The sequence below is a fragment of the Malus sylvestris genome, chromosome 12 (genome assembly GCF_916048215.2).
Source record: "Malus sylvestris chromosome 12, drMalSylv7.2, whole genome shotgun sequence".
Lineage (NCBI taxonomy): Eukaryota > Viridiplantae > Streptophyta > Magnoliopsida > Rosales > Rosaceae > Malus > Malus sylvestris.
This window is the reverse complement of record NC_062271.1, coordinates 31,106,918-31,391,339: the sequence shown is the minus strand read 5'-3', so window position 1 is coordinate 31,391,339 and position 284,422 is coordinate 31,106,918. Positions and strand designations below refer to the sequence as shown.

At 39.8% G+C, this 284,422-nt stretch overlaps 18 protein-coding genes, 5 long non-coding RNA genes and 10 pseudogenes across 77 annotated transcripts in view; 18 read left to right on the top strand and 15 right to left on the bottom strand.

The window, feature by feature from the left end:
- Window positions 1-611, bottom strand: part of LOC126592638 (peroxygenase-like) — a 1,901-nt gene extending 1,290 nt beyond the window's left edge. Inside the window, exons 1-2 of the mRNA XM_050258392.1 lie at window positions 408-611; window positions 1-145 (exon numbers count right to left, since the gene is read on the bottom strand). The exon at window positions 1-145 is cut by the window's left edge and continues 5 nt beyond it. Of these exons, the coding sequence (XP_050114349.1) occupies window positions 1-145; window positions 408-531 (269 nt within the window). The 5' untranslated portion in view covers window positions 532-611. The remainder of the gene's footprint in view (window positions 146-407) is intronic.
- A 1,313-nt stretch (window positions 612-1,924) lies between these two features.
- On the top strand, window positions 1,925-7,195 carry LOC126592636 (protein PHR1-LIKE 1-like; annotated as a pseudogene).
- A 3,762-nt stretch (window positions 7,196-10,957) lies between these two features.
- Window positions 10,958-12,733, bottom strand: LOC126592637 (uncharacterized). Its single transcript, XM_050258391.1, has 4 exons — window positions 12,553-12,733; window positions 12,354-12,457; window positions 11,225-12,230; window positions 10,958-11,110 (listed from the first exon to the last, which is right to left on the bottom strand). The coding sequence occupies exons 1-4, from the start codon at window positions 12,634-12,636 to the stop codon at window positions 11,045-11,047; spliced, it is 1,260 nt and encodes a 419-aa protein (XP_050114348.1). The 5' UTR covers window positions 12,637-12,733; the 3' UTR covers window positions 10,958-11,044.
- A 4,752-nt stretch (window positions 12,734-17,485) lies between these two features.
- On the top strand, window positions 17,486-18,343 carry LOC126593916 (uncharacterized). The gene is made up of 3 exons (XR_007613058.1): window positions 17,486-17,582; window positions 17,666-17,763; window positions 17,939-18,343. It is a non-coding gene; the product is annotated as an uncharacterized LOC126593916 (long non-coding RNA).
- An 8,653-nt stretch (window positions 18,344-26,996) lies between these two features.
- On the top strand, window positions 26,997-31,047 carry LOC126593018 (uncharacterized). Of its 3 annotated transcripts, none has more exons than XM_050258865.1 (9): window positions 26,997-27,238; window positions 27,540-27,881; window positions 28,532-28,914; window positions 29,096-29,345; window positions 29,480-29,645; window positions 29,758-29,860; window positions 29,969-30,097; window positions 30,256-30,471; window positions 30,559-31,047. In XM_050258865.1, the coding sequence occupies exons 2-9, from the start codon at window positions 27,647-27,649 to the stop codon at window positions 30,835-30,837; spliced, it is 1,761 nt and encodes a 586-aa protein (XP_050114822.1). In that variant the 5' UTR covers window positions 26,997-27,238; window positions 27,540-27,646; the 3' UTR covers window positions 30,838-31,047. The 3 variants fall into 3 exon arrangements, with proteins under 3 accessions (XP_050114822.1, XP_050114820.1, XP_050114821.1); XM_050258863.1 differs by having other exon boundaries at window positions 26,998-27,238; window positions 28,520-28,914; XM_050258864.1 differs by having other exon boundaries at window positions 26,998-27,881; window positions 28,520-28,914.
- Window positions 31,048-31,149: 102 nt separating this feature from the next.
- On the bottom strand, window positions 31,150-35,145 carry LOC126593016 (uncharacterized). 3 transcript variants are annotated; one of them, XM_050258862.1, is made up of 4 exons: window positions 34,709-35,145; window positions 34,065-34,172; window positions 32,220-33,964; window positions 31,150-31,837 (listed from the first exon to the last, which is right to left on the bottom strand). In XM_050258862.1, exons 3-4 carry the CDS (start codon window positions 33,867-33,869, stop codon window positions 31,454-31,456), a joined length of 2,034 nt encoding a protein of 677 aa, XP_050114819.1. In that variant the 5' UTR covers window positions 33,870-33,964; window positions 34,065-34,172; window positions 34,709-35,145; the 3' UTR covers window positions 31,150-31,453. The 3 variants fall into 3 exon arrangements, with proteins under 3 accessions (XP_050114819.1, XP_050114818.1, XP_050114817.1); XM_050258861.1 differs by having other exon boundaries at window positions 32,220-33,941; XM_050258860.1 differs by having other exon boundaries at window positions 32,220-34,172.
- A 4,257-nt stretch (window positions 35,146-39,402) lies between these two features.
- On the bottom strand, window positions 39,403-46,136 carry LOC126592372 (uncharacterized). Its single transcript, XM_050258060.1, has 7 exons — window positions 45,560-46,136; window positions 45,326-45,481; window positions 44,764-45,239; window positions 44,189-44,683; window positions 40,160-40,164; window positions 39,919-40,044; window positions 39,403-39,466 (listed from the first exon to the last, which is right to left on the bottom strand). Exons 1-7 carry the CDS (start codon window positions 45,948-45,950, stop codon window positions 39,403-39,405), a joined length of 1,713 nt encoding a protein of 570 aa, XP_050114017.1. The 5' UTR covers window positions 45,951-46,136.
- Window positions 46,137-47,111: 975 nt separating this feature from the next.
- LOC126592060 (uncharacterized) lies at window positions 47,112-47,700 on the bottom strand. Its single transcript, XR_007612593.1, has 2 exons — window positions 47,632-47,700; window positions 47,112-47,456 (listed from the first exon to the last, which is right to left on the bottom strand). It is a non-coding gene; the product is annotated as an uncharacterized LOC126592060 (long non-coding RNA).
- Window positions 47,701-54,964: 7,264 nt separating this feature from the next.
- On the bottom strand, window positions 54,965-77,146 carry LOC126592571 (serine/threonine protein phosphatase 2A regulatory subunit B''beta). Of its 4 annotated transcripts, XM_050258311.1 has the most exons (13): window positions 60,565-60,986; window positions 59,739-59,981; window positions 59,471-59,576; window positions 59,297-59,396; window positions 58,662-58,767; window positions 58,404-58,494; window positions 58,061-58,202; window positions 57,712-57,859; window positions 57,441-57,550; window positions 56,612-56,768; window positions 56,197-56,322; window positions 55,939-56,089; window positions 54,965-55,474 (listed from the first exon to the last, which is right to left on the bottom strand). In XM_050258311.1, exons 1-12 carry the CDS (start codon window positions 60,712-60,714, stop codon window positions 55,949-55,951), a joined length of 1,620 nt encoding a protein of 539 aa, XP_050114268.1. In that variant the 5' UTR covers window positions 60,715-60,986; the 3' UTR covers window positions 54,965-55,474; window positions 55,939-55,948. The 4 variants fall into 4 exon arrangements, with proteins under 4 accessions (XP_050114268.1, XP_050114271.1, XP_050114270.1 ...); XM_050258314.1 differs by lacking the exons at window positions 59,471-59,576; window positions 59,739-59,981; window positions 60,565-60,986 and adding exons at window positions 76,728-76,833; window positions 76,997-77,146; XM_050258313.1 differs by lacking the exons at window positions 59,739-59,981; window positions 60,565-60,986 and adding an exon at window positions 76,997-77,068.
- Window positions 64,446-159,006, top strand: LOC126592565 (disease resistance protein RPV1-like). 12 transcript variants are annotated; one of them, XM_050258296.1, is made up of 8 exons: window positions 64,448-65,365; window positions 65,738-66,824; window positions 66,939-67,220; window positions 67,326-68,162; window positions 90,718-90,730; window positions 130,650-131,024; window positions 137,495-137,774; window positions 158,901-159,006. In XM_050258296.1, exons 1-8 carry the CDS (start codon window positions 64,500-64,502, stop codon window positions 158,935-158,937), a joined length of 3,777 nt encoding a protein of 1,258 aa, XP_050114253.1. In that variant the 5' UTR covers window positions 64,448-64,499; the 3' UTR covers window positions 158,938-159,006. The 12 variants fall into 12 exon arrangements, with proteins under 12 accessions (XP_050114258.1, XP_050114253.1, XP_050114254.1 ...); XM_050258297.1 differs by lacking the exon at window positions 158,901-159,006 and adding an exon at window positions 137,944-138,087; XM_050258295.1 differs by lacking the exon at window positions 158,901-159,006 and adding an exon at window positions 138,092-138,227 and having other exon boundaries at window positions 64,451-65,365; window positions 66,942-67,220.
- LOC126592577 (protein RTF1 homolog) lies at window positions 69,092-74,641 on the bottom strand (annotated as a pseudogene).
- On the top strand, window positions 69,624-72,321 carry LOC126592589 (uncharacterized). Its single transcript, XR_007612715.1, has 2 exons — window positions 69,624-69,686; window positions 71,849-72,321. It is a non-coding gene; the product is annotated as an uncharacterized LOC126592589 (long non-coding RNA).
- On the bottom strand, window positions 71,091-106,493 carry LOC126592578 (protein RTF1 homolog; annotated as a pseudogene).
- LOC126592585 (protein RTF1 homolog) lies at window positions 71,467-71,858 on the bottom strand. The gene has a single exon (XM_050258337.1). It carries the CDS (start codon window positions 71,801-71,803, stop codon window positions 71,474-71,476), a length of 330 nt encoding a protein of 109 aa, XP_050114294.1. The 5' UTR covers window positions 71,804-71,858; the 3' UTR covers window positions 71,467-71,473.
- LOC126594643 (U2 spliceosomal RNA) lies at window positions 73,739-73,921 on the top strand (annotated as a pseudogene).
- LOC126592586 (uncharacterized) lies at window positions 77,251-79,111 on the top strand (annotated as a pseudogene).
- On the top strand, window positions 114,835-125,545 carry LOC126592580 (uncharacterized). Its single transcript, XM_050258334.1, has 11 exons — window positions 114,835-116,151; window positions 116,437-116,547; window positions 116,718-116,808; window positions 117,256-117,324; window positions 117,625-117,702; window positions 117,803-117,892; window positions 118,025-118,075; window positions 118,158-118,393; window positions 118,509-118,619; window positions 124,376-124,464; window positions 124,565-125,545. Exons 1-8 carry the CDS (start codon window positions 115,979-115,981, stop codon window positions 118,197-118,199), a joined length of 705 nt encoding a protein of 234 aa, XP_050114291.1. The 5' UTR covers window positions 114,835-115,978; the 3' UTR covers window positions 118,200-118,393; window positions 118,509-118,619; window positions 124,376-124,464; window positions 124,565-125,545.
- On the top strand, window positions 146,099-163,479 carry LOC126592575 (uncharacterized). Of its 13 annotated transcripts, none has more exons than XM_050258323.1 (7): window positions 146,099-146,400; window positions 146,941-147,118; window positions 147,161-147,309; window positions 147,596-147,650; window positions 147,938-148,340; window positions 148,421-148,451; window positions 148,704-149,003. In XM_050258323.1, exons 1-5 carry the CDS (start codon window positions 146,312-146,314, stop codon window positions 148,190-148,192), a joined length of 726 nt encoding a protein of 241 aa, XP_050114280.1. In that variant the 5' UTR covers window positions 146,099-146,311; the 3' UTR covers window positions 148,193-148,340; window positions 148,421-148,451; window positions 148,704-149,003. The 13 variants fall into 13 exon arrangements, with proteins under 13 accessions (XP_050114280.1, XP_050114282.1, XP_050114285.1 ...); XM_050258325.1 differs by having other exon boundaries at window positions 146,137-146,400; window positions 146,941-147,309; window positions 147,938-148,066; window positions 148,149-148,340; XM_050258328.1 differs by having other exon boundaries at window positions 146,138-146,400; window positions 146,941-147,309; window positions 147,938-148,066; window positions 148,273-148,340.
- Window positions 149,385-158,893, top strand: LOC126592567 (disease resistance protein RPV1-like). 2 transcript variants are annotated; one of them, XM_050258308.1, is made up of 7 exons: window positions 149,385-150,283; window positions 150,656-151,742; window positions 151,860-152,138; window positions 152,244-153,080; window positions 153,180-153,526; window positions 153,903-153,904; window positions 158,483-158,893. In XM_050258308.1, exons 1-7 carry the CDS (start codon window positions 149,436-149,438, stop codon window positions 158,764-158,766), a joined length of 3,684 nt encoding a protein of 1,227 aa, XP_050114265.1. In that variant the 5' UTR covers window positions 149,385-149,435; the 3' UTR covers window positions 158,767-158,893. The 2 variants fall into 2 exon arrangements, with proteins under 2 accessions (XP_050114265.1, XP_050114264.1); XM_050258307.1 differs by lacking the exons at window positions 153,903-153,904; window positions 158,483-158,893 and having other exon boundaries at window positions 149,385-149,734; window positions 149,774-150,283; window positions 153,180-153,581.
- Window positions 158,856-160,523, bottom strand: LOC126592584 (probable serine/threonine protein phosphatase 2A regulatory subunit B''delta). Of its 2 annotated transcripts, XR_007612712.1 has the most exons (3): window positions 160,167-160,523; window positions 159,409-159,707; window positions 158,856-159,316 (listed from the first exon to the last, which is right to left on the bottom strand). XR_007612712.1 is itself a non-coding variant. In XM_050258336.1 (2 exons), the coding sequence occupies exons 1-2, from the start codon at window positions 160,326-160,328 to the stop codon at window positions 159,510-159,512; spliced, it is 360 nt and encodes a 119-aa protein (XP_050114293.1). In that variant the 5' UTR covers window positions 160,329-160,521; the 3' UTR covers window positions 158,856-159,509. The 2 variants fall into 2 exon arrangements, 1 of the variants encoding a protein (XP_050114293.1); XM_050258336.1 differs by having other exon boundaries at window positions 158,856-159,707; window positions 160,167-160,521.
- Window positions 158,856-210,894, bottom strand: LOC126592574 (protein RTF1 homolog; annotated as a pseudogene).
- Window positions 160,797-200,555, top strand: LOC126592572 (uncharacterized; annotated as a pseudogene).
- On the top strand, window positions 164,064-166,463 carry LOC126592568 (disease resistance protein RPV1-like). Its single transcript, XM_050258310.1, has 2 exons — window positions 164,064-164,914; window positions 165,287-166,463. Exons 1-2 carry the CDS (start codon window positions 164,067-164,069, stop codon window positions 166,434-166,436), a joined length of 1,998 nt encoding a protein of 665 aa, XP_050114267.1. The 5' UTR covers window positions 164,064-164,066; the 3' UTR covers window positions 166,437-166,463.
- LOC126592562 (disease resistance protein RPV1-like) lies at window positions 205,253-239,237 on the top strand. Of its 7 annotated transcripts, none has more exons than XM_050258292.1 (6): window positions 205,253-206,024; window positions 206,383-207,469; window positions 207,584-207,865; window positions 207,971-208,747; window positions 208,848-209,235; window positions 238,842-239,237. In XM_050258292.1, the coding sequence occupies exons 1-6, from the start codon at window positions 205,333-205,335 to the stop codon at window positions 239,105-239,107; spliced, it is 3,492 nt and encodes a 1,163-aa protein (XP_050114249.1). In that variant the 5' UTR covers window positions 205,253-205,332; the 3' UTR covers window positions 239,108-239,237. The 7 variants fall into 7 exon arrangements, with proteins under 7 accessions (XP_050114249.1, XP_050114250.1, XP_050114247.1 ...); XM_050258289.1 differs by lacking the exons at window positions 205,253-206,024; window positions 206,383-207,469; window positions 207,584-207,865; window positions 207,971-208,747; window positions 208,848-209,235 and adding exons at window positions 234,422-235,009; window positions 235,058-235,567; window positions 235,930-237,016; window positions 237,129-237,410; window positions 237,516-238,352 and having other exon boundaries at window positions 238,454-239,237; XM_050258288.1 differs by lacking the exons at window positions 205,253-206,024; window positions 206,383-207,469; window positions 207,584-207,865; window positions 207,971-208,747; window positions 208,848-209,235 and adding exons at window positions 234,422-235,567; window positions 235,930-237,016; window positions 237,129-237,410; window positions 237,516-238,352; window positions 238,454-238,620 and having other exon boundaries at window positions 238,651-239,237.
- LOC126592588 (uncharacterized) lies at window positions 220,028-220,541 on the top strand. Its single transcript, XR_007612714.1, has 2 exons — window positions 220,028-220,258; window positions 220,359-220,541. It is a non-coding gene; the product is annotated as an uncharacterized LOC126592588 (long non-coding RNA).
- LOC126592570 (pentatricopeptide repeat-containing protein At3g04760, chloroplastic-like) lies at window positions 221,446-223,741 on the top strand (annotated as a pseudogene).
- Window positions 224,043-255,671, bottom strand: LOC126592579 (uncharacterized). Of its 13 annotated transcripts, none has more exons than XR_007612702.1 (9): window positions 229,170-229,585; window positions 228,347-228,589; window positions 228,078-228,183; window positions 227,904-228,003; window positions 225,825-225,922; window positions 225,685-225,730; window positions 225,366-225,510; window positions 224,685-224,781; window positions 224,473-224,557 (listed from the first exon to the last, which is right to left on the bottom strand). XR_007612702.1 is itself a non-coding variant. In XM_050258333.1 (6 exons), exons 1-6 carry the CDS (start codon window positions 255,530-255,532, stop codon window positions 224,320-224,322), a joined length of 735 nt encoding a protein of 244 aa, XP_050114290.1. In that variant the 5' UTR covers window positions 255,533-255,671; the 3' UTR covers window positions 224,043-224,319. The 13 variants fall into 13 exon arrangements, 3 of the variants coding, with proteins under 3 accessions (XP_050114290.1, XP_050114289.1, XP_050114286.1); XR_007612704.1 differs by having other exon boundaries at window positions 225,366-225,476; XR_007612705.1 differs by lacking the exon at window positions 225,366-225,510.
- Window positions 229,815-231,682, top strand: LOC126592583 (uncharacterized; annotated as a pseudogene).
- On the bottom strand, window positions 241,330-242,506 carry LOC126592587 (uncharacterized). Its single transcript, XR_007612713.1, has 3 exons — window positions 242,094-242,506; window positions 241,919-241,987; window positions 241,330-241,394 (listed from the first exon to the last, which is right to left on the bottom strand). It is a non-coding gene; the product is annotated as an uncharacterized LOC126592587 (long non-coding RNA).
- LOC126592581 (uncharacterized) lies at window positions 244,585-247,048 on the bottom strand. The gene is made up of 2 exons (XM_050258335.1): window positions 246,284-247,048; window positions 244,585-246,067 (listed from the first exon to the last, which is right to left on the bottom strand). The coding sequence occupies exon 2, from the start codon at window positions 245,337-245,339 to the stop codon at window positions 244,665-244,667; it is 675 nt and encodes a 224-aa protein (XP_050114292.1). The 5' UTR covers window positions 245,340-246,067; window positions 246,284-247,048; the 3' UTR covers window positions 244,585-244,664.
- LOC126592569 (pentatricopeptide repeat-containing protein At3g04760, chloroplastic-like) lies at window positions 249,889-252,231 on the top strand (annotated as a pseudogene).
- A 2,506-nt stretch (window positions 255,672-258,177) lies between the features above and the next one.
- Window positions 258,178-266,176, top strand: LOC126592561 (putative lysine-specific demethylase JMJ16). 5 transcript variants are annotated; one of them, XM_050258285.1, is made up of 13 exons: window positions 258,178-258,196; window positions 258,883-258,943; window positions 259,626-260,115; window positions 260,231-260,305; window positions 260,485-260,562; window positions 260,726-261,244; window positions 261,328-261,552; window positions 262,053-262,214; window positions 262,820-263,188; window positions 263,410-264,754; window positions 264,863-264,966; window positions 265,130-265,327; window positions 265,422-266,176. In XM_050258285.1, the coding sequence occupies exons 3-13, from the start codon at window positions 259,810-259,812 to the stop codon at window positions 265,752-265,754; spliced, it is 3,714 nt and encodes a 1,237-aa protein (XP_050114242.1). In that variant the 5' UTR covers window positions 258,178-258,196; window positions 258,883-258,943; window positions 259,626-259,809; the 3' UTR covers window positions 265,755-266,176. The 5 variants fall into 5 exon arrangements, with proteins under 5 accessions (XP_050114242.1, XP_050114243.1, XP_050114239.1 ...); XM_050258286.1 differs by lacking the exon at window positions 258,178-258,196 and adding an exon at window positions 258,256-258,419 and having other exon boundaries at window positions 260,234-260,305; XM_050258282.1 differs by lacking the exon at window positions 258,178-258,196 and adding an exon at window positions 258,256-258,419.
- A 15,941-nt stretch (window positions 266,177-282,117) lies between these two features.
- On the bottom strand, window positions 282,118-283,799 carry LOC126592560 (protein LIGHT-DEPENDENT SHORT HYPOCOTYLS 1-like). Its single transcript, XM_050258281.1, has one exon. It carries the CDS (start codon window positions 283,050-283,052, stop codon window positions 282,456-282,458), a length of 597 nt encoding a protein of 198 aa, XP_050114238.1. The 5' UTR covers window positions 283,053-283,799; the 3' UTR covers window positions 282,118-282,455.
- Between the last annotated feature and the right edge of the window lie 623 nt (window positions 283,800-284,422).

Genomic DNA, 284,422 nt, shown 5'->3' with positions numbered 1-284,422 from the left:
AATGTTTCGGAAGGGTAGATTATACCATCGTTGTCTTGGTCGAAGAATGCTGCATGCTGTTGAAGCACAGACATGTTGGAATGCTTATGGCCCCACGTGCCATTGATGTTCTCCATATCAGGCGCAATCATAGCCCTAGGCATGTCTGAAATTGACAAGATTGAATTAAAATAAATAAAAATTAAGCACTTGATTCATGCATTATTATGCATGTGCATGGTTGATCACGTGAAACAATTGCTATTTCTTCTAGAACATAAAAGCAAACTTAAACCCCTAGTTCGGGCTATAGAACATACGCCCGTTATCTATATCGAACAACAGATTTTAAATATATCATGATAGTATGTTGATATCATTATAATTTATAACCAGCAAAATGTACGACTATATATATATGTACTTACATGGTTTGGGGAGCTTGGTCTCCAAATCATTGCGGATCTTCCTCTCCACGGTGATCGGAGCCTTCTCAGCCACCGTCGCCATGGACTCACTGGATGCCTGCTGCTGGCCCTGATCAGCTGCCATCTCTCTCTCTCTCTCCACTTCAGCTATTAATTCTTTGTGATCGTAATTAATTACTCTAAATGTTAATTAATATTAATAGAGAGAACAAAGCATTTTAAAAGAGAGAATTAAGAAGCTGAAAATTAAGCACAACAAACTCCAAGTGACTCGCAGTGGTTGTCGCTGGACAAGTTTTCCACCCGTATGGGTTGGTTTAGGCGTTTGAAGGGAATTTAGGTACTTGCTTTCTACTTTATGTTGTATTGTCTAATAGTATCATATCATAGGTGAACTTTTGACATTAATTTATGTGTTATAATATATTATTAATAGAAAAATAAAAAATCATCATGTACTCTTCTAATAAAAAAAAGTAGCCGGAGTGAATGAAGATAAATTGTTTGTCTGCATAGCCAAACATTAAAAATATTACAAGAATCATACGTTGAAAAATTAACAGATTAAGTTACAATGTATAATAAACGGTTGCAACCATAATGCCATTCAAATATTTTGTGATAAAACCTCATATATATTGTGCTAGTAGGCCGTAGGATGCAAGTTAGAAACAATATTAATGTGATTAGTATTGAACCACGGATCCATCTCTTTAAATCTCGACAAAACTTCATATCAATGTTTGACTAGTTGTCTAGAAGATCATGTTTAAGTGACTAAATCTTAATTGTTATCACTTATTCAACACTATTATTAAAAAAACTTTCTTTGTCAACCAAAGATGATAAAATTTGTAATATACTCTTGTTGAAATGAAGATTTTTAATAATTGCTCTCAAAACTGAGAAACTTTTCAATGCATTCAGAACACAAAGTGGTGTACCATCTCGTATTTCGGATACACTAAGAAATATCTCCTCAAAACTAAAGACAATAAGAAATAAGATACTTCCAATTTATACACAAGCACATACTCCCTTGGGTTTTCTCTTTTCTATACATACAAAACAAGGAATGAGTAAAAAGAGAAATTAGTTTCAAAGAGCAATAAGTAATTCACCAAATCTCTATAAATTTTATTCCTTTTTTGCTATAAAGTAGAAATTTATTACAAAAATATACAAAATATATATTTTTTTCTTTCTGCCCACCACCGTTGTTTATAACAACAACTAATTTCCAAATAAAAATGAAAATTTGCAAATAGACCCAAGAATAAATGGGAACTAACGTCAAAAGACAAAGAGGTACCACACGGAAATGGGTCCTAACTTCCTTGTGGGCATCGCAGCCATGCAGATGGCCACCAATATATTCTTCTCCAAATCACAACTGTTGGTTAGTCATCAAATTAATAAAAATTAACCAAAATCCGACGGCCAGAATCTAAGATCAATATCCACTGGTAGCAGCTTATCATTTTTTCCGAGTCAGCACATAGAGGAAGAGGAGAGACAAAACGAGACGATTCTTCTCCTCTCTTTCTTGTGAGGAGAGAGAGAAAGTTGTTCGTGTTGTGAGAGATTAAGTCAAGGAGAGAGAACACAGCCATCTCTGTGTCCACCAGATTCTCTCACAGAAGTGCTTTTTCCTTGTTCCTGCTTTTTTCTGCAGCAAAAGCCTGAAAGCTTTGAGCTTTTGATTCAAAGTTCCAGCCTTTGGGGTTCAGTTCTCAGTTTTTCTCATTCTCGGGTAAGATTGGTCAATCCCCACTTTGAAGTTCCTTTCTTTTTTGAAGAAACGCGATTAAATTTATACTTCGTATTTTCTGTGTAGTTTGATATCTCCATTTCAGTGTTCATATTCTTTGAAATAATCTGAAATTAGTGTGCTTGTAATCTTCTTGTATTCTCTGCTGGGTTGTCATTAATTTTGATCACATAATTTAATAATTTAATTTGTGATTATTGTATGTGTTTATGATGCTAAGTGGGATTTTAGTGATTGGAATTTGGATTGGATGGTTGGAAATATCAAAAGATTTCTGGAAAAGGTGATTTCAGCTTGCTTTTCAAACTCTCATAGTGAATCTTAGCTTTGCTTTTAATGGTTTGATATGTAATTAAATAGGAAATATGGGTCTTAAGTTGTTACAGATTCTCAAGCTCTGCGGCTTTGACTTTTGTTATACCATTGTTGGCAAGCATCTATCCCCCATCAGTTTGCTACAAGAAATGACTCACTTATGGCGCCTGCATAAGGACGGTATATTGGCCGGGATGCGAATTAGCTTTGTCCTGCCTATAATTTTCATTACACTTGTAATGTAAAACTTTTGCACCGGTGTCCACATTGTCGAGTTCATTTAGTTGCCCGGAATATTCACCGTCATGTACATAGAAATGAGTGTTGTTAATGTGCGTTCTTGTGCTGGAATTTGTGTTGTTAACGTGTCGACACTCCATCAACAACAAAGCCTTATCCCACGGGGAGTCGGCTTATCCCATCTGGTTACAAAGATAGGAAGCCATAAGTGAGGCATTTCTTGTGGGGTTGGTTTTTCCACTAAGTGGGGTCGGCGTTTTCAAAAAGCTGAAATTAACTTTTCCAGAAAGCCTTATCCCACATCAACAACCAGATGGGATGCCTTATCCCATCTGGTTAACAAGATGTACTAATATTCCTAGTATCCTAACACTAGTACTTCAATTAAGGCCCTTCTCCTTTCAAGAACTTAAGGTTTTTTGCTCGAGAAATTTTCTTTATAACAAGCAGCTTTTGTGATGACTACAAAGTTCCTGAAGTTGTCCAAATCTGTAGTTTGGTGGATGTTGTTTAGGTGAAAACAAATGTTAGGCTTATCTGATTAATTGAAGACGAAAAAAAGAGTGGTTCATACTTAACAGATAAGAAAAGAGAACCAACATAGGAGCTTTCAGAATGGTTAATGACAATCTATATGTATTCTGGATGCCCCATGATTGTGCACTTAATTCCTTGTTGCAAGTTCCTACTTTTTCCTTTCTTCGGATTTTGCTTGTACTTTCAGTTGGGAATGCTGCTTCACTTTGCTTTGGATTAAACCTTGAAATTCTGAGATGTGTGTCATTTTTTCTTCCACTGTTTAATGGTTTTGTCTTCTGTATGAAAATTCCTTGAATGATAAGCTGGCCATTTTAGCTTTATAAATGGAAGCATGGATAAAAACTAGATATTTTTACGTTATTGCCAGTGGTTAATAGTTAATACTTAAGTTATACGTCTATGCGGTTTACTTTTGAGCCTGAAGTTTACTGTTTACTCAAGCTAGGTTTTCAGATATGCTGTGGACTTTAACCGGAATCTTTCTTTTTGTCATTTATTTGTACAGATACCAGCAGTAAGGTTCATCGAGTGATATTGAATGTGAACATTAAGCTGAATGGACCCAAAGTTCTCCTTATGTGCACATGATGTTCCTAAATGTTGGCAATGAAGAATAAAGTTGAGGGAGTGCCTAAGAAGACACTAGTTGGCACACTTAATATAACGAACATACACCCTGCTCTATTTACTTAATGATCAGATGTGAACCAGATGAGTGAATTTGGGGCTTCCAAAGCTACGTCTTCATCATTTCCGCGTCTCCATACCCATCTTGGCGACAAGTATTCCAATTTGCCGGATTCTTTTCAGGTTTCATCACAAAGGGAGAAGACTATATACTCTATGTTACCGCAGGCTTCTTCCCCTGGGAACTTATTTTCATCATCTTCTAGGCCCAATGACATTCATATTTCTTCAGTTCCCCCTTGTGAACGGCATCCCCAAAACTCTCCATTCATTTTTAAATCACGAGTTGATGAAAACACTGAAAAGTCATTGTCACTGCCCCGTTCTTCTCATTCTCCCCTTTCAGAAATGCAACCTACAACTTTGATTAATTACCCTGAAGAACACAGAGATATTTCTTGGTGCCCAGATTCACTTCAGGAATTTCTTCACTTCTCTGAAAATGTCCCTGACCCGAATGGCCTGGTGGATAGTAGTGCCGGTGTCATAACATCAGAGGAAAATGCTGGAAAGACCCATTGGTCTGATTGGGATCCCTTAATTTCATTTGATGACACTCTGGACCCAAATTGGGAGCTTCCCAGTGATGTTGATGCAATTGATCCTAAACCAAAGGTGTGTTTTTTTATACTTTTGAAGTTGCTGTTGGATCATTACAGTTACTTTTCCAATATAGAGCCAATTTGGATAATTTCCTGGCTCTTCAATTCTTTAGTGAAGAATATGTGGTATTATGTTCTGTTTCTCGATATTGCTTTGAGAGCTTTTGTTGTCCAGTTAACATTTTTTGTGACCTTAATATGACATGTATTTGTTATTTTCGTTTGGCTCATCTTTATGGGATTTCAACAAATTTAACCTTCTGGTTGAACTTTACTTCAAGTCTTTTACTCTAAGAGTACTTTTGACTTTTTATGACGCATGAGTTGTCGAAACCATATTCTGATATCCTAGTGCAGCAGTCCCAGATTCAACAACATCAGCTCCAGATTCAACAACATCAACCCCAGATTCAACAGCATCAGCCAGTACAATCTGTAGAATTTCATCCTAGTCCTGAGCCGTTGTCCAGTGCACCTCCAACCAAAGCCAGAATGCGTTGGACGCAAGAACTTCATGAGGCCTTTGTGGAAGCTGTCAACCATCTTGGTGGTAGTGAACGTGGGTAACACATGCTTTCGTATTTTACTCTGGTCATAATGCTATAGCTCTTTCTTTTGACATTTGACTAATAAATTTGACAAACAGGAGCGACCCCTAAGGGTATCTTAAACCTCATGAAAGTTGAGGGATTGACAATCTATCATGTAAAAAGCCATTTACAGGTACATGAATATATTTCTATCCTCGATTAGTTCCTTATAACTAGCTGTGGTTGGTTTTATTCGTTTCGATGGACCTTTTTTCTTTTTTTCTAATTTCAGAAATATAGAACAGCAAGATACAAACCGGAGTCATCTGAAGGTAAAGTTTACCTCCTTTGTTCTTCTTCTCTGATGGTTTGCTTGAAAACATCTGAGACCATTGGTTTGCCAAATTTCATAGATAAAAATGTTTTCGTTGCTGCTACATGTTTTAACGTTTATCAAACTCTTAGCAGTGTTAAACTGCTTTCAAACATGCATTCTCTTTCCCCTCACATCCTATGTCTTTGTGTTATGGTATGAAATATACATCTTATTTCTTTATAATTCTCTCTTGTCGGAAAAAACAAAATACACTATGTGTGTGTTATGTATGTAGACATCCATTAGTAAAACAATCTAGCATTTGAATTATGAGTGAATGATTCTATTTTATTTTACTTTTGTGCCAGGACCATACGAGAAAGTTTCAACTCCAGTTGAAGAAACAAATCCTCTAGACATGAAAGGGTACATACTTTTCCTTCACCCAAAATATCAAAGAATATGCATCTCACTCTTTTATTTTCCTTTTCTTTTATCTTCTGTAGTTTGATATGCTACGCTATAAGGTTTCATGTATTTTCTTCATCCGTAGATAAGTTTTATTTATTAAGCAATTGAACTTTGAATGTTAAATGGATATGAGGCGATCTGCTTACTTGTAGGACCAAATTATATTATATTTGAAAACTAGTAGTTTCCAACTTTTCATTTAGTTACTTGTTAGTTGTTACAGTTTGCCATTTTTCGTTAAATGGTCCTAGAGGAACTTTCCAACTTTATTTTTTTCGAGAATTGCATTTTTAATCTCATTGTTGGAACTAAAATGGTTCATCACCTATCTATCTATGATCTACTCATGAGCTGTTAAGTTGAAATCAGGCTGAAAGTTTTTACGTGTACCTCTTGCAGGAGCATGGGTATTACTGAAGCATTGCGGTTGCAGGTGGAACTCCAGAAGCGGCTTCATGAACAACTTGAGGTATGCAGTTGGAACACTTAGATTGTCTTTTGTAGTTTCTGTTTGGAATGTGCAACAACTATTTGCTTGTCGGTAACTGGGTAGGGTACTCAAGTGACTACCACTTTCGAGATGTGGATGCAGAAAGATAGACACATAGGGCGCGGGGGAAGAAGTGAGAGTTGATATTGGTTTTTCACATGTTCTCATGTTATGCATGTTTGCAGAACCAAAGAAAGCTGCAGTTGCAAATTGAAGAACAAGGGAAGTGCCTTGAGAAGATGTTTGAGCAACAGAGAAAATTCGAGGACAACAGGGTCAAGTCCGGATCATCCACCGTGGATGACCACTCTACTCCACTATCAAACATTGCATGTCCTTCCCCTGGAGACGATAAACCAGAAACCTCCAAACATCACCCTGATAAAACAGTGATCAGCACACCCTTAGAAGATGGTTCACAAAAGGTTCACAAAATGCAAGTAGCAAGGCACAAGAACTTGAATGTCCCGAGGATCTAGATGGTGTCGAGTCTGGTGTCCTGCGCACAAAACGAGCCAGGAATGGATCGAAGAAACAGAATTCTCAGGAGTTGTCTCGACTGACCGAGTAAGCTTGGATAAGGAGCATGTGTTAGTATATAATTGTAGGACGAACCAAGCTGATCGGAATCAGAGTCTGAAGGTCTCTTTATGCTGTTTTGTAAACCTTGACAAACTTGTTTTGCTGCGTCCAAAAGTGAAGGCTCTAGTTTTGCTGCGTCCAAAAAGAATCATGAGTTTACTTTTTATGCTTACAAGTTATGACTCAGATTCAATATTGTTCAAACTTAATCATGTTTTTCTTTTCTTAACTATGATTATCGGCATTGTGTGTGCGTAGTAACTAGGGTCCCGATCTCCTAGACCCTTGAGTCTTGACGAAATTGTGTTCACTCACTAGTCAATCTTAATTTTACCATTCGATCTTAATGCAAATAGTTTAGCCCAGTCTCTTTACTTATACATCTTAGTAACATGAAATGTCACATACCAGACAAACAAAGTAGTTGAAAAGAATAACCACATCAGAAGAATTAACGAAACTTTTTTTTTTTTTTTAACTGGACAAGTTAATGAATCTCTTAACTTGGATGAAAAATAAAATGAAGTAAAATACATATAAAGAAGGCATTTGATAAAATGAGACAAGAAAGACTTAAGTTCTAACATGCACGCATAATAATTACCACTCACCACCATTAAATAAGTTAGAGAAATCATGTCTCCCAATCAACTTCACCCAATTTTATGAGACATTTTTTCGTGTGCCGGGAATATAGTCCAGTACACTAAGTGTAATAATACAATTAGTTGATTTTTCCCCTTTCAAGTTTTTAATCAATTGTATTATTACACTTCATATATTGGTTCGTATTCTTGGCACACTGAAAAATCTCTCCAATTTTAGGTAACCTTCATTCACTTATTGTTGGTCCAAGCTCCACCACTTTCAAGATTCCGAAAATATTAGTCACCCTCGCCCTAATCTTCATGCCAAAAGTATGTGATTATAAAATTTAATAATAAATTCAGTTATATAAACTCGCATGCAAAAATTATATTTTGCTAGGGATGATGATCCTCTCATATCTTCTTTGTGAGAATTCTCTTTGGGTTTTCATTGTGAGGATCTTAGGGATCAATTCATCTCAACCATTCATTGCACATCGTGCGGTTAGTTTTCGTTAGGTACTGGTTGTGTTCAATTTTAAATAAAAATTCAAAATGATTTCTGAGCGCATGATGATTGATGAACGGATATGATGAGCTGATCCTTAGGATCCTCATAAAGAAGATCCGGATAGAATCATGTTCCTCTTGTTAGAACACAATTAGTATGACACATCACGAGACCTCAATTGAATTTATTATCAATTTGCATGAATTTAGAATTTAAATGTGTCTCATTTTTTCTTACTTCTATGATGATTTATTAAAACTAAAACCTCTCAAGTCATTTTTTTTCTTTGTTTTTCTTGAATCAAGATGAAAAAGCTGTAGTTCTATCATAAAACTAAATTATATGAAAAGTAATTCAACTACTTATTATAAGTCCATGTAAGATCTCTTCTACCATCTATGTATGATTCATTCTCAACACGGGTGCTCAAGTATATTTTCAAGTCAAACATGTCAACAACACAAACGGAGTGACATGGAGCACACGTAGCCATTGGGCTTCACATGTGGGACAACCTGCTCTGAAATCATAGAAAAAGTTGAGGTTCCACTATAATGTGAAAATGATTGAAAAACATTAAGATATTGGAGGAAACTATATAATTGATACCAAACAGGGGAATCCTGGGTCGACGTTATAGTAGAAAGCAAGGTGCGTATGTTGGAAAGTAGAGGTTGTCTGTGAATATATCATTTTCACCATAATTCTAAATGTTGTTTTTGATGTCACAAACAATCTCGTCGGGGCCACTTCCAAACTAAAGGTGTATTCAAGTTCTTGGATACGAAATCTCCTGTAAACTCTTTGAAGAAAGTTGGGGTTTCACCATAAAACCAATTGACAATATAAGGAGTAACTCAACCTGTTATACAAACACACCATCCAAAAGAGAGAAAATCTCTAAAGACCCCTCTCTTGCTTCTCCACCCCTTTCTCTCTCCTCCCTCCCTCCGCCCCCTCTCTCTCCTATGCGATCCCAATCAGCCCAAATATTTAGAAACCCTAATTTTTGAACTTGCACATTGTTCGAAACACTTTTCGCTCAGAAATTTTGATCACTCTATTTTATTATTCCGATTTTGCCCTTGTTATCTCGTTGTTGATAAAAAACTCACCAATTTATTTTAAGGAAAACTAATGAAAAGGGCTTGAAAACTTTGAGTTTTAATGATAAGGACAAAATAAAGGGAAAAGTGAATAGTACCATGATTGACTTTTTAGTGTAAAAATGTGGTTTTTCGTTAAAGTGAACAGTACCGGGTGCTTTTCGTTAAAGTTCCCTTTATTTTATTGTGGAATCTCAACTTCCTTCACTCTTAAACTACAAAGTAAGTAAAGAGATAAGAAAGGATAAATAAGAAAGGCACGGAAAATTATTACTTTTGCCAGATGTTATATATAAAAAATGTTTTTTAACCGTTTTTCAAACTCTTTGGCAATGTTAAACTGCTTTCAAACCTACATTTCTCTTGTCGGAAAAAAGAAATTCACTATGTGTGTTATGTTGTTAGACATCCATTCGTAAAAGAATCTAGCATTTGAATAATGAATGAATGATTCTATTTTATTTTATTTTTGATCTTTTTTCCAAACCTCTGTACCTAAATTGTCAACCCACTCATAATATCTCAACTTTTTTCTTCCTCTAAAAGTTCTGAGAGTTGAACTCTATAAAGCTTGTAGGGCATAAAGTTTCTCGTCATAATTATTCATCGAAAACTTTATAAATTGTAACACGTAAGGTCCAGTATCGCCCTTGATAGTGGCTAACCAAAATCTCCTATTCATCACTTTATCGAAGCGCATCCTGCATTGAAGGAACGACATTAAAAGAATACCATTCACATAATTGATTAACAATAAATACTCACGGCGAATCTTTATATATAACATGTTCGCGGTTGAAGCCTTCCAAATAGTTGGATGCATGACAAACAGATTGTATCCCTTCTCGCTCTGCTCTTTGATCCCACCGTGTCCTTGGTACAGAGGGATGAAATTCAGTTGATTATCATCAACTTGTCCGTTGATTATCGTATCAACTCTGAAGGGTGGACCAGTGCTACCACCACCTTGTATACCAGCTTCAAAAAAGGCTTGAAACATATCTTCTTATGTGTGTGGTCCGATGATAAAGCTGCCGAGGATATGACCAGAACCCAATTTCGTTCCCCTTATATGATATTTGTTCTAAAAAAAATGCATTGCAGTCCGACCCCCAAAACCCATACTAAACAGTCCATCCTGAAACATGCCATTTCAGATGTCCATGGACAACGACAAACACGGTTTCGGTAGTCCTTAAGATGTTGGATTTCAAGATAGAATATCATATAACGTCCATAAATATTATAAGAAACTATCATTATTGAAAGTGAGTTATGCATTAAACAAGAAAATTAAAACTTACTTTTCCAGCAGCACAGATGAAAATCTCAAAATATCTCCATGATTTTTTTTCGACGGTAAATCTACGGGCACGGTTAACGAACCTTTCTATTGTGAAATGATCCGGAAGTTGAGCTTCCCGTTCGAGCTCATCAATGACTTCAACCGCATGCTCAAGGTCACCAGCAAGAGCCACTAGAACAGATGGTTCTTTGAGTATTGGCTGGGATGCTAGGGTAGCGTTGACTGGCAAAAACAAATAATGGTTCTTTGAGTATTGGCTGGGATGCTAGGGTAGCGTTGACTGGCAAAACAAATAAATATTGTATCGTGGGGAAACCGTAGGTAGTCTGGGAAATGAAAGGAGGAATGTTGTATCTTGATTATTTGTTGTTTTACTGTATCCTACACCCTTTACCAAGAAAGAAGAAATCCTCTTTTTCCGTTTTTTGCCATCAACGAGTTAATTTCTGTCCGTTTATCAGTTGAAATTTGCAGTATGTAAGTTAAACACTAAAGGTAAGATAATGCAAGAAAAATTTATGTGAAGAAAAATAGTAGAATTACATAAAATCTGGCAGATAACCTTCAAAATTACATGAATATATCACATTTCCAAAGCTCTCTCCAATTTTGCCTTAAATGGAGTGGACTTCCATTCCACTTTCTGATCCTGCACAATCAAACCGCATTTCATCAAGGTTCGAATCCCCTTCCCGTAATTTAGAGTAGTTTAGTAAATTATCGAATGGATGAACGGAAATATCAGTTCGAGCAAATCTCTTACCTGTCTATGTTGCCCTGTTGATTTTGGCCTTCCTCTGCAAGAAGAGCCTGAGTCCGAATCCATGGCCTGTCCGGTACGACTCCAGTAGCTCCCAACAGTACCAATGATCGGCATTTCCTTGGGATTCGGGCTTCGTAACCCTTTTTTTGGAGTAGAAGAAGCCGACAACTGCTTAAGCTCTTCAGTTGTCCAAGCTCCCAGAATTGGCCTATCTTCACGGCTTCCGGGTGACTTAAACTCGTTCCCCACAGAATTATTAGTACTTGCATTTGACTGTGGTGTGGTCTCAGACTCAACCAGCCAGCTCGAAAGGCTCGTGTCTACGCAAGAAGACGGCTTTGTCCTCGGCCTTGCGCAGAGTTTTGGCAGCTTCGAAGCAGGCTCCGGACTAAAGTGTAATTTCAAATCCTGCTCCTCCACCTCCATGTTTATGTTCTCCTTCTCTTGGTGCTGCTGTTTTGAAGCTTCTGTTGGAGTTGACTTTCCGGTGACCTCCTCCTTCCATTGAGCAAGATTTTCAATGGGGTTCGATACCGCCTGAAGGTGGAAACTCTGTCTCCTGTAATCTATTCTGCCATTTTGATGATTTGGCATTCGACTATTCACCTCCTTCTCATCTGTTCCAGCATCATCACAAACTTCTTGTTTTCGAGAATCAATTGATAGCGAAAACAAGGACTCGGAAGACTCTTCTTCAACAAAGATTTGCTTACTACTGTCAAACTCATCAGCATTAGCACAATCATCATCTTCATCCTCACTGTTTTCGCAATTTTTGTATCGATGATTCAACGGATGAGTTGATGGTGATACCATACTTGATACAATCAAATCCGGTTCGAACCCTTTTCGCGCTTCCTCTTCATTCTCCTTCTCATCATAAATTTCCACCAGTACATTGGAGACTTCTTCCTTGGTGGGTGTTTCTTCATCATTTGCCTCGACATTCAAATCAAATGTGACTTTCTTTTTGTCACCATTCTTTGATTGTTCTTCAATCTCCTCTCTAAATACACATTAATGAACAAATATAAATTATAAACAACATAAAACCCGTAAATCCAACGGAGAAGATTCTCTGGAAAGCCAAACAAAATCAAGATCCAAGCTTTGACAATGGATTTCTTACACTGATTCTTTGCTGGGTTTAATGGCTTCTATAAATTCTTCTAGCTTTGTGGGTTCAGCTTCAGCAGGTTGGATTTGAACAGCTTCTTCAGCAACTTCAATGCTCTGTGGAAAATTAATCTCAGATGGGTAAAGATCTAAAGTAACAAAATGGAAATGGCAGTAAAAATCACAGGAAAGAAGAAACTTTGTGGGCTTACTTGGTGTTTAAAGGGGTTTACAGTGACTGATTTTTTGAGCTTTCGGCGCTTACAAGTAGAGAAGCACTTTGGAAAGCACCCCATGAATGATTGTCGACTTTTACAGCTGACTTCTTTCGGATGCCTTTTGCTTCGGAAAGAGAGAGAGAGAGAGAGAGAGAGGACTGAGGACGCAACGGTCAAGAGCGTTTGAAGACGAAGAATCCGAAAGCTTGAAAATATGACCGTTGAGATTTTGTCTTTGGGCTTCTTTCTTAAGGAAAGTTGGTTTGGGTGGGCTGGGAAGGAGAGAGAGAATTTACTAAAATGATTGTGACCCGGCCCAAGACATTGGTAAATGGAAAAGTATTGTAGCTATCTAGAGTTAAGTATCCTTAGGATGAGTAATTAGGTTATGCTATATAATGGACATCCATAATAATTCGATATAAAATCCGTCGTTTACGAAAATTGAATTGATTTTTTTTGTTTACAAATAAAGATGAATACAGTCAAATCGTAATAATAACTAGACTTTGACCATTTAAAAAAAAAGTATATTTGAAAATTGTTTTGGATGGTCACAATAAGTTAACTATTTATTGTAGGTGGCTCTCTAACACATTGGTGGAGAGGAATGTTGCCCTTATACCATGTCATGGGTTCAAACTTCGTCAGTTTCCTAATCTAACAAATCTATCTTTTGACAGAAGAAAAAAAAACCTATTTATTAATTTTTAACATAAAAACCTAAGATTGAGGTGCAATCACTATTAAATCCTCTCCAAAAATAGAAACATGTTGATGCACAAAATCAGCGAAGACTTTGGTACAACAGAAAGTGTCAGGTTTTGTGACCTTCGCTTGGTTGCTTGGTTGCTTCAGTCACTAGTGAGGATAAGTACGTAAATGAATAGAGACAGAGAAGCAAACACAGGATGTACGTGGTTCACCCAGATTGGCTACGTCCACGGAGTAGAGGAGTTCTTATTAGTAGTGAAGGGCTTACACAAGTACAAAGGATCAAGCTCTCAATTTAGTGAGTTCTTGTGAATGATTTAACACAAATGGCATTAGGCAATATTGTGGGGGAATGACCCCTATTTATATAAAAACTTGTAGCTTTGTCACATTGACATGTGTCATGTTATGATTGGTTCTTGATGTTGACACGTGCTGCGCTCTGATTGGCTTCTAATCTTGACACGTGTCGAGTAGTGATTGGCCTCCTGGTCGGAGGGGAACTCTTCTGGGTCCTTGACAGTATAGCGTTGGTCGGTGCTCGGTAGTTTCGGGATTGGTCAAGTATGGTACAAACAGTGCTCCCCTAAGTTCCCGAGTGAGGGAAACTCCTCGGTTGGGGACTTGCAAGATCCAATCCCTTGAGTAATCACGAAACTTCTAAGTACCGAAGTGTGGTCTGATCTTCATCTGCCCTTCTCTGGAAGTACCTTTCCTCCATCCGGGAATGGTGTATTTAGCTGATGTTGACGCACAAGGTAATGTATCAATTTCACTTGAAGCTTAGTTGTAGTTTCGGGCTTAGTCAAGTGTGATACAAACCCTATAGTAGGAGTCCCCCAAGTCGCCGAGCTAGGAGATCTGCCGAAAGAGGTGACAGACAAGGTAAGCAGTCAAACTTCCAAGTAAGCAACCCAGGATCAGAGGTTTGACTTCGGCTTCCGGTTGATTGTTCTCATTCTCCTTGTCTCTCATTCAACTGCCAGGATAAGGAGAAGCAAATGGATAAGAGATGATATGAGATACTTTTGCTTTTGAAGAAGTAACTTTCCACAGGCTTATTCTTGAACTGTGCTGGAGGGTTTTCTGGTGCCCTTCAGAGTATAAGGCCGACTCAAAAATTTGAGGGTCAAAACAAGTCCATCAAATCTAGAGTATGTTCGACCTTGATGATATGGGATACTTTTGCTGTTGACGGAATAATGAATGTGGTATGGAAAGGTGTCGTGCTGTAGTGATCTGTTTCAGCTCACCGTTGAACCTTCTGCTTCAATCTTTTGCATGGCAGAAGTGGTGTGCAACCTTTGCATTTAAATGGTCCTTCAGAACATTCCTTCATAGTGACTCATCCACGCTTGGCAGCTTCAGTGTAAAGAGCCAATATCTGATCAACTGTCATGAGGTATTTGCCGGTGGAATTCGTGACCTTGACAGCAGTTGAGGATGAGTACTCGAGAGCAATGCTAAGTAAGCAACCAGGCAAAGGCTCCAGGCAGTCAGTTCCAAATTGGAGGTTTGATTTCAGGTTCCGACTGACTGCTCTCTTTCTCCTTGTCCTGCAGGTGTGGACAAGGACAAAGACAAAGACAGGGAGAAAGCATGATATGGGATACTCTTGCTTTCGACCCTGATGATATGAGATACTCTTGTTCTTGGTGTGGCTTATTTGCTGAGGCATTATCGGGGGGAAATAAAGCTGAGTATTTCGAGAGGTTATGTTGAGGGTGCCTTTTCGAATGCGAGAAAGGGTTGAGCATTTTTGCAGGTTTTTCTGTCCGTTGAGGAGGGAGGTCAATGTATATAGGGATTTCCCAATAACAAGTAGTAATGCTATTCCTTTACCCTTCTTGGTCACAGCAATGTAGTGGGAGCTGCCAGCTTCATGTGTTTTAATTTTGTCAGAGCACTTTGAAAAAGTGGTATGTGGTATCTGGAAAGCTGATGTTACGTGTGAAGATTACAGACAAGCTTTATCTAAGGAAATCTGGCTCTCGAAGTTCTGAGAGTTGTGCCTCTTCGGTTTTCGAACAAGCAATCCTGTCGAGGATCTGACTCTCGAGATTCGGAAAGCGGTGCTACTCCGGTTTTTTAGAAAGTAATTATGTTGGGAGTCTTTTCTCGAATGTGAGTAAAGGTTGGACGTTCTTGCCAACCTGTCTTGCCGCAAAACACGGAGGTCGACACACATAGGGACTTTCCAGTTGTCAAGCAGTGGTGCTGTTCCTTTACCCTTATGGGTAATAGTAGGGTAGCTGGAACTTCGAAATTCTCGTGCCTAAACTTTGTCAGAGATCTTTGACAAAGTTATATGTGGTACCCGAGGAGTTGATGGTGCATATGGAGAGCGGTGATTGAACAGTAAGATTCACGTGCTTTCTACTTCACCAGAAATCTTCGACAGATTGCCCGTAATTTCCGCAAAGCTGATTGTGCATGTGACAGGTGCTGACGAGGCTGAAAAAGCAGGTGCTTCTTCGATTTCTGAGATCGGCCCTTGTGGTCTCTGAGCAGCCCAGCTTTTGAGAAAGCAAACGCCTCTTCGATTTCTGAGATCGGCCCTCGTGGTCTCTGAGCAGCCCAGCTTTTGAGAAAGCAAACGCCTCTTCGATTTCTGAAGCTCCGTCGAGTGCAGATTTTTATAGAGGCTGACATTAAGTTCCACAGCACACTTGAATCTCTACCAGTAGAAGCTCATTTCTTGCACTTCTAAGATCTTGATTTGTCTGACCTCTTCCCTCTTCAACACATTTGAAAATGTCTGGACCCTCCGACCGTCGTTTTGACTTGAACCTTGGAGAAGAGACAGCCACGCCTTCTCCAGACAACATATGGCGCCCATCCTTCATATCCCCTACCGGTCCTCTTACCGTTGGGGATTCTGTGATGAAGAATGATATGACCGCTGCAGTGGTGGCCAGGAACCTTCTCACTCCCAAAGATAACAGACTACTTTCCAAACGGTCTGATGAGTTGGCTGTTAAGGACTCTTTGGCTCTTAGTGTTCAGTGTGCAGGTTCTGTGTCTAATATGGCCCAACGCCTATTTGCTAGAACCCGCCAAGTTGAATCATTGGCTGCTGAAGTGATGAGTCTCAAACAGGAGATTAGAGGGCTCAAGCATGAGAATAAGCAGTTGCACCGGCTCGCCCATGACTATGCTACAAACATGAAGAGGAAGCTTGACCAGATGAAGGAATCTGATGGTAAGGTTTTACTTGATCATCAGCGGTTTGTGGGTTTGTTTCAAAGGCATTTATTGCCTTCGTCCTCTAGGGTTGTACCTGGTAATGAAGCTTCAAATGATGAACCTCCAATGCCTCCTCCTTCTGGGGTTTTGTCAAGTACTGAGGCTCCGGATAACCACCCTCCGGTGCTTTCTCTTTCTGGGGCTCTACCGACTGCTGAGACTTCCCCTAAGCAACCTTTGTGAAGACTCCCTTTTGTTTGTTTATTTTGACTCATGTATATGTACATATTTGTGGCTTATCGAAAATATTAATAAATAAGCTTTGCTTCATTTCAACATATTGTGTTAAATACACCAAAGCCTTCTTCATAAAGTTCTTTGAATTTTTGCTTTTGTTGAAACCTGTATTGTTGAAGCTTTGTGAGTGAAGCATGTAGTTTGAGATAGTGTTCCCTTAATTTCCCGAGTGAGGAAAACTTCTCGGTTGGAGACTTGAAAAATCCAAGTCACTGAGTGGTTGTGAGACTGCCGAGTATCAAGGTGCAGTAGCATATGGTGGGAGTCCCCCAAGTCTTCAGGCGAAGAGAGTTGCCGAATGAGGTGTCTCGCGTGTTACTAATTTGTCAAAGTAACGAATCCTTGTTTCGATGTCACACATTCGTATATGCTTTATCTAAAAATATTTCCAACTTTTGTGTGTTTGATGCTGCATGCTATTGACTAGACAAGATCAAGTGCAATTAGTAGCTTTTCTCTCTTTTTCATCTTTTCTTTGGTGGAATTGCTTTTCGTTTCCACTAATCAGCCTGAGTGGATGCAAGATAACACCTTTCTCTATAGCTCAGATTGCAAAGTCGTCTTCATGAAAGTTTTTCCTTATCTTGTGAACTACAACATATCCAAATTTGAGATCCATCGGAGTAGTACAACTTCAGAAATTCAAGTATGATGAGTAACTGTTCATCAATGTTCTGTTAATCCGTCAGACTTGTTGTGAGCTTCGAAACTCCATTTTCTCTTGTCCAGATCAACATACTTTCTTCATCGAAGTTGTTCCTCAGCTTGTGAACTACAACATATCCAAATTTGAGATCCCTCGGAGCAGTATAACTCCAGAAATCCAGGTATGATGAATGACTGGTTATTATTTTTCTGTCAACCCGTCAGATTTGTTGTGAGCTTCGAAACTCCATTTTATCTTGTTCAGATCGGTATGCTTTCTTCATTGAAGTTGTTCCTCAGCTCGTGAACTACAACATATACAAATTTGAGATCCCTCGGAGCAGTATAACTCCAGAAATCCAGGTATGATGAATGACTGGTTATTATTTTTCTGTCAACCCGTCAGATTTGTTGTGAGCTTTGAAACTCCATTTTCTATTGTTCAGATCGGCATGCTTTCTTCATTGAAGTTGTTCCTCATCGTCTCTTTCATAACATATCAAAAATTCAGAATGAACTAATGGTTAAATATTTCCAGATCTTCGAAACATCACAGCAGCTTCGAAATCCGCAAGAATCCGACTGTCATGTTTGGAGCTTCAACACTTTAATTTCCGTCGCTCAAACAGAAATGGTTCCTTCTTGAAAGTTGTTCATATGCTCAAGAACTATAGGGTGTCCAAAATTCAGCTCCATTGGAGAAGAGCAGAGGTTGCAGAAATTTGATAGATGAAAGGAGGCGGAAGAGGGAGAGAGAGAAAAAGTCTCTTGGGTTGGATTTCTATTTTGGGGCAGATTCCAATTTTTGTAGCACCTTCATTATTGATGAATTGCTTGTACTTTTGTCCATTATGAAACTTGGGACTTTGGCTTGTTGTTGGATCTATTATAATATGTTTGGGAACATATATAAGTGAATAAATAAGAAGGAAAATTTTGGGCCCTTGTGGGTGTAAAACAAAAAATGTTTATGTTTACCCAAGTGTTTTTGTACAAGTTCAAGGGCATCTTGGGTTTTGTGAACAAAATTTGTTTATTTGGAGCAAGGTTTTGTGTTGAAGCTTTGTAGGTGAAGCTTTGGTGTTGAAGCTTTGTAGATGAAGCTTTCGAGGTGAAGCTTTGATGGTGAAGCTTTGTAGATGAAGCTTTCTGGGTGAAGCTTTGATGGTGAAGCTTTGTAGATGAAAGTATGTAGAGGGAGCTTTCTAGGTGAAGATTTTTTAGGTGAAGCTTTGTAGGTGAAGCTTTTTTAAGTGAAGCTTTTCGGGTGAAGTTTTTTTTTGGGTGAAGCTTTGTGGGTGAAGCTTTTTAGGTGAAGCTTTGTGGGTGAAGCTTTGGAGGTGAAGCTTTTCGTGTGAAGCTTTTTGGGTGAAGCTTTTTAGGTGAAGCTTTGTGGGTGAAGCTTTGGAGGTGAAGCTTTTCGTGTGAAGCTTTTTGGGTGAAGCTTTTTAGGTGAAGCTTTGTGGGTGAAGCTTTGGAGGTGAAGCTTTTCGGGTGAAGCTTTTTGGATGAAGCTGTTTTTTTTTTTTTTTTTTTTGGCGCTTGACACGTTCTTCATTTGCTTGTTTTGTAATGACTGTGGAAGACGGATTGCTTTCTGATTGAGAAGGGTTCCGGCATCGCTTGCTATGAATGTAAAAGAGTGAGGGCTGAGTTGGCTAAATTACCTCTTTATTGAATTCATTGCCAAATGGCCTTCATTACATAGGATGCCGAACGGCTATAGCTCAACACTTGTACATCGTAAGTCTATTTGTAGTAGTACTTCAAGTGATCAGCGTTCCATGGATGGCCAAGGGTCTTGCCATCAGAGCTTCTAAGTGTGTAAGAGCCAGGGCGACTGATGCCAATGACTTCATACGGTCCATCCCAGTTTGGACTAAGTGTGCCTTCACTTGGGACTCTGTCGCAGAGTAATCTTTTCTTTAAGACCCAGTCTCCTATTTTGAAAGAACGAGGCTTGACCCTAGAGTCATAATAGTTGGAGATGCGCTGCTTGTAGGCGACATTCCTCAAGTGAGCTTGGTTTCTGTGTTCCTCGACTAAATCCAAGTTGAGGGTGAGTTGTTTGTCATTTTCACTTTGAATGTAGTTCTGGACTCGGAATGTTGCTTGCTCGAGCTCAACAGGGACAACCGCCTCTGTGCCAAAGGCAAGTGAGAATGGAGTTTCTCCTGTTGAAGTCCGATATGAAGTGCGATATGACCAAAGAACTTGGGGTACAAATTCTGGCCAACAGCCTTTAGCTTTGTCCAAGCTGGTTTTCAAAGTGCGCTTGATTATTTTGTTGATGGCCTCAACTTGTCCATTAGACTGGGGATGAGCTGGAGAGGCAAAGCATAAGTTGATGTTGAACTTAGAGCAGAACAACCTGAACTTCTTGTTGTCAAACTGTCGCCCATTGTCAGTGACTATCGCATTGGGAATGCCGAATCTACAAAGGATGTTCTTCCACACGAAGTCTTCTATCTTTGCCTCAGTAATGGTTGCCAAGGGTTCTACTTCGGCCCACTTTGTGAAGTAGTCCACTGCAACGACTGCGTAACAGACTTTGCCCTTCCCTGCCGGCATTGGGCCGATCAAATCAAGTCCCCACTGGGCGAAGGGCCAAGGGCTGATCATAGGAGTAAGAGGCTCTGGAGGGGAATGAGGAATAGTTGCATATCGTTGACATTTGTCACATGAGCGGGATACTTTGATGGCATCCTGGTGGAGTGTTGGCCAGTAATATCCTTGGCGAAAAGTCTTGTGTGCTAGGGACCGAGATCCAGCATGATCTCCACAGACTCCCTCATGTATTTCCCGAAGGACGATTTCCGCCTCGGCAGGCGTAAGACACCTTAAGTATGGCAGGCTAAAACCTCGCTTATAGAGTTGATCATTGATGATCAGGTAGCGGGTAGACTTGTATCGAATTTGCTTAGCCTGGACTTTATCATTTGGGAGGGTGCCATGAGCAAGGAAATTATAGATCGGGGTGATCCAACTATCCCCCTGTTGTAAGTTGCATACTTCTGCGGCCATGGTGCTTGGTGTTGCCAACAGTTCGACATGAATTTTTCTTCCAATCTTGTCTTCCACAGCCGAGGCGAGGCGAGCCAGGGCGTCTGCATGACTGTTTGCCGCTCGAGGAACTTGGGTGATCTGGTAGTGGAAGTGCTTGAGCAAAAGTTGTGTTTGCGCAAGATATGCTGCCATGGAGCTGTCCTTAGCATCAAAGTTGTTGGTAACCTGGTTGACCACCAATTGGGAGTCACTGAAAATATCAATTTGTTTAACCCCGAGGTGTTTGGCCAAACGTAATCCTGCTAGAAGGGCTTCATACTCGGCCTCATTATTTGATGCCTTGAATTTGAAACGAAGAGCATACTCCATTGCTACTTTGTCGGGTGTAGTCAAGACTAGTCCCGCTCCACAGCCCTGTTGGTTGGATGAGCCATCAACATACAGACTCCATGCTGGGGTTGTTGGTTCTATCTTCTGAGCTTCCGGGGGTAATGAAGCCACTGCTTCAGGTGTAGAAGCAATGTCAACCGGATATGTGAAGTCGGCAATGAAGTCTGCCACTGCTTGGCCCTTCTCAGCTGGCTTTGGTTGGTAGGAGATGTCAAACTCACCCAACGCTATTGCCCATTTGATCATTCGCCCTGAAGTGTCAGGACTTTGGAGTATCTGTCGAAGAGGATAATTGGTAAGCACGATGATGGAGTGCGCTTGGAAGTAAGGGCGGAGTTTTCGAGCAGACATGACCAATGCCAGAGCCAATTTCTCAATGTTAGAGTACCGTGTCTCCGCATCTTGTAAGGCTTTGCTAGCGTAGTAGACAGGTCGCTCAATATTCCCATCATTTCGAATGAGAACGGAACTTACGGCTGAAGCTGATACCGATAGGTAGATAATGAGAATGTCTCATACCTCGGGCTTGGAGAGTAGATGGGCTTTACTCATGTACTCCTTGAGGTTTTTGAATGCCTCGGCACATTCATCAGTCCATGTAATGTACTTCCTACTTCCCTTAAGTGCTTTAAAAAAGGGAACACATTTGTCTGTGGCCTTAGAAATGAACCTGGTTAAGGCTGCCACCTTGCCAGTAAGGCTCTGGATGTCCTTTGAAGTTACCGGTTCCTTCATGTCGAGGATTGCTTTGATCTTCTCGGGATTAGCTTCAATGCCTCGTTGGCTAATCATGAAACCTAAGAATTTGCCAGAGCCTACGCCTAAGGCACATTTGTTGGGGTTTAACCTCATTCGATACCTCTTCAAAATAGTGAAAGTTTCAGATAGGTTGGTGATGTGTTGGTCAGCATGTTTGCTCTTGACTAACATATCATCAACGTAAACTTCCATGCTCTTCCCAATCTGCTCGGCGAACATTGAGTTGACTAGTCTCTGATAAGTCGCTCCTGCATTCTTTAGGCCGAAAGGCATGACTTTATAGCAGTATAGTCCTCTGTCGGTAGTGAAGGCTGTGTGTTCTTGATCCGAAGGGTTCATGAGGATTTGGTTGTATCCTGAGTAAGCATCCATGAAGCTCAGGAGTTCACACCCGGCCGTAGAGTCTATAAGTCTGTCAATAAGAGGAAGAGGGAAGCTATCTTTCGGACACCCTTTGTTTAGGTCGGTGTAGTCAACACACATTCTCCACAAGACCTTTTGAAGCAAAAGACTTTCTTTGGTCGGATTTTTCTTAACAAGGACCACATTTGCTACCCATGTCGGGTAATTGACTTCGCGGACAAAGCCTATGCCTTTGAGTTTTTCAACTTCTGCTTTCATTGCCTCGTATCGTTCAGCGTCATAAGATCTTCGCTTCTGTCTCACCGGCTTGATCTTGGGGTCAATACTCAAACGATGACAGATGACATCGGGAGAGATGCCTGGCATGTCCTCGTATGACCAGGCGAAGACTTCAGTGTTCTCTTTCAAAAAAGATATCAATGCTAACCGAATGGGTGGTGACAATGTGGTGCCAATCTTCACCATGCGATCTGGATAATCTCTTGAGATAGGTACCTTCTCCAACTCTTCAGCAGGTTGGGCTTGCTGGGTGAAAGAGTCATCTCGAGGATCATCGGGTTGATTGTTGCTATCAGGAAGATCCAAGTTCGCTTCATCTAGGCTGGTCTTTGTGACTTGGTCATGTACAGACAGGGTTTCCTTGGGTCCGGGCAAGTGTTGTTGCTTAACTGAAGTGTTGTAACATGATCGTGCACTAAGCTGATCTCCTCTGATGTAGCCGTTGCCATGGGGGTTGGAAATTTCATCAACAGCATATGCGTGGATACCATAGCCTTGAGATCATTGATGCCTGTGCGCCCAAAGATGACATTGTATGCCGTTGGGCAGTCAACCACTAGGAAGTTAGTGGTAATGGTAGCCGTGTAAGGGCCTGTACCAATAGTAAAAGGTAAATGTATGCTCCCTAAGGGTTGCACGATATCACCGGAGAAGCTTATCAGAGGAGAAATCGAGCGATCGAGCAAGTGTTCAGCTACACTGAGTGCCCTGAAAGCTTCGGCAAACATGATATTGACCGAAGCCCCTGTGTCTACGAGGATTCGTCGAACATCAAAGTTGGCTATGTGAGCCTCCACGATCAATGGGTCGTTATGAGGGTAGATGATGCCTCTTTCTTCCTCAGGGTAGAAACATATCGGATCCCAGTTAGGCTTTTGATACTTCCCTCCCCTGATGTCTTCCACGTGAAACACTTGGTGACCAGGCCTCAGAATTCGTTCACTGTTTTTCATGGCCCTATTGGAAGATTCAGATATGGGTGTGCCGCCGCTTATGGAATATATGACATTCACCTGGCGTTGGTTACGGTTATCCCTTTGAGGGTGAATGAGGAATTGATCAATTTTTCCTTCTCGTGCCAAAGCTTCAATACGATCACGGAGGATGATACATTTCTCGCTATCATGGCCGTTATGCTCATGGTAGCAACAAAACATGCCCGCGTTATTCGGGGGCGTGTAATCTGGGTGCCTCGGCTTTGGCTTTGGTATCAGGTGAGCTATGCTGGGGTAAATGGCCGCGCATGTGGCATTCAAGGGCGTGTATGTCTCATACCTTGGGGTAGGGGGTATCTTGACGCGGGTTTGACCCACTGCATTGACTGCCTGGGGGCGAGCGTTATTGTGGCGATACCCTTGGTTATCGGGATAGTGTCCCTTACTCTTTTTACTGAAAGGAGAGTGGTGAGGATGGAAATTCTTCCTCTTGCCTTGAAATTGATATGTCTGTTGATTCGGTGAAGCATTATGCAAGGCATGGGGAGGTGCCACTGCTGTTTGGAAAGTCGAGGTCTTCTCATTTAGGTAAGTCTGGCTTCCACCTCCCACTTGTTGATAAAGGATGGTTGTAGAGGGTTTCTCCTGATATGTCTTTGCCTCGGCGGAGGCATGGTTATAAGCCTGCGCCATCACCTCAGAGTAAGTCTTCCAAGTATTGGCATTGATCATGTATTTAAAGAAACAATCACGTAGGCCTGCCGTGAAGGCTTTGAGGGCAGTCTTGTCGTCTGCCTCGGCACACCGGGAGTATTCATGGCTGAAGCGGCCAGCATACATACGTAATGACTCGTCTGGCTTCTGGCGGATAGTGTACAAGTCATCTGCAGAGTGCAAGCGATCGGTTTGGAAAATGTGTTGGGAAACAAATAGTTTCCTCAATTCCTCAAATGAGTCTACCGTCTCAGGTGTAAGACGACAATACCAATTTAGAGCTCCACTAGAGAGGGTGGAGGGGAAGAGAAGACATCGCTCTTCGTCGGTGTGCATCCGGTATGCCATGGTGGACTCAAAGAGGTTAAGGTGCTCAATCGGGTCCTCTTTTCCAGTATAAAGTTGCAAGCCAAGCTTTTGCTTTGTCTTTGCTTGAAGGGGGGTGTTGAGGATCCTCCTTGTAAGAGGGCCAGGCCTGGGTTGGTTCCAGTCAGGTATTTCAGCCTGACGTTCAGCCTTCAACTTGTTTACTTCCTCAAGAAGTTGTAGGACAAGGGGGTCCTGAGCGGAGTTATGTGTCACTGGAGCTTTCTTTCGTAAATCTCCATCTCCTATTGGAATTAGGAAGGTTTGATCAAGGGCATGTGATTTTTCCCTGGACTCGCTGTACTGGCTTCCAGGGTATGTCTGTCGGAACACCTCTGAGTCCCCTGTACCCTCATGTCTCTCTAGGACTTGTTGCCCCTTCCCCAAATTGGTGGCCGGCTTGGGCCGTGGCAGGGGACTGAGTCTCTCAGAAATCCTTGGGTCATTGATCTTTGAGCTTATATGGATGGAATTCTCTCGACGTTGCTTCAGGAAATCCCGACAATCGCGAAAGACGGCTTTCGATCCTTCTGCCCCTTCAGCAAAGAGGTGTCTCCCTCCACTTCTCATGGTTCGGGTCGAAGCAACTGGGTTAAGAGAAGCCTCATGTTGATTATCAAGTCGAGGGGTAATCTGTTCCCTATCAGGGATATCTATGTCGAATGCATGTGACCCTCCATGTTGGAGGGCACCCAGTTGATGGTTGACTTCCACGGGGGCAACAAGCTCGCGTGTCTGAGCTTGCCTAGCTTCGTGGAGTGTCTCGAAGAGCTTCTCATATTGCTCCTGGAGGACCTCATTCCTCATTGCTATCTTGTTGTTCTGAGCTTCCAACTCATCGACTTTAGCTTGAAGAAGAACTCGTTTTCCTTCCTTCTTTCGTTGCTTCGCACTATGTGCAAGGGGGGTGTCATTCTGTGTGATGTGGCTTCCTTCGCTTCCCATGTTGGAGAGGGATGCCTGGTCAAAAGAAAGTGTACGAATGATAGAAACCAGCTTGACACAGCTGAAGAGAGTAGGAATAAGTGTCGTTCCCACAGACGGCGCCAAATGTTGATGCACAAAATCAGCGAAGACTTTGGTACAACAGAAAGTGTCAGGTTTTGTGACCTTCGCTTGGTTGCTTGGTTGCTTCAGTCACTAGTGAGGATAAGTACGTAAATGAATAGAGACAGAGAAGCAAACACAGGATGTACGTGGTTCACCCAGATTGGCTACGTCCACGGAGTAGAGGAGTTCTTATTAGTAGTGAAGGGCTTACACAAGTACAAAGGATCAAGCTCTCAATTTAGTGAGTTCTTGTGAATGATTTAACACAAATGGCATTAGGCAATATTGTGGGGGAATGACCCCTATTTATATAAAAACTTGTAGCTTTGTCACATTGACATGTGTCATGTTATGATTGGTTCTTGATGTTGACACGTGCTGCGCTCTGATTGGCTTCTAATCTTGACACGTGTCGAGTAGTGATTGGCCTCCTGGTCGGAGGGGAACTCTTCTGGGTCCTTGACAGTATAGCGTTGGCCGGTGCTCGGTAGTTTCGGGATTGGTCAAGTATGGTACAAACAAAACAAAACATGGATAATTTCCTGGTTAAAAATTTTGAGAGAACGTGTGACACCATATTGTAAGCAGAAGTGGGCTGAAATGCCTTGAGCTTTTTTAGATCCCATTAAGGATTATCCCTACCTTCGAATATGAAAAGTCTAACTTTTTTTTTAGTACATCAATATTTTTACACTAAGGGTAGGGGAAGTTAGGCTAAGTTGCACAATAGGTAGCCTAATTTGGTATCGAGTTCTCTATCCACAAGATTCGAACCTAAAACATTTCACTTCCAAGTGAAGATAGATGAATATTAACAAACCGTAGTACTGAATGACAAGTCTAACTTTCTTTTTAATCGAACAATTATCTTAGTGGACCCAAATAAGACATCAAAATTGAACCTTACAAAGCATTACCAAACAAAATCACAAAATAAAGTTAAAAAACGTGTATCACTGTGACAAGTGACAAGGAAAGTAGAGTAGAAATATCCCTAATATAACACTCGTGACCAATAAAATCTTAGTTTCCGAAAACGGATATTCACAAAATGTTGTTGTCTTCAATCTTTCTCTCCAATAATTTCATGAAATGATCCCTTCACAATAAACGCACTCAACTCTATGATTAATTAGTTGAATAAATTGAAACCCGTCTAGCATTTCTTAATCTATTTCTTTAATCTACATTTAGCACACAACGACATGTATTGTCTTTCACAAATGAAATTAAATTCTAACAAATAAATAATAAAATACAAAAGAAAAGGACGTAAAAGATGAATTTTCAGCTATATATTATCATATATAAGTTAAAAGCTCTGTCACTAGTTACATACGGTTAATTTAGTGATATTTTTTATATTTAACATATCTATTGAAAAGAAATAAGATTTAACTCTATATTTAATTGGCCACATCACCAATCAAATACAATTTTGACATATTATATTTGCTTTAAGTGTGTGGTCTCAAGCTTAGCTTTCATAAATATCATTCCGATATTAGTTATGATTAACTATTGCGTAGCTGCCTGAATTTCTGTTTTCTGAATATTGTTGAGGTCAATAGTTCGACTCTCCATCCATTATTATGTCATAAGGACATCACTCGTCTAATAATGTTTACGGTGTGTTCAAGGGATAAACCACTTGTCTAATTAAAATCTTCCACGTAGTAAATTAATAACAAGAAAGTATCTTTCTTTATTTTTGAGCCAAAGTATCTTTCAACGGATTTGATAACTGAACTAGAAGTTTAGTCAAGAACTAGAAAGAAAGAAAAAAAAGCAGCATAAAAAGTGAAGGGGTTTGGTATTTGATCAACTGGGTTCCTGCCATGTGTCAACTCTTCCGAGCATACCCTCTCTACACCATCATCAACTGCACAAAAATCTTAACAAGATCGAGTGGATGGATGTCTGCGGTTGTTCGGAGAGGATGATGTGTCTGTTTCCTTCTCGAGTAACCCCACCTGGTCAGCTCCCCCACCATTGCCACACAGTCCTCCCTCCCTCTCTCTCTCTCTCTCTCTCTCTCTCTCTCTCTCTTTCTCTCTGAAAGTTTCTGTCTTCTCTTGGCTTTGCTGAGATACCCTTTGGATTTCTGGTGGTAATATTTATCTAGCAAAACCCACCAAACCTTTAAGTTGATAGAAATAGATGGTTGAGATTTGACAATTTTTGTGATTTATGAAAATCTCATACACAAAACTAGAACGTTCTTATTTGTTTTAAAGAAAAGATAATTAAAAGTTAAATTGCTTCATGTGATTGCAGTAATGAGAGTTAGTTGGCACCACAAGAATTTCTGGTGAAAAAAAGGGCTTCAGATTTTCTATTAGTTTCTTTGATCCTTGGAGGTGAAGAAAAAATAAATAACAAAAATGGAGCCATTAAATCAGAAGTCAGTGGAGAGAGCTGTTTCACAGAAGGCTTTGCAAATGGGGAGTTCATTTCCATGTCAAGTTTGTGTGGTGGGTTTTCTGTGTGGAGTTTGCCTCACTTCTCTGTTTCTTGCTGCTCTCACTTCCTTTGGTACTTTTGAGTTTGGAGGCTTTTCGTTTTCGGCGATTTCTGAAGGTGCTTCAGCGGGGAATTCAAGCTCAGAGTTGTTCATCAGTGAGTCAAGTTTCCTCATAAACTCTTCAATTTCTTGGTCATTTCTGCTTTTTAATTTACCTTTGAGATGTATAATTTGCCAACATTAATGAGTTTTGGTGTTTTTAATTCAAGCGATATTCTAATTTAATCTAAATTGTGATGAATATATTTTAACTTGGGTGCACAAGTCATTCGAGCAATCTTTTAATTTAATCTAAACTACGAGGAGGATATTTGAACTTGAGTGTAGACAGAGAGCACGTTGCTCAATCCAACTTGGCTTCATCTAGGTCCGTGTGAGTTTGGGAAGTTCATATAGTTGTTAATGAGGTCTAATTAATTAAAATAGGGTGGAAAATCAGGGTGAGAAGGCAGGGAAGTGAATAATTGAAAGGTGTATTCAAGCTACTTTAGAATAATTTCTTCTCCATGAACACATTTCTTATGTGACCCTGGAGGTTAGTTCCAAACACAATGTCAGATTTCAGTCACTTAACAAGTAATGGCAGCTTCGTAACTTAGAGGCTGAATCGAGGTGGGTGCGCGCTCGTCTAGATATAAAGAACAATGCTTTCGATCAATGGCATCCGTTAAGTAGTTTAACGACGAATTAGAACGATTTGCAAGAGACTAATTTTATGGTTTTGAATTTAAAGATGTGGTTACAGGCACAAACTGCAGCTCAAGAAGGCAAATCAGAACCGCGAAAAAAGTTAATTCGCTGAGAAGTGAAGAAATGATCAATGACGAGAGGGTCTCATTACTCTATTCAGCTTGGAGTGCTTTACTAAGTGAATCAGATTCCGAAGAAAGTGACAACTTGCAGAGACTTGGAGTAAGCAGATCCGGCGTGCCAAATGCTCCTCATTTGGAAAACTGCAAGTTGAAAACACAAGTAAACGAGCGCCTTGATAAGCATGCGGAGAACGAGAAATATCCTCCTTGGACGAGTTGGAAGGGATTGTTGGACATGTACCCTGCAGCTGCAACTAATGAGCAGTCGAGATACTTTAGGCATCAAGATATATCCGAAGGTGGTTATGCTCCCTGGGTACGTGTCTAGGTCTTGAAATCCCATAACTATTTATCACTGTAGAACAAGAATTTGGAAAGATTAGTATATAAGTCAATGCAATGTTGCATATATACATATGCATTTAATCGTTTGTTAGTTCGTGAGGTAAGAAGATATTGTGTTTTGCAATTGTTCACTAATAAGCAAGCTTCGGCAGATTACAGGGTCCGATGAAGAAAACTATCCCTTGACGCGGAAAGTGCAACGAGACATATGGATGCATCAGCATCCTTTGAACTGCAGCGATCCTAGAGTAAAATTTCTTGTTGCTGACTGGGAAAGATTACCAGGATTTGGCATGGGAGCGCAGATCACGGGAATGTGTGGGCTCTTAGCCGTTGCAATCAACGAAAGCAGGGTCCTCGTAACCAACTACTACAATCGAGCTGACCATGATGATTGTAAAGGTGAATATCACATCTCATCTCAATGTTGTTGACCATTTTCATACTTATATAACTTTGTATACAGGAGTTCGAAACATCAAAATAGACTTTCGTTCTTAGAACCAAGTGTGGATGATAAGTTCCATGTGTTACAGGTTCGTCCCGGTCCAGTTGGTCTTGCTACTTCTTTCCAGAAACATCCCTACAATGTCGAAATCGTGCTTTTGAGCTTATGGGAAGTGAAGAAGCCTGGAAAAAAGGCACCGTTACAACGAAAGAAAGTTATAATACAAAGCAAATATGGTCTGGACCTACACCCAAGTAATTATTTGCATCTCTAACCATTCGTTCAGTTCTTCTGCTAGTAACTAGCAGCATATGTTTTTTCTGTTTTTCTGTTCTTCTCATGTCGCTTGTCAAACATTTAATGCAGAACATGGGGGGATCCGTGGAGTCATATGCAACCAACGACAGAAATAAATGGGAGTTTGGTTGCTTATCATCGGAAAATGAATCTGAGATGGTGGAGAGCACAGGTAGTCTATATGGATCTTCTGTAAATGTATTAATATCTTTTGCTTCCAAGTACGCTATATTCATGAAAGAAAAGAAGGTTTGATCGTAAATTGTTAACGTTATGCCAGGCAGTACGATACTTGATGAGATTTCAAACCGAGTACACATGCGGCTTATTGAATGTTGCTCGCCATACTGCATTCGGAAAGGAAGCTGCCCGTATGGTCGTCAGAAGTTTCGACGGAAAATGGCCTGAGGTTTGTTACTTTTATCCCTTCTGCAACACAACGGCTTCTGAGTGTAATGAGGTCTCGATTTGTAGATTTTGGAACACACCGAATTAGTAGTACTTTACACAGATTATGCAAATCGAATCTTCTCAAACGATAATGCTTTATAACGTGTTTTGTTGCAGGATGTTACAATCCACGAAAGGTCTGATATCGAAGAATTTGTTTGGTCGAGTCACAAGCCGTGGATGCCTAGGCCGCTACTCAGCATGCATGTAAGAATGGGAGACAAAGCGTGCGAAATGACGGTAGTGGAATTCGAAGAATACATGGTTCTTGCTGGCCGCATTAGAAAGCGCTTCCCGCAGCTTAAGAGCGTTTGGCTCTCCACTGAAATGCAGGTTTAGTTTTCTGGCATTAACATCATATCTCCGAATAGATTCAGAAGCGAAGGATCGTGTTTAAACCTAACGTTAGCAATCTTCCAGGAAGTCATCGACAAATCGCAAAGTTACAGTCACTGGGAGTTCTACTACACGAACGTGACACGCCAAGTTGGGAACTCGTCAATGGCCGCTTACGAAACGAGTCTTGGAAGGGAGACGAGCACGAACTATCCAATTGTTAACTTCTTGATGGCAAGTGAAGCTGACTTTTTCATTGGAGCATTGGGTTCAAGTTGGTGCTACCTTATAGACGGAATGAGAAACACCGGAGGGAAAGTTATGGCCGGATATTTGAGCGTCAACAAGGACCGATTCTGGTAGAAAATTCGTGTAAACTACCAGCAATGCAGATAGATGTGTAAATCATTAGCTCAACAACTGTGTTGTCTGTATATCATAAGGCCGGCAGCCACCAATGGCCGGCAGCCCCTCCTACGACTACACCCCCCTCTCCCGTCTTATCAATTGGTGTATATTCCAAAGAGATGTATGTACTTTCTATTGAATCTTTAGAAAGTAAGCATTTTCATACATTATTTAGCACAAACCATACAGAACTGAAACAGATGATGGTCTTGGCCACAATGACAAGCACAAGAAAATACCAACCACAGAAAAAAAAAAACTTGAAAATCGATAAGAAAACAACTTGGATACAAAGATTGATGTGAACTCGAAATTAGAACAAGAGATACTATCAGAAAAAGGAGAGTCGGTTCCTCTCCGATTTCACAGCACATAGCAATACAATATTGAAGAAGATGCATATATTCTTCTTCTAAATCAACAATTAAGAGCCCAAAACGTATCAGGTAAGACTTTCGGGATAGAATCCAAAGTGAAGAATAAAAGTCAGGAGCACACAAGAAAGGGCTGTACCTCATTTTTATCCCACGAAATCCCTCTTAGAGGTAGAGTAGCAGTAATTGATGCAAAACTATTCTTCGACATTCTCGCTTGCCTGATGTCCTGCATCACCGGGCTTGGCTGTTGCATGTCTCCTGTGTTTCTTGCTCTTGGCTTTCTTGGCTTTCATGCGGCGTTTTTTCTCATTGGCATCAACCCAGGTATAGTCCGATGGTATGAGGAAAGGGTCAATCTCATCCTTATACCGGTGGCTATCACTGTCACTTGATTGCCCACCACGACTTCCTCTCACCCACGACATCCATGACGAGGATCCTTCTGAGTCCTTTGACTTTGAATCCTGAAAATGTGCAGGACTGGAGAGAGGGGTTGAGAACTCCTCCGCTGGCTGAAGCTCCTCAAATTTGGTAAATGTTACAAGAACTCGTATTGTTGGGACAATCGGAATAGCAACCTGTGGTAGGGAATGCAACATTACAAAGGGTAAATCTAAAAAGTACAGGATGTCAATCTTTTAGATAAAACTGAACGATGAGAACCAAAAACACACACATGCAAATTTTGAAAAAACAAGATTCTAAAAAGAACCCTCCCCAATCACACTGAGATTTCACCCAGAATATATTTAATTACCAAATATCAAGAATATTCTTTGGCAGAAATTCAAGGATTTGAGGCAAATAAGTTGAATTTTGTTTATGAAATATATATTTCAATCAGGTGACATAATATAGTAACTGGATAACCTGACCAAATCAATATCAAAATTGCATAAACAATCAAACAGTGGAAAACATATTGAAAAATAGTCGATCAAGGTAGAATTTTCGTATTACCTTGACAGGAAAAGTGCCAGGGGGCAATTTAGTAGTCAAAAGCTCCCTGAGTCTCCTTATAGCCTTGACCTTGTTTGCTAAGATGTCTAGTAAAGGAAGAAGCTCATCTGTTTTTAACGGGAAATCTGGCGTCAACCACAAGACAGGTCTCAAACCCTTTTTGTACTCACTCTCATGCTTAGAATCAGTCGACCCTTTCTTCTTTTTCTTCTTACTGCTTTTATCTTTTCCCTTTTTCGCATCTGCAATATCGTCTTTAGGAAATTCAGATGACGGTTTTTGATGATCAAGTGACTTCTGGTTCCCACCTTCTGGGGCCAACTTCGAGAACTTCTTCAAAAGCTTTGGATCTTCGGAATCATCGTTTCCCTTTGAATTTTTCTTGTTCCAACCAAACCAACCCTTCTTGTCCTTAACAACACCGTTGGATTCAAAGTTCTCATACGAGCCTACTGAACCCTTTTCATGACAGTCAGAGTCTCCATTGTCCTCGTCCTCACAAGCGCCATCTGAGTTCCCCACAAGAAATGCAGAATCCAACTGCCTTTTTTCTTCAGCAGTCAATACATCGTCATATTCATCATTATCACCACCATTTGCCACCTTTTCTTCGTCGCCCACTGCAAAGAGTTCCTCGTCAGTCATAGCACCTGGAACCCTCCTTGACTTCACACTCACCATCACATGAAGCATATCATAAACTTTGGCTTTCCAATTTCCAACCATCTCAGTCCTCTCCTGTCGCCTCCAATTCAAATGGGGGATAAGCTCAGCCTGAGTAACATCAATGCCTGGCCTAAACATATTCGTCTGTGACATTAAGGCCACTTCATGGGCAACTTCAGCTTCGGTTGGTTGGGCACCAGCTCCTTCCAAAGCATTTGTGATTTCTTTCTCCTTATGTGCAAGAACAATCAAAGAACCGGGTGCCAAATTCACATTACCATCCTCTGAAGAGTAGCCCTCTCCAAGAAACAGAAATGTTTGATCAGACCTTTGAATGCGAAACCCATCAAAACCAGCAAGGGTCATGTCAGCTCGGAGATTAGAACCGCGCTTCCAAATTCGGTAAGTATCTGATGGAGCAATTCGACCAATAAAAGGGATGACTGAGCTCTCAAAATGAAAAGTTATCTCCATATAAAAATCACGAATCCGGGATGTAGAGGCAACAATACGGGGAAGCCTACGACACCATTTGGCCCAAGCAAGGGGCTGGTAGTGCCGTGCAATAATCATAGCAATTGCTTCCTCTCTAGTGCAGACAGCTTCTTGGAGAGCACTCCAACCATTCTCATTTTGAAGACTCCAATCAGCACCAGCCGCCATCAAAATCTCTGCGGAGCTTGGGTCCCGGAGACGCACAGCTAGATGAAGAGGAGTCTCACGACCAGGAACATCTCGGCGATCAATGACAGCAGATACAGCATCAGCTCGGAGCTCAGCCTCAAGAGATTCATCTTCAGTGCTTACTTCACTGGCCTTGGCAAGCCGAGGGAGGGTAGAAATAATACGCTTGAGAGTGGCGTAGTCACGGCATGCAACCGCCAAATGAGCTGGACTGTGGGAATATTTGGAAATATCTTCCACTGATTCCACAGATTTAACTGTTCTCTCATTTCCTAAGCTATTGCTGCTTTCACTCTTCATTTTCGGAACTCAAATTCAAAATAATTGTGCTCAAATCTTCAAGTTCACCATTCCAAGAACAACAAACCAGGCCTAGGGTTTCACGCCAACAAAATCTACCAAATTAGGATTTTTGTTTTACCGGTGTTTTAACTCCATGAATTCCCAATCCCGAAACTTCAATAAAAATCAAATCAGACTATGTTTTTCACTCACCATTGCTAAAGCTTTAAGCATTTTCGCAGCTCAATCTACGAATCCAAGCTATACCAGTTGATCTTGAGCTCCATCATAGCACATAAAAGCTACCAGAAAGCCTCAAATCTGTATAACAAACAAAAGATTAAACTTTTTAGCTCAAACCATCACAGAATAACAAGCCAGCCTTTGTACAAATGAAGGAAAAATTTATCATCTATGCCCCAATAACCGAAATTCAAAATCACAACTTTCGGATAGCGAACTTAATTGTATCTACGTTCTCACAAATACCAACCTAAAAAAGACCCAAAATTTCAATTCCATTTGTTTCATTTTCTTTCACTCCCTCAACTTTCCGAGCAACCAAACAGAAAGTAACTTTCTTTCTCCTTTCCCTCTCTAAAAGATAGAGCAAGCAGCCTCAAATCTGTAAACCCAAATTCAAAATCACAACTTTCAGATACCTAACATAATTATCCACATTTTCCAGCATACCCACCTAAAAAAAGACCCAGAATTTCAATTCCATCTCTCCCATTTTCTTTCACTCCTCTCAACTTTCCCACCAACCAAACAGAAAACAACTCTCTCTCTCTCTCTCTCTCTCTCTCTCTCTCTCTCTCTCTCTCAGAAACAGAAACAAGAACCGAAGAAAATACCTGAGAGAAAACACAAGAAATCGATTGGGTTTCCAAGCCAAGCAAAGCTCTTTCTCCTTACCCTCTGCTAAGCTCTTTCTCCTTTCCAAGTCAAGCTAAGCTCTTTCTTCACCCTTTGTGGGCTCCAAAATTGAGCTGCAGAAGGGGAGAGAGAGAGATGAAGGAGAGAGAGAAAAGAGATGGAGGGTTAATCGGACGGCTGGTGTGGGATTTCAGATGTGGGATCTAACAGTCAGGATCATATTATTATCCCTTCTTCTTGTTCTCGGTTCAGGTGTATTATTAGCTTTGAAAGTTCAACTCGGTGCAGAGAGGATGTGACCCGACTCGGTCCCTGACTCAGTCCCCCACCTCAGAATTCAGATCTCTCTCTCTCTCTCTCTCTGTATTTCCAGGTTGAGTCTCTTCACTTTTGCTTTTTCTCTCTGTCACAGTTTTAGAGCGCCATTAAATAATTGCCTCCCTTTTTGCAGTAAATCACTTTCCTTGCCATTCTTGGTGAATTTCTTCTTTATATTTTAATTATTACGATTTTACCATGTTATTATATGTGGTTAGGTAAGTTTAAGGTAACACTTTTAAGTCGGGGTGTGCTATCCAACATCCCTTGTTAATTTAAGTATTTTAAACTTCTTTAATTTAGTCGATCTCACTGCAGTAAATTAAAATAGTGTTAAAAGTAAAAAGAGATGTGCTATCACTGCGAGCTTGTTTGGAAGTGTTTTTTAAATGATAAAAACGTTTATTTTTTTAACAAACGATATTATCTATAATAAGAGGATGAAGAAGTAGGGTAAGCCTCACAATATGCAAGAAATAACGTGGTTCATATTTGTTTTTAATGAGAATTGAACCTAAGATCTCTTACTTACATGTGAAGATGAATATTACTAGAATATAGTACTAAGTGGCGACTAAAAACATTTTTGGTGAAAATATTTTGAAATCAATCTTTAATTAAAATGTAAGTAAATTTTGAATCACTTAAAAACTTTGTGCAAGAAGCAAATAGCTGATGCTTCCGGTAAGAAGCACTTCTATTCCTAATATATATATATATATATATATATATATATATATATATATATATATATATATATATATATATATATATATTATTCTTGTATTGTAATATGAGATAAGGTACAACGTTTTTATGTGGTTTGTTTTGGTACTACAAAATGATGGATGGTTTGATTATAACCCAAGGATAATGAAAAAACAATTTAGACCTCTCAATCATAACCAATTATCTTACATTTTATATCAAATCATGTAATCAACACATTAAGGATACATAAGGTATCCTCACATATTCATAGTAGACTAATTCTCGTTACAATGTAGCTCCAATAACACATGTGCACAACCTCAGATTCTACGATACGCCAAAGTATAGTTGGTGGTCTCAGAGGTTGAGTCCGTAGGAGTTCAAACTCAGGCTGGAGTTTTCAAACCTTTGCTCACTTTTCTTGGGTTTGCAATCAACACATTGAATAATTGTGATTATTTGTTTTCTAAGGAAATTAATGAGTCATATTTTATTTATTACAAGCGATATTTCTATCACAAAAATAAATAAATATTTTATTTTATTTTATTTATAAGTAGTATTTTTACTGTAAGCTAGACTAAGAAGTATTTTTACTGCAAGTAGCCCTTTAACATAGTAGTGGGAAAATGTTGAGCCCTTATATGACGGTGTGGATTCAAACCCCGTCGCTGACTAATCTAACAAAATCCATTGTTTGACAAAAAAAAAAAATCGAAATGCAACGAGATGAAGAAGAAAATACTATCCACTAGAACAATCTACTACTTACTTAATGAGTGGTTTTGGCTGCAAAAATTAATAAAACAAGAATTAATAGGCCAAGAAATAAGGGACTTGTTTTATTATCTTCCACACGTATGTACACTAGAACGTATAAAAGATATTTTAAAATTTTGGAAGATTTTATATAGTTCTATACTCATTTAAGTTTTTGGGTCTTAAAAGGACCACCGACGGTTTGCTATGTTATAGTTGCCATCTTAGTTATTTTCATGAGATTGCATCGCCAACTTATTTTAATTAGGAATTTAGGAGGACGAGCTAATCCATTCCTCACGTGAAATTTGATTGGCTGGCTACTTTAAAAATGGTATCCCAATTCTTTTCATTGGCAGCCAATAAGTAATTTTGAGTTAGTTTGGTTATAAAATAATTTTAATTTATTACTCGTTGGAAGAATTAATGCTTAATTAGAGAAAACAATCACATATTACATGCGTGTGTATACATATGTATCTTTATTATGTACTATTATAAACAAAATAACTAATTAATCATGTGACCGTAATGTCAGAAATTTAACATAAATAAATAAATAAATATAATATATGGCATTTGTATATGTGAGAATTTTCGAACACAGGAAACTTTAAATTTAATTCTATGCCATGACATTTACCTTCAAAATGACAGTTTCATTTGTAAGAATATTTGCTAAACAAATAAAGAGAATTTCTTTTGCCTTAGCTTCTTGTGTGTATAGACTTGATATTCTATTCATCTTTTATGCACTTTTTTTAACACAAAAAGCTGTTCCTATTTTAGTTTTGATTTTTGTACTTTATTATTAAGGTTTTAGCCCTTTGGGACCATAATATATATGGAACCTTTAAGGGAAGATATATCTATATTTTTATAAAAATGAGGATTAGTTGTGGGGTCTACATTACATCAAATTTTAACGATCCAAACCGTCTATTTTTTAAATTGCACTTTGTTAGTACCATATTATATTGGGCCTCGTTAATTGGACTTCCAGACATTGAGCCCATTATTTATGTAAAAAGGGAGGAGCCCTTAGTCTATAAAAGGGCATCCTCACCCTCACAATTGGAAGGTCTCATCCTCACATATAGAAGCCACAAGGCTCACAAACAGAGAAACTCTCCCAAACTCTCTCTTTCTCTAGGGGACTCCCCTTCACACTTGTAATCCATACATTTATACAAAGAAATACAATCAATATTAGTGTGGATGTAGCCCAAACATTGGGGTAAACCACGATACATCTTGTGTTCTTTACTTTTTTTGCAGATTCACGGTCGGATTTACGTTGTTCCAAGACCCATCCGGTTTTGTGCATCAACACACTTCATAGATCATCCTTGTAAAATATTAGCTAAATCGGAAATGTTGAAGGCATCTAATTAAATTCAAAGAAATTAACCAATACTTTGTTATATAAGAAACAATGAAATTTTATCTTGATCATTAAATAGGAAAATAGTTTCATATTGAATTAAATTTTTGTAAAGATGATCTATGAATCGATACTTAAAAAATATATGGTTCGGATCGTTGAAGTTCGATATGGAGTGTGTCCCACGTCTAATCCTCATTTTTTGAAAAAATTGAGGATTCTTTTGTATAAAGGGCATGCGTGTGTATATATGTATGTATCTATGTATCTATGTATGTGAGGCCAGGCCGCATGATTTCATTGCTAGTGGATACATGCATGTCCCTTCATGCTCCTCAACTACTTCTCTACAAACTCTCTGAGTCTATGGGGTGCCATAGCTACTGCTGCTATCCCTTTTTTTTTTCTGTGCTCGTACATGCATTGCCCTCTCTAAACCAGCCATGCATGCATGCCGCACGGTGGTGATATAATACGTACATTATATGATCCCCGTCAGTGGTAACTAACTAAATCTAGACATCCTTTCCTTTTTGATCTTTCAGAGTGAAAGCCCCCACACTTGACCATGGAAACAAATTAAACTAAAGAAATTGGCACTTACCGATCTGATCTGAATAATCTGATGATCGAGGTCCCCTCCACCTGCAACTGCAAAATTTATATACTTCAATTCATATTCTTAGTTTGGGAAGATAGTAACACTACATGTATATATATGTACAACTGGTGACAAACAAAATTTTATCTGACTCTAATGGTCATATATATTGTTTGTATCATACTTGATCAATCCCGAAACTACCGAGCACCGGCCAACGCTATACTGTCAAGGACCCAGAAGAGTTCCCCTCCGACCAGGAGGCCAATCACTACTCGACACGTGTCAAGATTAGAAGCCAATCAGAGCGCAGCACGTGTCAACATCAAGAACCAATCATAACATGACACATGTCAATGTGACAAAGCTACAAGTTTTTCTATAAATAGGGGTCATTCCCCCACAATATTGCCTAATGCCATTTTGTGTTAAATCATTCACAAGAACTCACTAAATTGAGAGCTTGATCCTTTGTACTTGTGTAAGCCCTTCACTACTAATAAGAACTCCTCTACTCCGTGGACGTAGCCAATCTGGGTGAACCACGTACATCCTGTGTTTGCTTCTCTGTCTCTATTCATTTACGTACTTATCCTCACTAGTGACCGAAGCAACCAAGCGAAGGTCATAAAACCTGACACTTTCTGTTGTACCAAAGTCTTCGCTGATTTTGTGCATCAACATTTGGCGCCGTCTGTGGGAATCGATACAAAAAGTTATGTCGGTTCTCTTTCATTTTTTCACCTCCACCGTGAATCTGCAAAATCTGCAAAAACCCAAACAACCCAAAGCTTTCCCAATGCAAAATTATAGAAATCTTACTTTCTATCTAGTACGACAGAAAAATACAAGAAGCATTGCTGATCGAGCTATACGGGTTGGATGAAGGGCTCCTAGATCTACAACTGCTTCTGCTTCTGTGCCTGCCTTTGTTCTTTTAGCTGCTGCCAGCCAATTTCCAGACTGTAAAGAACGATACCAGAAGCTCAATCATATATTGGGGGTAGGAGATGGAAGACGAACAATTCTCAGACACAACGCCACCCGCCTCCCTCATCCCGTCATTCCCAAGAAATTCCGCAGCTCTCTCGAAGTCTTCAACCCCCACCACCTAAAACTTCGCTGCCAGTGTTGCCGCCGCCGTACGCCAAGACACCGCGCTCTGGTCTCCGGCCCCTCTCTCCGAGATAGAGCCGTCCATTGCATCACAAGATTAATAGAGTCGTTCTCCCACGTCAGCGTCGATATGTCCGACGCCCCCGACCTCGCTTCGTCCCACACGTGACCTCTCTTCATCCCACACGCGACTTCGCTTCGGGAACGGGACTATGAGACAGATCGGAGAAGATGAAGCGGCAGAGAACCGGAGTAGGCCGATCTTGCAATCCTCTCCCTCTCTCTAGCCTTACAGTTACCCGTCTCCATCTTCCTCAGCCGCCTCTCGTCCGACCCCTCTTTCACTCTCGGAGACGGCATGAAGGTCATTTCCCGAAATAGCGACGCCAGGTCCAAGCAGCAGCAGCATCAACCCGTGTCGGCTCCTGATATGCCACAACATCAACCAGCCCCAGTTCATGTTCTCGCCACTTTCTGGTGCCATCCGTGGGTCACAACCAGCTCCAGTCATTTTTTTTTTTTTTTTTTCTCGGAGCACACCTGATCTGCCACAACATCAACCAGCTCCAGTCATTTTTATTCCGGAGCACCGCATAAATTTGAATACTAAATAGGTTCGTGTTACTCAGAAAAGCTTGGGGTAGATGAAGCGAACTTGGATCTTCCTGATAGCAACAATCAACCCGATGATCCTCGAGATGACTCTTTCACCCAGCAAGCCCAACCTGTTGAAGAGTTGGAGAAGGTACCTATCTCAAGAGATTATCCAGATCGCATGGTGAAGATTGGCACCACATTGTCACCACCCCTTCGGTTAGCATTGATATCTTTTTTGAAAGAGAACACTGAAGTCTTCGCGTGGTCATACGAGGACATGCCAGGCATCTCTCCCGATGTCATCTGTCATCGTTTGAGTATTGACCCCAAGATCAAGCCGGTGAGACAGAAGCGAAGATCTTATGACGCTGAACGATACGAGGCAATGAAAGCAGAAGTTGAAAAACTCAAAGGCATAGGCTTTGTCTGCGAAGTCAATTACCCGACATGGGTAGCAAATGTGGTCCTTGTTAAGAAAAATCCGACCAAAGAAAGTCTTTTGCTTCAAAAGGTCTTGTGGAGAATGTGTGTTGACTACACCGACCTAAACAAAGGGTGTCCGAAAGATAGCTTCCCTCTTCCTCTTATTGACAGACTTATAGACTCTACGGCCGGGTGTGAACTCCTGAGCTTCATGGATGCTTACTCAGGATACAACCAAATCCTCATGAACCCTTCGGATCAAGAACACACAGCCTTCACTACCGACAGAGGACTATACTGCTATAAAGTCATGCCTTTCGGCCTAAAGAATGCAGGAGCGACTTATCAGAGACTAGTCAACTCAATGTTCGCCGAGCAGATTGGGAAGAGCATGGAAGTTTACGTTGATGATATGTTAGTCAAGAGCAAACATGCTGACCAACACATCACCAACCTATCTGAAACTTTCACTATTTTGAAGAGGTATCGAATGAGGTTAAACCCCAACAAATGTGCCTTCGGCGTAGGCTCTGGCAAATTCTTAGGTTTCATGATTAGCCAACGAGGCATTGAAGCTAATCCCGAGAAGATCAAAGCAATCCTCGACATGAAGGAACCGGTAACTTCAAAGGACATCCAGAGCCTTACTGGCAAGGTGGCAGCCTTAACCAGGTTCATTTCTAAGGCCACAGACAAATGTGCTCCCTTTTTTAAAGCACTTAAGGGAAGTAGGAAGTACATTACATGGACTGATGAATGTGCCGAGGCATTCAAAAACCTCAAGGAGTACATGAGTAAAGCCCCTCTACTCTCCAAGCCCGAGGTAGGAGACATTCTCATTATCTACCTATCGGTATCAGCTTCAGCCGTAAGTTCCGTTCTCATTCGAAAGGATGGGAATATTGAGCGACCTGTCTACTACGCTAGCAAAGCCTTACAAGATGCGGAGACACGGTACTCTAACATTGAGAAATTGGCTCTGGCATTGGTCATGTCTGCTCGAAAACTCCGCCCTTACTTCCAAGCGCACTCCATCATCGTGCTTACCAATTATCCTCTTCGACAGATACTCCAAAGTCCTAACACTTCAGGGCGAATGATCAAATGGGCAATAGCGTTGGGTGAGTTTGACATCTCCTACCAACCAAAGCCAGCTGAGAAGGGCCAAGCAGTGGCAGACTTCATTGCCGACTTCACATATCCGGTTGACATTGCTTCTACACCTGAAGCAGTGGCTTCATTACCCCCGGAAGCTCAGAAGATAGAACCAACAACCCCAGCATGGAGTCTGTATGTTGATGGCTCATCCAACCAACAGGGCTGTGGAGCGGGACTAGTCTTGACTACACCCGACAAAGTAGCAATGGAGTATGCTCTTCGTTTCAAATTCAAGGCATCAAATAATGAGGCCGAGTATGAAGCCCTTCTAGCAGGATTACGTTTGGCCAAACACCTCGGGGTTAAACAAATTGATATTTTCAGTGACTCCCAATTGGTGGTCAACCAGGTTACCAACAACTTTGATGCTAAGGACAGCTCCATGGCAGCATATCTTGCGCAAACACAACTTTTGCTCAAGCACTTCCACTACCAGATCACCCAAGTTCCTCGAGCGGCAAACAGTCATGCAGACGCCCTGGCTCGCCTCGCCTCGGCTGTGGAAGACAAGATTGGAAGAAAAATTCATGTCGAACTGTTGGCAACACCAAGCACCATGGCCGCAGAAGTATGCAACTTACAACAGGGGGATAGTTGGATCACCCCGATCTATAATTTCCTTGCTCATGGCACCCTCCCAAATGATAAAGTCCAGGCTAAGCAAATTCGATACAAGTCTACCCGCTACCTGATCATCAATGATCAACTCTATAAGCGAGGTTTTAGCCTGCCATACTTAAGGTGTCTTACGCCTGCCGAGGCGGAAATCGTCATTCGGGAAATACATGAGGGAGTCTGTGGAGATCATGCTGGATCTCGGTCCCTAGCACACAAGACTTTTCGCCAAGGATATTACTGGCCAACACTCCACCAGGATGCCATCAAAGTATCCCGCTCATGTGACAAATGTCAACGATATGCAACTATTCCTCATTCCCCTCCAGAGCCTCTTACTCCTATGATCAGCCCTTGGCCCTTCGCCCAGTGGGGACTTGATTTGATCGGCCCAATGTCGGCAGGGAAGGGCAAAGTCTGTTACGCAGTCGTTGCAGTGGACTACTTCACAAAGTGGGCCGAAGTAGAACCCTTGGCAACCATTACTGAGGCAAAGATAGAAGACTTCGTGTGGAAGAACATCCTTTGTAGATTCGGCATTCCCAATGCGATAATCACTGACAATGGGCGACAGTTTGACAACAAGAAGTTCAGGTTGTTCTGCTCTAAGTTCAACATCAACTTATGTTTTGCCTCTCCAGCTCATCCCCAGTCTAATGGACAAGTTGAGGCCATCAACAAAATAATCAAGCGCACTTTGAAAACCAGCTTGGACAAAGCTAAAGGCTGTTGGCCAGAATTTGTACCCCAAGTTCTTTGGTCATATCGCACTTCATATCGGACTTCAACAGGAGAAACTCCATTCTCACTTGCCTTTGGCACAGAGGCGGTTGTCCCTGTTGAGCTCGAGCAAGCAACATTCCGAGTCCAGAACTACATTCAAAGTGAAAATGACAAACAACTCACCCTCAACTTGGATTTAGTCGAGGAACACAGAAACCAAGCTCACTTGAGGAATGTCGCCTACAAGCAGCGCATCTCCAACTATTATGACTCTAGGGTCAAGCCTCGTTCTTTCAAAATAGGAGACTGGGTCTTAAAGAAAAGATTACTCTGCGACAGAGTCCCGAGTGAAGGCACACTTAGTCCAAACTGGGATGGACCGTATGAAGTCATTGGCATCAGTTGCCCTGGCTCTTACACACTTAGAAGCTCCGATGGCAAGACCCTTGGCCATCCATGGAACGCTGATCACTTGAAGTACTACTACAAATAGACTCACGATGTACAAGTGTTGAGCTATAGCCGTTCGGCATCCTATGTAATGAAGGCCATTTGGCAATGAATTCAATAAAGAGGTAATTTAGCCAACTCAGCCCTCACTCTTTTACATTCCTAGCAATGGAACACTCAAGTGTTGAAACCTCAAAGCAGATATATCCAACACGAAACAAAATCTAATTATGTGTCGACAAGACTATACAAAGAAAGAAACAACCAAACAAGGGCTTATATCCAAACAATAGATCTATTCATACATAGCCAAACATGCATTAATAATAGTGCAAACACTCATAAACACCTAAAATCCAAAACTCTCAAGCTTATAACATGGGCACATGTTATACACACATCAGACTACTACATCCAGAATACATGCAGATAGTAAAGACACTGCTATTCATTCTCATCTGAAGCCGAACCCCTGGCAGTATCACTCCGCGTCCTACCATCATCCTCTGCATCCCCAAGACCCTCTTCACCATGCTGAGTCTGTGCATCAGCACTACCTTCATTATCAGACTCATCTTCGCTGCTAGGATCAACAGAAAGGACAAATGTCTCGCCCTTTCGATGATGCTCATCTATATCTTCGTGGTATTTTCGAAGAATGCTCCCATCATCATAACGATCAAGGACGGCCATCCATTTCCTTTTTTCAAAGCGAGCTTCTTGAGCACAGTGGGGTTTAATAGCAAGATGAAAGGTCGAAGAACTTAAGTATTCTTGCACAGCAGCCTCCCTTTCAGTTGGAATGCTCTTCTCCAGTTCAGAAATCTCAACTAAGGCACCATCCAATTCTCCCCTAACCTTGGATACCTCCAAGGTAGCCACCTCCAACTGTTTTTTAGTTGCCTCAAACAATTTCTTAAGCCTTAGGTTCTCACCATTTCGCCTTTTCAAGCTCTCCATGGTTTCGTCCTTCAGTTGGAGAGCCTGAGTCAAAAGTCCCTTATTCCTTCGGGCCTCGTCCACAAGCTGCTTATTCTCCTTCAGTTTTGCCTTGTACCGCTCAACCTCTTGCAGTCTGTCGTGATACTCGGCCATGACCTGCATGGCAAGACGATCATCACTACCTAAATAATGATAATAAAGAGGAAAAAGTAAGGAAATGACAAAGTAACACTCACATATGAAGACAGCTTCAACATCCGGTCGCAATCCGATTCATCCTTAGCTAAGGGCTCTCCGAGCTCATCGAAGGCGAATCGACGCCCTGCCAAGCAATTGTTGATATCCCCAAAATCCTTTGGCCGCGTGGCAATCCTCAAGTCCTTCCACGGGACACTGCCAGCTCTTTCCTTGCCTTTCCCCTCATGGCGGGAACCGGGATCATTTTCCTGGACAGTGTGCTCCATAGTAAGAGGAGGAGGCAACAGTCGGCTCCCTTCTCCTACAACTACGGCAGCAGCATTTTCAACGGCCTCGACTCCAGTCTTCCTAAAGGCAGGCCCCTTAAGGACCCCATCTTGGGACTTAGGTCTAACGGATGGTTCCCCTCGGAACTTATGAATTTTCTTATGCGGTAGGATGTCTTCCGAAGGAACTAACACTGGTGCTCTCCTTTTATGGGTGCTAGTCCCTGTTTTCTTGCTTACCTTCTCCACTGCATAAGGAAAATCAAAATAAGAAATACAACTTTCCAAATAAAGTAAGGAATTGAGCTAAGTTTACATGAAGGATACAACTTACTCGATCGTCCCTGGCTCTCGGAAACTAAGGGTTGGAAACCGTACCGACGAAATAAGGGTCGTAGCTTGCTTAAGTGTCTATCCTCTTTGGGCACCCTCAACACCTTCTCTATGTCAGATAGCTCCTGCCCAAACAGTTGGATGGTGCCCCGCGTCACTACATGAAACAAAGTGTTAGAAGCAAGAAAAGACCACAACAAATAGCAAATAGTACGAACGGTTGATACGTTACAACCTACAGTCTGGAAGTGAGTAAGCACACGTCGCTCAGGCGTGACACCCTTATCATACTCCCAATCATTATACAGAAAGCACCAACGGTTTTTCCATGTGTAGTATGCCTTTTTCTTACCATACACAATACGCTCTCTCTCACTCCGACATGCACACTCGGCATAACCAGTGCATGATTTTGTTGGGCGCATCTTGTAACAGTAACGCCACTGATGGAAGGAAGGCTCACACAACCCACACTCCATCCAAATGATATAAAATCCAATCAAAGTATCCCAGAAACCAGGATTGAGTTGCCCAGGTGCATATCCGATCAAAGATAACATCTTTTGCAACCACGGATGTAAAGGTAGTCTCACCCCTAAAGTCAGTAATATCTGGGTGTAGAACATAACATGACCCTGGGGAGGCTCAGAAGGCCATTCTTCATCATGTACCAAGCGTATCCCTACACTACGAGGGATATTACATGACTGCCTTAGCGCCTCAACCTGCTTCTCATTATTTAACAAGTTATTCTTTAGATGGTCTGCTGTGAACTCAGAGCGAACTATGGGTATGGCATCAAAAACAACCCCCTCACCCAACGCCATGGAGGAAGAACTAGCAATAGCTAAAGTTCGACGGTTGGGAAGATCATCCAATGTTTCTCTAGTACAGGACTCTAACAAAGACCCTGAAGACTCCGACATTGCAGACTCAGACTTAGAGCTAAAGCTAGAAGAGCCCTCATCACTAGAACTTCCAGGCTCTGACATCTACAATAAGAAGAAACAAATTCTATCACTACATGCATGATCAAAACATAAGGAAGTTCCTATATTACCCACATGAAGATGGTGCAATGCGATGCCGGAACCCTTCTCAATCAGAAAGCAATCCGTCTTCCACAGTCACTACAAAACAAGCAAATGAAGACCGTGTCAAGCGCCCAAAAAAAAAAAAAAAAAAAAAAAAAAAAAAAAAAACAGCTTCATCTACAAAGCTTCACCATCAAAGCTTCACCTACAAAAGCTTCACCCATAAAGCTTCACCTAAAAAGCTTCACCCACAAAGCTTCACCCAAAAAACTTCACCCGAAAAGCTTCACTTAAAAAAGCTTCACCTACACAGCTTCACCTAAAAAAGCTTCACCTAGAAAGCTCCCTCTACATACTTTCACCATCAAAGCTTCACCTAGAAAGCTTCATCTACAAAGCTTCACCATCAAAGCTTCACCTACAAAAGCTTCACCCACAAAGCTTCACCTAAAAAGCTTCACCCACAAAGCTTCACCCAAAAAACTTCACCCGAAAAGCTTCACTTAAAAAAGCTTCACCTAAAAAAGCTTCACCTAGAAAGCTCCCTCTACATACTTTCACCATCAAAGCTTCACCATCAAAGCTTCACCTAGAAAGCTTCAACACAAAACCTTGCTCCAAATAAACAAATTTTGTTCACAAAACCCAAGATGCCCTTGAACTTGTACAAAAACACTTGGGTAAACATAAACATTTTTTTGTTTTACACCCACAAGGGCCCAAAATTTTCCTTCTTATTTGTTCACTTATATATGTTCCCAAACATATTATGATAGATCAAATAATAATTCAAAGTCCAAAATTTAGTTATGGACAAAAATACAAGCAATTCACCAGTACTGAAGTTGCTACAAAAACTGGAATCTTCCCCAGCCTAGAAATCCAACAAAGCTTCGCCTCCTTTTCTCTATCAAATTTTTGCAGCTGCTGCTTTTCTCCAATGGAGCTGAATTTTGGACACCCTCTAGTTCTTGAGCAGATGAACAACTTTCAAGAAGGAACCATTTCTGTTTGAGCCACGGAAATTAAAGTGTTGAAGCTCCAAGCATGACAGTCGGATTCTTGCAGATTTCGAAGCTGCTGTGATGTTTCGAAGATCTGGAAATATTTAACCATTAGTTCATTCTGAATTTTTGATATGTTATGAAAGAGACGATGAGGAACAACTTCAATGAAGAAAGCATGCTGATCTGAACAATCGAAAATGGAGTTTCGAAGCTCACAACAAATCTGACGGGTTGACAGAAAAAGAATAACCAGTCATTCATCATACCTGAATTTCTTGAGTTATACAGCTCCGAGGGATCTCAATTTTGGATATGTTGTAGTTCACAAGTTAAGGAACAACGTCGATGAAGAAAGTATGTTGATCTAAGCAAGAGAAAATGGAGTTTTTGAAGCTCACAACAGGTCTGACGTGTTGACAGACAAATGATGAACAATCACTCGTCGTACCTGAATTTCTAGAGTTGTACTGATCTGATGGCTCTCAAATTTGGATATGTTGTAGTTAAGGAATTAAAGAACAACTTTCATGAAGACAACTTTGTGATTCGAGCTACAGATGATGGTCTTATATTGAAAACCAATTCAGGGTGTTAGGGGAAATGAAAAACCATTCCACCAAAGAAACATCATTATGATGTTTCATCATTATGGTGTTTTCATCATTATGATGCTTTCATCATTGTGATGCTTCCATCATTGTGATGCTTCCATTATGATTGTAATGCACCAACGGTTACACCCTCTATCATAGCAGTATGTGTGTGTATCTCCCTATAGTCATCATGTGCAAGACTATCGTAGTCAGATGGCTTTCCATAAAACAGCTACCAACCGTTACACCTTCTGCAATTCCACTTATTCGGGCCTAGCAACCTTCATAAACAAAATATATGAAGAAAAAGTCCGGGGCTACCACTTAGAAAACAAAAGAATGAAGTTTTGGTACTTACGACATGGACTATTAGCAAGACACCTCATTCGTCCACTCCCTCGACTAGAGACTTGGGGGACTCCCACCATATGCTACTACGCCTTGGTACTCAAAAGTTCGTGACTACTCAGTGACTTGGATTTTTCAAGTCTCCAACCGAGAAGTTTTCCTCACTCGGGAAATTAAGGGAACACTACCTCAAACTACATGCTTCACTCACAAAGCTTCAACAATACAGGTTTCAACAAAAGCAAAAATTCAAAGAACTTTATGAAGAAGGCTTTGGTGTATTTAACACAATATGTTGAAATGAAGCAAAGCTTATTTATTAATATTTTCGATAAGCCACAAATATGTACATATACATGAGTCAAAATAAACAAACAAAAGGGAGCCTTCACAAAGGTTGCTTAGGGGAAGTCTCAGCAGTCGGTAGAGCCCCAGAAAGAGAAAGCACCGGAGGGTGGTTATCCGGAGCCTCAGTACTTGACAAAACCCCAGAAGGAGGAGGCATTGGAGGTTCATCATTTGAAGCTTCATTACCAGGTACAACCCTAGAGGACGAAGGCAATAAATGCCTTTGGAACAAACCCACAAACCGCTGATGATCAAGTAAAACCTTACCATCAGATTCCTTCATCTGGTCAAGCTTCCTCTTCATGTTTGTAGCATAGTCATGGGCGAGCCGATGCAACTGCTTATTCTCATGCTTGAGCCCTCTAATCTCCTGTTTGAGACTCATCACTTCAGCAGCCAATGATTCAACTTGGCGGGTTCTAGCAAATAGGCGTTGGGCCATATTAGACACAGAACCTGCACACTGAACACTAAGAGCCAGAGAGTCCTTAACAGCCAACTCATCAGACCGTTTGGAAAGTAGTCTGTTATCTTTGGGAGTGAGAAGGTTCCTGGCCACCACTGCAGCGGTCATATCATTCTTCATCACAGAATCCCCAACGGTAAGAGGACCGGTAGGGGATATGAAGGATGGGCGCCATATGTTGTCTGGAGAAGGCGTGGCTGTCTCTTCTCCAAGGTTCAAGTCAAAACGACGGTCGGAGGGTCCAGACATTTTCAAATGTGTTGAAGAGGGAAGAGGTCAGACAAATCAAGATCTTAAAAGTGCAAGAAATGAGCTTCTACTGGTAGAGATTCAAGTGTGCTGTGGAACTTAATGCCAGCCTCTATAAAAATCTGCACTCGACGGAGCTTCAGAAATCGAAGAGGCGTTTGCTTTCTCAAAAGCTGGGCTGCTCAGAGACCACGAGGGCCGATCTCAGAAATCGAAGAGGCGTTTGCTTTCTCAAAAGTTGGGCTGCTCAGAGACCACGAGGGCCGATCTCAGAAATCGAAGAAGCACCTGCTTTTTCAGCCTCGTCAGCACCTGTCACATGCACACTCAGCTTTGCGGAAATTACGGGCAATCTGTCGAAGATTTCTGGTGAAGTAGAAAGCACGTGAATCTTACTGTTCAATCACCGCTCTCCATATGCACCATCAACTCCTCGGGTACCACATATAACTTTGTCAAAGATCTCTGACAAAGTTTAGGCACGAGAATTTCGAAGTTCCAGCTACCCTACTATTACCCATAAGGGTAAAGGAACAGCACCACTGCTTGACAACTGGAAAGTCCCTATGTGTGTCGACCTCCGTGTTTTGCGGCAAGACAGGTTGGCAAGAACGTCCAACCTTTACTCATATTCGAGAAAAGACTCCCAACATAATTACTTTCTCAAAAACCGGAGTAGCACCGCTTTCCGAATCTCGAGAGTCAGATCCTCGATGGGATTGCTTGTTCGAAAACCGAAGAGGCACAACTCTCAGAACTTCGAAAGCCAGATTTCCTTAGATAAAGCTTGTCTGTAATCTTCACACGTAATATCAGCTTTCCAGATACCACATACCACTTTTTCAAAGTGCTCTGACAAAATTAAAACACGTGAAGCTAGCAGCTCCCACTACATTGCTGTGACCAAGAAGGGTAAAGGAATAGCATTACTACTTGTTATTGGGAAATCCCTATATACATTGACCTCCCTCCTCAACGGATAGGCAAACCTGCAAAAATGCTCAACCCTTTCTCGCATTCGAAAAGGCACCCTCAACATAACCTCTCGAAATACTCAGCTTTATTTCCCCCCGATGATACCTCAGCAAATAAGCCACACCAAGAACAAGAGTATCTCATATCATCAGGGTCGAAAGCAAGAGTATCCCATATCATGCTTTCTCCCTGTCTTTGTCTTTGTCCTTGTCCACACCTGCAGGACAAGGAGAAAGAGAGCAGTCAGTCGGAACCTGAAATCAAACCTCCAATTTGGAACTGACTGCCTTGAGCCTTTGCCTGGTTGCTTACTTAGCATTGCTCTCGAGTACTCATCCTCAACTGCTGTCAAGGTCACGAATTCCACCGGCAAATACCTCATGACAGTTGATCAGATATTGGCTCTTTACACTGAAGCTGCCAAGCGTGGATGAGTCACTATGAAGGAATGTTCTGAAGGACCATTTAAATGCAAAGGTTGCACACCACTTCTGTCATGCAAAAGATTGAAGCAGAAGGTTCAACGGTGAGCTGAAACAGATCACTACAGCACGACACCTTTCCATACCACATTCATTATTCCGTCAACAGCAAAAGTATCCCATATCATCAAGGTCGAACGTACTCTAGATTTGATGGACTTGTTTTGACCCTCAAATTTTTGAGTCGGCCTTATACTCTGAAGGGCACCAGAAAACCCTCCAGCACAGTTCAAGAATAAGCCTGTGGAAAGTTACTTCTTCAAAAGCAAAAGTATCTCATATCATCTCTTATCCATTTGCTTCTCCTTATCCTGGCAGTTGAATGAGAGACAAGGAGAATGAGAACAATCAACCGGAAGCCGACGTCAAACCTCTGATCCTGGGTTGCTTACTTGGAAGTTTGACTGCTTACCTTGTCTGTCACCTCTTTCGGCAGATCTCCTAGCTCGGCGACTTGGGGGACTCCTACTATAGGGTTTGTATCACACTTGACTAAGCCCGAAACTACAACTAAGCTTCAAGTGAAATTGATACATTACCTTGTGCGTCAACATCAGCTAAATACACCATTCCCGGATGGAGGAAAGGTACTTCCAGAGAAGGGCAGATGAAGATCAGACCACACTTCGGTACTTAGAAGTTTCGTGATTACTCAAGGGATTGGATCTTGCAAGTCCCCAACCGAGGAGTTTCCCTCACTCGGGAACTTAGGGGAGCACTGTTTGTACCATACTTGACCAATCCCGAAACTACCGAGCACCGGCCAACGCTATACTGTCAAGGACCCAGAAGAGTTCCCCTCCGACCAGGAGGCCAATCACTACTCGACACGTGTCAAGATTAGAAGCCAATCAGAGCGCAGCACGTGTCAACATCAAGAACCAATCATAACATGACACATGTCAATGTGACAAAGCTACAAGTTTTTCTATAAATAGGGGTCATTCCCCCACAATATTGCCTAATGCCATTTTGTGTTAAATCATTCACAAGAACTCACTAAATTGAGAGCTTGATCCTTTGTACTTGTGTAAGCCCTTCACTACTAATAAGAACTCCTCTACTCCGTGGACGTAGCCAATCTGGGTGAACCACGTACATCCTGTGTTTGCTTCTCTGTCTCTATTCATTTACGTACTTATCCTCACTAGTGACCGAAGCAACCAAGCGAAGGTCATAAAACCTGACACTTTCTGTTGTACCAAAGTCTTCGCTGATTTTGTGCATCAACATATATATATTTATGAAGTTATACAAGCAACTGTCATTTGGATGCACCATATGCTTTGAGATTAAAATAATAAATATAAATTTATATATAGGAACATGGTATGAATAGTGGACTGATGATATGATGACTACCATCCTACCTATGTTCCTTTGTACGTAAGGTAAAAAGCCATAATTTCTGTTTGTTATTGTACTGATAAACCTTGTAATACAAGTTAAAAATGATAAAACAATAAATCTTTATTTCCAAATTAATTAGGTTAAAGCTTAGGATGTGTCCTCAATGCTATTTAGTTCTGAGTGCTTTAGTCGTTAAACTTGGTTTCACAATGACTATATCTTTTATTTTCAATTTTAGTTCCTTTTTTTTTTGTACCACTCAGTGCTACATATCATCAAAGAAAAAAATCGTAAAAATTGATGTATTTTTGTTGGTGTATGGTGGATTGCAAACTTACAATCGTACTCTGATGATTACATGTATAACTAACGAATAATGATTTCGGAGCTACATAGATTGCATTGGTTGAGTATCAAGGCAATCATATGATCAGCAAGTTCAACTGCATTCTCAACTTCGGCATCAGCATCGCATGCAGCATCACATCTTTGTGGATGGTCTCCTTGCACTTCAAATAGAAAACTCTTCTTCTCCTGACAGTTCTGATTGGTCTGGTCGCTGCTCCCCAAAGGACAGGACTCTGCCTTATTTTCCAAATGAAAAGCCAAGGGATGAAGCACCCCAACCAGAGCTATGGAGTCTGAAGAGTGCAGTATAATTTGAAACTCATCCAGCACGATTCGAGCATTCTGGAAATTAAAAGAATCATGTAGAACGAAACAATTACAACGTGAATTATATAAACTTACAACAAAGAGAGGGCAGTCCAGTGTCAATGTTTCATATTCCCCTACTTCGCCGCACACGTTAATCCCATACAACCTGCCAATGAATGGAAGATTAAACAACAGATTTTTGGATTATGCTCAATATACAATCAATGATGGTAATATCGATGTACTGGAGAAATTTTGGTTTAAGGGGGTTGGTCAGAGAAAACAAACATACTCTTTCAACTTATTCAGATAGGGTTGCAAGAATGCTATTCCTTTGCTCAAGTGCTTTTAAGGATCCAACCCCATGGCAGCAACCTACGATATTCAAACAATATTAGACTTCCATCCATAAAGCCCGGAGCCTTAAATTTTTTTGGCAATTACTACAACATAGTAGGCAATTATATATGAAGGGTTCTTACCGGTAAGAAAATGCGTAAATTTTCAGCTCTACTAATGAACGTGTTGTTAGTGGTAAGAACATGTGTAAATTTTCAGCTCTACTAAAAAAAATCAGATTCTGACGTCTCCATACCGAAGAAGAATGGTGACAAATGTGCCGTTGAGGGTAACCAAGAATCAAAATCTGAAAATGGTAGGATAGCTGGTAATATACATTTCAAGTATTGTGATCTTTCAGCTGATGGAATTTTTTCTTGCAAACCTTCTTAACCTCGGGTTTCTTGCAGTTGAGGCGAAAGAAGTGGCAGATGCTATTATTAGTACTGTGGACACTTTACAGGGTTCCAGCAGGATTCAGCCCGATCGATTCATCTGTACCTCCTGTTAAAAGACCTTCAGATAGCTGTCGATCAGGTAATCATGGGAACCACAAAAGGTGCTTAGTCATCACTGAACTTGTTTTCTGAGAATGAAAGAGTTGATGGCACTAACATCTCTGTAGCTGGGAGAAAAGGAAGCAAGACCAAGACCAACTTTCAGGCATTAAGATACGTTTCAGGCATTAAGATACGTTTTGGTCATTCATTCCCGCCGTTGTAAACATGTTATCTTGTTCTATTATAAATACCATTTCCTCGATCGGTAATCTCTGCGTGAACTATATCTGCATATATTTTTCGTTCAGATGCATTTAGGGGTCTGATCTAGAGAAAATATTGGACGGGATCTCTTTTGATTTGATCGCACTCACTCTTTTGCTAATGAGCCAGTGCAGTCGTCCGCTGTGTGCATGTTCCAGTTCTTCCTACACTTTTGCACTCACGTAAACTGCTTTTCCAACTATATGTAGGGGAGCAGAATCTGCTTTGAATGCCACTAATACTGGTTTGGTACTGAGGTGCTTTTATGAAAAGTGGGTATAAAAAAAAGTTGAGCTCAAAAAGCTGTTTGGTAAACACTTAAAAACAGCTTATTTTCACAGCACAATAGAAGCAGTTTTTTTCAAAGCACATCAATACCAAACCAGCCCCGGATCCAATATTTCATAGGGTCAGGGATGTTGCCCCAAACAAGGTATTACAATTTGGAACTATTTATAGCTCCACAGATGCACAAATATGCTTTCATGATACTTACCTTCTTCTCATCTTTGATTCATCTCACAGGCAATGTTTTGCTTACGCTTTAGGCTGCCAGAAGATTGCCTTCTTTTAGATGTCACTCCGCGTATTCTGCGCTCGGAAGGAAGAAGCACTTCTTGGCCTCCTTTCTTTTTTTGGGTCGGATTTATCCTCCATTTTGTTAAGGGTTTTTATCACAAATGTAAGCCATTGATTTGTTGGTTTACGCTTACAACGCTTATGGTAAATTTAGAGAAAAGTTGAGGCAAAATTCTCCAATTCTTCCGTAGCACACAAGCGTTTTAACATCGAGTCTTGCTTGGGTTTTCGCTCGGTTTTGAGAGAATGGTTTGTAATGGGATGAAAAGGAGTTGAAGAAAACCGAGCGAAAAAACCCGCTTTTCTTGAGAGAGATAACATTATCAGCCCATCAGGTGGCACTCTGAAGCAACAAAGGTAATTATACTAAAGAAATCGATTGCATCCACTCAGAATATCAGGTCGATATCTTACTAGTTCGTGCAATATGACGAACAAACACGAAGATATTATAAACCATGAATATCAATTGATAGTAACCAAAATCCGAACCAAAATTGCTTGACAAAGAAAGTTTGACACAACCTAATGAATTTTACAAATGAAAGTAGGCCAACAACCAATCATTATGACAAAATAAATTAAGAAAACCTTAAATAAGTGATATCTTACAACTTGAGGTAACAAATTGAACTAAAAGGAGAGAGCTTGAGTGTTACGGATGTTATCATCTTTCAACTGGCCGTGGTTAATCATGAGCAGACAGCTATTCCGAATGCTACGGTTTGATGTAACGGGCTTCCATTCTGACCCATCATTTGTTCAATTCATGCACGCGTGGACCAGAATTCATTTCGCTGTTGGAAAAAGGTACCCTGACACCACCAAGTTCAGAATTTACCCTTAACAAAAGTGCAGGTGTCTGCACTACAACAGCTCGTTCGATATACTAATTCTATGAGTCGTCAGTTCTGTTGATTGCCAGTTTAAAGAAGAAACTGAAAATACCTATCCTATTCCTGCAAAGACAGACAAATGCAAAGGTGGAATTTCCATAGGCAACGGAGACGAGAAAAATAAATTGTGCAAAAACAATAAACAACTTGTAGCCATGCAAAGTTCATGCGATGAGTGTGTGGACTTAGTATTGGTGTCTCAGATAGTATCTCAAGAACCAAATATAACATAAGTAAACATCCATTACCGCATGAAGTCAAACAACAGAGCTTCGTCATACATGCCTACAAGTTGTTTATGCAAAATAGATTAAAAGTATTGACAAGATTTTAGCATCTGCATCTATTGTAATTTTCATTTCTTTCCACTACATGATATGCAGAGTGTAAGAAACTGAGGTTAATAACATGTTTTAAATCATTTACTCATCAGCCCATCGTAGGAATGTAATAAAATAAAATGGAAAGGTTAATAAGTTCAAATAAAGCTACGCCATATTTATTGACTTCAAACCTAGGTAGGTTACCTGAGTTGAATCAAAAGGGAGCCTCTAGTGATTCGTCCCAAACTTCGGCACTTCCATTGGAGGCATCTTCAACATCTTCTTCCATTGAAAGTCTGATGTATTCTCTATGTGCAAATCGATCCCACTCTGTCAAGGTTGGATTCTCACGTTCCTGTAAACATCAGCAAGGCTGTTACCAACAACAGAAATGCAACCCACTACATGTTTATCTGGAATCTTCAAACTTCAAATGATGAGAGGAAAAACTGTTTTATGTACCTGACGAATGAGAAATGGATCACGAGTTTCGAAGGCCATGAACTTGTTAAGGTTGAAAAGGATATTGAAAACACTTCCTGAAAGCTTACAGCCTTTCAGATCATGGAGTGTGATGTAGCTATCATTCTGCAATAACAAATCTTCATGTCAACCACAGTAAAACTATATCTAACAGACTGCAGAGCATTCCATTCTTTTAAACAATTTTCTTGGGGCAATAAACCTCGGAGGATGCTTATTTCCAGGATGTTACATGCCAGCAACATAATCATCAATTAAGGAAGAGGGGTTACATTTTATCCCGATAAGGACTACTTGACCTTGACCTTGTACTTTTAGGTTTTGTTTAAAAAAATTCAGCTTATTCCAAAAAAGAAAAGATAACAGTAAAAGGGACCAGTCAACAAAGGCAAACCTCTGGTCCAATCATGTCAATTATCTGGCACAAAATATCCTCAAACAGAACAGGTTCTTGGGCCATGCATTCCATTCTATGCAATTGCTCCTCATAAAAGAACTGCAGTTCATTCCGCGTCAAAATTCCATTTCCATCCAAATCTATGCACTTGAACCTAACATGAACAATGTAGTGTCACAGCTACTACACAATTGATAGAATAACTAACTGTGTAAGGGTAAATCAAGTAGATCCCTCCATCCATCACTTAGAAAACTGAGGTTGCACATTCAATTACACTTAATTGAAGCCTTAAATATCGATCTCTGTCCCATCCCAAAGTCAAATCTGATCAAAACCTAACAAGAACAATGAATCTTCCGAACTGCCTATGAAAGCAGGACATAGTAACGGTTTTATTTAAAAAGTTTTCAGGGAAAAAGTTATCAGTACTCTACATGAAGTATAGATAACAAAGTTTCCACCTAATAATTCTTGTATACAATTATTATGCAACTGATTTCACACATCCCATCATTAATTTAATCTTTATTTTTTTCAGAAATAAATCACGATTTGTTCCTGACTAGCCTAATTCTTGTTAATGCATGGCTGACTTTAAATGAATGTTGAATCAACGAGGCTGATTCAAAAATTAATACAACAATGTGGGGAAGCCCATTTTTGCATATTCTGTAATCTTTCCATTTTTTCTGTCGAACTACCCAGCACATATGTTCCACTTGGACGTCTATCTTATATTGCTGCATTACCCATAATTACACTTGACTGCTATGTCTTGAGAAGCAAGTCACTGACTGAAAAAAGATAAGAGGTAAAGATATACCAGAACTCAAGGCTAGGCGGAGAAGATTTATCCTCCTCTGAGAGAATGAAGTTGACAAAATCTTGATATCCCATCTTTCCTTCAACCTTGCTAGTAAACTTTCTTGCGACCTGAGAAGCCAAAATAAACTCATTAAATACATAATCGAGAATGCATGCCTGTGTCAGGGAGGGGGAGAGAGAGAGAGAGAGGGAGGAAAGAGATCAAGGATTAAGCTTTTATTGAAAGAATCTTTTTGTTAAAATTGGTAAACAAAAGCTTCATGACAAACCTGGGAAAATATTCTGTCAACAATCCGGTAGGTAAGTGCATGGTTACCATATCTGATCAGGTTCTCTTTATCGATCAGAAAATCATGATCTGTATCCAGCTCCCAAAACTTGCAGTATATCACATAAAAGTGCTCATAAGAGAAGTACCTGTAACAGATTATATAAGAAAAGAAAAGTTAGAACAAAAGTCACCGATCACATATCATACATAAACATGCAGTGAGGAACAAACTCTCGCAAACTATTCCAGATTGTGTGAAAGAAAATAGGCATAATGATCCCTAATTTTAATGGCCAGACCCTATAGTCTATAGTAACACAGACTAAGTCTGTATCCAGAATCTTTACCTCAAAACCTTGTTGATGTCCTCTTCTTCATCTGCATGTTGCATTGCATCGATCAAGTTTCCACGCTTTAACTCCCTGAGTGTGAGATGACCGTTCCCAGATCTATTTATGTAGTAAAATATTCTGTATATTACAGTTTCAGCTGGACCATTTGCAATAATATCTCAAGTTAACGTGTGCATCATGTGAAAGGAATTGCTTCAATCATAACCAGAGTAAAAATGCAACACCAAAACAGCATAAGTGGGAGGAAGGGAGAGAAGAAAGGAGGGGGAGAGAGGGGATTGGAAACTCTACAAACATATGGTATTAAGAAAAGGCTGATTGTAGGTGGAGAACAAACCATATCTTTCCTGAAACTCATGCGTGCTCTGTAAGAACTCCAACCCTGGATGAGTTGCCAAAAGTTCTCGAAGGACAGGTTTAAAGTCATCCTGTTATCAAACAGGAACAGGATTTAGATACTTGTGAATGCACCAAATGTACTAATTATAATAATCAACATTGCATTTAATGGTATGATGATTTTGTAGAGATATCAGGTTGTACACAAATTTGTAATAAACATAAAAGAGGGAAAGAAATAAAGCGAAACAAAAACCTGAGTGAGGTATTTGAGATCTGGTTGCTTTAAGATCGAATAGATCTGAGTAGCTACATCCATCGTCAACATGTTTCCACCAACCCAATAATCAATAAATGTTTCCCTACAAACAAATTAGTAGAAAAAAGTAAGAGCATGGTTTGCAAAGGAAACAGCCGAGCTTCAATAAGAGCCAAGCTTCAATAACAAGAGAATTAAAAAAGTCCAGAGGAAAGTAAAACTAAGGAACTTTCTTTGGTAAAGAAAGAACCAAAGAAACAAAACATCACTAGAGCAGGGGCCACCCAGAATTTATAGTCAGGTGAGGGTAACAATATTATTTAAACCAAGAGTTGGCTACAAATCAGCTCAGACAAAAAAAAAAAAAAAAAGCCTCCAGGAAAGCTACTTGACCCCTTCTCCGCAATCAACCCTTATAAAGGGCATTGGTTATCCACTTCAGACAGAAAGATTCATGCACCTTAAAGTGGGGTAATAGGGTTGGTGAACAAGAATCGAGACATTTTAAAAGTAGAGGAAAATAGTTGTGGTTACATAAGATAAACCACAGCAAGGAAAGATATTGAAAGGGGTGGGGATAACAACTTCGAAACTACACCCTTTCACAAGCAATAACAAAAAGTGAATATTACCTTGTTACAAATCCAGTGCTGTTAGCATCAATCTTTCTGAAAAGAGATGTGGAGAAGAATGAGGGCAGCTTGCAGATATCCTTAGCAACTGATTTAAATTCTGATACACCAAGGAGACAGTTAAAAGCTAATTCTAGTTGTACAACACAAACTCATATCCTAAGTATATCTCACCATGAATCTGCAGTCCGTCTGAGTTGCCAGAGAAAAACTGATTGATTCTAAATAAGCATTGATCTTTTAGTTCATTTGGAGGCGGGCGACCATTTAGAAAGTAAAACTGCAAGTGGTACAAAATCCAAGTTAGAAATAATAACCTACCTTTCCCTCTAATTAAAGAAAACCATTACAGCTAGATAGTTCTAATGACAAATACAACGCATAACAAAAGAATAAAAAATAGTGCCACCTTATTGCCGAAAAGGATTAGGATTTGTCAAACCTGAGGTATCACTTCTTTAACTGGTTCGCTAACTAATTTCAGGGGAGAACCTAAATGAGAAGGACCAATCCTCTGTTTCATAACGCGAGGGGATCCAGATGAACTTCTTGGTGACAGTGGTGGTGCACTGCCTGCTGGAAACATAGAAGGCAAAGTACTGCCTGCAATGGCATGTGGACTAGAAGAATTTCCCTGAACATTCAGGGGCCTACCTGCCTTTGCTTCAGTTAGCAGTTGTGTCACCTGCAACCATAAAGTCGGGAAAATGAAAAAACTGTCATCCATCAGAAAAGATGAAACAATATGTAGCATGTAAATCATAGGTATCCTAATTAAAAAAATATATATAAACTTTAGCATTTCCAACAACTAATTACAAATTTGTAACTACTTTAAGGCATTAGGTAATTTCGAACATTGCTAATAATTTACAATTTTCATCCCTTTTTCCATACTGAAATATGCCCTTTAATGCTTCATTAATCGCAATGTCATCGTTTCCGAACAAATTCAATACCATGGGCAGGAAAATCAATATATACTAAAATCAACTCAGCATCATTATTTCTTAGCTCTCATGCTGTTTTCACAGGCTAGAACAAACACACATACACATCCATGTAAATTATGTGTATCTCAAAACATACACACATGAAAAAACACAGAAATTTTTAATTCAACAGCAAAAAACCAAGCTCACCAAAATTCAAAAACCAAAAAATGCACCCATAAATCCTTCGAAACCCAACAAGATGCACAACCAAAACAATGCGAAAACACCAAAAATTTCAAATTTTGAAGACAAAATATTTGGGTTTTCAAGTACCAGGCGATTAGTATCGGGAAGCGAAAGCCACTGCTCGAATAGCGACTCGACGTAGCTCGGATTCGATTTGAGGGCCAAAGGGGACACCTCATTGAGCTGCAACAGCTCGGCGTCAAACGACGCCGCATCCACCACGATTTCCATAGTCATCGAGACGCATATACAGATCACAGAACCCTAGATTCGGAAATTCGAATCCCCCCAAAGCGCTTTCCTTTCTATTATAATATTCGTTTCAAATCAATGCCTTTTTGCCCGATTGGAAAAAAAAAGGTGAGATTTGAAGTGGAAGAAATCTCAGATCCTTGAGGAATTGGAGTGTTTGGCGAGAGAGAAAACGGGAGAGAAAGTGAGGGAAAATGAGAGAAAATCCTTCGGCGATTGATGCTCAGAGGAGGGGGAGAGAGAGAGAGAGAGAGAGAGAGAATAGCCATAGCAGCTCCAAAATCTTATACAAGAGAAGAAAAGTCGAAGAAGGTGGATACGTGTCAGTGTGACATTGGCCCGAAACTGGATCATCTACGGCCAGCATCATTACTTTTTCCTGCAAACTTATTTCAACAACGAATAAAAAACTTCCACGTAGTTCTTTTTTTAATTAATTTACCATTTCGTTTCAACATCATATAAATGTGTCATTTTCCCTCGGGTTTTCTTTTTCCCTCGGATTTTCTCGGGAAACAAACAGAAAATATGGAAGGAGAGGAGCTGCGTCGTTCCGAAGCAGACACGGTCGATCTTCTGAATCAATTCGAATCCCCAACTGTAAGTAATTCGTACTTGTATGTTAGTAGATAATCAGTGATTGCTGGTTTAGCTTCTCTGTTTTCAGTAAAGACGCAGACTTTGTGTTCGATGAAATGCCCCATAGAGTTTTGTATATATAGGTTTTATTCGTGCTTGGTTGGTGTACCTTCACAGAGTGTAATTTCCATGTCGAAAAGTACAGATATTTGATCCCGCATGAGTTGATCCATGCATATGTAAAAGTAACAGCTTGATTTTACTTGGATTTCATATTTTTTGGAAAATGTCCATTCAGTGTTAGTTCAAATTCAAAACGTTGATTCAGTGTTAGTTTATTACTGTTACTGAGTCTGGGATTTCGATAACGGTCCAAGTATGCCTTATTCTTATGCTGAAAGTTTTTGAATTGTGTGTGTAATTGTGGGTGCATTATGATTTTGTGTAGAGGTGCTCTTTTTTTTTTTTTTTTTTAATTTTGGAAGGGTTCTCAGTTGTGTTTTTGGAATATGTAGTAATGCCATTGTCTTAAACATTGTTCTTTCCTCTTGATTGAACCCAGAGATGAAGTGGGATTTCTTCACCCGTCCCAGTTTCCAAGCTGAATAAAGAGGCAGGCCATTCCTCACCCTCATCTGATGACAGTACTGTGCTGCGCTCAGTTGATGGCAACTCAGTTTTCTGAAATAGGGATCATAAGTTGGGGATTTCAACACAAGTTCTTTTTCCGTTATATGAGGCTGCTAAGCATGTGTTTATGGCAGCAAGTAGACAATATAAGGCACTTAACAGCAAATCAGATGTATCTGGGGATGAGAAGTCTTTGTATGTGTCATTATCTTTGGATAATAGTTTTGAAAGTGACGTCATGAAGCATAGCAGGGCACTTTTGTTGCTAAGTAGTGATTTCGGCACTGCATGGCATTCCAGGTTTTCCCCCTTTTCATTTTCGGTTCAGTAGTACTTTTTCCTCTCTCTTATACTTGTTATAACATAATTGTTTTAAAATAGTAGCAGATATGCATGTGAAGCAACGGTCCTTAGTAGTGTCATGTTCTTTGGTTTCTTGATATGGAGATTCATCTATCTTCCTCTAGAGTTTTTCATGTGCAATTATTTACTATAATTATATATCAATAATTTTGGATCTTCTTGATCTTGTCTGCTTTTCAATTTATGTCATGACGCCTACTTGATCTAGTGTGTGTGACGCAGGAAGCTTGTTGTGTCACAGAAGCATAAGCTCTCAGCATTTTTGGATAAACAACATGTGTGGTTAATTGTTTTGCCATCTTTGTTGTCATTTTTATTCTTTCTATGCATGTTTTTGGTTGCAATTTAAAAACTGATGGTAAAAACTTTTGTCTTTGTATGATGATGTATGATGATGTTTCTTAATAGTGGTGGTGCCGTGCATATTCTTGGTTAAATTAATCGAGTACATCCGTAATTTGGAATAGTTCTTTTCTAAATTGGCAAGATTTTTTTCAGTCGAGGAAATTGTTGGATACTTCTGCTAATTGGATCAACGGAAGCGATAGCCAGTGATTGGTGGTATCTTTTGGCAGGATTACAAGGACTTTGTTGTGGATGGGATTCAAACAGAACCTTTCAACTTGATTAACGAGCAGAGGGAAGAAGGTTATTTTAATGCAGATGGAAAGTATATTACATATGCCATTAAAAATGAAGTCAAGGTAAACATGTTTATCATTTTTGGCAATAAGCATGATTATAATTCTTGGGTAGTTAGTGCTAGAGTGTTTATCGTACAATTAGGTTCTTGGAGGTTACTGATGATTTGCTATGCGTGTAGAGCATAAAATATTTTTTTATACTGAAGCTTTCATCTCTCTGATTAAATTCAGTTGAATTAAGTAATTCAGTCGATTACTTAATTCAGTAAAAGAGACAACCAAAGAACAACGTGGAGGTGGAGTCAAATACAAAATCATAGAATAAAAAACTAAGGTAATCTTTATGCATTTCGTTTGATTTGTTTGAATAGGATGATTTATAACTGTTTCAGTATTATGTTTCTTTGTATGCAGATTACCATATGTATTTGAGAGCACAGCCGATGTAAGTGCTCTCTTTATGCCTCTATCTCTCTGTGCATCGATCTGTTTTCTGTCAATTTTATTCTTCTGTTTGCATTATGTTTATCCTGAACCAAAGTTCCTAATCTTTTATTTATGAGTGTGTTGCTCGGTCTGACTCCTTGCTGGATTATACTTCTTGGTTGCCTGATGAAGTTCGCACTAAGTTAAATAGATTGACAAATTTAGTTTTTTATATGGAATTCTTACTGATTCCAATTCGTAATATATAGCAAGAGAAAAATCCTGGGCAAAGCTATAAAGAATAGGCACCAATTCAACAGCATGGTGGCCAAGAAAAAGGATGGCCATTCCCAAACAAACAAGACCAGAGATTGAACAGGAAAAATCATAAACACAGCAGATGTGCGGTGCCAACCTTCTAGTATGGACATATGTATATTTTCGTATTTGAACAATGAGCAGTTGAAGACTGCCAATCTCTTGATACTATGATTATTTTGAGTACATGATACTATGAACTTATGTACATGAATTAAGCGTTTATATCATCTCTATCTTTTGAACAGTGAGCAATTGGACACTGCCAACTTTTGATAATTATGAACACTGTCAACCTCTATCTTAGGTATAGAAATCTAGCTTTAATAAATTATGTTTTTTGTGTGTACATATTATCAAAACATTTTAGACACCGACAGCAACGCGCGGGCACCGTTGCTAGTTTTCTTCTAAATCAAAATTTGGTCCAAACCAAATCAAATTTTGCAGTAGGATATTTTCAAACTAGCCCTCTTGAAGTTGTTTTATAAGTGGTGTAGTGTACTGGACTGTGTTCCTATAAACTGAAAAATCTCTCATCATTGTGTGAACCATAAGGCACCACGTAGAATTTGGCGTTAAAGTGGAAAAAAAAAAAGCGCCTCGTAGAGTTTAGGGTGTAGAACCACAAGTCAACTTACCAATACTGGAGAGGAGACTATTCTTGTGCTGGTGAGCGGCCTTGGGTTGGCTGGGGTGGGGTTTGGGATTAGCCAATTAGGAGTTAGGAATGGAATTGGACGTGGGCAATTATCTCTGCCCCAAAAAAGCAAGTATAATTATCTCTGCCGACAAGTGTACGTAAGAAACATGGAGATTTGCAAACTGATTAAAGAAAAAAAGAAAATCAATATCGCCAAACAACCTTCAATTTGCCTAAATAAATTGAAGGCAATGGATAACTGGTCGAGCTTAGGGAAGCTGTTAATTATGGTGCTGGTGTTACTGTCCTACCACTATGCTCATCGCAATTCCGGTCTTGTCTTTGATGTCCTCATCTTCCTCCTCTGCTCCCTCGGCCTCGTCTTTCGCCAAATGAATATCTCTGTCCCCGATAAAACCTCGTCCTCGTCCTCCTCCTCGCCCTCATCCTCATCGTCCTCCTCCGCCTCATCCTCATCCTCCTCGTCCTCCTCGTCCTCCTCCACCTCCTCCACCTCCTCCACCTCCTCACCCTCAATCTCATCTTCATCGTCCACCTCTGCCTCCCCGTCCCTGTCCTCCTTCTCAAAAGGCTTGCTCTACGAAGTGTTCATAAGCTTCAGAGGCGAAGACACACGTAAAAACTTCACGGGCCACCTCCACGAAGCATTGACAAAGGCCGGAATCAACGCCTTTATTGACGACGAACTAAGAAGAGGAGAAGATATAACTACCGAACTTGTGCAGGCAATCCAGGGTTCTAGGATCTCTATCATCGTCTTCTCAAGACGGTACTCAGACTCCAGCTGGTGTCTCGAGGAGCTGGTTAAGGTCATGGAGTGTAGAAGAACGCTAGGGCAATTAGTTTTGCCGATATTCTATGACGTTGATCCCTCGCATGTCAGGAAACAGACCGGTAGATTTGCACAATCGTTTCTGAAACATACAGATGAAAAAAAGGTAGAGAGGTGGAGAGCTGCTCTTACTGAAGCTTCGAATTTGTCTGGCTGGGATCTCAGAAACACTTTGGACGGGTACTTACTAATTTCTTTTCTTATGAATTAAGGCTTTAACGTACCTTTGCTTATTAATTTGGAATCATGCGATTTCTTAGACCTCTGTAATAAAATCATACAATAAAGCTTAAACTGTTAAGGTTACATTAATCACAGTTAGGAAGCCGCCGGCGACTGGCTGCGGAGGGAAGGGATGCTGGTTTTTTTGTTTGTGTTTCTTATTTAAATTTTAATTTTAATCTTAATTGATGTTTGCTAAGTTTAAACACACCACCTCAAAAAATTGTCTTAATTAAAATCTCTAGTCATGATAAATAATTTTGTGTATTGATTAGTTCAATTTCGTTGTATAACAATCTTCGTTTTGCTTCTCAACTTGACTAATGCCAGGCATGAAGCAAAGTTTATCAGGATGATTACCAATGACGTCACTACGAAGTTGAACAACAAATACTTCGACGTAGCGCCCTATCAAGTCAGAATAGATACTCGAGTGCTAGATATCAGTAATTATTTAGGCATCGGAGATTCAGATGATGTTCGTGTGATTGGAATTTCGGGCATGGGTGGAATAGGTAAAACAACGATTGCTCAAGCCATTTATAACAGATTTTATGAAAGGTTTGAAGGTAAAAGTTTCCTTGAAAAAGTGAGGGAAAAGAAACTAGAAAAATTGCAAAAACAACTTCTTTTCGATATCTTGCAAACCAAGACAAAGGTAAGCAATGTTGCTGCAGGGACCGCCTTGGTAAGGGAAAGATTTCGACGCTTAAAGGTACTTGTCATAGTTGATGATGTAGACGATGTGAAGCAGTTACGCGAATTAGTTGGAAATTGCCACTTTTTTGGCCCGGGGAGCAGAATCATCATCACAACTAGAAACGAACGTGTGCTAAAAGAATTTGCAGTTGATAAGATATATCGGGCGAAAGTAATGGACCGAGAAGAAGCTCTTGAGCTCCTAAGTTGGCATGCTTTCAGAAGTAGTAGTTGTCCTAGTCAATATCTTGCGCTTGAAAGAGAAGTTGTCAATTACTGTGGAGGATTGCCGCTGGCTCTTGAAGTTTTAGGATCTACTCTTTTCAAACGAAGCGTAGATGAATGGAGAAGTATATTGGATGAATTGAAAATGATTCCTCGTGGAGAAATTCAGGCACAACTGAAAATAAGCTACGACGGGCTAAATGATAATTACAAGAGGCGGATATTCCTCGATATAGCTTTTTTTTTTATCGGAATGGACAAGAACGATGTCGTGCAAATCTTGGATGGTTGTGGCTTTTATTCAACAACAGGAATCGAGGTCCTCCTTAACCGGTGCCTTGTGACTATTAATAGAGAAAACAAGATTATGATGCATGATTTGCTTCGAGATATGGGCAGAGATATTGTGCATGCAGAAAATCCCGATTTCCCTGGAGAACGGAGTAGATTGTGGCATCCTGAAGATGTAAATGATGTATTGATAGACAAATCTGTAAGTACTTTCCCAATCAAACTTTATGTTAAACGTGTAAGCATATGTAAGTTAGTAATCTAACTTTTTTTCATGCAAAGCCTTCTCTTATTTGGAGTCTGTTTTTTCGGATAGCAGGGAACTGAAAAAATTGAAGGTCTAGCTTTGAATTTGCCGAGTCTTGAAGAGACTAGTTTCAGTACTGAGGTGTTTAGAAATATGAAGAGACTGAGATTGCTCCAACTAAACTACGTTCGGCTCTCTGGGGGATACCAATGTCTTTCCAAAAAATTAAAATGGTTGTGCTGGCATGGATTCCCATTGGAGTTCATACCAATAGAACTGTGTCAACCAAACATAGTTGTTATCGACATGCAGTACAGCAGCCTCAGACAAGTTTTTTGTGAGTATTCTGGGGTAAGTACAATGCGTAACCTGAACCAAATTAGGAATTATTTTTATGCTCTTTGTATCTTCCTTTTGGATTTAAATTTTTTATTTAAATTTGATTTTTCTTAACAGTTGCTTGATAAGTTGAAGATTCTAAATCTCAGCCACTCCCACGATCTAACACAATCGCCAGACTTTTCGAAATTCCCAAATCTTGAGAAATTGATACTCAAAGACTGTAAGAGGTTGGCTAAAGTTCACAAGTCCATCGGAGATCTCAAGAGTCTTGTGTTGGTGAATTTGAAAGACTGTGAAACGCTTAAGGCTCTTCCGAGGAGTTTCTACAAGTTGAAATCTGTTAAAACTCTTGTTCTCGATGGTTGTTCAAGATTCCAAAGTTTGGCTGAGCACTTGGGAGAAATGGCATCATTGGTCACTCTTTATGCAGATGGAACGGCCATAAAAAAACTACCACCTTCCATCGTACGACTAGAGAAGCTCGAGCGCTTATCTTTGAGTAAATTGAAGTGTTCTTTGCAGCTACCTTCCTTACTAGGTTTACGCTCTTTGACAAGTGTAATTTTGGAGGACAGCAATATAGAGGAAGTGCCTAATGATATTGGGAGTAGTCTACCTTGTTTAGTGGAGTTAAGTCTAGATGACAATAATTTTGGGAGCCTTCCAAGCCTCAGTGGCCTCTCCAAGCTTCTTATACTATCCTTGAATGGTTGCAGAAACCTTGTCGAGATTACAGATTTACCAAAAAGTTTGGGTTTCCTGCAAATGGATGACTGCTCTGCATTAGAAAGAATGCCAGATTTTTCAGGCATGTCAACAATGGTGAGTCTCTTTTCCCCGAAACTCATTGAGTTTCCAGGCTTGGATAGCGCGTTAAACTCGGGACTCACACTTTGTATGATAACACACAACAATGTCATGGATTTCCTTCTTAAGGATAGCACGATACAGGTACTCTCTCTCTTCCACACCACTCCTCTCTCCTCCCCCATCGCAAATATGTGTGTTATGTATGTAGTACTCACACAAATCTTGTTCCACATGGTATAGGGATGGACAGGAGGTGGAACCATGAGTTTTGTAGGAAGACAAATTCCCACTTGGTTCAATCATGTCAACGAGGGTACCCAAGTCTCTTTTGAAGTGCCTAAGGAAATTGGTTCTAATGCAAAAGCATTGGCTGTGTGCCTGGCCTTTGTTCCTTGTGATTACGTCAGCTCGGGTTATATTTATGTTATTAATCACACCAAGGGTACTAGTTTTTGTGTCGAACTAGGAGATGTTTTTCCCATTGAAGAGATCATTTGGCTGGCAAATTTATCGTTGTCGGAAACTGAGTTCAATTTGGAAGAAAGCGATTTGGTCCATGTTATTGCACATTGTCCGGTGAAGAAAATAGGGGTACGTCTAGTATGCGACAAATTTATGACTTTCAAAGGTTCGTTATTAGATTACCATTATATCCCTTACGAACGGGCCTTAGAAGAAATTTCTCCCGAAGTTGATGATTTTGATGAGGATTATGAAGATGATGATTTTGATGAGGATGATGACAACATGATGAGGATTTTGATGGGGACGATGAGGAGGAATTTGATGAGGATGATGAGGACGGGGCGGAATAAGACGATGATCAGGACCAAAACGTTGCGGCTGATAATGAGGAGGGGGATGATGAGGAGGAGGACCAAGATCTGGCTTAATCAGCTAGTTTGCAGATAAGAGTCTGTATTTTTTTGCATGCCTTGATCTGTTTTTAATATGTTCTCTCTTTTTGAACTTTCTTGTTTCTGTGGTGGTTTAATTTAACTTATTAATGCATTTAAGGTTTTTATCAGAGAAGCCCTCTTCTTCTCCCTGCACCGGTCCCAGATTTTGACCTCCCAATTCCAATCCTAACAACGCAAACCACAATTAACTTTTCCAAGAATGGTAATCTCCTTTATATCATCAAAAGTTAGTCCCTCTGACCTTTCATCATCACTGTCAATCATTGCATCATCCCCTGATGATCCATCATCTTCACTACGAGAAGCATATCTCAACTTGCGGTGAGCCTCAGGGTCATGCAGCTTCAAACGTTTTGCTCGTAACTCATTCAATGCATCATCCTTGAAAGCTGCCCTGTCAGCAGATCTGGCTGATGAATGCACCCGAGAGGATGGAAGAGGTGGAGTCTCTTTCCGGGACTGTGGGGCCTTCCCTTTGTCCCACTTTGGTTGGAACTTCTCCTTTAAACTCTTGTCATCTTTCTTCTGTGCTCTTTCAGACAGAAATAGCTCTCTTTGAAGTTCAGACATCTCTGCAAGCTTCTGCCTATCGTCTTCATCCTTGTAAAGATCACTGCCAACATTAGATTCATTGTTGTCCCCCCCCCTCGATCCAAACCACTATCGTTATAACCATCTTCTTCCTGGCTACCTTGTTCATCGTCTATTTCTGTTGGGTCCAACCTCTTCTTCAAAAGAACTTGAGGTCCAGAGGGCTTCCTGCTTGCATAGCCACGACCATTGTCAGAATCATCACCTCTGGAGTCACTTCCTCCATCAGAATATGAGCCCCGACGTCTCCTCCTAGATGATGAATGTGAGTGTCGGTTTTTCCCCGATGAACTTGTTCTTCCCGCAGCCTCCAAGAGCAAATTTTCTAATTCTGCCATTATCCGCTATCCCTTCCGGTATGTTTTGGTGTTTTACTCGCGTTGTCGAATAACTCATAAAGTCAGCATTCACACAGAAGAAACACAAGATATATCGAGATGCTCGGCTTCATCCTCTGTGAACCCATCTAAGTCATTCCTCAAAAACAACATCTCCTTTCAACCCTAACATTGTATATGGAACACCCATTGCTTAAACTCCCTAAATTCCCAGCTCAAAACCAACTAACAGAATGGCAACAAATCAAAAAATTTCCCCAATAAAAAAAACCTCCTTTCAACTCTAAGACTGTACATGGAACACCCACTTCCTTAATTCTCAAAATTTCCAGCTCAAAACCAAACCCAAGACACTGGCAACGAGTCCAAAAACTTCTCAAAACCAATATCCCCTTTCAAACCCTAGGACTGTATTGAACACCCATTGCTCAAATTTCCAAAATTTCCAGCTCAAACAACCAAATCCCAGAATAACAACTTCTGAATTTCAGACAATATTAATCCTTAATCTCTGCATATTACAGCAGATCTCACTCAAAACCCAAAAGAGTATTTAGTATTTACCGATTTTAATTCTTAAAACCAACCTTAAAAAACAAAATATCTTAGCAAACAATACAAAGAAAGTTGTCAAATTTCTGGTATTTGAACAAACAAAGGGCAACAACAACAAGAAGAATAAATCGATCACCTGAAAAAATCTGAGTGCTTTGGCGGTCAAATATATCCGAACAATCCAACTGCGGAAGACAAAAGCATGAAAGCCGCTAAATTTAAAGAGCTTGCAAAATTTGAAACAGTTCTGCCTATTTTAGGAAAGTTAATCAACTCGCTGAGTCGACTCGCTGATAGTTTTTTGTTTTTGAGAAACTGCATGGAAACCAAATGGCGTTTGGAATTAATATTATCGATGATTAGCATCCGTTTGGACGATTGGACAATAAACGATTACAAAGCATTAAAGTAATTGATAATAATAGAGCTCAAACTCAGATGTATAAAAGTATTTGAAAATCTATTTTATCGCAATTAATTTATTATTTGAAATCATATTAATGCATTTAAGGTTTTTAATATGTTCAGAGAATCCCTCTTCTTCTCATGTAGTCGCCAACTGTAAGCATCAGCGCATGCCTCCTCCCATCATTCTCTATGACTTGGCACTCAACTATTGCTTCTATTCGCTGCTTTCTTGCCAAGAACCCTGCGTCTTTCCAAAGTTCTGAAGAGCAGCCAATGATATTGGCAGCTCAAACTTATGCTTTAGATTTGACTCTCTTCCAAAATCAACAGGGGCACTCGTATCAATCAACTTCCCCGCACCAGCTGCAGCTTCCAAAGCTGCTGCAGTTGCTGCTATGCCTGCCCGTACTGCTCCCACCATTGATAGTCCCAGATTTTGACCTCCCAATTCCAACCCTTACAACGCAAACCACAATTAACTCTTCCAAGAAGGGCTCCATAAACCACTTTGCAAGTTTCGACCTTCGAATGGTAATCTCCTTTATATCACCAAAAGTTAGTCCCTCTGACCTTTCATCATCACTGTCAATCATTGCATCATCCCCTGATGATCCATCATCTTCACTACGAAAAGCATATCTCAACTTGCGGTGAGCCTCAGGGTATGCAGCTTCAAACGTTTTGCTCGTAACTCATTCAATGCATCATCCTTGAAAGCTACCCTGTCAGCAGATCTGGCTGATGAATGCACCCGAGAGGATGGAAGAGGTGGAGTCTCTTTCCAGGAATGTGGGGCCTTCCCTTTGTCCCACTTTGGTCGGAACTTCTCTTTTAAACTCTTGTCATCTTTCTTCTGTGCTCTTTCAGACAGAATTAGCTCTCTTTGAAGTTCAGACATCATTGCTGTCCCCCCACCCCCGATCCGAACCACTATCGTGATAACCACCTTCTTCTTGGCTACCTTGTTCATCGTCTATTTCAGTTGGGTCCAGCCTCTTCTTCAAATGAACTTAAGGTCCAGAGGGCTTCCTGCTTGCATAGCCACGACCATCGTCAGAATCATCACCTCTGGAGTCACTTCCTCCATTAGAATATGAGCCCCGATGTCTCCTCCTAGATGATGAATGTGAGTGTCAATTTTTCCCCGATGAACTTGTTCTTCCCGCAGCCTCCAAGAGCAAATTTTCTAATTCTGCCATTATCCGCTGTCCCTTCCGGTATGTTTTGGTGTTTTACTCGCGTTGTCGAATAACTCATAAAGTCAGCATTCGAAAAGAAGACAAAACCATCAACATATTATTTCCATCTGTTGGTTAAAACCAAGGAAGAAAATATCGGTAATATCGGAAATATCGGTAGTCCGAAAACAAGGAAATATCGATGGAAATATCGGTAAAATATCGATATCGATAAAAATTACATGGAAACCACGGAAATTGTAAGAAAAACTTGGAAATTTTTATTGAAACTTTGTAGGATGTTTATTTAGTCAATTATCTATTAGTTTATCACAAAAAATTGGAAAGAAATGCATTGCATGATGAATTTAACATTATCAAGTTGATTATATAGCGAGCTGACAAACATTGTGAGTGTAGAAAATATGTAGTAATTAACGAAAGAAGTCTAAACACACCATAATCATTTATATATAATGAATTAGTACAATATTTTACAGATTAATACCAATCATGCAATCGAACGAGAAGGAGTTCCTTACCTTTCCTACTTGCATTGAACAGATTAAAACAGGAATCCAACAATATATGTATATACATATGCCAAGGTCAGAAAATTCTGATCATATTGAAAACATCAAGCAATTACTAAACTAACTCAAAAATTGCAACTAACAAAGCACCAATAGCAAAAGCTTTCCACAACATCGGTCCAATCCCTAACTACGACTGATTAAACCAGCAAAGCGAACCCAAGTTTTTAAGGTTACCCAACAATGTAAACAATTTCTGCTACGCTACTAAACGCATAAAAAACCCGACATTTCAATTTTCATCTCGAAGTTTCAACATCTCTATTCCATTCCACAAACTTGCATTGAACAGAGGCAATCAAGAAACAACGATATATGTATATACATAAGCCAAAGTCAGAACCATCTGATCAGATGAAAAACATAAAGCAGTAACTAAACAAGCTCATAAGTGCAACTAACAACACATCAACCTGAAAAGTTATCCACAATGTCGCCCGAAATCCCTAATTCAGGTCCATTAAAACTAGCATTGTAATCCAAATTTCTAACTTACCCAACATTGCAAGAAATTTTGCTAAAGCCATAGAAAATCGACATTTGAATTCTCACCGCAACAATGTCGAATTCCAATCCATCTACGCACCCCTAAGATTCAATTGCCTAGCAATCTCATAAGAAATAAAAGCATCAACAGCAGCATACCGAATCTGATCATAAGAAAGCCACTGACTGTCCCACCTGCTCATCATCACCCTCTTCGGCTTTTGCAGCTCCTTCCCCAGCACTGCGCTCGCCAACCGATTCAACCCGGCGTTCCTCAGCTCCCCAACCCCCAACCTCTCCGCCGCGAAACCTCGAAGATCAACCCAATTGGCGACCCGCAGCCCATAGTCCAAAAGTAGCTTCTCACAATCGCTCTCGATCCCGACGCCGTCGAACGTGAAGGCGGGATTGGCGACTGAAAGATGATGCAGCCAGAAAGAGGACGGGTTGATCTCATGGATCAATCCCATGGCATGTTAAATTCCTGGTTGTTGGTGATAAGATGTAGTTTTGTGGTCTGAAAGCTATAAGATGTCGTTACCTCAACTCTGCAAGAAAGCACGGTTCTAGTCCCACATCGGCCAGCTGAAGAATGTAGGAGAGTTAAGACGACGTGTATAAAACCGAAAGCCCAACACTGCAACATGCATGCCTTTCTCGGCCTTTTGGCTAAGATCAAGTGTATCTGTTCGTATTAGTTTAATATTTGATACGTGGGCCAATGGTCCACAAGATATTATCGAATTTATCGCGATATTATCGATAATATCGATAATATAGCGATATATTAACGATAATTAGATGGGTAGTAAAAAAAATATCGGATCCCCAAAACAGCGATAATATTGGCGAAATATCGCCGATATTATCGATTTTTTCTTCCTTAAAACTACTTCAACTTGATAGTAAACACATTAGTTTGTAACAAAAAATTTGAAACCTAAAAATTCTAATCTGCTACTAACAATTTTGTTGACGGCTAATACTTCACAATTTCACACAAAGAAACACAAGATATATCGAGATGCTCAACTTCATCTTCTGTGAACCCATCTAAGTCATTCCTCGAAAACAACATCTCCTTTCAACCCTAACACTGTATATGGAACACCCATTGCTTAAACTCCCTAAATTCCCAGCTCAAAACCGACTAGCAGAATGGCAACAAATCGAAAAATTTCCCCATAAAAAAACATCCTTTCAACCCTAAGACTGGACATGGAACACCCACTTCCTTAATTCTCAAAATTTCCAGCTCAAAACCAAACCCAAGACACTGGCAACGAGTCCACAAACTTCTCAAAACCAACATCCCCTTTCAAACCCTAGGACTGTATTGAACACCCATTGCTCAAATTTCCAAAATTTCCAGCTCAAACAACCAAATCCCAGAATTACAACTTCTGAATTTCAGACAATATTAATCCTTAATCTCTGCATATTACAGCAGATCTCACTCAAAACCCAAAAGGGTATTTCGCATTTACCGATTTTAATTCTTAAAACCAACCTAAAAAAACAAAATATCTCAGCAAACAATACAAAGAAAGTTGTCAAATTTCTGGTATTCGAACAAACAAAGGGCAACAACAAGAAGAATAAATCGATCACCTGAAAAAATCTGAGTGCTTTGGTGGTCAAATATATCCGAATAATCCAACTACGGCAGACAAAAGCATGAAATCCGCTAAATTTAAAGAGCTTGCAAAATTTGAAACAGTTCTGCCTATTTTAGGAAAGTTAATCAACTTGCTGAGTCGACTCGCCGATAGTTTTTGGTTTTTGAGAAACTGCATGGAAACAACATGGTGTTTGGAATTAATATTGTCGGTGAGTGGAGTCCGTTTGGACGATTGGACAACAAGTGATTACAGAGCATTAAAGTAATTGATAATAATAGAGCTCAAGCTCAGATGTATAAAAGTATTTGAAAATTTATTTTATCGCAATTAATTTATTATTTGAAATCATATTAAGCACGGTTTGTGTTACATGATTTAGTAAGGCGGGCAAGGATAGGTTGAAAGTTGAAACCACAAAGAAAGAAAGGAATATGCTACCTTTAGCTAGTTCTTATAAGTCAACACCTCATTTTTTGTCATGTAACATGATTGATGTAAGGATAATGTATAAAGGCATCTTCTGATTATTAAGACGTCTTAAACTTAATCTTGTATACTTACGGGATAATTTTTATTGAGTTTTTATCAATAATAATCAAAATTTAACACTCAATTTCATAAATATCATTTTTTATAAAATCTTTCAAAAATAACAGAAAATCCACTTAAATAGACTTAAATACCCTCAGAATTAAAGCCAAATAAACATAAAGTAAAAAATCCTGGGTTAGCCAAGATCCAAGGACCATAAGCAATAAGATCTACAAAGCCCTCAGCCACATCATTGTTCCCAACTTCCTTGTTGTAACCACCAGCAGCAAAAATTGCTGCCAACAATGATGGTACCATTACAAGCCTTTCTCATGGGTACAAGACTTTTTTTTTTGGGGGGGGGGGATCACTCTTTTTCTCCTACTATCTTCATCGTTGGCTCAACCATATGGCAGTACAAGATCCCATATTTGATCAATGAATTGGCCAGATAAAGGCCCAACGAAAGGCGTCCTGAGCAACCGAACTTCAACACCAGCAACAACAATGGAGATCGATCTCGTGGCAAGAGGTAAAAGCAAGAAGACGAAGCGCCCCAAGTCCGATGATATCTATCGCAAGCTTCTCGTCAAGCTGTACCATTTTCTTGTCCGGATGACTAGGGCAGGGGCCACCCAGAATTTATAGTCAGATGAGGTAACAATATTAGTTAAACCAAGAGTTGACTACAAGTCAGCTTAGAAAAAAAAAAAAAAGCGCCTCCAGGAAAGCTGCTTGACTTGACCCCTTCTCCGCAATCAACCATTATAAAGGGCATTGTTTATCCACTTCAGAGAGAAAGATTCATGCACCTTAAAGTGGGGTAACAGGGTTGTTGAACAAGAATCGAGATTTTAAAAGTAAAGGAAAATAGTTGTGGTTACATAAGATAAACCACAGCTAGGAAAGATATTGAAAGGGGGTGAGGATAACAACTTTGAAACTACGCCCTTTCAAAGCAATGACAAAAAGTGAATATTACCAACAGACCGTTGAGATCAAACGGACTGTAGGAAGCCACGTGTCTTCCCAACGGTAACATTGGCAAATTGCGACGTGGGTCCGGCTTCTGAAAAGGTGTCGGCTGACGCGCCACATGTAGGTGAAGGGCACGCGCCTGACAAAAAAAAATAAAAAATTGGGCTGACGCTAGGATGATGTCAGCCCTGACGTCACATCCACTCAAGCTCGTGGGCTGGCAATTCCTCACGGGCTTGTTGCTCGGGCCTGGCCTGTCCCTCGGGTTCCCACACGCTGGAGCACTTCAGTCGGGCTATCTGGCCCTGTTCACCAGCCTTTCCCCCGAGCACCAGCCAACGCTGGAACTGCTCTTAGCATCAATCTTTCTGAAAAGAGATGTGGAGAAGAATGAGGGCAGCTTGCAGATATCCTTAGCAACTGATTTAAATTCTGATACACCAAGGAGACAGTTAAAAGCTAATTCTAGTTGTACAACACAAACTCATATCTTAAGTGTATCTCACCATGAATCTGCAGTCCGTCTGAGTTGCCAGAGAAAAACTGATTGATTCTAAATAAGCATTGATCTTTTAGTTCATTTGGAGGCGGGCGACCATTTAGAAAGTAAAACTGCAAGTGGTACAAAATCCAAGTTAGAAATAATAACCTACCTTTCCCTCTAATTAAAGAAAACCATTACAGCTAGATAGTTCAAATGACAAATACAACGCATAACAAAAGAAATAAAAAATAGTGCCACCTTATTGCCGAAAAGGATTAGGATTTGTCAAACCTGAGGTATCACTTCTTTAACTGGTTCGCTAACTACTTTCAGGGAAGAACCTAAATGAGAAAGACCAATCCTCTGTTTTTGCCCGATTGGAAGAGAAAAAAAAAAGTTGAGATTAGAAGTGGAAGAAACCTCAGATCCTTGAGGAATTGGAGTGTTTGGCGAGAGAGAAAACGGGAGAGAAAGTGAGGGAAAATGAGAGAAAATCCTTCGGCGATTGATGCTCAGAGGAGAGAGAGAGAGAGAGAGAGAGAGAGAGAGAGAGAGAGAGATTTGTAGAGAGAGAACAGCCATAGCAGCCCCAAAATTTTATACAAGAGAAGAAAAGTCGAAGAAGGTGGATACGTGTCAGTGACATTCGCCCGAAACTGGATCATCTACGGCCAGCATCATTACTTCTTCCTGCAACTTATTGCAATAAAGAATAAAAAAACTTCCACGTAGTTCTTTTTTTAATTAATTTACCATTTTGTTCCAACATAGTATAAAGCTGTCATTTTCCCTCCGATTTTCTTTTTCCCTTGGATTTTCTCGGGAAACAAACAGAAAATATGGAAGGAGAGGAGCTGCGTCGTTCCGAAGCAGACACGGTCGATCTTCTGAATCAATTCGAATCCCCAACTGTAAGTAATTCGTACTTGTATGTTAGTAGATAATCAGTGATTGCAAGTTTAGCATCTCTGTTTTCGGTAAAGACGCAGACTTTGTGTTTGGTGAAATGCCCCATAGAGTTTTGTATATATAGGTTTTATTCGTGCTTGGTTGGTGTACCTTCACAAAGTGTAATTTTCGTGTCGAAAAGTACAGATAGTTGATCCCAAATGAGTTGACCCATGCGTATGTAAAACTAACAGCTTGGTTATACTTGAATTTCATATTTTTTTGGAAAATGTCCATTCAGTGTTAGTTCAAATTCAAAATGTTGATTCAGTGTAAGTTCATTACTGTTACTGAGTCTGGGATTTCAATAACGGTCCAAGTATGCCTTATGATTGTGTGTGTGTGTGTGTGTGTGTGTAATTGTGGGTGCATTATGATTTTGTGTAGAGGTGTTCTCTTTTTTTTTAATTTTGGAAGGGTTCTCAGTTGTGTTTTTGGAGTATGTTGTAATGCCATTGTCTTATACATTGTTCTTTCCTCTTGATTGAAACCAGAGATGAAGTGGGATTTCTTCACCCGTCCCAGTTTTCCAAGCTGAATAAAGAGGCAGGCCATTCCTCACCCTCATCTGATGGCAACTCAGTTTTTTGGAATAGGGATCATAAGTTGGGGATTTCAACACAAGTTCTTTTTCCGTTAAATGAGGCTGTTAAGCATGCGTTTATGGCAGCAAGTAGACAATATAAAGCACTTAACAGCAAATCAGATGTATCTGGGGATGAGAAGTCTTTGTATGTGTCATTATCTTTGGATAATAGTTTTGAAAGTGACGTCATGAAGCATAGCAGGGGCCTTTGTTGCTAAGTAGTGATTTCGGCACTGCATGGCATTCCAGGTTTTCCCCCTTTTCATTTTCGGTTCAGTAGTACTTTTTCCTCTCTCTTATACTTGTTCTAACATAATTGTTTTAAAATAGTAGCAGCTATGCATGTGAAGCAACGGTCCTTAGTAGCGTCATGTTCTTTGGTTTCCTGATATGGAGATTCATCTATCTTCCTCTAGAGTTTTTTTATGTGCAATTATTTACTATAATTATATATCAATAATTTTGGATCTTCTTGATCTTGTCTGCTTTTCAATTTATGTCATGACACCTACTTGATCTTGTATATGTGACGCAGGAAGCTCGTTGTGTCGCAGAAGCATAAGCTCTTAGCATTTTTGGATAAACAACATGTGTGGTTAATTGTTTTGCCATCTTTGTTGTCATTTTTATTCTTTCTATGCATGTTTTTGGTTGCAATTTAACAACTGATTGTAGAAACTTTTGTCTTTGTATGTTGATGCTTCTTAATAGTGGTGGTGCCGTGCATATTCTTGGTTAAATTAATCGAGTACATCCGTAATTTGGAATAGTTCTTTTCTAAATTGGCAAGAATTTTTTCAGTCGAGGAGATTGTTGGATACTTCTGCTAATTGGATCAACAGAAGCAATAGCCAGTGATTGGTGGTATCTTTTGGCAGGATTACAAGGACTTTGTTGCGGATGGGATTCAAACAGAACCTTTCAACTTGATTAACGAGGAGAGGGAAGAAGGTTATTTTAATGCAGATGGAAAGTATATTGCATATGCCTTTAAAAATGAAGTCAAGGTAAACATGTTTATCATTTTTGGCAATAAGCATGTTTATAATTCTTGGGTAGTTAATGCTAGAGTGTTTATCGTACAATTAGGTTCCTGGATGTTACAGATGATTTGCTATGCGTGTAGAGCATAAAATATTTTTTATACTGAAGCTTTCATCTCTCTGATTAAATTTAGTTGAATTAAGTAATCCAGTCGATTACTTAATTCAGTAAAAGAGACAACCAAAGAACAACGTGGAGGTGGAGTCAAATACAAAATCATAGAATCAGAAACTAAGGTAATCTTTATGCATTTTGTTTGATTTGTTTGAATAGGATGATTTATAACTGTTTCAGTATTATGTTTCTTCGTATGCAGATTACCATATGTATTTGAGAGCACAGCTGATGTAAGTTCTCTCTTTATGCCTCTATCTCTCTGTGCATCGATATGTTTTCTGGCAATTTTATTCTTCTGTATGCATTATGTTTATCCTGAACCAAAGGTTCCTAATCTTTTATTTATGAGTGTGTGTTGCTCGGTCTCCAATGATTATTTATATTTTCCGGGGGTATAATGGGAGGAAAAATCCATTCAACCTCCACCAAATTGTAGGGAATCCAATTAAGCTTTGAAAATTGCAGATTTATAAACTATGAGTAGAGTTTCCGGGCAATATAGTCATTTCTTAATGGGCAATGAATAATTAAGGTTTGAAATCGAAAAGTAGATTGCAAATGTCGTTCATGATGAAAAACCTACAGGAACATTAGTTCTTAGCATATGTGAAACATGTGTGAATTTTAATCACAAAATGCAGTTGTACTCGAAACTGAGAGAGTGGCGTTTAATTGTTCTCCTAAGGGATGTGGTTGATCTTACCCTTTATATGTTTAATATTATATATACTTAGTTGAGTTATTTTTTCCTTTTGGGATTCAGGGCCATACACTATTGATCCCTCAAATTTTTCGCCATGAAGCAAAATGTGGTGACTCACGCAGACAGCTAACTCCTTTTCAATAGAAAGGAATAGCCAAACTAACCCAGCCACTACAAGAAAACAGGGCTTCAGTGATGATGGCAATGCGTCATTGAATACTACAAATTCGTCATATAATAGTATATGTGACGAATTTCTGTCGTCACAAAGGCTGTCACCTATGTGGCGTCACTGATTGTATATGTGACGAATTTGTGATTTGTCACCTGTTCTTAGTATACGTGGCACCCGATTCCTCACATATTTTCAAACCCAAATGCCAATCTTGATTTGTGATGTTATAAGCATCACAAATCCTAAAATTATGTGATGAATAGGTATATCGTCACCTGCTCCTTTAAATTGTTTATATTATATTTTAATCCATTTATTCTTTTACATTTTATCATTTTAGTAATTAAACTAGCATTTCAGCTTAATGTAATTCTGTAAATGGCAAGTACATACTATGAAACTCAATGAAAAAAAATTTCTTATAATTCAAATATGGGTAGTTTTTACATTAACATGTCCACATTAACCTACAATACATCCCAATTGTAAACCATTCCAGTAGACATATCAAGAACTGTTTCACTCAAACAAAACGGTTAGGTAACCCAAATATTGTTCAAACACATAACTTACAGAAAACATTATAGGAAGAAAAAAAGTGTTGATACACTTCTACAGTACACTTGACCAAAAGGTATGCATATTAACACCTATTTAAGTTATTAAACCACTTTACCTGTATATATTCGTAACAGCACCTGGAATTATAGGTGGTGATATAACGAATACCATGATTGACCTGCAAAAGACATAAATGGATTCACACAAGTTATTTGCTGGCCAAGCTAGTTGGACCTTTTTTTCCATATTAGTGGATCTAGCCGAACGCAAAGAGACCATTCCTGAAAAACAGTGAGACACAAATATTCAATCCCAAATGACGACTAATTTATATATAAAGCAAAGCAAGTAGACTTGGTGAGTAACAAGAATCCCAACTAAAATCTCAAACAAAAATCCATCACAACAAAAGAGAATACAACACGTACACAATTACTCATATGAGCTAACAAAAGGGTTAGAAGTCAAGCAACCAAGTACCAACCTGTAATTGAAAATTAATATAAAAAAAATGAGTTAACCAAACATCCGAAATGATCCAAATGTAGATTCCCAAAAAACACAAGAAAGAAAAATATTGAAGTACTAATCTACACTAGTGAAGGGATAAGGGTTTGAACTTGAGACGCAGTTAGTTGACTAAGAATGTCAGGGCAATCCATCACTCATTATTAACTCTTTGTTTCTTTTTTTCTTTCTTTTACATGAAGAAAGTTGAAGTTGCACTCCAAAACTAATTAAAAATAGACCAAACATTTCTCATAATACAAGATTTAACTTTCCAACAGCACCACACAACATTTTTCCCCTTCTAATTGACGACCTCAAAAAAACTTACCTCACATGTATTCTATCATGTCCTTTTTTAGAAAGAAAAAATTACTATTATTAAGGAGTGAGGGGAGAGTTCCAAACTATTACATTAATCGAGGAAAATGGAGAGTTTCGAACCGAGACACATAAGTAGAAACTCAACATCCAATCCAATAGGAATTAGTAATTTAGATTTGAGGTTAGGTATCAAATAGCAAGTTGAATTAAGTTAGGACAAGTCAGACTCAACCTACTAAAATTGAACCATATACAACTAGTATTGTAGGATAAGTGTTCATTTATATGGTCCTCTTTTCCGATGGACCCTTTGCCTATGAATTTTTCTCAAATGTCACATATCACCTTATGTATTGTTATCTTTCTTTTTCACAGCAACTACCAATTCAGCCCCATTATATTTATGTGGTCCCTCCAAATATAATATCCTCTCACATCAAAGCTGTGACTTTGTCATGCGTGTTTTACAAGAAAACTTGTCGGTAATAGAGAGATTTTTCAATATGATCGGAATACGGGATGATACTGTGAACACGAAAAATTCCTGAAACGAAAGAGACAAGAACGAACGTGCACAAACAAATATTTGTGTTTGATGATTTTGGGTTACAATCTCTCTCTATTTTGATCCTCTGATTCGATCTCCGTAAGGTGTGTATTTGTGGATGTGCGATTGATCCAAAGGGCCGTTGGGCTTGATCTAAGGATGAACGTTCTTCAAGGGCCGTGGACTTGATCTTGAAGGTGGATTTGAGCAGATCTTCAAAGGGGCTTTTGGGCTTGATCTTGAAGAACAGTGATGAACGGATCTCTAAGGGCTTTTGGGCTTGATCTTGAAGAACAGTGATGAACGGATCTTCAAGGGCTTTTGGGCTTGATCTTGAAGAACAGTGATGAACGGATCTTCAAGGAGTTTTGGGCTTGATCTTGAAGAACGGTTGGATGTGTGGATTTGTTGATGTTTGTTGATCTAAGGGCCGTCGGGGCTTGATCTTGGATGAATGGGTGATGAACGATGGTGCTTTCTTCAAGGGTCGTCGGGGCTTGATCTTGGAAAAACGATGAACGAAGAACGAAGAACACTTTCTTCAAGGGTCGTCGGGGCTTGATCTTGAATTGGTGGATGATTGTTGATCCAAAGGGCCGTTGGGGCTTGATCTTGGAAGAACGATGAACGAAGAACGAAGAAGGCTTTCTTGATTCTTCGGGAACCTGGATGCTTGAGAGCTTCGGAGTTTCAGAGCTTCAGAGCTTCAAGGTGTAATATGAATCGGTCCCCCCCCCCCAAATGAATGAAATGGGCTTGTATTTATAGAAATTTCCAAGGCCTAATTTTGAATATAATATTCCAGATGAAATAAGTCGTTTCTGCCAGGTATTGACACGTGTCCTATTTGATGACTTTTCCAACTCATTTCAATCTTCGTTGAGTCACACGCTACGTGTAAAATTTATGTAATACATGAGCGTTGACACTTTGATTTATCGGTCAACATTTATTTACGAAATTTCGATGTCTACATATACAATACGTGTAACTATACAAATAGTGAGATATGTGTGTTATTAAAATTTTCTATCACTTATATAAAAACACGTGATGTAACACTCGTATTCCAGTCACACTAAAAAATTTCTCTTGGTAATAGACGGTGACGGAGCTAACAACGTTTTTTTTCAGACCAATAGATGAAGCTTGAGTACCACTTTGGCAAGTCAGACTAAACCTACTAAAATTGAACCATTTACAACTAGTATTGTAGGATAAGTGTTCATTTATATGGTCCTCTTTTCCGATGGACCCTTTGCCTATGAATTTTTCTCAAATGTCACATATCACCTTATGTATTGTTATCTTTCTTTTTCACAGCAACTACCAATTCAGCCCCATTATATTTATGTGGTCCCACCAAATATAATATCCTCTCACGCCAAATATAATATCCTCCAAATATAATTTGTCTCCATTGGCACTAGCTGTTTTAGATTCCAATAGAGCCTCACATTATAAAATCACTTCTCCAGAAAACATAAATGATAGCTCTAGCAATTGACTGCAGAGTATAAAGTGGTAACTTAAAACAATTATGTATGTTTTCATCTTGCATCAAAAACAGAAGCATTCTAGAAAATAATTTCATCCTGCAAGAAAAATAGAAGCATTCCAGAAAAATAATTTCATCCTACAATTCACAGTAAAAAGAAAAATATGGAAAAGTAAAAAGCAAATAGAAAATTGATTAAAAATCCTCCATATATAATAATAAATCTAGTTTAAAATCCTCAATCATAGAATTAAACAGCCAGGCACAAATACATATAGATCTAGAAAAATCAAAACCAAAATTTACCCAAATTAGAGGCTGCAGAGTGCGGATGTGCAGGATTTTGGTTTCCAGTGAAAATTATTATGTGACGTGTTGATGCACAAAAATGGAGTGGTCTTGGAACAACATGAATCCGACCGTGAATCTGCAAGAAAGTAAAGAACACAAAATGTATCGTGGTTCACCCCAATGTTTGGGCTACGTCCACACTGATGTTGATATTGTTTCACTTTGAATGGTGAATATACAAGAAGGCTAGAGGCAGTGTGCTCTCTAGCCTATTTTCTCTCTTCCCATGGCCTAAACCTTGACCTCCCTTAATGAGGAGAGTGAGGAGTCATTTTATAGAATAAGGGTTATTACATATTTGCCCTTCATTTATTACATAATTACATTTGAGTCCCTCGAGTATTTATACGATGTCTAAATACGAAGGCCCTAAATATGGTGCAAACATGACGGTTTCTAAAAAAGCGTCACTTATTTTACCCAAATGGAATAAATTTTTGCACGCCACAAAAAATTCCGTCACCTAATCCATATTTTCTTGTAGTGAGCTGGGAAATAACGTTCACCAATCATTGTCTTGACACTTTTACTTAAGTGAATACATTGTTGTTCATTATGGCCGTCTTTCCAAGATCAAGCCCCTTGCTCAGTTGGATAAAGTTTGCATCCTCAGTTGTGCCGTATCGACATGTTTGGATTTTTGGGTGCCCCTCTCATGTAGTAAAACGAATAATTATCTTCAGTTGCTGTTTATTGGCCTCGCTGTAAGTTTGGACAAACTTTGTTGATCCCATATTCTTTATTCTAATAAATTGCATTTATTTTCTCTTTTGTATTCATACTGATACATGCATGATCTTGGCTACTGGAGGTGCAAGATTTCTGGGGCGCCACTGAGTATTGGGGTGGAGTCGGTAGACTTGAATCTCAAGAGGTTTGACAAAGGTATTTATAATTTTTTTCCCATTTTGATTTACCATGGTTTAACAGGTAGTTTAGTGGGAAAACCTAGAAATAGATTTTTGCTTATAACATTCTTTCCCTGGTGATAACTAAGAAATTCGGAGTAAATGGATTTGTGAATTCGAATGACAATGACAAACTAGTGCACGAGATGAAAAATGATTTACTATTCTTATGATGTGTGGGACATGAATCAACATAGATAGTTAAGTAGTAACTTTGACTTTGTATTTTTATTTTTTTTCTACTTTTCATCTACCCAAGTCTACAATGCACATGCGACTAAGGAAAAGACCGAGACATCAACCGGTGCAGAAGCTCCTGATAGGACTAATTGCAGACAGCTTTGAAACTACCTCTTCTATTCAAACGTGGAGGAGAGAAACTCCACCACGTTTGATGCAAAGCAATTCGTCTCAAATTGTAGCTTCCTCGATTTCTCAAATCTCAACGATCAATCTGCAGTGTCCCTCAAGTGGTTTCTCTCAAACTCTTACGATTTGCATTTTGTTTCTCTCCCTACACTCTCATCAGCACTATCACTGCTCTCTCAGATGAGCACTACAAATTTAAGCCTGATGCTGGTACGTGATTTCCACTCCATCTCATCTCTTTTTTTTCAAATTTTACGGTAATTTTTAAACCTTTTGTACAATCAGGTAAATCTCCATATAATTGAATAATAGAGATTTTTTTTTTGTCTCTCTTTTTTAGCTCCTTCATCAGTTCATTGGCTTTGACGTTTGACTTAAGTAAATGGGAAATCATTAATTGGTATGGATCAAGATATATTTCTTTTGTGTTTTGGATAATTTAAGGGGATGTACAAATAGATGGGAACAGTAGAATTCATTTTGATAAAAAAAAAAGAAAAAAAAAAGAGAAAATAAATTTGCTGGATTATACTTCTTGGTTGTTTGATGAAGTTCGCACTATTAAATGGATTGACAAATTTAGTTTTTTTATATGGAATTCTTACTGATTCCAATTCATAATATATAGCAAGAGAAAAATCATGGGCAAAGCAAAAAAGAATAGGCACCAATTCAACAACATGGTGGCCAAGAAAAAGGATGCCCATTCCCAAACAAGCAAGACCAGAGATTGAATAGGAAAAATCATAAACACAGCAGATGTGCGGTGCCAACCTTTTGATATGGACATGTATATTTTCATATTTGAACGATGAGCAGTTGAAGACTGCCAATCTTTTGATACTATGATTATTTTGAGTACATGATACTATGAACTTATGTACATGAATTAAGCGTTTATATCATCTCTATCTTTTGAACATTGAGCAATTGGACACTGCCAACTTTTGATAGTTATGAACATTGTCAACCTCTATCTTAGGTATAGAAATCTAGCCTTAATAAATTATGTTTTCTGTATGTACATATTATCAAAACATTTTAAACACCCGCAGCAACGCGCGGGCACTATAGCTAGTTTTCGTCTAAATCAAAATTTGGTCCAAACCAAGTCAAATTTTGCAGTAGGATATTTTCAAACTAGCCCTCTTGAAGTTGTTTTATCAGTGGTGTAGTGTACTGGACTGTGTTCCTATAAACTGAAAAATCTCTTATCATTGTGTGAACCATAAGGCACCGCGTATAATTTGCCGTTAAAGTGGAAAAAAATAGCGCCTCGTAGAATTTAGGGTGTAAAACCACAAGTCAACTTACCGTGTAGAATTTGGCGTTGTAGTGGAAAAAAAAGAGCACCTCAAAGAATTTAGGGTGTAGAACCACAAGTCAACTTACCGTGTAGAATTTGGCGTTGTAGTGGAAAAAAAAAAGAGCACCTGATAGAATTTAGGGTGTAGAACCATAAGTCAACTTACCAATACTCAAGTCTTCAGTCAACTGCGCCGTGTAGGCGGGTTTATTAATTATAAGAAGAAGAAAGTACTTCTGGAATAAAAAAAGAAAATCAATATCGCCAAACAACCTTCAATTTGCCTAAAGAAATTGAAGGCAATGGATAACTGGTCCAGCTTAGGGAAGCTGTTAATTATGGTGATGGTGTTACTATCCTACCACTATGCTCATCGCAATTCCGGTCTTGTCTTTGATGTCCTTATCTTCCTCCTCTGCTCCCTCGGCCTCATCTTTCGCCAAATGAATATCTCCGTCCCCGATAAAACCTCATCCTCGTCCTCGTCCTCGTCCTCGCCCTCATCCTCATCGTCCTCCTCCGCCTCCCCATCCTTGTCTTCCTTCTCAAAAGGCTTGCTCTACGAAGTGTTCATAAGCTTCAAAGGCGAAGACACACGTAAAAACTTCATGGGCCACCTCCACGAAGCATTGACAAAGGCCGGAATCAACACCTTCATTGACGACGAACTAAGAAGAGGAGAAGATATAACTACCGAACTTGTGCAAGCAATCCAGGGTTCTAGGATCTCTATCATCATCTTCTCAAGACGGTACTCAGACTCCAGCTGGTGTCTTGAGGAGCTGGTTAAGATCATGGAGTGTAGAAGAACGCTAGGGCAATTAGTTTTGCCAATATTCTATGACGTTGACCCTTCGCATGTCAGGAAACAGACTGGTAGTTTTGCACAATCGTTTCTGAAACATACAGATGAAAAAAAGGTAGAGAGGTGGAGAGCTGCTCTTACTGAAGCTTCGAATTTGTCTGGCTGGGATCTCAGAAACACTTTGGACGGGTACTTACTAATTTCTTTTCTTATGAATTAAGGCTTTAACGTACCTTTGCTTGTTAATTTGAAATCATGCGATTTCTTAGACCTCTGTAATAAAATCATACAATAAAGCTTAAACTGTTAAGGCTACATTAATCACAGTTGGGAAGCCGCCGGCGACTGGCTGCGGAGGGAAGGGATGCTGGTTTTTTTGTTTGTTTTTCTTATTTAAATTTTAATTGATGTTTGCTAAGTTTAAACACACCACCTCAAAAAAAAAAAATTGTCTTAATTAAAATCTCTAGTCATGATAAATAATTTTGTGTATTAATTAGTTCAATTTCGTTGTATAACAATCTTCGTTTTGCTTCTCAACTTGACTAATTAATGCCAGGCATGAAGCAAAGTTTATCAGGATGATTACCAATGAAGTCACTACGAAGTTGAACAACAAATACTTCGACGTAGCGCCCTATCAAGTCGGAATAGATACTCGAGTGCAAGATATCAGTAATTATTTAGGGATCGGAGATTCATATGATGTTCGTGTGATTGGAATTTCGGGCATGGGTGGAATAGGTAAAACAACGATTGCTAAAGCCATTTATAACAGATTTTATGAAAGGTTTGAAGGTAAAAGATTCCTTGAAAAAGTGAGGGAAAAGAAGCTAGAAAATTGCCAAAACAACTTCTTTTCGATATCTTGCAAACCAAGACAAAGGTAAGCAGTGTTGTTGCAGGGACCGCCTTGGTAAGGGAAAGATTTCGACGCTTAAAGGTACTTGTCATAGTTGATGATGTAGATGATGTGAAGCAGCTACGCGAATTAGCTGGAAATTGCCATTCTTTTGGCCTGGGGAGCAGAATCATCATCACAACTAGAAACAAACGTGTGCTAAAAGAATTTGCAGTTGATAAGATATATCGGGCGAAAGTAATGGACCAAGAAGAAGCTCTTGAGCTCCTAAGTTGGCATGCTTTCAGAAGTAGTAGTTGTCCTAGTCAATATCTTGTGCTTGAAAAAGAAGTTGTCAATTACTGTGGAGGATTGCCGCTGGCTCTTGAAGTTTTAGGATCTATTCTTTTCAAACGAAGTGTAGATGAATGGAGAAGTATATTGGATGAATTGAAAATGATTCTTGTGGAGAAATTCAGGCACAACTGAAAATAAGCTACGACGGGCTAAATGATAATTACAAGAGGCGGATATTCCTCGATATAGCTTGTTTTTTTATCGAAATGGACAAGAATGATGTCGTGCAAATCTTGGATGGTTGTGGCTTTTATGCAACAACAGGAATCGAGGTCCTCCTTAACCGGTGCCTTGTGACTATTAATAGAGAAAATAAGATTATGATGCATGATTTGCTTCGGGATATGGGTAGAGATATCGTGCATGCAGAAAATCCCGATTTCCCTGGAGAACAGAGTAGATTGTGGCATCCTGAAGATGTAAATGATGTATTGATAGACAAATTTGTAAGTACTTTCCTAATCAAACTTTATGTTAAACGTGTAAGCATATGTAAGTTAGTAATCTAACTTTTTTTCATGCAAAGCCTTCTCTTATTTGGAGTCTGTTTTTTTGGATAACAGGGAACTGAAAAAATTGAAGGTCTGGCTTTGAATTTGCCAAGTCTTGAAGATACTAGTTTCAGTACTGAGGCGTTTCGAAATATGAAGAGACTAAGATTGCTCCAACTAAACTATGTTCGGCTCGCTGGGGGATACCAATGTCTTTCCAAAAAATTAAGATGGTTGTGCTGGCATGGATTCCCATTGGAGTTCATACCAATAGAACTGTGTCAACCAAACATAGTCGCTATCGACATGCAGTACAGCAGCCTCAGACAAGTTCTTTGTGAGTATTCTGGGGTGAGTAAAATGCGTAACCTGAACCAAATTAGGAATTATTTTTATGCTCTTTCCATCTTCTTTTTGGATTAAAATTTTTTATTTAAATTTGATTTTTCTTAACAGTTGCTTGATAAGTTGAAGATTCTGAATCTCAGCCACTCCCACGATCTAACACAATCGCTAGACTTTTTGAAATTCCCAAATCTTGAGAAATTGATACTCAAAGACTGTAAGAGGTTGGCTAAAGTTCACAAGTCCATCGGAGATCTCAAGAGTCTTGTGTTGGTGAATTTGAAAGACTGTGAAACGCTTAAGGCTCTTCCGAGGAGTTTCTACAAGTTGAAATCTGTCAAAACTCTTGTAGTCGATGGTTGTTCAAGATACCAAAGCTTATCCGAGCACTTGGGAGAAATGGCATCATTGGTCACTCTTTATGCAGATGGAACGGCCATAAAAAAAGTACCACCTTCCATCGTACGACTAGAGAAGCTCGAGCGCTTATCTTTGAGTAAATTGAAGTGTTCTTTACAGCTACCTTCCTTACAAGGTTTACGCTCTTTGACAAATTTTGGCGGATAGCAATATAGAGGAAGTGCATAATGATATTGGGAGTAGTCTACCTTGTTTAGTGGAGTTACGTCTAGATGACAATAATTTTGGGAGCCTTCCAAGCCTCAGTGGCCTCTCCAAGCTTATTATACTATCCTTGAATGGTTGCAGAAACCTTGTCGAGATTACAGATTTACCAAAAAGTTTGGGTTTCCTGCACATGGACGACTGCTTTGCATTAGAAAGAATGCCAGATTTTTCAGGCATGTCGACATTCATGTTTCTCGGTTCCCCCAAACTCATTGAGTTTCCAGGCTTGGATAGCGCGTTAAACTCGGGACTCTCACTTTATATGATAACACACAACAATGTCATAGATTTCCTTCTTAAGGATAGCATGCTACAGGTACTCTCTCTCTTCCACACCACCACCCTCTCCTCCCTCCCTCGCAAATATGTGTGTTATGTATGTATTGTAAACGTGAGTCTTCAAAAATAAGTATGTAAATATATTGTATATATTAGGAATCCTTTTTTAGGAAGGATTATTTTTGTTGTGTCCTTTTTAATTTTAGTTTCCTTATAGAACAAGGATTGTATTTGTATATATTTCAAGGAAGTAATACAAGGAAATTACCCCGTAAAAAATTCTATTTGTATTACTCACACAAATCTTGTTCAACATGGTATAGGGATGGACAGGAGGTGGAACCATGAATTTGGTAGGAAGACAAATTCCCGCTTGGTTCAATCATGTCAATGAGGGTACCCAAGTCTCTTTTGAAGTGCCCAAGGAAATTGGTTGTAATGCAAAAGCGTTGGCTGTGTGCCTGGCTTCTGTTCCTCATGATTGCATCAGCTCGTGTTATATTAATGTTATTAATCACACGAAGGGTACTAGTTTTTGTGTCGATATAGTAGATGTTTTTCCCCTTGAAGAGATCCTTTGGCTGGGAAATTTATCGTTGTCGGAAACTCAGTTCAATTTGGAAGAAAGCGATTTGGTCCATGTTATTGCACATTGTCCGGTGAAGAAAATAGGGGTACGTTTAGTATGCGACAAACTTATGACTTTCAAAGGTTCGTTATTTGATTACCATTATATCCCTTATGAACGGGCCTTAGAAGAAATTTCTACCAAAGTTGATGATTTTGATGAGGATTATGAAGATGATGATTTTGATGAGGATGATGACAACACGATGAGGAGGTTTTTTATGAGTACTTGGATGAGGATGGTGAGGAGGAAGAGGAACAAGACGATGGTGAGGAGAAAGAGGACCAAGATGATGATGAGGACCAACAAGGTGCTGATGCATACGATGAAGAGGATGATGAGGAAGACCAAGACGACGACGACTATGTAAGCTAGGAAACTTTCTGGTTTAATCAACTAGTTTGCAGATAGAGTCTGTATTTTTTTGCATGCCTTGATCTGTTTTTAATATGTTCTCTCTTTTTGAACTTTCTTGTTTCTGTGGTGGTTTAATTTAACTTATTAATGCATTTAAGTTTTTAATATGTTCAGAGAATCCCTCTTTTTTTTCTCATGTAGTCGCCAACTATAAGCATTAACGCATGCCTCCTCCCATCATTCTCTGGGACTTGGCACCCAACTATTTCTTCTATTCGCTGCTTTCTTGCCAGGAACCGTTTTTTAGCACCCTGTGGCTTTCCAAACTTCTGAAGAGCAGCCAATGATATTGGCAGCTCAAAATTATGCTTTAGATTTGACTCTCTTCCAAAATCTACAGGGGCACTCATATCAATCAACTTCCCCGCACCAGCGCCGCAGTTTCCAAAGCTGCTGCAGTTGTCGTCATGCCTGCCCGTACTGCTCCTACCACTGATAGTCCCAGATTTTGACCTCCTAATTCCAAACCTCACAACGCAAACCACAATGAACTCTTCCAAGAAGGGCTCCATAAGCCACTTTGCAAGTTTCGACCTTCGAATGGTAATCTTCTTTATATCATCAAAAGTTAATCCATCTAACCTTTCATCATTACTATCAATCATTGTATCATCCCCTGATGATCCATCATCTTCACTACGAGAAGCATCTCTCAACTTACGGTGAGCCTTAGGGTCCTGCTGCTTCAAACGTTTTGCTCGTAACTCATTCAATGCATCATCCTTGAAAGCTGCCCTATCAGCAGATCTGGCTGATGAATGCACCCGAGAGGATGGAAGAGGTGGAGTCTCTTTCCAGGACCGTGGGGCCTTCCCTTTGTCCCACTTTGGTTGGAACTTCTCCTTTAAACTCTTGTCATCTTTCTTCTGTGCTCTTTCGTACAGAATTAGCTCTCTTTGAAGTTCAGACATCTTTGCGAGTTTCTGCCTATCGTCTTCATCCTTGTAAAGATCACTGCCAACATCAAATTCATTGTTGTCCCCCCTCCCTCTTCGAACCACTATCGTTATAACCATATTCTTCCTGGCTACCCCGTTCATCGTCTATTTACGTTGGGTCCAACCTCTTTTTCAAAGGAACTTGAGGTCCAGAGGGCTTCCTGCTTGCATAGCCACGACCATCGTCAGAATCATCACCTCTGGAGTCACTTCCTTCGTCAGAATATGAGCCCTGACGTCTCCTCCTAGATGATGAATGTGAGTGACACGCCCCGACCCTGATATTCCTTGAATACTAGGATAGAAACGTGCTGGCCGACACCCGAGGGTGACGAAAGCCATTAATTGATACAAAAGTTAAGAATAAGAGGTAAATAAGGGTTATGAATTTAAAATACAATATATTAATAATTTAGGAACGTGTTCAAAGCATACAATTAACTAGAGTTATAAAAGAATTAATGTAAAATTGAATAATTAAAAGAATGTGGGTCCTACACCGAGAGGACTCGAATATGCCAATGCGAAAGCATTGATGTCGGGATTGTATGCCTCGAATCCTAAATCCTGAAAGGGGGCGCAAAACAAGGGTGAGTGGACTAAGTTCACATATATATATACACAATACGAAAACTGTTATGAACATCCTAACCCCCAGAGTTTATATATAATGAAAACTACTAACATAACAAGTGACAGGTTTTCTGAAACTCTAGCATGCCATAAAATATCTCAACAGGTATAACGTGGAAAAGCATCATATAAATCATCGCGTATATCGTCTCGTAGATCATCTCATAAACGAGGTGTTCTGTTAGTAGGATCACTGAATAATAATAATACTCCCGGCCCAATGCCTGCACCTAAGTCTCTGTGCCCGTAGCCAGAGATAACTCCCTCCCGGCCCAATGCCTGTCCGTGTCCCTCAGCCTTTCGCTAGGGATTATTTCTCCCGGCCTATGTGCCAACACCAGATCCTCGCCCCAGACGACATAGTGTCCACTAGGTACGCACAAATAATTACGCCTCTCATAAATAACCACTTCATAGTATAAAGTCATCCATTGTCTATACTATAAAGAGGGGTTTCTAAAACATGTTCTAGCATCCTATCGTCATCCATCAGATAGTCTACCAGTTCATGGTTTTTATAGAAAATATGATATATTAAAATATAACTCAATATAGGCCAACAATTAATTCCTCACCAAAAACACGAGACGAAAATCAACATATTTAATAAACATGCTTAACATAAAATCAAATCATAAACTCATAAGACCATAAAATCATATAAATTTTAGAAGGGGTCCACTCACAGATACTCCTTAGTAGTAGAGTTGTGCAGATAAGGATTAAGAATTTCCCCACTAGCAACTTTACCTAAGCACCAAAAAGGTAGTAAATAAATAAAAGGGTCTCTAATGGATGAGGGCTTGAAATAAATAAAATAAAGGGTTTGGGTTGGATGGGTTAGAGCTTAATGGGTTTTTAGGGCTCTAAGGGTTTTGGGGTTAAAAAGGATTAGGGTGCAAAGGTGGTTTGGGCCACACACACTACACAAACACACCCACAAGGCACGGCCCGCATGCCTAGTTACCAAAAACCGGCTTTAAGCCCCAAATAAAAGGAAAAATGCCCTAAGGCCCAGTGGGTCAACAAAATAAATAAAGGAAATAAAATTTATAATTGGGCTGGGTTTTGGTGTTTCTGGGCTGGTCCAAACACGGGCCTAAGGTCTGGGGTGCTTTGGGTGGCCTGAAGGGCCTGCGTGGTGATCGGAGGAGAAAGTCGGAGCTGCTACAGCTTCGGCTAGCGGTTTTCAAGCAAACTAAGGTCCAAACTAAACACCAAAGTCAAGAGAGAAGAGAGTAGAGAATTTTCGTACCCTTGTTTCATTGTGAAACGGTCGTGAGTGCTCGGAAAAAAACCCTCGAAGGTCACGCGTTCGCCGGAAAATATGGGTTTAGCACACTCAAATTGATTTTGTTCCAAAACCTTGTTAAAAAGAAGATGAAACCCATCAAACTACATGCATGCATCATCAACAACGGTTAAAAGGAGATCTAAAACTTACCCAACTAGAAAATTTAGGAAAAACTCGCCGGAGGTCCTTTTTCCTGGGTTTGCCGAACTCGTTGCGATGGGAAAGAGAGACAAGGATGAGGTTTGACGATGATGATGATGTCCTCGAGAAGTGATGCGAAAATTAACTTAACACACAAATTAAACCCTCTTGTATCAATTGTAGTATAAATGAAAGTAGGGATCGTTCTGGACCAGGGATTAGGAGGGCTTGCTAATAACCTCTAAACTGACTTAAAAACATATAAACAAAGTTAAAAACACTAAACTAAGAATGACTTTGGACGAAAATTGGTTTTAAACTTAACTCAAAACACTTAAAAACACAATCTAAAACAAGTACTAACTAATTAGACACTCTAAAGTAAAAGGGGATTTGGTTTTGGATGAATTTAAGTAAAAACAAGTAACTAAATACTTAAAATAGATTTTGGACGAATTTGGTGATTTGAATGGATGATGGGCTAGCTAGAAGGTCTTTCTCCACACATGACACACTTGCATATAAAACGATTTCCAGTTGCTTTTCAATAAACCATGAACCTCAACACCCCAGATTAATTAGGTACGCTTAAATTAATCCTCATATTTTCCTAATTTCATTGAATTGGATGATTGCATACAACAACCCAAAGCATTCCCCACAAGTTCCCTACATGAATTGCATAATAGAGATACAAGCAAGAATCATTAAGTTCTATGAAAATCATAAGCATTGACGAAACACTTGTAACTATGAATTGCATGAAACTTATGCCAAGAATTTACTTAACACGGTTGTGACGAACAATCTTTACTACTTGTGAATATAAGTTCATAACGATTAGGTGAAACTCCCTTACATCCTAGCATCATATTTATGCATGGAAATTAAGCGTCCACTCTCAACCAACATACACAAATCAGTTTTAATTCAAATGGATAAGTAAATTGAATTCACAACTTATGAATTACAACTGAAAGTAATCAAATCATATTGCAAGCATGAACATGGTTTCGAATTCCCCCCTAGTTAAGGGAGGTTTAGTTCCTCATACTTACAAAGCAAAGATAAACAAATTTAGACATTCAAAATAAAAGAAAGAAAACACCTAAAAATGCTCCAACAATCCAACTTGAATGGCAAACACGTCTAAGGGTCTTCCTTCTTCTCTTTGTTGCAGCACAATGTGTGGTTTGATGGATGAGTGGTAAATTATGGTGGTGGATGGATATAGGTGAGTTATGGTGAAGGGTGGATGGGTGGATTGTGTTCTCTTTGGTTTTATTCTCCCTTGTTATGGTGAATGGTGGATGTTTTTATAGGCTAGGGAGATGAGTGTATGGAGTGGTAATTAGTGGATGTAATGGGTGTAGTGGGTGAGTGTTGTTGGGTGGTTGAAATGAGTGGATGTAGTGGTAGGTGAATGTGTTAGGTGGTTGTAATGAGTGAATGTAATGGGTGTAGTGGGTGGATGTTTGGTAATGAGTGGATGTAATGGGTGTAGTGGATGGGTGTTTGGTAATGAGTGGATGTAATGGGTGTAGTGGATGAGTGTTTGGTAATGAGTGGATGTAATGAGTGTAGTGGGTGGATGTTTGGTAATGAGTGTAGTGGGTGGATGTTTGGTAATGAGTGGATGTAATGGGTGTAGTGGATGAGTGTTTGGTAATGAGTGGATGTAATGGGTGTAGTGGATGGATGTTTGGAGTTGTAGGTCAACATACTTGCACACACACATGTTGATTTCTAGCCTTCAAATCTTCAAAAACGTCCATCCTCATGTCTCCATGCTTGCACTATCCAATATTGGCTAAAAAATGCTCTAAAATGCTCCAAAATGCACTTTCTTGCCAACTTTGTTATTATGACCTACAAACACACGAAACTGGCTTAAAATACATAATTAACTAAGAAATAACAACACAAATGCACAAGAACAAGCTAACTAAGTCGTATAAATATGCTCCTATCAAATTCCCCCACACTTAGCTTTTGCTAGTCCTCAAGCAAAACAAAAGAAACAAAACGAAACAAAACAAACAAAACATAACCTAACCTTCCAACATTTGCCTCAGGGATTTTCAATGAAACATGACATGCCAAAGATCACCACTTACATAGAATTAAGCATTCCTTACCCTCGAGCATATTTAATCATAGTCACCATTCACTAGCTCACATTTAATCAATTAAAACAACATTATGAATATAGTAACATGCCTTAGAGAATTTCCTCAATTCCTTACTAGATACACTCTTATTGTCACACAAGAATTTCTGACTACACTCCCTATACTAGGTATATGTGAGAAGATTAATGTAAACATGAAAACTAGTACTCACATATGTTTTTCAACAAAGAAGCAATTTCTGGAATTATTAATTCATTATATATATGATCTCATGAATGGAATGCTACTACTTAGATGCGAGAACCAGTGACACCATATGCTCATATCAATTTCAAACTCCACAAATTGAAACACACAACACTCAAGATTGAAGTTAAGGGTTGTAACATGGCTTGGGGGTAATGGCTAACAAAGAAAGGATAGGAATAACAAACGTTCTTAAAGCGATTGCAAGCAAAGTAATGGAATCGACACTTGGAATTTACTTTAGAATGCAAAAATCAACATTTAAACACAAAGGGAAGATTCATGCAACACTTAGGGTCGAATTCAATGCTTTGGACCATTTCTTCAACAAACAACACTTTAGAGCTCTTTCTCATAAATTTTTCAACTCTTTTCACAACTTTTCTTCTTTTCATTCTATTTTCCACGAATTTTTCTTTTTCTTTTCCTTTTCTACCCGTGCCTTATGAAGGACTTTGGCACACACACACACAAGAATCACTTCCCCCACACTTGTTTTTCTGCAAGAGTTCAACAAAAGGAATTCCTTCTAAATTATGCTTTACTATGCTTCAAGAACAAGGGTATGGATGGTCCTAATCTAGGCTAGGTGAGGATAGTGTGGGTAACAAAGAACATAGGCAACACAAGGCTCAATGGGGTTAAACTTAAACACATAATGAACGGGATAGACTTTTTGGCTCTTGGCTCACTAAACAACTTCATCTTGAATATGTGTTATGCAAATCAATAGCATGCTTTATTTGAAATAGGCATGAGTTCTAACATTTGGAACTAAATGATGAAACACCTTCTAAGTAGCAACCAAGCAAAGAATAATGAGATCATGCAACGACTTTAGAAAACAAAAAAAATTGCACAGATTAATAACTCTTCAAATAAATGTTTAGGCCCAAGTCTTTCCAGGATGTAACGTTAGTTTGAGTTCCTTCTTTCAAGTATGTTACAAAAAAAAACTGATTTTTCCTTTTATGATTGCATGTGAATTCATAAATTATAACCACAACCAAGCATACACCAAAGAGCAAATCAAATTTTCATCCATGTTTATAACTCTCTTTAACAGTCATGTAATTAAAAACCAAATCCTCATCATTGTGTTGAAAGGTACCCTAAGACACAAATAAACATACAAAAACAACTCTTTTTGGGTTTTTCAAAACAATTTTTCAAATTTTTATGAGATTTTCGGATTTTTATGTCAAAACACACTGAAACACTCCAAAAAAGCTTGAAAACACTTAAAACAGCAAGGAACAACACTAGAAGTAATGGGTGATAAACTCCTACGAATTTCATGCAAAACAATGGTTACCCCCCCCCACACTTAAATCAAACATTGTCCTCAATGTTTCAAGCATAAACTCACACAAAAAACAAGCAAACAAACAAACAACGAATAAACATGACAAGTATGGCAAAGCAAAAACCAGACATAGTAGAGTTTAAGAACGCAAATCTGGTTTTGGAGATAGATGATCTTGTTGTCTTTCCACAGCTTTGATCTCGAACTGGTTTGGAATTCTGAGCGAGGAATATGAGAGTTCCTTGGTTTCAAATTAGACTCATTCTGCTGGGTTGATTTGATTGTGCAATCTGTATTATTCTCTGCTTGTTTCTTCTGCACGGCAGGCAGGCACGAGGTAGAGGTGTTGGTCTGTTTCTTTCTTCAATCTTTCCAAGTGCCCACCTCTTGCTTTCTTTCTCCTTGTCCCTAGCTGAGGATGAATTGGCAAATTGTCTCCACATGCTTCGAGGTATCATTTTCACTTCCCTTATCTGTTCCCCAGGCAGATGTGGTAGACGAAGAGGAAACATAAAATGATGAAGATGAGTACTCGAGAGCAAGGCTAGGTAAGCAATCAGGAAGGGGTTCCAGGCAGTCGGTTCCAGATCGGAAGATTGATACCAAGTGCTGGCTAATTGCTCTCTTTCTCTTTATCCCAAAACAACGACAAGGAGAAAGACAGGGAGAAAGCATGATATGAGATACTCTTGCTTTCAACCTTCATGATATGAAATACTTTTTCTTTGGATGAGTTGTTTGCAAAGGTACCCCAAGGAATAAGGAACACTGAGTGACTCGAGAGGGTTTGTTGGAAAGGCATTCTCGGAGAAGAAGAAGGGTTATGTATGTCTGCCTTGCAATGGAGGGTGAAGGGTGACATTTATAGGAATTAATAACCGGTATTATTCTTTCACTCTTGTCAGCAACCGTTGGATGATTTAATAGTAAACTTCACATGCTTTCTACTTCACAAGAGATCTTCGACAGATTGCCCGTAATTTCTGCAAGGCTGAGTGTGCATGTGGTTGGCGTTGACACGTCTGGAAAAGCAAGTGCCTCTTCAATATCTGGAATCGACGTTTTGACAAACTGCCCGTGATTTCCGCAAAGCTGACTCTGCATGTGACAGATGCTGACACGTCTAGAAAAGCGCTTCGACAAACTGCCCGTGATTTCCGCAAAGCTGACTCTGCATGTGACAAGTACGGACAAATCTGGAAAAGAAGATTGGTTGTGGTTTCTGAGCAAGCCCAGCTTTTGAGAAAGCTAGCGCCTCTTTGATTTTTGAGTTGGCCTCTTCGATCTCTGAAATCCCGTCGAGTGCAGAGGTTGCATGTGACAAGTGTGGATAAATCTGGAAAATAAGATTGGCCGTGGTTTCTAAGCAAGCCCAGCTTTTGAGAAAGCTAGCGCCTCTTTGATTTTTGAGTTGGCCTCTTCGATTTCTGAGCTCGCCTCTTCGATCTCTGAAATCCCATCGAGTGCTGATTTTTATAGAGGTACGCAGGATGTTCAAAGCACACTTGAATTTCTGCCTGTAGAAACTCCCTTCTTGCACTTCTACGATCTTGACTTGTCCGACCTCTTCTTTCTTTAACACCTCTGAAAATGTCTGGCCCCTCCGACCGTCGTTTTGACTTGAACCTTGGTGAAGAGGCAGTCCCGCCTTCTTCAGACAACATATGGCGCCCATCCTTCATATCCCCTACTGGTCCCCTTACTGTTGGGGATTCGGTGATGAAGAATGATATGACAGCTGCGGTGATGGCCAGGAACCTTGTCACTCCCAAAGATAACAGACTACTTGCCAAACGGTCTGATGAGTTGGCTGTTAAGAAGTCTATGGCTCTTAGTGTGCAGTGTGCGGGTTCTGTGTCCAACATGGCCCAACGCCTATTTGCTTGAACACGTCAAGTTGAATTGTTGGCGACTGAATTGATGAGTCTCAAATAGGAGATTAGAGGGCTCAAGCATGAGAATAAACAGTTGCACAAGCTCGCACACAACTATGCCACAAACATGAAGAGGAAAATTGACCAAATGCAGGAATCTGATGGTCAGATTTTACTTGATCATCGGAGGTTTGTGGGTTTGTTCCAACAACATTTGCCTTCGTCTTCTGGGGCTGTATCGCGTAGTGAAGCTCCAAATGATCAACCTCTAATACCTCATCCTTCTGTGGCCCTGCCGACTACTGAGACTTCTCCTAAGCAGCCTTTGTGAAGGCTCCCTCTTGTATTTATCTGCTTAATGTTCCTTTCTTTTTTATGAATGTAAAAATACCTTGCATAACTGTCAGTGTTTTCAAAAATAAACCCACACCAAAAACAATTAAACAAGCAACAAATAAAAATGACAATCATGGCAAAATAAGACTACAGAAAAGGGAAGATTTATAGAAACACAAAATTGATTGTGGAGCAATTCAAAAATCTTCTTTATTTGAATACATGGGTTGCCTCCCAATAAGCGCTTGCTTTAACATCTTGTAGCTGGACGATACCTCCAGTTAAGCTTGAATAGGACCCACGGTATGAAGTTGATCCTTGAATGGAAGGTGATACTTGACGTGATCCGGCAATGGTTTAAATTCTAGTGTAGGTGCCTGAATCATCAAAATCAGCAAGTTAGTATAAAATAAAATTGAAGTTGGAGAAAATGGCTTACTTGTTTGCTCCAACACAAACTCAATTACGAACACCACATCTTTGAAGGTTGCAGGGATATGGGACTTGGCCAGATTTGGTGTTTTGAGAGTTATGACTTTTCCCGTGTCATAAAATCCAACTTCTTTGGGAGTTTTCGTCTCAAGTGTATCTTCTTTGATGAATTGCAGACATTCCCCATCCAATTCTTGCTCTTGATTCTTTGGAAAGGTTCTGAAGATGCCTTTCTCACCCTCTTCTTCCTTGGATTGCATGATCCTGCAAGGAATAAGGACATTTGGTGAAACGGGGTTAGGACGAATTGAATTTAGACTTACCTTGGTTGTAGTGGACGGCATATAGGGCATATGAGGCTGCGGCAATGGTGGTTCTTTCCTTGCCGTGGCCTTGTTATTCTCCTCTTCTTCGAGCAGGAGTTGTTCATCCATGTTTTGGCTTGGTTTGGACGTCTTGGGTTCACCTCCAACTTCCATAGCACTTCCCAAAGTGATAGCATCATGGATTTCAAAATCTTCCTTCAAATTTTCAACAGTTGAGTTGGAGAGTTCACTTTGCTCTTGAATTTGTGCCGTGAACTCCATAATTTGCCCAAATTGCTTTTCCAATTCGTCGTTTTCTTGGCTTGATTTTGCACCTCTTTGTTTCGGTTTTCTACATCCTGGTTCAAAGAGGTGAGTAACTTATTAAACATATCATTATCCAAAGATGTACCTGAATTGAATTGGGCAGATTGTTGTGGTGGCTGTGATGGTTCATATGGCCAATGATAGAACTCATCTTCTTGCTGCCAATATCCATCTTGTTGGAATTGTTGCGGTTCTCCACACATGTAATCTGAATAATCTCTCCAATCCGAATTGTAAGCGTTGGAAAACATGTTGTACCCTGATTGGCTATGGCCTTGATAACCCCAAGCATCTTCATTCGTAGCGAATTGAGAACATTGATGAGTTGGATATCCTTACCCATAGGACACACCATCTGTAGGGACACTTTGCATTGTGGTCCCTTCGGCATATTATGACAATTGAGAAGTAAGTTTTGCCAATTGAGCTTGAATGGTAGCAAAATCCATGTCTTACTTCTCTAGTACTTGAAATCAAGGAAACAAAACTAAATCAAATATCATAAGTAAAAATAAAAGACACAAATAGAAACAAAGTCAGTAACTAAAACAAAAAAAAACATGAAAAAGAAACAACGGGGGATTAGCAAAGTTGCTAATCCCCGGCAACGGCGCCAAAATTTGATGCAAAAATTAACTTAACACACAAATTAAACCCTCTTGTATCAATTGTAGTATAAATGAAAGTAGTGATCGTTCTGGACCGGGGATTAGGAGGGCTTGCTAATAACCTCTAAACTGACTTAAAAACATATAAACAAAGTTAAAAACACTAAACTAAGAATGACTTTGGACGAAAATTGGTTTTAACTTAACTCAAAACACTTAAAAACACAATCTAAAACAAGTACTAACTAATTAGACACTCTAAAGTAAAGGGGGATTTGGTTTTGGATGAATTTAAGTAAAAACAAGTAACTAAAGACTTAAAACAGATTTTGGACGAATTTGGTGATTTGAATGGATGATGGGCTAGCTAGAAGGTCTTTCTCCACACATGACACACTTGCATATAAAACGATTTCCAGTTGCTTTTCAATAAACCATGAACCTCAACACCCCTGATTAATTAGGTACGCTTAAATTAATCCTCATATTTTCCTAATTTCATTGAATTGGATGATTGCATACAACAACCCAAAGCATTCCCCACAAGTTCCCTACATGAATTGCATAATAGAGATACAAGCAAGAATAATTAAGTTCTATGAAAATCATAAGCATTGACAAAACACTTGTAACTATGAATTGCATGAAACTTATGCCAAGAATTTACTTAACACGGTTGTGACGAACAATCTTTACTACTTGTGAATATAAGTTCATAACGATTAGGTGAAACTCCCTTATATCCTAGCATCATATTTATGCATGGAAATTAAGCGTCCACTCTCAACCAACATACACAAATCAGTTTTAATTCAAATGGATAAGTAAATTGAATTCACAACTTATGAATCACAACTGAAAGTAGTCAAATCATATTGCAAGCATGAACATGGTTTCGAATTCCCCCCTAGCTAAAGGAGGTTTAGTTTCTCATACTTACAAAGCAAAGATAAACAAATTTAGACATTCAAAACAAAAGAAAGAAAACACCTAAAAATGCTCCAACAATCCAACTTGAATGGCAAGCACGTCCAAGGGTCTTCCTTCTTCTCTTTGTTGTGGCACAATGTGTGGTTTGATGGATGAGTGGTAAATTATGGTGGTGGATGGATATAGGTGAGTTATGGTGAAGGGTGGATGGGTGGATTGTGTTCTCTTTGGTTTTATTCTCCCTTGTTATGGTGAATGGTGGATGTTTTTATTAGGGCTGGGCAAACGGGTCCTGGACCCGCGGGTAGGGGCGGGTAATGCGGGTACGGGGCGGGTACGGGGCGGGTACAGATATTGTAAATTCAAAAGGGGGCGGGGCGGGGCGGGTACATGTAAATAACGGGGCGGGGCGGGTACAGAAATGGGAAAATACGGGCCCCCGGCCCGGACCGTTGATTCCTACCTTGATTTCCTACGTTGATTTCCTACCATTGATTTCACCTTCTCTCTCTTTCTCTCTCTCTCTCTCTTATTCTTGTCCGAGACTCCCAAGACTTTCATTCTCAGACTCACTTCCTCAACTTTCCATTCTCTCGATCTCTCATCCTTCGATCTCTCCTCCTTGAATCTCCTTCAACCTTCCAACATGCAAAATCTCCTTGAATCTGCTTTATCGCCGCCACCATCATCATCAGACCTCGATCTAGGGTTTACACTGAGGCTTCGCCGTCGATGAGCTAGGGTACCGCGAGGTGGGACTGAGAACTAGGGTTTACACTGAGGCGGTGTCGGCGATGCTTGAATCCGACGACAATTGATCCATTTCTCTCTCAATTTGTCTGATTCGTTCTGTCAGAGTCCTCTCGAGTCCTCCACTCAATTTGTCAGGACGACGCTTATCTCTCCAGATCGACGATGGACCTGAGGGATAGTAGAGATAGAAGATGGACGATGATGGCGCGACGACGATAGCGAGCTCGTCGATGATGGTGGGCTCCAGATCGACGAAGATGACGGGACAACCACCACCCACCACCACTATCGCCGGCGCGACAACCACCACCCACCACCACTATCGAGGACAGTATCATCCTTGCGAGTTCTGGGTTCTGTTATGTTTTTTTTTTCCTGTTTATATGTTGATTGTTGTTTCTTTTCAATTTTGATGTTTTGATCATTGTTTGGTGGTTGGTTTTGTCTGTGTGCATGATTAAAGGGGTTTGATTTGTTGTTTTTGCATCTGGGCTTTCATTTATTGCTTGCTGTGCAGCTGTGCTGCTTATTCTCGTATGTGGTGGGGAAGACGACCTCAACGAGGTCGTCCCTTCTATGGCTAAAAGAAAAAATGGGTACCCGTGGACCCGCCCGAACCGGCCCGTTTTAACCGGGCCAGGTAATGTCCGGTTCCTATACAAGAAAATCCAATCCCCGCCCCGTCCCGGCCCGTTTCGTTTAAGCTCCGGTTCCTACAAACTTAGGTTCGGCCCGGCTCGCCCCGGCCCGTGCCCAGCCCTAGTTTTTATAGGCTAGGGAGAGAAGTGTATGGAGTGGTAATTAGTGGATGTAATGGGTGTAGTGGGTGAGTGTTGTTGGGTGGTTAAAATGAGTGGATGTAGTGGTAGGTGAATGTGTTAGGTGGTTGTAATGAGTGGATGTAATGGGTGTAGTGGGTGGATGTTTGGTAATGAGTAGTGTTTGGTAATAAGTGAATGTAATGGGTGTAGTGGATGGATGTTTGATAATGAGTGGATGTAATGGGTGTAGTGGGTGAGTGTTGTGGTAATGAGTGGATGTAATGGGTGTAGTGGATGAGTGTTTGGTAATGAGTGGATGTAATGAGTGTAGTGGGTGGATGTTTGGTAATGAGTGGATGTAGTGGGTGTAGTGGATGAGTGTTTGGTAATGAATGGATGTAATGGGTGTAGTGGATGGATGTTTGGAGTTATAGGTCAACATACTTGCACACACACATGTTGATTTCTAGCCTTCATATCTTCAAAAACGTCCATCCTCATGTCTCCATGCTTGCACTATCCAATATTGGCTAAAAAATGCTCTAAAATGCTCCAAAATGCACTTTCTTGCCAACTTTGTTATTATGACCTACAAACACACGAAAATAGCTTAAAATACATAATTAACTAAGAAATAACAACACAAATGCACAAGAACAAGCTAACTAAGTCGCATAAATATGCTCCTATCAAGAAGCTATGGGTGTGTGTAATCACGGTGCAAGAGAAAAAGAGAGGGATGAGAGGGTTTTCAAGTGACCGAGGGATAGAGAGTACAAAGATAGAAAGAGAAGTCCCGAGGCTTACCGATCGTCGAAGCAACGAGGAACTCGCCGGAGTGTTTTCGGGGTTCCACTGTCCTAGCTACGCCGAGAGAATGAGAGAGATAGAGTGTGAGTGCAGAGAATGGAAGAAAGAAAGAGAGAGAATGAAGTCACGGGGGTAGGGATCAGAAACAGAAAAGAAAGGGAGAGTTGAGGTACTACCACGTGGCAGCTCCATTGGGTAAAGGAATATGGACTAAATTGATAATTTCATAAACCTTTTGGGGAATAACAAAATTATACACATAATTGGGGGTTGGGGTGTTACAGTGAGTGTCGGTTTTTCCCCGATGAACTTGTTCTTCCCGCAGCCTCTAAGAGCAAATTTTCTAATTCTGCCATTATCCGATGTCCCTTCCAATATGTTTTGGTGTTTTACTCGCGTTCCTGAATAACTCATAAAGTCAGCATACGAAAAGAAGACAAAATCATCAACATATTATTTCCATCTGTTGGTTCAAAACTACTTCAACTTGATAATAAACACATTAGTTTGTAACAAAAAATTTGAAACCTAAAAATTCTAATCTGCTACTAACAATTTTGCTGACGGCTAATAATTCACAATTTCACACAAAAGAAACACAAGATATATCGAGATGCTCGGCTTCATCCTCTGTGAACCCATCTAAGTCATTTCTTGAAAACAAATTCCACAAAAACATCTCCTTTCAACCCTAATACTGTATATGGAACACCCATTGCTTAAACTCCCTAAATTCCCAGCTCAAAACCAACTCGCAGAATGGCAACAAATCAAAAAATTTCCCCAAAAAAAAAACCTCCTTTCAACCCTAAGACCGTACATGGAAAATCCACTTCCTTAATTCTCAAAATTTCCAGCTCAAAACCAAACCCAAGACACTGGCAACGAGTCGAAAAACTTCTCAAAAACAATATCCCCTTTCAAACCATAGGACTATATTGAACACCCATTGCTTAAATTCCCAAAATTTCCAACTCAAACAACCAAATCCCAGAATTACAACTTCTGAATTTCAGACAATAATAATCCTTAATCTCTGCATATTACAGCAGATCTCGCTCAAAACCCAAAAGGGTATTTAGTATTTACTGATTTTAATTCTTAAAACCAACCTAAAAAAACAAAATATCTCAGCAAACAATACAAAGAAAGTTGTCAAATTTCTGGTATTCGAACAAACAAAGGGCAACAACAACAAGAATAAATCAATCACCTGAAAAAATCTGAGTGCTTCAGCGGTCAGATCTATCCGTATAATCCAACTGCGGCAGAAAAAAGCATGAAAGGCGCTGAATTTAAAGAGCTTGCAAAATTTGAAACAGTTCTGCCTGTTTTAGGAAAGTTAATCAACTCGCTGAGTCGACTCTTCGATATTTTTTTGGTTTTTAAGAAACTGCATGGAAACGACATGGCGTTTAGAATTAATATTGTCGATGAGTGGCGTCCGTTTGGACGATTGGACAATAAGCGATTACAGAGCATTAAAGTAATAGATAATAATAGAGCTCAAACTCAGATTTTTAAAAGTATTTGAAATTCTATTTTATCGCAATTAATTTATTATTTGAAATTTTGAAATCATATTAAGCACGGTTTGTGGTACATGATTTAGTAAGGCGGGTTGGATACGTTGGAACCACAAAGAAAGAAAGGAATATGCTACCTTTAGCTAGTTCTTATAAGTCAACACCTCATTTTTTGTCATGTAACATGATTGATGAAAGGATAAAGTATAAAGGCATCTTCTGATTATTAAGACGTCTTAAACTTAATCTTGTATACTTACAGGATAATTTTTATTCTTGTTCTCTAAATCAAATAAAACCGATGTAAACGTAGTTACATTAGTTAGATATTTAGAATGGATATGCACATTTTATACACCTGAATTCAAATTTTATCCACAGATTATATTAGTTTAATCTTGTAACTAATTGATTATATTAAAAAAAATTCAAACGTATTCTATTTTTATGGATTCATTATCATAATGATTTTGACGTGAAAACAGAATGTCGGATTTTGATTATATGACGCCCTCCTCTTCTTTTTAAGTGGACTTGGAACGGGCAATCGACCTCACTTAATGAAATAAGATTTTGTTATTTGTATTCTATTTTTATTGTCGAGTTTGTAGTAAGTTTGTCATACATTTTCTGTGACACGCCCCAACCCTGATATTCCATGAATACCAGGATAGACACATGTTGGCCGACACCCGAGGGTGACGAAAGCCATTAATTGATACAAAAGCTAAGAATAAGAAATAAATAAGGGTTATGAATTTAAAATACAATGAGTTAATAATTTAGGAACGTGTTCAGAGCATACAACTAAACTTATTCACTAAAAAGAATTAAGATAAAATTGAATGAATAAAGAAGTGGGTCCTACATCAAGAGGATTCAAAGATGCTGCAGCGGAAGTGTCTTGATGCCAGGATTAGGTGCCTTGATCCTAAGTCCTGAATGAGGGCGCAAAACAAAGGTGAGTGGACCAAGTTCATATATATATAAAATAATAATAAAACAGTTATCAATGTACTAACCCCCACAGTTTATATATAATGAAAACTACTAGCATAATAAGTGATGGATTTAATAAAAATCCTAGCATGCCAAAATATCTCAAAAGACATATCGCGGAAATCAAACAATAAACGTCTCAAAGATCGTCTCGTAAACGCAGTGTGCTGCTAGAAAGATCACTGAATAAATATAACTCTCAGCCCAATGCATGCTCCGTGGTTTCTGCGCCCGTAGCCAGAGATTACCAACTCCCGGCCTAAATGCCAACACCAGATCCTTGCCCCAGGTGGCATAGTATCCTCTAGGTACGCCTCTCATAAATAACCACTTCATAGTATAAAGTCATCCATCGTCTATACTATAAAGAGGGGTTTCTAAAACATATTCTAGCATCCTATCGTCATCCATCAGATAGTCTACCAGTTCATGGTTTTTATAGAAAATACAATATATTAAAATATAGCTCAATATAGGCTAACAATTAATTCCTCACCAAAAACACGAGACGAAAATCAATAAATTCAGTAAACAGGCTTAACATAAATCAAATCATAAATTTGTAGGCATGCTAATCATTTATGCAATTAAAATATAAAATCATGTAATTTTAGAAGGGGTCCACTCACAGTTCTTAGTCGCCAAAAGCTGCGCCACTAGCGAAGACGAAAACGTCACAATAATTGCCCCTAAGCACATAAAGAGTTCAATAAATAAAACAATATAATAGAATTTGAATTTGGGAAAACGGACATTGGAAACGGATTCAGAACGTTGAATTACCCTAAGAAGGGTCCCGGACGAAAACCCGAAAAGTCAACCCTAAAGTCAACGTTGACCGAGGGTCAACGATCAAACTAGATCAAACGGGTTTTAGGCTTGAATCCGGATTAGGGTTTAGGTTAAATAGGATTAGGATCTATTAAGTTTTGGGTTTTGGGTCCTAAGGTTTGTGGTTAAAAAGGGTTAGGGTGAAAAGGGGTGGTTTGGGCTTAGGCCCAAACCCATACATAACACACACACACTCACACTCACACACACACACATCACACACACATACTACACAAACACACACATCACACACACACACACACACACATATACTACACAAACACACCCACACACACACTCATGGCCCAAAGGCCTCACAACCAAAAGGGTTGGGCTCGGCAGGGAAGGCCCAAAGGCCTTGGGTTTGGTGGGTCGCCGGATCCAATGGGAGAGAAAGCCGGAAATCCACACCCACTTTAAATGGCCATAACTTTGACATTACTCAACGAAATCAAGTGAAATAAGAACAAAAGTTGTAACCCTCGAAGAGACGAAGAGAATGGTACCTCACATGATGTCTAACTCGCCGTGGTTTGGCCGGAAAATACCTCGAAATTCTCGGAGGTCGCCGGAAACTGGGTAAGATTTAAATGAGTATAACTTCTTCAATACTCAACAAAATTGAGTGAAACAAAAAGGAAAGTTGTAGTTCTCAGCGAGACGAAGAGATTGATACCTTGTACGCCGGCCAAATCGTTGTATTTTTCCTCAAAAGTGGCGGTCAGCGGCGGAGGTTCCTTTTCTCTGCTTTCACCAATCTCGCTGCGACGGAAGAGAGACCAGAGCAATGCTTGATGATGATGATGTTCTCGAGTAGAGTAGTTGCAGGTGTGGGTGCTCTCGGATGTGGGTCGAAAGGTGAGAGATCGGGGAGTAAGGAAGAGAAGATTTCGAGAGAGAGAGAGAAGGGGGAGAACACAGGAAAGGGCAGAGAGTAGAAAGACCGAGGGAAAAATAAAAAGGGGTGGGCCCCTTGTGTAACAACCACCCCCAACATATGTATTATTCGCAATTTCACCCTAAGCTGACACGTGTCAACCATCTCAACTCTCTCCCTTTTTCCCTTTTTCTGTCCCCCACCCCCGTGACCTCTCTCTTCTTCATCTCTTTCCCGTATCTCTCTCCATTTTTCTCTGCAACTCTCTCCCTCTCACCCGTGTTCTCCCTCCCTACACCCTCATCTCCCTCATCATCAACACCATCAGTTTTCCCTCTCTCTCCCGCCGCTGCAAGTCACGGCATAAACCCGAGGAAAAGCTCCGGCGAGTCTCCGTCACACTCGACATGGGTAGGTCTCGAAAAACACTCCAAATACTTCTCTTTTCATCCCTATAGTTCTTTTCTGACCCCGTGGTTGTGTTTTTGGACGTCAAACCATGAAGAAACACGTCGGGGAGACTTCCCTGGATTTCTGACGAGAAATGGACGCCTTTTCGGGGCCATTTCCGGCCAAAAAACGGCGAGTTGGCCGGCATGCAAGGTATAAATCTCTTCTTCTTGTCGAGTAGTACAACTTTTCTTTTTGTTTCACTCCATTTCGTTGAGTATTGAAGAAGTTATACTCATTTGAATCTTACCCAGTTTCCGGCGAGTCCGATGGCTTTCGAGGTGTTTTCCGGCCAAACCACGGTGAAGTAGACGTCGTGTGAGATACCATTCTCTTCGCCTCTTCAAGGGCTACAACTTTCATTCTTGTTTCACTTGATTTCGTTATGTATTGACAAAGTTATGGCCGTTTAAAATGAATGTGGATTTCCGGCCGAAATTCCGATTTTCTCTCCCATTGGGTCCGGACCAAACCCAAAGGCCTCGGGCCTTATTTTGAAGGGCCTTGGGCCGGTATCCTTTAAAGGGCTTAAAGCCCTGTCCTTTAATGAGGCATTAGGGCCTTTGTGAAGTGTTGTGAGGGCTGCCCTAGTGCAGCCCGTGTGTGTTCTAAAAATCCCCGCCTAGCGCCGCCTAGGCCCCACCTAGGCGCTAGGCCCCATCCCACCGCCCCGATTAATGCCTAGGCCCCAGCCCACCGCCTAGACCACCTAGGCACCCGCCTAGCCCGCCTAGGCACCCGCCTAGACCCGCCTAGGTTGCAACTCACTTAGACAAAAAATACATAACTTTCATTTTGCATTTTGTTTTTTTCCAATAAATTGTAAGAAACTTGTTGCATACTTGAATGAACAAACATTATATCCTTATTTCACATGTTTTCATTATGTTCCAATACTTCATGATATATATGCATTTTATTTTGTAGTTTATGATGAAATTATATATATTTCAAGTAGAAGCAGACACTTATTTACCTAAAATATGATAGATTTACTTAAATCCGCCTAGTCCGCCTAGGCGCCTAGGCGCTAGGCCCCAGCACGCCGCCCGACTAGCGCCTAGTGACTTTTAGAACCTTGGTTTTAGGGTGTGTGTATGTTTAGGCGTGTGTATGTGTGTGTTTAAGTGTGTGTGTGCGTGTGTGTATATGCATGCCATGCATGCATGTGCATGTCGTGCATGTGTGTGTGGGTTTGTGGTGTGTGTGTGTTTGGGCTTAAGCCCAAACCACCATATGTTCACCCTAAAGCCTTTTAACCCAAAACCTTAGAATCCTAAAACCTATTAGGGCCTAACCCATCCAAACCAATTCCCTATTTTATTTATTTCAAACCCAAATCTTTTAGAAACTCCTTTTATTTATTTATTACATTTTTGTGCTTAGATAAAGTTGCTAGTGGGGAAATTCTTAATCCTTACCTGCGCGACTCTTCTGCTAAGGAATATTTGTGAGTGGACCCTTTCTAAAATTACATGATTTTATGAATTAATTGCATAAATGATTAGCATGCCTACGAATTTATGAATTGATTTATGTTAAGCCTGTTTATGGAATTTATTGATTTCGTCTCGTGTTTTTAGTGAGGAATTAAACGTTAGCCTATTTTGAGCTATATTTTAATATATCGTATTTTCTATAAAAACCACGATCTGGTAGACTATCTGATGGATGACGATAGGATGCTAGAACGTGTTTTAGAAACCCCTCTTTATAGTATAGACGATTGATGACATTATACTATGAAGTGGTTATTTATGAGAGACGTAACTATTTGTGCGTACCTAGAGGACACTATGCCGCCTGGGGCGAGGATCTGGTGTTGGCATTTAGGCCGGGAGAAATAATCCCTAGCTACGGGCTGAGGGACATGGAACAGGTATTGGGGCGGGAGTTGTTAATCTCTGGCTACGGGCGCAAAGACCACGAAGCAGGCATTGGGCCGGGAGTTATATTTATTCGGTGATCCTTCTAGCAACACACCGCATTTACGAGACGATCTATTATACGTTTACTATTTTGATTTCCGCGATGTGGTTCCGCGATATGACTTTTGAGATATTTTTGGCATGCTAGGATTTTGATTAAATCCATCACTTATTATGCTAGTAGTTTTCATTATATAAATTGTGGGGTTAGTACATTGATAACTGTTTTATTATTATTATATATATGAACTTAGTCCACTCACCTTTGTTTTGCGCCCCCATTCAGGACTTAGGATCAAGGCACCTAATCCCGGCGTCAAAACACTTCCGCAGCAGCATGTTTAAATCCTCTTGATGTATGACCCACTTCTTTATTCATTCAATTTTATCTTAATTCTTTTTAGTGATTAGGTTTAGTTGTATGCTCTAAGCACGTTCCTAAAATTTTTAATTCATTGTATTTTAAATTTCTAACTCTTATTTATTTCTTATTCTTAGCTTTTGTATCAATTAATGGCTTTCGTCACCTTCGGGTGTCGGCCAGCACGTGTCTATCCCGGTATTCAGGGAATATCAGGGTCGGGGCGTGTCACCTTGGCTCACCAATTTAGGTCCAAACAATTATTTTAAAATAAATGGGGTTGGGGTGTTTCATTCTGAACTAGAACTTAACTCTCTCTTGTTTGTTGAGGGAAGATTGAAATGGAACAAATACAGCACAAGTACATCACCGTACAAGGCCTAAAGCTCCACGTTGCCGACATCGGAACCCATTAGTTGAGGGAGAGTTAGCCCTCGGAAGTATGAGTTTAGGACACATTATAAGTTGCAAACTTGTAACTTCTTCCTCTTTTCGTTATAATCATTCAAATTATAATATATCTATGTCTTGCATCATGATTAATACACACCATATTATTGAAGGATTTTTTCTTATCTGTATTTTTAGAGTATCAAAGAAGCCTTGCAAAAACATTGTGTTAACATGCACCTTGCTAAAATTTCTTCGGAGTTGGGTCTGGCTAGTGGATCACGTCACTCGTCTGGCCATGCACATAAAGAGTAACACACACAGATCCCACACAACCTTATGCTCGACCCACCCTAATGCAAGAGGTAGTGCTACGTTGTGCGACATGTGAGGAAAAACTTTAATAGGGTAACTGCCCCCATGTTGGCTTGGCCCTACCTTGCCCATAAATCCCCCTTGTATGTGGAGTTCTTCAGTCCGAATGCCCATGTTAAGTGGTTGTCCGGCCAAAGACCCAACGGGCGCACGATGAGGCCATAATACAAGAGAGGTGGGCCCGGGTGAGATGTTTTTGTCTTGGACAGGGCGTCTTATTGGATGGTAGCACAAGTCCGATCTCATGGTAGGTGACCTACATGCCGGACCCAAAAATTTCTCATTTGGTTGGGCCATGAGTTAATACCTTTGGTTCCGTAGCCCAACCCAAGTTTCGAGTCACATTTATGTCCCGGCCCAACACCGAAAACCTCAGCAAGTTACAACGTGCGACAAGATTCCTTATCCTATCCAAAACACATGTCCGAAATCTAACCGGAATCCTTCGTCCATGATATCGACATCTTTCCAATTTGGTCACTTTCTCCATGCAAATCTCCAAACTTTCTGCAAAAACAATTCCTCCATGAGAGCTGAAACATCACCTCATCAAATCCTCCACCAATGACAACAGTTGCCGCCAAGCTGTTGCCTCAGAGCCTCCACGTCACCACCCACCCGAATCCCTCCTCCCACCAAACCAGCGCCGGGAGCTGCAGGGTTTGCATTTCATCACATGGCGGAAACCGCCGCAGAAACCCGCCAAAGGCGGCTGCTTCCGCCGAAGCGAAACCGACCCATTTGCAGAACCATGACATCAAAGAAACCCATTTGTTGAAACCCTCTTCCTGCCAAACGAGTGCCTTGAGTTGCAGGGTTTGCATTTCGTCCAACGGAAACCGCCGCAGAAAACCACCAAAGGCGGCGGCTTCCGCCGAAGCAAGAGCGACCCGGTTGCAGAACAATGATGTCAAAGAAACCCATTTGATGAAAGTTCTCAACAGGTCCTGCAAAGCAGGCCAGTACAATGAAGCACTCTACTTTCTTAAGCTAATGGTTAACAAGGGGTACATGCTTGATGTGATTCTCTGCACAAAGCTCATCAAAGGGTTCTTCAATTCGAGGAACGTCGAAAAGGCCGTTCGGGTTATGCAGATTTTGGAGAAGTATGGTGAGCCTAATTTGTTTTCGTACAATGCGTTGATCAGCGGGTTCTGTAAGGCGAATCGGATTGATTCAGCAAACAAGGTACTTGATTCAGCAAACAAGGTACTTGATAGGATGAGGAGTCCGGGATTTTCACCTGATGTTGTTACTTACAATATCATGATTGGGAGTCTTTGTGACAGGGGGAAGCTAGGATTAGTTTTGAAGGTTTTGGATCAGTTGGTGAAGGATAATTGCAGGCCGACTGTGATTACTTACATGATTTTGATCGAAGCAATGATTCTTGAAGGCGGAATTGATGAAGCCGTGAAGCTTTTGGATGACATGTTGTCTAGAGGGCTTAAACCTGACATGAATACTTACAATGCAGTTGTTAGGGGAATGTGTAGAGAAGGGATGCTGGATAGGGCGTTCGACTTAGGTAGGAACTTAGATTCGAAGGGTTGTTCGCCTAATGTAGTCTCGTACAACATTTTGTTACGAGCTCTTTTGAATAGGGGTAAATGGGAAGAAGGGGAGAAGCTAGTGAGCAATATGTGTTCGAGAGGTTGTGAACCGAATGTGGTGACTTACAGCATTTTGATTAGCACACTATGTCGTGATGGGAAAGTTGAGGATGCTGTGAATGTGTTGAAGATCATGAAGGACAATGGATTGACGCCGGATACGTATAGTTATGATCCGCTGGTTTTTGCATTCTGCAAAGAGGGGAGATTGGATTTGGTGATAGAGTTTTTGGATTACATGATATCGGATGGCTGCTTGCCGGATATTGTGAACTACAATACAATCTTGGCTGCTTTTTGTAAGAGTGGAAAAGCTGATCAGGCTTTGGAAATCTTTGGGAACCTCAGTGAAGTGGGATGTCCTCCGAATGTGAGCTCATACAACACGATGTTCAGTGCACTGTGGAATTGCGGAAATAGAGTGAGAGCGCTTCAAATGGTGTTGGAGATGGTAAGCAAAGGAAATGACCCCGATGAGATTACTTACAATTCACTTATATCGTGTTTGTACAGAGATGGGATGGTGAATGAGGCTATAGGGTTGTTGGTAGACATGGAAAGTGGTGGCTTTCAGCCAACAGTTATCAGTTACAACATTGTTCTTCTCGGGCTGTGCAAAACGCGTAGGATTGTCGATGCCATTGAAGTGCTAGCGGCAATGGTTTAAAAGGGATGCCGGCCTAATGAAACTACCCACACTTTGTTGATTGAAGGAATTGGATTCGCAGGATTGCGAGCTGAAGCGATGGAGCTTGCCAACTCTGTTTTTAGTTTAAGGGCGATTTCGGAAGATTCATTCAGGCGTTTGAATAGAACCTTTCCCATGCTTGATGTTTACAAATAGCTTACTCTATCTGAGATTAAGAACTAGCTTTTGCTTTGTAGCTACAAAGATTGATTAGAGTATCGACAAATTTGTGTTTTTCGTTAACGTAGAGTAAGGCAGACATTCAGCAGCAGAACTTCTGGCAAGAAAAAGAAAGAGAAGATATCAAGAACTAAATGGAAATGGCTAATTTGAAGATGAATTTCTTTTGTGTAGAATATATCGTTTGTATCAAGAAAAAAAAGGGGGAAAGATTTCTGGCAAAAAATTATATCTTACCGAAGTTGTAGATTCCATACAACTTCAACTAAATTAAACAGGGATGAGCGCGGTTTGGTTTAGCCTGCTTCGTTAATATAATTGGTTTTTTACGGGCGAGAGAAAGAACCAAAAGAGGAAGAAAGTGGTGAACATAAAACGAGTAGACATCGGTTTGGTTTAGCCAATGGCAACTCAGTTTTTTGGAATACGGATCATAAGTTGGGGATTTCAACGCAAGTTCTTTTTACGTTATATGAGGCTGCTAAGCATGCGTTTATGGCAGGAAGTAGACAATATAAGGCACTTAACAGCAAATCAGATGTATCTGGGGATGAGAAGTCTTTGTATGTGTCATTATCTTTGGTTAATAGTTTTGAAAGTGACGTCGTGAAGCATAGCAGGGCGCTTTTGTTGCTAAGTAGTGATTTCGGCACTGCTTGGCATTCCAGGTTTTCCCCCTTTTCATTTTCGGTTCAGTAGTACTTTTTCCTCTCTCTAATACTTGTTCTAACATAATTGTTATAAAATAGTAGCAGATATGCATGTGAAGCAACGGTCCTTAGTAGCGTCATGTTCTTTGGTTTCCTGATATGAAGATTCATCTATCTTCCTCTAGAGTTTTTGATGTGCAATTATTTACTATAATTATATATCAATAATTTTGGATCTTCTTGATCTTGTCTGCTTTTCAATTTATGTCATGACACCTACTTGATCAAGTATATGTGACGCAGGAAGCTTGTTGTGTCGCAGAAGCATAAGCTCTCAGCATTTTTGGATGAACTTCTCTTGTCGGCACTTGTTCTTTCATATTCACCTAAGTTTGAGTATGCTTGGAGCCAGAGGTAACATTTTTAACAGAAGTTTTCCGTTATATGCTTAACAACTGGCATGATTTCTATACTTTCTTATTTATAAGTACTCAGCCGGGTATGGTTTAATCGAGTCCCTCATTATAGTTTTCCCATGTAATGACTTTAATAATTGAATTTTATGAACATATCGATCATTGCAGGCAGTGGGTCATCAAGTCGATTGCTGGAAAGTGTTCAACTCTGTCGGAGATTGTGACCAAAGACTCTGAGCTGGTGGAGAAAATAGCTGAGGTTTAAATTCAGTTCAGGAACTGCATGCTTTTAATTTACAAAGGTTTATTTAAACTTTAATTCAATTATCTTATGTGTTGTTTTTGTTCAGTCTCATTATTGCTTTCGTAGGGAAAAACAACATAACTCACACACACCGCATAAAAGACTTGAGAAATGACTTCCGTCACCCCAACACATTGTGCACTTTTATAATTGTGTGCATCTGGCAGTCATCTTGTCTGCAAAATAAGGTTTCCTACTGAGCTGCTAAATTTCTGTATCAAACTAGAACTGATAATAGTTGTAATTCACTCTCTCTTTTCCAAACGTGATGTGGATCAGTGTCCATGGTTTCAATAGCAACTGTTATTCTGTATGGGCATTTCATAGGTTCCACAATTTTCTTATGTGAGAATTTTCCTTGTCACTGTTCACTTTTGTGTAATTCAAAATCTTTCTTTACAGAGGTCAAAAATGAATTACCGTGCATGGAACCACCGTTGCTGGTTGGTTTCCTACATGACAAGACAACAGGTTAGATCTAATCTCGATTTTTCTTATCCGGGGAATAATTCAGGTTTCCTTCTAGGAATTTCATATTTATATGTGATGTAAACAATTCAGAGCCAAATTGCACTCCTATACATTTGAAAACGATAAGCAGAGAATTATTTTTATCCTTCATTCTCAACAAACGTGACTGATAGTTTGAGAGTAATTGTTGATTTTATGCAGTTTCAAATTCCGAGATTTGTATTTGTACCATACATATCCATTTTTCTCTCTCTTCCGTGTTTATGATGAGTTATATGCACCATAAATTTGTGCTTGCAGTTGCTACATGAATTAGAAAGATCCCGAAACTGGGCCTCCTTGCATGTTGCTGATCATAGTTGCTTCCATTATCGCAGTGTGAGACCTTGCATTCCTTTTGTTGTGATACTGAGAGACGAAGTTGTCGATGTGCTGGACTTTAATTCCCCTCACAATCAATGTTTCTATCATTTTGCAGCGGCTGATGCGTAAGATTTTAGAGGACGAATGCTATAAACAAGAAATTTCAGCTTCTCGTTACAGTGTTGAGATTTATCTGCTGTGGAAGGTACAAATCTTCTTTAATCTCTTTTCAGTAATTATGACCATGAGTTCCTATGGGCAAGCACTTTTTATATTGTACTATCTTCGTTACATGAACGTTTACAGTTGATACTTGTGTCAAATGTGGGCATGTCAGGAAGAGCTTGATTGGGATGAAATGTTGATAAAGCGCTACATAGGAAGAGAGGTACGTGGGGTGTTTTTGTATGTTTCACTAATCATCTGAGAACCCCCCGAGTTTTAATTTCTGTGGTATTCACTGTAAACAGGCTCTATGGCTTCATCGCCGCTTCCTTTCTTATTTTGGATAAAGCATTTCATAACTGATCATCCTGGTCTGTCCAGCCATGCGAAGCAGAATAACAGCATGAATGACGACTTCAGAATCTTTATGAATAACAAGTTACAGCTCCTCGACTCCTGCTCCATCATTCCAGATAATAGCTTCGACGACTACCAAGCACAGGCTAAACATTCGGCTACTTACATATTATGGTTGATTAAGGTAATAGTATTTCTCCTCCATTCACAATTTGTCATGACTTTACTCATACCTGCAACTGCAACTGCCTCAGCAAATCGAATTGACTGGATGCTTGTGTTACTCTTACCTGCCTCAGCAAATCCCTGATTCCCGACGCATTGAATTTCAAGATAAGCTGAAAACTGAAAACCTGAAAGCTCTGTTGAATAAGGCTTGCCCGGAAAGGTCCTCAACATGGGATTCTTTAGTGAGCTTGTTTGCACTCAAAATATACCCATTTTTACTTATTTGGGCAATTTGGGTAAAATATGGTATTTAGAGGATTAATGAGCAAGAAGACTAACTTTGAAGATATTTAGCTATCAAGTGGAGGGGTTTGACACTATAATATTTTCTCCCATTTGTTTGGGTGGTGGAGGTTTGTCAAGCCTTTGTTTAATCAACAAATTGCATGCTTGCAAATGGGTTGGAAGGCAACATACGGATGTGGATGAAGAGAACATATGAAAGAAGCCAACTTGCTTGTTTTAAATGTTAGTTTATTACAAATGGGAAGACATGTGATGAAAGCATGTGGTGGAAATGCAAGTTCCCATTTTAATATTATTTCTCCATGCAAGTTGGCAAGTGAAATACAAACTGCCCAAGTTTCTTTCGGGCAGATGCAGTGTCTTCAGCAGGGGGTTTCCTCCAGATCTCTATTTAAAGGAGCCCAAACACAAGGATTATGGACACTCAAACAAACAAACAAATACAAGCACAAACTCTGCTCAAACTAGATTTGCCAAAAGCCTTCTTTTATCTAGTTTATTAGCTCTGCTGCTCACTTGCGGTATCGATCTCATTTGTAGCTTTTATGTACTCATTTCCAGTCATATAAATTACAAGCAATCTGCAATATTAGTCACTTTCCTCTGTCATGTACATTTCCGAGCAACTTTGTCATTTACATATTGTTCTATCTCTCCATATAAGTAAAGTCCTTATTTTTAAGGCAAAGAAAGAACCTTGATTTGAGCAACTCCCACTCAAATGGCACAATCTCTTGATTTGAAGTCAAAAGGTGCAACCTCAATCATTCAAAACCCGTCTACTAGCGGCATCTAGTAGTGGCACGCCCGCACCCACCAATCTCGTATGTGAAGTAAATCCCTGGCTTGCCCGCGAGGCCCATGGCGGATTTAGGGAGCAAACATATTTTGGCACGCCCGGTGGGATACCTTATATAGAGTAAGATTATGAACAATCCTTATGTTCATGATTTTCTCAATATGCTTTTTCGGAGTATGAGGAGGATGACGGTGTTGAAGAGCGTCCAAGCTATGACTATCACATAAAGCCAACCTATGAGTTGCCAACTTATGGGTACATGGCTGAAGAATACTCAAGTCCCATGGAACATGATTGTCGGCCAACTAATGGCCATCAAATAAATAGTAATCTTGAAGATTGGCCAACTTATGGCTATGATGAAGGTTATTATTCTTTTGAAGACAATCGCATTCATGAATACTATGATAGGCCAACAAATGGCTTTGAGTATCAAAATGCTTCCAATGAGTACATAGAGCCAATATATGAGATGCCAACTCATGATCATCTGGATGAAAAGCTCTACAAAGAGGATGTGGGCAAATTAGAGAAGGTGTCCAAACTCCATGTGGCAAGCATCGAATATGGTGAAGAGGTGACTAAGTGTTTTAAAAGGGTGGAGGAAAGCTATACAACTTTTGGAGAAACTTTGAGAAAGTTGATAGATCAAATGTGTCAAATCCCCTCTACAAAGCACACTCGCCCTACTACAACCAAGGAAGAACAAATCATACACATTGATGAAGGCCAAACAATGGCCCCACCCAATGAAAAATCCATGAAAGTGGATAAGGTTGTAGGAGACCAAGCTGACATATCGAAACCGATAGCGGCTAAGATGGGGCTTATGGCTATTATAGGCCAAACACCAACGCTTGGGGGGTCGAGCCCACACCTCATGTGGAGCCCGAAGAAGAAGAAAATAGCTCCTACACTCTTCTCCGCCAATACAAGCATGTCGTCCGTACCGAGATCTCAAGGAGGACAAAGCTTGGGATCAAACATGAATGGCCACCTCCTATGGTTCCCAAGCTACATAGCATGACCAATTTAAATAGTGGATTTGATCTCTCTACACTCAATTTTAAAAAGAGGAAAAGATTTGAGGCCTCGTTTGGCAGCTCAAATTGTACTGACTATTTATGTCGGATAGGATAAATAGTCACCGGATAGTACTAACTAAATTAGTCAGGCGTTTGGTGCAGTATCGGACTAATGACCGTATTATTTATACTATGTTTGGTATTATACCGAAGAATTAAACTTAAAATAAAATTAACAAAAACACTGAAATCATCTCTTTTGTTCCCAGATCTCTTCGTCGCACCCCAAATCCCTCCCTCTCTCTCCCTTCTTCTTCTTCGTCTGCTCTCCTGAACCAAACCCCACCACAAAGGCAGCAACAAGAAACCCAACAAAATGACGACATTGAAGCATAAATTCCATGCTTTAGAGGGGAATTAGTGCAACCAAAAACCCATATGAAATAAAAACCCCAATTTTGAGTTTCTAATCCATTGAAATCAAAGACCCAGATGAAAATCTCACCCAATTTTGAGCTTACCCACCACACATCAACAAAATCAAGGAACAATTAATCTAAAAACTCATAAAAGTTATGCAACCAAAAAATCCCCAGGACCGACGACATGCAAACTCGTGCGGGTACCACGACGAGGAACATAAGAGGAAGGCGAAGGCCGTGGAGTGAAAGAGGAAGAAGAAGATACAACATCTTGATTTTCTTTCGAACCAAGTCAACTTGGGATTCTTTGAGAGAGACCCTGTTGAGAATTAGTTCTTCTTTCAGCCATGGCTTTGGAAGTGGGTGTGAGGAGAGAGAGAAGACGAAGGAGAAGAAAAATCTGGGATTGGTGATGGCAACGGCAACGACCTAGCAGAACGATGTGAGAGAGTGAGAGCGAAGGAGCAAGAGTGGACGGAACCGACTAATTATACGAAGGTTTTTGGAAGGATAAATAAACGGGCATACACCGGATAAACGTGTGGGCCCAGTATAAGTAATACGGGTACTATTTAGTACTGAATTGCACCAAACACTCGGAATCATATTAATTATCCTATCCGATCCCTTATACGGGCTACCAAACGAGGCATGAGTGTTGAGAGAAAAATAACATTTGGGGCAATGAAGGGGTTTCATCCAATATGCCCGAATATGCCCGAATAAGACTCATTTTTGTTGTTCCTCTTTGCCCGAAGTGAGCTTTCCTTTCTTTCCTTTCTTTTTCTCTTTTCTCTCTTTCCTTTTCTTGCTCTCGTGTCTTTCTGTTATCCTCTGCCCGAAAGGGCTATATATATTATATGTTGGGCTAAATATATATATATATATACACATATTTATATAGTATTATAATATATTTTATAAAAGTATTGCCCGAAAGGGCTAGATATATAGTATTATATAATATATTATATATAATAAAAGTGTTGCCCGAAAGGGCTTTTTATATATATTTATAATATATAATATAGTATATTATATTATATAATATGTAAGTAAATAAAAGAAGAAAAGATAAAAAATAGAGTTGCTTTTTCGCAATTTGCCCGAAAAGACCTTTCTCTCTCTTTTGTCCCTTTTTTTTGCCCGAAAGGTGCTTTTCTCTTCCTTTCTTTTTACATTTTTATTATTTCTTTCTCTCTCATTCTTTTCTTTTCTCTCTTCTTTCTTTCTCTTTCTCTTTCTTCCTGTTTCTCCCTCAGTTTTCCTGTCTCTCCCTCAGTTGTTGTCTACCAAAAAATTCACATATATATGTATTTTATTATATATTATACTATGTGGTCTGCCCAAATGGGTTATATATATGTAGTGTTATATTTTATATTATATGTATGTAATTTCTTTGCCCGAAAGGGCTAATATTATATATATATATATATATATATATATATATATATATATATATATATATATATATGTCTTATATTATATTATTATATTATTATATTATGTACTTTGCCCGAAAGGGCTTTATGTATGTATATATATTTATTATATTTTAGTTTTTGAAGAGACAACAAAAAAAAAAAAAAAAATTGGTTTGCTTTTTCAATTTGCCCGAAAGGGCCTTTCTTTCTCCCTTTTCCCTCTGTTCTCTCTTTTTGCCCGACTTGGGCATATGTTCTGTGTGCCCGACGTGGGCTGTTATTTCTTTCTTTTGAGCTGCCTGAAGGGTCTATATATATATATTATATATATGAAAAGAGGCAAAAAAGAAAAAGAAGAATAAAAAGGATAGTTGCCCAAGTTTCTCTCTTCTCCATCTGTTTCTATATTTTCCAGTTTGCCCGACTTTGGGCATTTGTCCAGTTTATTATCTATGTAAGGTTGCTCCCATGTTTTTTGGTATCAACAAGAAGGAATATAAGTCAGACAACATTCTTTCCAATGCTAGTTGTACTACCAATTGCCTTGCTCATCTTGCCAAGTTTATCAACGACAGAAGGACCGAAGAGGTAGACGTGCCTCTTCCTTTCTAGCAGCACTGGAGCCACCAAGGCTTTTGGGAAGTCATAGCAAACAAAGTTGCCATTTGTGATCAAGTGTTATTCATGCTCAAATGTCTCTTATGTCTGCTATATCATCAATCTTCTGGAGGAACTTATTGGAGTTGTAAGTTTCACAAACTTTGCTCAAATTTGTAAAACTTGGGGGCACCGTTTGCACTTAAAATATACCCATTTTTACTTATTTGGGCAATTTGGGTAAAATATGGAATTTAGAGGATTAATGAGCAAGAAGACTAACTTTGAAGATATTTAGCTATCAAGTGGAGGGGTTTGACACTATAATATTTTCTCCCATTTGTTTGGGTGGTGGATGTTTGTCAAGCCTTTGTTTAATCAACAAATTGCATGCTTGCAAATGGGTTGGAAGGCAACATACGGATGTGGATGCAGAGAACATATGAAAGAAGCCAACTTGCTTGTTTTAAATGTTAATTTATTACAAATGGGAAGACATGTGATGAAAGCATGTGGTGGAAATGCAAGTTCCCATTTTAATATTATTTCTCCATGCAAGTTGGCAAGTGAAATACAAACTGTCCAAGTTTCTTTCGGACATATGCAGTGTCTTCAGCAGGGGGTTTCCTCCAGATCTCTATTTAAAGGAGCCCAAACACAAGGATTATGGACACTCAAACAAACAAACAAATACAAGCACAAACTCTGCTCAAACCAAATTTGCCAAAAGCCTTCTTTTATCTAGTTTATTAGCTCTGCTGCTCACTTGCAGTATCGATCTCATTTGTAGCTTTTATGTACTCATTTCCAGTCATATAAATTACAAGCAATCTGCAATATTAGTCACTTTCCTCTGTCATTTACATTTCCGAGAAACCTTGTCATTTACATATTGTTCTATCTCTCCATATAAGTAAAGTCCTTATTTTTAAGGCAAAGAAAGAACCTTGATTTGAGCAACTCCCACTCAAATGGCACAATCTCTTGATTTGAAGTCAAAAGGTGCAACCTCAATCATTTAAATCTCGTCTACTAGCGGCATCTAGTAGTGGCACGCCCGCACCCACCAATCTTGTATGTGAAGTAAATCCCCGGCTTGCCCGCGAGGCCCATGACGGATTTAGGGAGCAAACAGAGCTATTTGTCCTGCAATTTTTCCTTTCAGTTCGATTGAACAGTTAGTTCGCAACATGCTGTCGTGCTTTGTCTATCCTTTGGTATGAAGCTGAAAATTGCAGTGTCTTTATCCCTTTGATTCACCCACTGTAAGCCTACTTAGCTCCAGCTGAAGCCATTCAAGTCAAACTGTCTGTAGCTTGAAGTTTACTTTTATTTTTAGAAATGTTTATTAATTTTTTAAATTTCAGCAGAAATCAATTGAAACGAACTACAATTTGATGATTGAATGCAGGGAAAATGCAGTGGAGAGCCTTTTCTCGCTCTCAAATATAGCGAATCGGGTTGGACTACCAGTCCATCCGCCCCACCAACGTTCCTCCGCTTTACTAAAGGTAAGCGATCCATCCTACTCTAAATTTCAAAAATTTGGGGGGGTTTTGTTTCCTTTTCAATACCAATCAGGTAATCAATCTGCATGAATGGATTTGATAGATTGAATCCCCGTTGACCTGAATTGGAGTGGCCTATGCCAGCCTGGAGATTGTTTCTTTGCTCATTAGAGGCTGGCCATTATTGACCCTGCTTCTGGTGATCAACCTCTCTGCAGTGGAGAAATCAATTTGTTGTCGCTGTAGGGTCGCGTCATATATTTTTTAATTTTGTGTGGTTTAATTTATTGAATATTTGAAAAAAATTGATAAATTTTCAATTTTCGATTACTGATACGATGCGTATGTTGATTGGTGATTTTGTTGGATTCACTCAGCTGAAATATATGGTAACTGAATTGCTACATTTGAGAATGTGATTATGTTCCTCCCACCATTTTGCCCACTTTCTGTGGAAATTATTCATGCTCACAACAGATGCATTCAACCCCTGCAGCGAAGCGCGGGCATATTTTCTAGTTTAGCCTAAACACTTCTGTGGGTCCGGGGGCATATGGAAGAGTGGTCTAGAAGGAGTTTGGTACAAGGTTTGATATGTAAGGTGGTGGATTGTCCTTGTGAATAGATAGTTTTTGTTTAACTTAAAGTTCATTATAAAGTAAAATACTTATATTCTCTTAATTTAGCTTAAAAATAAGTAATATCAATTGTGAAAAAATAAACATTTAAAACCAACCGATCACTTGTTTTGATGCAGTTTGAATTTTCAACGTTCTAAAGTAAGAGCACAAGTAAATCCAAAGTGGTTGGACATATGTCAAAGTCATTCTTCAACTACTACGGATGGTAACGATGGTGAAAGATAAGGCCACTATTAAACTACCAATCCTAAGAGCATCCCCAGTGAGGAGCTTTATATGAAGCTGGAAAAGTGATGGATACAACCTATTTTATAGCTCCGAAGAATTTTTGGGGCTTTATAAAAGAATCTCTCATAAAGAGGGGCTATATCTTTCGGGCTCTATATGGGCTATATATATTTATTTATGTAGTAATTTGATTAAGCAATGATTTTTTTTTTTTTTGTGTTAGCTTTTCTTAAGTTGATTTTTGGACGTGCTATCTTAAATTTAACCCTTCCACCTACAAAGTTCAAATTGTGACGAAGTTAGATTTTATCACTTATGAATTGTTTGTTGGATTAGATTCCCTTATCTCAATCTCATTTATTATAAGAAATAAACCCTCACTTCGCTTTCTGAAATAATTTGATTTTCACGTATAACACAATAATTTTACCTAGCACCAATTGGTAAATTAGTATCATACAATTTTGAAAAAAAATATTTGAAAATTTCACCCATCAATGCTCATGAACGTTAAATCAATTTGAAATTTTAATTCTTATAGAATTTAAAACAATCATTAATTAGTCAAATTGCAAGCAAAGTAAGTAAGAAAAAAGAATTAAAAAAGAATAAAATGAGAGTATGAGTGTATTCGCAAGTGGAGGGAGAATGATAGAATTTTGCTCACATAAGTTGCTACTTTTTTTGTGGGACCCACTGTTTTTTGGGGCTAGATGTAGCCTGATTTTATGCTACCCAAGAAATGAAGTTACTAGCCCTAGTGGTGGATCTAGCCCCATTTTCTGGCTCATTGAGGATGAAATTTCTCGCTAAGGCTAGAAATGTGGTAGCCTCATGGAGGATAAAGCCCCCATTGGGGATGCTCTAACGTCCTTGATGCCATTTTCCATAACAATTTCGATTATTTTATACCAAACTAGAAGATGAGCACACACTTTGTGTGTGAACAATTTCATTTTCTTTTTTATTTTAGATTAAGGAGTGTGATTAGTTTTTAAATTTTTTAAAAAGAGTATGAGACAATGATGATGAGATCTCCTAATAAGGGCATATTTTTCTTAATATTACATAATTACCATTTTGCCCTCTTTATGTAAATATTGTGTATCAAAAGTGAGGGTAAAATAGGGAAAATAGGGATATGATTGTCATTTTGTCAAAAGGTGCAAAATTACTATTTTGCCCTCCTTTTTGTCAAGAGTGTGTATCAAAAGTGAGGGCAAAATTGGAAAAATGGGGAAAATTTTGACAAGGAGGGTTTTCTTAATATATAGTATAGATTGTCTATAAATATATATTTTTCCTTGATATTTAGCCATACTGAAAGTGAGAACCCTGCAAATATGCATTTGGCACTCTCTACCAAACTTGTAAGTTGAATTAAAAAAATTGACTAGGAAGACTGGTAGAGGTCGTCATAATCTGAGATTCCGTAATGAACCTGACTTTTCTCCTCCCACTTCCCATACACTCCTATCCCCTCTTATTTTGTGTGGTCACGGTTAAGTCACGTTAACATTTTATATTAATTTTTTTTATAAAGATAATAAGACAAAAGGAGATCAGAATGTATGGGAAGTGGGAAGGCAGAGAAGTCAGATCCCTTTTGTAATAGGGTACTTTCAAATTAACTCTTGCAGTGAAGTCCTGCAGAAGAAAGAAAATCAATATAGCCAAAAACCTTCAATTTGCATAAAGAAAATGAAGGAAATGGATACCTGGTCGAGCTTAGGGAAGCTGTTAACTTTGGTGCTGGTGTTAGTGTCCAACCACTTTGCGGCTCGCAATTCCGATCTTGTCTTTGATGTCCTCATCTTCCTCCTCTACTCCCTAGGCCTCGTCTTTCACCAAATGAATATCTCCGTCCCCGATAAAACCTCGTCCTCATCCTCCTCCTCGCCCTCATCCTTATCGTCCTCCTCCACCTCCTCACCCTCAATCTCATCCTCATCATCCGCCTCCGCCTCCCCATCCTTGTCTTCCTTCTCAAAAGGCTTGCTCTACGAAGTGTTCATAAGCTTCAGAGGTGAAGACACACGTAAAAACTTCGTGGGCCACCTCCACGAAGCATTGACAAAGGTCGGAATCAACACCTTTATTGACGACGAACTAAGAAGAGGAGAAGATATAACTACCGAACTTGTGCATGCAATCCAGGGTTCTAGGATCTCTATCATCGTCTTCTCAAGACGGTACTCGGACTCCAGCTGGTGTCTCGAGGAGCTGGTTAAGATCATGGAATGTAGAAGAACGCTAGGGCAATTAGTTTTGCCAATATTCTATGACGTTGATCCTTCGCATGTTAGGAAACAGACTTGTAGTTTTGCACAATCGTTTCTGAAACATACAAATGAAAAAAAGGTAGAGAGGTGGAGAGCTGCTCTTACTGAAGCTTCGAATTTGTCTGGTTGGGATCTCAGAAACACTTTGGACGGGTACTTTCTAATTTCTTTTCTTATGAATTAAGGCTTTAACGTACCTTTGCTTATTAATTTGGAATCATACGATTTCTTAGACCTCTGTAATAAAATCATACAATAAAGCTTAAACTGTTAAGGCTACACTAATCACAGCTGGGAAGTCGCTGGCGACTGGCTGTGGAGGGAAGGGATGCTGCTTTTTTTGTTTGTGTTTCTTATTTTAATTTTAATTGATGTTTGCTAAGTTTAAACACACCACCTAAAAAAAATTGTCTTAATTAAAATCTCTAGTCATCATAAATAATTTTGTGTATTAATTAGTTCAATTTCGTTGTATAACAATCTTCGTTTTGCTTCTCAACTTGACTAATGTCAGGCATGAAGCAAAGTTTATCAGGATGATTACCAATGACGTCACTACGAAGTTGAACAACAAATACTTCGACGTAGCGCCCTATCAAGTCGGAATAGATACTCGAGTGCTAGATATCAGTAATTATTTAGGCATCGGAGATTCAGATGATGTTCGTGTGATTGGAATTTCGGGCATGGGTGGAATAGGTAAAACAACAATTGCTAAAGCCATTTATAACGAATTTTATGAAAGGTTTGAAGGTAAAAGTTTCCTTGAAAAAGTGAGGGAAAAGAAACTAGAAAAATTGCAAAAACAACTTCTTTTCGATATCTTGCAAACCAAGACAAAGGTAAGCAGTGTTGCTGCAGGGACCGCCTTGGTAAGGGAAAGATTTCGACGCTTAAAGGTACTTGTCATAGTTGATGATGCAGACGATGTGAAGCAGTTACGCGAATTAGTTAGAAATTGCCACTTTTTTGGCCCGGGGAGCAGAATCATCATCACAACTAGAAACGAACGTGTGCTAAAAGAATTTGCAGTTGATAAGATATATCAGGCGAAAGTAATGGACCGAGAATAAGCTCTTGAGCTCCTAAGTAGGCATGCTTTCAGAAGTAGTAATTGTCCTAGTCAATATCTTGCGCTTGAAAGAGAAGTTGTCAATTACTGTGGAGGATTGACGCTGGCTCTTGAAGTTTTAGGATCTACTCTTTTCAAATGAAGCGTAGATGAATGGAGAAGTATATTGGATGAATTGAAAATGATTCCTCGTGGAGAAATTCAGGCACAACTGAAAATAAGCTACGACGGGCTAAATGATAATTACAAGAGGCGGATATTCCTCGATATAGCTTGTTTTTTTATCGGAATGGACAAGAACGATGTCGTGCAAATCTTGGATGGTTGTGGCTTTTATGCAACAACAGGAATCGAGGTCCTCCTTAACCGGTGCCTTGTGACTATTAATAGAGAAAACAAGATTACGATGCATGATTTGCTTCGGGATATGGGCAGAGATATCGTGCATGCAGAAAATCCCGATGTCCCTGGAGAACGGAGTAGATTGTGGCATCTTGAAGATGCAAATGATGTATTGATAGACAAATCTGTAAGTACTTTCCCAATCAACTTTATGTTAAACGTGTAAGCATATGTAAGTTAGTAATCTAACTTTTTTTCATGCAAAGCCTTCTCTTATTTGGAGTCTGTTTTTTCGGATAGCAGGGAACTGAAAAAATTGAAGGTCTAGCTTTGAATTTGCCGAGTCTTGAAGAGACTAGTTTCAGTACTGAGGCGTTTAGAAATATGAGGAGATTGAGATTGCTCCAACTAAACTACGTTCAGCTCTCTGGGGGATACCAATATCTTTCCAAAAAATTAAGATGGTTGTGCTGGCATGGATTCCCATTGGAGTTCATACCAATAGAACTATGTCAACGAAACATAGTCACTATCGACATGCAGTACAGCAGCCTCAGACAAGTTCTTTGTGAGTATTCTGGGGTAAGTAAAATGCGTAACCTGAACCAAATTAGGAATTATTTTTATGCTCTTTGCATCTTCTTTTTGGATTTAAATTTGATTTTTCTTAACAGTTGCTTGATAAGTTGAAGATTCTGAATCTCAACCACTCCTACGATCTAACACAATCACCAGACTTTTCGAAATTCCCAAATCTTAAGAAATTGATACTCAAAGACCGTAAGAGGTTGGCTAAAGTTCACAAGTCCATCGGAGATCTCAAGAGTCTTGTGTTGGTGAATTTGAAAGACTGTGAAACGCTTAAGGCTCTTCCGAGGAGTTTCTACAAGTTGAAATCTATCAAAACTCTTGTTCTCGATGGTTGTTCAAGATTCCAAAGCTTGTCTGAGCACTTGGGAGAAATGGCATCATTGGTCACTCTTTATGCAGATGGGACGGCCATAAAAAAAGTACCACCTTCCATCATACGACTAGAGAAGCTCGAGTGCTTATCTTTGAGTAAATTGAAGTGCTCTTTGCAGCTACCTTCCTTACAAGGTTTACGCTTTTTGACAAGCTTAATTTTGGCGGACAGCAATATAGAGGAAGTGCCTAATGATATTGGGAGTAGTCTACCTTGTTTAGTGGAGTTACGTCTAGATGACAATAATTTTGAGAGTCTTCCAAGCCTCCGTGGCCTCTCTAAGCTTCTTGTATTATCCTTGAATGGTTGCAGAAACCTTGTCGAGAGTACAGATTTGCCAAAAAGTTTGGGTTTCCTGCACATGGACGACTGCTCTGTATTAGAAAGAATGCCAAATTTTTCAGGCATGTCGACATTCGTGTTTCTCTTTTCCCCGAAACTCATTGAGTTTCCAGGCTTGGATAGCGCGTTAAACTCGGACTCAATCTTTATATGACAACACACAACAATGTCATAGATTTCCTTCTTAAGGATAGCAGGCTACAGGTACTCTCTCTCTTCCACACCACCCCCATCTCCTCCCTCCCTCGCAAATATGTGTGTTATGTATGTATTACTCACACAAATCTTGTTCCACATGGTATAAGGATGGACAGGAGGTGGAATCATGACTCTTGTAGGAAGTCAAATTCCCACTTGGTTCAATCATGTCAACGAGGGTACCCAAGTCTCTTTTGAAGTGCCTAAGGAAATTGGTTCTAATGCAAAAGCATGGGCTGTGTGCCTGGCTTTTGTTCCTCATGATTACGTCAGCTCGTGTTATATTTATGTTATTAATCACACCAAGGGTACTAGTTTTTGTGTCGAACTAGGAGATGTTTTTATCATTGAAGAGATCATTTGGCTGGCAAATTTATCGTTGTCGGAAACCGAGTTCAATTTGCAAGAAGGCGATTTGGTACATGTTATTGCACATTGTCCGGTGAAGAAAATAGGGGTACGTTTAGTATGCGACAAACTTATAACTTTCAAAGGTTCGTTATTTGATTACCATTGTATCCCTTACGAACGGTAAATCTCTGTTTACTACCTTTATGTTTCGTGGTTTTCAACATTTAGTACATCTAGTTTTTTTCGTCCCAGAATCATACCTAAAGTGTAAATTTTGGGACAGTCTCATACATCCGTTAGTCAAACTATTAAGTCTACCGTTAACTGATGACGTGGCACATATGTAGACAAAGACTGGGCGTCACATGTCATTAAGGGGTCCACGTGGATTTTAAAAATAAATAAATAAAACAATTTAAAATTTAAAATTTTAAAAATTAAAAAACCAAACCTAAACCTATACCTAAAAAACCAATTTGGGTTCATCTCTCAGTTTCTTCTTCCCCACCCAATCCAACAACCAACCCCTCTTTTCTGTTCTCCCTCTCTGCTCCGCCCTCTCTGCTTACCCGACGACCCCCTCCCTCATTTCTCTCCTCGCTCAGCTCCAAGTATCTCTCCCTCCACGCCTCAATCAGCACGACCGTCGTCCCCTCGCTCCAGCAAATCATTGAAACTCCTCCACAATCTACTCATACAAGAACAAAAAGACAGTAACTTTCCCATGTTTCCTCAGCAACCAAACAAAGATAAAGGAGAACAAATAAAACCAACAGTAAAAATGGTAAACTTTCCCACATTTTCTCAGCAACCAAACAGAGAAAGGCGAAAAAAGAATCAAAACCCATGTGAGAAAATCCAAAAATTAAGCCAAAGGAAAGAACTTTAGCCATAACCATAACTCCACTAACGACACTGCGGACGGCGCAGTTGTTCCAAATGTCTTAGCCGCGCATCTTCTCCACCGTAGGTGGCAGAATGGGCTCAATCGATGGCTTCTCGACCTCTCTCGAGGCCCTAGGTTCGTTCTCCGGATTCAAGGCTATAACTGTAAAGCTTGAATGGGCAGCGAAATCAGCAACAACCCATAAATAGTCAGTTGTTTTGGGAGTCGGAAAGGGTGAAATTTTTGGATCGGTTAAAAAGGGTGGCGTTTTGGGTTCGCAACCATAGACATTTTGAGAGAAGTCTGAAACATATTCCAAAGAAATTATAAACTTGGAATTGGTGACGCAGAGGGAGTTCTGGATGAATTACTGGAATTTGGTTGGTGAGTTTTGTTGTAAATGTCAAAAATATATTTGGGTTGGTGCTGATTTATTGAATGAAACAGAAATAGGGGTCAAAGACTGAGAACACCGATGATATCTCTCTCTGCAAGGTCTTTCTCTCCCTCTCTCTGTGCAGCCCATACCGTTGTTTGTAAACCCATACTCGGGAAGCGGGCAGGACCCTTGCGGTGGTGGGTGTACGACTTGAAAACGGAACACGCACCCTTCGCCAAAGGGACAAACCCAGACCCCCGGCCACGATCCCTACCCCTCTCCCTCAAATACCCGACGACCCCCATGCTTTTCTCTTAGTGTACCCCCTCTCCCATTCATGAAATCAAGGATCTGCAACAATGGCGTTGAGATCCCTACTCTTCCCTTTCCCCCTCTTTCTGTCGCTCCCTTTCCCTCTCCCTCAACATGGCCTCCCAACTACGAAACCCTCAGCGAGGGATCTTCTCTACTCATCCCTCTCCCTTTTTCGTGCTGTCTCCCTCTCCCTCTCTCTATCCAACTGCGAAACCCACGATCTGGGTTTTGCTTTTTTTTTTTTTTAACTTTTCTTTAAATAATTATTTTTTTTGAATTTTTAATTTCTACGTGGACCCCTTAATGACACGTGGCGTCCAGTCATTGTCCACATAGGCGCCACGTCATCAGTTAACGGCAGACTTAACAGTTTGACTAACGGATGTATGAGACTGTCCCAAAATTTACACTTTACGTATGACTCTGGGACGAAAAAAACTTGATGTACTAAATGTTGAAAACCACGAAACATGAGGGTAGTAAACAGAGATTTACCCAAATAAGTAATATCAATTGTGAAAAAATAAACATTTAAAACCAATCGATCGGTTGTTTTGATGCAGTTTGAATTTTCATCGTTCTAAAGTAAGAGCACACGTAAATCCAAAGTGGTTGGACATATGTCAGAGTCATTCTTCAACTACTACGGATGGTAACAATGGTGAAAGATAAGGCCACTATTAAACTACCAATCCTTAACGTTCTTGATGCCATTTTCCATAACAACTTCGATTATTTTATACCAAATTGTATATAAATATATATTTTTCCTTGATATTTAGCCACACTGAAAGTGAGAGCCCAGCAAATATGCATTAGGCCTTCTCTACCAAAGTTGTAAGTTGAATTAAAAAAAATTGACTAGGAAGACTGGTAGAGGTCGTCATAATCCGGGATTTTGTAATAGGGTACTTTCAAATTAACTCTTGTAGTGAAGTCCAGCAGAAGAAAGAAAATCAATATCGCCAAAAACCTTCAATTTGTCTAAAGAAAATGAAGGAAATGGATACCTGGTCGAGCTTAGGGAAGCTGTTAACTTTGGTGCTGGTGATAGTGTCCAACCACTTTGCGGCTCGCAATTCCGGTCATGTCTTTCATGTCCTCATCTTCCTCCTCTGCTCCTTGGGCCTCGTCTTTCGCCAAATGAATATCTCCGTCGCCGATAAAACCTCGTCCTCATCCTCATCGTCCTCCTCCGCCTCATCCTCATCCTCATCCTCCTCGTCCTCCTCCAATTCCTCCACCTCCTCACCCTCAATCTCATCCTCATCGTCCTCATCCGCCTCCCCGTCCTTGTCTTCCTTCTCAAAAGGCTCGCTCTACGAAGTGTTCATAAGCTTCAGAGGCGAAGACACACGTAAAAACTTCACGGGCAACCTCCACGAAGCATTGACAAAGGCCGGAATCAACTCCTTTATTGACGACGAACTAAGAAGAGGAGAAGATATAACTACCGAACTTGTGCGGGCAATCCAGGGTTCTAGGATCTCTATCATCGTCTTCTCAAGACGGTACTCGGACTCCAGTTGGTGTCTCGAGGAGCTGGTTAAGATCATGGAGTGTAGAAGAACGCTAGGGCAATTAGTTTTGCCGATATTCTATGACGTTGATCCTTCGCATGTCAGGAAACAGATTGGTAGTTTTGCACAATCGTTTCTGAAACATACAGATGAAAAAAAGGTAGAGAGGTGGAGAGCTGCTCTTACTGAAGCTTCGAATTTGTCTGGCTGGGATCTCATAAACACTTTGGACGGGTACTTTCTAATTTCTTTTCTTATGAATTAAGGCTTTAACGTACCTTTGCTTATTAATTTGGAATCATACGATTTCTTAGACCTCTGTAATAAAATCATATAATAAAGCTTAAACTGTTAAGGCTACACTAATCACAGCTGGGAAGCCGCTGGCGACTAGCTGCGGAGGGAAGGGATGCTGCTTTTTTTGTTTGTGTTTCTTATTTTAATTTTAATTGATGTTTGCTAAGTTTAAACACACCACCTCAAAAAAAATTGTCTTAATTAAAATCTCTAGTCATGATAAATAATTTTGTGTATTAATTAGTTCAATTTCGTTGTATAACAATCTTCGTTTTGTTTCTCAACTTGACTAATACCAGGCATGAAGCAAAGTTTATCAGGATGATTACCAATGACGTCACTACGAAGTTGAACAACAAATACTTCGACGTAGCACCCTATCAAGTCGGAATAGATACTCGAGTGCTGGATATCAGTAATTATTTAGGCATCGGAGATTCATATGATGTTCGTGTGATTGGAATTTCGGGCATGGGTGGAATAGGTAAAACAACGATTGCTAAAGCCATTTATAACAGATTTTATGAAAGGTTTGAAGGTAAAAGTTTCCTTGAAAAAGTGAGGGAAAAGAAACTAGAAAAATTGCAAAAACAACTTCTTTTCGATATCTTGCAAACCAAGACAAAGGTAAGCAGTGTTGTTGCAGGGACCGCCTTGGTAAGGGAAAGATTTCGACGCTTAAAGGTACTTATCATAGTTGATGATGTAGACGATGTGAAGCAGCTACGCGAATTAGCTGGAAATTGCCACTCTTTTGGCTCGGGGAGTAGAATCATCATCACAACTAGAAACGAACGTGTGCTAAAAGAATTTGCAGTTGATAAGATATATCGGGCGAAAGTAATGGACCGAGAAGAAGCTCTTGAGCTCCTAAGTTGGCATGCTTTCAGAAGTAGTAGTTGTCCTAGTCAATATCTTATGTTTGAAAGAGAAGTTGTCAATTACTGTGGAGGATTGCCGCTGGCTCTTGAAGTTTTAGGATCTACTCTTTTCAAACGAAGCGTAGATGAATGGAGAAGTATATTGGATGAATTGAAAATGATTCCTCGTGGAGAAATTCAGGCACAACTGAAAATAAGCTACGACGGGCTAAATGATAATTACAAGAGGCGGATATTCCTCGATATAGCTTGTTTTTTTATCGGAATGGACAAGAACGATGTCGTGCAAATCTTGGATGGTTGTGGCTTTTATGCAACAACAGGAATCGAGGTCCTCCTTAACCGGTGCCTTGTGACTATTAATAGAGAAAACAAGATTATGATGCATGATTTGCTTCGGGATATGGGCAGAGATATCGTGCATGCAGAAAATTCTGATTTCCCTGGAGAACGGAGTAGATTGTGGCATCCTGAAGATGTAAATGATGTATTGATAGACAAATCTGTAAGTACTTTCCCAATCAAACTTTATGTTAAACGTGTAAGCATATGTAAGTTAGTAATCTAACTTTTTTTCATGCAAAGCCTTCTCTTATTTGGAGTCTGTTTTTTCGGATAGCAGGGAACTGAAAAAATTGAAGGTCTAGCTTTGAATTTGCCGAGTCTTGAAGAGACTAGTTTCAGTACTGAGGCGTTTAGAAATATGAAGAGACTGAGATTGCTCCAACTAAACTACGTTCGGCTCTCTGGGGGATACCAATGTCTTTCCAAAAAATTAAGATGGTTGTGCTGGCATGGATTCCCATTGGAGTTCATACAAATAGAACTGTGTCAACCAAACATAGTCGCTATCGACATGCAGTACAGCAACCTCAGACAAGTTCTTTGTGAGTATTCTGGGGTAAGTACAATGCGTAACATGAATCAAATTAGGAATTATTTTTATGCTCTTTGTATCTTCTTTTTGGATTTAAATATTTTATTTCAATTTGATTTTTCTTAATAGTTGCTTGATAAGTTGAAGATTCTAAATCTCAGCCACTCCCACAATCTAACACAATCGCCAGACTTTTCGAAATTCCCAAATCTTGAGAAATTGATACTCAAAGACTGTAAGAGGTTGGCTAAAGTTCACAAGTCCATCGGAGATCTCAAGAGTCTTGTGTTGGTGAATTTGAAAGACTGTGAAACGCTTAAGGCTCTTCCGAGGAGTTTCTACAAGTTGAAATCTGTCAAAACTCTTGTTCTCGATGGTTGTTCAAGATTCCAAAGCTTGTCTGAGCACTTGGGAGAAATGGCATCATTGGTCACTCTTTATGCAAATGGGACGGCCATAAAAAAAGTACCACCTTCCATCGTACAACTAGAGAAGCTCGAGCGCTTATCTTTGAGTAAATTGAAGTGTTCTTTGCAGCTACCTTCCTTACAAGGTTTACGCTCTTTAACAAGCTTAATTTTGGAGGACAGCAATATAGAGGAAGTGCATAATGATATTGGGAGTAGTTTACCTTGTTTAGTGGAGTTACGTTTAGATGACAATAATTTTGGGAGCCTTCCAAGCCTCAGTGGCCTCTCCAAGCTTCTTATATTATCCTTGAATGGTTGCAGAAACCTTGTCGAGATTACAGATTTACCAAAAAGTTTGGGTTTCCTGCACATGGACGACTGCTCTGTATTAGAAAGAATGCCAGATTTTTCAGGCATGTCGACAATGGTGATTCTCTTTGCCCCGAAACTCATTGAGTTTCCAGGCTTGGATAGCGCGTTAAACTCGGGACTCATACTTTCTATGATAACACACAACAATGTCATAGATTTCCTTCTTAAGGATAGCACGCTACAGGTACTCTCTCTCTTCCACACCACCCCCCCCCCCCCTCTCCCGCCTCCCTCGCAAATATGTGTGTTATGTATGTATTACTCACACAAATCTTGTTCCACATGGTATAGGGATGGACAGGAGGTGGAGTCATAAGTCTTGCCGGAAGACAAATTCCGACTTGGTTCAATCATGTCAACGAGGGTACCCAAGTTTCTTTTGAAGTGCCTAAGGAAATTGGTTCTAATGCAAAAGCGTTGGCTGTGTGCCTGGCTTTTGTTCCTCATGATTACGTCAGCTCGTGTTCTATTTATGTTATTAATCACACCAAGGGTACTAGTTTTTGTGTCGAACTAGATGTTTTTGTCATTGAAGAGATCATTTGGCTGGCAAATTTATCGTTGTCGGAAACCGAGTTCAATTTGGAAGAAAGTGATTTGGTCCATGTTATTACACGTTGTCCGGTGAAGAAAATAGGGGTACGTTTAGTATGCGACAAACTTATGACTTTCAAAGGTTCGTTATTAGATTACCATTATATCCCTTACGAACGGGCCTTAGAAGAAATTTCTACCGAAGTTGATGATTTTGATGAGGATTATGAAGATGATGATTTTGATGAGGATGATGACAACACAATGAGGATTTTGATGGGGATGGTGAGGAGGATTTTGATGAGGAGTTTGATGAGGAGGAGGAGGAACAAGACGATGGTGAGGACCAACAAGGTGCTGATGCTAATGATGAGGGTGATGATGAAGCTGATGATGAGGAAGACCAAGACGACGATGACTATGTAAGCTAGGAAACTTTCTGGTACAATCAGCTAGTTTGCAGATAGAGTTTGTATTTTTTTTTTGCATGCCTTGATCTGTTTTTAATATGTTTTATCTTTTTGAACTTTCTTGTTTCTGTGGTGGTTTAATTTAACGTATTAATGCATTTAAGGTTTTTAATATGTTCAGAGAATCCCTCTTCTTCTCATGTAGTCGCCAACTGTAAGCATCAGCGCATGCCTCCTCCCATCATTCTCTGGGACTTGGCACCCAACTATTGCTTCTATTGGCAGCTCAAAATTATGCTTTAGATTTGACTCTATTCCAAAATCAACAGGGGCACTCATATCAATCAACATCCCCGCACCAGCTGCAGCTTCCAAAGCTGCTGTAGTTGCCGCCATGCCTGCCCGTACGGCTCCCACCATTGATAGTCCCAGATTTTGACCTCCCAATTCTAACCCTCACAACGCAAACCACAATTAACTCTTCCAAGAAGGGCTCCATAAACCACTTTGCAAGTTTCGACCTTCGAATGGTAATCTCTTTTATATCATCAAAAGTTAGTCCCTCTGACCTTTCATCATCACTGTCAATCATTGCATCATCCCCTGATGATCCATCATCTTCACTACGAGAAGCATATCTCAACTTGCGGTGAGCCTCAGGGTCATGCAGCTTCAAACGTTTTGCTCGTAACTCATTCAATGCATCATCCTTGAAGGCTGCCCTGTCATCAGATCTGGCTGATGAACGCACCCGAGAGGATGGAAGAGGCCTACCTCCTTTCCGGGACTGTGGGGCCTTCCCTTTGTCCCACTTTGGTTGGAAACATAGAAGGCAAAGTACTGCCTGCAGTGGCATGTGGACTAGAAGAATTTCCCTGAACATTCAGAGGCCTACCTGCCTTTGCTTCAGTTAGCAGTTGTGTCACCTGCAACCATAGAGTCGGGAAAATGAAAAAACTGTCATGCATCAGAAAAGATGAAACATTATGTAGTATGTAAATCATAGGTATCCAGTATCCTAATTAAAAAAAATATAAACTTTAGCATTTCCAACAACTAATTACAAATTTGTAACTACTCTAAGGCATTAGGTAATTTCGAACATTGCTAACAATTTACAATTTTCATCCCTTTTTCCATACTGAAATGTGCTCTTTAATGCTTCATTAATCGCAAAGTCATCGTTTCCGAACAAATTCAATATATACTAAAATCAACTCAGCATCATTATTTCTTAGCTCTCATGCTGGTTTCACAGGCTAGAACAATCACATATACACATCCATGCAAATTATGTGCATCTCAAAACATACACACATCAAAAAACACAGAAATTTTTAATTCAACAGCAAAAAACCAAGCTCACCAAAATTCAATAACCAAAAAATGCACCCATAAATCCTTCGAAACCCAACAAGATGCACAACCAAAACAATGCGAAAACACCAAAAATTTCAAATTTTGAAGACAAAAAAATTTGAGTTTTCAAGTACCAGGCGATTAGTATTGGGAAGCGAAAGCCACTGCTCGAACAGCGACTCGACGTAGCTCGGATTCGATTTGAGGGCCAAAGGGGACACCTCATTGAGCTGCAACAGCTCGGCGTCAAACGACGCCGCATCCACCACGATTTCCATAGTCATCAAGAAGCATATACAGATCACGGAACCCTAGATTCAGAAATTCTAATCCCCCCAAAGCGCTTTCATTTCTATTATAATATTCGTTTCAAATCAATGCCTTTTTGCCCAATTGGAAAGAAAAAAAAGGTGAGATTTGAAGTGGAAGAAACCTCAGATCCTTAAGGAATTGGAGTGTTTGGCGAGAGAGAAAACGGGAGAAAGTGAGGGAAAATGAGAGAAAATCCTTCGGCGATTGATGCTCAGAGAGGTAGGCCTGCAATTCCTGACACGACAGATAACCAGACACGACACGACACGAAATTAACAAATGTTCGGATCGATACGATAACGAATCGGGTCGTTATCGGGTAACCTGATAAGCACATGTTAAGATAACGGGTTGGTTCAGGTACATACGATATATACGTGGCTAACACGAAACACGATAAACAGAATATTAATTTTATAATTTTATAATCCTAAAAAAATAATATAAAAATTATATATATTAATTTAACAATTTTATACCCCTAAAAATTATAATATATATATATATATATATATTAAATTAACTATAATAATTATAATAATTATATATACTCGAATAATTATACCCCAAAATATGATGGAATATGGATGTGCATTAAGGCACGACATCAGATGATGTAGTAGGATGGGATGATTATCACATGAATACAAATGGTATATGCCTTTTGATTCTTGCCACGTGGAATGCATCAGTAGGAGATTTTGACTCCTTATGCAAGTATGGGTTTGATAAAATAAAGGACATAATTATATCTCCAAGCAAACAGTACAATTCAAATTGATTTGGGATGCGTGGTGTAAGATCCCACATCGTCCAGGGGTGTGGATCTTGTAAGTCTCATATGTATATTCACATCTCTACCTAACACGAGGCATTTTGAGAGCTCACTGGCTTCAGGTTCTGTAGGAACTCCGAAGTCAAGCGAGAATGGCTCGAGAGCAATCCTATGATGGGTCACCCACTAGGAAGTTCTCGCGTGAGTTCCCAGAAACAAAACTGTGAGGGCGTGGTCGGGGCCCAAAGCAGACAATATCGTGCTACATTGGAGTCGAGCTTGGGGTGTGGTGGAGCTCGGGCCGGATCTGACAATTTGGTATCAGAGCCAATCACTTATTGGCTTCGGGTTCTGTAGGAATTCTGAAGTTAAGCGAGAATGGTGCAAGAGCAATCCCAAGATGGGTGACCCACTGGGAAGTTCTCGCGTAAGTTCCCATAAACAAAATCGTGAGGGGGTGGTCGGGGCCTAAAGCAGACAATATCGTGCTACGGCGAAGTCGAGCCAGGGCGGGGATGTGACATGTGGCGTGTGGACGTGTGGATTGGATCAGTTTGGTTGGCAGATTCAAGTGTGGACGTGTGGCTTTTATCTTGTTTGAAAAGTCAGTCATCTGGAAGATAGGCTTTAGCCTATGCCACGAATCAGCTTCTCATTCTACGTGTGGATTTGATCAGTTTGGTCGATAGATTCAAGTGTGGACGTGTGGCTTTTATTTTGTTTGAAAAGTCAGCCATATGGAAGATAGGCTTTAGCCTATGCCACATATTAGTCTTTTAATCTACGTGTGGATTGGATCAGTTTGGTTGACAAATTCAAGTGTGGACGTATGGACGTGTGGCTTTTATCTTGTTTGAAAAGTCAGCAATCTGGAAGATAGACTTTAGCCTATGCCACATATCAGCCTCTCATTCTACGTGTGGATTTGATCAATTTGGTTGACAGATCAAGTGTGGATGTATGACTTTAATTTTGTTTGAAAAGTCAGCCATCTGGAAGATAGAGTTTAGCCTATGCCACATATAAGTCTCTCATTCTACGTGTGGATTGGATCAGTTTGGTTGACAGATTCAAGTGTAGACATGTGGCTTTGATCTTGTTTGAAAAGTCAGCAATCTGGAAGATAGGATTTAGCATATGCCAGGATTTAGCATATGCCACATATTAGCCTCTCGTTCTATGTGTGGATTTGATCAATTTGGTTAACATATTCAAGTGTGGAGGTGTGGACGTATGACTTTAATCTTGTTTGAAAAGTCAGCCATCTGGAAGATAGGCTTTAGCCTATGCCACAAATCAGCCTCTCATTCTACGTGTGGATTTGATCAGTTTGGTCGACAGATTCAAGTGTGGAAGTGTGGCTTTTATTTTGTTTGAAAAGTCAGCCATCTTGAAGATAGGCTTTAGCCTATGCCACATATTAATCTCTTATTCTACGTGTGGATTGGATCAGTTTGGTTAACAGATTCAAGTGTGGACATGTGGACGTGTGACTTTGATCTTGTTTGAAAGGTCAGCCATCTGAAAGATTGGCTTTACCCTATGCCACATATCAGCCTCTCATTCTACGTGTGGATTTGATCAAATTGGTTGACAAATTCAAGTGTGGACGTGTGGCTTTTATTTTGTTTGAAAAGTCAGTCATCTGGAAGATAGGGTTTAGCCTATGCCAAATATTAGTTTCTCATTCTACGTGTGGATTGGATCAGTTTGGTTGACAGATTCTGACACGCCCCAAGGCCTGGCAATTCCTGACACGACCCGATAACCAGATCCGACACGACACGAAATTAACAGGTGTTCGGGTCGACACGATAACGAATCGGGTATTTATCGGGTAACCCGATAAGCACCTGTTAAGATAACGGGTTGGTTCGGGTATACACGTGGTTAACACGATAAGCAAAATATTAATTTTATAACCCTAAAAAAATACTATAATAATTATATATATTAATTCAACAATTTTATACCCCTAAAAACTATAATAATTATAATTCAGAGATCGCATACGCCAAAAATCGTAAAAAACAAACATTCAGAAATCAAGAAGCGGGACAAAACTTTTCGAAGGTTATAAACAAAAAATCACGATTTAACGGTTATTTTAACTCCGATTTTGATGATTTTTTACAGCTACACTCATTGACCCTATATTAATACAATGATTGAATTTGATCTTCAATTTAAAATATTTACACTAGTGGATACCACAAAAACTTATGTTATGCTTAATGAAAATATAAATAAACTCTAAGTGCTAGTGAATCTATTATTTTGATGGGATACGCATCCTACAAAACTAATTTCAACGATGCAACCGTCAAAATTGTTTGTATATGCTTCGAGATCGTATACGCCAAAAATCACAAAAAACAAACATTCAGATATCAAGTAACGAGACAAAACTTTTCGACGGTTATAAACAAAAAATCACAATCTAACGGTTATTTTAACTCCGATTTTGATGATTTTTTATAGCTACACTCCTTGTCCCTATATGAATACAATGAAGGAATTCGATCTTCAATTTAAAATATTTATACAAGTAGATACCACAAAATCTTATGTTATACTTAATAAAAGGATAAATAAACTCTCAAGTGTTATTGAATATATTGTTTTGATGAGATACATATTCTACAAAACTAATTTCAATGATCAAACCGTCAAACTTGTTTGTATATGCTTCGAGATCGTATATGCCAAAAATCGTAAAAAACAAACATTCAGAGATCAAGTAACGGGACAAAACTTTTCGACGGTTATAAACGAAAAAATCACGATTTAACGGTTATTTTAACTCCGATTTTGATGATTTTTTACAGCTACACTCCTTGACCCTATATGAATACAATGATTGAATTTGATTTTCAATTTAAAATATTTACACAAGTGGATACCACAAAAACTTATGTTATGCTTAATGAAAGTATAAATAAACTTTTAAATGTTAGTGAATCTATCATTTTGATGGGATACGCATCCTACGAAACTAATTTCAACGATCCAACTGTCAAAATTGTTTGTATATGCTAGATCGCATACGCCAAAAATCGCAAAAAACAAACATTCAGAGATCAAATAACGAGACAAAACTTTTCGACGGTTATAAACGAAAAATTACGATTAACGGTTATTTTAACTCCGATTTTGATGATTTTTTACAGTTACACTCATTGACCCTATATGAATACAATAAGTGAATTCAATCTTCAATTTAAAATATTTATACAAGTGGATACCACAAAAACTTATGTTATGCTTAATAAAAGTATAAATAAACTCTTAAGTATTAGTGAATCTATCATTTTGATGAGATACGCATCCTATGAAACTAATTTCAACGATCCAACCGTCAAACTTGTTTGTATATGCTTCGAGATCGCATACGCCAAAAATTGCAAAAAGCAAACATTCAAAGATCAAGTAACAGGACAAAACTTTTCGACGATTGTCAACGCAAAATCATGATTTAACGATTAATCTAACTCTGATTTTGATGATTTTTTTACAGCTACACTCCTTGACCCTATATGAATGCAATGAATGAATTCGATCTTCAATTTAAAATATTTACACAAGTGGATATCACAAAATCTTATGTTATACTTAATGAAAGGATAAATAAAACTCTATGTGTTCGTGAATCTATCGTTTTGATGAGATACGCATTCTATGAAACTAATTTCAACGATCCAACCGTCAAACTTGTTTGTATATGCTTTGAGATCGCATACGCCAAAAATTGCAAAAAGCAAACATTCAAAGATTAAGTAACAGGACAAAACTTTTCGACGATTGTCAACGCAAAATCATGATTTAACGATTAATTTAACTCCGATTTTGATGATTTTTTTACAGCTACACTCATTGACCCTATATGAATACAATGAATGAACTCGATATTCAATTTAAAATATTTACACTGGTGGATACCACAAAATCTTATGTTATACTTAATGAAAGGCTTCACAACCTTGAAAACAAAAACTCTTTCATTTTGCATATCCTTGCACATTTAATATTTTGTAATAGACTAGTAGTGTTTGATTGTTTTTTTTTAGGGTAAATTACATAGTAGCCCCTCAGGTTTGAGGTCTATTGCAATCTTATACAACATCTTTAAAACATTTCACTTTCATACCTCAAGTACTATTTTATTTCAATTTCATACAACCGTTAGATTTTCCATCCATGGATCTGTTAAATGCTGACGTGGCTGCCACATATATGACACGTGGCTGCCAAACGTCTGCCACGTGGCAAATAAAATAATTTTTTTTTTTTTTAAACCTGAAATTGGAAGAAGAAGAAGAAAAAAAAAAAGACCGAACCCAGAAGAAGGAGGAAGAAGAAGAAAGAGGAGGAGGAGGAGGAGGAGGAGAAGAAAAAAAAAAGGGACCGAACCCAGAAAAAGGAGGAAGAAGAAGAAGAGAAGAAGAAAGAGGAGGAGGATGAGGAAGAAGAAGAAGAAGAAGAAAAAAAAAAGAAAGGGACCGAACCCAGAAGAAGGAGGAAGAAGAAGAAGAGAAGAAGAAAGAGGAGGGAGGAGAAAGAAGAAGAAGAAAAAAAAAAGAAAAAAAAAAGAAAGGGGTCCGAACCCAGAAGAAGGAGGAAGAAGAAGAAAGAGGAGGAGGAGGAGGAGGAAGAAGAAGAAGAAGAAAAAAAAATAAAATAAAAGGGATCAAACCCAGAAAAAGAAGGAGGAAAAAGAAGGAGGAAAAAAGAAGAAGAGAAGAAGAAAGAGGAGGAGGATGAGGAGGAAGAAGAAGAAGAAGAAGAAGAAGGAGGAAGAAGAAGAAAGAGGAGGAGGAGGAGGAGGAAGAAGAAGAAGAAGAAAAAAAAAAATAAAAGGGACCAAACCCAGAAAAAGAAGGAGGAAAAAGAAGGAGGAAGAAGAAGAAGAAGAAGAAGAAGAAGAAGAAGAAGAAAAAAAAAAAAAAGGGTCCGAACCCAGAAGAAGAAGAAAGAGAAAAAAAAAAAAAAGGGACGGAACCCAGAAGAAGAAGAAGAAGAAGAAGAAAAAAAAAAAAGGTTTCGAACCCAGAAGAAGAAGAAAGAGAAAAAAAAAAAAAGGGACGGAACCCAGAAGAAGAAGGAGGAAGAAGAAGAATAGAAGGAGAAAGAGGAGGAGGAGGAGGAGGAAGAAGAAGAAGAAGGAAAAAAAAAAAAAAAGGGGTCCGAACCCAGAAGAAGAAGAAAGATAAAGAGAAGAAGAAGAAAGATAAAGAGAAGAAGAAGAAAGAGAGAAAAAAAAAAGTGGCAGATATGTTTTTTTTTTTAAATTAAAAAATTATTTTTATTTGCCACGTGGCAGACATTTGGCAGCCACGTGTCATATATGTGGCAGACACGTCAGCATTTAACAGATCCATGGATGGAAAATCTAACGGTTGTATGAAATTGAAATAAAATAGTACTTGAGGTATGAAAGTGAAATGTTTTAAAGATGTTGTATAAGATTGCAATAGACCTCAAACCTGAGGGGCTACTATGTAATTTACCTTTTTTTTTATTATGATCTTATTTTCAAGTGTAGATGTAGTACTAAAACGATAAATGTGTTTTAATGTTTTGAAGTAATATTTAAGTGGCAATGTGTGGTATGTGCAAATTTAAGAAAAAAATATATTTTTCTTAACAGGTCATAACTGGTCGGGTCATTTTACTCGTTGGGTAAAGTGACCCGACCTGTTAAGATAACAGGTGTGACACGACACGACCCGTTAAGATAACATGTGTTACACAAAAATAACACGAACACAACAGACACGACCCGTTTGCCAGGCCTACTCGGAGAGAGAGAGAGAGAGAGAGAGAGAGAGAGAGAGAGAGAAGCCATAGCAGCTCCAAAATTTTATACAAGAAAAGAAAAGTCGAAGGAAGGTGTATACGTGTTAGTGTGACATTGGCCCGAAACTGGTTCATCTGCGGCCAGCATCATTACTTTTTCCTGCAACTTATTGCAACAACGAATAAAAAACTTCCACGTAGTTATTTTTTTTAATTAATTTACCATTTTGTTCCAACATCGTATAAAGCTGTCATTTTCCCTCGGATTTCTTTTCCCTTGGATTTTCTCGGGAAACAAACAGAAAATATGGAAGGAGAGGAGCTGCGTCGTTCCGAAGCAGACACGGTCGATCTTCTGAATCAATTCGAATGTATCTTGGAATCCGATCCCCAAATGTAAGTAATTCGTACTTGTATGTTAGTAGATAATGAGTGATTGCAGGTTTAGCTTCTCCGTTTTCAGTAAAGACGCAGACTTTGTGTTCGATGAAATGCCCCATAGAGTTTTGTATATATAGGTTTTATTCGTGCTTGGTTGGTGTACCTTCACAAAGTGTAATTTCCGTGTCGAAAAGTACAGATATTTGATCCCGCATGAGTTGATCCATGCATATGTAAAAGTAACAGCTTGATTTTACTTGGATTTCATATTTTTTGGAAAATGTCCATTCAGTGTTAGTTCAAATTCAAAATGTTGATTCAGTGTAAGTTCATTACTGTTACTGAGTCTGGGATTTCGATAACGGTCCAAGTATGCCTTATTCTTATGCTGAAAGTTTTTGAATTGTGTGTGTGTGTGTAATTGTGGGTGCGTTATGATTTTGTGTAGAGGTGTTCTCTTTTTTTTTAATTTTGGAAGGATTCTCAGTTGTGTTTTTGGAATATGTAGTAATGCCATTGTCTTAAACATTGTTCTTTCCTCTTGATTGAACCCAGAGATGAAGTGGGATTTCTTCACCCGTCCCAGTTTTCCAAGCTGAATAAAGAGGCAGGCCATTCCTCACCCTCATCTGATGACAGTACTGTGCTGCGCTCAGTTGATGGCAACTCAGTTTTTTGGAATAGGGATCATAAGTTGGGGATTTCAACACAAGTTCTTTTTCCGTTATATGAGGCTGCTAAGCATGCGTTTATGGCAGGAAGTAGACAATATAAGGCACTTAACAGCAAATCAGATGTATCTGGGGATGAGAAGTCTTTGTATGTGTCATTATCTTTGGATAATAGTTTTGAAAGTGACGTCATGAAGCATAGCAGGGCACTTTTGTTGCTAAGTAGTGATTTCGGCACTGCATGGCATTCCAGGTTTTCCCCCCTTTTCATTTTCGGTTCAGTAGTGCTTTTTCCTCTCTCTTATACTTGTTATAACATAATTGTTTTAAAATAGTAGCAGATATGCATGTGAAGCAACGGTCCTTAGTAGTGTCATGTTCTTTGGTTTCTTGATATGGAGATTCATCTATCTTCCTCTAGAGTTTTTCATGTGCAATTATTTACTATAATTATATGTCAATAATTTTGGATCTTCTTGATCTTGTCTGCTTTTCAATTTATGTCATGACGCCTACTTGATCTAGTGTATGTGACGCAGGAAGCTCGTTGTGTCACAGAAGCATAAGCTCTCAGCATTTTTGGATAAACAGCATGTGTGGTTAATTGTTTTGCCATCTTTGTTGTCATTTTTATTCTTTCTATGCATGTTTTGGTTGCAATTTAAAAACTGATGGTAAAAACTTTTGTCTTTGTATGATGATGTTTCTTAATAGTGGTGGTGCCGTGCATATTCTTGGTTAAATTAATCGAGTACATCCGTAATTTGGAATAGTTCTTTTCTAAATTGGCAAGATTTTTTTCAGTCGAGGAAATTGTTGGATACTTCTGCTAATTGGATCAACGGAAGCGATAGCCAGTGATTGGTGGTATCTTTTGGCAGGATTACAAGGACTTTGTTGTGGATGGGATTCAAACAGAACCTTTCAACTTGATTAACGAGGAGAGGGAAGAAGGTTATTTTAATGCAGATGGAAAGTATATTACATATGCCATTAAAAATGAAGTCAAGGTAAACATGTTTATCATTTTTGGCAATAAGCATGATTATAATTCTTGGGTAGTTAATGCTAGAGTGTTTATCGTACAATTAGGTTCTTGGAGGTTACTGATGATTTGCTATGCGTGTAGAGCATAAAATATTTTTTTATACAGAAGCTTTCATCTCTCTGATTAAATTCAGTTGAATTAAGTAATTCAGTCGATTACTTAATTCAGTAAAAGAGACAACCAAAGAACAACGTGGAGGTGGAGTCAAATACAAAATCATAGAATCAAAAACTAAGGTAATCTTTATGCATTTCGTTTGATTTGTTTGAATAGGATGATTTATAACTGTTTCAGTATTATGTTTCTTTGTATGCAGATTACCATATGTATTTGAGAGCACAGCCGATGTAAGTTCTCTCTTTATGCCTCTATCTCTCTGTGCATCGATCTGTTTTCTGTCAATTTTATTCTTCTGTTTGCATTATGTTTATCCTGAACCAAAGTTCCTAATCTTTTATTTATGAGTGTGTGTTGCTCGGTCTGACTCCTTGCTGGATTATACTTCTTGGTTGCCTGATGAAGTTCGCACTAAGTAAAATAGATTGACAAATTTAGTTTTTTATATGGAATTCTTACTGATTCCAATTCGTAATATATAGCAAGAGAAAAATCCTGGGCAAAGCTATAAAGAATAGGCACCAATTCAACAGCATGGTGGCCAAGAAAAAGGATGGCCATTCCCAAACAAACAAGACCAGAGATTGAACAGGAAAAATCATAAACACAGCAGATGTGCGGTGCCAACCTTCTAGTATGGACATATGTATATTTTCGTATTTGAACAATGAGCAGTTGAAGACTGCCAATCTCTTGATACTATGATTATTTTGAGTACATGATACTATGAACTTATGTACATGAATTAAGCGTTTATATCATCTCTATCTTTTGAACAGTGAGCAATTGGACACTGCCAACTTTTGATAATTATGAACACTGTCAACCTCTATCTTAGGTATAGAAATCTAGCTTTAATAAATTATGTTTTTTGTGTGTACATATTATCAGAACATTTTAAACACCGACAGCAACGCGCGGGCATGGTTGCTAGTTTTCATCTAAATCAAAATTTGGTCCAAACCAAATCAAATTTTGCAGTAGGATATTTTCAAACTAGCCCTCTTGAAGTTGTTTTATAAGTGGTGTAGTGTACTGGACTATGTTCCTATAAACTGAAAAATCTCTCATCATTGTGTGAACCATAAGGCACCGCGTAGAATTTGGCGTTAAAGTGGAAAAAAAAAAGCACCTCGAAAAAACAAGTATAATTATCTCTGCCCAGCAGTACGTACAAGGGAAATTATCTCTGCCCACAAGTGAACGTAAGAAACATGGAGATTTGCAAACTGATTAAAGAAAAAAAGAAAATCAATATCGCCAAACAACCTTCAATTTGCCTAAAGAAATTGAAGGCAATGGATAACTGGTCGAGCTTAGGGAAGCTGTTAATTATGGTGCTGGTGTTGCTATCCTACCACTATGCTCATCGCAATTCCGGTCTTGTCTTTGATGTCCTCATCTTCCTCCTCTGCTCCCTCGGCCTCGTCTTTCGCCAAATGAATATCTCTGTCCCCGATAAAACCTCGTCCTCCTCCTCCTCCTCGCCCTCATCCTCATCGTCCTCCTCCGCCTCATCCTCATCCTCCTCGTCCTCCTCCACCCCCTCCACCTCCTCACCCTCAATCTCATCTTCATCGTCCTCCTCCGCCACCCCGTCCTTGTCCTCCTTCTCAAAAGGCTCGCTCTACGAAGTGTTCATAAGCTTCAGAGGCGAAGACACACGTAAAAACTTCACGGGCCACCTCCACGAAGCATTGACAAAGGCCGGAATCAACGCCTTTATTGACGACGAACTAAGAAGAGGAGAAGATATAACTACCGAACTTGTGCGGGCAATCCAGGGTTCTCAGATCTCTATCATCGTCTTCTCAAGACGGTACTCGGACTCCAGCTGGTGTCTCGAGGAGCTGGTTAAGGTCATGGAGTGTAGAAGAACGCTAGGGCAATTAGTTTTGCCGATATTCTATGACGTTGATCCTTCGCATGTTAGGAAACAAACCGGTAGATTTGCACAATCGTTTCTGAAACATACAGATGAAAAAAAGGTAGAGAGGTGGAGAGCTGCTCTTACTGAAGCTTCGAATTTGTCTGGCTGGGATCTCAGAAACACTTTGGACGGGTACTTACTAATTTCTTTTCTTATGAATTAAGGCTTTAACGTACCTTTGCTTATTAATTTGGAATCATGCGATTTCTTAGACCTCTGTAATAAAATCATACAATAAAGCTTAAACTGTTAAGGCTACACTAATCACAGCTGGGAAGACACCGGCGACTAGCTGCAAAAGGAAGGGATGCTGGTTTTTTTGTTTGTGTTTCTTATTTAAATTTAAATTTTAATCTTAATTGATGTTTGCTAAGTTTAAACACACCATCTCAAAAAATTGTCTTAATTAAAATCTCTAGTCATGATAAATAATTTTGTGTATTAATTAGTTCAATTTCGTTGTATAACAATCTTCGTTTTGCTTCTCAACTTGACTAATGCCAGGCATGAAGCAAAGTTTATCAGGATGATTATCAATGACGTCACTACGAAGTTGAACAACAAATACTTCGACGTAGCGCCATATCAAGTCGGAATAGATACTCGAGTGCTAGATATCAGTAATTATTTAGGCATCGGAGATTCAGATGATGTTCGTGTGATTGGAATTTCGGGCATGGGTGGAATAGGTAAAACAACGATTGCTCAAGCCATTTATAACATATTTTATGAAAGGTTTGAAGGTAAAAGTTTCCTTGAAAAAGTGAGGGAAAAGAAACTAGAAAAATTGCAAAAACAACTTCTTTTCGATATCTTGCAAACCAAGACAAAGGTAAGCAGTGTTGCTGCAGGGACCGCCTTGGTAAGGGAAAGATTTCGACGCTTAAAGGTACTTGTCATAGTTGATGATGTAGACGATGTGAAGCAGTTACGCGAATTAGTTGGAAATTGCCACTTTTTTGGCCCGGGGAGCAGAATCATCATCACAACTAGAAACGAACGTGTGCTAAAAGAATTTGCAGTTGATAAGATATATCGGGCGAAAGTAATGGACCGAGAAGAAGCTCTTGAGCTCCTAAGTTGGCATGCTTTCAGAAGTAGTAGTTGTCCTAGTCAATATCTTGCGCTTGAAAGAGAAGTTGTCAATTACTGTGGAGGATTGCCGCTGGCTCTTGAAGTTTTAGGATCTACTCTTTTCAAACGAAGCGTAGATGAATGGAGAAGTATATTGGATGAATTGAAAATGATTCCTCGTGGAGAAATTCAGGCACAACTGAAAATAAGCTACGACGGGCTAAATGATAATTACAAGAGGCGGATATTCCTCGATATAGCTTGTTTTTTTATCGGAATGGACAAGAACGATGTCGTGCAAATCTTGGATGGTTGTGGCTTTTATTCAACAACAGGAATCGAGGTCCTCCTTAACCGGTGCCTTGTGACTATTAATAGAGAAAACAAGATTATGATGCATGATTTGCTTCGAGATATGGGCAGAGATATTGTGCATGCAGAAAATCCCGATTTCCCTGGAGAACGGAGTAGATTGTGGCATCCTGAAGATGTAAATGATGTATTGATAGACAAATCTGTAAGTACTTTCCCAATCAAACTTTATGTTAAACGTGTAAGCATATGTAAGTTAGTAATCTAACTTTTTTTCATGCAAAGCCTTCTCTTATTTGGAGTCTGTTTTTTCGGATAGCAGGGAACTGAAAAAATTGAAGGTCTAGCTTTGAATTTGCCGAGTCTTGAAGAGACTAGTTTCAGTACTGAGGTGTTTAGAAATATGAAGAGACTGAGATTGCTCCAACTAAACTACGTTCGGCTCTCTGGGGGATATCAATGTCTTTCCAAAAAATTAAAATGGCTGTGCTGGCATGGATTCCCATTGGAGTTCATACCAATAGAACTGTGTCAACCAAACATAGTTGTTATCGACATGCAGTACAGCAGCCTCAGACAAGTTCTTTGTGAGTATTCTGGGGTAAGTACAATGCGTAACCTGAAGCAAATTAGGAATTATTTTTATGCTCTTTGTATCTTCCTTTTGGATTTAAATTTTTTATTTAAATTTGATTTTTCTTAACAGTTGCTTGATAAGTTGAAGATTCTAAATCTCAGCCACTCCCACGATCTAACACAATCGCCAGACTTTTCGAAATTCCCAAATCTTGAGAAATTGATACTGAAAGACTGTAAGAGGTTGGCTAAAGTTCACAAGTCCATCGGAGATCTCAAGAGTCTTGTGTTGGTGAATTTGAAAGACTGTGAAACGCTTAAGGCTCTTCCGAGGAGTTTCTACAAGTTGAAATCTGTTAAAACTCTTGTTCTCGATGGTTGTTCAAGATTCCAAAGTTTGGCTGAGCACTTGGGAGAAATGGCATCATTGGTCACTCTTTATGCAGATGGAACGGCCATAAAAAAACTACCACCTTCCATCGTACGACTAGAGAAGCTCGAGCGCTTATCTTTGAGTAAATTGAAGTGTTCTTTGCAGCTACCTTCCTTACTAGGTTTACGCTCTTTGACAAGTGTAATTTTGGAGGACAGCAATATAGAGGAAGTGCCTAATGATATTGGGAGTAGTCTACCTTGTTTAGTGGAGTTAAGTCTAGATGACAATAATTTTGGGAGCCTTCCAAGCCTCAGTGGCCTCTCCAAGCTTCTTATACTATCCTTAAATGGTTGCAGAAACCTTGTCGAGATTACAGATTTACCAAAAAGTTTGGGTTTCCTGCAAATGGATGACTGCTCTGCATTAGAAAGAATGCCAGATTTTTCAGGCATGTCAACAATGGTGAGTCTCTTTTCCCCGAAACTCATTGAGTTTCCAGGCTTGGATAACGCGTTAAACTCGGGACTCACACTTTGTATGATAACACACAACAATGTCATGGATTTCCTTCTTAAGGATAGCACGATACAGGTACTCTCTCTCTTCCACACCACTCCTCTCTCCTCCCCCATCGCAAATATGTGTGTTATGTATGTAGTACTCACACAAATCTTGTTCCACATGGTATAGGGATGGACAGGAGGTGGAACCATGAGTTTTGTAGGAAGACAAATTCCCACTTGGTTCAATCATGTCAACGAGGGTACCCAAGTCTCTTTTGAAGTGCCTAAGGAAATTGGTTCTAATGCAAAAGCATTGGCTGTGTGCCTGGCTTTTGGTCCTCATGATGACGTCAACTCGTGTTATATTTATGTTATTAATCACACCAAGGGTACTAGTTTTTATGTTGACATAGTAGATATTTTTACCCCTGGAGAGATCATTTGGATGGGAAATTTATTATTGTCGAAAACCGAGTTCAATTTGGAAGAAAGCGATTTGGTACATGTTATTGCACATTTTTCGGTGAAGAAAATGTTGGTCGTGAGTCCTTTATTAGGGAGGTTTTGCTTATAAAGTTAATTATTTGTTTCCTTATTCAATAAGGATTGTATAGGATTGTATATGTATATATTTCAAAGAAAGTAATAGAGGGATTATTCTTGTCAAATTCTATTTGGTATCAGAGCCTAGCCGTAACCCTAGTTCCTTCCGTAACCCTTTTTTTTTCCCTGTAACCCTGTTTTTCCTTTCCTCCCGCCGGACTGGTTCTGCCCTTCTTCCCGCAGACCTCAGTTCGCGTGAGTGGGGGTAGTAGTGCCGTGTGTATAGCAGTGTGGTGGGACACTGTTTTTCAGCGTGCAGTTTTCTCTGATTTGTTCCCGAAGGTAATATGGCATCTGCGGAAGGTAGTGGTGTTTTGAAATTAGAAGGCAGTGCTCGTACCGTGAATCCTGTTGTTCTTCAGCATGATGTATCTGCTGTACCCAACACCGTGAAATTGAATGGATCAAATTATCCGCTTTGGTCCAAGGTTTTAGAGATGCACATCGCTGGAAGAGGTAGGAAGGGTTTTGTGACTGGGAGTATCAAGGAGCCTGCTGAGGAGAGTGCTGACTATGAGACATGGGAGACAGGGAATGCAATCGTAAAAGGGTGGTTGATCAATTCCATGGAACCTGTTATCATGGGATTTTTTATTCACCTGCGTACTGCTAAAGAAGTTTGGGAAGAGGTGGCTCGGACCTATTATGATGGTTCGGATATTTCCCAAATTTATGAATTGAAGGTTAAATCTTTCCGACTTCGTCAAGAAGGTCGGCAAGTTGGTGTGTATTATGCGGATCTCAAGTCCGTTTGGCAGGAGTTAGATCAAAGGAGACCCATCAAGATGGAATGTGCTGTGGATTTCAAAACCCTTCGGGAAGAAATTCAACTTGACCGTGTGTATGCTTTTTTGGCGGGTTTGGATGATGTCTTTGATAAAGTGCGTAGTGATATTTTACGTACTCAGCCACTACCATCTGTTGAGGAGGTGTTTTCTGTTGTTCGGCGTGAAGCTCAACGACATGCCACTATGATGGGTGGTAGTAACAATCAAGGAGGGGTGCCGTCCCTGGCTATGATTTCTCGGCCAACTGGTGCTTCTCGCTCTAATAATTCTTCTAATCAATCTTTAAATTCTCGTGCTTCCAACCGAGAAAATAAAGATGATTTGAAGTGTACTTTCTGTGGACAAACTCGTCATACTGAGGATACGTGCTTTACTAAGCATGGAGTGCCTGATTGGTTTCCGGAATTAAAGAAAAAATTACGTGCCAAATAGCGTGGAGCAGTGGGTTCCAGTGGAGGCCGTGCCTCCCTTGTTGCGGCAACACCAACAGCCCAGGAGGTCGTGCCTTGTTCTAGTGATCCTCGTCACAACTTATTGACTCGTACTAGGGGTGACTCGTCTTCCGACACAGGTACCATGGGACGTGTTCTCTTAGCCTCCGAAACTCAGCACCATACAGGTTGGATTCTGGACTCTGGGGCAACGGATCACATGACATATGATAAAAATATATTCCAATATATGACTACATCTCACCGGAAAAATATATCAACTGCCAATGGTACTCTGGCACCTGTTTGTGGTGCCGGCACTGTGCATCTCACTCCGTCACTTCCCTTACATCATTGCTTGCTTGTTCCTTCTTTATCCCATCATCTGTTATCCATACCACAGGTTACTGAACAATTGGATTGTGTTGTTCTAATGTATCCGTCCTTTTGTCTACTTCAGGATATTCAGACCAAGGAGATAATTGGGCGTGGCACTAAGAGAGAGGGGTTGTACTATGTGGACAACGTCGCTACTGGCAGAGCTCATGCTGTTCGCGCGTCACAATCTAGTAATTTACAAGAAGTGTGGTTGTTGCATCGTCGGTTAGGACATGCATCTTTTGGATATTTACGGCATTTGTTACCTAGTCTATTTAGTGGAATAAATGAATCAGACTTACATTGTGAAGTATGTATTCTTGCTAAAAGCCATCGTGCTTCGTTTCCTCCTAGTATGAATAAAAGAGCTTTACCGTTTGAACTTGTGCACTCTGATGTTTGGGGCCCCTCTCCTATTGTTCCTTCTTCTGGAATTCGGTGGTTTGTTACGTTTGTTGATGATTGCACCCGTATGACGTGGTTATATGTCTTAAAAAATAAAAGTGATGTGAGTATGGTTTTCCGATCGTTTTCTCAGATGATTCAGACTCAATATTCATCTGTGATTAAAGTTCTCCGTTATGATAATGGTGGTGAGTATATTAATCGTGAGTTGTCGGAGTTTCTTTGTGATCAAGGCATTCTCCATGAAACAACCTGTTCCCATACTCCCCAGCAAAATGGGGTGGCTGAACGGAAAAATCGCCATATCCTAGAAACAGCTCGTGCTCTCCTTCTGGGCGCCTCTGTTCCTAAGGTTTTTTGGCCAGCTGCTGTTACTTATGCTGTTTATGTAATAAATCGTATGCCCTCTCGGGTGATTGATTTTCAAACTCCTCTTCAAGTCCTCACTCAACATGTACCGATGGTGTCTACTCTTACTCTCACCCCCCGGGTATTTGGGTGTGTGGTATATGTGCATATTCACAAGATTCATCGTACTAAGTTGGATCCCTGTGCTCTCCGGTGTGTCTTTGTTGGTTTTTCGTCTCACCAAAAAGGGTATCAGTGTTATCATCCCGAGACTCGCCATATGTATGTTACCATGGATGTGATGTTTTCTGAGTCAGAATTGTTTTATGCTCCCGTATCTTCATCTTCCGATCACCAGGGGGAGAACACTTGTGGTGATCTTGGATGGTTGGACCTAGAGAGAAATACTATGGTAGACTCGCCACTTCTTCCCGTAGTACCTGCTGTCGAGCTTCATGATACTCAGGAACATACTACTATTGCAGAAACTGCTGCAGTACCTTTAGCAACCCCACGGCAACAGATTGCCGTGCCATCAGAACAACCACAGCCGTTCCTTACCGATTCTGCTACTGCTACCGTACCCCCCTCTCTCTCTAGCTATACTGTGCTGCCCAATGAATCTTCTCTGGATATACCTGAGGTAAGTATTGTGGATAATTATGTAACTGATGCAAGTAATGATGTAAATACATATATATTGCCACCGAGACACAATCGGGGTGTACCACCTGACAGGTTTTCTCCGGAAGGTAAAGTGAAGTATCCAATAGCCAACTATGTCTCATGCAATGGTCTTGCATCAGAGCGCAAGATTTTGGTGGACAATATGGAGGCTATTCAGGTACCAACCCGTGTGGAGGAGGCTCTAAAGGATCCAAAGTGGGCAAATGCAATGGATGAAGAAATGTTGGCATTACAGAAGAATAATACCTGGGAGGTGACGTCATTACCAGAAGGGAAGAAAACAGTTGGATGTCGATGGGTGTTTACTGTCAAATACCAAGCTGATGGATCAATAGATAGGTACAAAGCAAGATTGGTAGCTAAAGGATACACCCAAACTTATGGTGTAGATTATCAGGAAACTTTCTCACCGGTTGCTAAGATGAATACGGTACGTGTTCTGATATCTTTAGCTGCTAATATGGACTGGCCATTAAAACAGTTTGATGTGAAAAATGCTTTTCTCCATGGGAACTTGGAGGAAGAAGTATATATGGATTTTCCTCCTGGGTACAGTGTTGGTAGAAATACCGGAGTATGTCGGTTGCGTAAGTCTCTTTATGGACTTAAGCAATCACCTCGTGCATGGTTTGATAGGTTTACTCAAGTTACGAAAAGGATTGGATATTATCAGAGTCATTCTGATCATACATTGTTTGTTAAACGAAGACAGGAAAAAGTGACAGCTTTAATCATCTATGTAGATGACATGATTATTACTGGAGATGATTTTGATGAGATTTCAAAGTTGCAAAGTAACCTTGCGGCTGAGTTTGAAATGAAGAGTCTGGGAGATTTGAAGTATTTTCTTGGAGTTGAAGTTGCTCGATCTTCGAAAGGTATTTTCTTGTCACAACGTAAGTATGTTTTGGATTTGTTAAAAGAAACCGGTATGCTGGGATGTAAGCCAGTAGATACTCCTATTGTTGAAAAACATCATCTATGTTTGGATCCGAATCAGGAATCAATTGATAAAGGGAGATATCAGAGACTTGTAGGGAGACTAATTTACTTGGCTCACACACGACCAGATATTGCATATGCAGTGAGTGTAGTAAGTCAATTTATGCATTCACCAAGTGTAGATCATATGGCTGCTGTTATGCGTATCTTAGCATATTTGAAGTCTGCACCTGGAAAAGGAGTTTTATATCAGAAGCATGGACATTTGAATGTTGAGGGGTTCACAGATGCTGATTGGGCAGGAAATGTGAGTGACCGACGGTCTACTTCGGGATATTTTACTTTTGTAGGCGGGAATTTGGTTACATGGCGAAGTAAGAAACAGAAGGTGGTATCGAGATCGTCAGCCGAGGCCGAGTATAGAGGTATGGCCCACGACATTTGTGAAATTCTTTGGCTTCGGAAACTTCTTGAAGGGCTTGGGTTCAAGCCAAAGGAGATCATGAGATTATATTGTGATAATCAATCAGCGAGAGATATAGCCGATAATCCGGTACAGCATGATAGAACAAAACATGTGGAGGTTGATCGACATTTTATTAAAGAGAAACTTGAGAGAAAGATTGTGTCAATACCGTTTGTGAAATCGGAGGAGCAACTTGCAGACGTTCTCACGCATGCTGTGTGTAGTCGAAAGTTTGAAGACTCACTTGGCAAGTTGGGCATGTGTGACATCTATGCACCAACTTGAGGGGAAGTGTTGGTCGTGAGTCCTTTATTAGGGAGGTTTTGTTTATAAAGTTAATTATTTGTTTCCTTATTCAATAAGGATTGTATAGGATTGTATATGTATATATTTCAAAGAAAGTAATAGAGGGATTATTCTTGTCAAATTCTATTGAAAATAGGGGTACGTTTAGTATGCGACAAACTTATGACTTTCGAAGGTTCGTTATTTGATTACCATTATATCCCTTACGAACGGGCCTTGGAAGAAATTTCTACCGAAGTTGATGATTTTGATGAGGATTATGAAGATGATGATTTTGATGAGGATGATGACAACACGATGAGGATTTTGATGGGGATGATGAGGAGGATTTTGATGAGGATGATGAGGACGAGGTGGAATAAGACGATGATCAGGACCAAGAAGTTGCGGATGATAATGATGGGGGCGATGATCAGCTAGCTTGCAGATAAAGAGTCTGTATTTTTTTGCATGCCTTGATCTGTTTTTAATATGTTCTCTCTTTTTGAACTTTCTTGTTTCTGTGGTGGTTTAATTTAACTTATTAATGCATTTAAGGTTTTTAATATGTTCAGAGAATCCCTCTTCTTCTCATGTAGTCGCCAACCGTAAGCATCAGCGCATGCCTCCTCCCATCTTTCTCTGGGACTTGGCACTCAACTATTGCTTCTATTCGCTGCTTTCTTGCCAAGAACCCTGTGCCTTTCCAAACTTCTGAAGAGCAGCCAATGATATTGGCAGCTCAAACTTATGCTTTAGATTTGACTCTCTTCCAAAATCAACAGGGGCACTCGTATCAATCAACTTCCCCGCACCAGCCGCAGCTTCCAAAGCTGCTGCAGTTGCCGCTATGCCTGCCCGTACTGCTCCCACCATTGATAGTCCCAGATTTTGACCTCCCAATTCCAACCCTTACAACGCAAACCACAATTAACTCTTCCAAGAAGGGCTCCATAAACCACTTTGCAAGTTTCGACCTTCGAATGGTAATCTCTTTTATATCATCAAAAGTTAGTCCCTCTGACCTTTCATCATCACTGTCAATCATTGCATCATCCCCTGATGATCCATCATCTTCACTACGAGAAGCATATCTCAACTTGCGGTGAGCCTCAGGGTCATGCAGCTTCAAACGTTTGGCTCGTAACTCATTCAATGCATCATCCTTGAAAGCTGCCCTGTCATCAGATCTGGCTGATGAACGCACCCGAGAGGATGGAAGAGGTGGAGTCTCTTTCCGGGACTGTGGGGCCTTCCCTTTGTCCCACTTTGGTTGGAAACATAGAAGGCAAAGTACTGCCTGCAGTGGCATGTGGACTAGAAGAATTTCCCTGAACATTCAGAGGCCTACCTGCCTTTGCTTCAGTTAGCAGTTGTGTCACCTGCAACCATAAAGTCGGGAAAATGAAAAAACTGTCATGCATCAGCAAAGATGAAACTAATTACAAATTTTCATCCCTTTTTCCATACTGAAATGTGCCCTTTAATGCTTCATTAATCGCAAAGTCATCGTTTCCGAACAAATTCAATACCATGGGCAGGAAAATCAATATATACTAAAATCAACACAGCATCATTATTTCTTAGCTCTCATGCTGTTTTCACAAGCTAGAACAAACACATATACAAATCCATGCAAATTATGTGCATCTCAAAATATACACTCATGAAAAAACACAGAAATTTTTAATTCAACAGCAAAAAACCAAGCTCACCAAAATTCAATAACCAAAAAATGCACCCATAAATCCTTCGAAACCCAAGAAGATGCACAACCAAAACAATGCGAAAACATCAAAAATTTCAAATTTTGAAGACAAAAAATTTGGGTTTTCAAGTACCAGGCGATTAGTATCGGGAAGCGAAAGCCACTGCTCGAACAGCGACTCGACGTAGCTCGGATTCGATTTGAGGGCCAAAGAGGACACCTCATTGAGCTGGGCGTCAAACGACGCCGCATCCACCACGATTTTCATAGTCATCGAGAAGCATATACAGATCATGGAACCCTAGATTCGGAAATTCGAATCCCCCCAAAGCGCTTTCCTTTCTATTATAATATTCGTTTCAAATCAATGCCTTTTTGCCCGATTGGAAAAAAAAAGGTGAGATTTGAAGTGGAAGAAACCTCAGATCCTTGAGGAATTGGAGTGTTTGGCGAGAGAGAAAACGGGAGAGAAAGTGAGAGAAAATCCTTCGGCCATTGATGCTCAGAGGAGGGAGGGAGGGAGAGAGAGAGAGAGAGAGAGAGAGAGAGAGAATAGCCATAGCAGCTCCAAAATTTTATACAAGAAAATAAAAGTCGAAGAATGGTGTATACGTGTCAGTGTGACATTGGCCCGAAACTGGATCATCTACGGCCAGCATCATTACTTTGTCCTGCAACTTATTGCAACAACGAATAAAAAACTTCCACGTACTTCATTTTTTTAATTAATTTACCATTTTGTTCCAACATCGTATAAAGCTGTGATTTTCCCTCGGGTTTTTGTTTCCCTTGGAATTTCTCGGGAAACAAACAGAAAATATGGAAGGAGAGGAGCTGCGTCGTTCCGAAGCAGACACGGTCGATCTTCTGAATCAATTCGAACGTATCTTGGAATCCGATCCCCAAATGTAAGTAATTCGTACTTGTATGTTAGTAGATAATCAGTGATTGCAGGTTTAGCTTCTCTGTTTTCAGTAAAGAGGCAGACTTTGTGTTTGATGAAATGCCCCATGGAGTTTTGTATATATAGGTTTTATTCGTGCTTGGTTGGTGTACCTTCACAAAGTGTAATTTCCGTGTCGAAAAGTACAGATAGTTGATCCCAAATGAGTTGACCCATGCGTATGTAAAAGTAACAGCTTGGTTATACTTGGATTTCATATTTTTTGGAAAATATCCATTTAGTGTTAGTTCAAATTCAAAATGTTGATTCAGTGTAAGTTCATTACTGTTACTGAGTCTGGGATTTCGATAACGGTCCAAGTCTGGGATTTGAATTGTGTGTGTGTGTGTAATTGTGGGTGCATTATGATTTTGTGTTTTTGGAATATGTAGTAATGCCATTGTCTTAAACATTGTTCTTTCCTCTTGATTGAACCCAGAGATGAAGTGGGATTTCTTCACCCGTCCCAGTTTTCCAAGCTGAATAAAGAGGCAGGCCATTCCTCACCCTCATCTGATGACAGTACTGTGCTGCGCTCAGCTGATGGCAACTCAGTTTTCTGGAATAGGGATCATAAGTTGGGGATTTCAACACAAGTTCTTTTTCCGTTACATGAGGCTGCTAAGCATGCGTTTATGGCAGCAAGTAGACAATATAAGGCACTTAACAGCAAATCAGATGTATCTGGGGATGAGAAGTCTTTGTATGTGTCATTATCTTTGGATAACAGTTTTGAAAGTGACGTCATGAAGCATAGCAGGGCGCTTTTGTTGCTAAGTAGTGATTTCGGCACTGCATGGCATTCCAGGTTTTCCCCCTTTTCATTTTCGGTTCGGTAGTACTTTTTCCTCTCTCTTATACTTGTTCTAACATAATTGTTTTAAAATAGTAGCAGATATGCATGTGAGCAACGGCCCTTAGTAGCGTCATGTTCTTTGTTTTCCTGATATGGAGATTCATCTATCTTCCTCTAGAGTTTTTTATGTGCAATTATTTACTATAATTATATATCAATAATTTTGGATCTTCTTGATCTTGTCTGCTTTTCAATTTATGTCATGACGCCTACTTGATCTAGTGTATGTGACGCAAGAAGCTCGTTGTGTCACAGAAGCATAAGCTCTCAGCATTTTTGGATAAACAACATGTGTGGTTAATTGTTTTGCCATCTTTGTTGTCATTTTTATTCTTTCTATGCATGTTTTTGGTTGCAATTTAAAAACTGATGGTAAAAACTTTTGTCTTTGTATGATGATGCTTCTTAATAGTGGTGGTGCCGTGCATATTCTTGGTTAAATTAATTGAGTACGTCCGTAATTTGGAATAGTTCTTTTCTAAATTGGCAAGATTTTTTTCAGTCGAGGAGATTGTTGGATACTTCTGCTAATTGGATCAACGGAAGCGATAGCCAGTGATTGGTGGTATCTTTTGGCAGGATTACAAGGACTTTGTTGTGGGTGGGATTCAAACAGAACCTTTCAACTTGATTAACGAGCAGAGGGAAGAAGGTTATTTTAATTCAGATGGAAAGTATATTACATATGCCATTAAAAATGAAGTCAAGGTAAACATGTTTATCATTTTTGGCAATAAGCATGATTATAATTCTTGGGTAGTTAATGCTAGAGTGTTTATCGTACAATTAGGTTCTTGGAGGTTACTGATGATTTTGCTATGCGTGTAGAGCATAAAATATTTTTTTTACACCGAAGCTTTCATCTCTCTGATTAAATTCAGTTGAATTAAGTAATTCAGTCGATTACTTAATTCAGTAAAAGAGACAACCAAAGAACAACGTGGAGGTGGAGTCAAATACAAAATCATAGAATCAGAAACTAAGGTAATCTTTATGCATTTCGTGAGATTTGTTTGAATAGGATGATTTATAACTGTTTCAGTATTATGTTTCTTTGTATGCAGATTACCATATGTATTTGAGAGCACAGCTGATGTAAGTTCTCTCTTTATGCCTCTATCTCTCTGTGCATCGATCTGTTTTCTGTCAATTTTATTCTTCTGTTTGCATTATGTTTATCCTAAACCAAAGTTCCTAATCTTTCATTTATGAGTGTGTGTTGCTCGGTCTGACTCCTTGCAGGATTATACTTCTTGGTTGCCTGATGAAGTTCGCACTAAGTTAAATAGATTGACAAATTTAGTTTTTTATATGGAATTCTTACTGATTCCAATTCGTAATATATAGCAAGAGAAAAATCCTGGGCAAAGCTATAAAGAATAGGCACCAATTCAACAGCATGGTGGCCAAGAAAAAGGATGGCCATTCCCAAACAAACAAGACCAGAGATTGAACAGGAAAAATCATAAACACAGCAGATGTGCGGTGCCAACCTTCTAGTATGGACATATGTATATTTTCGTATTTGAACAATGAGCAGTTGAAGACTGCCAATCTCTTGATACTATGATTATTTTGAGTACATGATACTATGAACTTATGTACATGAATTAAGCGTTTATATCATCTCTATCTTTTGAACAGTGAGCAATTGGACACTGCCAACTTTTGATAATTATGAACACTGTCAACCTCTATCTTAGGTATAGAAATCTAGCTTTAATAAATTATGTTTTTTGTGTGTACATATTATCAAAACATTTTAAACACCCACAGCAACGTGCGCCGTTGCTAGTTTTCATCTAAATCAAAATTTGGTCCAAACCAAATCAAATTTTGCAGTAGGATATTTTCAAACTAGCCCTCTTGAAGTTGTTTTATAAGTGGTGTAGTGTACTGGACTGTGTTCCTATAAACTGAAAAATCTCTCATCATTGTGTGAACCATAAGGCACCGCGTAGAATTTGGCGTTAAAGTGGAAAAAAAAAAAGCGCCTCGTAGAATTTAGGGTGTAGAACCACAAGTCAACTTACCAATATTGGAGAGGAGACTATTCTTGTGCTGGTGAGCGGCCTTGGGTTGGCTGGGGTGGGGTTTGGGATTAGCCAATTAGGAGTTAGGAATGCAATTGGACGTGGGCAATTATCTCTGCCCCAAAAAAACAAGTATAATTATCTCTGCCCAGCAGTACGTACAAGGGAAATTATCTCTGCCCACAAGTGAACATAAGAAACATGGAGATTTGCAAACTGATTAAAGAAAAAAAGAAAATCAATATCGCCAAACAACCTTCAATTTGCCTAAAGAAATTGAAGGCAATGGATAACTGGTCGAGCTTAGGGAAGCTGTTAATTATGGTGCTGGTGTTACTATCCTACCACTACGCTCATCGCAATTCCGGTCTTGTCTTTGATGTCCTCATCTTCCTCCTCTGCTCCCTCGGCCTCGTCTTTCGTGAAATGAATATCTCTGTCCCCGATAAAACCTCCTCCTCCTCCTCCTCCTCGCCCTCATCCTCATCATCCTCCTCCGCCTCATCCTCATCCTCCTCGTCCTCCTCCACCCCCTCCACCTCCTCACCCTCAATCTCATCTTCATCGTCCTCCTCCGCCACCCCGTCCTTGTCATCCTTCTCAAAAGGCTCGCTCTACGAAGTGTTCATAAGCTTCAGAGGCGAAGACACACGTAAAAACTTCACGGGCCACCTCCACGAAGCATTGACAAAGGCCGGAATCAACGCCTTTATTGACGACGAACTAAGAAGAGGAGAAGATATAACGACCGAACTTGTGCGGGCAATCCAGGGTTCTAGGATCTCTATCATCGTCTTCTCAAGACGGTACTCGGACTCCAGCTGGTGTCTCGAGGAGCTGGTTAAGATCATGGAGTGTAGAAGAACGCTAGGGCAATTAGTTTTGCCGATATTCTATGACGTTGATCCTTCGCATGTCAGGAAACAGACTTGTAGTTTTGCACAATCGTTTCTGAAACATACAGATGAAAAAAAGGTAGAGAGGTGGAGAGCTGCTCTTACTGAAGCTTCGAATTTGTCTGGCTGGGATCTCAGAAACACTTTGGACGAGTACTTACTAATTTCTTTTCTTATGAATTAAGGCTTTAACGTACCTTTGCTTATTAATTTGGAATCATGCGATTTCTTAGACCTCTGTAATAAAATCATACAATAAAGCTTAAACTGTTAAGGCTACACTAATCACAGCTGGGAAGACGCCGGCGACTAGCTGCAGAGGGAAGGGATGCTGGTTTTTTTGTTTGTGTTTCTTATTTAAATTTAAATTTTAATCTTAATTGATGTTTGCTAAGTTTAAACACACCACCTCAAAAAATTGTCTTAATTAAAATCTCTAGTCGTGATAAATAATTTTGTGTATTAATTAGTTCAATTTCGTTGTATAACAATCTTCGTTTTGCTTCTCAACTTGACTAATGCCAGGCATGAAGCAAAGTTTATCAGGATGATTATCAATGACGTCACTACGAAGTTGAACAACAAATACTTCGACGTAGCGCCCTATCAAGTCGGAATAGATACTCGAGTGCTAGATATCAGTAATTATTTAGGCATCGGAGATTCAGATGATGTTCGTGTGATTGGAATTTCGGGCATGGGTGGAATAGGTAAAACAACGATTGCTAAAGCCATTTATAACAGATTTTATGAAAGGTTTGAAGGTAAAAGTTTCCTTGAAAAAGTGAGGGAAAAGAAACTAGAAAAATTGCAAAAACAACTTCTTTTCGATATCTTGCAAACCAAGACAAAGGTAAGCAGTGTTGCTGCAGGGACCACCTTGGTAAGGGAAAGATTTCGGCGCTTAAAGGTACTTGTCATAGTTGATGATGCAGACGATGTGAAGCAGTTACGTGAATTAGTTGGAAATTGCCACTCTTTTGGCTCGGGGAGCAGAATCATCATCACAACTAGAAACGAACGTGTGCTAAAAGAATTTGCAGTTGATAAGATATATCGGGCAAAAGTAATGGACCAAGAAGAAGCTTTTGAGCTCCTAAGTTGGCATGCTTTCAGAAGTAGTAGTTGTCCAAGTCAATATCTTGCGCTCGAAAGAGAAGTTGTCAATTACTGTGGAGGATTGCCGCTGGCTGTTGAAGTTTTAGGATCTACTCTTTTCAAACGAAGCGTAGATGAATGGAGAAGTATATTGGATGAATTGAAAATAATTCCTCGTGGAGAAATTCAGGCACAACTGAAAATAAGCTACAACGGGCTAAATGATAATTACAAGAGGCGGATATTCCTCGATATAGCTTGTTTTTTTATCGGAATGGAAAAGAACGATGTCATGCAAATCTTGGATGGTTGTGGCTTTTATGCAACAACAGGAATCGAGGTCCTCCTTGACCGGTGCCTTGTAACTATTAATAGAGAAAACAAGATTATGATGCATGATTTGCTTCGGGATATGGGCAAAGATATCGTGCATGCAGAAAATCCCGATTTCCCTGGAGAACGGAGTAGATTGTGGCATCCTGAAGATGTAAATGATCTATTGATAGACAAATCTGTAAGTACTTTCCCAATCAAACTTTATGTTAAACGTGTAAGCATATGTAAGTTAGTAATCTAACTTTTTTTCATGCAAAGCCTTCTCTTATTTGGAGTCTGTTTTTTGGGATAGCAGGGACTGAAAAAATTGAAGGTATGGCTTTGAATTTGCCAAGTCTTGAAGAGACTAGTTTCAGTACTAAGGCGTTTAGAAATATAAAGAGACTGAGATTGCTCCAACTAAACTACGTTCGGCTCACTGGGGGATACCAATGTCTTTCCAAAAAATTAAGATGGTTGTGCTGGCATGGATTCCCATTAGAGTTCGTACCAATAGAACTGTGTCAACCAAACATAGTTGTTATCGACATGCAATACAGCAGCCTCAGACAAGTTCTTTGTGAGTATTCTGGGGTAAGTACAATGCGTAACTTGAACCAAATTAGGAATTATTTTTATGCTCTTTGTATCTTCTTTTTGGATTTAAATTTTTTATTTAAATTTGATTTTTCTTAACAGTTGCTTGATAAGTTGAAGATTCTAAATCTCAGCCACTCCCACGATCTAACACAATCGCCAGACTTTTCGAAATTCCCAAATCTTGAGAAATTGATACTCAAAGACTGTAAGAGGTTGGCTAAAGTTCACAAGTCCATCGGAGATCTCAAGAGTCTTGTGTTGGTGAATTTGAAAGACTGTGAAACACTTAAGGCTCTTCCGAGGAGTTTCTACAAGTTGAAATCTGTCAAAACTCTTGTTCTCGATGGTTGTTCAAGATTCCAAAGCTTGTCTGAGCACTTGGGAGAAATGGCATCATTGGTCACTCTTTATGCAGATGGGACGGCCATAAAAAAAGTACCACCTTCCATCATACGACTAGAGAAGCTCGAGCGCTTATCTTTGAGTAAATTGAAGTGTTCTTTGCAGCTACCTTCCTTACAAGGTTTACGCTCTTTGACAAGCTTAATTTTGGCGGACAGCAACATAGAGGAAATGCCTAATGATATTGGGAGTAGTCTACCTTGTTTAGTGGAGTTAAGTCTAGATGACAATAATTTTGGGAGCCTTCCAAGCCTCAGTGGCCTCTCTAAGCTTCTTGTATTATCCTTGAATTGTTGCAGAAACCTTGTTGAGATTACAGATTTACCAAAAAGTTTGGGTTTCCTGCACATGGACGACTGCTCTGTATTAGAAAGAATGCCAGATTTTTCAGGCATGTCGACAGCAGTGATTCTTTTTTCCCCGAAACTCATTGAGTTTCCAGGCTTGGATAGCACGTTAAACTCGGGACTCAATCTTTATATGACAACACACAACAATGTCATGGATTTCCTTCTTAAGGATAGCACGATACAGGTACTCTCTCTCTTCCACACCACCCCCCTCTCTTCCCCCCTCACAAATATGTGTGTTATGTATGTAGTACTCACACAAATCTTGTTCCACATGGTATAAGGATGGACAGGAGGTGGAACCATGGGTTTTGTAGGAAGACAAATTCCCACTTGGTTCAATCATGTAAACGAGGGTACCCAAGTCTCTTTTGAAGTGCCTAAGGAAATTGGTTCTAATGCAAAAGCATTGGCTGTGTGCCTGGCTTTTGTTCCTCGTGATTACATCAGGCCGAGTTATATTTATGTTATTAATCACACCAAGGGTACTAGTTTTTGTGTCGAACTAGGAGATGTTTTTCCCTTTGAAGAGATCATTTGGCTGGCAAATTTATCGTTTTCGGAAACTGAGTTCAATTTGGAAGAAAGCGATTTGGTCCATGTTATTGCACATTGTCCGGTGAAGAAAATAGGGGTACGTTTAATATGCGACAAACTTATGACTTTCAAAGGTTCGTTATTTGATTACCATTATATCCCTTACGAACGGGCCTCAGAAGAAATTTCTACCGAAGTTGGTGATTTTGATGAGGATTATGAAGATGATGATTTTGATGAGGATGATGACAACACGATGAGGATTTTGATGGGGATGATGAGGAGGACTTTGATGAGGATAATGAGGAGGAATAAGACGATGATCAGGACCAAGAAGTTGCGGATGCTAATGATGAGGGTGATGATGAGGATGAGGGTGATGATGATGAGGAGGAGGAAACTTTCTGGTTTAATCAGCTAGTTTGCAGATAGAGTCTGTATTTTTTTGCATGCCTTGATCTATTTTTAATATGTTCTCTCTTTTTGAACTTTCTTGTTTATGTGGTGGTTTAATTTAACTTATTAATGCATTTAAGGTTTTTAATATGTTCAGAGAATCCCTCTTCTTCTCATGTAGTCGCCAACTGTAAGCATCAGCGCATGCCTCCTCCCATCATTCTCTAGGACTTGGCACTCAACTATTGCTTCTATTCGCTGCTTTCTTGCCAAGAACCCTGCGTCTTTCCAAAGTTCTGAAGAGCAGCCAATGATATTGGCAGCTCAAACTTATGCTTTAGATTTGACTCTCTTCCAAAATCAACAGGGGCACTCGTATCAATCAACTTCCCCGCACCAGCTGCAGCTTCCAAAGCTGCTGCAGTTGCTGCTATGCCTGCCCATACTGCTCCCACCATTGATAGTCCCAGATTTTGACCTCCCAATTCCAACCCTTACAACGCAAACCACAATTAACTCTTCCAAGAAGGGCTCCATAAACCACTTTGCAAGTTTCGACCTTCGAATGGTAATCTCCTTTATATCATCAAAAGTTAGTCCCTCTGACCTTTCATCATCACTGTCAATCATTGCATCATCCCCTGATGATCCATCATCTTCACTACGAAAAGCATATCTCAACTTGCAGTGAGCCTCAGGGTATGCAGCTTCAAACGTTTTGCTCGTAACTCATTCAATGCATCATCCTTGAAAGCTACCCTGTCAGCAGATCTGGCTGATGAATGCACCCGAGAGGATGGAAGAGGTAGAGTCTCTTTCCAGGAATGTGGGGCCTTCCCTTTGTCCCACTTTGGTCGGAACTTCTCTTTTAAACTCTTGTCATCTTTCTTCTGTGCTCTTTCAGACAGAATTAGCTCTCTTTGAAGTTCAGACATCATTGATGTCCCCCCACCCCCGATCCGAACCACTATCGTGATAACCACCTTCTTCTTGGCTACCTTGTTCATCGTCTATTTCAGTTGGGTCCAGCCTCTTCTTCAAATGAACTTAAGGTCCAGAGGGCTTCCTGCTTGCATAGCCACAACCATCGTCAGAATCATCACCTCTGGAGTCACTTCCTCCATTAGAATATGAGCCCCGACGTCTCCTCCTAGATGATGAATGTGAGTGTCAATTTTTCCCCGATGAACTTTGTTGATGCACAAAATCAGCGAGGACTTTGGTACAACAGAAAGTGTCAGGTTTGTGACCTTCGCTTGGTTGCTTCGATCACTAGTGAAGATAAGTACGTAAATGAATAGGGACAGGGAAGCAAACACAAGATGTACGTGGTTCACCCAGATCGGCTACGTCCACGGAGTAGAGGAGTTCTCATTAATTGTGAAGGGTTTACACAAATACATAGGTTCAAGCTCTCATTTTGTGAGTTCTAGTGAATAGTTTAGTACAAAATGACATTAGAGATTATTGTGGGAGAATGATCCCTATTTATAGAGGAGAGTTTCTAGTTTTGTTCTAACATTGACACGTGTCGTGTTGTGATTGGCTTCTGATGTTGACACGTGTCGAGCTGTGATTGGCTTCTGATGTCGACACGTGTCGCATTGTGATTGGCCTCCTGGTTGAAGGGAAGCTCTTCTGGGTCCTTGATGGTATAACGTTGACCGATGCTCAGTAGTTTCGGGATTGGTCAAGTATGGTACAAACAGTGCTCCCCTAAGTTCCCGAGTGAGGGAAGCTCCTCGGTTGGGGACTTGCAAGATCCAAGCCATTGAGTAATCACGAAACTTCTAAGTACTGAAGTGTGATATCATTTTCACGTGCCTTATCTGTCTCATATGTAGATGTGACATCTTCTCTGGAAGTACTTTTCCTCCATCCATGGGTAGTATCTTTAACCGATGAAGATGCACAGGGTAATGTATCAATTTCACTTGAAGCTTACTTGTAGTTTCGGGCTTGGTCAAGTGCGATACAAACCCTATAGTAGGAGTCCCCCAAGTCGCCGAGCTAGGAGATCTGCCGAAAGAGGTGACAGACAAGGCAAGCAGTCAAACTTCCAAGCAAGCAACCCAGGATCGGAGGTTCGACTTCGGCTTCCGGTTGATTGTTCTCCTTCTCCTTGTCTCTCATTCAGCTGCCAGGATAAAGAGAAGCAAATGGAGAAGAGATGATATGAGATACTTTTGCTTTTGAAGAAGTAACTTTCCACAGGCTTATTCTTGAACTGTGCTGGAGGGTTTTCTGGTTCCCTTCAGAGTATAAGGCCGACTTAAGAATTTGAGGGTCAAAACAAGTCCATCAAATCTAGAGTACGTTCGACCTTGATGATATGGGATACTTTTGCTGTTGACAGAATAGTGAATGTGGTATGGAAAGGTGTCGTGCTGTAGTGATCTGTTTCAGCTCACCGTTGAACCTTCTGCTTCAATCTTTTGCATGGCAAAAGTGGTGTGCAACCTTTGCATTTAAATGGTCATTCAGAACATTCCTTCATAGTGACTCATCCACGCTTGGCAGCTTCAGTGTAAAGAGCCAATATCTGATCAACTGTCATGAGGTATGTGCCGGTGGAATTCATGACCTTGACAGCAGTTGAGGATGAGTTCTCGAGAGCAATGCTAAGTAAGCAACCAGGCAAAGGTCTCAGGCAGTCAGTTCCAGATTGGAGGTTTGATTTCAGGTTCCGACTGACTGCTCTCTTTCTCTTTGTCCTGCAGGTGTGGACAAGGACGAAGACAAAGACAGGGAGAAAGCATGATATGGGATACTCTTGCTTTCGACCCTGATGATATGAGATACTCTTGTTCTTGGTGTGGCTTATTTGCTGAGGTATTATCGGGGGGAAATAAAGCTGAGTATTTCGAGAGGTTATGTTGAGGGTGCCTTCTCGAATGCGAGAAAGGGTTGAGCATTTTTGCAGGTTTGCCTGTCCGTTGAGGAGGGAGGTCGATGTATATAGGGATTTCCCAATAACAAGTAGTAATGCTATTCCTTTACCCTTCTTGGTCACAGCAATGTAGTGGGAGCTGCCAGCTTCACGTGTTTTAACTTTGTCAGAGCACTTTGAAAAAGTGGTATGTGGTATCTGGAAAGCTGATGTTACGTGTGAAGATTACAGACAAGCTTTATCTAAGGAAATCTGGCTCTCGAAGTTCTGAGAGTTGTGCCTCTTCGGTTTTCGAACAAGCAATCCCGTCGAGGATCTGGCTCTCGAGATTCGGAAAGCGGTGCTACTTCGGTTTTTGAGAAAGTAATTATGTTGGGAGTCTTTTCTCGAATGTGAGTAAAGGTTGGACGTTCTTGCCAACTTGTCTTGCCGCAAAACACGGAGGTCGACACACATAGGGACTTTCCAGTTGTCAAGCAGTGGTGCTGTTCTTTTACCCTTGTGGGTAATAGTAGGGTAGCTGGAACTTCGAAATTCTCGTGCCTAAACTTTGTCAGAGATCTTTGACAAAGTTATATGTGGTACCCGAGGAGTTGATGGTGCATATGGAGAGTGGTGATTGAACAATAAGATTCACGTGCTTTCTACTTCACAAGAAATCTTCGACAGATTGCCCGTAATTTCCGCAAAGCTGAGTGTGCATGTGACAGGTGCTGATGAGGCTGAAAAAGCAGGTGCTTCTTCGATTTCTGAGATCGGCCCTCGTGGTCTCTGAGCAGCCCAGCTTTTGAGAAAGGAATCGCCTCTTCGATTTTTTAGATCAACCCTCGTGGTCTCTGAGCAGCCCAGCTTTCGAGAAAGCAAACGCTTCTTCGATTTCTGAAGCTCCGTCGAGTGCAGATTTTTATAGAGGCTGGCATTAAGTTCCACAGCACACTTGAATCTCTACCAGTAGAAGCTCCCTTCTTGCACTTCTAAGATCTTGATTTGTCTGACCTCTTCCCTCTTCAACACATTTGAAAATGTCTGGACCCTCCGACCGTCGTTTTGACTTGAACCTTGGAGAAGAGACAGCCACGCCTTCTCCAGACAACATATGGCGCCCATCATTCATATCCCCTACTGGTCCTCTTACCGTTGGGGATTCTGTGATGAAGAATGATATGACCGCTGCAGTGGTGGCCAGGAACCTTCTCACTCCCAAAGATAACAGACTATTTTCCAAACGGTCTGATGAGTTGGCTGTTAAGGACTCTCTGGCTCTTAGTGTTCAGTGTGCAGGTTCTGTGTCTAATATGGCCCAACGCCTATTTGCTAGAACCCGCCAAGTTGAATCATTGGCTGCTGAAGTGATGAGTCTCAAACAGGAGATTAGAGGGCTCAAGCATGAGAATAAACAGTTGCACCGGCTCGCCCATGACTATGCTACAAACATGAAGAGGAAGCTTGACCAGATGAAGGAATCTGATGGTAAGGTTTTACTTGATCATCAGCGGTTTGTGGGTTTGTTCCAAAGGCATTTATTGCCTTCGTCTTCTAGGGCTGTACCTGGTAATGAAGCTTCAAATGATGAACCTTCAATGCCTCCTCCTTTTGGGGTTTTGTCAAGTACTGAGGCTCCGGATAACCACCCTCTGGTGCTTTCTCTTTCTGGGGCTCTACCGACTGCTGAGACTTCCCCTAAGCAACCTTTGTGAAGGCTCCCTTTTGTTTGTTTATTTTGACTCATGTATATGTACATATTTGTGGCTTATCGAAAATATTAATAAATAAGCTTTGCTTCATTTCAACATATTGTGTTAAATACACCAAAGCCTTCTTCATAAAGTTCTTTGAATTTTTTCTTTTGTTGAAACTTGTATTGTTAACTCCGCCTATGTCTTACATGGCCGGTCCCAAGCCCGGATAAAGGAGAAGGGGGAGGGCGTCAGGTAGTCGACAGCCGGCACTCCATGATCACGTCGAATCCTTATGAAAATGAATCCAGAACAAAATCGCGCTAAAGCTAGGGCGTCACCCGTAAGTGGCGCGATGTGTGGCCCGAGCACAGTGATAAGTGAGCAAGGGTCGCTGTATCTCCATCGGCACCCGGATGCAGTGTTAAATGAGCAAGGGGGCCATAGAAACTTCTTTTCGAACGACTCCACTCAAAGTTGTTTGGGAGCATATGCTCCTATCAACTTTACCCGGGACACACAAAAGAAGTACTTTGATCCTATTAGACGGGGGAGGGTGAAGAAGCTAGGACAGAAGGGTAGAGTTCAAGAGAGCAAAATGCGTTTAGGAACGTGGAATATAGGAACCTTAACGGGAAAATATATGGAAGTAGTGGAAGTTATGGTGAGGAGAAGGATAAATATTATGTGCCTACAAGAAACTAAGTGGGTTGGTAGTAAGGCAAAGGATCTAGAAAACTCAGGGTTTAAACTTTGGTATTCGGGCACAAATAGAACGAGAAACGGTGTTGGCATCATCGTGGACAAGACCTTGGTACAAGATGTTGTAGATGTCAAGAGGGTAGGAGATAGAATCATGGCAATCAAGATTGTAATAGGACAATAACTTATCAATGTGATTAGTGCGTACGCACCTCAAGTAGGGTTGGATACGAGTTCGAAGGAGAAATTTTGGGAAGATCTTGGAGACTTGGTGCAAGGAATTGCTCAGACGGAGAAGTTATTTATAGGAGGAGATTTAAATGGACACGTGGGCAGGGAGACAGGCAACTATGGAGGTTTTCATGGTGGCCATGGTTTTGGGGAGAGAAACGAGGATGGGGAAGCTATCTTGGATTTTGCAATGGCATATGATCTCTTCTTAGCCAACACCTTCTTTAAGAAGAGAGAAGAACATGTGATCACCTACAAGAGTGGGTCGTCAAAAACACAAATAGATTTTCTTCTAATGAGGAAAGGGGATCGTATAACTTGTAAGGATTGCAAAGTTATACCAGGAGAGAGCGTGGCTAATCAACATCGCTTGTTGGTGATGGATGTACATATCAAAAGAGTAAGACAAAAGAACAAGACTTGGAAGTGCCCAAGGACTAGATGGTGGAATCTAAAAGAAGAAAAACAAGCCATTTTCAAAGAGAAGGTAATCACCCAATGTGTGTGGGATAGAGAGGAGGAAGCTAGCCAAATGTGGGATTCCATGGCTAGTTGTATCCGAAAAGTAGCAAAAGAGGTATTAGGAGAGTCCAAGGGCTTTGCCCCACACCAAAAGGAATCTTGGTGGTGGAATGAGGAGGTACAAACAAAGGTGAAGGCTAAGAAGGAATGTTGTAAAGCCTTATACAAGGAGAGGACCGATGAAAATGGTGAAAGGTATAGAAAAGCGAAGCAAGAGGCGAAGAAAGCTGTCAGAGAAGCTAAGTTAGCGGCTTACGACGATATGTATAAACGACTAGATACCAAAGAAGGAGAGTTGGATATCTATAAACTATCTAGAGCAAGGGAAAAGAAGACAAGGGACCTAAACCAAGTGAGGTGCATCAAGGATGAGGATGGAAATGTTCTTGCTACAGAGAACGCGGTTAAAGACAGATAGAGAGGTTATTTTCATAATCTTTTCAATGAAGGACATGAAATGAGTGCTTCTTTAGGGGAGTTGAGTAACTCAGAAGAGTGTAGAAACTACTCTTTTTATCGTCGAATCCAGAAGGAAGAAGTGGTTGTAGCTTTGAAGAAGATGAAGCATAAAAAAGCAATAGGCCCAGACGATATACCAATCGAAGTGTGGAAACTTTTGGGAGAGACAGGTATAACATGGCTCACTGACCTTTTCAATAGGATTTTGAAAACGAAGAAGATGCCAAATGAGTGGCGAACGAGCACTTTGGTGCCTATCTACAAGAATAAGGGCGACGTACACAATTGCATGAACTATAGGGGTATTAAGCTAATGAGTCATACAATGAAGCTCTGGGAGAGAGTCATTGAGCATAGATTGAGGCAAGAGACACGGGTTTCGGACAACCAATTTGGGTTCATGACAGGGCGCTCAACCATGGAGGCAATCTATCTCTTACGAAGATTGATGGAAAGATATAGAGATGGGAAAAAGGATTTACACATGGTCTTTATAGATTTGGAAAAAGTGTATGATAGGGTCCCTAGAGACATTCTTTGGAGGATTTTAGAGAAGAAAGGAGTACGAGTAGCATATATCCAAGCTATAAAGGATATGTATGAAGGAGCAAAGACTGCCGTAAGAACTCATGAAGGACAAACCGAAAGCTTTCCCATAACTGTAGGATTACATCAAGGTTCATCCTTAAGTCCTTACCTTTTTGCGTTGGTAATGGATGAGTTAACAGGACATATTCAAGATGATATTCCTTGGTGTATGCTTTTCGCAGACGATATAGTGTTGATAGATGAAACTCAGGAAGGGGTAAATGCAAAGCTTAACCTTTGGAGAGAAGTGTTGGAATCTAAAGGTCTTCGCCTAAGCCGATCAAAGACAGAATATATGGAGTGCAAGTTCAGTGCAAATGGAGGCCAAAACGAGTTAGGGGTGAGGATCGGAGATCAAGAAATACCAAAGAGCGACCGTTTTCGTTACCTAGGATCTATCTTGCAAAAGAACGGAGAATTAGATGGAGATCTCAACCATAGAATACAAGCTGGATGGATAAAGTGGAAGAGTGCATCCGGCGTGTTGTGTGACCGCCGTATGCCACTGAAGCTCAAGGGAAAATTTTATAGGACGGCAATAAGGCCGGCGATGCTGTATGGCACAGAATGTTGGGCGGTGAAACATCAACACGTACACAAAATGGGTGTAGCGGAGATGAGGATGCTTCGTTGGATGTGTGGGCACACGAGAAAGGATAAGATTAGGAATGAGGATATCCGGGGTAAAGTAGGAGTAGCCGAAATTGAAGGAAAGATGAGAGAAAATCGGTTACGGTGGTTTGGACATGTGCAAAGAAGGCCTACTGACGCTCCGATTAGAAGATGCGACTATGGGACAGAGGTTCAGGGCCGAAGGGGTAGAGGAAGACCTAGGAAAACTTTGGAAGAGACTCTAAGAAAAGACTTAGAGTACTTGGATCTAACGAAGGACATGACACAAGATCGAGCACAATGGCGTTCTAAGATTCATATAGCCGATCCCACTCAGTGACTTGGATTTTCCAAGTCTCCAACCGAGAAGTTTTCCTCACTCGGGAAATTAAGGGAACACTACCCCAACCTACATGCTCCACTCAGAAAGCTTCAACATACAAGCTTCAACAAAAGAAAATTCAAAGAACTTAGCGAAGAAGGCTTTGGTGTATTTAACACAATATGTTGAAATGAAGGAAAGCTTATTTATTGATATCCCCGATAAGCTACAAATATGTACATATACATGAGTCAAAATAAACACACAAGAGGGAGCCTTCACAAAGGTTGCTTAGGAGAAGTCTCAGCAGTCGGTAGAGCCCCAGAAAGAGAAGGCACCGGAGGGGGATCATTTGGAGCCTCAGTACTGGACAGAACCCTAGAAGGAGGAGGCATCAGAGGTTGATCATTTGGAGCTTCATTACGCGGTACAGCCCCAGAAGACGAAGGCAATAAATGCCTTTGGAACAAACCCACAAATCTCTGATGATCAAGTAAAACCTGACCATCAGTTTCCTTCATCTGGTCAAGCTTCCTCTTCATGTTTGTAGCATAGTCATGTGCGAGCCGGTGCAACTGTTTATTCTCATGCTTGAGCCTTCTAATCTCCTGTTTGAGACTCATCACTTCAGCCGCCAATGATTCAACTTGGCGGGTTCGAGCAAATAAGCGTTGGGCCATATTAGACACAGAACCTGCACACTGAACACTGAGAGCCAGCGAATCCTTAACAGCTAACTCATCAGACCGTTTGGAAAGTAGTCTGTTATCTTTGGGAGTGAGAAGGTTCCTGGCCACCACCGTAGCGGTCATATCATTCTTCATCACGGAATCCCCAACGGTAAGAGGACCAGTAGGGGAGACAAAGGATGAGCGCCATATGTTGTCTGGAGAAGGCGGGGCTGCCTCTTCAACAAGGTTCAAGTCAAAACGACGGTCGGAGGGGCCAGACATTTTCAAAGGTGTTGAAGAGAGAAGAGGTCGGACAAATCAAGATCTTAGAAGTGCAAGAATGAAGCTTCTACTGGTGGAGATTCAAGTGTGCTTTGGAACTTAATGCCAGCCCCTATAAAAATCTGCACTCGACGGAGCTTCAGAAATCGAAGAGGCGCCTGCTCAGAAATCGAAGAGGCGTTTGCTTTCTCAAAAGCTGGGCTGCTTAGAGATCGCGAGGGTTGATCTCAGAAATCGAAGAGGCGTTTGCTTTCTCAAAAGTTGTGCTGCTCAAAGACCACGAAGGCCGATCTCAGAAATCGAAGAGGCGCTCACTTTCTCAAAAGCTGGGCTCCCCAGAGACCACGAGGGCCGATCTCAGAAATCGAAGAGGCACCTACTTTTCCAGCCTTGTCAGCACCTGTCACACGCACACTCAGCTTTGCAGAAATTATGGGCATTCTGTCGAAGACTTCTGGGGAAGTAGAAAACACATGAATCTTACTGTTCAATCACCCACTTCCCACACGCAACAATAGCTCATGGGTACCACAGATAACTTTGCCAAAGTTCTCTGCCAAAGTTGAGCACGTGAAGCTTGCAGCTCCCACTACATCGCTCTGACCAAGAAGGGTAAAAGAATAGCAAAGAAACAGCACTAACAAAGTTTAGACCCATAAATTTTGAAGGTCTAGCTACCATATTATTACCCACAAGGGTAAAGGAACAGTACCACTGCTGGATAATTGGAAAGTCCCTGTGTGTCAACCTCTGTGCTTCGTGGCAAGGTAGACTAGCAAACATGCCCAACCTTTACTCACATTCGAGAAAACACTCCCAATAAGATTGCTTGCTCCAAAATCGAAGAGGCACCGTCCTCCGAATCTCGAGAGCCAGACTCCCAACATGACTACTTTCTTAAAAATCGAAGAGAGGGTAAAGGAACAGTACCATTGCTGGATAATTGGAAAGTCCCTGTGTGTCAACCTCTGTGCTTCGTGGCAAGGTAGACTAGCAAACATGCCCAACCTTTACTCACATTCGAGAAAACACTCCCAACAAGATTGCTTGCTCCAAAATCGAAGAGGCACCGCCCTCCGAATCTCGAGAGCCAGACTCCCAACATGATTACTTTCTCAAAAATCGAAGAGACTGCTCCCCGAATCTCGAGAGCCAGACCCCCAGCATGATTGCTTTCTCAAAATCGATGAGGCATCGTTCTCTGAATCAATCGAAGAGGCGCTCGCTTTCTCAAAAGCTGGGCTGCTCAGAGACCAAGAGGGCCGATCTCAGAAATCGAAGAGGTACCTACTTTTCTAGCCTTGTCAGCACCTATCACACGCACACTCAGCTTTGCAGAAATTATGGGCATTCTGTCGAAGACTTCTGGTGAAGTAGAAAGCACATGAATCTTACTGTTCAATCACCCACTTCCCACACGCAACAATAACTCATGGGTACCACAGATAACTTTGCCAAAGTTCTCTGCCAAAGTTGAGCACGTGAAGCTTGCAGCTCCCACTACATTGCTCTGACCAAGAAAGGTAAAAGAATAGCAAAGAAACAGCACTAACAAAGTTTAGACACATAAATTTTGAAGGTCTAGCTACCATATTATTACCCACAAGGGTAAAGGAACAGTACCACTGCTGGATAATTGGAAAGTCCCTGTGTGTCAACCTCTGTGCTTCGTGGCAAGGTAGACTAGCAAACATGCCCAACCTTTACTCACATTCGAGAAAACACTTCCAACAAGATTGCTTGCTCCAAAATCGAAGAGGCATCGTCCTCCGAATCTCGAGAGCCAGACTCCCAACATGACTACTTTCTCAAAATCAAAGAGAGGGTAAAGGAACAGTACCATTGCTGGATAATTGGAAAGTCCCTGTGTGTCAACCTTTGTGCTTCGTGGCAAGGTAGACTAGCAAACATGCCCAACCTTTACTCACATTCGAGACAACACTCCCAACAAGATTGCTTGCTCCAAAATCGAAGAGGCACCGCCCTCCGAATCTCGAGAGCCAGACTCCCAACATGATTACTTCCTCAAAAATCGAAGAGACACTGCTCTCCGAATCTCGAGAGCCAGACCCCCAGCATGATTGCTTTCTCAAAAATCGAAGAGGCATCGTTCTCCGAATCTCGAGAGCCAGATACCACAGACCACTTTTTCAAAGTGCTATGACAGAGTTAAAACATGTGAAACTGGCAGCTCCCACTACCGTGCTATGACCAAGCAGGGTAAAGGAATAGCATTACTACTTGTTGTTAGGGAGACTCCTATATATGTCGACCTCCATCCCCAACGGACAGGCAGACCTGCAAAAATGCTCAACCCTTCATCATATCTGAGAGGGCACTCCCAACGAAGCCTTTCGAAATATTCAGCTTTCTTTCCCCCCGATAATACCTCTGCAAACAAGCTATACTAGAGCAAGAATATCTCATATCATCAGGGTTAAAAGCAAGAGTATCCCATATCATGCTTTTTCCCTGTCTTTTCCTTTGGCCTTGTTTTTACCTGCAAGACAAAGAGAAAGAGAGCAATCAGTCAGCATTTGGAATCAAGCTTCCAGCCAGGAACTGACTGCCTGGAACCCCTTACCTGATTACTTACCTGGCATTGCTCCCGAGTACTCATCTTCAACATCTTATGTTTCCAGGGAAGATTCCGCATCTGCTTGAGGAACAGATAGGGCAAGTGCGAAGGATACAAGGAAACATGTGGAGACAAGCGTAACAGCACACGTGCCGATACATCCATTACTCTGTCAAAAGCAAAAGTATCCCATATCAGCAGGGTGGAACGTACTCTAGATTTGATGGACTTGTTTTGACCCTCAAATTCTTCAGTCGGCCTTATACTCTGGAGGAAACCAGAAAACCCTCCAGCTCAGTTCAAGAATAAGCCTGTGGAAAGTTACTCCTTCAAAAGCAAAAGTATCTCATATCATCTCTTCTCATTTTTCTTCTCTTTATCCTTCATGCTGCTGCAAGATGGGGAGAAGGTGAACAATCAGTCGGAGCTCTGATTGCTTACCTTGTCTGTCACCTCTTTCAGCAGACCCCCTAGCTTGGCGACTTGGGGGACTCCTACTACATGGTTTGTATCGCGCTTGACCAAGCCTGAAACTACAAGTAAGCTTCAAGTGAAATTGATACATTACCTTGTGCATCTCCACCAGTTAAAGATACCACCCCTGGATGGAGGAAGAGTACTTCCAGGGAAGATGCCACATCTACCTATGAGACAGATAAGGCAAGTCAAGACGACACCACACTCTGATACTTAGAAGTTTCGTGATTACGAGATCATTCTCCCACAATATTTCCTAATGTCATTTGTACTAAATCATTCACTTGTACTCACTAAAGGAGAGCTTGAACCTATGTACTTGTGTAAACCCTTCACAATTAATGAGAACTCTTCTATTCCGTGGACGTAGCCAATCTGGGTGAACCACGTACATCTTGTGTTTGCTTTCCTATCTCTATCCATTTATATACTTATCCACACTAATGACCGGAGCAATCTAGCGAAGATCACAAAAAGCGACCGTTTTCGCTACCTAGGATCTATCTTGCAAGAGAACGGAGAATTAGATGGAGATCTCAACCATAGAATACGAGCTGGATGGATGAAGTGTAAGAGTGCATCCGGCGTGTTGTGTGACCGTCGTAGGCCACTGAAGCTCAAGGGAAAATTTTATAGGACGGCAATAAGGCCGCGATGTTGTATGGCACAGAATGTTGGGCGGTGAAGCATCAACACGTACACAAAATGGGTGTAGCGGAGATGAAGATGCTTCGTGGGATGTGTGGGCACACGAGAAATGATAAGATTGGGGATGAGGATATCCGAGGTAAAGTAGGAGTAGCCGAAATTGTAGGAAAGATGAGAGAAAATCGGCTCCGGTGATTTGGACATGTGCAAAGAATGCCGACTGACGCTCCGGTTCGAAGATGTGACTACGGGACAGAGGTTCAGGGCCGAAGGGGTAGAGGAAGACCTAGGAAAACTTTGGAAGAGACTCTAAGAAAAGACTTAGAGTACTTGGATCAAACGGAGGACATGACACAAAACCGAGCGCAATGGCGTTCTAGGATTCATATAGCCGACCCCACTTAGTGGGAAAAGGCTTTGTTGTTGTTGTGTTGAAACTTGTATTGTTGAAGCTTTGTGAGTGAAGCATGTAGTTTGAGGTAGTGTTCCCTTAATTTCCCGAGTGAGGAAAACTTCTCGGTTGGAGACTTGAAAAATCCAAGTCATTGAGTGGTTGTGAGACTGCCGAGTATCAAGGTGCAGTAGCATATGGTGGGAGTTCCCCAAGTCTTCAGGCGAAGAGAGTTGCCGAATGAGGTGTCTCGCTTGTTACTAATTTGTCAAAGTAACGAATCCTTGTTTCGAGGTCACACATTCGTATATGCCTTATCTAAAAATATTTCCAACTTTTGTGTGTTTGATGCTGCATGCTATTGACTAGACAAGATCAAGTGCCAATTAGTAGCTTTTCTCTCTTTTTCATCTTTTCTTTGGTGGAATTGCTTTTCGTTTCCACTAATCAACCTGAGTGGATGCAAGATAACACCATTCTCTATAGCTCAGATTGCAAAGTCGTCTTCATGAAAGTTGTTCCTTATCTTGTGAATTACAACATATCCAAATTTGAGATCCATCGGAGTAGTACAACTTCAGAAATTCAGGTATGATGAGTAACTGTTCATCAATTTTCTGTTAACCCGTCAGACTTGTTGTGAGCTTCGAAACTCCATTTTCTCTTATTCAGATCAACATACTTTCTTCATAGAAGTTGTTCCTCTTCGTCTCTTCCATAACATATCAAAAATTCAGAACAAACTAACGGTTGAATATTTCCAGATCTTCGAAACACCGCAGCAGCTTTGAAGCTTGCATAAATCTGACCGTCATGTTTGGAGCTTCATCACTCTAACTTCCGTCGCTCAAATAGAAACATTTCCTTCGTGAAAGTTGTTCATCTGCTCAAGAACTATAAGATGTCCAAAATTCAGCTCCACTGGAATGAGCTTCGCACTATCTTGATGAAGAGTGTGTGAAGCTTTTGTATGTTTTGGTGTTGAAATTTGGTATTGTAAGTGAAGTTTTAGGGTTGAAGCTTAATAGGTGAAGCTTTGGTGTTGAAGCTTTATAGGTGAAGCTTTGGTGTTGAAGCTTTATAAGTGAAGTTTTGGTGTTGAAGCTTTATAGGTGAAGCTTTGGGGTTGAAGCTTTATAGGTGAAGCTTTTGTTGGCACCATAAATTAATTTTGCTTCACACTATCTTGATGAAGATAGTGCAAAGCTTTTGAGATTGATATTTGTCCTCCATTGATGAAGCTTTTGTTGGCACCATAAATTGATTTTGCTTCACACTATCTTGATGAAGATAGTGCAAAGCTTTTGAGATTGATATTTGTCCTCCATTGATGAAGTTTTTTTTTGAATTTCCCAATTTCCAATTTCCTCTTTTTTTTTGTTTTGTTTTGTTTTTTTTTTTTTTGTGTTTTTTTTTTTGGTTTTTTTTTTTTTTTGGGAAAACTAGAAATTTGAAAATGTGGGAGAGACAACATATACAAATTTTGCTTCCATACTGTTAAGCGAGAGATTGTGATGCAAGCCACATCTTGTAGTAGTCGAAGGTTTGGATGAACCATATAAATTGAATTTGCTTCGAACAGTCTTGATCAAGAGCGTTTGAAGCTTTCTATGAGTTGTAGTGTTTGCATTGTTACAGAGGAAAAATGTCTGAAGCAGATGCAAGAGGGCTGAAGAGCTTGATCTTCGTATACCATGCACTGAAGCCATTGTTGGCTTGCAATAAGACTTTGTTGGTGACTATAGCTCTTGTTAGGCATAAGTGCTCCCCTAGTTGAGTTGTAAAGCTTGATGGTTTTTGATTATTTGTGAATGCTAGGAGTTCACATGTACAAGTTGTACCACTCATCTTCTGGTTAATGGAATGAATGGTAGGTTGCTTTCATCACTTGGTTGGTGGTACGAATGTGAATTCCTTAATCACCTTTCATCACATTTCATTACCTGGTTGGTGATATGAAGGAGAGTACGCGTTGTACATTTCATCACCTGGTTGGTGGCATGAAGATGAGTTCCTTCTTCACCTGATTGGTGATAAGGGTGGCAAATTTCTAAATAATATTATAGTACGGGTTGTACATTTCATCACCTAGTTGGTGGTACGAAGGTGAGTTCCTTCATCACCTAGTTGGTGAGAATAAGGGCAAGGTGTCGAGGCACATTGTGGCAAATGTCGAATGACACAAAGTGTGTTGAACCCTTTCGAAGCACAGTTGGCTTATGTATGGATGTGTTGGAATGTATGCATGAATGTGTTGGAATATATGATGTTTATGTATGAATGTATTGGAATGTATGATGTTTATGTATGAATGTGTTGGAATGTATGATGTTTATGTATGAATGTGTTGGAATGTATGATGTAGATCCTTTGTATAGTCTTGTTGACACATACTTAGATTTTGTTTTGTATTGGAAACATTTGCGTTGAAGCTTCAACACTTGAGTGTTTCATTGCTCAGAATGGAAAAGAGTTTATGGCCGAGTTGGCTAAATCACCTCTTTATTGAATTCATACCAAATGGTCTTTGTTACATAGGATGCCGAACGGCTATAGCTTAACACTTGTACAATGTGAGTCTATTTGTAATAGTACTTTAAGTGGTCAGCATTCCATGGATGGCCAAGGGTCTTGCCGTCGGAGTTTCTGAGCTTGTAGGAGCCAGGGCGGCTGATGCCGACGACCTCGAACGGTCCGTCCCAGTTAGGATTGAGTGTTCCTTCACTCGGGACCCTATCACAGAGTAATCTTTTCTTCAGTACCCAGTCTCCCACTTTGAAAGAGCGAGGTTTGACCCTTGAGTCGTAGTAGTTGGAAATGCGCTGCTTGTAGGCGACATTCCTCAGGTGAGCTTGATTTCTGTGTTCCTCGACTAGATCCAGGTTGAGGGTGAGTTGTTTGTCGTTCTCACTCTGCATGTAATTCTGGATTCGGTATGTTGCTTGCTCAAGCTCAACCGGGACAACTGCTTTTGTACCAAAAGCAAGTGAGAATGGAGTTTCTCCTGTGGAAGTCCGATATGAAGTGCGGTATGACCAAAGAACTTGGGGTACGAATTCTGGCCAACAACCTTTAGTTTTGTCCAAGCTAGTTTTCAGAGTGCGCTTGATTATTTTGTTAACAGCCTCGACTTGTCCATTAGACTGGGGATGGGCTGGAGAGGCAAAACATAAGTTGATGTTGAACTTAGAGCAGAACATCTTCAACTTCTTGTTGTCGAACTGCCGCCCATTGTCCGTGACTATCGCATTGGGAATGCCGAATCTACAGAGGATGTTCTTCCATACGAAGTCTTCTATTTTTCCCTCAGTAATGGTTGCCAAGGGTTCTACTTCAGCCCACTTTGTGAAGTAGTCAACTACAACGATTGCATAGCGGACTTTGCCCTTCCCTGCAGGCATTGGGCCGATCAAATCAAGTCCCCATTAGGCGAAAGGCCAAGGGCTGATCATAGGAGTGAGCGGCTCGGGAGGGGAGTGAGGGACAGTTGCGTAGCGTTGACACTTATCACATGAGCGAAATATTCTGATGGCATCTTGGTGGAGTGTTGGCCAATAGTATCCTTGGCGAAAAGTCTTGTGTGATAGGGATCGAGACCCAGCATGATCTCCGCAGACTCCTTCATGTATTTCCCGAAGGACAATTTCCGCCTCTGCAGGTGTAAGGCATCTTAGGTAGGGCAGGGTAAAACCGCGCTTGTAGAGTTGGTCATTAATGATCAGGTAGCGAGCAGACTTGTATCGAATCTGCTTAGCTTGGACTTTGTCATTTGGGAGGGTGCCATGGGCAAGGAATTTATAAATTGGGGTGATCCAACTATCTCCTTGTTGTAAATTGCACACTTCCGTGACCATGGTGCTTGGTGCTGCCAACAATTCGACATGAATTTTTCTCCCAATCTTGTCTTTCACTGCCGAGGCGAGGCGGGCCAAAGCGTCTGCATGACTGTTTGCCGCTCAAGGAACTTGGGTGATCTGGTAGTGGAAGTGCTTGAGCAAAAGTCGTGTTTGCGCAAGATATGCTGCCATGGAGCTATCCTTAGCATCAAAGTTGTTCGTGACTTGGTTGACCACTAATTGGGAGTCACTGAAGATATCAATTCGTTTAACCCCAAGGTGTTTGGCCAAACGTAAGCCTGCTAGAAGGGCTTCGTATTCGACCTCGTTGTTCGATGCATTGAATTTGAAATGAAGAGCGTATTCCATCGCCACTTTGTCGGGGGTAGTGAGGACTAATCCTGCTCCGCAGCCCTGTTGGTTGGATGAGCCATCAACATACAGACTCCATGCTGGAGTCGTTGATTCTACTTTCTGAGCTTCCGATGGTAATGAAGCTACTGCTTCAGGTGTAGAAGCAATGTCAACAGGATATGTGAAGTCGACGATGAAATCTACTACTGCTTGACCTTTTTCGGCTGGTTTTGGTTGGTAGGAGATGTCAAACTCACCCAATGCTATCGCCCATTTAATCATTCGCCCAGACGTGTCAGGACTCTGGAGTATCTGTCGAAGAGGGTGATTGGTAAGCAAGATGATGGCGTGTGCTTGGAAATAAGGGCGAAGTTTTCGAGCAGACATGACCAATGCTAAAGCCAATTTCTCAATGTTGGAGTATCGTGTCTCCGCATCTTGTAGGGCCTTGCTAGCATAGTAGACGGGCCGTTCGACACCACTGTCCTTTCGAATAAGAACAGAACTGACTGCTGAAGCCAAAACTGATAGATAGATAAATGAGAGTGTCACCAACTTCTGGTTTGGAAAGCAGAGGGGCTTTACTCATGTACTCTTTGAGGTTTCTGAATGCCTTGGCACATTCCTGCGTCCATGTAATGTATTTCTTATTTCCCTTGAGTGCTTTGAAGAAAGGAGCACATCTGTATGTGGCCTTAGAGATGAATCTGGTTAAGGCTGCCACCTTGCCAGTAAGGCTTTGGATGTCTTTTGAAGTTACTAGCTCTTTCATGTCGAGGATTGCTTTGATCTTTTCGGGGTTAGCTTCAATGCCTCGTTGGCTAATCATGAAGCCTAAGAATTTGCCAGAGCCCACGCCGAAGGCACATTTGTTGGGGTTCAACCTCATTCGATACCTCTTTAGAATGGTGAAAGTTTCAGATAGGTTGGTGATGTGTTAGTCAGCATGTTTGCTCTTGACTAACATATCATCAACGTAAACTTCCATGCTCTTCCCAATCTGTTCGGCGAACATTGAATTGACCAGTCTCTGATAAGTTGCTCCTGCATTCTTTAGGCCGAAAGGCATGACTTTGTAGCAATATAGTCCCCTGTCAGTAGTGAAGGCTGTGTGTTCTTGGTCTGAGGGGTTCATGAGGATTTGGTTGTATCCTGAATAAGCGTCCATGAAGCTCAAGAGCTCACACCCTGCCGTAGAGTCTATAAGTCTATCAATGAGAGGAAGGGGGAAACTATCCTTCGGGCATCCTTTGTTTAGGTCGGTGTAGTCGACACACATCCTCCACAAGACCTTTTGAAGCAGGAGACTTTCCTTGGTCGGATTTTTCTTAACAAGGACAACATTTGCTACCCATGTTGGGTAATTGACTTCACGGACGAAGCCTATGTCCTTGAGTTTTTCAACTTCTGCTTTCATCGCCTCGTATCGTTCAACATCATAAGATCTTCGCTTCTATTTTACTGGTTTGGTCTTGGGATCAATACTCAAGTGGTGACAGATGATATCGGGAGAGATGCCTTGCATATCTTTATATGACCAAGCGAAGACCTCGGCGTTCTCTTGCAAAAAAGAGATCAGCGACAACCGAAGGGGTGGTGACAAAGTGGTGCCAATCTTCACCATGCGATTTGGATGGTCTTTGGAGATAGAGACATTCTCTAACTCTTCAGCGGGTTGTGCTTGCTGGGTGAATGAGTCATCTCGAGGGTCGTCGGGTTGACTGTTGCCATCATGAAGATCCGAGTTGGCTTCATCTGGACTGGTCTTTACTACCTGGTTATGTATAGAGAGGGTCTCCTTGGGGACAGGCAGGTGTTGTTGCTTAACTGAAGTGTTGTAACATGATCGAGCACTAAGTTGATCTCCCCTGATGTATCCATTGCCGAAAGGGGTTGGAAACTTCATCAACAACATATGTGTGGATACCATGGCCTTGAGATCATTGATGCCTGTGCGCCCAAAGATGACATTGTATGCCGTCGGACAATTGACCACTAGGAAGTTGGTGGTAATAGTAGCTGTGTAGGGGCCTGTACCAATGGTGAAGGGTAAGTGTATACTCCCTAAAGGTTGCACGATATCGCCAGAGAAGCTTATCAGAGGAGAAATCGAGCGATCGAGCAAGTGTTCAGCTACATTAAGTGCCTTGAAAGCTTCAGCAAACATGATATTGACTGAAGCACCTGTGTCTATCAGGATTCGTTTCACATCAAAATTTGCTATGTGAGCCTCCACGATCAGCGGGTCGTTGTGAGGGTAGATGATACCTCTTTCTTCCTCAGGGTAGAAACATATTGCATCCCAGTTAGGCTTTTGATACTTGCCTCCCCTGATGTCTTCCACATGAAACACTTGATGGCCAGGTCTCAAAGTTCGTTCACTGCTTTTCATGGCCCTATTGGAAGATTCAGACATGTGTGTGCCGCCGCTTATGGAATATATCACATTCACCTGATGTTGGTTACGGTTATCCCTTGGAGGGTGAAGGAGGAACTGATCAATTTTTCCTTCACGTGCCAAAGCTTCAATATGGTCACGGAGGATAATGCACTTCTCACTATCATGGCCATTATACTCGTGGTAGCAGCAAAACATGCCCGTGTTCTTCGTGGACTTGTAATCTGGCTGTCTTGGCTTTGGCTTTGGTATCAGGTGAGCTATACTGGGGTAGATAGCAGCACATGTAGCATTCAAAGAGGTGTATGTCTCATACCTCGGGGTAGGGCCTGTCTTGACACGTGATTGGCCCACTGCGTTGACTGCCTGGGGGCGGGCATTATTGTGACGATATCCTGAGTTATCGCAATAGTGCCCCTTATTCTTTTTATTAAAATGAGATTGGTGAGGATGTAAGTCTTTCCTTTTGCCCTGAGATTGATATGTCTGCTGACTTGGCGAAGCATTAAATGAGGCAAGGGGTGTGCTGCTACCATTTGGAAGGTTGAGGTCTTTTCATTCGGTTGGATCTGGCCTCCACTCCCTACTTGCTGATAAGGGGTGATTGTAGGGGGTTTCCCTTGATATGTCCTTGCCTTGGCGGAGGCATGGTTGTAAGCTTGTGTCATCACCTTAGAGTAAGTCTTCCAAGTGTTGGCATTGATCATGTACTTGAAGAAACAGTCACGTAAGCCTGCCGTGAAAGCCTTGAGGGCGGTCTTGTCATCTGCCTCAGCGCAGCGAGAATACTCATGGCTGAAGCGGCCAGCGTACTTTCGTAATGACTCGTCCGGCTTCTGGCGAATAGTGTACAAGTCATCTGCGGAATGCAAGCGATCGGTCTGGAAGATGTGTTGAGAGACAAACAGCTTCCTCAACTCTTCAAATGAGTCTACTGTCTCAGGTGGAAGACGGCAATACCAGTTTAAAGCTCCGCCAGAGAGAGTGGAGGGGAAGAGAAGGCACCGTTCTTCGTCGGTGTGTCCCCGGTATACCATGGTGGACTCAAAGAGGTTAAGGTGTTCAATCGGGTCTTCCCTTCCAGTATAGAGCTGTAAGTCAAGCTTCTGCTTTGTCTTCGCTTGGAGAGGAGTGTTGAGGATCCTTCTTGTGAGAGGGCCAGGCCTGGGTTGGTTCCAGTCAGGTATCTCGGCTTGACGTTCAGCCTTCAGCTTGTTTACTTCCTCAAGGAGCTGCAGGACAAGGGGGTCCTGAGCGGAGTCGTGCACCATCGAAGTTTTCTTCTTTAAGTCCCCATCGCCTCTTGGAAGTAGGAAAGTTTGATCAAGATAGCGTGATCTTTCTCTGGACTCGCCACACTGACTTCTAGAGTGAGTTTGTCGGAATGTTTCCGAGTCCCCAGTACCTTCATATTCTTCTGGGACTTGTTGCCCATTCTCTAGATTGGCGGCTGGCCTGGGTCGTGGAAGAGGACCGAGTCTTTCAGAAACCCTTGGGTCATTGATCTTCGAGCTTATGTGGATGGGATTCTCTCGACGTTGCTTTAGGAAGTCTCGACAATTGCGATAGACAGCTTTTGATCCTTCCACTCCCTCTGTGAGGAGGTGTTTTCCTCTACTTCTCCTGCTTCGGGTTGAAGCAGCTGGGTTGAGAGAAGTCTCATGTTGATTATCACATTGATGTGTAGCTCGATCCCTATCAGGGATGTCCGTGTCGGATATCGGCGACCCTCCGTGTTGGGGGGCATTCAGTTGATTGTTGACCTCAACATGGGCGACGAGCTTATGTGTTTGAGCCTGCCTAGCCTCGTGAAGCATCTCGAAAAGTTTTTCATATTGTTCCTGGAGGACGTCATTCTTCATCGCTATCTTGTTGTTCTGAACCTCTAGCTCATCGACTTTAGCTTGAAGAGTAACTCTATTTCCTTCCTGCTTTCGTTGCTTCATACTAGGTCCAGCGGGGGTGTCATTCTGTGTGTTGTGGCTTCTTTCGCTCCCCATGTCGGAGAGAGATGCTTGGCCAAAAGAAAGTGTATGAATGATGGAAACCAGCTTGACAGAGCTGTAGAGAGTAGGAATAAGTGTGTTTCCCACAGACGGCGCCAAATGTTGATGCACAAAATCAGCGAGGACTTTGGTACAACAGAAAGTGTCAGGTTTGTGACCTTCGCTTGGTTGCTTCGATCACTAGTGAAGATAAGTACGTAAATGAATAGGGACAGGGAAGCAAACACAAGATGTACGTGGTTCACCTAGATCGGCTACGTCCACGGAGTAGAGGAGTTCTCATTAATTATGAAGGGTTTACACAAATACATAGGTTTAAGCTCTCATTTTGTGAGTTCTAGTGAATAGTTTAGTACAAAATGACATTAGAGATTATTGTGGGAGAATGATCCCTATTTATAGAGGAGAGTTTCTAGTTTTGTTCTAACATTGACACGTGTCGTGTTGTGATTGGCTTCTGATGTTGACACGTGTCGAGCTGTGATTGGCTTCTGATGTCGACACGTGTCGCATTGTGATTGGCCTCCTGGTTGAAGGGAAGCTCTTCTGGGTCCTTGATGGTATAACGTTGACCGGTGCTAAAGTAGTTTCGGGATTGGTCAAGTATGGTACAAACAAACTTGTTCTTCCCGCAACCTCCAAGAGCAAATTTTCTAATTCTGCCATTATCCGCTGTCCCTTCCGGTATGTTTTGGTGTTTTACTCGCGTTGTCGAATAACTCATAAAGTCAGCATTCGAAAAGAAGACAAAATCATCAACATATTATTTCCATCTGTTGATTAAAACTACTTCAACTTGGTAGTAAACACATTAGTTTGTAACAAAAAATTTGAAACCTAAAAATTCTAATCTGCTACTAACAATTTTGTTGATGGCTAATACTTCACAATTTCACACAAAGAAACACAAGATATATCGAGATGCTCAACTTCATCCTCTGTGAACCCATCTAAGTCATTCCTCGAAAACAACATCTCCTTTCAACCCTAACACTGTATATGGAACACCCATTGCTTAAACTCCCTAAATTCCCAGCTCAAAACCGACTAGCAGAATGGCAACAAATCGAAAAATTTCCCCATAAAAAAACCTCCTTTCAACCCTAAGACTGGACATGGAACACCCACTTCCTTAATTCTCAAAATTTCCAGCTCAAAACCAAACCCAAGACACTGGCAACGAGTCCACAAACTTCTCAAAACCAACATCCCCTTTCAAACCCTAGGACTGTATTGAACACCCATTGCTCAAATTTCCAAAATTTCCAGCTCAAACAACCAAATCCCAGAATTACAACTTCTGAATTTCAGACAATATTAATCCTTAATCTCTGCATATTACAGCAGATCTCACTCAAAACCCAAAAGGGTATTTCGCATTTACCGATTTTAATTCTTAAAACCAACCTAAAAAAACAAAATATCTCAGCAAACAATACAAAGAAAGTTGTCAAATTTCTGGTATTCGAACAAACAAAGGGCAACAACAAGAAGAATAAATCGATCACCTGAAAAAATCTGAGTGCTTTGGCGGTCAAATATATCCGAATAATCCAACTACGGCAGACAAAAGCATGAAATCCGCTAAATTTAAAGAGCTTGCAAAATTTGAAACAGTTCTGCCTATTTTAGGAAAGTTAATCAACTCGCTGAGTCGACTCGCCGATAATTTTTGGTTTTTGAGAAACTGCATGGAAACAACATGGCGTTTGGAATTAATATTGTCGGTGAAGGGAGTCCGTTAGGACGATTGGACAACAAGTGATTACAGAGCATTAAAGTAATTGATAATAATAGAGCTCAAGCTCAGATGTATAAAAGTATTTGAAAATCTATTTTATCGCAATTAATTTATTATTTGAAATCATATTAAGCACGGTTTGTGTTACATGATTTAGTAAGGCGGGCAAGGATAGGTTGAAAGTTGAAACCACAAAGAAAGAAAGGAATATGCGACCTTTAGCTAGTTCTTATAAGTCAACACCTCATTTTTTGTCATGTAACATGATTGATGTAAGGATAATGTATAAAGGCATCTTCTGATTATTAAGACGTCTTAAACTTAATCTTGTATACTTACGGGATAATTTTTATTGAGTTTTTATCAATAATAATCAAAATTTAACACTCAATTTCATAAATATCATTTTTTATAAAATCTTTCAAAAATAACAGAAAATCCACTTAAATAGACTTAAATACCCTCAGAATTAAAGCCAAATAAACATAAAGTAAAAAAGCCTGGGTTAGCCAAGATCCAAGGACCATAAGCAATAAGATCTACAAAGCCCTCAGCCACATCATTGTTCCCAACTTCCTTGTTGTAACCACCAGCAGCAAAAATTGCTGCCAACAATGATGGTACCATTACAAGCCTTTCTCATGGGTACAAGACTTTTTTTTTTTGGGGGGGGGGGATCACTCTTTTTCTCCTACTATCTTCATCGTTGGCTCAACCATATGGCAGTACAAGATCCCATATTTGATCAATGAATTGGCCAGATAAAGGCCCAACGAAAGGCGTCCTGAGCAACCGAACTTCAACACCAGCAACAATAATGGAGATCGATCTCGTGGCAAGAGATAAAAGCAAGAAGACGAAGCGCCCTAAGTCCGATGATATCTATCGCAAGCTTTTCGTCAAGCTGTACCATTTTCTTGTCCGGATGACTAGGGCAGGGACCACCCAGAATTTATAGTCAGATGAGGTAACAATATTAGTTAAACCAAGAGTTGACTACAAGTCAACTCAGAAAAAAAAAAAAAAGCGCCTCCAGGAAAGCTGCTTGACTTGACCCCTTCTCCGCAATCAACCATTATAAAGGGCATTGTTTATCCACTTCAGAGAGAAAGATTCATGCACCTTAAAGTGGGGTAACAAGGTTGTTGAACAAGAATCGAGACATTTTAAAAGTAAAGGAAAATAGTTGTGGTTACATAAGATAAACCACAGCTAGGAAAGATATTGAAAGGGGGTGAGGATAACAACTTTGAAACTACACCCTTTCAAAGCAATGACAAAAAGTGAATATTACCAACAGACCGTTGAGATCAAACGGACTGTGGGAAGCCACGTGTCTTCCCAACGGTAACATTGGCAAATTGCAACGTGGGTCCGGCTTCTGAAAAGGTGTCGGCTGATGCGCCTCACATGTAGGTGAAGGGCACGCGCCTGACAAAAAAAATATAAAATTGGGCTGACGCTAGGATGATGTCAGCCCTGACGTCACATCCACTCAGGCTCGCGGGCTGGCAATTCCTCACGGGCTTGTTGCTTGGGCCTGGCCTGTCCCTCGGGTTCCCACACGCTGGAGCACTTCAGTCGGGCTATCTGGCCCTGTTCACCAGCCTTTCCCCCGAGCACCAGCCAACGCTGGAACTGCTCTTAGCATCAATCTTTCTGAAAAGAGATATGGAGAAGAATGAGGGCAGCTTGCATATATCCTTAGCAACTGATTTAAATTCTGATACACCAAGGAGACAGTTAAAAGCTAATTCTAGTTGTACACCACAAACTCATATCTTAAGTATATCTCACCATGAATCTGCAGTCCGTCTGAGTTGCCAGAGAAAAACTGATTGATTCTAAATAAGCATTGATCTTGTTTGGGATAAAATCTGAACTTTGGGCCAGAGAGAAAGTCGGCCCAAACCCAAGGCCTAGAGGAAAACTTAGGAGGCAGGAAAGAGGCTTTCGGCTGGGCACAAGTTACAAAGGCCACCTGCTTACCTGCTCAAAGACCACAGGGGGTAGGCTATTCAGTCACTACACAGCCCAATAAAGTACTTTATTGGTGGCATTCATGTAAAAAAGCTAGTGAGTCATCACCAAACCGCATTCGGGCACCGCTATTGCTACAGGAACCCAAGCTGAAGTCGTCTATAAAAGGAGGAAGAGAAGACAGAATTAGGGACACTCAAACAAACAAACAAAAGCCAAAACTCTGCTCAAGCCAGATTTGCCTTCAACGAAGCTGTAGTCAGCACAAGCCTTCATCCCATTCGGGATAAACCTTCCCAAACCCCTGTAATAGCTCTGCTACCTTGTTCATGGTGGTATCGATTCATTTTGTATCCTCTTCTCCCCCGTCAACCCCTCTAAAAGCTTTCAGACCTCTGACAGAGCCACAAAGATAGATTTTGTAAGAAGTTCAGCCTTGGCCGATAAGGTTCAAACTTACCCGACTATCTTTGCTCTGTCTTTGTCTTTTCTTTCTTTTAAAAGCACAATAACATGTTATATATTCCCAGTTATATACAAGTTATTTCTAGCAAAGTCATAATGAAAATGAGTCTTCAGCACTTGAATCCGATCTGAATCGCGTCAGAGTTCAAATCAGATCTAAGTCTTAAGCCCGGCGGGCATGTAATTTAAAGATCAGTTTAAAAGTCCTTGGCCTCAAGGCATAAAAAAGAACTCTATGTGGACTCAACCCATCCACGACAATCCTTGATAAGCGAGAAGTCCGAAGTTACTTGGGGCGCAAGTAATCAATCTATTTCTCCGTTTTGTTGCTATTATATCTTGATTCGTAGAAAAGGCTTAAGCATGGAGTGAATTCTGATAGAAAGCCTCAAGGCCTACACCTAAGGCCCCACGAAGGCATCTATTTAGCTTCATTTCATGTTGCGGTCTAGTTGGTCCGAGTATAAGGATTAACTCTGATGGGAAGCCTCAAGGCCTATACCTAAGGCCCTACAAAGGCACTCATTTGGGTTCGTCCTACCTCTTGGATTCAGATAATCAAAGGTATAATAGTGATAAAACTCTGGCAACCATAAAAGACCAAATATGATACATCCAAGCGCTGGTTTAGTTTGACAGGAAGTCTCAAGGCCTATACCTAAGGCCCCACAAAGGCACCTGTTATATCTAACTTGGTTTCTCGGGCGTATACATATTCAATCAAAGCTTAACACCCATTCAACATCTGCCATACTGAAGATGGCAGTGGCACGCCTGAGCACGACAAAGTTAATCTTGATTGTGAGCCTTAAGGCCTACACCTAAGGCCCCACAAAGGCACCCTTTCAAATTAACTCTGTCCTTCTCTTTCAGAACTGCCCGACGAGCCTTGCCCGAAGTGTGTCTTGCCCGACCAAGATCTGCCCGACAAAGGCTTGCCCGAGCGAGCCCGAGAAGAAAGCAGAAGTACGACAGATACCCTCAACCGACGCCATTCTCCCAGGGGAGCTGTGTGCTCGTCCGCCAGGAGATTCCTGCGACGAACAGATCTTTTAGTTCATTTGGAGGCGGGCGACCATTTAGAAAGTAAAACTGCAAGTGGTACAAAATCCAAGTTAGAAATAATAACCTACCTTTCCCTCTAATTAAAGAAAACCATTACAGCTAGATAGTTCAAATGACAAAAACAACGCATAACAAAAGAAATAAAAAATAGTGCCACCTTATTGCCGAAAAGGATTAGGATTTGTCAAACCTGAGGTATCACTTCTTTAACTGGTTCGCTAACTACTTTCAGGGGAGAACCTAAATGAGAAGGACCGATCCTCTGTTTCATAATGCGAGGGGATCCAGATGAACTTCTTGGTGACAGTGGTGGTGCGCTGCCTGCTGGAAACATAGAAGGCAAAGTACTGCCTGCAGTGGCATGTGGACTCGAAGAATTTCCCTGAACATTCAGGGGCCTACCTGCCTTTGCTTCAGTTAGCAGTTGTGTCACCTGCAACCGTAAAGTCGGGAAAATGAAAAAAACCGTCATGCATCCGAAAAGATGAAACAATATGTAGTATGTAAATCATAGGTATCCTCTGTTTTTGCCCGATTGGAAGAGAAAAAAAAAAGTTGAGATTAGAAGTGGAAGAAACCTCAGATCCTTGAGGAATTGGAGTGTTTGGCGAGAGAGAAAACGGGAGAGAAAGTGAGGGAAAATGAGAGAAAATCCTTCGGCGATTGATGCTCAGAGGAGAGAGAGAGAGAGAGAGAGAGAGAGATTTGTAGAGAGAGAACAGCCATAGCAGCCCCAAAATTTTATACATGAGAAGAAAAGTCGAACAAGGTGGATACGTGTCAGTGTGACATTCGCCCGAAACTGGATCATCTACGGCCAGCATCATTACTTCTTCCTGCAACTTATTGCAATAACGAATAAAAAACTTCCACGTAGTTCTTTTTTTAATTAATTTACCATTTTGTTCCAACATAGTATAAAGTTGTCATTTTCCCTCCGGTTTTCTTTTTCCCTTGGATTTTCTCGGGAAACAAACAGAAAATATGGAAGGAGAGGAGCTGCGTCGTTCCGAAGCAGACACGGTCGATCTTCTGAATCAATTCGAATCCCCAACTGTAAGTAATTCGTACTTGTATGTTAGTAGATAATCAGTGATTGCAAGTTTAGCATCTCTGTTTTCGGTAAAGACGCAGACTTTGTGTTTGGTGAAATGCCCCATAGAGTTTTGTATATATAGGTTTTATTCGTGCTTGGTTGGTGTACCTTCACAAAGTGTAATTTTCGTGTCGAAAAGTACAGATAGTTGATCCCAAATGAGTTGACCCATGCGTATGTAAAACTAACAGCTTGGTTATACTTGAATTTCATATTTTTTTGGAAAATGTCCATTCAGTGTTAGTTCAAATTCAAAATGTTGATTCAGTGTAAGTTCATTACTGTTACTGAGTCTGGGATTTCAATAACGGTCCAAGTATGCCTTATTCTTATGCTGAAAGTTTTTTAATTGTGTGTGTGTGTGTGTGTGTGTGTGTGTGTGTGTGTTTGTTGGTGCATTATGATTTTGTGTAGAGGTGTTCTCTTTTTTAATTTTGGAAAGGTTCTCAGTTACGTTTTTGGAATATGTAGTAATGCCATCGTCTTATATATTTTTCTTTCCTCTTGATTGAACCCAGAGATGAAGTGGGATTTCTTCACCCGTCCCAATTTTCCAAGCTGAATAAAGAGGCAGTCCATTTCTCACCCTCATCTGATGGCAGTACTGTGATGCGCTCAGCTAATGGCAACTCAGTTTTTTGGAATGGGGATCATAAGTTGGGGATTTCAACGCAAGTTTTTTTTCCGTTATATGAAGCTTCTAAGCATGCGTTTATGGCAGCAAGTAGACAATAGAAGGCACTTAACAGCAGATCAGATGTATCTGGGGATGAGAAGTCTTTGTATGTGTCATTATCTTTGGATAATAGTTTTGAAAGTGACGTCATGAAGCATAGCAGGGCGCTTTTGTTGCTAAGTAGTGATTTCGGCACTGCATGGCATTCCAGGTTTTCCCCCTTTTCATTTTCGGTTCAGTAGTACTTTTTCCTCTCTCTTACACTTGTTCTAACATAATTGTTTTAAAATAGTAGCAGATATGCATGTGAAGCAACGGTCCTTTGTAGCGTCATGTTCTTTGGTTTCCTGACATGGAGATTCATCTATCTTCCTCTAGAGTTTTTGATGTGCAATTATTTACTATAATTATATGTCAATAATTTTGGATCTTCTTGATCTTGTCTGCTTTTCAATTTATGTCATGACACCTACTTGGTCTAGTATATGTGATGCAGGAAACTTGTTGTGTCGCAGAAGCATAAGCTCTCAGCATTTTTGGATGAACTTCTCTTGTCAGCACTTGTTCTTTCATATTCACCTAAGTTTGAGTATGCTTGGAGCCATAGGTAACATTTTTAGCAGAAGTTTTCCGTTATATGCTTAACAACTGGCATGATTTCTATACTTTCTTATTTATAAGTACTCAGCCGGGTATGGTTTAATCAAGTCCCTCATTATAGTTTTCCCATGTAATGACTTTAATAATTGAATTTTAAGAACATATCGATCATTGCAGGCAGTGGGTCATCAAGTCGATTGCTGGAAAGTGTTCAACTCTGTCGGAGATTGTGACCAAAGACTCTGAGCTGGTGGAGAAAATAGCTGAGGTTTAAATTCAGTTCAGGAACTGCATGCTTTTAATTTACAAAGGTTTATTTAAACTTTAATTCAATTATCTTATGTGTTGTTTTTGTTCAGTCTCATTATTGCTTTCGTAGGGAAAAACAACATAACTCACACACACCGCATAAAAGACTTGAGAAATGACTTCCGTCACCCCAACACATTGTGCACTTTTATAATTGTGTGCATCTGGCAGTCATCTTGTCTGCAAAATAAGGTTTCCTACTGAGCTGCTAAATTTCTGTATCAAACTAGAATTGATAATAGTTGTAATTCACTCTCTCTTTTCCAAACGTGATGTGGATCAGTGTCCATGGTTTCAATAGCAACTGTTATTCTGTATGGGCATTTCATAGGTTCCACAATTTTCTTATGTGAGAATTTTCCTTGTCATTGTTCACTTTTGTGTAATTCAAAATCTTTCTTTACAGAGGTCAAAAATGAATTACCGTGCATGGAACCACCGTTGCTGGTTGGTTTCCTACATGACAAGAGAACAGGTTAGATCTAATCTCGATTTTTCTTATCCGGGGAATAATTCAGGTTTCCTTCAAGGAATTTCATATTTATATGTGATGTAAACAATTCTGAGCCAAATTGCTCTCCTATACATTTGAAAAGGATAAGCAGAGAATTATTTTTAGCCTTCATTCTCAACAAACGTGACTGATAGTTTGAGAGTAATTGTTGATTTTATGCGGTTTCATATTCCGAGATTTGTATTTGTACCATACATATCCATTTTTCTCTCTCTTCCGTGTTTATGATGAGTTATATGCACCATAAATTTGTGCTTGCAGTTGCTACATGAATTAGAAAGATCCCGAAACTGGGCCTCCTTGCATGTTGCTGATCATAGTTGCTCCCGTTATCGCAGTGTGAGACCTTGCATTCCTTTTGTTGTGATACTGAGAGACGAAGTTGTCGATGTGCTGGACTTTAATTCCCCTCACAATCAATGTTTCTATCATTTTGCAGCGGCTGATGCGTAAGATTTTAGAGGACGAATGCTATAAACAAGAAATTTCAGCTTCTGGTTACAGTGTTGAGATATATCTGCTGTGGAAGGTACAAATCTTCTTTAATCTCTTTTCAGTAATTATGACCATGAGTTCCTATGGGCAAGCACTTTTTATATTGTACTATCTTCGTTACATGAACGTTTACAGTTGATACTTGTGTCAAATGTGGGCATGTCAGGAAGAGCTTGATTGGGATGAAATGTTGATAAAGCGCTACATAGGAAGAGAGGTACGTGGGGTGTTTTTGTATATTTCACTAATCATCTGAGAACTCCCCGAGTTTTAATTTCTGTGGTATTCACTGTAAACAGGCTCTATGGCTTCATCGCCGCTTCCTTTCTTATTTTGGATAAAGCATTTCATAACTGATCATACTGGTCTGTCCAGCCATGCGAAGCAGAATAACAGCATGAATGACGACTTCAGAATCTTTATGAATAACGAGTTACAGCTCCTCGACTCCTGCTCCATCATTCCAGATAATAGCTTCGACGACTACCAAGAACAGGCTAAACATTCGGCTACTTACATATTATGGTTGATTAAGGTGATAGTATTTCTCCTCCATTCACAATTTGTCATGACTTTACTCATACCTGCAACTGCAACTCCCTCAGCAAATCGAATTGACTGGATGCTTGTGTTACTCTTACCTGCCTCAGCAAATCCCTGATTCCCGACACATTGAATTTCAAGATAAGCTGAAAACTGAAAACCTGAAAGCTCTGTTGAATAAGGCGTGCCCGGAAAGGTCCTCAACATGGGATTCTTTAGTGAGCTATTTTTCCTGAAACTTTTCCTTTCAGTTCGATTGAACAATTAGTTCGCAACATGCTGTCGTGCTTTGTCTATCCTTTGGTATGAAGCTGAAAATTGCAGTGTCTTTATCCCTTTGATTCACCCACTGTAAGCCTACTTAGCTCCAGCTGAAGCCATTCAAGTCAAACTGTCTTTGGCTTGAAGTTTACTTTTATTTTTAGAAATGTTTATTAATTTTTTAAATTTCAGCAGAAATCAATTGAAACGAACTACAATTTGATGATTGAATGCAGGGAAAATGCAGTGGAGAGCCTTTTCTCGCTCTCAAATCTAGCGAATCGCGCTGGACCACCAGTCCATCCGCACCACCAACGTTCCTCCGCTTTACTAAAGGTAAGCGATCCATCCTACTCTAAATTTCAAAATTTTGGGGGGTTTTGTTTCCTTTTCAATACCAATCAGGTAATCAATCTGCATGAATGGATTTGATAGATTGAATCCCCGTGGACCTGATTGGAGTGGCCTTTGCTAGCATGGAGATTGTTTCTGGTGATCAACCTCTCTACAGTGAAGACAAATCAATTGTTGTCGCGGTAGGGTCATGTCATATATTTTTTAATTTTGTGTGGTTTAATTTATTGAATATTTGAAAATAATTGATAAATTTTCAATTTTCGATTACTGATACTATGCGTATCTTGATTGGTGATTTTGCTGGATTCACTCAACTCAAATATATGGTAACTGAATTGCTACATTTGAGAATGTGATTATGTTCCTACCACCATTTTGCCCACTTTCTATGGAAATTATTCAAGCTCACAACAGATACATTCAACCCCGCAGGGAAGCGCGGGCACATTTTCTAGTTCAGCCTAAAACACTTCTGTGGGTCTGGGGGCATATGGAAGAGTGGTCTAGAAGGAGTTTTGTTATATCCCTAACCCAAAATAACCAACTTCCATTGGGCTTAGCCTTTTGGGTGCTAAATTAGGGCCCGAGTGGGTTTTACTCAAATTTTTTTAAAGCCCAAAACCGGTCCAAAGGTTATAATTGTTACCCAACCCGCGCCTGTGTTCTTCTTCCCTCATATTTCTGAAAACATGGTCACTCTCGAAATCCCTCTGAGCTCCGTGAGCTCCTCCTTCACCTTCACCCATGTCTACTACAAATCGAACCACAAATCTTTGAGTTTTAGAACCCTTGAGACTGTAGGAACCCAACTAGGCCCTTGCATGCACCTTTTTTCCGAACACTTTTGTTGATCTACCATTTGTCCCGAGAGCTTAAAGCTCTCCAACCTGGACTCTGGTAAGAATCTTCATTTCTCCTTTCGAATTCTGCATTTTTCTTGTTGGTGTGATGTTTTGGGTGTGGAATCGAAGCTTAAAATCTGTTATTTCTTTGTGCATGCTATCTGTATGTATTCCCAGTTTTTCGACGAGATTTCCGTCAACATCCGTACACAAACTCAGCCGATCTTGACTCCTTTCAAGTCGATTTGTGGTAAAATCTTGCTTCCCTTATCTCTCAGCATCATTTTTATGAGTTAACTTTCTATTTCTACTTAGTTTTAGGTGCAAGTCGGAATCGGGACGAATTCCGATCAACTATCCGGTGTTCTTCCCCGACAACACCCAAGCCACCAGGCCATTTCAGGCCACCCACAGGCCTTGGCCCATTCTTGGACCAGCCCAATTCCCTGTTGGATATTTGGCCTGCGGGCCGTATCATGCATGGGCTGTGTGTGTGTTTTGGGCTGTGCATATGTGTGGTGTGTGTGTTAGGTTGTGCCCGTGTGGTGTTTGTGTTAGGTTGTACCCGTGTGTGTGCATGTGTTGTGCCCGTGTGTGTGTGCATGTGTTGTGCACGTGTGTGGTATGTTGTGTGTGTGTGTAAGTGTGCATGTGTGCTATGCATGTGTACATGTGTGCTGTGCACGCATGTGTGTGTGTGCTGGTGTGTATTGTGTGTGGGTTTGGGCTTAAGCCCAAACCACCCTTGTTATTCCTAAACCTATCAAAAACCAAAACCCAATAGGTCTTAACTTTATTTAACCTCAACCTAAACCCTAATCCGATCCAAACCCAATACCCATTTCCATTTCTTGAAATTCTATAGTGGGTGGTTTAATTAACTGTACATTCTTCTGCTTAGGAGCAATTATTGTGACGTTCCCATCTTTGCTAGTGGCGCAGCTTTTAGCGGTTAAGTACTGTGAGTGGACCACCTTCAAAAAATTGCATGTTTTATTTATAGAATTGCATATATAAATAGCATGCCTTGCAGATTGACTGATTTGAGGAATAGTTTACAAGAAGCATGATGATTTGATTATGATTGATTATATATATATATATATATATATATATATTTTTATTTTTTTTTGAACTATTTTCATTATGTGGTATTTTTCTTTAGAACCCTCATTCTGGTAGACTATCCGAAATATTGAAACCGTCCTTTCCAGTAGTATTGCTGCTGTCTTTTTTGCCGCTTTTGTAGTTGCTGGAACTATGTGGTATGGTTTAGCAACTACCCCGATTGAATTATTTGGTCCCACTCGTTATCAATGGGATCAAGGATACTTCCAACAAGAAATATATCGAAGAATTGGTGCTGGGTTGGCTGAAAATCAAAGTTTATCTGAAGCTTGGTCTAAAATTCCCGAAAAACTAGCTTTTTATGATTACATCGGCAATAATCCGGCAAAGGGGGGGTTATTCAGAGCGGGCTCAATGGACTACCATCCAAACAATGACGATAGGATGCTAAGAATGTTGTTTCAAATGATTTTTTAACACCTCTTCGTAGTATAGAGGATCGATGAATTTATGCTACGAAGTTGTATTTTAGAGATGAATTATGTTTTGTGCGCACCTAGTGAACACTATGCCGTCTGGGGCGAGGATCTGGTGTTGGCATGGAGGCCGGGAGAAATAATCCGTAGCGAAAGGTTGAGGGACACAGAGACAGGCATTGGGCCGGGAGGGAGATATCTCTGGCTACAGGCATAGAGACTGAGGTGCATGCATTGGGCCGGGAGTATTATTATTCAGTGCACTCACTAGCAGCACAACTTGTGTTATGCTTCCTGATATGATTTCTGATATGATTTCCGAGTTTGAATTGCAGATAGTTATATGAATTATTTTTATGGCATGCTAGAGGTTTTGAGAAACCTATCACTTATTATTTGGTAGTTTTCATCAACTTAACTGTGGGGGTTAGTATGTTTATAACTGTTTCGTATTATGTATGTATATAAACTTGGTCCACTCACCCTTGTTTTGCGCCCTCATTCAGGACTTAGGATCAAGGCACATAATCCCGGCATCAAGGTATTTCCGCAGTGGCATCTTCGAGTCCTTTCGGGGTAGAACCCACTCCTTTGTTCATTCAATCTTATCTTAATTCGTGTTAGTGACTAGGTTTAGTTGTATGCTCTGAACACGTTCCTAAATTGTTAATTCATTGTTTTAAATTCATAACCCGTATTTATTTCTTCTTCCTAGCTTTTGTATCAATTAATGGCTTTCGTCACCCTCGGGTGTCAGCCAGCACGTGCCTATCTTGGTATTCGGGGAATATCAGGGTCGGGATGTGTCAAGTTTGGTACAAGGTTTGATATGTAAGGTGGTGGATTGTCCTTGTGAATAGATAGTTTTTGTTTAACTTAAGTTCATTATAAATTAAAATACTTATATTCTCTTCATTTAGCTTAAAAATAAGTAATATCAATTGTGAAAAAATAAACATTTAAAACCAATCGATCAATTGTTTTGCAGTTTGAATTTTCAACGTTCTAAAGTAAGAGCACAAGTAAATCCAAAGTGGTTGGACATATGTCAGAGTCATTCTTCAACTACTACGGATGGTAACGATGGTGAAAGATAAGGCCACTATTAAACTACCAATCCTAAGAGCATCCCCAGTGAGGAGCTTCATATGAAGCTGGAAAAGTAATGGATACAACCTATTTTATAGCTCCAAAGAATCTTTGGGGCTTTATAAAAGAATCTCTCATAAAGAGGAGCTATATCTTTGAGGCTCTATGTGGGGCTATATATTTTTATTTATGTAGTAATTTGATTAAGCAATGATTTTTTTTTTTGTTAGCTTTTCTTAAGTTGATTTTTGGACGTGCTATCTTAAATTTTTTTTTTTTTTTATGAACTCTTCATCCTACGAAGTTCAAATTGTGACAAAGTTAGATTTTATCACTTATGAATTGTTCGTTGGATTAGATTCCCTTATCTCAATCCCATTTGTTATAAGAAATAAACCCCCACTTCGCCTTCTGAAATAGTTTGATTTTCACGTATAACACAACAATTTACCTAGCACCAATTGGTAAATTAGTATCATACAATTCTGAAAAAATATTATTTGAAAATTTCACCCATCATCGTTAAATCAATTTGAATTTTTAATTCTTATGGAATTTAAAACAATCATTAATTAGCCAAATTGCAAGAAAAGTAAGTAAGAAAAAAGAATTAAAAAAATAATAAAATGAGAGTATAAGTGTATTCGTAAGTGGAGGCAGAATGATAGAATTTTGCTCACATTGGTTGCTACTTTTTTTGTGGGACCCACTGTTTTTAGGGTTAGATGTAGCCTGATTTTATGATACCCAAGAAATGAAGTTGCTAGTCCTAGTGGTGGATCTAGCCCCATTTTCCGACTCAATGGGGATAAAATTTCTCGCTAAGGCTAGAAATGTGGTAGTCTCATGGAGGATAATGCCCCTATTGGGATGCTCTAACGTCCTTGATGCCATTTTCCATAACAACTTTATTTTATACCAAATTGTATATAAATATATATTTTTCCTTGATATTTAGCCATATTGTAAGTGAGAGCCCTGCAAATATGCATTTGGCACTCTCTACGAAAGTTGTAGAGTAAATTGTAGCAATTGTCCATCAACTTTAATCAAATTGGAGCAATAATCCATCAACTAAAAATTCATTACTATTGGTCCCTCAACTTATCAAAATGTATAGCTATAGTCATTTTCATCAATTTTGTCAAAATAAGTTATGTTGGAATAACCATTTATATAATTAGGGTCCCTCAACTCATCAAAGTGTGTAATTATGGTCCTTTTTGTCAACTACGTCAAATTTTGTCAAAACGAGTTATGTTGGAAGAATCATTGCTACAATTGGGTTAAAGTTAAGGGACCATTTCTCCAGTTGAATTAAAGTTGAGGGACCAATGGTAATGGATTTTTAGTTGAGGGACCATAGTTGCACGTTTTGACGAGTTGAGAGACCAATGGTAATTGATTTTTAGTTGATGGATCATTGCTCCAATTGAGTTAAAGTTAAGAGATTATAACTACAATTTATTGAATTAAAATTTTGACTAGGAAGACTGGTAGAGGTCGTCATAAAAAAATTGACTAGGAAGACTGGTAGAGGTCGTCATAATCCGGGATTTTGTAATAGGGTACTTTCAAATTAACTCTTGTAGTGAAGTCCTGCAGAAGAAAGAAAATCAATATCGCCAAAAACCTTTAATTTGCCTAAAGAAAATGAAGGAAATGGATACCTGGTCGAGCTTAGGGAAGCTGTTAACTTTGGTGCTGGTGTTATTGTCCAACCACTTTGCGGCTTGCAATTCCGGTCTTGCCTTTCATGTCCTCATCTTCCTCCTCTGCTCCCTGGGCCTCGTCTTTCGCCAAATGAATATCTCCGTCCCCAATAAAACCTCGTCCTCATCCTCCTCCTTGCCCTTATCCTCATCGTCCTCCTCCGCCTACCCGTCCTTGTCCTCCTCCAAAAGCTCGCTCTACGAAGTGTTCATAAGCTTCAGAGGCGAAGACACACGTAAAAACTTCACGGGCCACCTCCACGAAGCATTGACAAAGGCCGGAATCAACGCCTTTATTGACGACGAACTAAGAAGAGGAGAAGATATAACTACCGAACTTCTGCGGGCAATCCAGGGTTCTAGGATCTCTATCATCGTCTTCTCAAGACGGTACTCGGACTCCAGCTGGTGTCTCGAGGAGCTGGTTAAGATCATGGAGTGTAGAAGAACGCTAGGGCAATTAGTTATGCCGATATTCTATGACGTTGATCCTTCGCATGTCAGGAAACAGACTGGTAGTTTTGCACAATCGTTTCTGAAACATACAGATGAAAAAAAGGTAGAGAGGTGGAGAGCTGCTCTTACTGAAGCTTCGAATTTGTCTGGCTGGGATCTCAGAAACACTTTGGACGGGTACTTACTAATTTCTTTTCTTATGAATTAAGGCTTTAACGTACCTTTGCTTATTAATTTGGAATCATGCGATTTCTTAGACCTCTGTAATAAAATCATACAATAAAGCTTAAACTGTTAAGGCTACACTAATCACAGTTGGGAAGCCGCCGGCGACTGGCAGCGGAGGGAAGGGATGCTGGTTTTTTTGTTTTTCTTATTTTAATTTTAATTGATGTTTGCTAAGTTTAAACACACCACCTCGAAAAAAATTGTCTTAATTAAAATCTCTAGTCATGATAAATAATTTTGTGTATTAATTAGTTCAATTTCATTGTATAACAATCTTCGTTTTGCTTCTCAACTTGACTAATGTCAGGCATGAAGCAAAGTTTATCAGGATGATTACCAATGACGTCACTACGAAGTTGAACAACAAATACTTCGACGTAGCGCCCTATCAAGTCGGAATAGATACTCGAGTGCTAGATATAAGTAATTATTTAGGCATCGGAGATTCAGATGATGTTTGTGTGATTGGAATTTTGGGCATGGGTGGAATAGGTAAAACAACGATTGCTAAAGCCATTTATAACGAATTTTATGAAAGGTTTGAAGGTAAAAGTTTCCTTGAAAAAGTGAGGGAAAAGAAACTAGAAAAATTGCAAAAACAACTTCTTTTTGATATCTTGCAAACCAAGACAAAGGTAAGCAATGTTGCTGCAGGGACCGCCTTGGTAAGGGAAAGATTTCGACGCTTAAAGGTACTTGTCATAGTTGATGATGCAGATGATGTGAAGCAGTTACGCGAATTAGTTGGAAATTGCCACTTTTTTGGCCCGGGGAGCAGAATCATCATCACAACTAGAAACGAAAGTGTGCTAAAAGAATTTGCAGTTGATAAGATATATCGGGCGAAAGTAATGGACCGAGAAGAAGCTTTTGAGCTCCTAAGTTGGCATGCTTTCAGAAGTAGTAGTTGTCCTAGTCAATATCTTGCGCTCGAAAGAGAAGTTGTCAATTACTGTGGAGGACTGCCGCTGGCTCTTGAAGTTTTAGGATCTACTCTTTTCAAACGAAGCGTAGATGAATGGAGAAGTATATTGGATGAATTGAAAGTAATTCCTCGTGGAGAAATTCAGGCACAACTGAAAATAAGCTACAATAGGCTAAATGATAATTACAAGAGGCGGATATTCCTTGATATAGCTTGTTTTTTTATCGGAATGGACAAGAACGATGTCATGCAAATCTTGGATGGTTGTGGCTTTTATGCAACAACAGGAATCGAGGTCCTCCTTGACCGGTGCCTTGTAACTATTAATAGAGAAAACAAGATTATGATGCATGATTTGCTTCGGGATATGGGCAAAGATATCGTGCATGCAGAAAATCCCGATTTCCCTGGAGAACGGAGTAGATTGTGGCATCCTGAAGATGTAAATGATGTATTGATAGACAAATCTGTAAGTACTTTCCCAATCAAACTTTATGTTAAACGTGTAAGCATATGTAAGTTAGTAATCTAACTTTTTTTCATGCAAAGCCTTCTCTTATTTGGAGTCTGTTTTTTGGGATAGCAGGGAACTGAAAAAATTGAAGGTCTGGCTTTGAATTTGCCAAGTCTTGAAGAGACTAGTTTCAGTACTAAGGCGTTTAGAAATATAAAGAGACTGAGATTGCTCCAACTAAACTACGTTCGGCTCACTGGGGAATACCAATGTCTTTCCAAAAAATTAAGATGGTTGTGCTGGCATGGATTCCCATTGGAGTTCATACCAATAGAACTGTGTCAACCAAACATAGTTGTTATCGACATGCAGTACAGCAGCCTCAGACAAGTTCTTTGTGAGTATTCTGGGGTAAGTACAATGCGTAACCTGAACCAAATTAAGAATTATTTTTATGCTCTTTGTATCTTCTTTTTGGATTTAAATTTTTTATTTAAATTTGATTTTTCTTAACAGTTGCTTGATAAGTTGAAGATTCTAAATCTCAGCCACTCCCACGATCTAACACAATCGCCAGACTTTTCGAAATTCCCAAATCTTGAGAAATTGATACTCAAAGACTGTAAGAGGTTGGCTAAAGTTCACAAGTCCATTGGAGATCTCAAGAGTCTTGTGTTGGTGAATTTGAAAGACTGTGAAACGCTTAAGGCTCTTCCGAGGAGTTTCTATAAGTTGAAATCTGTCAAAACTCTTGTTCTCGATGGTTGTTCAAGATTCCAAAGCTTGTCTGACCACTTGGGAGAAATGGCATCATTGGTCACTCTTTATGCAGATGGAACGGCCATAAAAAAAGTACCACCTTCCATCGTACGACTAGAGAAGCTCGAGCGCTTATCTTTAAGTAAATTGAAGTGTTCTTTGCAGCTACCTTCCTTACAAGGTTTACGCTCTTTGACAAGCTTAATTTTGGAGGACAGCAATATAGAGGAAGTGCCTAATGATATTGGGAGTAGTCTACCTTGTTTAGTGGAGTTAAGTCTAGATGACAATAATTTTGGGAGCCTTCCAAGCCTTAGTGGCCTCTCCAAGCTTCTTACACTATCCTTGAATGGTTGCGGAAACCTTGTCAAGATTACAGATTTACCAAAAAGTTTGGGTTTCCTGCAAACGGACGACTGTTCTGCATTAGAAAGAATGCCAGGCTTGGATAACGCGTTAAACTCGGGACTCTCACTTTCTATGATCACACACAACAATGTCATAGATTTCCTTCTTAAGGATAGCACGTTACAGGTACTCTCTCTCTTCCACACCACCCTTGTCTCCTCCCTCCCTCGTAAATATGTGTGTTATGTATGTATTACTCACACAAATCTTGTTCAACATGGTATAGGGATGGACAGGAGGTGGAACCATGAGTCTTGCAGGAAGACAAATTCCCACTTGGTTCAATCATGTCAACGAGGGTACCCAAGTCTCTTTTGAAGTGCCCAAGGAAATTGGTTGTAATGCAAAAGCGTTGGCTGTGTGCCTGGCTTGTGTTCCTCTTGATTACATCAGCTCGTGTTATATTTATGTTATTAATCACACCAAGGGTACTAGTTTTTGTGTCGAACTAGGAGATGTTTTTCTCATTGAAGAGATCATTTGGCTGGCAAATTTATCGTTGTCGGAAACTGAGTTCAATTTGGAAGAAAGCGATTTGGTCCATGTTATTGCACATTTTCCGGTGAAGAAAATAGGGGTACGTTTAGTATGCGACAAACTTATGACTTTCGAAGGTTCTTTATTTGATTACCATTATATGCCTTACGAACGGGCCTTAGAAGAAATTTCTACCGAAGTTGATGATTTTGATGAGGATTATGAAGATGATGATTTTGATGAGGATGATGACAACACGATGATTATTTTGATGGGGATGATGAGGAGGATTTTGATGAGGATGAGGAGGAATAAGACGATGATCAGGACCAAGAAGTTGCGGATGATAATGATGAAGGTGATGATGAGGAGGAGGACCGAGACGACGACAACTATGTAAGCTAGGAAACTTTCTGGTTTAATCAGCTAGTTTGCAGATAGAGTCTGTATTATTTTGCTTGCCTTGATCTGTTTTTAATATGTTCTCTCTTTTTGAACCTTCTTGTTTCTGTGGTGGTTTAATTAAACTTATTAATGCATTTAAGGTTTTTAATATGTTCAGAGAATCCCTCTTCTTCTCATATAGTCACCAACTGTAAGCATCAGCGCATGCCTCCTCCCATCATTCTCTGTTTTCTTGCCAACTATTGATTCTATTCGCTGTTTTCTTGCCAGGAACCCTTTCTGAGCACCCTGTGGCTTTCCAAACTTCTGAAGAGCATCCAATGATATTGGCAGCTCAAAATTATGCTTTAGATTTGACTCTCTTCCAAAATCAACAGGGGCACTCATATCAATCCACTTCCCCGCACCAGCCGCAGCTTCCAAAGCTGCTGCAGTTGCCGCTATGCCTGCCCGTACTGCTCCCACCATTGATAGTCCCAGATTTTGACCTCCCAATTCCAACCCTTACAACGCAAACCGCAATTAACTCTTCTAAGAAGGGCTCCATAAACCATTTTGCAAGTTTCGACCTTCGAATGGTAATCTCCTTTATATCATCAAAAGTTAGTCCCTCTGACCTTTCATCATCACTGTCAATCATTGCATCATCCCCTGATGATCCATCATCTTCACTACGAGAAGCATATCTCAACTTGCAGTGAGCCTCAGGGTCATGCAGCTTCAAACGTTTTGCTCGTAACTCATTCAATGCATCATCCTTAAAAGCTGCCCATGCACCCGAGAGGTGGAAGAGGTGGAGTCTCTTTCCGGGACTGTGGGGCCTTCCCTTGTCCCACTTTGGTTGGAACTTCTCCTTTAAACTCTTGTCATCTTTCTTATGCGCTCTTTCAGACAAAATTAGCTCTCTTTGAAGTTCAGACATCTCTGCGAGCTTCCGCCTATCGTCTTTATCCTTGTAAAGATCACTGCCAACATCAGATTCATTACTGTCCCCCCACCCCCGATCCAAACCACTTTCGTTATAACCACCTTCTTCCTGGCTACCTTGTTCATCGTCTATTTCTGTTGGGTCCAGCCTCTTCTTCAAATGAACTTAAGGTCCAGAGGGCTTCCTGCTTGCATAGCCACGACCATCGTCAGAATCATCACCTCTGGAATCACTTCCTCCATCAGAATATGAGCCCCGACGTCTCCTCCTAAATGATGAATGTGAGTGTCGGTTTTTCCCCGATGAACTTGTTCTTCCCGCAGCCTCCAAGAGCAAATTTACTAATTCTGCCATTATCCGCTGTCCCTTCCGGTATGTTTTGGTGTTTTACTCGCGTTGTCGAATAACTCATAAAGTCAGCATTCGAAACGAAGACAAAATCATCAACATATTATTTCCATCTGTTGGTTCAAAACTACTTCAACTTGATAGTAAACACATTAGTTTGTAACAAAAAATTTCAAACCTAAAAATTCTAATCTGCTACTAACAATTTTGCTGACAGGCTAATAATTCACAATTTCACACAGAAGAAACACAAGATATATCGAGATGCTCAGCTTCAACCTCTGTGAACCCATCTAAGTTATTCCTCGAAAACAACATCTCCTTTCAACCCTAACACTGTATATGGAACACCCACTGCTTAAACTCCCTAAATTCCAAGCTCAAAACCGACTCGCAGAATGGCAACAAATCGAAAATTCCCCCCCCCCCCCAAAAAAAAAAAAAAAAAACCTCTTTTCAACCGTAAGACTACACATGGAACACCCACTTCCTTAATTCTCAAAATTTCCAGCTCAAAACCAACCCCAAGACATTGGTAACGAGTCGAAAACCAAACCCAAGACACTAAGACTGTACATGGAACACCCACTTCCTTAATTCTCAAAATTTCCAGCTCAAAACCAAACCCAAGACACTGGCAACGAGTCCAAAAACTTCTCAAAACCAATATCCCCTTTCAAACCCTAGGACTGTATTGAACACCCATTGCTCAAATTTCCAAAATTTCCAACTCAAACAACCAAATCCCAGAATTACAACTTCTGAATTTCATACAATATTAATCTTTAATCTCTGCATATTACAACAGATCTCGCTCAAAACCCTAAAGGGTATTTAGTATTTACCGATTTTAATTCTTAAAACCAACCTAAAAAAACAAAATATCTCAGCAAACAATACAAAGAAAGTTGTCAAATTTCTGGTATTCGAACAAACAAAGGGCAACAACAAGAAGAATAAATCGATCACCTGAAAAAATCTGAGTGCTTTGGCGGTCAAATATATCCGAATAATCCAACTGCGGCAGACAAAAGCATGAAAGCCGACATTAAAGAGCTTGCAAAATTTGAAACAGTTCTGCCTATTTTAGGAAAGTTAATCAACTCACTGAGTCGACTCGCCGATAGTTTTTTGTTTTTGAGAAACTGCATGGAAACGACATGGCGTTTGGAATTAATATTGTCGATGAGTGGCATCCGTTTGGACGATTGGACAATAAACGATTACAGAGCATTAAAGTAATTGATAATAATAGAGCTCAAACTCAGATGTATAAAAGTATTTGAAAATCTATTTTATCGCAATTAATTTATTATTTGAAATCATATTAAGCATGGTTTGTGTTAAATGATTTAGTAAGGCGGGCAAGGATAGGTTGAAACCACAAAGAAAGAAAGGAATATGCTATCTTTAGCTAGTTCTTATAAGTCAACACCTCATTTTTTGTCATGTAACATGATTGATGAGAGGATAATGTATAAGGGCATCTTCTGTTTATTAAGACGTCTTAAACTTAATCTTGTATACTTACGGGATAATTTTTATTCTTGTTCTTCATCCTCATCTTCCTCGACATCTATCCCTTGGAGGCTTTTGGTCAGTTGGCATGACTGTCGAGTTTTACTATCCTCCATGCACGTTTAGATTTCTCATAATTTTAGAGAGGGTAATCAAGTTGCTGATTGTTTGGCCAATTATGGTGTTGATCACTCCGGTGTCCATTGGTGGGATTCATGCCCTCCTTGTGCTGCAGCTGCTTATTCTCACAACCTTTTTAAGCTTCCTTGTTATAGGTTTTGCTGAAAGAGGTTTTGAATTGTTATTATGAATTCTTTATTGGTCTGGGTTTGGCCTCTTGTCCCCCTGACATATTGTATTTTTCTTGTTTATCAATAAATTCTCCTCAAAGTTGTGGATGCAAATTTTCTCCTCCTCGATCTTGGACGATTTTGCACCTACAAAACAACTAGCACCTTAGGTTAAGGCCAAAAGCCTCACGCGCCCACGATGAATGGGGGGGGCTTTGGCCGAAGAACCTCCGATGCCAAAGTTAGAATTTAGAGAGAAAGAATGTTTAGAGAATTTTGGGATTTTTGCCAAAGTGTTGGAATTGGCTTTTTGGTGAGAAATGAGAGTATATTTATAGGGATAGGAGGTGGCTAGGGTTTTTTGGGTTTGATTTAGGTTTAATTAGCCAATTTATTTGGCTATTAAACATAAAATGAATGTTTTGGTGGTTTTTTGTATAATTGGCTAATCAATGTCACAAAAAAGGAAAATTATGGTGAAAAAAGAAGGAAATGGCCGACTCCCTTTGGAGAAGGGATAACCGGCCTTTAGGGTGATTTTTGGGCTTAATTTGGTGATGTAATTAGCCTTTAATATATTGATTATATTAATTGGTTGAGGATGTTATGGAATGTTTGAAATAAATGGCTAATTGAATAAGGAAAAAATGAGGTAAAAACATATATGGAATGAAATAGGTTTTGAATTGTTACCCATTTTGGGTACTCCTGACTTGGTTGATGGATGATTCTCCACTGCTCGCGTGTAGGAAACCCGGTATGCCTCGAGGGTATTTTTGTCCTCTTTTGTCCAAAAGTCCACGTGTCGCCTAGTGAATATTTTTGGCTCCACAATGCCCCCACACCTGTTGGGCTGCTCGCAGAAAAGGGCAGCAGGTGTAGAGATCTTCTTGCTTTAGGAAACTTAAGACTGCTTCCTATTTTGATGTATATTCTCTCTTTAATAGGAAATTAGATCCTTCTAGGAAAGGGAAATAAATTTCTCTCAAAGCCTATTTAAGTCCACCTTAAGTGGGTTATTAAATCAACTTTGGAGAGCGATTTATTCTACCCAACAAGAGAGAGAAAGTTAGAGGATATTTGTTCCCCCTCCTCTAGCAATCTTCTACATCTTGCCCGTGCAAAGGACTGTCTTTCGTTGATTTCTTCGTCTTCTCCGTGCTGCACCGATGTAAGAAAATTTTAATTTTTCTTGCCTTCTTCTTGGATAGTGCTATTGCAGGGCAGCCGTCGAAGTGGTGCGGCACGTCGACTGGCAGGGGCCAGGAGTTGGCTCGTCATGGGCCGAGGAGATGTCGTGGCAGGGACCACTGCTTGGGCAGCTTGTACGGCTGGGGTCGCGGATTGTGGCGTTAGGGCGCAGTGCTAGGCAAGCCGCATGGCTTATGTCCTTTGGGCTATTTGACCTGACTCGGACCATGCTGGCGATTGAGAGAAATGAGGAGATTGTGGGTCTCATAGGCTGCTGGAATGTTGGGTTGAACTCTTCTGCTAGGTACCACGAATGGTGTTGGCTACTTTAACTCTCTTTGTCAGGAGAAACGTGGGCTGCTCCCAAAATAAGAGGTGAATAGGATCAAGGCGGATGCATTGGTTCGTCCAATCACCGTTGTGGATCCTGCTGCAAGTGAAGGTGGGAAAAGGGATCTTCCCTGCCTGCTCAAGAGATGCTGGCTGAGAAAAAACCAAAGACTTCTTTCGCTGCTTATGCAAAGGATGAAAAGTTGATTGCTGCTTATAATCAAGTGATCCACTTCAAGAGAATCGTTGATAGGCTTGAACCCCAAGTGTTGGAACTTCAAGGTGTACTGAAGATCAACGAAAGTTTGAAGAAAGAAGTGGATGAGCTACAGTGCGTCCATGTTGGTATTGGTGAAGTAGTTGGAGAAGTTGGTGCCCAGGCTGGAGCAGTCGGGGGTGACGTCGCTGCTAAGAGCTTCACGGCTACTGAAGGTGTGGCGACCGAATAGTCTTGGGATGTCCAGGCTGCTAAAGTGTAGTTATCTAGGTAGCCTTTAAGATTTTCTTTGTTTTTCCGTGTAGCTCTTGTTTTGCTTGAACTCCTTCGGCCTTTGATAGTTGTTTATAAACATGTTTTCCTTCGCTTTTCTTCATCTTCGCTTCTTTTGTTCATGCCCTAACCTTTAGACTTGATAGACCAGTGGCAAGCATGCTACTTTTTTATAAGCAGACAAGCCCGCATAGCCTATGCAGCCGTAGGTGTTGGTGTAGAACTTTGCAAAGTTGTTAGCTATTGGGTTGGCAGCCGAATGCCTTACTTACAGAAGCAGACAAGTCCGCGTAACCACTAGGCTGTTAACCTTGACTTTCTCCAATTCTGTAGGTTGCGCAGCAAGTATCACAACACTTTAGGACTTGGTGTAGGTTGTTCCGTGCTTGGTAGAGGTGAAGCTTATCGACTACGTAGCATGTCGGCAGTGGATAAAACTTCGTATATGCTTGCTAGCTTGTTTAACCTTTCACAAGAATGTGCGATTGTATAAGTCTAGTGCAGCTTTACTGCTCGAAAGGCAAGCTGTAGGCAGTCTTCCGGAATCTGTAGGCTACCTTAGTGCACTCAGTAGCAGCTTTAGGATTCTAGGGCAGCCATCCATCGGATGTACTGCGTAATGTGCCCTCTCCGTCTCTAGGGCCCGGTTCCCCACGGATTAGGCCAAGAGACCCAAAATCCTTCAGTTAGCTAAGCCTTGAAAAAGACCATTGCGGCTACTTCTAGGAATCCCGACGCAAGCCATTGTGCATCTGGTTATACTAGGGCAGCCCGGCTCATCCACGTTTGGATATTCGGAGTGTAGAGTTCATCCTCCCGTTCTTGGAGAGCTGACCCATGTGGGTGTCGGGGAATTGGTTTATCCTCTCGCGTTGGAGAGCAATTAGTTTACCCTCTCGCACTGGAGAGCATGGTTGGTCCCTCGGAAGGCGCAATTCCTGCGGTAAGTCCCTAAGAAGGGCGCGGTCTTCTTTTGAAGTGCAGGAGTGATCAGTTGTTGTAAGCATGCAGCCAAGCCAAGTCGTGATTACTTCTGAATTCCTCATTGAAAAACGAGTTAAATGAACGAGAACTTAGATGTAAGGTAAGAACTGCATAACAACTGGATAATCCTCGACTGGTGAGGTAGTGCCCGTCGAGCTGCTTGAGTCTTCGGGCTTTGATGTAGCGAGAGGTCACACATGGTACTTCCTTAAATTGTAGGCATTCCACTGTTTTTCGATCTTTTTATCGTTTTATGGTGGCGAGGGTGTAATTGTTCTTGCCACCTACTCTGCTGATCTTGTACGGACTTTCCCAGATGTGATCCATATTTTTGGAGCCTTTTCTGCTGGCAGTGATAAAGGTTTTTATTATGATCAGATCTCCAGGCTGGAATTGCCGGATCTTGGCCCTTTTGTTGTAGCTGGAGAGGAGCTGATGCTGCCGGATCTAAGCTTGTGGCCATCTCCTTTCGGTTGCTCGTCTTTTGGTTGTGCGATATGCCCATAGACATCCTTGGAGTTCGTCTGGTCATTTTCTTTTCTTATTGGTGAAGTAGTCGGTTGCCACGATCATCATGCCTTTGCCCCTAGTAGTCTGGTTGGTGATTAGCTAGGACTCGGAATGAATTGAAAGCTTTTTCACCACCAAGTGTTTTGTCATTAGAAGGCCTGCTAGTGGGGCTTCGTACTCTGCTTCGTTGTTAAATGCTTTGAAGCTTAGAGTGATCGCCTGCTTGAGCATTGAAACGTCTGGGGTGGCAAGAACCACGGCTACTCACGAGCTTTCGTAGTTGGATGCGCCGTCGACATGTAAACGCCAGAAATCTCCACTGAGGGAGCAGGTGTGGCTAAAGTGTGCTCGGCTGCCTTCGGGGCGTCGTTGGGCCGAGTTGTTGTGTTCGTCAAAAAACTTGCATATGCTAGGGTCTACGCCTTTATCGTCGCTGGTTTGGATTCGACAGAATAGTGCGTCATGATGATGACTGCTTGCGTTTGAAGGTAAAACTTAAGCTTTTGGGTTACAACAATTATCGCCAAAGTTAACTTTTGAATTTTTAATAGCATCGATGAGAGCTTTTAAACTGTAGAATACAGGTAGTCGGGCCCCCAGCTCTTCTCGCATGATGGTAGAGCTTATTGCTACTTTAGATACCGTCAAACATGCGAATAAGTCCTCCGCTGCTTCTAGGGAGGTGATGTCGGGTACTTCTTCAAGTCCTTGAATGTGCATTGGCGAGCCTCATCCCAAAGTGCATGCTTCTCTGCCAAAGCAAAAGAGTCTGCCAGAGTTAGATCTTCTTTCATGATCAATTTTTTGAATATCGGGTGGTCTACTGGAAGTCCTTTTTAGAAGGCTGCTCTAGCTATCGAGTCGTTGCATCCGACTATTTTTGCCTTCTCTACTTTGAACCTCCTCACATAGTCGCGAAGCGACTCCTTTGGGTTCTTTTTGACGTCGAACAAATGATCAGACTTCTTTTTGATCGAGCGATAAGATGAATATTCTTTGGTGAAAACCAAAGAAAGTTCGTAAAAATTCCGGATGGATTGTGGTGGCAGGGTGTAGAACCAATCTTGCGTCTCGCCTTGTAGAGTGGTGGCGAATATCTTGCACATGAGATCATCGTTGTTTCGATAAAGGATCATTGCGGTTCGGTAGCGCTTTAAGTGTCTCTCCGGGTCTTCATCCCCTTTGAAAGATGTGAAATGTGGCATGCTGAACTCGCGTGGAGGCTCTGCCTGCTCGATCTCGTCCGTGAAGGGTGACCTGCTTATGTTGGTCATGTTCCGTCGTAGTGCCTCGTCGGTGACCTCGTTGCGTTGGAAATCATGCAATCGCTTGGTCAATATTCTCTCTACTTCTTCCTGAATTTTCCTTTGTTGGGGGTAGCGGAGCTCTCGGCTGCCCCCAGCCATGACTTGCTGGTCTAGGCTGCTCTTCCATGTGTTTCGCTCGTCTATGTTGCGGATGTTGTGCATGTGGTGCATTCCTAGCAGGCGAGCGAGTTCTTCGCAGGCTGCTGGTTGAACTTGAGCGGGATAGAGTGACTGTTTCTCTCCGTCCGTCGTGCTGCCTACTCTGATGTGAGGTGGAGGATGCTCCTTGTGGGCTTAGTCGCGAATGGACACTTTGCCTGGAAGGTTGCTCATGTTGACTATCGAAGTATGACCCCAACCGTGAATGTATGCTCATCCGTGGCCCTAGTTGAGAGTGCATGCTCCTCCGTGCGCTAAGACGGGAATGTACACTGCCCAAATGTTCGGCTCGTGGCTGGTCGAGTGGCTGCTTACCGGGATGCTGCTGGAAAGGTCTGTCTGCACTTATCCTACTTCAGGATACCTCGTCCGGGGCACGTTGGATCCCGATGCGTTGCAAAAGTTGATTCACCAAGGTTGTCTGTTGTGCAAGGGTGCTCGTCAACTCTATGACTTGTCGAGACAAGCGTTGTTCTCCATTTGGATTGGAAGAGCTTGGAAGGAATGCGCCTCCTTGGGCAGTGGAATGGTGGTAGACTCCGAGCGCGAGATTTGAGTTGGGAAATGTCAAATTCACGAAAAAAATATGGTGAGAATGCCCCCGGCTCGATGGTAGGTCCGGATGGTTGAGATAGTCTTAGGCCGACTTGGGCTGCTTGGAAAGCCATGAGAGCAGGCTGGGCCTTGAGAGTGGGCTGCTCGACTGGAACTGGCTGGGCCACGGGAGTGGGCTGCTTGACTGGAGTTGGCTGGACCACGAGAACGGGCTGCTCGTCGGGAACAGGCTGGGTCACGAGAACAGGCTGCTTAGGAGGAGCAGGTTGGGCCACGAGAGTGGGCTGCTCGACGGAAACAGGCTAGGCCACGGGAGTGGGCTACTCGACGGAAGTAGGCTGGACCACGGGAGCAGGCTGGGTCACGAGAGCAGGCTGCTTGGCAGGAGCAGGCTGGGCCGCGAGAGCAGGTTGCTTGGCGGAAGCAGGCTGGGCCACGGGAGTGAGCTGCTCGTCGGGAGCAGGCTGGGTCATGAGAGCAGGCTGCTTGGCAGGAGCAGGCTAGGCCGCAAAAGCGGGTTGCTTGGCGGGAGTAGGCTGGGCCGCGAGAGCAGGTTGCTTGGCGGGAGCAGGCTACTTAGAATGTGATGCAAGCGAATGCGAGGCTTGGGCCCGGGCCCGTGCAAACTTGGATGGCACGACTTAGGCCGTGGCCTTGGTGTCGTGAGCCTTGGATGGCACGGCTCGAGCCGTGGTGAAGGCACCATGGACCTCGCCACGGGTGGCTACCGAGGTAGCCACCGTGGTGGTTCCCATGGTGGAAACTCGTGGTGGTGGTGCTACTCCACTTATTGTTGCATTTAGCCTCACGGATCTCCGCAATCCCATTTCTTGAACATTAGAATTTTCACTCGTGGAATTTTCTAAATTTCTAGCCATTATATTGTGCTTGTATGTTTTATCAAAGAACCTTTGCAAGTAAAAAATTCTAATAATAAGAACGTATGAAAAATATTCAAATGGACTAGAAAATAAAGAAAAAACCTTTTTGTGCGAGAGTCTTCTACGAGTATGGATTTCAACTCTCAATGAAAGCACCAATTTGTGGATGCAAATTTTCTCCTCCTCGATCTTGGACGATTTTGCACCTACAAAACAACTAGCACCTTAGGTTAAGGCCAAAAGCCTCACGCGCCCACGATGAATGGGGGGGGCTTTGGCCGAAGAACCTCCGATGCCAAAGTTAGAATTTAGAGAGAAAGAATGTTTAGAGAATTTTGGGATTTTTGCCAAAGTGTTGGAATTGGCTTTTTGGTGAGAAATGAGAGTATTTATAGGGATAGGAGGTGGCTAGGGTTTTTTGGGTTTGATTTAGGTTTAATTAGCCAATTTATTTGGCTATTAAACATAAAATGAATGTTTTGGTGGTTTTTTGTATAATTGGCTAATCAATGTCACACAAAAAGGAAAATTATGGTGAAAAAAAAAAAGGAAATGGCCGGCTCCCTTTGGAGAAGGGATAACCGGCCTTTAGGGTGATTTTTGGGCTTAATTTGGTGATGTAATTAGCCTTTAATATATTGATTATATTAATTGGTTGAGGATGTTATGGAATGTTTGAAATAATGGCTAATTGAATAAGGAAAAAATGAGGTAAAAACAAATATGGAATGAAATAGGTGTTGAATTGTTACCCATTTTGGGTACTCCTGACTTGGTTAATGGATGATTCTCCACTGCTTGCGTGTAGGAAACCCGGTATGCCTCGAGGGTATTTTTGTCCTCTTTTGTCCAAAAGTCCACATGTCGCCTAGTGAATATTTTTGGCTCCACAAAAGTCTCTTCCCATGATAGCAATGCTGGAGTGGGATGGACTTTGCGGCCAAAAAAAAAATTAAATAAATAATAATAATAATAATAATATACTCTTAAAAAAAATAAAAAAAATAAAAAAAAAGTTAGATATTTAGAATGGATATGCACATTTTATACACCTGAATTCAAATTTTATCCACAGTTTATATTAGTTTAATCTTGTAACTAATCGATTGTATTAAAAAAATTCAAACGTATTCTATTTTTATGGATTCATTATCATAGTGATTTCGACGTGAAAACAGAGTGTCGGATTTTGACTATTTGACGCCCTCCTCTTTTTTTTTAAGTGGACTTGGATCGGGCAATCGACCTCACTTAATGAAATAAGGTTTTGTTATTTGTATTCTATTTTTATTGTCGAGTTTGTAGTAAGTTCGTCATACATTTTTTGAACTAGAACTTAACTCTCTCTTGTTCGTTAAGGGAAGACTGAAATGGAACAAATACAGCACAAGTACATCACCGTACAAGGCCTAAAGCTCTAAGTTGCCGACATCGGAACCCATTAGTTGAGGGAGAGTTAGCCCTCTGAAATACGAGTTTAGGACACATTATATGTTGCAAACTTGTAACTTCTTCCTCTTTTCGTTATAATCGTTCAAATTATAATATATTTGTCTTACATCATGATTAATACACACCATATTATTGAAGGATGTTTTCTTATCTGTATTTTTAGAGTATCAAAACAGCCTTGCAAAAACACTGTTAACATGCACCTTGCTAAAATTTCTTCGCAGTTGGGTCTGGCTAGTGGATCACATCACTCGTGATAGCCATGCACATAAAGAGTAACACACGCAGATCCCAAACAACCTTATGCTCGACCCACCCTAATGTAGGTGGTAGTGCTCTGTTGTGCGGCGGTTGAGGAAAAATTTCAGTAGGGTAACTGCCCCCATGTTGGCCCTACATTGCCCACAAATCCCCCTTATATGTGGAGTTCTTCGGTCTGGATGCCCATGTCAAGTGGCTGTCCGGCCAAAGACCCAACGGGTGCACAATGAACAGTGAGTGGGGCCAAAATAAAAGAAGGTGGGCCCGGGTGAGATGTTTTTGTCTTGGACGGAGCTTCTTATTGGATGGTCACACAAGTCTGATCTCATGGCGGGTGACCTACATGCCGGACCCAAAAATTTCTCATTTGGTTGGGCCACGAGTTGATACCGTTGGTAGCGTAGCCCAACGGGTGCACAATGAATAGTGAGTGGGGCCAAAATACAAGAAGGTGGGCCCGGGTGAGATGTTTTTGTCTTGGACGGAGCTTCTTATTGGATGGTTGCACAAGTCTGATCTCATGGCGGGTGACCTACATGACGGACCCAAAAATTTCTCATTTGGTTGGGCCACGAGTTAATACCGTTGGTAGCATAGCCCAACCCAAGTTTCGAGTTCACATTTATGTCCCGGCCCAACACCGAAAACCTCAGCAAGTTACAACGTGCGACAAGATTCCTTGTCCTATCCAAAACACATGTCCGAAATCTAACCGGAATCCTTTGTCCATGATATTGACATCTTTCCAATTTGGTCACTTTCTCCATGCAAATCTCCAAACTTTCTGCAAAAACAATTCCTCCATGTGAGCTGAAAAATCACCTCAACAAATCCTCCACCAATGACAACAGTTGCCGCCAAGCTGTTGCCTCAGAGCCTCCACGTCAACACCCACCCGAATCCCTCCTCCCACCAAACCAGTGCCGGGAGCTGCAGGGTTTGCATTTCATCACACGGCGGAAACCGCCGTAGAAACCCGCCAAAGGCGGCTGCTTCCGCCGAAGCAAATCCGAACCATTTGCAGAACCATGACATCAAAGAAGCCCATTTGTTGAAACCCTCTTCCCGCCAAACGAGTGCCTTGAGTTGCAGGGTTTGCATTTCGTCCAACGGAAACCGCCGCAGAAAACCACCAAAGGCGGCGGCTTCCGCCGAAGCAAGAGCGACCCAGTTGCAGAACAATGATGCCGAAGAAACCCATTTGATGAAAGTTCTCAACAGGTCCTGCAAAGCAGGCCAGTACAATGAAGCACTCTACTTTCTTGAGCTAATGGTTAACAAGGGGTACAGGCCTGATGTGATTCTCTGCACAAAGCTGATCAAAGGGTTCTTCAATTCGACGAACGTCGAAAAGGCAGTTCGGGTTATGCAGATTTTGGAGAAGTATGGTGAGCCTGATTTGTTTTCGTACAATGCGTTGATCAGCGGGTTCTGTAAGGCGAATCGGATTGATTCAGCAAACAAGGTACTTGATAGGATGAGGAGTCGGGGATTTTCACCTGATGTTGTTACTTACAATATCATGATTGGGAGTCTTTGTGGCAGGGGGAAGCTAGGATTAGCTTTGAAGGTTTTGGATCAGTTGGTGAAGGATGATTGCAGGCCGACTGTGATTACTTACATGATTTTGATCGAAGCAATGATTCTTGAAGGCGGAATTGATGAAGCCGTGAAGCTTTTGGATGACATGTTGTCTAGAGGGCTTAAACCTGACATGAATACTTACAACGCAGTTGTTAGGGGAATGTGTAGAGAAGGGATGCTGGATAGGGCGTTCGACTTAGTTAGGGGTTAGATTCGAAGGGTTGTTCGCCTAATGTAGTCTCGTACAACATTTTGTTACGAGCGCTTTTGAATAGGGGTAAATGGGAGGAAGGGGAGAAGCTAGTGAGCAATATGTGTTCGAGAGGTTGTGAACCGAATGTGGTGACTTACAGCATTTTGATTAGCACGCTATGTCGCGATGGGAAAGTTGAGGATGCTGTGAATGTGTTGAAGATCCTGAAGGACAAGGGATTGACGCCGGATGCGTATAGTTATGATCCGCTGGTTTCTGCATTCTGCAAAGAGGGGAAATTGGATTTGGCGATAGAGTTTTTGGATTACATGATATCGGATGGCTGCTTGCCGGATATTGTGAACTACAATACAATCTTGGCTGCTTTGTGTAAGAGTGGAAAAGCTGATCAGGCTTTGGAAATCTTTGAGAACCTCGGTGAAGTGGGATGTCCTCCGAATGTGAGCTCATACAACACGATGTTCAGCGCACTGTGGAATTGCGGAGACAGAGTGAGAGCGCTTCAAATGGTGTCGGAGATGGTAAGCAAAGGAATTGACCCCGATGAGATTACTTACAATTCGCTTATATCGTGTTTGTGCAGAGACAGGATGGTGAATGAGGCTATAGGGTTGTTGGTAGACATGGAAAGTGGTGCCCTTCAGCCAACAGTTATCAGTTACAACATTGTTCTTCTCGGGCTGTGCAAAACGCGTAGGATTGTCGATGCCATTGAAGTGCTTGCGGCAATGGTTGAAAAGGGGTGCCGGCCTAATGAAACTACCTACACTTTGTTGATTGAAGGAATTGGATTCGCAGGATGGCGAGCTGAAGCGATGGAGCTTGCCAACTCTGTTTTTAGTTGAAGGGCGATTTCCGAAGATTCGTTCGGGCGTTTGAATAGAACCTTTCCCATTCTTGATGTTTACAAAGAGCTTACTCTATCTGAGATTAAGAACTAGCTTTTGCTTTGTAGCTACAAAGAGGGATTAGAGTATCGACAAATTCGTGTTTTTCGTTAACGTAGAGAAAGGCAGACATTAAGCAGCAGAACTTCCGGCAAGAAAAAGAAAGAGAAGATATCAAGAACTAAATGGAAATGGCTTATTTGAAGATGAATTTCTTTTGTGTATAATATATCGTTTGTATCAAGAAAAAAAAGCGGGAAAGATTTCTGGCAAAACGTTCCATCTTACCAAAGTGTAGATTCTATACAACTTCAACTAAATTAAACAGGGATGAGCACGGTTTGGTTTAGCCTGCTTCGTTAATATAATTAGTTTTTTACGGCGAGAGAAAGAACCAAAAGAGGAAGAGAGAAAGTGGTGAACATAAAACGAGTAGAGGAAAGAGACATTATCCATTCAACCATTGTGACATGTTAACTCACTTGGAATATGAAAGTAAGGACATGAAATTGAATCAAGAAGCGTTTAGTTAACACGATTCTTGATTTTCAAATACTGAATAACAAATTTAAGTTGAACTCAACACATAAAGAATCCAACCACTTGTATTAGGCATTTGTTGTACTGAACCATGTTCCAAACACACTGAATCACGTTTCAATATACTTGATCGAACCTGTTTCATTACTCAACCAAAAGAAGTTAAAAATAGTGCATTTAAAATGATCCTCCACTAATCCTTGTATTACACACGAAAAAAATGCACGTCACATATTATCATTTGTTCAAATAATAACCATTAAGCTTCACCATATCTCTACATAGAATTAACACCAGGAGCCGAGTTGGATTTGAGGAATAAAAAGAACACTTACTTCTTCACTGCCCCAATTTCCATATTCACCGCGTCGCCCACTAGTCTCTAGCTCACTTGTGCAATATACTCTTCTTCGAAGGCTTTGCTTTCTTGTGAGTGTGGTTCTGCCACAAATGAAATAAAGCAGGAACACTTGGTAAGTACAGATTACCTTTTGGAAAGCCGTAAATTTGAAACTACGGTAAACAAGTGGAAATGGTACCTTTTGTCTTTCTAGGGCGTCATAGTCTATCCTCTCCCTCCAGTTACTTTTGCGTAGTTTGATTGGCCGATTTCCCACATACTTACCTGGAATTATTGCAGATTAATTATATACAACCATTATCATACAAGTAAAAACATATCAACAACCTCTATGATTCTTAGTACTATCAACGAAAAGTAGAATCACCATACGAGTAAATATTTTACTCACCATTCATTTCCTTTAGTGCTCCGGCCAGGTCAGATGGGTTGGCAAAGCTAACAAATCCAAAGCCCTTGGTTTTTCCAGTCCTCTTATCTCTGACAACCTAGAGATGGTGATAAAGCAGACAGATATAAGTTTTAAGATTTCAATCACGGTCAAAATTCACAAATTCTATGAGAAGTGGATGAATCAAAACGTAGTGAAAAACAGCAAAATCCACAAAAGGTTATAAGAATGCGGGCACAGTCAAAATAAGGAAAACAATTGGATTCTGAGACAATTATGGCTCACTCTTACCAACCAAGTATCACACAAAAATGAGAACATCAAGCAAAGCATCTACATACTGAAGGAAAAAACAAAGTACCCTGTACAGTTTTTTACAGTGTTCGAGCTAGGATCCCCATTGCCAAATACCACACTCCAATCACCCCCACACACGTTACACCACCACAGCGGCAATGAAATGTAGGGGTTAAACAGTTTCCAACTCAAGTCGTTAATTCTTTTTATGGTCATAGGTTGAAGGAAAATTTCAAAGTTCTCACACAGATTTCATTGACCAACAAAAATTATTGTAGAGTACCATCTTTCCAAGCCCCAAAAGCAGGGCTGCACACCGACCCCTAAGGTTCATAATAATATCAAAATATTGAACCAGCTTGGAAGCTCAATCGGTTCACTAACCTGACTCCAAATTCGTTCATATCAACCCAACAAGCAATAATTCAAGGTCGCCCGTGAGTCAGGTCAAATTCAACCAACTCAACCTCCAAATGTTGATTCCAGCTGTCCAAACTAACTTTGAGATCTCAAAATTAGACAGCAAGTTCTTGAAAAATCACATAAGTTGATGTAGGTTGTCAGTAGGCATCTTAAAGTCAAATGTTGTTAGAAGTAAAATGAAAAAATGCATCATGACAACTTTGACCATTCCAATATGCAACTTGTAGCTACTTGTACGGTTACACATCCAACCAAAATATAAACAGCAGATGAGACCTACTTTAGAATGAATAAAACAAAGTGCTTTGAGCTCTTCATATAAAAATCTGAAGATAAAATTTAAGAAGTTCACACCAAGCAAACAATTTATAATAATAAAAGAACTTAAGGAAAAACAAAGGAGATGAGGCAGACACTTACTCTTGCCATGTTAAAGGATGGAAATCATGAAAATGCTTTTGAAAGAACATCATCATTCACCTCATTACCAAGATCGCCACAAAAAAGTCAATAATCATCTGCAAAAGCCAAAACCCAACAGAATTGTAAGGCATAAGTATGCATTCAATTGAAGACCAATTAAAAAGACCAATTAAAATGATTTTATAAGACCAATTAAAAAGACCAAAAGGCCCAACAGAAACCACATACAAAACAAAGGTCCCAAAACAAAAGGAGACACTCAGACACCCATTCAACAAAAGAGCAGTTCGGCCAGAAGGCCCCATAATACTTTTGGACTTATTTAGAAATGTTTTTTTAGAAAACAATAATGTTTAAGCGTTGTTAATTTTAGAGGCACGTCTAAATTTTTAATAAAAATACAAGTGTTTTTGCAATCTAAAAACGCTTTCAAACGGTAAATATATTTAGAAGCTTTTTGGTTTCGTGGAGTTGTTTTTAGCTATTTTGAAGCACTCCCAAATATGCTTGTGGTTGTGTAGAAACACTTTGTTACTAGTCTTATGATCTAGTGATATTTCCTTCCACCTTGTAAGAGGACAACTCAAACATAGATGGGAGTCTGATACCTAGATAGCTTATTGTGTGACTCAACGTAAATGTGAGTCTCATACCTAGTTTGCCTTGTAAGAGGATGACTCAAACATAAATGGTGTCAATAACATCTAATTGGGTCCCCGTATGTATAACCACTAAATGAATATTTCAAATTCATCGCCATGTGTTAATCACGATATGTAATAAATGTGAGATACTCGTTTTATGCAACTAAGTGCTTGAATAAACTCATTGGAGTGGTCAACTTTTATTTTATGGTCAACTAATCACCAATGAATGAATAATAGTACTAGATCTATGTGTCGTAAACAGAAAGAAACCATTTTTCTTATGAACAATGTCTTTTGTCTTACTTTGAGGGGCATAAGGTCATGGGGTTGGAATTTTGTTTTTCATGTATGTGGAATACAAGCCCTTGTATTACGCGTCATCATAATATTAAGTAATTATTAAATACATTTTTAATGTTTTTATTCGTATTGTGATCAGTGACGGAGTTAGGATTTTATGGATACAGAGACCTCTCACATGCTAGGTAATTTAAACTCAAAACATGATAGATTGAGTAATTTGCAAAAAAATTGAAAGACCACAAATTCAACCGAGAGAATTAAAAACATTATACAAACCCAGAAACCTAAATATGATGTTAGGAGTAAACAAGAAATTTTTTAAGTATAACTTAAAGCTAAAGAAAAATTGAGAACATAAGCAGGAGAAGTGAAGATTGCATCGCAATAAGAGGAATCGAGAGAAAAATGAGGCTTCGTCTGGAACGGAGAAGAGTTTGGAGTGAGTATACACTTAAATTATAAGAGTGTTAGACTGATATGCAGCATCAATATCTATTAAAGTATCCAAAAAATAAAGACAGGATGAGTCAGAAGCCGTTTTAATCCTTTAATGAATCCGCCTATATTATAACATATTATGTGTCGTCTTATGTTTCAGGTACATGAGAAAATCTTTCCATGAGATTGTTATTGGTATTCAAAGACATTTTCCTATCAAAAACCATAAAACTTCTTACAAGTTAAAATACAAAGCCCCTTGCACTCGTGAGTTCTTCGTGGACTGTATCAAACGTGGAAGAAGGCCAAGTTGAATAAAATATTTGTCTTGTTTTAAATATTTACTCCAGTATTAGTTATAGTCAGGTGAGGTAACAATATTAGTTAAACCAAGAGTTGGATACAAGTCAGCTCAGAAAGAAAAAAATAGCCTCCAGGAAAGCTACTTGACCCCTTCTCCACAATCAACCCTTATAGGGCATTGTTTATCCACTTCAGACAGAAAGATTCATGCACCTTAAAGTGGGGTAATAGGGTTGGTGAACAAGAATGGAGACATTTTAAAAGTAGAGGAAAAAAGTTGTGGTTACATAAGATGAACCACAGCAAGGAAAGATATTGAAAGGGGTGGGGATAACAACTTCGAAACTACACCCTTTCACAAGCAATGACAAAAAGTGAATATTACCTTGTTACAAATCCAGTGCTGTTAGCATCAATCTTTCTGAAAAGAGATGTGGAGAAGAATGAGGGCAGCTTGCAGATATCCTTAGCAACTGATTTAAATTCTGATACACAAAGGAGACAGTTAAAAGCTAATTCTAGTTGTACAACACAAACTCATATCTTAAGTATATCTCACCATGAATCTGCAGTTCGTCTGAGTTGCCAGAGAAAAACTGTTTGATTCTAAATAAGCATTGATCTTTTAGTTCATTTGGAGGAGGGCGACCATTTAGAAAGTAAAACTGCAAGTGGTACAAAATCCAAGTTAGAAACAATAACCTACCTTTCCCTCTAATTAAAGAAAACCATTACAGCTAGATAGTTCAAATGACAAATACAACGCATAACAAAAGAAATAAAAAATAATGCCAACTTATTGCCGAAAATGATTAGGATTTGTCAAACCTGAGGTATCACTTCTTTAACTGGTTCACTAACTACTTTCAGGGGAAAACCTAAATGAGAAGGACCAATCCTCTGTTTCATAATGCGAGGGGATCCAGATGAACTTCTAGGTGACAGTGGTGGTGCACTGCCTGCTGGAAACATAGAAGGCAAAGTACTGCCTGCAGTGGCATGTGGACTAGAAGAATTTCCCTGAACATTCAGGGGCCTACCTGCCTTTGCTTCAGTTAGAAGTTGTGTCACCTACAACCATAAAGTCGGGAAAATGAAAATACCGTCATGCATCAGAAAAGATGAAACAATATGTAGTATGTAAATCATAGGTATCCTAATTAAAAAAAATATAAACTTTAGCATTTCCAACAACTAATTACAAATTTGTAACTACTTTAAGGCATTAGGTAATTTCGAACATTGCTAACAATTTACAATTTTCATCCCTTTATCCATACTGAAATGTGCCCTTTAATGCTTTATTAATCTCAATGTCATCGTTTCCGAACAAATTCAATACCATGGGCAGAAAAATCAATATATACTAAAATCAACTCAGCATCATTATTTCTTAGCTCTCATGCTGTTTTCACAGGCTAGAACAAACACATATACAAATCCATGCAAATTATGTGTATCTCAAAACATACACACATGAAAAAACACAGAAATTTTTAATTCAACAGCAAAAAACCAAGCTCACCAAAATTCAATAACCAAAAAATGCACCCATAAATCCTTCGAAACCCAAGAAGATGCACAACCAAAACAATGCGAAAACACCAAAAATTTCAAATTTTGAAGACAAAAAATTTGGGTTTTCAAGTACCAGGCGATTAGTATCGGGAAGCGAAAGCCACTGCTCGAATAGCGACTCGACGTAGCTCGGATTCGATTTGAGGGCCAAAGGGGACACCTCATTGAGCTGCAACAGCTCGGCGTCAAACGACGCCGCATCCACCACGATTTCCATAGTCATCGAGAAGCATATACAGATCACGGAACCCTAGATTTGGAAATTCGAATCCCCCCAAAGCGCTTTCCTTTCTATTATAATATTCGTTTCAAATCAATGCCTTTTTGCCCGATTGGAAAAAAAAAAGGTGAGATTTGAAGTGGAAGAAATCTCAGATCCTTGAGGAATTGGAGTGTTTGGCGAGAGAGAAAACGGGAGAGAAAGTGAGGGAAAATGAGAGAAAATCCTTCGGCGATTGATGCTCAGAGGAGGGGGAGAGAGAGAGAGAGAGAGAGAGAATAGCCATAGCAGCTCCAAAATCTTATACAAGAGAAGAAAAGTCGAAGAAGGTGGATACGTGTTAGTGTGACATTGGCCCGAAACTGGATCATCTACGGCCAGCATCATTAGTTTTTCCTGCAACTTATTGCAACAACGAATAAAAAACTTCCACGTAGTTCTTTTTTTAATTAATTTACCATTTTGTTTCAACATCGTATAAAGGTGTCATTCTCCCTCGGGTTTTCCCTTTCCCTCGGATTTTCTCGGGAAACAAACAGAAAATATGGAAGGAGAGGAGTTGCGTCGTTCCGAAGCAGACACGGTCGATCTTCTGAATCAATTCAAACGTATCTTGGAATCCGATCCCCAAATGTAAGTAATTCGTACTTGTATGTTAGTAGATAATCAGTGATTGCAGGTTTAGCTTCTCTGTTTTCAGTAAAGACGCAGACCTTGTGTTCGATGAAATGCCCCATAGAGTTTTGTATATATAGGTTTTATTTGTGCTTGGTTGGTGTACCTTCACAAAGTGTAATTTCCGTGTCGAAAAGTACAGATATTTGATCCCGCATGAGTTGATCCATGCATATGTAAAAGTAACAGCTTGATTTTACTTGGATTTCATATTTTTTGGAAAATGTCCATTCAGTGTTAGTTCAAATTCAAAACGTTGATTCAGTGTTAGTTTATTACTGTTACTGAGTCTGGGATTTCGATAACGGTCCAAGTATGCCTTATTCTTATGCTGAAAGTTTTTGAATTGTGTGTGTGTGTGTGTAATTGTGGGTGCATTATGATTTTGTGTAGAGGTGCTCTTTTTTTTCTTTTTTTTTAATTTTGGAAGGGTTCTCAGTTGTGTTTTTGGAATATGTAGTAATGCCATTGTCTTAAACATTGTTCTTTCCTCTTGATTGAACCCAGAGATGAAGTGGGATTTCTTCACCCGTCCCAGTTTTCCAAGCTGAATAAAGAGGCAGGCCATTCCTCACCCTCATCTGATGACAGTACTGTGCTGCGCTCAGTTGATGGCAACTCAGTTTTCTGAAATAGGGATCATAAGTTGGGGATTTCAACACAAGTTCGTTTTCCGTTATATGAGGCTGCTAAGCATGCGTTTATGGCAGGAAGTAGACAATCAGATGTATCTGGGGATGAGAAGTCTTTGTATGTGTCATTATCTTTGGATAATAGTTTTGAAAGTGACGTCATGAAGCATAGCAGGGCACTTTTGTTGCTAAGTAGTGATTTCGGCACTGCATGGCATTCCAGGTTTTCCCCCTTTTCATTTTCGGTTCAGTAGTACTTTTTCCTCTCTCTTATACTTGTTATAACATAATTGTTTTAAAATAGTAGCAGATATGCATGTGAAGCAACGGTCCTTAGTAGTGTCATGTTCTTTGGTTTCTTGATATGGAGATTCATCTATCTTCCTCTAGAGTTTTTGATGTGCAATTATTTACTATAATTATATATCAATAATTTTGGATCTTCTTGATCTTGTCTGCTTTTCAATTTATGTCATGACGCCTACTTGATCTAGTGTATGTGACGCAAGAAGCTCGTTTTGTCACAGAAGCATAAGCTCTCAGCATTTTTGGATAAACAACATGTGTGGTTAATTGTTTTGCCATCTTTGTTGTCATTTTTATTCTTTCTATGCATGTTTTTGGTTGCAATTTAAAAACTGATGGTAAAAACTTTTGTCTTTGTATATTCTTGGTTAAATTAATCGAGTACGTCCGTAATTTGGAATAGTTCTTTTCTAAATTGGCAAGATTTTTTTCAGTCGAGGAGATTGTTGGATACTTCTGCTAATTGGATCAACGGAAGCGATAGCCAGTGATTGGTGGTATCTTTTGGCAGGATTACAAGGACTTTGTTGTGGATGGGATTCAAACAGAACCTTTCAACTTGATTAACGAGCAGAGGGAAGAAGGTTATTTTAATGCAGATGGAAAGTATATTACATATGCCATTAAAAATGAAGTCAAGGTAAACATGTTTATCATTTTTGGCAATAAGCATGATTATAATTCTTGGGTAGTTAATGCTAGAGTGTTTATCGTACAATTAGGTTCTTGGAGGTTACTGATGATTTGCTATGCGTGTAGAGCATAAAATATTTTTTATACTGAAGCTTTCATCTCTCTGATTAAATTCAGTTGAATTAAGTAATTCAGTCGATTACTTAATTCAGTAAAAGAGATAACCAAAGAACAACGTGGAGGTGGAGTCAAATACAAAATCATAGAATCAGAAACTAAGGTAATCTTTATGCATTTCGTTTGATTTGTTTGAATAGGATGATTTATAACTGTTTCAGTATTATGTTTCTTCGTATGCAGATTACCATATGTATTCGAGCGCACAGCTGATGTAAGTTCTCTCTTTATGCCTCTATCTCTCTGTGCATCGATCTGTTTTCTGTCAATTTTATTCTTCTGTATGCATTATGTTTATCCTAATCTTTTATTTATGAGTGTGTGTTGCTCGGTCTCCAATGATTATTTATATTTTCCGAGGGTATAATGGGAGGAAAAATCCATTCAACCTCCACCAAAATGTAGGGAATCCAATTAAGATGCTTAAGTGATTTTTTCAGCATGATAAATGTTTAAGGTTAAGCTTTGAAATTTGCAGATTTATAAACTATGAGTAGAGTTTCCGGGCAATATAGTCATTTCTTAATGGGCAATGAATAATTAAGGTTTGAAATCTAAAAGTAGATTGCAAATGTCATTCGTGATGAAAAACCTACAGGAACATTAGTTCTTAGCATGTGTGAAACATGTGTGAATTTTAATCAAAAAGTGCAATTGTACTCAAAACTGAGAGTGGCGTTTAATTGTTCTCCGATGGGATGTGGTTGATCTTACCCTTTATATATTTAATATTATATATACTTAGTTGAGTTATTTTTTCCTTTTGGGATTCAGGGCCATACACTATTGATCCCTCAAATTTTTCGCCATGAAGCAAAATGTGGTGTCTCACGCAGATAGCTAACTCCTTTTCAATAGAAAGGAATAGCCAAACTAACCCAGCCATTACAAGAAAACAGGGCTTCAGTGACGATGGCAAAGCGTCATTGAATACTACAAATTCGTCATATAATAGTATATGTGACGAATTTCGATCGTCACAAAGGCTGTCACCTATGTGGCGTTACTGATTGTATATATGACGAATTTGTGATTCGTCACCTGTTTTTAGTATACGTGGCACCGGATTCCTCACATATTTTCAAGCCCAAAGGCCAACTTGACTCAATTTGTGATGTTATAAGCATCACAAATCCTAAAATTATGTGATGAATAGGTATATCGTCACCTGCTCCTTTAAATTGTTTATATTATATTTTAATCCATTTATTCTTTTACATTTTATCATTTTAGTAATTAAACTAGCATTTCAGCTTAATGTAATTCTGTAAATGGCAAGTACATACTATGAAACTCAATGAAAAAAAATTTCTTATAATTCAAATATGGGTAGTTTTTACATTAACATGTCCACATTAACCTACAATACATCCCAATTGTAGCTTGAAAAAGATAATATCATAACTAAAAATATTGAATTGGAGTTGTTTGCTACAAAATATGTAGCATCAATAATAGGCAACGTAGAAGAAACTAGCCCTTTGAATTGGTTCAATCTTTAAAGCTAATTAGTTGAGACGCAGTTAGTTGACTAAGAATGTCAGGGCAATCCATCACTCATTATTAACTCTTTGTTTCTTTTTTTCTTTCTTTTACACGAAGAAAGTTGAAGTTGCACTCCAAAACTAATTAAAAATAGACCAAACTTTTCTCATAATACAAGATTTAACTTTCCAACAGCACCACACAACATTTTTCCCTTTCTAATTGACGACCTCAAAAAAACTTACCTCACATGTATTCTATCATGTCCTTTTTTAGAAAGAAAAAATTACTATTATTAAGGAGTGAGGGGAGAGTTCCAAACTATTACATTAATTGAGGGAAAGGAAGAGTTTCGAACCGAGACACATAAGTAGAAACTCAACATCCAATCCAATAGGAATTAGTAATTTAGATTTGAGGTTAGGTATCAAATAGCGAGTTGAATTAAGTTAGGACAAGTCAGACTCAACCTACTAAAATTGAACCATATACAACTAGTATTGTAGGATAAGTGTTCATTATATTATATATAGTCCTCTTTTCCGATGGACCCTTTGCCTATGAATTTTTCTCAAATGTCACATATCACCTTATGTATTGTTATCTTTCTTTTTCACAGCAACTACCAATTCAGCCCCATTATATTTATGTGGTCCCTCCAAATATAATATCCTCTCACGTCAAAGCTGTGACTTTGTCATGCGTGTTTTACAAGAAAACTCGTCTGTAATAGAGAGATTTTTCAATATGATCGAAATACGGGATGGTACAACACGTGTAACTATACAAATAGTGAGATATGTGTGTTATTAAAATTTTCTATCACTTATATAAAAACACGTGATGTAACACTCGTGTTTCAGTCACGCCAAATATAATATCCTCCAAAAATAATTTGTCTCCATTGGCACTAGCTGTTTTAGATTCCAATAGAGCCTCACATAATAAAATTACTTCTCCAGAAAACATAAATGATAGCTCTAGCAACTGACTGCAGAGTATAAAGTGGTAACTTAAAACAATTATGTATGTTTTCATCTTGCATAAAAAACAGAAGCATTCTAGAAAATAATTTCATCCTGCAAGAAAAATAGAAGCATTGCAGAAAAATAATTTCATCCTACAATTCACAGTAAAAAGAAAATTACGGAAAAGTAAAAAGCAAATAGAAAAATTGATTAAAAATCCTCCATATATAATAATAAATCTAGTTTTGGCATTACAGTGGAAAAAAAGAGAGCACCTTCTAGAATATGGGTGTAGAACCACAAGTCAACTTACCAGTACTGGAGAGGAGACTAGTCTTGTGCTGGTGAGCGGCCTTGGGGTTGCTGGGGTGGGGTTTGGGATTAGCCAATTAGGAGTTAGGAATGGAATTGGACGTGGGCAATTACTCTGCCCCAAAAAAGCAAGTATAATTATCTCTGCCCAGCAGTACGTACAAGGGAAATTATCTCTGCCCAGAAGTGTACGTAAGAAACATGGAGATTGCAAACTGATTAAAGAAAAAAAGAAAATCAATATCGCCAAACAACCTTCAATTTGCCTAAAGAAATTGAAGGCAATGGATAACTGGTCGAGCTTAGGGAAGCTGTTAATTATGGTGTTGGTGTTACTATCCTACCATTATGCTCATCGCAATTCCGGTCTTGTCTTTGATGTCCTCATCTTCCTCCTCTGCTCCCTCGGCCTCGTCTTTCGCCAAATGAATATCTCCTTCCCCGATAAAACCTCGTCCTCGTCCTCGTCCTCATCCTCGCCCTCATCCTCATCGTCCTCCACCGCCTTCTCTGCCTCATCCTCATCCTCCTCGTCCTCCACTGCCTCCTCCACCTCCTCACCCTCAATCTCATCCTCATCGTCCTCCTCCACCTCCCCATCCTTGTCCTCCTTCTCAAAAGACTCGCTCTACGAAGTGTTCATAAGCTTCAGAGGCGAAGACACACGTAAAAACTTCACGGGCCACCTCACCGAAGCATTAGCAAAGGCCGGAATCAACGCCTTTATTGACGACGAACTAAGAAGAGGAGAAGATATAACTACCGAACTTGTGCGGGCAATCCAGGGTTCTAGGATCTCTATCATAGTCTTCTCAAGACGGTACTCGGACTCCAGCTGGTGTCTCGAGGAGCTGGTTAAGATCATGGAGTGTAGAAGAACGCTAGGGCAATTAGTTTTGCCGATATTCTATGACGTTGATCCTTCGCATGTCAGGAAACAGATTGGTAGTTTTGCACAATCGTTTATGAAACATACAGATGAAAAAAAGGTAGAGAGGTGGAGAGCTGCTCTTACTGAAGCTTCGAATTTGTCTGGCTGGGATCTCAGAAACACTTTCGACGGGTACTTACTAATTTATTTTCTTATGAATTAAGGCTTTAACGTACCTTTGCTTATTAATTTGGAATCATGCGATTTCTTAGACCTCTGTAATAAAATCATACAATAAAGCGTAAACTGTTAAGGCTACACTAATCACAGCTGGGAAGCCGCGGGCGACTGGCTGCGGAGGGAAGGGATGCTGGTGTTTTTGTTTGTGTTTCTTATTTTAATTTTAATTGATGTTTGCTAAGTTTAAACACACCACCTCAAAAAAAATTGTCTTAATTAAAATCTCTAGTCATGATAAATAATTTTGTGTATTAATTAGTTCAATTTCGTTGTATAACAATCTTCGTTTTGCTTCTCAACTGGACTAATGCTAGGCATGAAGCAAAGTTTATCAGGATGATTACCAATGACGTCACTACGAAGTTGAACAACAAATACTTCGACGTAGCGCCCTATCAAGTCGGAATAGATACTCGAGTGCTAGATATCAGTAATTATTTAGGCATCGAAGATTCATATGATGTTCGTGTGATTGGAATTTCGGGCATGGGTGGAATAGGTAAAACAACGATTGCTAAGGCCATTCATAACAGATTTTATGAAAGGTTTGAAGGTAAAAGTTTCCTTGAAAAAGTGAGGGAAAAGAAACTAGAAAAATTGCAAAAACAACTTCTTTTTGATATCTTGCAAACCAAGACAAAGGTAAGCAGTGTTGCTGTAGGGACCGCCTTGGTAAGGGAAAGATTTCGACGCTTAAAGGTACTTGTCATAGTTGATGATGTAGACGATGTGAAGCAAGTACGCGAATTAGTTGGAAATTGCCACTTTTTTGGCCCGGGGAGCAGAATCATCATCACAACTAGAAACGAACGTGTGCTAAAAGAATTTGCAGTTGATAAGATATATCGGGCGAAAGTAATGGACCGAGAAGAAGCTCTTGAGCTCCTAAGTTGGCATGCTTTCAGAAGTAGTAGTTGTCCTAGTCAATATCTTGCGCTCGAAAGAGAAGTTGTCAATTACTGTGGAGGACTGCCGCTGGCTCTTGAAGTTTTAGGATCTACTCTTTTCAAACGAAGCGTAGATGAATGGAGAAGTATATTTGATGAATTGAAAATAATTCCTCGTGGAGAAATTCAGGCACAACTAAAAATAAGCTACAACGAGCTAAATGATAATTACAAGAGGCGGATATTCCTCGATATAGCTTGTTTTTTTATCGGAATGGACAAGAACGATGTCATACAAATCTTGGATGGTTGTGGCTTTTATGCAACAACAGGAATCAAGGTCCTCCTTGACCGGTGCCTTGTAACTATTAATAGAGAAAACAAGATTATGATGCATGATTTGCTTCGGGATATGGGCAGAGATATCGTGCATGCAGAAAATCCCGATTTCCCTAGAGAACGGAGTAGATTGTGGCATCCTGAAGATGTAAATGATGTATTGATAGACAAATTTGTAAGTACTTTCCCAATCAAACTTTATGTTAAACGTGTAAGCATATGAAGTTAGTAATCTAACTTTTTTTCATGCAAAGCCTTCTCTTATTTGGAGTTTGTTTTTCGGATAGCAGGGAACTGAAAAAATTGAAGGTGTGGCTTTGAATTTGCCGAGTCTTGAAGAGACTAGTTTCAGTACCAAGGCGTTTAGAAATATGAAGAGACTGAGATTGCTCCAACTAAACTACGTTCGGCTCATTGGGGGATACCAATGTCTTTCCAAAAAATTAAGATGGTTGTGCTGGCATGGATTCCCATTGGAGTTCATACCAATAGAACTATGTCAACCAAACATAGTTGTTATCGACATGCAGTACAGCAGCCTCAGACAAGTTCTTTGTGAGTATTCTGGGGTAAGTACAATGCGTAACCTGAACCAAATTAAGAATTATTTTTATGCTCTTTATATCTTCTTTTTGGATTTAAATTTTTTATTTCAATTTGATTTTTCTTAACAGTTGCTTGATAAGTTGAAGATTCTAAATCTCAGCCACTCCCACGATCTAACACAATCGCCAGACTTTTTGAAATTCCCAAATCTTGAGAAATTGATACTCAAAGACTGTAAGAGGTTGGCTAAAGTTCACAAGTCCATCGGAGATCTCAAGAGTCTTGTGTTGGTGAATTTGAAAGACTGTGAAACGCTTAAGGCTCTTCCGAGGAGTTTCTACAAGTTGAAATCTGTCAAAACTCTTGTTCTCGATGGTTGTTCAAGATTCCAAAGCTTGTCTAAGCACTTGGGAGAAATGGCATCATTGGTCACTCTTTATGCAGATGGGACGGCCATAAAAAAAGTACCACCTTCCATCGTACGACTAGAGAAGCTCGAGCGCTTATCTTTGAGTAAATTGAAGTGTTCTTTGCAGCTACCTTCCTTACAAGGTTTACGCTCTTTGACAAGCTTAATTTTGGAGGACAGCAATATAGAGGAAGTGCATAATGATATTGGGAGTAGTTTACCTTGTTTAGTGGAGTTACGTTTAGATGACAATAATTTTGGGAGCCTTCCAAGCCTCAGTGGCCTCTCCAAGCTTCTTGTATTATCCTTGAATGGTTGCAGAAACCTTGTCGAGATTACAGATTTACCAAAAAATTTGGGTTTCCTGCACATGGACGACTGCTCTGTATTAGAAAGAATGCCAGATTTTTCAGGCATGTCGACAACGGTGATTCTCTTTTCCCCTAAACTCATTGAGTTTCCAGGCTTGGATAGCGCGTTAAACTCGGGACTCACACTTTGTATGATAACACACAACAATGTCATAGATTTCCTTCTTAAGGATAGCACGATACAGGTACTCTCTCTCTTCCACACCACCCCCCTCTCCTCCCCCCTCGCAAATATGTGTGTTATGTATGTATAGTACTCACACAAATCTTGTTCCACATGGTATAGGGATGGACAGGAGGTGGAACCATGGTTCTTGCAGGAAGACAAATTCCCACTTGGTTCAATCATGTCAACGAGGGTACCCAAGTCTCTTTTGAAGTGCCCAAGGAAATTGGATGTAATGCAAAAGCGTTGGCTGTGTGCCTGGCTTTTGTTCCTCGTGATTACATCAACTCGTGTTATATTTATGTTATTAATCACACCAAGGGTACTAGTTTTTGTGTCAAAATAGGAGATATTTTTCCCCTTGAAGAGATCATTTGGCTGGGAAATTTATCGTTGTCGGAAACTAAGTTCAATTTGGAAGAAAGCGATTTGGTCCATGTTATTGCACATTGTCCGGTGAAGAAAATAGGGGTACGTTTAGTATGCGACAAACTTATGACTTTCAAAGGTTCGTTATTTGATTACCATTATATCCCTTACGAACGGGCCTTAGAAGAAATTTCTACCGAAGTTGATGATTTTGATGAGGATTATGAAGATGATGATTTTGATGAGGATGAGGACAACAAGGTGGGGATTTTGATAGGGGTGGTGAGGAGGATTTTGATGAGGAGGAACAAGACGATGATCAGGACCAAGAAGTTGCGGATGATAATGATGAGGGAGATCAGGACCAAGATGCAAGCTAGGAAACTTTCTGGTTTAATCAGCTAGTTTGGAGATAGAGTCTGTATTTTTTTGCATGCCTTGATCTGTTTTTAATATGTTCTCTCTTTTTGAACTTTCTTGTTTCTGTGGTGGTTTAATTTAACTTATTAATGCATATAAGGTTTTTATCAGAGAAGCCCTCGTCTTCTCCCTGCACCGGTCCCAGATTTTGACCTCCCAATTCCAATCCTCACAACGCAAACCACAATTAACTTTTCCAAGAATGGTAATCTCCTTTATATCATCAAAAGTTAGTCCCTCTGACCTTTCATCATCACTGTCAATCATTGCATCATCCCCTGATGATCCATCATCTTCACTACGAGAAGAATCTCTCAATTTACGGTGAGCCTCAAGGTCCTGCTGCTTCAAACGTTTTGCTCGTAACTCACTCAATGCATCATCCTTGAAAGCTGCCCTGTCAGCAGATCTAGCTGATGAACGCACCCGAGAGGATGGAAGAGGTGGAGTCTCTTTCCGGGACTGTGGGGCCTTCCCTTTGTCCCACTTTGGTCTGAACTTCTCCTTTAAACTCTTGTCATCTTTCTTCTGTGCTCTTTCAGACAGAATTAGCTCTCTTTGAAGTTCAGACATCTCTGCGAGCTTCCGCCTATCGTCTTCATCCTTGTAAAGATCATTGCCAACATCAGATTCATTGTTGTCCCACGCCTCGATCCGAACCACCATTGTTATAACCAACTTCTTCCTGGCTACCCCGTTCATCGCCTACTTGTGTTGGGTCCAGCCTCTTCTTCAAAAGAACTTCAGGTCCAGAGGGCTTCCTGCTTGCATAGCCATGACTATCGTCACAATCATCACCTCTGGAGTCACTTCCTCCATCAGAATATGCGCCCCGACATCTCCTCCTACATGATGAATGTGAGTGTCGGTTTTTCCCCGATGAACTTGTTCTTCCCGCATCCTCCAAGAGAAATTTTCTAATTTTGCCATTATCCGCTGTCCCTTCAGGTATGTTTTGGTGTTTTACTCGCGTTCCTGAATAACTCATAAAGTCAGCATTCGAAAAGAAGACAAAATCATCAACATATTATTTCCATCTGTTGGTTCAAAACTACTTCAACTTGATAGTAAACACATTAGTTTGTAACAAAAAATTTGAAACCTAAAAATTCTAATCTGCTACTAACAATTTTGCTGACGGCTAATGACACGGTCCGACCCTGATATTCCCCGAATACCAGGATCGACACGTGCTGGCCGACACCCGGGGGTGACGAAAGCCATTAATTGATACAAAAGCTAAGAATAAGAAATAAATAAAGGTTAGAAATTTGAAATACAATGAACTAACAATTTAGGAAAGTGTTCAGAGCATACAACTAAACCTAGTCACTAACAAGAATTAAGATAAGATTGAATGAACAAAGGAGTGGGTCCTACCCCGAGAGGACTCGAAGATGCTGCTGCGGAAGTGCCTTGACGCTGGGATTAGGTGCCTTGATTCTAAGTCCAGAATGGGGGCGCAAAACAAAGGTGAGTGGACAAAGTTTATATATAATATAATAATAAAACAGTTATTAAGATACTAACCCCCACAGTTATATAATGAAAACTACTAGCATAATAAATGATGGATTTAATAAAAATCCTAGCATGCCAAAAATATCTCAAAAGCCATATCTCGCGGAAAAACATCGCGGAAATCAAAATATCAAACGTCTTATAAATCGTCTCGTAAACGCGGTGTGTTGCTAGTAAGATCACCGAATAAATATAACTCCCGGGCCAATGCCTGCACCTAAGTCTCTGCGCCCGTAGCCAGAAATAACTACCACCCGGCCCAATGCCTCTTCATGTCCCTCAGCCCGTAGCTAGGGATTATTTCTCCCGGCCTAAATGCCAACACCAGATCCTCGCCCCAGGAGGCATAGTGTCCACTAGGTACGCACAAAATGTTACGCCTCTCATAAATACCACTTCATATCATAGGTTACCGATTATCGTCTACGCTATAAAGAGGGTTCAAAATCATGTTCTAGCATCCTATCATCATCAATCAGATAGTCTACCAGTTCATGGTTTTTATAGAAAATACGATATATAAAAATATAGCTCAATATAGGCTAACAATTAATTCCTCACCAAAACACGAGACGATAATCAATATATTTAATCAACAGGCTTCACATAAATCAAATTATAAATCCGTAGGCATGCTAATCATTTATGCAATTACTATAAAATCATGTAATTTTAGAAAGGGTCCACTCACAGTACTTAGTTGTCAAAAGCTGCGCCACTAGCAAAGACGGAAACGTCACAATAATTGCCCCTAAGCACATTAAATGGTACAATTAATAAAACTATATAATAGCAATTGAATTTGGGAAAACGGACATTGAAAACGGATCTAGAACGTCGAATTACCCTAAGAATGGTTTGAATTAAATAAAATAGGGAATTTGGAATTGGATGGGTTTAGGGTTTTAAAGGATTTGGGTTTTTAAAAGAAAAAGGGCTTAGGGCCCTGACTTGGAAAGCCCAAGGGCTTAAAGCCTAGGGTTTTCTGGGTTGCTACTCACGGGCCAAAGGCCCTGTTCCAAATTGGCCCAAGGGCCTTTTTAATAACAACTTAATTTTAAAACAAAATAAAGAAAATGGGTTTGGGTTGGGCTCGGCAGGAAAGGCCCAAAGTCTTGGGTTTTGGTGGGTCGCCGGACCCAAGAATGAAGAAGGCCGGAATTCGGCCGGAAATCCACACCTACTTTAAACGGCCATAACTTTGTCAAAACTCAACAAAATCAAGCGAGACAAAAACGAAAGTTGTAGCCCTTGAAGAGACGAAGAGAATGATACCTCACACAACATCTAACTCGCTGTGGTTTGGCCGGCAAATTCCTCGAAAGCCGTCGGACTCGCTGGAAACTGGGTAAGATTCAAATGAGTATAACTTCTTCAATACTCAACGAAATTGAGTGAAACAAAAAGGAAAGTTGTAGTACTCAGGGAGACTAAGAGATTGATATCTTACACGCCGGCCAAATCGCCGTGGTTTTGCCGTAAATGGCCTCGAAAGTCGCCGGAGCTTACTCCGTGCCGTCGAACTCGCAGGGCAGGGTCCGGGGTTCGTTGGGAGCCTCTCTTCGATGGTGACTCGGTCCTAGTGAGTCCAGGGGAAGAGAGAGATGCAAGAGGTTGAGGGAGAGAGGTACGGGAGAGCTGAGAGGGAGAGAGCTAAGGGAGAGTTACGGGAGAGAGAGACGAAGAAGAAGGAAGAGAGAGATGGGAGGCTGGGGACAGAAATCAAGGGGGTGGGTCCCCTTGGCTCACCATTTAAGACCAAAAACAAATTTTAAAAGGAAGATAAATTCTCAAACTTGATGAAAATACAAAAATACCATTTATGTACAGTAAATCTCGGGACGGGTTGTTACAGCTAATAAATCACAATTTCATACAGAAGAAACACAAGATATATCGAGATGCTCGGCTTCATCCTCTGTGAACCCATCTAAGTCATTCCTTAAAAACAACATCTCCTTTCAACCCTAACACTGTATATGGAACACCCATTGCTTAAACTCCCTAAATTCCCAGCTCAAAACCGACTAACAGAATGACAACAAATCAAAAAATTTCCCCAATAAAAAAAACCTCCTTTCAACCCTAAGACTGTACATGGAACACCCACTTCCTTAATTCTCAAAATTTCCAGCTCAAAACCAAACCCAAGACACTGGCAACGAGTCCAAAAACTTCTCAAAACCAATATCCCCTTTCAAACCCTAGGACTGTATTGAACACCCATTGCTCAAATTTCCAAAATTTCCAGCTCAAACAACCAAATCCCAGAATTACAACTTCTGAATTTCAGACAATATTAATCCTTAATCTCTGCATATTACAGCAGATCTCGCTCAAAACCCAAAAGGGTATTTAGTATTTACCGATTTTAATTCGTAAAACGAACCTAAAAAAACAAAATATCTCAGCAAACAATACAAAGAAAGTTGTCAAATTTCTGGTATTTGAACAAACAAAGGGCAACAACAACAAGAAGAATAAATCGATCACCTGAAAAAATCTGAGTGCTTTGGCGGTCAAATATATCCGAACAATCCAACTGCGGAAGACAAAAGCATGAAAGCTGCTAAATTTAAAGAGCTTGCAAAATTTGAAACAGTTCTGCCTATTTTAGGAAAGTTAATCAACTCGCTGAGTCGACTCGCCGATAGTTTTTGGTTTTTGAGAAACTGCATGGAAACCAAATGGCGTTTGGAATTAATATTATCGATGATTAGCATCCGTTTGGACGATTGGACAATAAACGATTACAGAGCATTAAAGTAATTGATAATAATAGAGCTCAAACTCAGATGTATAAAAGTATTTGAAAATGTATTTTATCGCAATTAATTTATTATTTGAAATCATATTAAGCACGGTTTGTGTTACATGATTTAGTAAGGCGGGCCAAGGATAGGTTGAAAGTTGAAACCACAAAGAAAGGAATATGCTACCTTTGGCTATGGATGAGTTAACAGGACATATTCAAGATGATATTCCTTGGTGTATGCTTTTCGCAGACGATATAGTGTTGATAGATGAAACTCAGGAAGGGGTAAATGCAAAGCTTAACCTTTGGAGAGAAGTGTTGGAATCTAAAGGTCTTCGCCTAAGCCGACCAAAGACAGAATATATGGAGTGCAAGTTCAGTGCAAATGGAGGCCAAAACGAGTTAGGGGTGAGGATCGGAGATCAAGAAATACCAAAGAGCGACCGTTTTCGTTACCTAGGATCTATCTTGCAAAAGAACGGAGAATTAGATGGAGATCTCAACCATAGAATACAAGCTGGATGGATGAAGTGGAAGAGTGCATCCGGCGTATTGTGTGACCGCCGTATGCCACTGAAGCTCAAGGGAAAATTTTATAGGACGGCAATAAGGCCGGCGATGCTGTATGGCACAGAATGTTGGGCGGTGAAGCATCAACACGTACACAAAATGGGTGTAGCGGAGATGAGGATGCTTCGTTGGATGTGTGGGCACACGAGAAAGGATAAGATTAGGAATGAGGATATCCGGGGTAAAGTAGGAGTAGCCGAAATTGAAGGAAAGATGAGAGAAAATCGGTTACGGTGGTTTGGACATGTGCAAAGAAGGCCTACTGACGCTCCGATTAGAAGATGCGACTATGGGACAGAGGTTCAGGGCCGAAGGGGTAGATGAAGACCTAGGAAAACTTTGGAAGAGACCCTAAGAAAAGACTTAGAATACTTGGACCTAACGGAGGACATGACACAGGACAGAACACAATGGCGTTCTAAAATTCATATAGCCGATCCCACTCAGTGACTTGGATTTTCCAAGTCTCCAACCGAGAAGTTTTCCTCACTCGGGAAATTAAGGGAACACTACCTCAACCTACATGCTCCACTCACAAAGCTTCAACAAAAGAAAATTCAAAGAACTTAGCGAATAAGGCTTTAGTGTATTTAACACAATACGTTGAAATGAAGGAAAGCTTATTTATTGATATCCCCGATAAGTTACAAATATGTACATATACTTGAGTCAAAATAAACAAACAAGAGGGAGTCTTCACAAAGGTTGCTTAGGAGAATTCTCAGCAGTCGGTAGAGCCCCAGAAAGAGAAGGCACCGGAGGGGGATCATTCGGAGCCTCAGTACTGGACAGAACCCTAGAAGGAGGAGGCATCAGAGGTTGATCATTTGGAGCTTCATTACGCGGTACAGCCCCAGAAGACGAAGACAATAAATGCCTTTGGAACAAACCCACAAATCTCTGATGATCAAGTAAAACCTGACCATCAGATTCCTTCATCTGGTCAAGCTTCCTCTTCATGTTTGTAGCATAGTCATGTGCGAGCCGGTGCAACTGTTTATTCTCATGCTTGAGCCCTCTAATCTCCTGTTTGAGACTCATCACTTCAGCCGCCAATGATTCAACTTGGCGGGTTCGAGCAAATAGGCGTTGGGCCATATTAGACACAGAACCTGCACACTGAACACTAAGAGCCAGAGAATCCTTAACAGCCAACTCATCAGACCGTTTGGAAAGTAGTCTGTTATCTTTGGGAGTGAGAAGGTTCATGGCCACTACCGCAGCGGTCATATCATTCTTCATCACGGAATCCCCAACGGTAAGAGGACCAGTAGGGGAAACGAAGGATGGGCGCCATATGTTGTCTGGAGAAGGCGGGGCTGCCTCTTCAACAAGGTTCAAGTCAAAACGACGGTCGGAGGGGCCAGACATTTTCAAAGGTGTTGAAGAGAGAAGAGGTCGGACAAATCAAGATCTTAGAAGTGCAAGAATGGAGCTTCTACTGGTGGATATTCAAGTGTGCTTTGGAACTTAATGTATGCCCCTATAAAAATCTGCACTCGATGAAGCTTCAGAAATCGAAGAGGCGCCTGCTCAGAAATCGAAGAGGCGTTTGCTTTCTCAAAAGCTGGGCTGCTCAGAGACCACGAGGGTCGATCTCAGAAATCGAAAAGGCGTTTGCTTTCTCAAAAGCTGGGCTGCTCAAAGACCACGAAGACCGATCTCAGAAATCGAAGAGGCTTGCTTTCTCAAAAGCTGGGCTGCTCAGAGACCACGAGGGCCGATCTCAGAAATCGAAGAGGCACCTACTTTTCCAGCCCTGTCAGCACCTGTCACACGCACACTCAGCTTTGCGGAAATTATGGGCATTCTGTCGAAGATTTCTGGCGAAGTAGAAAGCACATGAATCGTACTGTTCAATCACACAAAGTTGAGACACGTGAAGCTTGCAGCTCCCACTACATCGCTCTGACCAAGAAGGGTAAAAGATTAGCAAAGAAACAACACTAACAAAGTTTAGACACATAAATTTTGAAGGTCTAGCTACCATATTATTACCCACAAGGGTAAAGGAACAGTACCACTGCTGGATAATTGGAAAGTCCCGGTGTGTCAACCTCTGTGCTTCGTGGCAAGGTAGACTAGCAAACATGCCCAACCTTTACTCACATTCGAGAAAACACTCCCAACAAGATTGCTTGCTCCAAAATCGAAGAGGCACCGCCCTCCGAATCTCGAGAGCCAGACTCCCAACATGATTACTTTCTCAAAAATCGAAGAGGGTAAAGGAATAGTACCACGGCTGGATAATTGGAAAGTCTCTGTGTGTCAACCTCTGTGCTTCGTGGCAAGGTAGACTAGCAAACATGCCCAACCTTTACTCACATTCGAGAAAACACTCCCAACAAGATTGTTTGCTCCAAAATCGAAGAGGCACCGCCCTCCGAATCTCGAGAGCCAGACTCCCAACATGATTACTTTCTCAAAAATCGAAGACATCGCTCTCCGAATCTCGAGAGCCAGACCCCCAGTAGGATTGCTTTCTCAAAAATCGAAGAGGCATCGTTCTCCGAATCTCGAGAGCCAAATCCCCGACAGGATTGCTTGTTCGAAAACCGAAGAGGCACCACTTTCCCAACTTCAAGAGCTGGATCTCCTTGGATAAAGCTTGTCTGTAATCTTCACATGCAACATCAGCTTTCCAGATACCACAGACCACTTTTTCAAAGTGCTCTGACAGAGTTAAAACTTGTGAAGCTGGCAGCTCCCATTACCGTGCTATGACCAAGCAGGGTAAAGGAATAGCATTATTACTTGATGTTAGGGAGACTCCTATATATGTCGACCTCCATCCCCAACGGACAGGCAGACCTGCAAAAATGCTCAACCCTTCCTCTTATCTGAGAGGGCACTCCCAACGAAGCCTTTCGAAATATTCAGCTTTCTTTCCCCCCGATAATACCTCTGTAAACAAGCTATACTAGAGCAAGAATATCTCATATCATCAGGGTTAAAAGCAAGAGTATCCCATATCATGCTTTTTCCTTGTCTTTTCCTTTGGCCTTGTTCTTACCTGCAAGACAAGGAGAAAGAGAGCAATCAGTCAGCACTTGGAATCAAGCTTCCAGCCAGGAACTGACTGCCTGGAACCCCTTACCTGGCATTGCTCTCGAGTACTCATCTTCAACACCTTATGCTTCCAGGGAAGATCCCGCATCTGCCTGAGGAACAGATAGGGCAAGTGAGAAGGATACAAGGAAGCATGTGGAGACAAGCGTAACAGCACACGTGCCGATACATTCATTACTCTGTCAAAAGCAAAAGTATCCCATATCAGCAGGGTCGAACGTACTCTAGATTTGATGGACTTGTTTTGACCCTCAAATTCTTCAGTCGGCCTTATCTCTGGAGGAAACCAGAAAACCCTCCAGCCTAGTTCAAGAATAAGCATGTGGAAAGTTACTTCTTCAAAAGCAAAAGTATCCCATATCATCTCTTCTCATTTTTCTTCTCTTTATCCTTCTTGCTGCCTGCAAGATAGGGAGAATGTGAACAATCAGCCGGAGCTCTGATTGCTTACCTTGTCTGTCACCTCTTTCAGCAGATCCCCTAGCTCGGCGACTTGGGGGACTCCTACTACATGGTTTGTATCGTGCTTGACCAAGCCTGAAACTACAAGTAAGCTTCAAGTGACATTGATACATTACCTTGTGCATCTCCACCAGTTACAGATAAAGGACCACCCCTGGATGGAGGAAGAGTACTTCCAGAGAAGATGCCACATCTACCTATGAGATAGATAAGGAAAGTCAAGACGATACCACACTCCAGTACTTAGAAGTTTCGTGGTTACGAGATCATTCTCCCACAATATTTCCTAATGTCATTTGTACTAAATCATTCACTTGTACTCACTAAAGGAGAGCTTGAACCTATGTACTTGTGCAAACCCTTCACAATTAATGAGAACTCCTCTATTCCGTGGACGTAGCCAATCTGGGTGAACCACGTACATCTTGTGTTTACTTTCCTATCTCTATCCATTTATATACTTACCCACACTAATGACCGGAGCAATCTAGCGAAGATCACAAAAAGTGACCGTTTTCGCTACCTAGGATCTATCTTGCAAGAGAACGGAGAATTAGATGGAGATCTCAACCATAGAATACAAGCTGGATGGATGAAGTGTAAGAGTGCATCCGGCGTGTTGTGTGACCGTCGTAGGCCACTGAAGCTCAAGGGAAAATTTTATAGGACGGCAATAAGGCCAGCGATGTTGTATGGCACAGAATGTTGGGCGGTGAAGCATCAACACGTACACAAAATGGGTGTAGCGGAGATGAGGATGCTTCGTGGGATGTATGGGCACACGAGAAAGGATAAGATTGGGAATGAGGATATCCGAGGTTTGGACATGTGCAAAGAAGGCCTACTGACGCTCTGGTTCGAAAATGTGACTACGGGACAGAGGTTCAGGGCCGAAGGGGTAGAGGAAGACCTAGGAAAACTTTGGAAGAGACCCTAAGAAAAGACTTGATTTTGGATCTAACGGAGGACATGACACAAAACCGAGCGCAATGGCGTTCTAGGATTCATATAGCCGACCCCACTTAGTGGGAAAAGGCTTTGTTGTTGTTGTTGTTGTTGTAACATGATTGATGAAAGGATAATGTATAAAGGCATCTTCTGATTATTAAGACATCTTAAACTTAATCTTGTATACTTATGGGATAATTTTTATTCTTGTTCTCTAAATCAAATAAAACCGATGTAAACGTAGTTGCATTAGTTAGATATTTAGAATGGATATGTGCATTTTATACACCTGAATTCAAATTTTATCCACAGTTTATATTAGTTTAATCTTATATCTAATTGATTGTATTAAAAAAATTCAAACGTATTCTATTTTTATGGATTCATTATTATATTGATTTCGATGTGAAAACAGAGTGTCGGATTTTGACTATCTGACACCCTCCTCTTCTTTTTAAGTGGACTTGGAATGGGCAATCGACCTCACTTAATAAAATAAGGTTTTGTTATTTGTATTCTATTTTTATTGTCGAGTTTGTAGTAAGTTCTTCATACATTTTATGAACTAGAACTTAACTCTCTCTTGTTCGTTAAGAGAAGACTGAAATGGAACAAATACAGCACAAGTACATCACCGTACAAGGCCTAAAGCTCCACGTTGCCGACACCGGAACCCATTAGTTGAGGGAGAGTTAGCCCTCGGAAATACAAGTTTAGGACACATTATATGTTTCAAACTTGTAACTTTCTTCCTCTTTTCGTAGGACACATTATCATCTATGTCTTACATCATGATTAATACACACCATATTATTGAATGATGTTTTCTTATCTGTATTTTTAGAGTATCAAAGCAGCCTTGCAAAAATACTGTGTTAAAATGCACCTTGCTAAAATTTCTTCGGAGTTTGGTCTAGCTAGTGGATCACGTCACTTGTTTGGCCATGCACATAAAGAGTAACACACGCAGATCCCACACAACCTTATGCTCGACCCACCCTAATGCATGCGGTAGTGCTATGTTGTGCGGCGGGTGAGGAAAAACTTCAATAGGGTAATTGCCCCCATTCTGGCCCTACCTTGCCCACAAATCCCCCTTGTATATGGAGTTATTCGGTCCGGATGCTCATGTCAAGTGGTTGTCCGGCCAAAGACCCAACAGGTGCACGATGAACAGTTAGTGGGGCCAGAATACAAGAGAGGTGGGCCCGAGTGAGATGTTTTTGTCTTGGATGGAGCTTCTTATTGGATGGTTGCACAAGTCCAATCTCATGGAGGGTGACCTAATGCCGGACCCAAAAATTTCTCATTTGGTTGGGCCATGAGTTAATACCTTTAATACCGAAGCCCAACCCAAGTTTCGAGTTCACATTTATGTCCCGGCCCAACACCGAAAACCTCAGCAAGTTACAACGTGCGACAAGATTCCTTATCCTATCCAAAACACATGTTCGAAATCTAACCGGAATCCTTTGTCCATGATATCGACATCTTTCCAATTTGGTCACTTTCTCCATGCAAATCTCCAAACTTTCTGCAAAAACAATTCCACCATGAGAGCTGAAAAATCACCTCAACAAATCCTCCACCAATGACAACAGTTGCCGCCAAGCTGTTGCCTCAGAGCCTCCACTTCACCGCCCACCCGAATCCTTCCTCCCACCAAACCAGTGCCGGGAGCTTCAGGGTTTGCATTTCATCACACGGCGGAAACCGCCGCAGAAACCCGCTAAAGGCAGCTGCTTCCGCCGAAGCAAAACCGACCCATTTGCAGAACCATGACATCAAAGAAACCCATTTGTTGAAACCCTCTTCCCGCCAAACGAGTGCCTTGAGTTGCAGGGTTTGCATTTCGTCCAACGGAAACCGCCGCAGAAAACCACCAAAGGCGGCGGCTTCCGCCGAAGCAAGAGCGACCCAGTTGCAGAACAATGATGCCGAAGAAACCCATTTGATGAAAGTTCTCAACAGGTCCTGCAAAGCAGGCCAGTACAATGAAGCACTCTACTTTCTTGAGCTAATGGTTAACAAGGGGTACAGGCCTGATGTGATTCTCTGCACAAAGCTGATCAAAGGGTTCTTCAATTCGACGAACGTCGAAAAGGCAGTTCGGGTTATGCAGATTTTGGAGAAGTATGGTGAGCCTGATTTGTTTTCGTACAATGCGTTGATCAGCGGGTTCTGTAAGGCGAATCGGATTGATTCAGCAAACAAGGTACTTGATAGGATGAGGAGTCGGGGATTTTCACCTGATGTTGTTACTTACAATATCATGATTGGGAGTCTTTGTGGCAGGGGGAAGCTAGGATTAGCTTTGAAGGTTTTGGATCAGTTGGTGAAGGATGATTGCAGGCCGACTGTGATTACTTACATGATTTTGATCGAAGCAATGATTCTTGAAGGCGGAATTGATGAAGCCGTGAAGCTTTTGGATGACATGTTGTCTAGAGGGCTTAAACCTGACATGAATACTTACAACGCAGTTGTTAGGGGAATGTGTAGAGAAGGGATGCTGGATAGGGCGTTCGACTTAGTTAGGGGTTAGATTCGAAGGGTTGTTCGCCTAATGTAGTCTCGTACAACATTTTGTTACGAGCGCTTTTGAATAGGGGTAAATGGGAGGAAGGGGAGAAGCTAGTGAGCAATATGTGTTCGAGAGGTTGTGAACCGAATGTGGTGACTTACAGCATTTTGATTAGCACGCTATGTCGCGATGGGAAAGTTGAGGATGCTGTGAATGTGTTGAAGATCCTGAAGGACAAGGGATTGACGCCGGATGCGTATAGTTATGATCCGCTGGTTTCTGCATTCTGCAAAGAGGGGAAATTGGATTTGGCGATAGAGTTTTTGGATTACATGATATCGGATGGCTGCTTGCCGGATATTGTGAACTACAATACAATCTTGGCTGCTTTGTGTAAGAGTGGAAAAGCTGATCAGGCTTTGGAAATCTTTGAGAACCTCGGTGAAGTGGGATGTCCTCCGAATGTGAGCTCATACAACACGATGTTCAGCGCACTGTGGAATTGCGGAGACAGAGTGAGAGCGCTTCAAATGGTGTCGGAGATGGTAAGCAAAGGAATTGACCCCGATGAGATTACTTACAATTCGCTTATATCGTGTTTGTGCAGAGACAGGATGGTGAATGAGGCTATAGGGTTGTTGGTAGACATGGAAAGTGGTGCCCTTCAGCCAACAGTTATCAGTTACAACATTGTTCTTCTCGGGCTGTGCAAAACGCGTAGGATTGTCGATGCCATTGAAGTGCTTGCGGCAATGGTTGAAAAGGGGTGCCGGCCTAATGAAACTACCTACACTTTGTTGATTGAAGGAATTGGATTCGCAGGATGGCGAGCTGAAGCGATGGAGCTTGCCAACTCTGTTTTTAGTTGAAGGGCGATTTCCGAAGATTCGTTCGGGCGTTTGAATAGAACCTTTCCCATTCTTGATGTTTACAAAGAGCTTACTCTATCTGAGATTAAGAACTAGCTTTTGCTTTGTAGCTACAAAGAGGGATTAGAGTATCGACAAATTCGTGTTTTTCGTTAACGTAGAGAAAGGCAGACATTAAGCAGCAGAACTTCCGGCAAGAAAAAGAAAGAGAAGATATCAAGAACTAAATGGAAATGGCTTATTTGAAGATGAATTTCTTTTGTGTATAATATATCGTTTGTATCAAGAAAAAAAAGCGGGAAAGATTTCTGGCAAAACGTTCCATCTTACCAAAGTGTAGATTCTATACAACTTCAACTAAATTAAACAGGGATGAGCACGGTTTGGTTTAGCCTGCTTCGTTAATATAATTAGTTTTTTACGGCGAGAGAAAGAACCAAAAGAGGAAGAGAGAAAGTGGTGAACATAAAACGAGTAGAGGAAAGAGACATTATCCATTCAACCATTGTGACATGTTAACTCACTTGGAATATGAAAGTAAGGACATGAAATTGAATCAAGAAGCGTTTAGTTAACACGATTCTTGATTTTCAAATACTGAATAACAAATTTAAGCTGAACTCAAAACATAAAGAATCCAACCACTTGTATTAGGCATTTGTTGTACTGAACCATGTTCCAAACACACTGAATCACGTTTCAATATACTTGATCGAACCTGTTTAATTACTCAACCAAAAGAAGTTAAATAGTGCATTTAAAATGATCCTCCACTAATCCTTGTATTACACACGAAAAAAATGCACGTCACATATTATCATTTGTTCGAATAATCATCATTAAGCTTCACCATATCTCTACATAGCAGTAAACACCAGGAGCCGAGTTGGATTTGAGGAATAAAAAGAACACTTACTTCTTCACTGCCCCAATTTCCATATTCACCGCGTCGCCCACTAGTCTCTAGCTCACTTGTGCAATATACTCTTCTTCGAAGGCTTTGGTTTCTTGTGAGTGTGGTTCTGCCACAAATGAAATAAAGCAGGAACACTTGGTAAGTACAGATTACCTTTTGGAAAGCCGTAAATTTGAAACTACGGTAAACAAGTGGAAATGGTACCTTTTGTCTTTCTAGTGCGTCATAGTCTATCCTCTCCCTCCAGTTACTTTTGCGTAGTTTGATTGGCCGATTGCCCACATACTTACCTGGAATTATTGCAGATTAATTATATACAACCATTATCATACAAGTAAAAGCATATCAACAACCTCTATGATTCTTAGTACTTTCAACGAAAAGTAGAATCACCATACGAGTAAATATTTTACTCACCATTCATTTCCTTTAGTGCTCCGGCCAGGTCAGATGGGTTGGCAAAGCTAACAAATCCAAAGCCCTTGGTTTTTCCAGTCCTCTTATCTCTGACAACCTAGAGATGGTGACAAAGCAGACAGATATAAGTTTCAAGATTTCAATCACAGTCAAAATTCACAAATTCTATGAGAAGTAGATGAATCAAAACGTAGTGAAAAACAGCAAAATCCACAAAAGGTTATAAGAATGCGGGCACAGTCAAAATAAGGAAAACAATTGGATTCTGAGACAATTACGGCTCACTCTTACCAACCAAATATCACACAAAAATGAGAACATTAAGCAAAGCACCTACATACTGAAGGAAAAAACAAAGTACCCTGTACAGTTTTTTACGGTGTTCTAGCTAGGATCCCCATAGCCAAATACCACACTCCAATCACCCCCACACACATTACACCACCACAGCGGCAATGAAATGTAGGGGTTAAACAGTATTCAACTCAAGTCGTTAATTCTTTTTACGGTCATAGGTAGAAAGAAAATTTCAAAGTTCTCACACAGATTTCATTGACCAACAAAAATTATTGTAGAGTACAATCTTTCCAAGCCCCAAAAGCAGGGCTTCACACCAACCCCTAAGGTTCATAATAATATCAAAATATTGAACCAGCTTGGAAGCTCAATCGGTTCACTAACCTGACTCCAAATTCGTTCATATCGACCCAACAAGCAATAATTCAAGGTCGCCTGTGAGTCAGGTCAATTTCAACCAACTCAACCTCCAAATGTTGATTCCAGCTGTCCAACCTATATTTAATGGTCAAAAGTGATTTTAACTAACTTTGAGATCTCAAAATAAGTGCTTGAAAAATCGCATAAGTTGATGTAGGTTGTCAGTAGGCATCTTACACTCAAATGTTGTTAGAAGTAAAATGAAAAAATGCATCATGACAACTTAGACCATTCCAATATGCAACTTGTAGCTACTTGTACGGTTACACATCCAAGTTCCAACCAAAATATAAACAGCAGATGAGACCTACCTTAGAATGAATAAAACAAAGTGCTTTGTGCTCTTCATATAAAAATCTGAAGATAAAATTTAAGAAGTTCACACCAAGCAAACAATTTATAATAATAAAAGAATTTTAAGGAAAAACAAAGGAGATGAGGCAGACACTTACTCTTGCCATGTTAAAGGATGGAAATCGTGAAAATGCTTTTGAAAGAACATCATCATTCACCTCATTACCAAGATCGCCACAAAAAAGTCGATAATCATCTGCAAAAGCCAAAACCCAACAGAATTGTAAGGCATAAGTATGCATTCAATTGAAGAAAAGTCAGGTAAAACAAAAAATGCCATTCTTGTGAGAGAATAACTTGATCAGAATCCAAAAAACTAAAATTACTACTGAATCCCATGAAGAGTAGGAATTTAACAAGGTCTCACAGTTCTAGTGTATCAGTGAACTAAGTAGCCAAAAGGGAAACCTTCAAAGAAGATAAACTGAAACGGGACACAATCATGGAATTGAACTATAACAAATATTATATAAAAGAGCATTTAATTATGAAACCACACATACTTTCTGGCCATTCTGCAAGAGTTGGGTCCTCCCAAGCCTGCCCAGCAGCTTTACGAGGGATAGCTTTCTTCTTAGCTTCTGCTTTGTGCTCAATTTCGCTGTTTGCAAGAGCAGCCTTCACACTCTCGAGAGCCTCAGGTGTAATCGTCTGCGCATCCCTTTGAAACAACTGCTGAGCCTGTTCATTTACACTAAAACAAATTATGCACATGAAACTTACACACCAAACAACTTCCCCTAAATTAGCAAAAAATGATACGTAGCTCCATTACTTATTTCAAAACTGAAAATCTCAAAAAGTCTTTCTCTACATTTTCAAATTGCAGTAGTTCCTCAAACAAGAATCCCAAAAATTATAGCTCTTTAAAAGCAAAAATAACATGAATTCGTTTCCACACAAATCATACTTTTCACTAAAGCATACGAATTTTCGAACCGAAGAAAAACCCCATTCTATTTATTCTCAATCATTCAAGAAATCAAAGACATCAATTATCAAACCCTAAGCGTATGAGTATGCATATAAGTGTAAATGCACATAAAGACGCGTCCCGAAAACAGACCTGCTGATACTGCTGAGGAAGAGAGTAGACACCGGCGACCGGAGCCGGGGCCGGGTAGACGGACGGAGCGGGTGGCGCTGCAACGGCGTAAGGCGCGGGGTACTGGGGTTGCTGGAGGTGGAAGGGCATGGGGAAGTAGGACGATGACGACGAGGCATTCGCGTATGTGAATTGGGAAGAGGTCAATGGAGGAGCTGCGGAGGAAGACGGTGGGTTCGCCATGGCCGATATCGGAATAAAGGTAAAGCTAGGGTTTTGAATGGTACGAATTGGGGGCAATCGGGATCGTAATTTCAGAGAGTTCTAGAGCTTTGCTCTTTTGCTTTTGACGGTATTTCTCACGCCGATTTTTACGGAAAAAAAATAATTTTACAAGACCAAAGCCCAACAGAAACCCCATACAAAACAAAAGGAGAGACCCATTCAACAAAAGAGCAGGTCGGCCAGAAGGCCCGATAATACTTTTGAACTCGTTTAGAAATGCTTTTTGACAGAAAACAATAATGCTTAAGCGTTGTTAGCTTTAGAGGCACGTCTAAATTTTTAATAAAAATCTAAAAACACTTTCAAACCTTTTGTGGTAAATATATTTAGAAGCTTGTTGGTTTCGTGGAGTTGTTTTTAGCTATTTCTAAAGCACTCCCAAATATGCTTGTGGTTGTCTAGAAACACTTTGTTACTAGTCTTATGATCTAGTGATATTTCCTTTCACCTTGTAAGAGGACGACTCAAACATAGATGGGAGTCTGATACCTAGATAGCTTATGGTGTGACTCAATGTAAATGTGAGTCTGATACCTAGTTTGCCTTGTAAGAGGATGACTCAAACATAAATGGTGTCAATAACATCTAATTGGGTCCCCGTATGCATAACCACTAAATGAATATTTCATATTCATGGCCATGTGTTAATCATGATATGTAACAATTGTGAGACACTCGTTTTTTTTTATGGTCAACTAATCACCAATGAATGAATAATAGTACTATAACTATGTGTCGTAAACAGAAAGAAACCATTTTTCTTATGAACAATGTCTTTTGTCTTACTTTGAGGGGCATAAGGTCACGGGGTTGGAATTTTGTTTTTCATGTATGTGGAAACCAAGCCATTGTATTACGTGTCATCATAATATTAAGTAATTATAAAATACATTTTTAATGTTTTTATTCGTATTGTGATCAGTGACGGAGTTAGGATTTTATGGATATAGAGGTCTCTCACATGCTAGGTAATTTAAACTCAAAACATGATAAATTGAGTAATTTGCATAAAAATCGAAAGACCACAAATTCAACCGAGAGAATTAAAAACATTATACAGACCCAGAAACTTGAATATGATGTTAGGAGTAAACAAGAATTTTTTTTTTAAGTATAAGTTAAAGCTAAAGAAAATTTGATAGAATAAGGAGGGGTAGTGAAGGTTGCATTGCAATAAGAGGAATGAAGAGAAAATTGAGGTTTGGCCTAGAACATAAAAGAGTTTTGAGTAAGTATACACTTGAATTATAAGGATATTAGATTGATATGCTGCAGAAGTATCTGTTAGAGTACCCAAAAAAACAAAGACAGGATAAGTCAAATATTGTTTTAATTTTTAAGTGAATCTGCCTATATTATGACATATTATGTGTCGTCTTTTGTTTCACGTACATGAGAAAATCTTTCCACGAGATTGTTATTGGTATTCAAAGACATTTTCCTATCAAAAACCATAAAACTTCTTACATGTTAAAATACAAAGCCCCTTGCACGCGTGAGTTCTTCGTGTGTGGACTGTATCAAACGTGGAAGAAGGCCAAGTTGGGAATAAAATATTTTTCTTGTTTTAAATATTTACTCCAATCAAAGTGATCAATAAAAGGGATCAACCATTAGGACCAATCAAATGACTTGTTTTAGAGGGTCACCAATTATACACGTTCAATTGACTTGTCTTGATGCTTAATCGTTTTGATATATATTTTCTGGGTAATTTTGAGTGTTTGAAATCATTAAAGGCTACGTCTTTAACAACGCTAATTAAAATCCGTTAAAAATGATAACTAGTTCGTTTGAAAATATTTTTAAAATGATTTAAAAAAATTTTGGTGAAAATATTTTTAGAACCATATTTTAGTAAAACGCAAGTAAATCCTGTAAAAGCAGCACTTCAAGTGTTTTTAGAACCAAACAACATGTTATCTTCAAACACTTTTAATTATTTTAAAAGTACTTCTAAATGAGTCCATAATTTATACTATTATACTTTCAATACTATAAAGTCATTTTCTTATATTAAATAAACGAAATTAATGTCACATGCTATATATGCGATTGAAATTAATTTATCGAGAAAATATATAAGAACGTAACATATGAAGGTTTCATTGGAAAAAGAACAATATAAGTAAAAGAAAACTGAGCTTTTATTAAATCAGCACAGTAAATACATGAACATACATTAAAATTAATTATCTTGACAAGCACGATTTTTTATTGAAAACTGCAGAATGAGATTTTTGAAGTACTAATAACAATTCAATTTTTCATTACAACAAGTAATTCTTCTCATACCTCAACAACCAAACATAAAGTATAAAAAAGTCAACACGGGCGATCCAGTAGTTGAAAGGAATTTCATGTTTATCATTCGCATAACATGTTATGAGTTTGATTTCTAACGCTAATGAATTATGCGATACTAATCAACAAAAACTAAAATGCATCGGTAAGTCTTCCTGACCTCTGTGTCTAAAGCCCCAATTGGTCACACATTGTTTCATTTAGCACGAAACAACGTGTTATTCCCAAGGGCGCCCATGGAATTTAACATTTTGCCGTTCGATAAAATCTTGCTGGTTTCTACACGGAATCCCGAAGCAACGGACCAACCAAACTCAGGTAATAATTAAAATAAATAAAATAAATTCACCTACTTTTTTACATCACAAAGTAATCCAAATCCGGTATTTATCCAAAAAAAACATCACATAAACAATATCCCCAAAACTCTTCTTCCCAGAAAAAAGGAAAATTAAAAACCCTAGATTTTAATTTCCAAATGATTTTTCAGAAGACCCAACTGTTATCATATCATCTGTTATTTGTCAGCTTTAATAAAAAGGTACTGACTTTGCACCAAACAAAAATTAAATGGCACTGAATCAATTTCCAAGCCTAATAGGGTTAGGGTTTCCTCCAAATTTGGAATTTTAGCCCCAAATTCTGGTACAAGAATTTTTGTCCTTCTTTTTCCAGATTTGCCCTTGCCCACAGTTTCTGGATTTTGCTTAACTTGTCTCAGATGAAATTCAAGGCGGTTTGAACTTTGAGAGGTTGGCCTTGATTGTCATTTATGAATTTGATGGGGGTGGGTACCCATCCCAGACCAATTATTCTGTGGCAAAAGTGCTTTCTGCTTTCTGTCTCTCTGGTGTTAGAATTAGGGTTAGGGTTTTTAGATCTGTTCAATCAGATTTAATTTCTTACGGATTTGAAATTTTTGTTGAATTTAATTTATTTTTTTAGTTAATTTTTGGAATCAATTTTTGTTGAATTGATCTGGTTTCTGCAAATACTGGGTGTAGTGATTGAAGTTTGAGCTGGATTGAGCTCAGTGGGGATTGCAGAATCTTGGATCATCACGATGTAAGCCCTACTTTCATTTTAATTTAATTTATTTTCTTGTAGTTTGACTTTTTGGGCAATCTTATCGGTATCTGTAATTCTGTCTGGTGCTACAAAATTATGGATAAATTACAAATGCCTGGTGTTTTTTACCGATTAATTTGATATATTTAATAATATTTCAATTCAATTAAGAAATTTCAAGTGATATTTAATGGAATTATCATAATGTCTGATCATCTGATTAATTTGTTTGTTTTCATGAATGCATTTGTGTATTGTGATGATAGTTATGTATGAGATCGTTCTGATATCGGATCATAAATTTAATGGAGCTGATACGTATGATCTTCAGCTGCAATATCTTTCAACTGCTAAAATACGATATTACTGTTGCGTGTTCGTTTTTTTTTTCTTTCTTTTTTTGGTCAAACGATAGATAGATTTTGTTACATTAGACGTTAGATTAGCCACCGACGGCGTTCGAACGCACGCCGTCATGCAAGGTGTCTGGAAAATATCTTTTTGTTCAGAAACTGATGTTAGTGTGAATAGCAACGTCTCTGGAAAATATATTATAGTTTCAGTCCTCTGTGCTGAATTTGGTGTACCCAAAGTCTGTTAATGCTAATGAAGCCAAAGAAACTTGGTTTACTGAAGCATGCTTTTGAAACCCTAAGATGTCTGTTTTTCGATTTTGCAGGCAAAATCTTTGGTTTGTTGCAAGCCTACCTGGTTCGACTTAGTAGTGGGATGCAAAGGAGCAGTATTTCATGATATTGTGGTTCATAAGCCAGAAGATAAGTGATCATCCTACTTCATAAAGATTGATTCTTTCCACGTAGATGAACAGATTGGAAAATTATCGGTTTTAATATCACGGTAGTATGGGGACAGAACTCATGAGAGTTTGCATAAAAGATGATAACGAGGAGTTTCCTTCAGTTCCACCCGGATTTGAGTCATTTGCACCTTTCAGCTTAAAAAGGATAAATGAAAGTGAGAAAAAAGATATTGAAAACAGAATAAGTTGCTCAGTGACTGCTAGTCCTTCCAATTCACAGTCAGTTCAGATGGAAACTGACGTTGACAATGGCGAGGTTGCAAAGAGGTCTGTTCGACGCAGACAATGCATAAACCATGGGCGAAATAACAAGTCAGAGGATGAGTCTGATTCAGACCGACTTGAACACGTAAATTTTCAAATATCCCCTGATTTTATGGGTTTTAATCATTTATATGCCATTTCTCTACAAGAATTCTGTACATGTAGATGGTTTCTCATGTACCACCTTTTTTTCTTTTTAGCAGAATTGTCCCCCAAGATCTGTTCTTCCCAAGGGGGTTGTACGCGGATGTCCACAATGTAGTAATTGCCAAAAGGTTAATCTTCAAACTTCACACCCTTTACTCTTACCCTTCTATTTGCTTGGTTCCTTTGTAATCTTTTATCATAAGTATCTTGCTTTCACCTTACTTATGTGAATCGACAAACTGTCTGGGGTTTTGGTTTTTTGTTCTGCCTTCAAAGTTATAGAATTGATGATTAAGTGTTTGAACAGGTCTCTGCAAGATGGCATCCACTGGAGGGTCAAAGGCGGGACCTTCAGAACGCTCCTGTATTCAGACCTACTGAGGAGGTGCAACTTATTACTTGTGGAATTTGAGTTATTACAGTTTTGGAGTTTGTTGACCTATTCTTACTCATCTTACTTGTAAATTAAAAAGTTGATTTTTTTTTTCAAAAAGGTTTTCATTTTTGAAGAAATCGGCTTTCTGACTCAGTTTGCTACCTAATTTCAGGAGTTCAAAGACACGTTGAAATATATAGCAAGCATACGCGCTAAAGCCGAACCATATGGTATTTGTCGCATTGTTCCTCCCTCTTCTTGGAGACCTCCCTGTCCACTCAAGGAAAAACCTATTTGGAGTGCCTCTAAATTTTCTACTCGAGTTCAAAGAGTCGATAAACTGCAAAATCGAGATTCAATGAGAAAGGTTCCTAAAAGCCATAGTCATATGAGGAAGAAAAGAAGAAGATGCACACGGATGGGGGCTGATCGCCAAAGTGGTGGCAGAGGATCTGAGGATGATGGAGGTTGTGAGGCTGAACGGTTTGGGTTTGAACCTGGACCAGAGTTTACTCTAGAAGCATTTGAAAGATATGCTGATGATTTCAAGGCTCAATACTTTGGCAAGAACGAACATGTTCCTAGTATAGGAGGTAACTTTGCTAAACTTAAAGAGTGCTGGGAGCCATCTGTAGGCAGTATTGAGGGTGAATATTGGCGGATGGTAGAGAGACCTACTGAAGAAATTGAGGTACGAGCAATACCAGTCTCTCTCTCTCTCTCTCTCTCTCTCTCTCATATTACCCTAACCATATTGCTCGTAATGTGCTCTAGGTTCTATATGGTGCTGATTTGGAAACTGGAGTTTTTGGCAGTGGCTTTCCCAAGAAATCCAGTAAGGATGCTTTTCCTTCAGAAGAGCAGTACATAAATTCAGGGTGGAACTTGAACAACTTTCCCAGACTTACTGGATCTGTTCTTTCTTATGAAAGCAGTGATATATCTGGTGTTCTGGTGCCATGGTTATACATAGGGATGTGCTTTTCTTCCTTTTGCTGGGTAAGACAATTTTTCTTCCTAGTAACAGATTGATCATCTGTCACCACCACTCATCATATGGTCAACCCCTGCTAGCATATTGCATGTGCTAGCACGAGTCTCTCATGTATTTTGTGGGATGTAATATTATAAATCACATCTTGACCAACTTATTTTGCAATAAGAAAGTAAAATAATCTATGTTAGGTGTGAAGATTCACTATTCTGGTTTTCATTTCATTGTCCATTGACCACATTCTATCAATTGGATTTGTTTTGAGATATGTTTGCAAGTGGTGAATGGTGGAGTGTTTCAAATCTCAAGGTGTTGGGAACTTGGGATTACAAATTCCAGTTATTCATTCCTAATTAATCAAAACCTCGATGGTTCTTTGAAAGCAATGTCTGCATTCATTTCATGCAGCCAGCTAATTTCATATTTTTGCATGAGGCCATAGCTTGTATATGTGAGACATATTATTGACGGCTGATTCCTCTTCCTTTTTTGTTTCCGAGAACAGCATGTTGAAGATCACCACTTGTACTCTTTAAATTATATGCATTGGGGTGCTCCAAAGTTGTGGTACGGTATCCCTGGTAAAGATGCCTGTAAATTTGAAGAAGCAATGAGAAAGCACCTCCCTGGCCTATTTGAAGAGCAACCTGACTTGCTTCATAAGCTGGTGAGTAACAGCTCCTGGTCTGTGCTAATGTGCTGTTTGAGATTTAGTGATTGTAGCTGGTTGTATTTACTCATTTGTCCCAGTATGCGGCAAAATATCTATGTTATATGCTTCTGATCTGTGTTTGTTACCTCCATATGGGGCTAAATTTTAACATCACTCAAAGGTTCCCTGGAAGAAATATCACCTGGCATTTTGTTGAAAAGACAGACTGAGGGTTAATTTATGACAAGACCTATATGTAATCAGGATATAACAGTTTATTTTTAAATGGTGTACCCTTCGTTGGCTCTTTTTCGTAGCTAGCCTTTTTGTCATGCAATTATGGAATAGATTCTTTAATACTGAAGGCTTGGTTTTACTTATGAGATGGATAGCTTGAGTTATCACTTGAGTTATCTTACATCTGTTCTGTGCTATATAAGATGGACTTCCGTTATGGATCTTCTGTACCCTTTACATTTCTGCTGTGGTTCAAATATAATATCTGTATTTGCAATTGCTAGTTGTCATTTTTTACAAGTTACAACTGCAGGGTTTCAACCATAATATCTGTTCTGTGAAATTGTCTATATCATGATCGTTTTCTTTGTTTGTTCATGCAGGTCACACAGCTTTCACCCTCCATTCTGAAATCTGAGGGGGTACCTGTGTATAGATGTTGTCAGAATGCTGGAGAGTTTGTTTTGACCTTTCCTCGAGCATACCACTCAGGGTTCAACTGTGGTTTTAATTGTGCCGAGGCTGTGAATGTAGCTCCTGTTGATTGGTTGCCCCATGGGCAGATCGCTATAGAGCTATACCAGGAGCAGGGACGAAAGACATCCATTTCTCATGATAAATTGTTGCTTGGGGCAGCAAGGGAAGCGGTGAAAGCACATTGGGAACTCAATTTACTGAAGAAGAATACTCCAGATAACTTAAGGTGGAAGGATGTATGTGGAAAGGATGGGACCTTAGCAAAAACACTCAAGGTAAAATCTGCTTTCTAGTTACTACCGTGCTTGCTTATTTGGAAAATGATGTCTTTTCATCGCCCTCTCTCCACTCTAGTAAAGGGTATGAATATTTATTTCATTTGATGATACTTTGGGTAATCTGGTTGTTGCACTGGCTATTTTACTAACAAATATTCACTCATTATATAGCTGAAATGTCTGTTTTCCCCTGACATTCTATAATTATTTTTGCCTAGGCACGTGTCGAGATAGAGCGTGCAAGGAGAGAATTTCTCACTACTTCTTCACAGGCATTGAAGATGGAAAACAATTTTGATGCCACCAATGAGAGGGAATGCAGCATATGCTTTTTTGATCTGCATCTGTCAGCAGCTGGTTGTCATCATTGTTCCCCAGATAGATATGCATGCTTAAATCATGCAAAGAAATTCTGCTCATGTGCTTGGAGCGCCAAGTTTTTCCTCTTTCGTTATGATATGGATGAACTAAACATTCTTCTTGAGGCATTGGAAGGAAAGTTGAGTGCAGTATACAGATGGGCTAGACTCGATCTTGGTTTGGCTCTGAGTTCTTATATTTCCAAAGACAATAAAGTTGGTAAGATATCTTATTCCTCCAAAAGTGATATACTTACAGAGGTTAGATCACAGCTGCAAAGCACACACTTCAAGGATCCTCCAGGAACAGAAATCTCTAAAGAGAGTCCTATGAGTTCAACCGAGATCATTGTTGAGACTTCCTCGCAACAGAAGAGGAAAGCATTAGAAACTTTTGCTCAAGTTAAAAGAGAAGAATCAGGTCTTAACAGTTCCAAGTCAAGAATGCAGGTTTGCCAGTTGTCTCAAGAGGACACGTCATATGCTGTGACCTCGGATGCAAAGGTATCTGGGAGAAATATGGCTTCAGTTGTGGATGTTATTCTTCTTAGTGACGATGAAGGAGACGCCGACCCAACGAAGCCACTTTCAGATAGTTTGAAAGAGATATCTTCTGCTAACCAGTTAGAACTTTCTAAGAGATTGGTCAGTTCGGATGGAATAGCGAGCGCTCCTAATTTTGATAGAGAACCAATCTTGAATACACCAGGGACTGATGCAGCAGTGATGGGTGAAAAAGTTATCAGTCCGTTACCTGGTGGAGAAAAAAAGGATTCATCATCTCACCCTGTACACGTGAAAATTGAACAGGATCGTGGTGAACAATTAGGATCTAATCCACCAAACCTCTCTTTCAAAATAGTTTCTGTTAAAGCAGATTGTGGCCCAAACACTGGTGCTATCATTGAACACAAAGTTGCTATTTCAAGGAGTGACCCACAGCCATGTGCCAGTGTAAAACTTGAGAATGAGGACAGACATGAAAAGATGGGAAGAATTGCCGATACAACTTTAGCAGACAATGTACGAATGACAACTGGAACTTCGTCGTCCAGCCAAAACAATTTGGACCGATATTACCGCCAAAGGGGTCCCCGAATAGCGAAGGTGGTGCGGAGAATCTCCTGCGTTGTTGAGCCTCTGGAAATTGGAGTCGTGCTATCTGGAAAGTCATGGTGTAACACCCAAGCCATTTTTCCAAAAGGTAAGCTGCATTTGCATTCCTTGTAAGTTGAGACTAATGCAATTGAGATACTGTCCCAACCAAGAAGATCAACATTCGTGTAATTCATGTTTGTTCTGCTCGATGCAGGATTTAGGAGCCGGGTTAGGCACATGAGTGTTCTGGATCCAACTGTTATGTGTCATTATGTCTCAGAAGTACTGGATGCCGGACAGGGTGGACCACTGTTCAAGGTATAGGGGAAAGCACCGTATTTAGCATGAACAGTTTCGATAAACTCCAGGCAAAATAGTATTTAATAGTGATGATCCAAGAAAACCTGTCTATATCTACCTACTGTGATTGAACGTGCTAGTTATTTACTTGATCTATTATGTTATTTTTCTCTGCCTTTAGGTTTCTTTGGAGCATTGTCCAAGTGAGGTTTTCATACATAATTCAGCTGACAGATGCTGGGAAATGGTGAGAGAGAGAGTCAATCAAGAAATCACGAGGCAACATAAATTGGGAAAAATGAACCTTCCTCCTTTGCAGCCACCGGGGAGTCTCGATGGCTTTGAAATGTTTGGGTTTACTTCACCAGCTATTGTACAGGTAAATTTATCAGAGAAGTAGAACAGTTAATTCTCCTTCGATACGACTCACGTGGATTGAGGCTTAGAGTTTCCGTTTTTGCTTTCTTGAACAGGCCATAGAGGCAATGGATCGAAATCGTGTCTGTTCTGAGTACTGGGACTCTCGTCCCTACTCCCGACTTCAAGTACAGATTCCACGGAACTCTCAATCCAAAGAAAGTAGTGAAAATTGCAATTCGATGTCAAAGGAAAAAAGTGATCAGGCGGCCTCCGACAATGATCTCGTCCCTGCTGGAGTTGATACAACACTCAGAGGCCTATTCAAGAAGGCTAACCTAGACGAATTGAACTCACTGTACAGCATTTTAAGTGACAATCGGCAACCTGCTGGTCGAGGCCTGGTCACACGACTTCTTTACGAAGAGATTCACAATCGTCCCACATGATGCATTTGTTGGTTTCACAACGATCAGAGACCGAACTTGCTCCGCCAGTTTTTAACTGTAAATTCTACTTACTGATTCCAGGTTGTATTGTACATTTATCACTCAACCTGCTCATTCTTTGTGCTAGAAAAAAAGGCTTATTCTTATGTAGACACCGGAGATTTTTGCTTTCATCGGAATGTCTGTTTGTAGCGCGGAACAAGTTTCGGATTGTTGGTGGATGACTCCAACTTGACGATTTGGCGTCCGTGCAGTGTTTCTTGTAGTTGTGGGTTGCCGGAAAATGTACCGTCCCCGCCCCTGGTTTTGGTTGTCACTTGAGGAAACTCGTGCAAAGAAAATGCTGTGAGTAGATGGTGGAATGGATTATGGAACATGGTGGTTCAACAAGACCATTACAAATAAAAACGAAATTCCCTAAATCCCCACTATTGCTACTTCTAGTGTCACGTGATGAGTAATATGAGGTAGCATACGTTGAGCTCGTAATGAGTGTTGTAGGAAAAAAAAGAGTGTGTGACAAGTGCTATACGAAGATAGGGATCCTAGAGAATTTTTTGTGTGCGATTGTTGGATCATGTGTATTTTTTGAGCACTTGGCTCACCCAGTGGTCCCCCCCCACACTCTATTCGAACGAACCAGAATTCTTCTTGCTTGAGAGTAATGCTACATTTACAACAATTTTGAAATGTACCATTTTTCTAATAGAGGTAGATCTCACCAACACATTGGGTCTCATTTCTATTAGAGATGTGGTACAAATGTGGTATGAAAAACGTGATAAGAGTATCATTTTTGCCGGCTTGAGGGGTTAGCTAGCTATTGTGTGGTTATTGGTGTAAACGTTGGCCTCCCCATTGTGTGGGAAACACAAATTGCACTTCAAATCTTGAGACTTTAATTCCACATTTGTATATTACATACCTCCACATGCCCTATTAGTAAATTGCAATTAAACTATTGAAATGCAAAGACTGTTAAGGAGAATGTCTAAATGGAGAGAAAGACTTGTGTAGAATCAGTCGGACCATGTCATTTGCATTGTAATTCTAACAAAAGCATAAAAACGGACAAAAGCATAAAAACGGTTGTGATATGATGTTTCTCAATGCCACACTTATCTCATACAGTGTAAAAGTTGCCCTAATCAAACAATCGTCCTATTCTCCACATGCCCTATTAGTAAATTGCAATTAAACTATTGAAATGCAAAGACTATTAAGGAGAATGTCTAAATGGAATGAAAGACTTGTGTATGATCGGTCAGACCACGTCATTTGCATTGTATTTCTAACAAAAGCATAAAAACGGTTGTGATAAGATATTTATCAATGCTACACTTATCTCATACAGTGTAAAAGCTGTTCTAATCAAACAATCGTCCTGTTCTCGCCAATAAAAACAGACAATAGGCCAAGGAAGGAAGGAATCCAATGGTCCCCACAACTAAAAGGCAAGTCCACACAACACATGGATATCCATCTCCTCCCAAAGCCCCAAAGACATAAATAGTACTAAATAGCAGACAAATTGGACAGCCGAAGAAGGAAATATTTCACCCTTCCCGTACGGACACACAGTGATCCAATCCAACGGTCCCAAATCCTCCACGTGGCCCAATCTCCTTCCCTCCCCGAAACGAACAGAAGGTTTGACCGAGGGGACCTAGGGAGGGCGAAGATAACCGCGCTCTTGCCGACACGCATCGCAGGTGTCCACGTGGGGGAATCCACTTGTTTGGGGTGGGAACCACGCATCTAGGGCGGACGTGTCGCCCACCTGAAGTCCGCAGATTGCGGGGATCTTTTGGTCCTTTCATTTTCCCTCCCATCCGATGGTACGGCTCGCTTGGATAATTGCGCCAGCTGGCGCACCCTGAGAGGTCCCACCGCTCAAACCCTGCTGTGTGTTCGTGACAAGACGCAAGAGCTTTCTTGCGCACCTGAATCCTGACATTGTTATAATCACGTATGGTGCCAGTATTTGCTAATTAATCTGATAGAAAATTAAATTTTAATTTTTAAATAACATGAAATTTAGATGAATGTTTGCTACAAGATTAAAATTTTAATTTATTTAACAAATTGCCATCATTTATGTTTTATGTCATTTAATTTTCTTTTATTTGGTAATTTCATGATGTTTCTTTTTCGAAGTCTACCTTATGTTCATTAATTTTCATTTTTTTATTGGCATTTTGCATCAATAATTTATGGTTGTAACTTATATAAGGAAACAAATTATAGAAGAGTTTGACATTATACAAGTGAATCAAATTTCTACACCAATTTATTATAATGTATTTCAAAACAGATATTTGTGAACACTAACTCATTATAAATGTATTTCGGTACAAACAGTTTGGTACACTAATTCATTATGATATAGTCAGGTACAGACAGTTTAATACAAATATTTTAGGTACACTAATTCTTTATAATGTATTTCAATATAAACATGTTGGTAGTTGGTACTTTGGCTCATTATAATATTCTATCATACCTATATTGCGATACAAAAATTTAAGTATGCTAATTGTTATAATATATATCGGTGCATTTATCTATTTACATATTTTTTAATGTCCCACTCACAAAGACGAATTAAATGACAAAGCAAAAGAAGAATAAGAATTTTAATATTTAAGCTTATGTGATACCTAGTCAAAGGACGTGAATTGATTTGTAATATAGTAATAGATTGTTATTGAATTCTAATCTTATTTAAGGGTATCGTTATGCTGATGTTGGGTACTTTAGACTGTTCGGCATGATAGGCGTTAATGCGCAGTAGAAAAACTCATCTCGTAGAGAGATATATAGAGAGGAGGAGGTATACCTAGTTATACGTAGAATCATTCGAAGTTTAAGCACCATTAAGAAAATAAGTTTCTTGTCAACAATGAGACGCATGATATTATTGATATGTAGTAGCAGAACCAAAAGCATGCAGTTTCATAGCATATGCAAAATGGAACCCCCTCATTCTCATCTATTAATTCAAAGGATGTGCTATCCACACACTCTTTTTTACTTCTCACACACCCATTGTCAATTTCTATCCGTTGATCTTCTTCAATTCATCAGATCCGACGGCCGAAAACCAAAAAGGTGTGGGAGAAGTAAAAATGGATGTGTGGATATCACACTCCTAATTCAAACTCATTTAAAGAAAGAGAAATACTAAGGAACTCTATTAAAAGTGAGATTTTTTATAGACTCTGTCACCTAACAGTTTAGCATTAATTTTTGCGCAAACTTTAAAAAACATTGTGCTTTAAATTGTGAGGTGGCAAAGAGTCTGTAAAGAGTCATACTTTTGAGAGAATCTGTTAACATTTCTAAAAAAGAAATGCAATGGCCATTCTACAATTATAACCAATTTTAGGACCTTGGAAGAAAAGAAAATCAACATAAAGCAATAAATTTTTAACCAATTAGATCCCATAATATATTGATCACCTGAGTCTGCTCCAAACAATGATCGATAAGACGCAAGCAAAAGTCTTTATACTCCAGCAAAAATAAATTTTTGATTTTATTAATTCATCAGGAAAATGGATATTTTTTTAGGAGATGCTTTAGAACTGGACGATATTTGATGAGTAGTATTTTTCACACATTCCTTTTTACATTCTATAATTTTTTTTTGTTCATTTTTATTCATTGATCTTCTTCAATTCATTTGATTCGACGATCGAAAATTGAGAAAGGTATGTAAAATGTAAAAAAGAGTGTATGGATAACATTACCCTATCTTGATATGCTTCAGAGAGTGCACTTATAAGGACATGTTAAATACTTTATGAACAAAATTCATCATCGTACTATACTGATAAGATTTATCATAATCCATCTGGCTGGAAACAAAATATAGATCATAAACCTTCAATATGATTAAATATAGTTAAATCGTGACATAGTTACATGAGATGTTAGAGCTTGTAACTCAATTAGTTATAAGTATTCACTTTTACACCTGAAGTTTCAAGTTCATCGACTCCCACCCCCTATTATTGCTTGTATACAAAAATAAAAAGCTATAAAACTGATACGTAAGGAAATTGTAGCCCATGTCAAGAGCATTTACTTTGGATGAGGATCCCATCCGAATCCAAATGGTGGGATCCTAAGGATCCTCATATTTATTGTATATCATGCGGTCAGTTTTCGTCAAGTACTATTTATGTTTAATTTTAAATAATAAAATTCAAATGATTTCTGATCGCACGATATACGATGAACGGTTAGGATGTGAGGATCCCTAGGATCCCCACCATTTGGATCCGGATGGGATCCTCATCCATTTACTTTGTACTTGAAGTCCTAGGTTTTATCCCCACACCACGATACAAAACAAAAAAAAAAGGTAAAAAAAAAAACAAAAAACAAAAAAACTGTTGTAAATAATGGGTATGTTTGCCCACATGTGTATAGTAATGTGTATAGTATAGACTCACAAGTTTAATTGTGTCATTTGTTTGTTTCCTATGAGGTTGCTCTATAAATAGAGCACTACATTTGATCAAATTAGACTTGGAAGAGAAAAACATCTAATAGCAATAATATACATTACTTCCTCTGCAACAGCTTGTGTTGGTATAATAATTTGCAACTGCTTCGTTCCTGTCCAGAGTAAAGGTTATCTCTATAAATTTTACCTATTTATAACACGTTATCAGCACGACTCTCTAATTATTTCTCATTTCCCTTCACCGAAAGAAAAAAAAAATGCTTCCTCTAAGGTTTTTTCTGTTCTTCTTCTTCCTCTGCCTCAATTGCTGGATATACTCTCGCGAAGAACTTTTTGCACCATGTTTACTTCTAGTTCTCAACCTAACTGTTACTTATATTTTTGATTTCTTGTTTGGTGTAACTCTTGACTATTAACTCAATGTTTATTTATGCAATCCAAGATGGTGCATAATCATCGCTTATCTTGGATTGCAGATCTAATTTTACTACAAATTTTATATGGAGCGGTATAATCGCCTACCATATCCTGCATATTTAAATTTACCTGCTATTTAATTTTATCGCAATTTTAGGTGGTGTGGAATAATCATCAACCCTGCTTTGCATATTTAAATTTTATCGCAATTTTAGGTGGTGCGGTATAATCGTCCACCTTGCTCTACATATTTAAATTTTCCTGCTGTTTAAAGTAGTGCGGAATAATCGTTCATCCTATACTTGTTTCGATGAGAATGGTGCAGTACAATTGCCCTTCTCATTAATCATGTAAATCTCGAGCCTGAAGTTTCAAGTACTTATCATTTTGGCCTGAAGATCAAAAATTTGTAAGAAACAGAAGTTCTAACAATATATTCTTCCAGAACACATATTATTGCAAGTTCTTACACACCTTATTTTTCTTTCAGAAAAGAAAATGGCAAACTTAGCAAAGCTTGATTTTGCTGCCCTGGACATTACTGGAAAGAATTACCTTACATAGGTACTGGATACCAAGATCTATCTGGAAGCAACGAATCTTGGAGATACCATCAGGGAAGAGAGCATCTCATCCTCTCAAGATCGGGTAAAGGCTATGATTTTTATTCGTCGCCATCTTGATGAGGCATTAAAGAGCAAGTACTTAATGGTTGAAGATCCGTTAGTCCTCTGGAAGGCCTTGAGAAACAGATACAATCACCAGACAACGGTGATTCTTCCAAGAGTTCGCTATGACTGGACTCACCTAAGGATCCAGGATTTCAAGTCAGTGGCTGAGTACAATTCGGCGTTGTTCAGAATTACCTCTCAGATGAAGCTCTGTGGGGATACTATTACTAAGGAGATGTTATTGGAAAAGACTTTCAGGACATTCCATGCCTCTAACATGCTTCTGCAGCAGCAGTATAGAGCGTGAGGCTTCACTGAATACAACCAGCTGATATCTGTGCTCTTGGTAGCTGAACAGAACAATGAGCTCCTGATGAAGAACCATAATTCTCGACTTACTGGATCAGCACCGTTCCCAGAAATGAATGCTGCTTCCCTTTAAAGGAATATCATATCCTCCTGTGGCAATAATTACAAACGAGGACGTGGTCACAAGCAAGGCCGGTGGAAAGGGAAATGCAAGAATCATGGAGTCTAGTTTCACAACCAGAAGGCATAATCCAGGCCCGAGCTTTAAAAATGCAAATCGTCAGAAAGGAAAAGCTCATATGAACACTCCTAGAAATCCTGAAGGAGGTTGCCATAGGTATGGTGGCAACGGACATTGTGCACGTATTTGTCGCATCCCAAAGCATATGGTGGAATTGTATCAAGCCTCCTTCAAGGAGAAGGGTGTCGAGATCAATTTCTTAGACCAGGCTCAACCAATGGAAACACCTGCTCCAGTGACCAATTTATCAGGACAGTTAAACACAATCCACCTGGATGCTACAAACTTTATCAATGAAATAGGAAATGAAGTTTATGGGTCCGATTGAATTATTTATATTTAATGTACTCTTGTTATTTGTACTTGTGGTTTAATGCTCGTATTTTCAATTCAATAAAAGTAGTATTCCAGTATGAATAAACTGTTTTTTCTTTAGTTAGAGAACATAGATAAAAATTATGGTTATTCTCAAAATAAGAGCAATGACAGAGACCTTTGTCTTGCAGACAGCGCAACCACGCATTCAATACTTCGAGATCGAAAGTATTTCTCAAATTTGGTACTTGCAAAAGTAAAGGTAACAACAATATCAGGGCAATCTGATGTAATTGAAGGCTCAGGAAAAGCCCAAATTAGGTTACCCAATGGAACAATACTATCCATAAAGAATGCATTATATGATACTCAATCCATTCGAAATTTGTTGAGTTTTAAAGACATACGTCTAAATGGATACCACATTGAAACGAAAAGTGTAGAAAATGTGGAATATTTATGCATTACCTCCAATGATACCCAGAAGCGTATATTGGAAGTTGCATGGTTTATCGAGTGGATTGTATTATACATACATAAAGACAGTTAAGGCATATACTGTCATGAACCAGAAGTTCATTGATTCAAAGGTTTACGTGCTTTAGCATGACTGTGTAGGTCATCCAGGATCTACCATGATGCGTAGAATCATTACCAACTCTAATGAATATCCATTATTGAGCAGACACATTGATGTCTCAAATGATAACACTTGCAAGGCTTGTTCCCAAGGGAAGTTGGTAATTAGACCATCACAACTAAAGGTTGATGATGAATCCCCATCATTTTTGCAAAGAATTCAAGGGGATATTTATGGACCTATTCAACCACCTTGTGGACCATTTCGATATTTTACGGTTTTGGTTGATACATTTACCTGATGGTCACATGTTTGCTTATTGTCTACTCGAAATGTAGCTTTTGCGAGACTTCTTACTCAGATAATTAGTTGTGAGCACAATTCCCAGATCATCTCATTAAGTCCATTCGACTTGATAACGCTGGTGAATTTACGTCTCAAACCTTTGATGATTACTGCATGACATTGGGCATTGATGTTGAACATCATATTCCTCATGTCCATACCCAAAATGGTTTAGCAGAGGCATTTATCAAGCGGCTTCAATTAATAACCCGCATTCTGCTCATGAAAACAAAATTGTCAGTCTCTGCATGGAGACATGCCATCTTACATGCATCATCATTGGTTCGACTGAGACCCATAGCCAACCTCCAATACTCATCAATACAAGTCATGTTTGGACATCAGCCAAATATTTCACATTTACGAGTTTTTTGTTGTGTTGTTTATGTGCCTATTGCACCGCCACAACGAACTAAAATGGGACCTCAGCGCAGACTGGGAATCTATGTGGGTTTTGATTCACCATCCATCATTAAATATTTGGAACATTTGACTGGTGATATGTTTACAACTCGTTTTGCTGATTGTCATTTTGATGAGACAGTTTTCCCGTCGTTAGGGGGAGAAAAGACCGTTCCAGAAGAACGACAAGAACTGACATGGGTTGTTCCCACCTTATCTCATTTTGATCCACGAAGCACTCAATGTGAAAACGAAATGAAAATGATCGTTCATCTTTAAGGTACCGCTAATCAAATGCCAGATACATTTAATGATGCTTCGAAAGTGACAAAGTCACATATACCAGCTGCAAACGCACCTGCAAGAATCGATGTCCCTATTGGACAAAATAAAGTGGTAGCGAATGATTCATCCAGTGCACACCTAAAGCGTGGTAGACCTTCAGGTTCAAAAGATTCAGCCCCTTGAAAGAGAAAGATGAGGGCACAGTTGAACCCAAATGATATCATTCAAGAAAAGAAATTGAATGATAAATCCACAATTCATGATTCTATACTTCCAGAAAAAGAAAATGTCCTTAATGAGACACATGTCCCTGAAGAGACAAAAGTACATGAAAGCAAAGAAATATCCATAAATTATTCATGTACTAATGAATTGTGGGATCGAAATGAAATAATCATCGACGACATGTTTGCATTTGCAATAGCCACTGAAATTGTATTAAGTGATGATATTGAGCCCCGCTCTGTTGATGAATGCAGATAGAGACAAGATTGGCCTAAGTGGAAAGATGCAATCCAGGCAGAATTAAATTCCTTGGAAAATCGAAGTGTTTTTGGACCAATAGTCCAAACCCCGCCTGGTGTGAACCCCGTAGGTTACAAATGGGTATTCACAAGGAAACGCAACGAGAAAAACGAGATTGCAAGATATAAAGCACGACTCATTGCACAAGATTTTTCACAAAGACCTGGAATTGATTATGAAGAGACATACTCTCCTGTAATGGACGCAATTACGTTCCGTTACTTAATAAGTTTAGTGATTTCAGAAAAACTTGACATGCGACTTATGGATGTCATCACCGCGTATGTATATGGAGAATTAGATGCTGACATATATATGAAAGTCCCATAATGACTTAAGTTTCCTGAAGTAACTAATAAACCATGAGGTATGTTCTCAATCAAATTAAGGCGATCACTGTATGGGCTGAAACAATCTGGGCGAATATGGTATAATCGTCTCAGTGAGTATTTGATTAAAGAAGGATATGCCAACAATGGCATCTGCCCTTGTGTGTTCATTAAGAAATCAAATACTGGATTTGCTATAGTGGCAGTATACGTCGATGATATGAACCTAGTTGGAACCCCTGAAGAGCTCAACAAAACTGCTGACTATCTGAACAGCGAATTTGAAATGAAAGACCTTGGAAAAACCAAATATTGTCTCGGCCTGCAGATCGAGCATTGTGTTAATGGAATTTTAGTCCATCAATCAGCTTACATTGAAAAAATACTGAAGCGATTTGGCATGGACAAGGCTTATCCACTTAGTACCCCAATGGTCGTTTGTTCTTTGGACATTAAGAAAGATCCATTTCGTCCAAAAGACGATGATGAACTGGTCCTTGGTCCAGAAGTACCATATTTGAGCATAATAGGTGCTTTATTGTATTTAGCACAATGTACTAGACCAGATATAGCTTTTTCAGTTAACTTGTTAACTAGGTACAGCTCTGCTCCAACAATTTGTCATTGGAAGGGAGTAAAAAATGTTCTACGATACCTTCGTGGGACAACAGATATGGGTATCTTCTACTCAGACAAGCCCACAAATGAACAAATCCTTGTTGGATACGCAGATACTGATTTTCTCTCCGATCCACATAAAACCCGCTTACAAAATGGATATGTGTTCACTAATGGAGATACTGCAATTTCATGGCGATCAACGAAGTAAACGCTAGTTGCTACATCTTCTAATCACTCGGAAATAATTGTTTTACATGAAGCAAGTCGTGAATGCTCCTGGTTAAGATCAATGATCCATCACATCCGGAATTCATGTGGTTTACCTTCAAAGACAAACACTCCAACTGTCATCCATGAAGATAATGCAGCCTGTGTCGCCCAGATGAAGGAAGGATTCATCAAAGGTGATAAGACTAAACACATATCTCCAAGATTTTTCAGTGCACATGAGCTTCAGAAGGCTAAAGTTATTGAAGTCAGACAAATCTGTTACAATGAAAATTTAGCAGACTTGTTCACCAAATCTCTACCAAAGTGCACATTTCAGAAGTTGGTGCAGGGAATCGAATTACGTCGGCTTACAAATTTGAAGAATGCAGAATCAGGGGGAGATACAATTCAGTGGGAGCATCCATGATACATGCATGTTGTACTCTTTTTCCTTCGCTTAGGATTTCCCCCACTGGATTTTTCCTATCAAGGTTTTAACGAGGCAACATAGGCATGCTCAACACCATCGGGGTAAAGTTGTATTCTTTTTCCTTCGTTATGGTTTTTTCCCACTGGGTTTTTCCAAGCAAGGTTTTAATGAGGCAATTGATGTTGATATGTAGGCATCCAAGGGGGAGTGTTGTAAATAATGGGTATGTTTGCCCACATGTGTATAGTATAGACTCACAAGTTTAATAGTGTCATTTGTTTGTTTCCTATGAGGTTGCTCTATAAATAGAGCACTACATTTGATCAAATTAGACTTGGAAGAGAAAAACATCTAATAGCAATAATATACATTACTTCCTCTGCAACAGCTTGTGTTGGTATAATAATCTGCAACTGCTTCGTTCATGTCTAGAGTAAAAGTTATCTTTATAAATTTTGCCTATTTATAACAAAAAGGTCATTCAGATTGAGGTGCTTCAGTGCCCCCACTATTCAGACTATACATTTCTATATTTTCGTAATTTGGTAGATTTTAACTAATACATCAATTGTCATTGCATTTAGAAATAATACTTGCATATTCTATACGAGGGATGCACATATTTTTCTATTTGGAAATAATGTATTTTGACCGAATAAAATTACTCTTATAAAAATTATTCAAATATGAGATCATTTAGTCATCTTAACGTGATAAATAAATGAACGGTTCATCATGAATATATTATTTAATGTCTACACCGTCGATTTGTTCTGATAGAAATAATTTTTTGTAGGGATAATCTTCAAATGAAGATTAAGAAATTGAATGGTTCCGATTAGAAAATTAGGATGGTCAAGATACGTTATTCGCAAGAGGGGAATGAGCTCATCCATTATCCTTGGGTTAAATGCACAAAAAATGCCATTTGTTACTACGTGGTATTGTTCTTCACTTATAACTTAGAGATCTTATGTTCGATTCTCATTAAAGATAAATTTGAATCGTATTATTATGGTTTGTCCATTATGAGACTTAGCCCACTCTCCCACTCCATTATTGTAGATAATAGCGCTTGTTCAAAATGCACAAAATATTACTTTTGAGCACCTTCTAGCATTTTGAAATCCCCAAATGCAATTATACGAAAATTAGAGGCAATTTTTTTTTCCCATTAAAATTAGAGATAATTCCACTAATTTTGATGCACCTAAAATCTATTCACTTATATAACCACATATAATAATTTCTTTTTAGTAACACATTATGATAATTTTTTTCTGTCCAAATAGATAGAGTGCAGTGAAATCTTTGTAAAATATGCATGAGTAAAACCGACATACATAAAACCGATAATAATAAAATTTACTTAAACGTAGTGGTACACATTTAAAACTAAACTTACCATATAAATATGAGTACATTATTTGGAAACCAACCATAAACAAAGCACCAATATGAAAGCATAACTAAATCTCTTGTTATCTCATAACTTTTTTTTTTTTGAAACAAACGATATTATCTATATTAAGCGGGTGGGAGAGTGGGCTAAGCCTTACAATGGACTAGCAATAATGTGGTACAAATTCACCCTTGGTGTGAATCGAACATAAAACTTCTCACTTACAAGTGAAAAGAAATGCCCTTAAACTATTGTACTAAGTGACTCTCAAAACTTTTACACAATAGCCTTAAATATACTTACCTTATCAATGATATGGTCATATTCTATATATTGTGCCCAATAATTGTGTGACAATGCATATGGAATGTTCAAGTTCAGCAGTACAACTCTAACAGTAAATTTTAGATGACAATCTAGGGCAGGGTGAGGGGTGGTGTTCACATGTTCTTGCCAAACAATCTCATTTATTAATCTCATAAAACCAAAGATAATTCCTAAATGGTCATTAGAAGTTCAATTAGTACGTTTAATCAATGAATGTTAGGTTGGTTTGTTGCGGATAAACTTTTTAGATCCAAGCATAATAATGTGGTACAAATTCATCCTTGGCGTGAATCGAACATAAAACTTCTCACTTACAAGTGAAAAGAAATGCCCCTAAACTATTGTACTAAGTGACTCTCATAACTTTTACACAATAGCCTTAAATATACTAACCTTATCAATGATACGGTCATATTCTATATATTGTGCCCAATAATTGTGTGACAATGCATATGGAATGTTCAAGTTCAGCAGTACAACTCTAACAGTAAATTTTAGATGACAATCTACGGCAGGGTGAGGGGTGGTGTTCACATGTTCTTGCCAAACAATCTCATTTTTTAATCTCATAAAACCAAAGATAATTCCTAAATGGTCATTAGAAGTTCAATTAGTACGTTTAATCAATGCATGTTAGGTTGGTTTGTTGCGGATAAACATTTTAGATCCAAGCATGGTCTATCACCTATATTATCGATATTATTTTAATTTAACCATCTATTACTTAATGTTGGGTTTTATCACAAAAGGCCTTAGTGATATTGTATATTATTTTATCATATGACCAATGTGAAATCTTATTCTCCAACAAGCCCCCTCACGATTAGCCACACACGGGGTCACAAGGGAAACCAATTCTCACATCAAGAACTGGTCAAGTCGTTGTACCAAAATAAACGTCAATCTCTTCACAAGCCTTGTCTATCAATATTTAGTCTCTGAAGCCAACGTCAATCTTTAAGAAGGCCCAATCATTCAGTTGCCTTAAGTTGGATCTCACACATTTTTTCGAAAGTACAACTTCAGGAAGTATGTTCGGACCTGTAACTCGGGCCCAGGAGATGTCTAGAAAATAGTCTGCTCTTATACCATGATAAACTCTCTAGACCCAAGCATGGTCTACCACCAATATTATCTCAACTTAACCATTTATTACTAGATATTGAGTATTATCACAAAAGACTTCGATGATAATAAAAGTAAAACTCTTATATGCTAATTATATTTTATTTTGTCATATGATGGATATGAAATCTTAGTCTCCATCACAAGGTCGACCCTGCGTATTGAGGGCCCTATGCAAAACCTAGATGGAGGCCCTTCATTTTTTTAATGTTATATTTATTTATTATTATTATTTTTCAATTTTTTCATCTATAAAACTAAAATATTACAAGTTACTACAACAAAAATAAGTTGTTTGGTTAGCCAGATGTTTTTCCTTACCTTTAAAGGTCCTAAGTTCGATACACGTTGGATGCCTTTTTGTTATCTCATTTTTACAAATTTGCAAAAGCTTAAAAAATATAATAAAACAATGTCACTGGGATTCGAACCTAGCACATGGGCTATAAAAAAGAAGAGCTAAACCGCTTGCACTAGAACCACATATAAGATTATCTTTTGTATCTAATATATTTTATATGCATCTGTATACATGTAATTAAAATTTAAAGATTCTTCCGAATTGTGGACCCTGTGCGGTGGCACCTCTTGTACACCTTCATAGCCCGCTCTGTCCATCAGTTGCCCTATAAGCATCAATTAACCAAGTCACAAAAAAAATCAAGAAATAAAAGAAAGATTCTCAGAGCATAAGTAGTTTTTGTACACCGCCAGACGCCCACAGAAAGAGGGACATAAAATGTCGATTTCTGGTTTCTAGAGCTTGCCTGTTTAGAGATTGAAAATATAATATTAAACTAATAAACCCTTGAAAGGTGACATTTTAATCAGATACTCTCAAAACCAAAAGGGTTGCCCGACATCAGCCTACCATACCATATATGCAAAGAAATTGATTAATTTAAAGAATTGTTTGTCCAGGTGTATTAAAAATATGATAATTGTAACTGATTTTAGACTAATTTTTATAAATTATACGACGTAATTTTTAATAATTAATTTATTACTTAATTATAAATTAACGTATTTATTTTTATCAGTTACGCGTTATATAATTTATAAATTTGATTTGAAAAGTTAGTTTATCGAAGATTTCTCTTAGAAATAAACAGAGTCCCAAATTTCCAATCTTTTATTGCCTCAAATTTGATTGATTAATATAATTTTCTTTTCAACATTCGTCTTTGAGGTGGCATCACCAACAGCTAGCAAAGATAATCTAGGCTTTGTCTTTTTGCCAAATTATAGATCTAATAAAAGATTATCTTCCCTAAACCAATACCTAACCAGATTTGACTATGTTTAGGCTCGTGAGCTTTCCACTTCTATAATTAGTGCATAAGGTATTTTTTGAATTATTACCGTGATTTACACATTTTAAATGTATTTATATACGTAAATTGACAAAAAAAATCAAATATTTGAAATAAATGAATAGTCTTAGATAAGCTAGAAGAAATCCCTTATAAATCAATTAAAACAATTGAATTCACATAATAAAATCTGTCTGAATATAATTTAAATTAAGAATAGAGAAAATAATATTTAATAAACTGATTAAATCATATTATTGCTAACCTTTGTAAGGCTAAGTCAACCCCTTCCCCTTAGTGTAAGATAATATCGTTTGTTAAAAAAAATCATTTGACAACTAATTTAATCACACTATAATCCGCGTATGAAAGACTTTTTTTTATAACTAGCATTACACGTCTCTTAAGATGTTTTGAACGTGTTTAAAATAGAGAAAATAATATTTAATAAACAATTAATTGAATTACATTATTGCTAGCCTATTGTAAAGCTAAGCCACCATCTCCCCCTTAATGTAGATAATATCGTTTGTTAAAAAAAAATCATTTGACAACTAATTCAATCACATTATTATCTGCATGTGAATGACCTTTTTTATAATCAGCATTACACGCATCTTAAAATGTTTTGATCGTGTTTAAAAATAAAGAAATTGAATCACATTATTACTAGCCCATTATGAAGTACTACTTAAAAAAACACCATAAAAATTTTAATTATTAAAAAAAATACTATTAAAATAACAAAAATATCCTTGCCTTATTTGATCATTATATTGGAATGCTTTTAAAGTTTTTTGTTTTGGAAGCATTTTTGTCCAATTCTTTTTGTTTAAGTTTGGTGACACCAAAACACGATTCACCTTTTCCTCTCTTTATATATAAATAGATCTGTCATTCATGAATCATCCATACTAATTTCCTTTTATAATTACAATATGTATGTATAACATATAACATATGCGCATGTGTGTGTGGTGATGGAGGGAAAGAGAGGGAAATCTTTAAAATATTTCTGTCATGAGAGAGAGAGAGAGAGAGACTGTTTTTTTATCATGTGAGAGAGAGATTAAGAGCTTATTCTCTTCAGTGATTCAAATCCAGTTATAAGTTAAAAATGGAAAATAGCAATCCCATTGAATTTTAATGATAAGAATAAAATAAAAAATAAAATAAATAGTACAAAAATTAACTCTTTAATGTAAAAATATGATTTTTCGTTAAAGTAAACGGTATCAGAAATTTTTAGTTAAAATTTCCTATTATTATATGAACATATATAGTTACCCACTAGAGAGGCAAACATGTGTATTGTGGGTTAATTTGATTGATAATGTGAGACATCCACTTAAAATTGTACATTTAAGTTCTAGATAATATATTATAAGAGAAGAGACAGATATGAATAATAAATTAAAATTTGACTAATACAATCATCAATTAAATCAATTAAAATCATTATTGATAAAAACTAATCATTTTAGAAATTAAATTTGAAAAATCATTTCGATAACTTTTTATAATAAAAAAATATGCTTCGTTTCTCAAATGAGTAATAATTCCAACTCAAAATAATTTGTCTTCGAATTACAGAGTTTTTTGTTATATAAACAGAACTATTTTCGTTATGAATTATTATGTAAAAATCTATGAAAAGAGTAAATTAAAACTAAGTAGTAAATACATAAATAAACAATTCGTAATACTTTCCCCAATTAAGTTCATCAATTTTTACATATTTTGATGACTTATCAACATTAGTTTTAAATTTTTTAATAGCTGTACCACTACTAAGACAAAACTCCCTACATTCTCAGTCTCAAGATTCAATACTACTCCTTTCACACCGCCGCAAATTCAACCATTTCCCCGGCTTGAATCTGATTCAATCCATTTGTAGAGGCAATCTTTGTGGCGTGGTTTATAAACACGAAGTTTGATCAATCAGCAACAAACAATTATGAATAGAAACTCTTACACGTCATTTGAATAGTTAAATATTATTCTAACCAGAAACAAATAACTAATATAAAAGGTAGGAATAACAATGGAAATCTATTAATTCATTGATGATCTGATATTGTGCTTCAAATACAATCATGCAACACGAAAGGGTCAAGCCCCAAAACCCAAAAGTATGCATTCCCGTTTCTTTTTTCAGACACAGAAAAGCACTTTCAACATTTCAATAACATATCACAAAAGAGTTCATTAGACCATTTCCTTTTTTGTGCACAAAAAGGGAACAATCTAACTAGCTAGAATATTTTATATATCGATATAGATATACAGAATAATATAAGAAAAGAGAGGAATATTATACCCCAAATGACTGCTTCTGCATTTTTGATTAATTTTACTTTAATTTCTTCCCTCCGGACTAACTTGTTGTAGTTGTAGAAGCAGAACTTGTGATCATGGCCGTACTCATGCTAGACTTTGGGTTGTTATTGTTGGGCCTCTTCCTCTTCTTCTCATAACTAACCCCTCTTGCCTTTGCCTGGAAATCACGAACTTCACGCAAGTAGAGCCTCACAGCTCTGGCTCCAAAGGGATTGCCTTCAGGCCTCCCGCCGTGCTCATCATAGGCAGCTCGAAGGCGGCCAATGAGGGCGTCCAGGCTGCCCCACGCCTGCCTCAGCGGACAGGGGCAGGGAGCAGGTGGGTTTGGGAGGCCGAAGAATGGGCAGTTCTGGTTGTGGATCTTGGTTTTGCCGAACTGGTCGAGATACCGGAGGAACTCAAGTACGTGAGCTCCGCTGCACATCGGGAGCGACAGCGGCGGCCTGTGGTTCCGGAGGTACTGGCAGAAGGTGTTCCAGTCCCGCCGCTTTTGGTTTTCGTAGCGGCTGGGAGTGGTGGGGGTTGTGGATATTGCTGAGGATGGGGGAGAGATCATGGCCATGGTATTGTTGATTATAGGGGTTTCAAAGGTGATGCTGGGGTTGTTGGAAATAGGGTTTGAAACTAAATCCATGGGAAAACGAAAGGTGAGATTTTGGTTATTTGGAGGGTGAAATTTGTAGGGTTTCTCTCTAGGATCTTGATCTCTCTTACTCTAGGGTTTCTCTCTCTCTCTCTCTCTCTCTTGTCTAGCTAGCTACTTGTGCATAGGTGATGAGTGAGAGTAATGGACCAATGGTAGTGCTTTAAGAGAGAGAGAGAGGTTTTGCTTGTTTGGATGAGTTGAGAGAGAGTAAATTCAGTTGTGGTATCAAATAGGTGCAAATGAGGAAGTTATTAACTTACCCAAAAGAAGATAAATGCTAGATTTTGCATGGCTTCCATAAATATAATTTGTCAGATGGAGAGAGATAGGGAATAAATTGGAAAAAAAGTGGGGTGTTTGGGAACTTAATTAAACTTAGATTTGGGATCTTAAGGAAAATAGAGAAGAATCTACTTCATCATGATTACTATCTGTTTTGGGGAAAACTTAGTTTGAAAAACAGTCAAGTGCTGCTGCAAGAAGATGGATGATTTCTTACAAGGAACAACTTCAAACTGAGATTACTCAACTACTAATAGAGAGAGAGAGAGAGATTGAGACAGATTTGTAGTAGTAGTCAAGATTTAAAGATCTCAAGACTTGAAGAGTGATGAATGATGAAAGGAAGGGAAGAGAGAGGGGTTGCAGAGTCTGTGTTGTTGAAGACTGAGAGTTGAAATAAAGTTAGCAGGAAGAAGTAAAGTTAACAGGAAATGTGTTTTGCCTTACTAGGACAAGTTAGGCAGTGGGCAGACCTTGATGGTGACCATTGGCTCACTGACATTTATATATGAACACCAACACTCCCTCTCTTATGCGCGTGCATGCAATCACAGAACTATCCCACTACATTTTTTTTTTCTTTATTTAACTTCTTTTGATAAAAAAAAATTTGAAAATGAGAAGTGAATTATCACATTAATGTTTTATTTCATAGAGAGAATTAACTTGACTATTCAATATATTAAAAGCATTTAAAAAAATTGGACGACGAATTTTTTATTTAAGATCATCTCCAACCGAAGGATCTCGAGGGTCGAAACTAGCTTGAAAATCATTTTTAACCGAGGGCTAGGCTAGAGGGTTTGTGGGCCCCACGGAATTTGAAATAGCCAAAGGGCTGACCTAATCCAACCAGCCCCCGGCTGACCAGAAATGTTAGCATTCATGTCAGTTATATCTGACAGGAATGCTTAAACAAATTTTTGAATCCAACGGCTAGCTGACACCAGTTACCGTTGGATTCAATTTTTTTTTTTTTGGTTTTTTGGGCCAATTTTTTTTTTTAATTCTTAAAAATTCTATTTTTTTTCTCTATAAATACCTAAACCATTCATTCATTATTCCTTACGAATGTT

Coding starts and splice junctions, on each gene's coding strand:
- LOC126592637 (XM_050258391.1), bottom strand. CDS start 12,636: ATGGGGTGCTTTCCAAAGTGCTTCTCTACTTGTAAGCGCCGAAAGCTC. Junction 12,458..12,552: donor TAAACCCCTTTAAACACCAA/GTAAGCCCACAA, acceptor AATTTTCCACAG/AGCATTGAAGTTGCTGAAGA. Junction 11,111..11,224: donor CAACAGGGCAACATAGACAG/GTAAGAGATTTG, acceptor TTGATTGTGCAG/GATCAGAAAGTGGAATGGAA.
- LOC126593018 (XM_050258863.1), top strand. CDS start 27,647: ATGGAGCCATTAAATCAGAAGTCAGTGGAGAGAGCTGTTTCACAGAAG. Junction 29,646..29,757: donor TGGTCTGGACCTACACCCAA/GTAATTATTTGC, acceptor CATTTAATGCAG/AACATGGGGGGATCCGTGGA. Junction 30,472..30,558: donor GGCTCTCCACTGAAATGCAG/GTTTAGTTTTCT, acceptor GCAATCTTCCAG/GAAGTCATCGACAAATCGCA.
- LOC126593016 (XM_050258860.1), bottom strand. CDS start 33,869: ATGAAGAGTGAAAGCAGCAATAGCTTAGGAAATGAGAGAACAGTTAAA. Junction 31,838..32,219: donor CTGGCACTTTTCCTGTCAAG/GTAATACGAAAA, acceptor TCCCTACCACAG/GTTGCTATTCCGATTGTCCC.
- LOC126592372 (XM_050258060.1), bottom strand. CDS start 45,950: ATGTTCTACACCCAGATATTACTGACTTTAGGGGTGAGACTACCTTTA. Junction 45,240..45,325: donor CGAGAGCCAGGGACGATCGA/GTAAGTTGTATC, acceptor TTCCTTATGCAG/TGGAGAAGGTAAGCAAGAAA. Junction 44,684..44,763: donor TGTTGAAGCTGTCTTCATAT/GTGAGTGTTACT, acceptor CTTGCCATGCAG/GTCATGGCCGAGTATCACGA.
- LOC126592571 (XM_050258311.1), bottom strand. CDS start 60,714: ATGACTATGGAAATCGTGGTGGATGCGGCGTCGTTTGACGCCGAGCTG. Junction 58,768..59,296: donor AGCACTGGATTTGTAACAAG/GTAATATTCACT, acceptor ATTTGTTTGTAG/GGAAACATTTATTGATTATT. Junction 56,090..56,196: donor ATCCATTTCTCATTCGTCAG/GTACATAAAACA, acceptor TGATGTTTACAG/GAACGTGAGAATCCAACCTT.
- LOC126592565 (XM_050258295.1), top strand. CDS start 64,500: ATGGAGATTTGCAAACTGATTAAAGAAAAAAAGAAAATCAATATCGCC. Junction 66,825..66,941: donor ATGTATTGATAGACAAATCT/GTAAGTACTTTC, acceptor TTCGGATAGCAG/GGAACTGAAAAAATTGAAGG. Junction 131,025..137,494: donor CAAACTTATAACTTTCAAAG/GTTCGTTATTTG, acceptor TGACTTTCAAAG/GTTCGTTATTAGATTACCAT.
- LOC126592585 (XM_050258337.1), bottom strand. CDS start 71,803: ATGAACAAGGTAGCCAAGAAGAAGGTGGTTATCACGATAGTGGTTCGG.
- LOC126592580 (XM_050258334.1), top strand. CDS start 115,979: ATGGCAGGAAGTAGACAATATAAGGCACTTAACAGCAAATCAGATGTA. Junction 117,325..117,624: donor CCTACATGACAAGACAACAG/GTTAGATCTAAT, acceptor TTGTGCTTGCAG/TTGCTACATGAATTAGAAAG. Junction 117,893..118,024: donor AGATTTATCTGCTGTGGAAG/GTACAAATCTTC, acceptor TGGGCATGTCAG/GAAGAGCTTGATTGGGATGA.
- LOC126592575 (XM_050258322.1), top strand. CDS start 146,312: ATGGAAGGAGAGGAGCTGCGTCGTTCCGAAGCAGACACGGTCGATCTT. Junction 146,401..146,940: donor TTGGAATCCGATCCCCAAAT/GTAAGTAATTCG, acceptor GATTGAACCCAG/AGATGAAGTGGGATTTCTTC. Junction 147,310..147,595: donor GGCACTGCATGGCATTCCAG/GTTTTCCCCCCT, acceptor TATGTGACGCAG/GAAGCTCGTTGTGTCACAGA.
- LOC126592567 (XM_050258308.1), top strand. CDS start 149,436: ATGGAGATTTGCAAACTGATTAAAGAAAAAAAGAAAATCAATATCGCC. Junction 152,139..152,243: donor TTCTTTGTGAGTATTCTGGG/GTAAGTACAATG, acceptor TTTTCTTAACAG/TTGCTTGATAAGTTGAAGAT. Junction 153,081..153,179: donor TTAAGGATAGCACGATACAG/GTACTCTCTCTC, acceptor CACATGGTATAG/GGATGGACAGGAGGTGGAAC.
- LOC126592584 (XM_050258336.1), bottom strand. CDS start 160,328: ATGATCTGTATATGCTTCTCGATGACTATGAAAATCGTGGTGGATGCG. Junction 159,708..160,166: donor TTCCCGATACTAATCGCCTG/GTACTTGAAAAC, acceptor TTATGGTTGCAG/GTGACACAACTGCTAACTGA.
- LOC126592568 (XM_050258310.1), top strand. CDS start 164,067: ATGGAGATTTGCAAACTGATTAAAGAAAAAAAGAAAATCAATATCGCC. Junction 164,915..165,286: donor CTCAGAAACACTTTGGACGA/GTACTTACTAAT, acceptor GACTAATGCCAG/GCATGAAGCAAAGTTTATCA.
- LOC126592562 (XM_050258291.1), top strand. CDS start 234,789: ATGGATAACTGGTCGAGCTTAGGGAAGCTGTTAATTATGGTGTTGGTG. Junction 235,568..235,929: donor CTCAGAAACACTTTCGACGG/GTACTTACTAAT, acceptor GACTAATGCTAG/GCATGAAGCAAAGTTTATCA. Junction 238,353..238,453: donor TTAAGGATAGCACGATACAG/GTACTCTCTCTC, acceptor CACATGGTATAG/GGATGGACAGGAGGTGGAAC.
- LOC126592581 (XM_050258335.1), bottom strand. CDS start 245,339: ATGTCTGGCCCCTCCGACCGTCGTTTTGACTTGAACCTTGTTGAAGAG.
- LOC126592579 (XM_050258333.1), bottom strand. CDS start 255,532: ATGGCGAACCCACCGTCTTCCTCCGCAGCTCCTCCATTGACCTCTTCC. Junction 254,926..255,310: donor TTCCTCAGCAGTATCAGCAG/GTCTGTTTTCGG, acceptor GTAAATGAACAG/GCTCAGCAGTTGTTTCAAAG. Junction 224,782..254,342: donor CATCCTTTAACATGGCAAGA/GTAAGTGTCTGC, acceptor CACCATCTCTAG/GTTGTCAGAGATAAGAGGAC.
- LOC126592561 (XM_050258285.1), top strand. CDS start 259,810: ATGGGGACAGAACTCATGAGAGTTTGCATAAAAGATGATAACGAGGAG. Junction 262,215..262,819: donor CTGACTTGCTTCATAAGCTG/GTGAGTAACAGC, acceptor TTGTTCATGCAG/GTCACACAGCTTTCACCCTC. Junction 264,967..265,129: donor AGGGTGGACCACTGTTCAAG/GTATAGGGGAAA, acceptor CTCTGCCTTTAG/GTTTCTTTGGAGCATTGTCC.
- LOC126592560 (XM_050258281.1), bottom strand. CDS start 283,052: ATGGATTTAGTTTCAAACCCTATTTCCAACAACCCCAGCATCACCTTT.